This window comes from Ranitomeya imitator, chromosome 2, assembly GCF_032444005.1.
Source record: "Ranitomeya imitator isolate aRanImi1 chromosome 2, aRanImi1.pri, whole genome shotgun sequence".
NCBI lineage: Eukaryota > Metazoa > Chordata > Amphibia > Anura > Dendrobatidae > Ranitomeya > Ranitomeya imitator.
The window spans coordinates 623,359,121-623,647,478 of record NC_091283.1 but is presented as its reverse complement, the minus strand read 5'-3'; the positions used below and the strand labels follow the sequence as shown (position 1 = coordinate 623,647,478).

Sequence of the window (288,358 nt, the reverse complement as noted above, 5' to 3'; positions counted from 1 at the left end):
TGTGACGGCTGCCAATCATAAAAATCCGATATAAAAAACTCGCTATAAAAGTAAATCAAACCCCCCTTCATCACCCCCTTAGTTAGGCTAGGTTCACATTGCGTTAATGGGTTAACGCTAACGGACAGCGTTGCACGGCGAAAATGTCACAATTAACGCCGTGCAACGGGTCCGTTAGCACAACCATTGACAGCAATGTGATTTTCGGGTGTAGCGCATCGCTAGAGCGTGCCATTTTCGGCTCGCGCTAGCAAGGTGCCGTTCTTTTGTGGCGCGCCTCAGACGCTGCTTGCAGCGTCCGCGGCGCGCCCGAGGTCCGATCCCCGATCTTCCAGAGCGGGGACGTTAACGCGACCACTAAACACGACACCTAAAAAGACATTGCGTTAGCGCAATCCGCTAGTGCTAAACGGATTTCCCTAATGCAATGTGAACCTAGCCTTAGGGAAAAATAATAAAATTAAAAAAAATGTATTTATTTCCATTTTCCCATTAGGGTTAGGGTTAGGGCTAGGGTTAGGGCTAGGGTTAGGGTTAGGGTTTGTATTACATTTACGGTTGGGATTAGGGTTGGGATTAGAATTAGGGGTGTGTCAGGGTTAGGTGTGTGGTTAGGGTTACAGTTGGGATTAGGGTTAGGGGTGCGTTTGGATTAGGGTTTCAGTTATAATTGGGGGTTTCCACTGTTTAGACACATCAGGGGCTCTCCAAACGCGACATGGCGTCCGATCTCAATTCCAGCCAATTCTGCATTGAAAAAGTAAAACAGTGCTCCTTCACTTCCGAGCTCTCCCGTGCGCCCAAACAGGGGTTTACCCCAACATATGGGGTATCATCGTACTCGAGACAAATTGGACAACAACTTTTTGGGTCCAAGTTCTCTTGTTATCCTTGGGAAAATAAAAATTTGGGGGGCTAAAAATCATTTTTGTGGGAAAAAAAAGGATTTTTTATTTTCACGGCTCTGCGTTGTAAACTGTAGTGAAACACTTGGGGGTTCAAAGTTTTCACAACACATCTAGATAAGTTCCATGGGAGGTCTAGTTTCAATATGGGGTCACTTGTGGGTGGTTTCTACTGTTTGGGTACATCAGGGGCTCTGCAAATGCAACGTGACGCCTGCAGACCAATCCATCTAAGTCTGCATTCCAAATGGCGCTCCTTCCCTTCCGAGCTCTGCCATGAGCCCAAACAGTGGTTCCCCCCCACATACGGGGTATCAGCGTACTCAAGACAAATTGAACAACAACTTTTGGGGTCCAATTTATTCTGTTACCCTTGTAAAAATACAAAGCTGGGGGCTAAAAAATCATTTTTGTGAAAAAAAAAAAGAATTTTTATTTTCACGGCTCTGCGTTATAAACTGTAGTGAAACACTTAGGGGTTCAAAGTTCTCACAACACATCTAGATAAGTTCCTTGGGAGGTCTAGTTTCTAATATGGGGTCACTTGTGGGGGGTTTGTACTGTTTGGGTACATCAGGGGCTCTGCAAATGCAACGTGACTCCTGCAGACCAATCCATCTAAGTCTGCATTCCAAATGGCGCTCCTTCCCTTCCGAGCTCTGCCATGCGCCCAAACAGTGGTTCCCCCCCACATATGGGGTATCAGCGTACTCAGGACAAATTGGACAACAACTTTTGGGGTCCAATTTATTATGTTACCCTTGTGAAAATACAAAACTGGGGGCTAAAAAATAATTTTTGCGAAAAAAAAAAAAAAAATTATTTTAACGGCTCTGCGTTATAAACTGTAGTGAAACATTTGGGGGTTCAAAGCTCTCAAAACACATCTAGATAAGTTCCTTATGGGGTCTAGTTTCCAAAATGGTGTCACTTGTGGGGGGTTTTAATGTTTAGGCACATCAGGGGCTCTCCAAACCAACATGGCGTCCTAACTTAATTCCAGTCAATTTTGCATTGAAAAGTCAAATGGCGCTCCTTCCCTTCCGAGCTCTGCTATGCACCCAAAAAGTGGTTTACCCCCACATATGGGGTATCGTCGCACTCAGGACAAATTGCACAACAACTTTTGTGGTCTAATTTCTTCTCTTACCCTTGGGAAAATAAAAAATTGGGGGCGAAAAGATCATTTTTGTGAAAAAATAAGATTTTTTATTTTTACGGCTCTGCATTATAAACTTCTGTGAAGCACTTGTTGGGTCAAAGTGCTCACCACACATCTAGATAAGTTCCTTAAGGGGTCTACTTTTCAAAATGGTGTCACTTGTGAGGGGTTCCAATGTTTAGGCACATCAGGGGCTCTCCAAACGCAACATGGCGTCCCATCTCAATTCCAGTCAATTTTGCATTGAAAAGTCAAATGGCGCTCCTTCCCTTCCGAGCTCTGCCATACGCCCAAACAATGGTTTACACCCATATATGGGGTATCAGCGTACTCAGGACAAATTGGCCAACAATTTTTGAGGTCCAATTTCTTCTCTTACTCTTGGGAAAATAAAAAATTGGGGGCGAAAAGATCATTTTTGTGAAAAAATATGATTTTTTATTTTTACGGCTCTGCATTATAAACTTCTGTGAAGCAATTGGTGGGTCAAAGTGGTCACCACACATCTAGATAAGTTCCTTAGGGTGTCTACTTTCCAAAATGGTGTCACTTGTGGGGGGTTTCAATGTTTAGGCACATCAGTGGCTCTCCAAACGCAACATGGCGTCCCATCTCAATTCCTGTCAATTTTGCATTTAAAAGTCAAATGGCGCTCCTTCCCTTCCGAGCTCTGCCATGCGCCCAAACAGTGGTTTACTCCCACATATGGGCTATCAGCGTACTCAGTACAGATTGTACAACAATGTTTGGCATCCATTTTATCCTGTTACCCTTGGTAAAATAAAACAAATTGGAGCTGAAATAAATTTTGTGTGAAAAAAAGTTAAATATTCATTCTTATTTAAACATTCCAAAAATTCCTGTGAAACCCCTGAAGGGTTAATAAACTTCTTGAATGTGGTTTTGAGCACCTTGAGGGGTGCAGTTTTTAGAATGGTCTCACACTTGGGTATTTTCTATCATATAGACCCCTCAAAATGACATCAAATGAGATGTGGTCCCTAAAAAAAAATGGTGTTGTAAAAATGAGAAATTGCTGGTCAACTTTTAACCCTTATAACTCCCTAACAAAAAAAAATTTTGGTTCCAAAATTGTGCTGATGTAAAGTAGACATGTGGGAAATGTTACTTATTAAGTATTTTGCGTGAGATATCTCTGTGATTTAAGGGCATAAAAATTTAAAGTTGGAAAATTGCGAAACTTTCTAAATTTTCGCCAAATTTCCGTTTTTTTCACAAATAAACGCAAGTTATATCGAATAAATGTTACTACTAAAATGAAGTACAATATGTCACGAGAAAACAATGTCAGAATCGCCAAGATCCGTTGAAGCGTTCCAGAGTTATAACCTCATAAAGGGACAGTGGTCAGAATTGTAAAAATTGGCCCGGTCATTAACGTGCAAACCACCCTCGGGGCTTAAGGGGTTAAATAGTACACGCAAAACGTCAGTGTCAACGTCTACAGTGAAGAGGCGACTCTGGGATGCTGGCCTTCGGAGCAGAGTGGCAAAGAAAAAGCCATATCTGAGACTGGCTAAAAAAAAAGGAAAATATTAATATGGGCAAAAGAACACAGACATTGGACAGGGGATGTTTGTAAAAAAGTGTTTCGGACAGATGAATCCAAGTTTGAGGTGTTTGCATCACACAGAAGAACATTTGTGAAATGCAGAACAACTGAAAAGATGCTGGAAGAGTGCCTGACTCCATCTGTCAAGCATGGTGGAGGTAATGTGATGGGCATGGTGGAGGTAATGTGATGGTCTGGGGTTGCTTTGGTGCTGGTAAAGTGGGAGATTTGTACAAGGTAAAAGGGATTTTGAATAAGGAAGGCTATCACTCCATTTTGCAATGCCATGTCATATCCTGTTGACAGTGCTTGATTGGAGCCAATTTCATCGTACAGCAGGACAATGGCCCAAAGCACACCTCCAAATTATGCAAGAACTATTTAGGGAAGAAGCAGGCAGCTGGTATTCTATCTGTAATGGAGTGGCCAGCGCAGTCACCAGATCTCAACCCCACTGAGCTGTTGTGGGAGCAGCCTGACCATATGGTATGCAAAAAGTGCCCATCAAGCCAAACCAACTTGTGGGAGGGGCTTCTGGAAGCATGGGGTGAAATTTCTCCAGATTATCTAAGCAAATTAACTGCTAGAATGCCAAAGGTCTGCAATGATGTAATTGCTGCAAAGAGAGCATTCTTTGACAAAAGCAAAGTTTGAAGAAGAAAATTATTATTTCAAATTAAAATCTTTTTTTGTCAATGTCTGGACTAGATTTTCAATTCATTTAGCAACTCTTTTGATTAATAAAAGTATGAGTTTTCATGGAAAACACAAAATTGTGTGCGTGACCCTAAACTTTTGAACGGTAGAGTACATATGTGTGTCACTGACATCTACAGTACAGACCAAAAGTTTGGACACACCTCATTTAACCCCTTTACCCCCAAGGGTGGTTTGCACGTTAATGACCAGGCAAATTTTTACAATTATGACCACTGTCCCTTTATGAGGTTGTAACTCTGGAACGCTTCAACGGATCCCAGTGATTCTGACATTGTTTTCTCGTGACATATTCTACTTCATGATAGTGGTAACATTTCTTTGATATTACCTGCGTTTATTTGTGAAAAAAACGGAAATTTGGCGAAAATTTTGCAATTTTCCAACTTTGAATTTTTATGCAATTAAATCAGAGATATGTCACACAAAATACTTAATAAGTAACATTTCCCACATGTCTACTTTACATCAGCACAATTTTGGAACCAACATTTTTTTTGTTAGGGAGTTATAAGGGTTAAAAGTTGACCAGCAATTTCTAATTTTTACAACACCATTTTTTTTTAGGGACCACATCTCATTTGAAGTCATTTTGAGGGGTCTATATGATAGAAAATACCCAAGTGTGACACCATTCTAAAAACTGCACCCCTCAAGGTGCTCAAAACCACATTCAAGAAGTTTATTAACCCTTCAGGTGTTTCACAGGAATTTTTGGAATGTTTAAATAAAAATGAACATTTAACTTTTTTTCACAAAAAATTTACTTCAGCTCCAATTTGTTTTATTTTACCAAGGGTAACAGGAGAAAATGGACCCCAAAAGTTGTTGTACAATTTGTCCTGAGTACGCCGATACCCCATATGTGGGGGTAAACCACTGTTTGGGCGCATGACAGAGCTCGAAAGCGAAGGAGCGCTATTTGACTTTTCAATGCAAAATTGACTGGAATTGAGATGGGACGCCATGTTGCGTTTGGAGAGCCACTGATGTGCCTAAACATTGAAACCCCCCACAAGTGACACCATTTTGGAAAGTAGACCCCCTAAGGAACTTATCTAGAGGTGTGGTGAGCACTTTGACCCACCAAGTGCTTCACAGAAGTTTATAATGCAGAACTGTAAAAATAAAAAATCATGTTTTCACAAATATTATCTTTTCACCCCAAATTTTTTATTTTCCCAATGGTAAGAGAAGAAATTGGACCCCAAAAGTTGTTGTACAATTTGTCCTGAGTACGCTGATACTCCATATGTGCGGGGAAACCACTGTTTGGGCGCATGGGAGAGCTCGGAAGGGAAGGAGCGCCATTTGACTTTTCAATGCAAAATTGACAGGAATTGAGATGGGACGCCATGTTGCGTTTGGAGAGCCACTGATGTGCCTAAACATTGAAACCCCCCACAAGTTACACCATTTTGGAAAGTAGACCCCCTAAGGAACTTATCTAGAGGTGTGGTGAGCACTTTGACCCACCAAGTGCTTCACAGAAGTTTATAATGCAGAGCTGTAAAAATAAAACAAAAATTTTTTCCCACAATTATTTTTTAGCCCCCAGTTTTGTATTCTCCCAAGGGTAACAGGAGAAATTGGACGCCAAAAGTTGTTGTCCAATTTGTCCTGAGTACGCCGATACCCCATATGTGGGGGTGGGACCACCGTTTGGGCGCATGGGAGGGCTCGGAAGGGAAGGAGCGCCATTTGGAATGCAGACTTAGTTGGAAAGGTCTGCAGGCGTCACATTGCGTTTGCAGAGCCCCTAATGTACCTAAACAGTAGAAACCCCCCACAAGTGACCCCATATTGGAAAATAGACCCCCCAAGGAACTTATCTAGATGTGTTGTGAGAACTTTGAGCCCCCAAGTGTTTCACTACAGTTTATAACGCAGAGCCGTGAAAATAAAAAATCTTTTTTTTCCCACAAAAATTATTCTTTAGCCCCCAGTTTTGTATTTTCCCAAGGGTAACAGGAGAAATTGGACCACAAAAGTTGTTGTCCAATTTGTCCTGAGTACGCTGATACCCCATATGTTGGGGTAAACCCCTGTATGGGCACACGGGAGAGCTCGGAAGGGAAGGAGCAGTTTTACTTTTTCAACGCAGAATTGGCTGGAATTGAGATCGGACGCCATGTCACGTTTGGAGAGCCCCTGATGTGCCTAAACAGTGGAAACCCCCCAATTATAACTGAAACCCTAATCCAAACACACCCCTAACCCTAATCCCAACGGTAACCCTAACCACCTCTAACCCAGACACACCCCTAACCCTAATCCCAACCCTATTCCGAACCGCAAATGTAATCCAAACCCTAACCCTAACTTTAGCCCCAACCCTAACCCTAACTTTTGCCCCAACCCTAACTGTAGCCTTAACCCTAGCCCCAACCCTACCCCTATGTTATGAACGCAATCCAGTGACACTGAGGATCAACAGTGTACCAGCGATCAGAGCACATATAGTGATCTGATAGTAACCCAAAAATATAAGAACGAGCTCTGAGACGTGGAATCTCTGTAGACTGCAATCCCTGAACCTATCCTACACACAACTAAAGATGGCAGTGGATTGCGCCTCAAAAACTACCTATGCAACTCGGCACCGCCTGAGAAACTGACTTGCCTGAAGATAGAAACACAAGCCTGACTTGCCTCAGAGAAATACCCCAAAGGAAAGGGCAGCCCCCCACATGTAATGACTGTGAGTGAGATGAAAAGACAAACGCAGGGATGAAACAGATTCAGCAAAGTGAGGCCCGATATTCTAGACAGAGCGAAGATAGTAAGAGAACTATGCAGTCTACAAAAAACCCTAAAGCAAAACCCACGCAAAGGGGGCAAAAAGTCACACCGTGCCGAACTAACGGCAGGGTGGTACACCCTTTGCCTCTCAGAGCTACCAGCAAAACCAAAAGACAAGCTGGACAGAAAATATAGCAACAAAAGCAAAAATGCACTTATCCAAGCAGAGCAGCAGTCCACAGGAAAGATCCAGAAGCTCAGATCCAAACAGGAACATTGATCAGGAGCAAGGAAAGCAGAATCATGTGGAGTTAAATAACGAAGCAGCTAACGAGCTCCCCGGAACACCTGAGGGAGGAAGCCCAGAAGCCGCAGTACCACTTGTGACCACAGGAGTGAATTCAGCCACAGAATTCACAACACCCTAACGGGAAAATGGAAATAAATACATTTTTTTAATTTTTCCCTAACTAAGGGGGTGATGAAGGGGGGTTTTTACACACTGAAAGACGCTTTTTATTGCAAAAAATATTTTTTGCGTTACCACATTTTCAGAGCTATAATTTTTCAATATTTAAGTCCACAGAGTCATATGAGGTCTTGTTTTTTTGTGGGACGAGTTGTCGTTTTTATTGGTAACATTTTCGGGCACGTGACATTTTTTGATCGCATTTTATTCCGATTTTTGTGAGGCAGAATGACCAAAGACCAGCTATTCATGAATTTCTTTTGGGGAGGAGTTTATACCGTTCCGCGTTTGGTAAAATTGATAAAGCAGTTTTATTCTTCGGGTCAGTACGATTACAGCGATACCTCATTTATATCATTTTTTATGTTTTGGCGCTTTTATACGATAAAAACTATTTTATAGAAAAAATAATTATTTTTGCATCGCTTTATTCTGAGGACTATAACTTTTTTATTCTTTGGCTGATGATGCTGTATCGCGGCTTGTTTTTTTCGGGACAAGATGACGTTTTCAGCGGTACCATGGTTATTTATATCCGTCTTTTTGATTGCGTTATTCCACTTTTTGTTTGGCGGTATGAGAATAAAGCATTGTTTTTTGCCTCGTTTTTTTTTTTTTACGGTGTTCACTGAAGGGGTTAACTAGTGATATAGTTTTATATGTGGGGTCGTTACGGACACGGCGATACTAAATATGTGTACTTTTATTGTTTTTTTTTTAATTTAGATAAAGAAATGTATTTATAGGAATAATATATATATTTTTGGGGGGGAATTTTTTTTACACATTGGAATATTTTTTTTTCACTATAACATTGCCCCGGGGGGGAGCGGCATCATCATGTTATAGTGTAAGATCGCCGATCTGACACTTTGCTGTGCCAGATCAGCGATCTGACGTGCACTTTTTTTATGCTTCCCGGCGCCTGCTCTGAGCAGGATCCGGGCCTGCAAGGAGGAGGAGCTAAGAGACCCTCGCAGCAACGCAATCACATCGCATTGCTGCGGGGGTCTCAGGGAAGCCCGCAGGGACTCCCCTCCCTGCGGATGCTTCCCTATACCGCCGGCACACCGCGATCATGTTTGATCGCGGTGTGCCGGGGGTTAATGTGGCGGGGGCAGTCCGTGACTGCTCCTGGCACATAGAGCCGGATATTCCTATTAGGTATGTACTCACCCTCGGACGCGCCCTGCTTCTTTCCGGCAGCCTTCCTTCCTAAGAATCAGCGCTTGAAGGACCTTCAGTGACGTCGCGGCTTGTGATTGGTCGCGTGAGCGGTCACATGGGCGGTCACGCGACCAATCACAAGCCGCGACGTCATCTAAGGTCTTTCACGCGCTGATTCTAAGGAAGGAAGGCTGCCGGTTAGTACCAGGGCGCGTCAGAGGGTGAGTATAGCAATATTTTTTATTTTAATTCTTTATTTTACACTTAAATATGGATTCCGATACCGATTTCCGATATTGCAAACATATCGGAACTCGGTATCGGAATTCCGATACCAGATTCAGAAGATCGCCGACCCCACAGGGGACGGGTCGGGTTTCATGAAACCCGACTTTGCCAAAAGTCGGCGACTTCTGAAAATGGCCGACCCATTTCGCTCAACCCTAGTCATGAAAATACAGAAAAATGTTCAAATGAGGTGTGCACAAACTTTTGGTCTGTAATATATATATATATATATATATATATATATATATATATATGTGTGTCAGTGAGACACATATATATACATAAATTTATATTATACAGCGCTAGATAGCAGAAAAGCCGGTAATTCAAATGCCGGCTTTTGCTATCTCCTTCCCAAACCAGACATATGAGACATGGTTTACATACAGTAAACCTTTTCATATCCCTTTTTTTTTCATATTCCTCACTAATATTAGTAGTGCATGTGTGAAAAATTAGGTGGCTGTTAAAATAAAGGGTTAAATCACGGAAAAAACTGGCATGGGCTCTCGCACAATTTTCTCCGCCAGAGTGGGAAAGCCAGTGACTGAGGGCAGATATTAATAGCCTAGAGAGGGACCATGGATATTGCCCCCCCCCCCCCAGCTAAAAACATCTGCCCCCAGCCACCCCAGAAAAGGCACATTTCTAAGATGCGCCTATTCTGGCACTTCCCATTCTCTTCCCATTCCCCTGTAGCGGTGGGATATGGGGTAATAAAGGGTTAATGCCACCTTGCTATGCTAAGGTGACATTAAGCCTGGTTAATAATGGAGAGATGTCAATGAGACACCTATCCATTATTAACCCAATAGTAGTAAATGGTTAATAAAACACACACATTATGGAAAAAGTATTCTAATGAAATAAAGACACAGGGTGTTGTAATAGTTTATTATACTCTTAATCCAAATGACGACCCTCACTCTGTAAAAAAGGAAAAATAAAAAAAACAACAATATCCCATACCTTTCCGGAGCTCAGTCATGTCCCACGATGTAAATCCATCTGAAGGGGTTAAATAAGTTTACAAGCAGGAGCCTGCTAATGCAGCTGTGCTCCTGCCTGTAAAAGCTGGGGAATGAATGGAATGCAGGGGAACGTAGCTACCTAGACTTGCAGGGCTGCGCCCCCTGCTGGCATAACCTCATATGAAATCGAGCGTGAGAAAATATTCAGAAAAATTCCCACAAAATCTGCAAAAAATAAGCCCTCACATGGCCATATTAACAGAAAAATAAAAAAGTTATGGCTCTGGAAGTAAGGGGAGCGAAAAACGAAAACAGCTCCGGGGGTGAGGGGGTTATATATAAGGGAGTTACTAGTGTGATGGGACATGGTCACCAGTGTGATGTGTAATGGCCACTCTGCTCTCCTGATAACCGACACATGTTGCAGGTTCCTCTCAGTTTCAAGACACACAGGGTATAATATTGTTGCAATTACAGCAGAGCCGAGAGAGAAGCAAAATTGTGTTTTCAAGAAGACAAATTTCATTTCACATGTTCTGTGTTAATTACTTGTCTTTCACCAGAGGTGGGGAACCTCAGGCTCATTTACGGCCCTCGATGACCTTTTATCAGGCCCCCGGGCAGATTCTCAGGGACCGCATTCTTGGGCAGGGAGGTGTATTTTGATTGTCACCAGCTCATTAATTTCTTCTTGCTCATTTAGCACCCACACGCAGTGTTCACTACTGAACATTGAAGGGCATGCAGTGAAAGATTACATCCTGACACCAGTGCCAGAGTCGGGATGCACTTTGTGGACGGAGTTTGTACAGCCCCCGAAAGATGGCATATTCAAATTGCCCTTGGCAGAAAAAAAGATTCCCCACCGGTGTTACACTGAGGACACCTTCACTTATAATAAGCTCTGGATGCAGAGTTATCTCCAGGCACAATCAGCCCCAGAGCCTGGAAGAGGTCATTTATATAAAGTGATAAAAGATTTCTCAGCAACAACACATTTGATATGAGACACACAGGGAGGACCGTTTTCAGCATTCTATAACCTGTATGGCCATATTAGTTAGGTTAGATAGGTCCAAGTGTGCGGACAGATTCCCTTTAAGTCTCCTCTCAGTCTTCTCTTTTGCAAGCTAAACATTCCCAAATCCTCTAACCATAACTCATAGGACATGGTTTGCACAAACGTGCTAGGGGGACCGTAAATATACCGCAGCTATAATGGTTATTGGTCACATAGAAATTTAGGTAAGTCTGATAGGTCTACGAACCATACAATGAGCAGAACGTCTACACCAAACGAGATTGTAAAAAAATGGATATTAGGAATTTCTCCTCCCACCATGCCATAAATAAATATGCAAGAATGGTAAGAATTTTGAGCCCACTGGGGCTCCTTCCTAGAAAACAAAATTCCAAATTACACAAAAATAATTGTGACCAAGCAAATATTGTAATGCAGTTATCCTAAAATTATTTAAATGCAAAAGTATATGAACTATATTGGTCTAGGTGATGTTGAACAGCCTGGATGGCAAGATGGTGAGGGATGATGGAGTATATACTTGTAACCTCACACGCAAGTCCCTACTCTGACAAAATGTATTTAAAGTTTGCAGAAATGTGGAAAGAACTATCGTTTAGGTAATCTGTAAATCTACAGACCAATGGTTGTTTTTCCAACCAGTTTTTCATTGACAGAACCAATCCCAGAGATGATGGGACGCAATTGAGGAAATTTATTTTTATGGGATTTAGGCAAACCATGAACTATAGGGATAAATGGATGATCTGGCAGCAAATACGGTTCCTTTCAGTTTTAATTGTACTTAAAGTGACACCCCCACCAAGACAGTTGCATAGATTTTTAAAAAACAATTACAGTAGGGTCAGAGTGTAGTAGTCTTATTTAATTGTATAAAAAAAAGAGTGCTTGTTTTAAATAGAGTTGCGTCCAGACGTACAACACAACCAGCTTTGTCCGATTATTGTACTACAACAGTCTGTAGGTTTTTAACAGCATCAAATTCATCAGTGCCGAGATATTTTCTAGAAGACTGAGTTCTAACTATCATAGAGGGATTTAAGATCACGTTTAACTAATTGGAAAAGTTCAAGAGCCGCAACTCTAGAATTTGGGGTGTGTTTTTTTTTTTTTTAGCATGACATCAATGTGACAGGAATATCTATGTTGTAGGCAAATTCCCCACAATCTTCAAGACGTATTGTAGATCTTTTGTTTCTTACACCGGAGAGGTCTGATATGATGAGTTCCTCCACTAGTCTGTAGCTGGGGCTAATTTCTGGACATGCAGGTTTTGGAAGTTGACAGTTTTAAGATACTCCTACCATGTTCTTTAAACAGGTGATCCATCTGTATTACCCATAGATTTTTCTTTAAAGTAGATTTTGAACTTCAGTAAAGCCATTAATACCGACCTGCTGTCATTCCAATAGTGAGATCTTGGAAATATCTTCCAGGCAAATATTTTGTTTGCATCATCTCCCATCACACATTTTTCCAGATCTGCAAGAGGAAGACACTCCATTTTTTAGAAGTTTGTATATTGATTCACTGCTGAAAATTAAACTTCTTGACGCAGTAAAAAAAATTAAAGTCACAATGTAAATGTTTACAATCCAAGGACAAGTCACATCTGGAGTTGAATGTTAAAACGATGGAGACAGCAGCTTCATATTCTCCCTTTAGTACATATGAAAGTTCGCCAAACGTGTTGTGTAGTATTGTGTTGTACACATTTCTGACCTATATCACATGTGAAAAAGTTGATGTATGGGAATGAAAACAAAACCTGATTTAAATGTTTATTAAGCAATTCTTTACATTTTTGATAAATTATATAATATAAAAATATATTTTAAATTTTAAGAAAACTAATTACACAATCATTAACAAATACCATCCACTACAAACAGCTCAAGAGGAAAAACATACGACAGTTGGAAAAGGCAAGATGCTATCTGCGATAGACCCTTCCTGTGAGCTAACGTACTGTACAGTTCTTAGAGAATGAATCAAGATATAGTTATGATATATAACAAAAGAAAGGAAAAAAAATTCTACCACAAGTTAATACATCTAGAATAATCCCAAACTGATCAGAGTATAAGTGCCTTCCTGATACATACGGTAAATGTTGCAATTAATATAGTATCAGATGGCGAAGAGTAACAATCCTGCTCTTCACAGCACGGTCTGTATGGTACATTATTGTAAATGAATATACATATGGACACTGTATACATATCAGTGGAGGAATTGACATCCACTAGCGGGTCATTCCATGTCAAGTGAACCAATGATTTTTGCCACTATATATTTAATTATTTTGAGATTTTGTTATTTGGTAATAGTGTGTCAGAGTATGCAAAGTGTGAAGAAAAAAAAATTTCTAGAATTTTTTTATTGATTTTCAAAGTTGGGAAAAGGTGCGAATTTCGGTGTTGCCTGCCTTTACATTTCTCCTCATAACTCAGGCTAGAAAAAAAGATAGAGAAACAAAATAAACACTATTCAGCTCAGAACTGTACAGGCTTTCACTAGATATGTCACATGAGTATCTTTGATAATATTTTACCCATGCGAACGCAAAATTTTAAAATGCATTTCCAAAAAAAGCGTTTAATTTCAAAAACTGTATATGGGCCTGCTATGCTCCTAGCCACATCTGTACCAAAATACAAGCTGGGATCGTGATGGGATCATATTTCAAAAAATAAAACTATTAGTCTCAATTCGAAAATCTCCAATTCAGATCTGTTCAGCCTGTGGTCTAACAGTGTGGGGTCTATATTTACCAAATAATCCATGATTTTTAGATATTACTGTATTATTTTATTATGTTACATCAACATTAAAGATGGCATAATGGTTTAACAAGTCTATCAGTTGTCATTAACTAGTGGAGTGTCCACTTAGAAAGTGCTTTGTCTATAGAAAGTACATTTATGAAACAATGAAGACGCGTTTACAGTGCTCATCTGACAGATCTACAATCTTTGCACATATTAAAATATCGACAAAAGTCTGGTGCAGCCATTATTGGCCTTGCATCTTCCACAGTCCAAAATTCTAATGACAGTCTCTATATACTCAAACCCTGCACGAAGCACACAGTCTAATAATAATAATGGAGGTGCACACATCCTGTTTCAGGAATATGGGATGAGTTCTTAACATATTTGCTAGTGAGAGAAGACAGCCGAACTGCATAAGTACATTACAAAATAGGACCAGAAGCTAAACTAGCACTTCTACGCTTTTCTATCATCCTGATAATTCTGCAAGATTGTAAACTCTTGTGAACAGGATCATCATTTCACTTGTTCAATATTTTGTTACCCAGAGTTTAATTTTGCAGGCATCATCTGTACTGTAAAGCACTGCACACTACGTAGGCGATATAAAAGAGAATATAATTGAATGCAAACTCCGTGTTATCCACTTCTTTCACATTAAGAGGAAGTGATCTGGATCTAGTGAACACCTAGTTACACCAAATTTTTGTTGGTATTTGAGAAATCAGCCTTTAAAAGAGGCTGTCCGGTGAAAACAAGTCATCACCTTTCCAAAGGATGGGTGGTAGCATGATAATCAATGGGATCTGATTGCTAGGAACCGATTGGCTGAACAGAGAATTTTTTATACTCTATGGGAAAATTTTATTTCTGCTAGATATAAGCAGCAGTGATCTTGCCCGACCAGCACTCCAACCAATCCCTATGGAGAAGCAGTCAGGCAGACCTAATGCTCCATTTTGCAAAAGGAAAAAAAAAAAAAGTTGCCCGTCTGGTATTTAAAAAAAAAAAAAATTAAAAATCATTTTTCCACTAAAAAAGCAATTCTAGGGATACAGTCAGACGGCTGTATAGATTGGAGCAAGATCGAAACGCAGTGCATTGACTGGCCAGCGGCTTTCCTGACCTGTGCTGGACATCTGAAAAGAAAGACATGAAGCAGTAATGCTCAGGCCAGGAGTCCATGCACTGCATTACCATCTCGGTCCGACTGTGCCCTACCTTGAAATGCTATAAACACTGCACCATGAGCAGGTGAACTGTGGGCAACGTGTCTGCAAGCTAAACGAACAAATTAAAAAAGTGTGACCGCTACTCTGGATGCAGTTTAGTGGCACTCAAGAGTGATTGTCACCCCCATCTCTACATAAGACTAAACTAGAATGTCTGATTAAGGCGGGAGTCGCATTAGCATATCACATCCGAACGGAGCAGGAAAAAAAAAACAAAAAAACATCGAGAACAGAAGCATTCGATTAAATTGGTACGAATGCAATCCGATGTTTAATCGGTTTGCATTGATCCGACATAATCGCAAGTGGAAGGCGAGCCCTAAAGCTGCAGGTACACTGCAACACAATTATGAACAAAAGGTATTAAACAGACTCATTTTGCAAATGTCTTGCAGTGTAAATTGGCTGCCAATCACTTGATGAACGGGCAAACAGCTGGCATATCTTTTGCAGGAATAATGCAAGAATAAAACAAATCTCGTGTGCCTGGGTATGAACACTCCCAGGAATCCTTTTTGGGTTAGTTCTTCTCAACGGGACAACATTTCTGTTTAGCTTTCAGACAAATTAATAATAATAATTTTTATTTATATAGCGCCAACATATTCCGCAGCGCTTTACAAATTATAGAGGGGACTTGTACATACAATAGACATTACAGCATAACAGAAATACAGTTCAAAACAGATACCAAGAGGAGTGAGGGCCCAGCTCGTAAGCTTACAAACTATGAGGAAAAGGGGAGACACAAGAGGTGGATGGTAACAATTGCTATAGTTATTCGGACCAGCCATAGTGTAAGGCTCGGGTGTTCATGTAAAGCTGCATGAACCAGTTAAGTTTTTTTTTTTTTTTTTTTTATAGGCCACACAGGGATCGTTAGGTTAATGCATTGAGGCGGTAGGCCAGTCTGAACAAATGAGTTTTTAGGGCACGCTTAAAACTGTGGGGATTGGGGATTAATCGTATTATCCCAGGTAGTGCATTCCAAAGAATCGGCGCAGCACGTGTAAAGTCTTGGAGACGGGAGTGGGAGGTTCTGATTATTGAGGATGCTAACCTGAGGTCATCAGCGGAGCGCACGGGTAGGGTGGTAGACTGAGACCAGAGAGGAGATGTAGGGTGGTGCTGAGCCATGGAGTGCTTTGTGGATGAGGGTAGTAGTTTTGTACTGGATTCTTGAGTGGATGGGTAACCAGTGTAATGACTGGCACAAGGTAGAGGCATCGGTGTAACGGTTGGTGAGGAATATGATCCTGGCAGCAGCATTCAGGACAGATTGGAGCGGGGAGAGTTTGGTAAGAGGGAGGCCGATTAGTAGAGAGTTACAATAGTCCAGACGAGAATGAATAAGTGAAACAGTAAGAGTTTTTGCAGAGTCGAAAGTAAGAAAAGGGCGAATTCTAGAAATGTTTTTGAGATGCAGGTAAGAAGAGCGAGCCAGTGATCGGATGTGGGGGGTGAATGAAAGGTCAGAATCAAGGATGACCCCAAGGCAGCGGGCATGTTGCTTTGGAGTAATGGTGGAACCGCAAACGGAGATGGCAATGTCAGGCAAAGGTAGGTTAGTAGAGGGAGAAAACACGAGGAGTTCAGTTTTTGACAGGTTCAGTTTCAGATAGAGGGAGGACATGATGCTAGAGACAGCGGTAAGACAATCACTGGTGTTTTCTAATAGGGCAGGCGTGAGATCAGGAGAAGTGTATAATTGGGTGTCATCAGCATAGAGATGGTACTGGAAGCCAAATCTACTGATTGTTTGTCCAATAGGGGCAGTATACAAAGAGAAGAGGAGGGGGCCTAGGACTGATCCTTGAGGAACCCCAACAGTAAGGGGAAGGTTAGAGGAGGAACCAGCAAAACATACAGTGAAGGAGCGGTCAGAGAGATAGGAGGAGAACCAGGAGAGAACGGTGTCCTTGAGGCCGATGGAGCGGAGCATAGTGAGGAGGAGCTGATGATCCACAGTATCAAATGCTGCAGAGAGATCCAAGAGAATTAGCATGGAGTAGTGACCATTAGATTTAGCTGTTAGTAGGTCATTAGAGACTTTAGTGAGGGCAGTTTCAGTAGAGTGTAAAGAGCGGAAACCAGATTGAAGAGGGTCGAGAAGAGAGTTATCTGAGAGATAGCGGGTAAGACGGGAGTGGACCAGGCGTTCGAGGAGTTTAGAGATGAAGGGAAGATTAGAGACAGGTCTATAATTAGCGGCACAGTTTTGGTCGAGGGATGGTTTTTTAAGTAATGGATGTATGATGGCATGCTTAAATGAGGAGGGAAAAATACCGGAAGTGAGGGAAAGGTTGAATATTTTTGTTAGGTGAGAGGTGACAGCCGGGGAAAGGGACTGGAGGAGATGTGACGGAATGGGGTCACTGGTGCAAGTGGTCGGGCGAGAAGATGCAAGGAGCCTGCTTACTTCTTCTTCTGTAACTGGTTCAAAGTCAGAGAGTGAACTAGATGCAGTGGGGGAGGGAGGACAGTGCATGGTATGAAGAGATTGGGAGATGATTTCCTGTCGAATATGGTCAATTTTTTCTTTGAAGTAATTGGCCAGATCGTCAGCACGGAGATCCGTGGTTGGGGCCTGCGCTCTTGGGTTGAGTAGGGACTGGAACGTGTCAAAGAGACGTTTAGGGTTATTGGACAGGGAGGTGATGAGGGTGTTGAAGTAGGTTTGTTTGGAGAGGTGAAGGGCAGAATTGTATGTCTTTAGCATGAACTTATAATGGATGAAATCTTCGGGTAGATTAGATTTTCTCCACAGACGTTCTGCGCACCTGGAGCACCGCTCCAGGAAACGTGTTTGCAGCGTGTGCCACGGTTGTTGCCGTCTGTGCCGAGTTGTTTTATGTATAGGAGGAGCAGCTTCATCCAGGGCAGTTTGCAGGGTTTCATTGTAATGCTTCAGAGCAGAATCAGGACATGAGATGGAGGAGATTGGGGCCAATGAGGACTGCAAGTTCTTCATAAGTTCCTGGGTGTTAATGGCCTGTATGTTTCTATAAGTGTGGAAAGTGGGGGTGACCTGAGCGGGATGGCAGTTCTTGATAGAGAATGAAAGAAGGTGGTGGTCAGAGAGTGGGAGAGGGGAGTTTGTGAAATCATCCACTGAGCAAAGCCGGGAGAAGACCAAGTCAAGGGAGTTTCCATCTTCATGTGTTGGCGAGTTAGTATGCTGCGAGAGGCCGAAAGAGGAGGTTAGAGCCAAAAGGTGAGAAGCAGATGGGGAGAGGCAATAGGGATGTTGAAATCACCCATTATAAGGGTGGGGGTGTCACAGGAGAGAAAGTGTGGAAGCCAGGTGGCAAAGTGATCCAGGAACTGATGAGAGGGGCCGGGAGGACGATACACCACTCGCATGGAGAAGGGGACGTAGAGTCTGACCACATGGACCTCAAAGGAAGGGAAGACAAGTGAGGGTACTTGGGGGATAACTTGGAAAGTACATTTTGGTGAAAGGAGCAGACCAACGCCTCCACCTGCTCTGTTGTCCGATCTTGGGGTATGAGAAAAGTGTAGTGCACCATATGAAAGAGCAGCAGCAGCGGTGGTGTCTGACTGCTGGATCCAGGTTTCAGTAAGAGCCAGAAGATTAAGAGAATTAGAAAGGAAGAAGTCATGGATGAAGGAGAGTTTATTACACACAGAGCGAGAATTCCAAAGGGCACAATTCAAAGAGACAGAAGGCATGCAGGGAATATTAATAAGGTTAGAGGGGTTTCTGGGTGTAGCAATTGGGAGGTTTGACTGGCTATAACATGGGGGGGCCGGGGTTTGGAGAGATGTCTCCAGCAACTAGGAGGAGGAGGATCGAAAGAGTGAGCAGATGGTTAAGTAATTTGTGAGAGCGTCTCTTGTGTTGGATGGTGGGACTGAATGGATCTGCGCTGCTAAGCAATGTGAACAGAGCATGAGTGCTATACATAGGAGAGGCAAGGACAGAGGGGCCGATATGGATGGAGTGTAAAGAGTTTATGCAAGGGCGGTGAATGTGAGTGAATGCAGCAGCCAGGATATAGAATATACAAATAAATATGGTATTTGTGTTGTTTCAAGTGAATATGGATTAGATTTAGATGGTCTTACCTGTCTCCTGCCATGTCTAATTATATGTGTTAGCACATTAGTAGAGCAATAGTTTCACAGTGGCACGAGAAAGCATCTCTGACCAGTTGCCCAAATAGATCTGCTTCTTACACTGGTGACACCTCCGGACAGTGTATATCTGTCTTGTTTTAGTGGTTCTTCTATCCTGTAGCAGGATAGATATACACCATCAGGAGCGGACATTAAATGCTTACTGCGCATTGGTGGAATCCAATTTCCACTGATCAACTAATGTGCAAAAGTGCCTCCTGAATGTCCTTTCAGAGAGGATGTTGGATTTGAAATCACCTATTCCTTTTGTTCAGAGGGAAGATCAACTGACAGATTATTCTGGCACAGAGAACACAGAAAAGCTGATGGAGAGCCAAGTGATCTTGTGTATGGGAGATATAGCTGTTCGTCTACGGCCATTCAATGTGTATGGTCAGCTTTAGCATTATTGCTACATTAAAGGCACATAAATTTCCAATTGTACAAATTTTTTGCTCATAAAATCTCTAGCATCTCCTTGTGGGGCATACTTGGCCGCTGTACGGATTACTGAGGGAGACAAATTATCAGGACGTTAAAGTGGCGGCAGAAAAACCAGCAAGCAGACTTTATGCTGCCTAAAAGTTAAGTGTCTCAAAAATGGTTAATTCTTAAACACACACAAAAAAAATGTTTTATTTGAAGCATAAACCAATAATTTTTGAGATGTTATTGTCTAATCAGCATCCATCTCCATGATGGTTTTTCTTCAGCCGGTTTAAACTTTGATGATTTTCTGGATTTGTAGCAAGGATCGAAGAAGTAGCCTTAGGGTATGTTCACACGTTCCTGATTTCCATCCTTTTTTTTTCAGGACTGAAACTGCAGCTCTTGGCAGAAAACGCAGGTCCTTTTTTTGATCCTTTTTTGATGCGTTTTTTGATCCTTTTTTTGATCCTTTTTTTATGCAGAGTCCTAACCCTAACCCTACCCCTATTCTAACCTTAGTGGAAAAAAAAAAAATTATTAATTTTTTTATTGTCCCTACCTATGGGGGTGACAAAGGGGGGGGGGGGGGGGGGGGGGGTGTCATTTACTATTTTTTTATTTTGATCACTGAGATATAACCTATCTCAGTGATCAAAATGCACTTTGGAAAGAATCTACCGGCCGGCAAATTCGGCGGGCGCACTGCGCATGCGCCCGCCATTTTGCAAGATGGCGGCGCCCAGGGAGAAGACGGCCGGACGGACACCGGGTAAGTATAAGGGGGGGAGATTAGGGCACGGGGGGGGGGGGGGGCATCGGAGCACGGGGGGGCGGGATCGGAGCACGGGGGGGCAGCCACACTCCGCCCACTCCCCCGCACTTCCTGCAGCAGCGGTTCTGCACCACAAACCGCAGTAAAACCCGCAGATATATTTTTGATCTGCGGGTTTTACTGCGTGTTTGACCTCACAATGGAGGTCTATGGGTGCAGAACCGCTGCAGCTCAGAAAAAAGAAGTGACATGGTACTTCTTTTTTCCCGCAGCTATTCAGCGCGGCTTTTTTTTTTAAATTCAGGACCATGTGCACAGGGGTTCCTGTTTTCCATAGGGTACAGTGTACTGTACCCTGCATGGAAAACAGCTGCGGAACCGCAGCGGCAAAAACGCTGCGGTTCCGCAGTAAAAAACGCACTGTGTGAATATGGCCTTACACTTGCTGGGAGGTGCACTTCCGAGGTGTTGTGCCTTTTCCCTGCACAACTTAGCAAGGTTAGGACTGCACCCACACTATTTGTTTTCATATCCTTCCAGTTAATATTGCGCTAGTGAGCACCCTTTCTTTACGTGCTTGGTTTCCTAAACTAGCAGAAACATGCATTCATTTCATGTTCTACAGCAAAGTGAGGTTTAGTTCATGAACATAAATGTGGTAACACAATAATGGTCATGTTGACCCAAACCACATTTGTCTCAATGAGAAGGGCATAATTTCAACCTTTAGTGCAGAACAGAGGTTCTTCTTCTGATTTATTGCTACTGCTCTTATGAGGATAGAAAACTCAGGAAATCGTCAAACTCATTCGCACTTTTGTTTACAAAATCCTTTGTTCTTTGTCGGATTTTCAGGACTTCTGCATCTTGGTGCAAAGGTTCACCTTCCTGCAATATAATAATGGAAACAATTTAACAAAACCCTTAAGAGATTAGGCTACTTTCACACATCCGTCTTTCGCCGTCAGCCAGCCCCCAATTAGGTTTGGGAGCCTCCAAAAAACGGATCCGTCGTAAAACTGTTAAAAAAAAAAAAAACTAGTCAGATCCGGCGTAAAAAACGGATCTGTCACATCAGTTTTTCCCTGATTTCGCCAGATCTGTCGATTAAGCCTGACGGCGAAAGAAGGATGTGTGAGACTAGCCTTAAAAAGGAGTAGTCCACTTCTCAGACAATCCCAATGTTACACCAATGAAAAATAACACCCACCCTTATCTCTCTCTCATAACATTATGCTACGTGAGCAGTTTCACTCGCTCTCACCCTTCAAACAAATCTGACATCTGGAGGAAGAAAGCAGCAGCAGCTCTGATTCTCTCTGGATGACCGTTAACTCCGGAGTAGGTGGCGGTGGGGGAGTGCAACGGCCACCGATTAGGTGTAAGACTCACGTGGCATAAAGTCGTGAGTCCCGGGAAAGACCAAGTGGACACTGCAGAAATGGTGCTGGCCAGTATTGCTGCAACTGTACTGGGAGCGAACACAGTAATTGAAAAGGGATTGGTTGAGTAGTGGACAACTTGTTTAAAGTAATGCAGAAGATCTGATATACAACTCATATGAAAAATGTGACATTGGTAGCAAGATAAAGAACATCGGATTGCACCATTAGGTATTAAATTCTGTCAATTTAGCTCTGTAAGTCCAGTAACTGAAGCTGCTGAGTGAAGCCAAATTAATTTGAGGTCCATAGAGATTTATAGCTCCACTGTACTAAAACTAGCACAGAATGTACTAATATTTATATAACATTCATATATTCACACTAAAGGGCTTGCTTCATGGCTCCCCGGCATTGCGCTCCTGCACAGGCATAGTTATCTGTCCTGTTGAGGGCAGAGCAAAGTACTGCAGTGCGCAGGTGCTGGGCCTCTCTGACCTTTCCCGGCGCCTGCGAACTGCAGTGCAGATAAGTACGCCTGTGCAGGAGCGCAATGCCGGGGAGCCATGAAGCAAGAAGATGGGAGGCGCCGGACCAGACTGCCCTACAGGTGAGCAAAAAAGAAGTTATTTTTCTTCTCTTGCAGGTCAGATCGAGGGCTTAACTCATATCAGCCAAAACTGATGACAGGTTCGCTTTAATCAGGCACCAAGCTTAGGGCTGATCTCAGACTTGAAGAGTCAAAATGCAATTTGGGGGAAGATGAAGAGGATTAGAAAGTAGACAAGAAGAAATATCAAAATGACATCTTACCTCATCACTGGCATCAGAATCCACAAATGTTGAATAAATGTTAGATATGCCATTTTCTACAAATTCTTGTAAGCTTTTTGCAATTAAATGTAACTCTTCTTCCCCATAAGCATATATACATCCATCCTCTCCCACAAGTATGATCCACTGCACACTAGGAAGCATGACCTGAATGTTTTCCAATGTGCCAAAGACCTGCATTTTGGTTGGTTTGGCGAGATAACACTCTTCCCAGCTTTCTTGCATGAACTTCTGCCCCATGTAAATAGTGCCACCAAGATCACATAACCGCAGGCAACAGTCGCTGTTCTCCCATTTTATTGACGTGTCTTTATGGTTCTGCACAAATCTTGAGACTGCTTCAAGGTTCTTTGCTGTTAAACAGATTTTGCAATCAGAATGTTAAAAAAAAAGACTTTATTATGGTGAATAACTACAGAATGCTGAAAAAGGGAAATCAGATAATTAGGCCAAGTCCACACTTACATCAGAGGCCATTGGTCATAATATAACAATGCTATAAGCATGAACAAATACCTAAAGGGCTGTCCAGTAAGGGCTGTAAGTGACAACTTGTTGATCAGTGGGGTCCGGCTACAGGGACCTGCAGCAACTAGCAAACGGGGAACTTTTATTCTATTAAAATGGGGCAGCAGTGTGCATGTGCTCCAGTCTTTCCAAATGGCGCTGCCAAGCACTGTGCTCCGCTTTTCCTGGCAACCCCACACAGAATGAATGGAGTGGTAGTCAGTAGTGATTAGAACAAGTGCTTGTTACTCAAGTTGCTCGGGTATGCAGAGTATTGCGGGTGCTCGAGCGACATGTTCGAGTCCCTGCATATTTCATAGTTGTTAACGGCCAAAAAAAATTAGGGGGTTGCCTGATGTACATGGGCAATCCTCACATGTCTTGTGACTGTGTAACAGCTGCAAAACATGCAGGGACTCGAACACGTCACTCGAGCCCCCCGCGATACTCAATGCATTCTCAAACACCCTAGACAAACTTGAGTAACAAGCACTTGCACTCATCACTAGCAGTCAGCTGTAAGACATGCCACTCCATTTTGTAGCAAAAATAAAAGTTCCCATTTTGCTGATTGGTGCTGGGCCCTGAACGGGACACCCAATAATTAGCAAGCCACCATGAAAATACAGTCCAATCTGAAGGCATCATGTTATAGAGCAGTGGGAGATGACTAGACCATCAGTTTGGAGACAAAAGATTCCGTATTCTGCTCTTTCTGGGATTTTCACTCCAGTGGGTGGTCCCATCTGTGACTGATATTTTTCTCTATATGTATAATTTTATAAAGAAAACTAAGTCACTGCTGGCTTTCTGACGAACAGCCACTGGACAAAAAATCCCAGAGAGAACAAAGATTTCAATGAATAGAACAAGCGCTACCGAGTCTTTTCTCACAATTATATATCAATTAATCTACTCAGCCGCCACTACTCTATAACATGGTGCCTACACAAATTGGAACTGCATTTTCATGGTAAGAGGTTCCTGTTAAATGCCTCTGTCAATCCGAGATCGACATGTCAATAGGACGTGTGCCAGTACCGATGCGCACTGACTCATCGGCCCGCTACAACGCAAATCGCAGGGAGCCGATGAGTTACTATGACTGCCATGGGTCTGCTGAAGATCATCGTTAATGTCATCTTAAGGTACCTTCACACAACGATATCGTTAACGAAATCGTTATGCGTGACAGCGACCAACGATCAGGCCCCTGCTGGGAGATCGTTGGTCGCTGGGGAATAATCAGGACTTTATTTTGGTTGCTGATCTCCCGCTGACATTGCTGAATCGGCGTGTGTGACACCGATCCGGCGATGTCTTCACTGGTAACCAGGGTAAATATCGGGTTACTAAGCGCAGGGCTGTATGTACAAGTGATCAAAAGATCAAAGGTTCACGTCCCGTAAGGGGGCTATCAAAGCGTAAAAAAAAAGAAAGAAACAAGTTTTTAAAAATATAAGCTTAAGTCATCCCTTTTACCCCGTTAAAGGAATAAAATAAAAAAATAAAAATAGTATTGCACTGTTCATAAAACTCCAATCTATTAAAATATGAAATTAATCCGATCAGTAAAAGAAAATAAAAGGAAACAAAAAAAAAAAAAAAAATCAGAAATCCAAAGTTGCTTTTTTTGGTCAGCCCCGTTAAACCCTTAGCGACCGCCGATACGCCTTTTAACGGCGGCCGCTAAGGGTACTTAAACCACAGCGCCGTTAATTAACGGCGCTGTGGAAAAAGTAAATAGCGCCCCCCAGAGTCGGATTTTCTCCGGGGTCTCAGTTGCCGGGGGTAGCCGAGACCCCAGAGAACATGATTCGGGGGGGGGGGTTTTTACCGAAACCGCTTTTGCGATCGCCGGTGATTAACCGTTTACCGGCGATTGCCAAAAACAAACAAAAAAAAAAACCGCGATTTCTTTTTAATTTCTCTGTCCTCCGATGTGATCGCACATCAGAGGACAGAGAAAAGGGGTCCCCGATCGCCCCCAGATACTCACGTCTCCCCCGATGCTCCTCGTGGCTCCCGGTGGGCGCCGCCATCTTCTAAATGGCGGGCGCATGCGGAGTGCGCCCGCCGGCCGGCACCGGGAAAATCTTTGGGGTCTCGGCTGCCGGGGGTAGCCGAGACCCCAAAGAACATGATCGGGGTCGGTTTTACCGACCCCTGTTTTGCAATCGCCGGTAATTAACTGTTTACCGGCGACCGCAAAAAAAAAAAAAAGTAAAGTGTAATTCTCTGTCCTCTGATGTGATCGCACATCAGAGGACAGAGAAATAGGGGGATTCGGGGACCCTATTATACTTACCTGTGTCCCTGGGTCCTCCTGGCCGCCGGCGAAAAGAAAATGGCGGGCGCATGCGCAGTGCGCCCGCCATCTGTCTCCATCTGCCGGCCGGCAGGAGAAGAGCAGTTGGGGCTAAAATTAGGGCTAGGGTTAGGGCTAAATTTAGGGCTAAGGTTGGGGCTAAATTTAGGGTTAGGGTTGGGGCTAAATTTAGGGTTAGGTTTCTTTCACACTAGCGTCGGAATCTCCCCGTCGCAATGCGTCGGGCAGAGATTCCGACGCTAGCGTTTGCTGCACTGCACAACGGAGGTAGCGGATGCATTTCTCCGGCGCATCCGCTGCCCCATTGTGAGGTGCGGGGAGGTGGGAGCGGAGTTCCGGCCGCGCATGTGCGGTCGGAAAAAGCGGTCCGTCAGGAGCAAAAAACATTACATGTAGCGTTTTTTGCTCCCGACGGTCCGCCAAAGCACGACGCATCCGTCGCCCGACGGATGCAACGTGTGGCAATCCGTCTCAATGCGTCGTCAATACAAGTCTATGGGGAAAAAAACGCATCCTGCAAGCACTTTTGCACGATGCGTTTTTTCTGCAAAACGACGCATTGTGACGGATTGCAGTTAACTCTAGTGTGAAAGTAGCCTTAGGCCACATTCACACGTTGCGTCCTTTACTGCGGGTTTATCCTGCAGCGGATTTGATAAATCTGCAGGGCGAACCCGCTGCGGTTATCGCCGCAGATTTATCGCGGTTTGTCCTGCGGGTTCCGCTGCGGGATTTACCCCTACTACTGATGCTGCATATGCAGCAATATGCAGCATCAATAGTAATATTAATTAAAATAATAAAATCCCGATATACTCACCCTCTGACGCCCCGATCTCCTCGGCGCTGTAGGCGGCGGTCCGGTTCCAAAGATGCTGTGCGGCCAGGACCTTCGGTGACGTCACGGTCATGTGACCACGACGTTACCGAAGGTCCTGGTCGCATAGCAAACCTGAGACCGGACGGCCGCGTGCAGCGCTGAGACTTCAAAGGTGAGTATAACATGATTTTTTATTTTAATTCTTTTTTTTTAACACAAATATGGTTCCCGGGGCCTGGAGGAGAGTCTCCTCTCCTCCACCCCAGGTATAACCCGCACATTATCCGCTTACTTCCCGCATGGTGTGCACAGCCCCATGCGGGAAGTAAGCGGATCAATGCATTTCTATGGGTGCAGAATCGCTGCGATTCTGCACAAAGAAGTGACATGGTCCTTTTTTTCCGCAGCAATTCAGCGCGTTTTTTTTCGGGTTTTTCCGCATCATGTGCACTGCGGTTTTTGTTTTCCATAGGGTAACATTGTACTGTACCCTGCATGGAAAACAGCTGCGGAACCGCAGCGGCAAAATCGCCGCGGTTCCGCAGTAAAAACCGCATAGTGTGAACATACCCTTAGGGTTCTTTCACACTTACGTCGGTACGGGGCCGTCGCAATGCGTCGGCCCGACATACTGATGCACGTTGTGAAAATTGTGCACAACGTGGGCAGCGGATGTAGTTTTTCAACGCATCCGCTGCCCAATCTATGTCCTGGGGAGGAGGGGGCGGAGTTAGGCCATGCATGCGCGGTCAGAAATGGCGGATGCGACGTACAAAAAAAACGTTACATTGAACTTTTTTTGTGCCGCCGGTCCGCCAAAACACAACTGATCCAGTGCACGACGGACGCGACGTGTGGCCATCCGTCACGATCCGTCGGCAATACAAGTCTAAGGGCAAAAAACGCATCATGCGGGCACATTTGCAGGATCCGTTTCTTGTCCAAAACGACGGATTGCGACGTATGCCAAACGACGCAAGTGTGAAAGTAGCCTTAGGGCTAGGGTTAGGGCTAAAGTTAGGGCTAGGGTTGGGGCTAAAGTTAGGGTTAGAGTTGGGATTAGGGTTAGGGTTTGGATTAGGGTTGGTATTAGGGTTAGGGTTTGCATTAGGGTTACGCTTGGGATTAGGGTTAGGTTTGGGATTAGGGTTAAGGTTAGGGTTGTGATTAGGGGTGTATTGGGATTAGGGTTAGGTTTGAGGTTAGGGTTGAGATTAGAATTAGGGGTGTGTTGGATTTAGGGTTTTGATTAGGGTTGTTTTGGGGTAAGGGTTGCGATTATCGTTAGGGTTAGTGACTAAGATTATGGATCAGGTTGGGATTAGGGTAAGGGGTGTGTTGGGGTTAGGGTTGGAGCTAGAATTGGGGGGTTTCCACTGTTTAGGTACATCAGGAGGGCTTTAAACACGACAGCCAATTTTGCGCTCATAAAGTCAAATGGTGCTCCCTCCCTTCTGAGCTCTGCCGTGCGCCCAAACAGTGGGTTACCCCCACATATGGGGCATCAGCGTACTTGGGATAAATTGGACAACAACTTCTGGTGTCCAATTTCTCCTGTTACCCTTGTGAAAATAAAAACTTGGGGGTTACAAAATCTTTTTTGTGGAAAAAAAAAATATTTTTTATTTTTATGACTCTGCATTATAAACTTCTGTGAAGCTCTTGGGCATTCAAAGTTCTCACCACACATCTAGATAAGTTCCTTGGGGGGGTCTAGTTTCCAAAATGGGGTCACTTGTGGGGGATTTCTACTGTTTAGGCACATCAGGGGCTCTCCAAACGCGACATGGCGTCCAATCTCAATTCCAGACAATTCTACATTGAAAAAGTAAAACGGCACTCCTTCTCTTCCAAGCACTGCGGTGCGCCCAAACAGTGGTTTACCCCCACATACTGGGTATCGACGTATTCAGGAGAAATCGCACAACAACTTTTGTGGTCTAATTTCTCCTGTTACCCTTGTGAAAATAAGAATTTGTGGGCGAAAATATCATTTTTGTGTAAACAAAAGCGTTTATTTTCACGGCTCTACGTTATAAACTTCTGTGAAGCTCTTGGGGGTTCAAAGTGCTCACCACACATCTAGATAAGTTCCTTAAGGGGTCTAGTTTCCAAAATGGGGTCACTTGTGGTGGGTTGCCACTGTTTAGGCACATCAGGGGCTCTCTAAACGTGACATGGCGTACGATCTCAATTCCAGCCAATTCTGCATTGAAAAAGTCAAACGGCGCTCCTTCACTTCCAAGTTCTGCAGCGCGCCCAAAAAGTGGTTTACCCCCACATATGGGGTATTGGCGTATTCAGGAGAAATTGCATAACAAAATTTATGGTTACATTTCTGTTTTTACACATGTGAAAATAAAAAAAATGGTTCTGAATTAAGATGTTTGCAAAAAAAAGTTAAATGTTCATTTTTTCCTTCCACATTGTTTCAGTTCCTGTGAAGCACGTAAAGGGTTAATAAACTTCTTGTGGTTTTGAGAGCCTTGAGGGGTGCAGTTTTTAGAATGGTGTCACACTTCGTTATTTTCTATCATATAGACCCCTCAAAATGACTTCAAATGTGATGTGGTCCCTAAAAAAAAAAATGGTGTTGTAAAAATGAGAAATTGCTGGTCAACTTTTAACCCTTATAACTCCCTAACAAAAACAAATTTTGTTTCCAAAATTGTGCTGATGTAAAGTAGACATGTGGGAAATGTTATTTATTAACTATTTTTCCTGACATATCTCTCTGATTTAAGGGCATAAAAATACAAAGTTTGAAAATTGCAAAATTTTAAAAATTTTCGCCATATTTCCGTTTTTTTTCATAAATAATCACAAGTAATATCGAAGAAATGTTACCACTAACATGAAGTACAATATGTCACGAAAAAACAATCTCAGAATCAGCGGGATCCATTGAAGCGTTCCAGAGTTATAACCTCATAAAGTGACAGTGGTCAGAATTGTAAAAATTGGCTCGGTCATTAAGGACCAAATTGGCTCTGTCACTAAGGGGTTAAAGAAGTTGTCCACTACTATAACTTTTTTTTTTTCATAAATCATTCTATTATGTGCCACTGAAAATATCCACTGTGTTTATTTTAGCAATATTACCTTTTATCATGCTGTAGCAGCACATCCTCAGTGCTGGACCCAGCTCTCATGGGGTTAATCGACAACTTCCTTTCTCCTGACTTATTGTGCTCTAATACTACAAGTTCCATGATGCATTGCACTGACCTGTAAGCCCGAACCTACCACACCCACTCCAAAACACACCCAAACCCCTCCCTGCTCTCTCTTTAAAAAGATTTGTGATGTCATTTCTGTCCAACTCCTCTTTTACATTTGACCAACCCACACTCCATTACACACTGAGATAGATAGATAGATAGATATAGATAGATAGATATGGGATAGATAGATAGATAGATATGATAGATAGATATGAGATAGATAGATACATACAGATACATCTATATATCTATTTCCATAGATCTGTCCATATCCATGTTTCTAAACCCCTTCACCCCTGGAGCTTTTTTCGTTTATCGCTCCTCTTCTTTCCAGAGCCATAATTTTTCCGTCAATATGGCCATGTGATGGCTTGTTTTTTGCAGGACAAGTTCTACTTTTGAACGACACCATTGGTTTTAGCATGTCGTGTAACAGAAAATGTGAAAAAAATTCAAAGTGCGATGAAAAAAAAAGTGCAATCCCACACTTGTTTTTTGCTTGGCTTTTTTTGCTAGGTTCACTAAATGCTAAGGCTGTGTGCACACGTTGCGGATTTGATTGCAGTTCCGCAGTGTTTTTTTTTGCCGCATGGAATTGCATCCCAATGTAAGTCTATGGGAGCCGCAGACTTGTTGTGCACATGCTGCGGGACTGTGTCCGGGTGTGTGCAGGCATCATCCGATGGGATTACAAGTACGCAGCATCCAATCTGCAGCTAATACGGATGTAAACCTGGTCAGTGGACACGCACCCTGCACTATCCATACATCTATCAATAGATACATCTATCAATAGATACATCTATCCTGATACATCTATCCTGATACATCTATCCTGATACATCTATCCTGATACATCTATCCTGATACATCTATCCTGATACATCTATCCTGATACATCTATCCTGATACATCTATCCTGATACATCTATCCTGATACATCTATCCTGATACATCTATCCTGATACATCTATCCTGATACATCTATCCTGATACATCTATAGATAGAGATATATATATATATATATATATAGATAGAGATAGATAGATATATATATATATATATATATATATGTAGATAGATCTATAGATGCATACATCTATCTATATCAGGGGTCCCCATCTCCAGGCCTCGAGGGCCGCCAACAGTGCAGGTTTTCAGGATTTCTTTAGTATTGCATTGGTGGTAATGTGATCATCTGCACAGGTGATGATTCCAACCACTGTGCAATACTAAGGAAATCCTGAAAACCTGCACTGTTGGCGGCCCTCGAGGCCTGGAGTTGGGGACCACTGATCTATATGGTAAACGGCATCACGCTCTCTCCGGCACCTGAAATCCACTGCCTCGGGGTAACTCTCGACTCTGCCCTGTCCTTCAAACCGCACGTCCAAACTCTTGCCGCCTCCAACTCAAAAATATTGCCAGAATCCGTTCCTTCCTCAGTCCACAATCTACCAAAACTCTTGTGCATGCCCTCATCATCTCCCGCCTCGACTACTGCAACACCCTCCTGTGGCCTCCCCGCTAAAGGTACCTTCACACTGAGCAACTTTCCAACGAGAACGACAACGATCTGTGACATTGCAGCGTCCTGGATAGCGATCTCGTTCTGTTTGACACGCAGCAGCGATCAGGATCCTGCTGTGACATCGCTGGTCGTAGCTAGAAGTCCGGAACTTACTTTGGTCGTCAGGTCGGCGTGATTCGTCATGTTTGACAGCAAAAGCAACGATGCCTGCAATGTTTTTTCATGGAGCTAACAACCAGCGAGAACGATAAGTACGTCACTGGATCGCTCCTGCATCGTTCTGCTGTTGCCGTGTTTGACGTCTCCTAGCGACCTAAACAGCGACGCTGCAGGGATCGGCTCGTTGTCTATATCGCTGCAGCGTCACTTAATGTGATGGTACCTTAACTCTCTTGCACCACTCCAGTCTGTCCTCAACTCTGCTGCCCGGCTAATCCACCTCTCTCCTCGCTACTCCCCTGCTTCTCCCCTCTGCAAATCCCTCCACTGGCTCCCAATTCCCAAACAAATCCAGTTTAAACTACTAACACTGATCTACAAAGCCATCCACAACCTGTCCCCTCCCTGTATCTATGAACTAATCTCCCAATATCTTCCCTCACGTAATCTCCATTCCTCCCAAGACCTCCTTCTCTCCTCCACACTTATTCGTTCCTCACACAACCGCCTCCAAGATTTCTCCAGAATATCCCCCATCCTCTGGAATTCCATGCCTCAACACGTCCGACTATCGACCACCCTCGGCTCCTTCAGACGGAACCTAAAAACCCATCTCTTCAAGAAAGCCTACAATAACCATTCTGCCGCCACGCAATCGCCATAGCCGCCGCCTCACCATCGCCAGAGCCGCTGCCTTGCCCCTACTTTCTGCCTCTTCCCCACTATCCCATAGAATTTAAGTCCGCAAGGACAGGGTCCTCTCCCCTTTGTACCAGTCTATCACTGTAAATTAGTTTACTGTAAACGATATCTATAACCCTGTATGTAACTCCTTTCTCATGTACAGCACCATGGAATTAATGGTGCTATATAAATAAATAATAATATATGTAGATCTATCTATCCATCATCTGTCTGTCTATCTGTGTGTATAATGGAGTGTGGATTGGACAAATGTAAAAGAGGATGTTGGACAATAATGACATCACAATTTTTTTTTTTTTCTTGTTCAATAATACATCTTTGTTTAGCTTTCAAAAACTGCATAAAAAAAAACGCACAAAAATGCATGAAAACCGCACCAAAAACTGCATCAAAAACGAATCAAAAAGCATCGAAACCACACCAAAAACTGCATCAAAATACGCAAAAAATGCACCGAAACCGCACCAAATCTGCATCAAAATATGCCAAAAACGGCATAAAAAACGCATCGAAACCGCACCAAAACTGAATCAAAATATGCAAAAAAACGCACCAAAAACGGCATCAAAAACGCGCCAAAAAGGACCAAAAACTGCTTTAAAACCGCTCAAGAACTGCACCAGAATCTCATCAAAACCGCGCAAAAAAACAGACCAAAACTGCTCAAGAACCGCACCAAAAACCCCACCATAAACTGCATCAAAAATCCATAAAAACTGCACCATAAACTGCATCAAAAAACCATAAAAACTGCACCAAAAACTGAATCAATTATGATTCTCCAGTCATTACGAGTTCATAGACACCAAACATATCTAGGTTATTTTTTATCTAAGTGGTGAAAAAAAAATTCCCAACTTGGCTAAAGAAAATAATAATTGCGCCATTTTCCGATACCCGTAGCGGCTATATTTTCTGAGATATCGGGTTGAGGGCTAATTTTTTGAGTGCCGAGCTGACTTTTTTAATGATACCACTTTTGTGCAGATACGTTCTTTTGATCGGCCGTTATTGGATTTTAATGCAATGTCACGGCCACCAAACAAACATAATTTTGGCTTTTGATGTTTTTTGTGACGTGACGTCGGCGGAAATTAGTGGCGGCTGCAGCCTGGGGTTCTCATGACCCAGACTCAGCTGCCGCCATAGCGCCGCTCACAGGCCAACAAAGTATTTAGCAAATTCATTAGGGGCCCCAGGAGGGGGGATACATTGGGGGGTTAATTGAAAGAAAGTAGTGGACAACCCCGTTAATAAAATAAAATGTAATAAGCAATCAAAGCATATGTATATAACTGGTGACACTAAAAATCAGCTCTCCATGCAAAAAACAAGACCTCAGTCAAATTCACAGAGAAATAAAAATGTTACGGTTCTCGAAAGGTGGTGACAAAATAAAAAAGCTAAGCACATAGAAAAAACAACAACTGGTTTTCCAGTATGTGTAGCAACCTCATTCTGCAGTTTCAGTCACCCGCTCCCTCACTGATCACCCGATTGGCATCCATTTGACAGATCTGTTGACCTCCCCGCATATCCTGTGTATCACTAGCTCTGTAGTGCTCTTGATAAACCTAAAAGGACAGAAGACTCCCTGCATTCAGTGGCAGAGCTGCTCACCCTGCAGCACCTCTGATTGCTAAGAACGAGGTGGAAGGTATGGGATGGGGGAGGGGGGGGGGGGGTTTGCGGCACAAGGCTTTACATTCTGAAAAAAAGGCTCATGTAGGGCTCTGTGCATTTGTTCTCATAGCCTGCTCGGACATCAGCTTCATGGGTTGATGTATGGGTGAAACGGATTTTAAAAAGTAAAAATACACTTACAAGCGTCATAGATGCCAATAAAGGCATTACTACCACCCCTGATTGTCTGAGAGGCTAGCACTTGCATCATTCGCAATACTTACGATCTTTTTCCAGAATCTGAATGAGTTCTTTTCCTTTTAAGCGAAACTGGTTGAATTCTTTTTCTATCCTGTCTGGAGAAGATAACTCCTGGATAGATGATGAAGGATCTTCAGATTTACAGAGCACTCTTACTGTTTTGTTTCCATTTGTGAGTTTGTAAGATGACTTATGAAATCCATTTCTTCTGTGGAAAGTAATATATACATATATCAATCTACACATACATACCTAGATGTACAAATATATTTAATTTCCACCCAAAGCAGCAATCACAGTTCTGTTTGCTTTGATGATATACATTTAGGAAAATGCTATTTTTTTCTAGATCTGAGCACAGAGATTCACAGGAGCCTGGACCAGTAGTCAGCGGCCGCTGGATGGGAGCCCTGTGAACCTCTCCCGATTTGCAGGGCTGACGTGTCATCATTGCTGGGGTGTGATAGGCAGGACATCGCACACGGCCTATTAATCAGAAGAAGCACCAGGGATTCCCACAGATAGAATGCAGTTTGCAGGCGGGCAATGGATACCAACGTGGCCTCTAGACCTCTGCCTGCAGATTGACTCACCCATCTGTAGTCTTTACATTATGCATTACATTATGCTTTACATTATGCATTATATTGAACCAGGGATTCAAGCTTCAAACCAGGGATTCAAGCTTCAGGAGGCTAATTTGCATATTCCAGGTGCCTTCTGGGAGAAGCGAAGTCTCCCTAAGCTAGAAGATCGTTGGGTACAGCCGGGACCAGCTGCTTCGAAAGCATCACCAAACCAGGGATTCAAGCTTCAGGAGGCTAATTTGCATATTCCAGGTGCCTTCTGGGAGAAGCGAAGTCTCCCTAAGCTAGAAGATCGTTGGGTACAGCCGGGACCAGCTGCTTCGAAAGCATCACCAAACCGAATTTTTGCCTGTAGGACATTATTGCAAGAGAGCTTGGCTGAGTAGATTACACAAGAAGGAAAACACACAGCAAGTCAGCAGGATCTAGGAGCAACATGGCAGATGTGACAACCTACATGGTGAGCTGCAGCATGTGCTACATGTTCACAGATCGACCAGAAGAAGAATCCAATTTCACCTGTCAGAAGTGTAGACTAGTGGCCCTTTTAGAAGAAAAGGTGCGGGGTCTGGAAGAAAGAATAGCAACTTTGAAACTCATCAAAGAGAATGAAGACTTTCTAGACAGAACAGAAGCATCTCTACTGGTCACAGAAGGTGCAAAAAGTGTCAGAGAACCTCCAAAAGCAGATGAGTGGAAGCATGTGACCAAAAGAAGCAAGAAGACCATGGAGAAATCACCAACCACACAACTGAAGAACCGATATCAAATCTTTGTAGAGGATGAAGATGGCACACCTAAGGATGAAGCAATACCAGCAAGCAAAAAAGAAAAGGGCACACAGCAACAAGTGACAGCAAAAAGTACAGCCAAGAAGCAACGAAGAGTGGTGGTGGTGGGAGACTCACTACTGAGAGGCACAGAAGCAGCCATCTGCAGACCGGACATAACTGCAAGAGAAGTATGCTGCCTTCCAGGTGCGATGATCAAGGATGTGACCGATAGGATACCAAAGCTCTTCAGCTCCAAGGACGTCCACCCATTTCTTCTGATACATGTTGGCACCAATGACACGGCAAGGAAGGACCTACCGACAATCTGCAAGGACTTTGAAGAGTTGGGGAAGAAAGTAAAGGAACTGGATGCACAGGTAGTTTTTTCTTCTATCCTTCCAGTAGATGGGCATGGCACCAGGAGATGGAACAGGATCCTTGATGCAAACAACTGGCTAAGACGATGGTGCAGACAACAAGGATTCGGATTCCTGGACCACGGTGTGAATTACTTGTACGATGGACTCCTCGCCAGAGACGGACTACACCTCAACAAACCTGGGAAACACACATTCGCCAGAAGACTCGCTACACTCATCAGGAGGGCGTTAAACTAGAAGAAGAGGGGACGGGAAGAAAAACATTAGACTCGAACAAAGACGACCCAGGAAAACATACTCAGAAGGGAGGTAAGAACATTTCTAAAACAATCCACAGTGAGGAGATTGGAACAAAACAAAATCCTCTAAACTGCATGCTCGCAAACGCCAGAAGCCTGACAAACAAGATGGAAGAACTAGAAGCAGAAATATCTACAGGTAACTTTGACATAGTGGGAATAACCGAGACATGGTTAGATGAAAGCTATGACTGGGCAGTTAACTTACAGGGTTACAGTCTGTTTAGAAAGGATCGTAAAAATCGGAGAGGAGGAGGGGTTTGTCTCTATGTAAAGTCTTGTCTAAAGTCCACTTTAAGGGAGGATATTAGCGAAGGGAATGAGGATGTCGAGTCCATATGGGTTGAAATTCATGGAGGGAAAAATGGTAACAAAATTCTCATTGGGGTCTGTTACAAACCCCCAAATATAACAGAAACCATGGAAAGTCTACTTCTAAAGCAGATAGATGAAGCTGCAACCCATAATGAGGTCCTGGTTATGGGGGACTTTAACTACCCGGATATTAACTGGGAAACAGAAACCTGTGAAACCCATAAAGGCAACAGGTTTCTGCTAATAACCAAGAAAAATTATCTTTCACAATTGGTGCAGAATCCAACCAGAGGAGCAGCACTTTTAGACCTAATACTATCTAATAGACCTGACAGAATAACAAATCTGCAGGTGGTTGGGCATTTAGGAAATAGCGACCACAATATTGTGCAGTTTCACCTGTCTTTCACTAGGGGGACTTGTCAGGGAGTCACAAAAACATTGAACTTTAGGAAGGCAAAGTTTGAACAGCTTAGAGATGCCCTTAATCTGGTAGACTGGGACAATATCCTCAGAAATGAGAATACAGATAATAAATGGGAAATGTTTAAGAACATCCTAAATAGGCAGTGTAAGCGGTTTATACCTTGTGGGAATAAAAGGACTAGAAATAGGAAAAACCCAATGTGGCTAAACAAAGAAGTAAGGCAGGCAATTAACAGTAAAAAGAAAGCATTTGCACTACTAAAGCAGGATGGCACCACTGAAGCTCTAAAAAACTATAGGGAGAAAAATACTTTATCTAAAAAACTAATTAAAGCTGCCAAAAAGGAAACAGAGAAGCACATTGCTAAGGAGAGTAAAACTAATCCCAAACTGTTCTTCAACTATATCAATAGTAAAAGAATAAAAACTGAAAATGTAGGCCCCTTAAAAAATAGTGAGGAAAGAATGGTTGTAGATGACGAGGAAAAAGCTAACATATTAAACACCTTCTTCTCCACGGTATTCACGGTGGAAAATGAAATGCTAGGTGAAATCCCAAGAAACAATGAAAACCCTATATTAAGAGTCACCAATCTAACCCAAGAAGAGGTGCGAAACCGGCTAAATAAGATTAAAATAGATAAATCTCCGGGTCCGGATGGCATACACCCACGAGTACTAAGAGAACTAAGTAATGTAATAGATAAACCATTATTTCTTATTTTTAGTGACTCTATAGCGACAGGGTCTGTTCCGCAGGACTGGCGCATAGCAAATGTGGTGCCAATATTCAAAAAGGGCTCTAAAAGTGAACCTGGAAATTATAGGCCAGTAAGTCTAACCTCTATTGTTGGTAAAATATTTGAAGGGTTTCTGAGGGATGTTATTCTGGATTATCTCAATGAGAATAACTGTTTAACTCCATATCAGCATGGGTTTATGAGAAATCGCTCCTGTCAAACCAATCTAATCAGTTTTTATGAAGAGGTAAGCTATAGACTGGACCACGGTGAGTCATTGGACGTGGTATATCTCGATTTTTCCAAAGCGTTTGATACCGTGCCGCACAAGAGGTTGGTACACAAAATGAGAATGCTTGGTCTGGGGGAAAATGTGTGTAAATGGGTTAGTAACTGGCTTAGTGATAGAAAGCAGAGGGTGGTTATAAATGGTATAGTCTCTAACTGGGTCGCTGTGACCAGTGGGGTACCGCAGGGGTCAGTATTGGGACCTGTTCTCTTCAACATATTCATTAATGATCTGGTAGAAGGTTTACACAGTAAAATATCGATATTTGCAGATGATACAAAACTATGTAAAGCAGTTAATACAAGAGAAGATAGTGTTCTGCTACAGATGGATCTGGATAAGTTGGAAACTTGGGCTGAAAGGTGGCAGATGAGGTTTAACAATGATAAATGTAAGGTTATACACATGGGAAGAGGGAATCAATATCACCATTACACACTGAACGGGAAACCACTGGGTAAATCTGACAGGGAGAAGGACTTGGGGATCCTAGTTAATGATAAACTTACCTGGAGCAGCCAGTGCCAGGCAGCAGCTGCCAAGGCAAACAGGATCATGGGGTGCATTAAAAGAGGTCTGGATACACATGATGAGAGCATTATACTGCCTCTGTACAAATCCCTAGTTAGACCGCACATGGAGTACTGTGTCCAGTTTTGGGCACCGGTGCTCAGGAAGGATATAATGGAACTAGAGAGAGTACAAAGGAGGGCAACAAAATTAATAAAGGGGATGGGAGAACTACAATACCCAGATAGATTAGCGAAATTAGGATTATTTAGTCTAGAAAAAAGACGACTGAGGGGCGATCTAATAACCATGTATAAGTATATAAGGGGACAATACAAATATCTCGCTGAGGATCTGTTTATACCAAGGAAGGTGACGGGCACAAGGGGGCATTCTTTGCGTCTGGAGGAGAGAAGGTTTTTCCACCAACATAGAAGAGGATTCTTTACTGTTAGGGCAGTGAGAATCTGGAATTGCTTGCCTGAGGAGGTGGTGATGGCGAACTCAGTCTAGGGGTTCAAGAGAGGCCTGGATGTCTTCCTGGAGCAGAACAATATTGTATCATACAATTATTAGGTTCTGTAGAAGGACGTAGATCTGGGGATTTATTATGATGGAATATAGGCTGAACTGGATGGACAAATGTCTTTTTTCGGCCTTACTAACTATGTTACTATGTTACTGTAATCTGGTAAGGAAAACTATAAAGGCTCAGTAAAGGTACCTTTCACATTCAACGATATCGCTAGCGATCCGTGACGCTGCAGCGTCCTGGCTAGCGATATCGTTGAGTTTGACACACAGCAGCGATCTGGATCCTGCTGTGCCATCGTTGGTCGGAGCTAGAAGGCCAGCACTTTATTTCGTCGCTGGATCTCCCGCAGACATCGCTGAATCGGCGTGTGTGACGCCGATTCAGCGATGTCTTCACTGGTAACCAGGGTAAACATCGGGTTACTAAGCGCAGGGCCGCGCTTAGTAACCCGATATTTACCCTGGTTACCAGCATAAACGTTAAAAAAAAACACACTACATACTTACCTTCCGCTGTCTGTCCTCCGGCGCTGTGCTTCTCTGCACTGTGAGCGCCGGCCAGTCGGAAAGCAGAGCACAGCGGTGACGTCACCGCTCTGCTTTCCGGCTGGCGCTCACAGTCAGTGCAGAGAAGCAGAGCGCCGGAGGACAGACAGCGGAAGGTAAGTATGTAGTGTTTGGTTTTTTTTTTACGTTTACGCTGGTAACCAGGGTAAACATCGGGTTACTAAGCGCGGCCCTGCGCTTAGTAACCCGATGTTTACCCTGGTTACCAGGGGACCGGCATCGTTGGTCGCTGGAGAGCTGTCTGTGTGTTTACCCTGGTTACCAGCGTAAACGTAAAAAAAAAAAAAAAAAACACTACATACTTACATTCCGGTGTCTGTCCTCCGGCGCTGTGCTTCTCTGCACTGTGTAAGCGCCGGCTAGCCGGAAAGCAGAGCGGTGACGTGCAGAGAAGCACAGCGCCGGAGGACAGACACCGGAATGTAAGTATGTAGTGTTTTTTTTTTTTTACGTTTACGCTGGTAACCAGAGTAAACATCGGGTTACGAAGCGCGGCCCTGCGCTTAGTAACCCGATATTTACCCTGGTTACCAGTGAAGACATCGCTGACACAGCAGGATCCAGATCGCTGCTGCGTGTCAAACTCAACGATATCACTAGCCAGGACGCTGCAACGTCACGAATCACTAGCGATATCGTTGAGTGTGAAGGTACCTTAAGTGTTCTGCTTCTTCGGCGGGTGATTGGAAGCCTCTTTACACCAGCCACTTACAGGAAGCAAGCACTTTTAGGAACGCTCCTTCATGATAATCGGACAACGTAAAGGCACCCTGAAGCTCATTCAGATGTCAGTGACTTTTCATGTATGCAAGATCAATTTTTATCAGCGTCAGTTTATACTAACAACTTTTTCAGGTTTTTCCTCATGAGGAGAAAAAGAAAATAAAGGAGTTCTCCCAAGCTTCTATAAAAATAAAAAAAAAAGTCAGTGAAGGTCAAAAACAGCACCCAGATTGCATCCGAGTGATTTTTTTCCCCATAGGTTTGCATTGCATTGATCCTTGACTAGGATCAAAAAAAGAGTAAATGTCTGTGTTATCTTGCAGACCACTACGGTCTGCAAAAAGTTTTTACTATGGGCCTAAAATACACAGCAGCAACTACCTACCAGTTCTACTCTGTGCTGGCTTAGAGCTGTCACTGACCACTTCTGCCGGCGATTCAGCTGCTCCACGTCAACAGAACAGGACAACTACGGAGAGCAGGCTGTCCATCAGAATGACACCAGCAACCATGCTGAGTCAACAAAGCAGAATGGAAGAGAAGCTACTGCTCTGTCAACGTGACAACAGGAGAAGCAGCTGAGTCGCCGGCAGAAGCTGTCTGTGACCACTCAGTTCCAAAAGAGATCGGCACGTGGCACATAGGCAGGTAGTTAGCAACTAGCTACCTGTTAGTTCTTAAGCCCCTAGTTAAAAATTAACTAGTCATGAATAACCCCTTTAAGCAAATGACTAACGGGGTAATAGTAGCACTAAGGATCTCCATGGAAGTGTGCAATGCATCTGCTGCAAAACCTGCATGCATTAGGTGGAGAATTTGCATTAGATATTGTGCTGTGGCTATGCTTTGTAAATGGTGAAATATGTGAAGAAAATCTGCATGCTGAATTTTTCAGCTACATATGGCTTGTAACCCTCATCTATTTGTATTCTGAAGTGGATTAGCAGAGCAGCATCGTGCACCACAAACCTGCCATGTCTGTATATGACCACACAGTGACTATATTCTTGAAAGCACCTGTATAAAGATGAAAGTGCATGCAATACTGATCCTCCAAACTATCCATGTATGAAGCAGTTATAATACACTTACTTGTCTATATCCTTGGAATTCTGATCGGATGAAGAAGAGTGCTCTGTGTGATCACTGCAGAACATGTTGTATTTAGCCACAGTAAAGCAATGAATTCAGTTCAATTCTGTTTAAAAAAAAATTATTCATATTTCACAGTTATTCTGATGAAGGGAAGCAGATTAGAAACTACCTATGTTGGGAAAACAGAAAACCAGACCAGCAACATTCAAACCTGCCCCATCCTGGTTTATCAGCAGGAGACTGTCTTTTTAAGTGTCGCAGGACACTGACAGCCTTTGGCAGATTTTCCAATATGATCTACGTAATAGACATTGCTTTCATGGAGCTTATACCTTAGACCAGGGGTGGGGAATCTTTTTTCGCCAAGGGCCATTTGGATATTTATACCATCCTTCGGGGGCCGTACAAACTCCGCCCACAAGGTAAATCCTGACTCTGGCACTGGTTTCAGGACGTAATCTTTCATTGCATGCCCTTCAATGTTCAGCAGTGAACACTGCGTGTGTGTGCTAACAGAGCAAGAAGAAATTAATAAGCTGGTGACATTCAAAATACACCTCCCTGCCCAAGAATGCGGTCCCTGAGAATCTGCTTGAAGGCCTGATAAATGGTCATCGAGGGCCGTAAATGGCCCTGGGCCTGAAGTTCCTCACCCCTGCTTAGACTATTGGACAGTGACCTTGCTCTTGTCCCGACAAACGTGTGCGTGGATTAGTCATATATACAGTAGGTAGACAAGCCCTGCCAGAAGCCTACCCGCAAGGGGAGCAACAAATCAAACAAATCCAGTTTTGCAGCTTTGAATGCAAACTATAGCTGGAATCTATTCTAGAAGCCATGATCAATGTAAGTCTATGGTCACGTCCAGTAATCATCCACTAGATCGGATCCAGCAGCAATCTGTTGGCAAAATTATTATTTATATAGCACCATTAATTCCATGGTGCTGTACATGAGAAAGGAGTTACATACAGGGTTATAGATATCGATTACAGTAAGCAGGTATACAGTGACAGACTGGTACAGAGGGGAGAGGACCCTGTCCTTGCGGACTTACATTCTATGGGATAGTGGGGAAGAGACAGAAGGTAGGGGCGAGGCGGCAGCTCTTTGTTTTTAAAAAAACTGATTTCAGCAGGAAATCTATGGAAAATGAATCCTTTAATTAGCCATCCTTTTATCTCCCATCTGAAACTGATACGTTTTTGCTCACAGAATGTGGAAAAATAAATATTTAACATACACTTCTGAACTATAAGTGGTCAAGTAATTATCTATTTGAAACTGATCCAGGAAGCAAAAAACGTAATATGAGCAAAACCAGATCCACTCAGGAACAAGTGGCAATCCTACAGTTTGAAGGTTTTCCATTTTCGTAAGTTATTTTCTATGAGGGTTTACTTTCGGTTTAACGAGCTGGAGTTTCTGCTGGTCCATAAGCGGTACGTGTCCCACAACGATATACCATTTTATCCATTTCCTTTTTTTTTTTTAAAAAAAAGCAGTACAAACAAGAACAAGGACTTCTGGCATTATTTTTTGGTGTGGAATTCACTGTGTGAGATACATCGGTCCAGTGCAATGTGGTAATAATGAAAAAACAAAAAACAAAACTATCGGATTGTACTTGGACCAGTGTCATTTGATGAACCATGCAGATCTGTGTACTTTTTCTCAGCTGTATTTAGCATGAGGGAAAATATATATATCTCTGATTATTAGGCTGTGTTCACACGTTCCGTTTTTTTCGCGGTTTTTCCCGATAAAAACGCTATAAAACCGCATACAATAAGCATCCCATCATTTAGAATGAATTCCGCATGTTTTGTGCACATGATGCGTTTTTTTCCGCATAAAAAACGCATCAGGCACAAAATCCGGACATGCTCATTCTTTTTGCGTTTTTTTTGCGGATTTCCCACTCCAAAATGCATTGGGAAGTGTCCGGAAAAAAACGCGTCAAAAACGCGTCAAAACCGTGGCAAAAAACGCATGCGGTTTTCTTGCGGATTTCATGCAGAAAATGTCCGGTTTTTAACTGGAATTTTCTGCATGAATTCCTGAACGTGTGCACATAGCCTTACAGTTCTGTAAGATGGGAAGCTGTATCAATAGCTGCCGACAACACAAAAACAGATGACAAGAAAAAAAAAATCATATATATCACAAGTCAAATCACTTTAATAGGGTTAGTAAAACTTCGGACTTCTCAATAGTGCAGAAACCCATTAGGCCCACAAATAGGCAATGTCCCTGAAGAGATGGTGTTGTGGCTGGTAGTTTTTCCTCACAGCCCCCCCAGTAGTTTTCCAATGAAGCCCCTTCTCTGTGCCTCCCATTAGGATTCCTGGTTTGTCCACTAGGGGGCGACACGCGTTCTCTCACCTGAACCCCCTGTTCCAGTCCCGTTACCCCCTAAATCCTCCCAGTATGAGGCAGAGGACCCCAGCGATGGCTGCCTCTATCCGCCTCAGTATCAGAGGCGCAGCCATGTTAGTAACCGAAGGAAGGGAAATGAAAGCGTTCCTCACCTGATCAGGAGGGCTCCTAGCGGGGGCTTCAGTTATAGTCTGCGGAAGGTAGTGTATACATAAGGGATATACCTGGAAGAACCGGCCAGATATATCACGATATGTATGCACGACCTCCGCCGATACCTCTCTGCTTGTTAGTTTCGCAGTATCTGACTTGTCCCAAAATGGCGTCGAGAGGGCGGTGATCTATATCACACGACGTGCCCCAGCCTCTCAGCCAGCGAAGAGCGAACGCCGAAAAGACATTTCCTAGTTTCGTTTACTTGAAAACATGAAGAGGAAGTGGCGAGCTCGATGCGTCATCATGTGTGACGGCGCCATTACTGAAGTGTACTGTGAACTGACTGAACTCCGTGTCCTGTGTGCAGTGGCTGAGCCCACATACGGCTGAGCTCTGTTACAGTTCACAGTGCGACATTATTACCCGTATATATCATCGTCTGTCTGGCTACGAGAGCTGGGACACATGGTTTATTATAAAGTTATGTTACCTCAGGTATTATCCTGAACAGTCCGCCACATGCAGCATCATGAGTCATCATCTTATTAGGTTGCTTTCTGGCAGCCATTTGGTGGCCCCATCAGGGCTTACGTCTAAGCCCAACGCAAAACCGAATTTGGGCGTACGCACTGATGGGGCCATAGACTCTGCCGTGCATCATTTTCGGACGTGTATGCCAACTGGAGGCGGCCCTCAGACGTAGTAGACTGCTTCTGGGTGTTCGTTTCCAGTAGGTGTATAAGCCCGAAAATGATGCACGGCAGAGCGCACGGTCACTCTGCCGGCACCATTATGGTGTATGGCCCCATTTTGTGGGGGGTTTAGACTTAAGCCCTGACTGGGCCACTAAATGGGAGCACGAATGTGATGTGAAAGCACCCTTATCCAGCTAGAGATGGTGGTAATGGAGTTGCAGGCAGCCGATGTCTGTGGTCCTGAAAATCGCGTATTACCTGATGACAGCCACAGCTAGTCTTTTCATTAGTCAGCACGGCACGATGCTATAGTTATGGCGTACTGCACTACTAACACTAATCCGGTAAAAGGTGGTTCTCATGGCTCCCGTCCAGCAGCCACAGATCACGGACATGGCCGATGGCCTGGATCCTGTGAATCGATTTACACCATCTCTAATGCTGACATGTTTTCTAAATTGATGAGGACTAGAACTCTAGTGCCACCTATTGGAAGTAGCAATCCTAACAGTCAATATCAACCCTTTAACAAACCTTGTCACATGACTTAAGATAATAGCCAAACCAGAATCTCAATTTGCAGACACTGTGTTTCGGGGTACTGCCCCTCGTCAGTGCAACGTGGAGATCTGGTTTGGCTAATTGAGAGGTGTCTGACCGGGATCCAAGAAGTATCGTTTCTCCTTGCGGAGAGTGACGTTAAGCATGTTGAGGTGAGGAGACTTAAAGCCGCAATGCTCTCTTATTGATGGAGAAGAGTAGGGGGACAGAACAGAGCCTTGAGAAACACCAACAGAGAGAGGGTGGGATGAGGAGGCAGTATGGCAATGGGAGACACTACTTGTGCAGTTAGTGAGGTATGATATATAAAGAAGACGGTAAGGTCTTTCATGCCAAGGGAATAGAGGATCTTTAGGAGCAGGAAGTTGTTGACTGTTGAAGGCAGAGGACAGGTCTACATGCAGTAGTATAGAATATTGTCTGTTAGCTTTGGCGGTAAGTCATTTGTAGCTTTGATTAGGGCAGGTTGGTTCAGTGGAGTGATGGTTGCAAAAGATGGATTGCACGTTGTCCAAGAGCAAGTTGATTGATAGCTGGGAGTAAATTTTAATATGGACAAGCTGTTCAAGAAGTTTTGAATCGAAAGGGAGTAGCAATATTGGGTTACAGCTGGACGTAGATGTTGGCTACGGTGTATTCAATTTCAGGCCAGAGGTCTCCACTGCATCCACGTCCTTTGGTCCAAGATCAGCCACCCACAAATCAGAGGACATTCGCTTCTTAACAACCAGTTCAAGTTTACTTAGTCTGAGTTCAATTGATGACAAAGCACAGCATGTTTCCATGATCTCCCATTGTTCAGCTTGAGCTACCCTGTTATGATCTGGTGGTTTAGGAGCAACATGGGACGAGCTCTGAAGGAGGTGGTATCTGTACTGACCGCAAACCCTGAACCTAGCAGCGCAACTAGAAATAGCCGTGGGGGGTACCTGACACTCCCTAGACCCCTCGGCACAGCCTAAGATCTAACTTCCCCTAAAGATGGAAACAGGAAACCTATCTTGCCTCAGAGAAAATCCCCAAAGGAAAGATAACCCCCCACAAATATTGACGGTGAGAGGAGGGAAAAATAACATACGCAGAAATGAAATCACATTTTAGCATAGGAGGCCATACTAGCTAGATAGATAGGACAGGAAAGGATACTGTGCGGTCAGTATAAAAACTACAAAAAATCCACACAGAGTTTACAAAAATCTCCACACCTGACTAAAGGTGTGGAGGGTAAATCTGCTTCCCAGAGCTTCCAGCTAACAGAAATAATCCATACTGACAAGCTGGACAAAACATAGAATGCACAGAACAATAAGTCCACAACATGTGGATAGAAATGAGCAAAGCCAGGACTTATCTTTGCTGAACTGGTCAGGAAATCAGGGAAATCCAAGCAGAGATGTGAATCCAGCCAGGAAACATTGACAAGTGGCACTGGCTGAAGGGAAGAGCCAGGAATAAAAGCCGAGCAGAAAGACAATTAGTGGAAGCAGCTGCAGACTGCTAAATCCAAGGAGCAGCCATTCCACTTAAAACCACCGGAGGGAGCCCAAGAGCAGAACTCACAAAAGTGCCACTTACAACCACCGGAGGGAGCCCAAGAGCGGAATTCACAACAGTACCCCCCCCTTGAGGAAGGGTCACCGAACCCTCACCAGAGCCCCCAGGCCGATCAGGACGAGCCAAATGAAAAGCACGAACCAAATTGGCGGCATGGACATCGGAGGCAACAACCCAAGAATTATCCTCCTGGCCATAACCCTTCCACTTGACAAGATACTGAAGCCTCCGCCTCGAAAAACGAGAATCCAAAATTTTCTCAACCTCATATTCCAACTCTCCCTCAACCAACACCGGGGCAGGAGGATCAACCGAGGGAACAACGGGCACCACATATCTCCACGACAAAGATCTATGGAAAACATTATGAATGGCAAAAGAGGCTGGAAGAGCCAAACGAAAAGACACCGGATTGATAATTTCCGAAATCTTATAAGGACCAATAAACCGAGGCTTAAACTTAGGGGAAGAAACCTTCATAGGAACATGACGAGAAGACAACCAAACCAAATCCCCCACACGAAGCCGGGGACCAACACACCGACGGCGGTTAGCAAAACGTTGAGCCTTTTCCTGAGACAACGTCAAATTGTCCACCACATGAGTCCAAATCTGCTGCAGCCTGTCCACCACAGAATCCACACCAGGACAATCAGAAGGCTCAACCTGCCCCGAAGAAAAACGAGGATGAAAACCAAAATTACAAAAGAAAGGTGAAACCAAAGTAGCCGAACTAGCCCTATTATTAAGGGCAAACTCGGCCAACGGCAAGAAAGCCACCCAATCATCCTGATCAGCAGACACAAAGCATCTCAAATAGGTTTCCAAGGTCTGATTAGTTCGCTCAGTTTGGCCATTAGTCTGAGGATGAAACGCCGAAGAAAAAGACAAATCAATGCCCATCCTAGCACAAAAGGCCCGCCAAAACCTAGAGACAAACTGAGAACCTCTGTCAGACACAATATTCTCAGGAATGCCATGCAAACTAACCACATGCTGAAAAAACAATGGAACCAAATCAGAGGAGGAAGGCAACTTAGGCAAAGGTACCAAATGGACCATTTTAGAGAACCAGTCACAAACCACCCAGATAACAGACATCTTCTGGGAAACAGGAAGATCCGAAATAAAATCCATGGAAATATGGGTCCAGGGTCTCTCAGGGACCGGCAAAGGCAAAAGCAACCCACTAGCACGGGAACAGCAAGGCTTGGCCCGGGCGCAAGTCCCACAGGACTGCGCAAAAGCACGCACATCCCGCGACAAGGAAGGCCACCAAAAGGACCTAGCAAAAAAATCTCTGGTACCAAAAATCCCAGGATGACCAGCCAACACTGAACAATGAACCTCAGAAATTACCCTACTAGTCCATCTATCAGGAACAAACAGCTTCCCCACTGGACAGCGATCAGGTTTATCAGCCTGAAATTCCTGAAGCACCCGCCGCAAATCAGGGGAGATGGCAGAAAGAATCACCCCTTCCTTAAGAATGCCAACCGGCTCAAGGACTCCAGGAGAATCAGGCAATAAACTCCTAGAGAGGGCATCAGCCTTAACATTCTTAGATCCCGGAAGATACGAGACCACAAAATCAAAACGGGAGAAAAACAGGGACCATCGAGCCTGTCTAGGGTTCAGCCGCTTGGCCGACTCGAGGTAAATCAGATTCTTATGATCAGTCAAGACCACAATGCAGTGCTTGGCTCCCTAAAGCCAATGTCGCCACTCCTCAAATGCCCACTTCATAGCCAACAACTCACGATTGCCGACGTCATAATTGCGCTCCGCAGGCGAAAACTTTCTGGAAAAAAAAGCACACGGTTTCATCAAAGAACCATCAGAATTCCTCTGAGACAAAACGGCCCCTGCCCCAGTCTCAGAAGCGTCAACCTCAACCTGAAAAGGAAGAGAAACATCCGGCTTACGCAACACAGGGGCAGAAGTAAATCGGTGTTTAAGCTCCCGAAAGGCCTCAACAGCCGCAGAGGACCAATTCGTCACATCAGCGCCTTTCTTTGTCAAATCAGTAAGGGGCTTAACCACACTGGAAAAGTTGGCAATGAAACGGCGATAGAAATTAGCAAAGCCCAAAGATTTCTGAAGGCTCTTCACAGATGTGGGTTGAATCCAGTCATGAATGGCTTGGACCTTCACAGGATCCATTTCCATAGACGAGGGAGAAAAAATAAAACCCAAAAAAGAGACCTTCTGAACTCCGAATAGGCACTTAGACCCCTTCACAAATAAAGCATTATCACGAAGGATCTGGAATACCATCCTGACCTGCTTCACATGAGACTCCCAATCATCGGAAAAAATCAAAATATCATCCAAATATACAACCATGAATTTATCAAGATAATTGCGGAAAATATCATGCATGAAAGATTGGAACACAGATGGAGCATTAGAGAGCCCGAATGGCATCACAAGGTATTCAAAATGGCCTTCGGGCGTATTAAATGCAGTTTTCCATTCGTCACCCTGTTTAATACGAACAAGATTATATGCCCCTCGAAGGTCAATCTTAGTAAACCAACTAGCCCCCTTAATCCGAGCAAACAAATCAGAAAGCAAAGCCAAGGGGTATTGGAAATTGACAGTGATCTTATTAAGAAGACGATAATCAATACAGGGTCTCAAGGAGCCATCCTTCTTAGCAACAAAAAAGAAACCCGCTCTCAATGGTGACGAAGATGGCCGAATATGCCCCTTCTCCAAAGACTCCCTAACATAACTCCGCAAGGCGGCATGCTCTGGCACAGACAGATTGAAAAGTTGGCCCTTAGGGAACTTGCAGCCAGGAATCAAGTTAATAGCACAATCACAGTCCCTGTGCGGTGGAAGGGAACTGGACTTGGGCTCATCAAATACATCCTGGAAATCCGACAAAAACTCAGGGACCCCAGAAGAGGGGGAAGAGGAAATTGACATCAAAGGAACGTCACTATGTACCCCTTGACAACCACAACTAGTCACAGACATAGTTTTCCAATCCAGCACCGGATTATGTTCCTGTAACCATGGAAAACCCAGTACAACAACATCATGCAGGTTATGCAACACCAGAAAACGGCAATCTTCCTGATGTGCTGGAGCCATGTACATAGTCATCTGCGTCCAGTACTGAGGTTTATCCTTGGCCAATGGTGTAGCATCAATGCCCCTCAAAGGAATAGGGCTCTGCAAAGGCTGCAAGGAAAAACCACAGCGCCTGGCGAATTCTAAATCCATTAAGTTCAGGGCAGTGCCTGAATCCACAAATGCCATGACAGAAAAGGACGACAATGAGCAAATCAGGGTCACAGATAAGAGAAATTTAGGCTGTATAGTACCGATGGTAACAGACCTAGCGACCCTCTTAGTACGCTTAGGGCAATCAGAAATAACATGAGCAGAATCACCACAGTAAAAACACAGCCTATTCTGACGTCTGAATTCCTGCCGTTCTGTTCTAGTCAAAATCCTATCACATAGCATAGGCTCAGGACTCTGCTCAGAGGACACTGCCATATGGTGCACAGCTTTGCGCTCGCGCAGACGCCGATCAATCTGAATGGCTAGAGACATAGATTCGCTCAAACCAGCAGGCGTAGGGAAGCCCACCATAACATTTTTAAGGGCTTCAGAAAGACCTTTTCTGAAAATTGCAGCCAGAGCCTCCTCATTCCATTTAGTGAGCACAGACCATTTTCTAAATTTCTGGCAGTATAATTCTGCCGCTTCCTGACCTTGACACAGGGCCAACAAGGTTTTTTCTGCATGATCCACAGAATTAGGTTCGTCATACAATAATCCGAGCGCTTGAAAAAATGCGTCTACATTCAGCAATGCCGGATCCCCTGATTCAAGGGAAAATGCCCAGTCTTGAGGGTCACCACGCAGCAAGGATATGATGATTTTAACTTGCTGAATGGGATCACCAGAAGAACGGGGTTTCAAAGCAAAAAACAATTTGCAGTTATTTTTAAAGTTCAAAAACTTGGATCTGTCCCCAAAAAACAAATCAGGAGTAGGAATTCTAGGCTCTAAAGCCAGAGTCTGGACAACATAATCTTGGACACTCTGTACTCTTGCAGCAAGTTGATCCACACGAGAAAACAAACCCTGAACATCCATGCCAGAGCATAAATCCTGAACCACCCAGAGATCAAGAGGAAAAAAAAGACAAAACAGAGTTCAGAAAAAAAAATGGTTCAGAACTTTCTTTTCCTTCTTTTGAGATGCATTTAATTCATTTTTGGCCACTTGTACTGTTATGATCTGGTGGTTTAGGAGCAACATGGGACGAGCTCTGAAGGAGGTGGTATTTGTACTGACCGCAAACCCTGAACCTAGCAGCGCAACTAGAAATAGCCGTGGGGGATACCTGACACTCCCTAGACCCCTCGGCACAGCCTAAGATCTAACTTCCCCAAAAGATGGAAACAGGAAACCTATCTTGCCTCAGAGAAAATCCCCAAAGGAAACATAGCCCCCCACAAATATTGACGGTGAGAGGAGGGGAAAATAACATACGCAGAAATGAAATCAGATTTTAGCATAGGAGGCCATACTAGCTAGATAGATAGGACAGGAAAGGATACTGTGCGGTCAGTATAAAAACTACAAAAAATCCACACAGAGTTTACAAAAATCTCCACACCTGACTAAAGGTGTGGAGGGTAAATCTGCTTCCCAGAGCTTCCAGCTAACAGAAATAATCCATACTGACAAGCTGGACAAAACATAGAATGCACAGAACAATAAGTCCACAACATGTGGACAGAAATGAGCAAAGCCAGGACTTATCTTTGCTGAACTGGTCAGGAAATCAGGGAAATCCAAGCAGAGATGTGAATCCAGCCAGGAAACATTGACAAGTGGCACTGGCTGAAGGGAAGAGCCAGGAATAAAAGCCGAGCAGAAAGACAATTAGTGGAAGCAGCTGCAGACTGCTAAATCCAAGGAGCAGCCATTCCACTTAAAACCACCGGAGGGAGCCCAAGAGCGGAATTCACAACACTACCCCTTCGCTTACTGGCTCCTTCAGCCTATGGGATACTCTGTCCTGCTCTGCAGTATTCACAAGACCCGTCCGGTCTGGCTTCCACTTGCTGGAAGGGAATAATGCATGCTTCCCAGTGCCTAGTGCGGTCTGTAGGCCCCGGACGTTGCCGGAATCGTTGCTGAAGTTCTCATACTGCCAGAACAGTGCATACTTCTCGTGCCCTCCAGCCTTGAACTCTTACCAACCCTTTATCAATCTATCTAAATCTCCATCTAATCTAATCAGGAATTGCTTCTCTTTTTATATGACCCCACCCCCTCCCATGCTGGTCAGATCCCAAACATAATAACTATAGCTAAACCTGTGCATTACTTCCTATAGTTAATATGCCCACGACTGCATATTTCCCTTTCTTACTCTAAACTATCAGCCATATACTATACTTTATTGTCCTAAACCTATCTCTAGATTTTCCCTATATACTACACATTAATAACATTGTACATTAATTACTATACATTAGAACAGTGTTCCCCAACTCCGGTCCTCAAGAGCCACCAACAGGTCATGTTTTCAGGATTTCCTTAGTATTGCACAGGTGATAACTGCACCACCAGCACAGGCAATAATTCCATCACCTGTGCAATGCTAAGGAAATCCTGAAGACATGACCTGTTGGTGGCTCTTGAGGACCGGAGTTGGGGAACACTGCATTAGAATAACTGCATACATTAGTGTCTAAAAGGTTCTATGCACTTTATATTTTACACTGTTAAGAAAATACGATGAAATCACATATTTAACCCCTTAGCGACCGCCGATACGCCTTTTAACGGCGGCAGTTAAGGGTACTTAAACCACAGCGCCGTTAATTAACGGCGCTGTGGAAAAAGTAAATAGCGCCCCCCAGAGTCCGATTTTCTCCGGGGTCTCAGCTGCCGGGGGTAGCCGAGACCCCAGAGAACATGATTCAGGTTTTTTTTTACAGACCCCGCTTTTGCGATCGCCGGTAATTAACCGTTTACCGGCGATCGCAAAAAAAACAAACCGCAATTTCCCTTTTAATTTCTCTGTCCTCTGATGTGATCGCACATCAGAGGACAGAGAAATAGGGGGATTCGGGGACCCTATTATACTCACCGGTGTCCCTGGGTCCTCCTGCGTCCTCTCCTGCCCGCCGGCGTCTTCATGGGGAAAGAAAATGGCAGGCGCATGCGCAGTGCGCCCGCCATCTGTCACCATCTGCCGGCCGGCAGGAGAAGAGCAGTTGGGGCTAAAATTAGGGTTAGAGTTAGGGCTAGGGTTAGGGTTGGGGCTAAATTTAGGGTTAGGGTTGGGGCTAAATTTAGGGTTAGGGTTCTTTCAGACTTACGTCGGTACGGGGCCGTCGCAATGCGTCGGCCCGACATACCGACGCACGTTGTGAAAATTGTACACAATGTGGGCAGCAGATGTAGTTTTTCAACGCATCCGCTGCCCAATCTATGTCCTGGGGAGGAGGGGGCGGAGTTACTGCCATGCATGTGCGGTCAGAAATGGCAGACGCGATGTACAAAAAAACGTTACATTGAACTTTTTTTGTGCCGACGGTCTGCCAAAACACAACTGATCCAGTGCACGACGGACGCGACGTGTGGGCATCCGTCGCGATCCGTCGGCAATACAAGTCTATGGGCAAAAAATGCATCCTGCGGGCACATTTGCAGGATCCGTTTTTTGTCCAAAACGACGGATTGCGACGGATGCCAAACGACGCAAGTGTGAAAGTAGCCTTAGGGTTAGGGTTGGGGCTAAAGTTAGGGCTAGGGTTAGGGTTCGGGCTAAATTTAGGGTTAGAGTTAGGGCTAGGGTTGGGGCTAAAGTTAGGGCTAGGGTTGCGGCTAAAGTTAGGGTTAGAGTTGGGATTAGGGTTAGCTTTTGGATTAGGGTTGGTATTAGGGTTAGGGTTGGCATTAGGGTTACGCTTTGGATTAGGGTTAGGGTTGTGATTAGGGGTGTATTGGGATTAGGGTTAGGTTTGAGGTTAGGGTTGCGATTAGGATTAGGGGTGTGTTGGATTTAGGGTTTTGATTAGGGTTATGGTTAGGGTTGACATTAGGGTTGTTTTGGGGTAAAGGGTTGTGATTATCGTTAGGGTTAGTTATTAGGATTATGGATCTGGTTTGGATTAGGGGGGGTTTCCACTGTTTAGGTACATCAGGGGGTCTCCAAACACGACAGCCAATTTTGCGCTCAAAAAGTCAAATGGTGCTCCCTCCCTTCTGACCTCTGCCGTGCGCCCAAACAGTGGGTTACCCCCACATATGGGGCATCAGCGTACTCGGGATAAATTGGACAACAACTTTTGGGGTCCTATTTCTCCTGTTACCCTTGTGAAAATAAAAACTTGGGGGCTACAAAATCTTTTTTGTGGAGAAAAAATTTTTTTTTTATTTTCATGACTCTGCATTATAAACTTCTGTGAAGCACTTGGGCATTCAAAGTTCTTACCACACATCTAGATAAGTTCATTGGGGTGTCTAGTTTCCAAAATGGGGTCACTTGTGGAGGGTTTCTACTGTTTAGGTACATCAGGGGCTCTGCAAATGCAACATAACGCCCGCAGACCATTCTATCAAAGTCTGCATTCCAAAACGGCGCTCCTTCCTTCCGAGCTCTGCCGTGCGCCCAAACAGTGGTTTACCCCCACATATGGGGTACCAGCATACTCAGGACAAATTGGACAACAACTTTTGGGGTCCAATTTCTCTTGTTACCCTTGTGAAAATAAAAACTTGGGGGCTAAAAAATATTTTTTGTGGAAAAAAAAATATTTTTTATTTTCACGACTCTGCATTATAAACTTCTGTGAAGCACTTGGGCATTCAAAGTTCTCACCACACATCTAGATAAGTTCCATGGGGGGTCTAGTTTCCAAAATGGGGTCACTTGTGGGGGGTTTCTACTGTTTAAGCACATCAGGGGCTCTCCAAACGCGACATGGCGTCCGATCTCAATTCCAGCCAATTCTACATTGAAAAAGTAAAACGGCACTCCTTCTCTTCCAAGCTCTGCGGTGCGCCCAAACAGTGGTTTACCCCTACATATGGGGTATTGACGTGCTCAGGAGAAATTGCACAACAACTTTTGTGGTCTAATTTCTCCTGTTACCCTTGTGAAAATAAAAATTTGGGGGCAAAAAGATCATTTTTGTAGAAAAAATGCGATTTTTTATTTTCACGGCTCTATGTTATAAACTTCTGTGAAGCTCTTGGGGGTTTAAAGTGCTCACCACACATCTAGATAAGTTCCTTAAGGGGTCTAGTTTCCAAAATGGTGTCACTTGTGGGGGGTTTACACTGTTTAGGCACATCAGGGGCTCTCTAAACGTGACATGGCGTCCCATCTCAATTCCAGCCAATTTGCATTGAAAAAGTCAAACGGCGCTCCTTCACTTCTAAGTTCTGCGGTGCGCCCAAAAAGTGGTTTACTCCCACATATGGGGTATTGGCGTATTCAGAAGAAATTGCATAACAAAATTTATGGTTACATTTCTGTTTTTACACATGTGAAAATGAAAAAAAATGGTTCTGAATTAAAATGTTTGCAAAAAAAAGTTAAATGTTCGTTTTTTCCTTCCACATTGTTTCAGTTCCTGTGAAGCACGTAAAGGGTTAATAAACTTCTTGAATGTGGTTTTGAGAACCTTGAGGGGTGTAGTTTTTAGAATGGTGTCACACTTCATTATTTTCTATCATATAGACCCCTCAAAATGACTTCAAATGTGATGTGGTCCCTAAAAAAAATGGTGTTGTAAAAATGAGAAATTGCTGGTCAACTTTTAACCCTTATAACTCCCTAACAAAAAAAAATTTTGTTTCCAAAATTGTGCGGATGTAAAGTAGACATGTGGGAAATGTTATTTATTAACTATTTTTCCTGATATATCTCTCTGATTTAAGGGCATAAAAATACAAAGTTTGAAAATTGCAAAATTTTGCCATATTTCCGTTTTTTTCATAAATAATCGCAAGTAATATCGAAGAAATGTTACCACTATCATGAAGTACAATATGTCACGAAAAAAACAATCTCAGAATCAGCGGGATCCGTTGAAGCGTTCCAGAGTTATAACCTCATAAAGTGACAGTGGTCAGAATTGTAAAAATTGGCTCGGTCATTAAGGACCAAATTGGCTCTGTCACTAAGGGGTTAAATACACTTCTTGAAAACGTTTTCAGCGGGAGAGGTGTATGACAGTCCCTGTCACACCCTTACATGTGTGTATATCTAGTGGAGTGCGGCTGGAGGAAGTTGATGGTAACCTGCCACACACTAGTCTTCCAAGACACGAGGACTGATTCATCAAGACTGACCTAGCGCACACTCATGATAACCCAGTCTTTGAGTACACAGAGTCGCATGCCAATTAATTAATTTAGTATATCTCCTCTCTGGCACGTGCCATGCCACAAATGCTACCCCTACCTGGAGTAACATTTTGAGAGTAGGTAGAATACTCTGGCATTTTTGACTAATTTGACAGATGGGTGTGGTCATTCCTAGCTCCGCCCATCGTAACAGGGCTGATTCAAACTGGTCTGAAAATGGCTAAAGTTGCAACATTTTTGCAACTTTTCAAAGCTTTTACGCCTGTTTTATGGCATAAAAGCTTTGGTGAATCGGCTTCATAGTCCCTGGCCATGACTAGTTAGCTAACTGGTGATGTTAACTCAGTAATGTGTGAAGGTCTGGATCATTCAGTGATGGAATAGCACATAAGATACTAAATGCATTTAATGTAAAGCCCAAATTTGGGAAATTACACAGACATCAGCAAACTGATACTGTACTGTAAACTCCCACCCGAAAAAACCCTCTACCCTTTTTTTACTCACAACTACAAGAGCACGGAAGTTATGAGGTCAATAGCATAGAAACCAGATCGCTGGCTTTCACCACACTTTTATATTTGCTCCCTCTGCTGGCCATCAATGGAAAATATGAAAAAATGACAAGCGGAAGAAAGCATTTCCAAAAATACATAGTATTAAAAAAAATGATTTATCCTTTAAATAAGAATGTGCGACACTGTCCCCTTTAAAAGGAGAAAACAAACTCGGCATTATGAGTATTTAAGGCTAGGGTTACAGGACTGAGAAAATGAGAAAATAGGTCCGATTATGCTAATCACACTCTGATCAGACTTTAATCAGTGTTTCATCAGAGTGTGATACTATTTTAGGCCGGTTTCCTCACGTACCGGAGACACTGACTCACGTAGACACATTGAAATCAATGTGTCTCTGCACATGTCAGCGTGTTTTCACAGACCGTGTGTCCGTGTGCAAAACACGGAGACATGTCAGTGTTCATGGGAGCGCACGGATTACACGGACCCATTAAAGTCAATGGGTCCGTGTAAAACACGTACCGCACACGGACACTGTCCGTGTGCAGTCTGTGCCGTGCAGGAGACAGCGCTACAGTAAGCGCTGTCCCCCCCACGTGGTGCTGAAGCCGCCATTCATATCTTCTCTCCAGCAGCGCTCGCTGGAGAGAAGATATGAAAAATCCTTTTTTTTTTTTACGTGTTTAAAATAAAGATCCCTGTCCCCACCCCCCTCCCACACCCTGTGCGCCCGCTCGCTGTTAATAAAATACTCACCCGGCTCCCTCGCAGTGTCCTGTCCTCGCCGCAGCTTCTCCTGTATGAGCGGTCACGTGGTGTGCAGGCGCTGGGCCTCTCTGATCTTTCCCAGCGCCTGCGCACTGCAGTACTTTCCTCTGCCCTCAACAGGGCAGATAAGTACGCCTGCGCAGGAGCGCAATTCCGGGGAGCCATGAAGCAAGCAGGAGGGTGGCGATCCTAACAAGATGGGAAGCGCCAGACCCGGACCTGCGACACCCATCGGACCGGACCGCCCCCCAGATGAGTATAATAAAACGTATTTATCTTATCTTTCAGGTCGGATCGGGGGCTTATCTACAGCTTTATAGAATGCTGTATATAAGCCCTGAAAGGTGGTGGCCGTAGCTTATATCGGCCAAACCTGGTTTGCTTTAAGACTGTTTTACTAGTGGCTCTGACATCGGCCCGCAGGGTGAGTAATATACAAGCCCTGTCCATATGTCCACTCTACACACAGGTGTATGAAGATAGGATTGTACTAAGGCTGGACTCGGCCTATCTTCCCAAAGTGGCTCTTAAGTTCCATAGGAGCCAGGAGATTACTTTGCCCTCTTTTTGTAACAACCCTAAAAATCTAGGCAAGGGAAACTTGCATAACATAGATGTAAGGAGGTCCATGTTGGAGTATATGTCCATGAACAGTCAGTGGAGGAAAGACTAGTCCTTATTTGTAGCCTTTCAGAGTAGCAGCAAGGTGTATGGGGTGTCCAAGGGTACCTTTGCCAAATGGATCAGGGAGGCCATTAGTTTATCTTATGCTACGAGTGGTGCATCGGTTCCTGAAGGCAACAAGGCTCACTTCACCAGAGCCATGGCAACATCCTGGGCAGAAAAGGCAGAGGTATCAATTGATCTGATCTGTAAGGCCACTACGTGGTCCTCACCGTCTACTTTAAACTTTGTATTTTTATGCCCTTAAATCAGAGAGATATGTCACGAAAAATAGTTAATAAATAACATTTCCCACATGTCTACTTTACATCAGCACAATTTTGAAAACAAAATTTTTTTTTGTTGGGGAGTTATAAGGGTTAAAAGTTAACCAGCAATTTCTCATTTTTACAACACCATTTTTTTTAGGGACCACATCACATTTGAAGTCATTTTGAGGGGTCTATATGATAGAAAATAACGAAGTGTGACACCATTCTAAAAACTACACCCCTCAAGGTTCTCAAAACCACATTCAAGAAGTTTATTAACCCTTTACGTGCTTCACAGGAACTGAAACAATGTGGAAGGAAAAAATGAACATTTAACTTTTTTTTGCAAACATCTTAATTCAGAACCATTTTATTTATTTTCACAAGTGTAAAAACAGAAATGTAACCATAAATTTTGTTATGCAATTTCTCCTGAATACGACAATACCCCATATGTGGGGATAAACCACTTTTTGGGCGCACCGCAGAACTTAGAAGTGAGGGAGCGCCGTTTGACTTTTTCAATGCAGAATTGGCTGGAATTGAGATCGGACACCATGTCACGTTTAGAGAGCCCCTGATGTGCCTAAACAGTGGAAACCGTCCACAAGTGACACCATTTTGGAAACTAGACCCCTTAAGGAACTTATCTAGATGTGTGGTGAGCACTTTGAACCCCCAAGTGCTTCACAGAAGTTTATAACGTAGAGCCGTGAAAATAAAAAATCGCTTTTGTTTACACAAAAATGATATTTTCGCCTACAAATTTTTATTTTCACAAGGGTAACAGGAGAAATTAGACCACAAAAGTTGTTGTGCAATTTCTCCTGAGTACGCTGATACCCAATATGTGGGGGTAAACCACTGTTTGGGCGCACCGCAGAGCTTGGAAGAGAAGGAGTGCCGTTTTACTTTTCAATGTAGAATTGGCTGGAATTGAGATTGGACGCCATGTCGCGTTTGGAGAGCCCCTGATGTGCCTAAACAGTAGAAATCCCCCACAAGTGACATTTTGGAAACTAGACCCCTTAAGGAACTTATCTAGATGTGTGGTGAGCACTTTGAACCCCCATGTGCTTCACAGAAGTTTATAATGTAGAGCCGTGGAAAAAAAAAAAAAAAAAAAAAAAAAATCGCATTTTTTCTACAAAAATGATCTTTTTGCCCCCAAGTTTTTATTTTCACAAGGGTAACAAGAGAAATTGGACCCCAAAAGTTGTTGTCCAATTTGTCCTGAGTATGCTGGTACCCCATATGTGGGGGTAAACCACTGTTTGGGCGCACGGCAGAGCTCCGAAGGAAGGAGCGCCGTTTTGGAATGCAGACTTTGATAGAATGGTCTGCGGGCATTATGTTGCGATTGCAGAGCCCCTGATGTACCTAACCAGTAGAAATCCTCCACAAGTGACCCCATTTTGGAAACTAGACCCCCCAAGGAACTTATCTAGATGTGTGGTGAGAACTTTGAATGCCCAAGTGCTTCACAGAAGTTTAGAATGCAGAGTCGTGAAAATAAAAAATATTTTTTTTTTCACAAAAAAGATATTGTAGCCCCCAAGTTTTTATTTTCACAAGGGTAACAGGAGAAATTGGACCACTAAAGTTGTTGTCCAATTTATCCTGAGTATGCTGATGCCCCATATGTGGGGGTAAACCACTGTTTGGGCGCACGGCACAGCTCGGAAGGGAAGGAGCGCCTTTTTGGAATGCAGACTTTGATAGAATGGTCTGTGGGCATTATGTTGCGATTGCAGAGCCCCTGATGTACCTAAACTGTAGTAACCCCCCACAAGTGACCCCATTTTGGAAACTAGACCCCCCAAGGAACTTATCTAGATGTGTGGTGAGAACTTTGAATGCCCAAGTGCTTCACAGAAGTTTATAATGCAGAGTCATAAAAAAAAAATATATATATATATTTTTCCACAAAAAGGATTTTGTAGCCCCCAGGTTTTTATTTTCACAAAGGTAGCAAGAGAAATTGGACCCCAGAAGTTGTTGTCCAATTTATCCCGAGTACGCTGATGCCCCATATGTGGGGGTAACCCACTGTTTGGGCGCACGGCAGAGCTCAGAAGGGAGGGAGCACCATTTGACTTTTTGAGCGCAAAATTGGCTGTCGTGTTTGGAGACCCCCTGATGTACCTAAACAGTGGAAACCCCCCAATTCTAGCTCCAACCAAACTCCAACACACCCCTAACCCTAATCCCAACCTGATCCATAATCCTAATCACTAACCCTAACGATAATCCCAACCCTTACCCCAAAACAACCCTAATGTCAACCCTAACCATAACCCTAATCAAAACCCTAAATCCAACACACCCCTAATCCTAATCTCAACACTAACCTCAAACCTAACCCTAATCCCAATACACCCCTAATCACAACCCTAACCTTAACCCTAATCCCAAACCTAACCCTAATCCCAAGCGTAACCCTAATGCCAACCCTAACCCTAATACCAACCCTAATCCAAACCCTAACCCTAATCCCAACTCTTACCCTAACTTTAGCCGCAACCCTAACCCTAGCCCTAAGGCTACTTTCACACTTGCGTCGTTTGGCATCCGTCGCAATCCGTCATTTTGGACAAGAAACAGATCCTGCAAATGTGCCCGCAGGATGCGTTTTTTGCCCATAGACTTGTATTGCCGACGGATCGTGAGACGGATGGCCACACGTCGCGTCCGTAGTGCACTGGATCAGTGTTTTGGCGGACCATCAGCACAAAAAAACGTTCAATGTAACGTTTTTTTGTACGTCTCATCCGCCATTTCTGACCGCGCATGCGTGGCCGTAACTCCGCCCCCTCCTCCCCAGGACATAGATTGGGCAGCGGATGCGTTGAAAAACTACATCCGCTGCCCACGTTGTGCACAATTTTCACAACGTGCGTCGGTATGTCAGGCCGATGCATTGCGACGGCCCCGTACCGACGTAAGTATGAAAGATGCCTAACCCTAAATTTAGCGCCAACCCTAACCCTAAATTTAGCCCTAACCCTAGCCTTACCCCTACCCATAACCCTACCCTACCCCTAACCCTATCCCTCCACTACCCCTAACCCTACCCCTCCACTACCCCTAACCCTACCCCTAACCCTAGCCCTAACCCTCCACTACCCCTAACCCTACCCGTAACCCTAATTTTAGCCCCAACTGCTCTTCTCCTGCCGGCCAGCAGATGGAGACAGATGGCGGGCGCACTGCGCATGCGCCCGCCATTTTCTTTTGCCCAGAAGATGCCGGCGGCCAGGAGGAGCAGCAGGAGGATCCAGGGACACAGGTGAGTATTGTAGGGTCCCCGAATCCCCCTATTTCTCCGTCAGAGACAGAGAATTACACTTGGCTTTTTTTTTTTTTTTTTTGCGATCGCCGGTAAAAAGTTAATTACCGGCGATCGCAAAACAGGGGTCGCTAAAACCGACCCCCGATCATGCTCTTTGGGGTCTCGGCTACCCCCGGCAGCTGAGACCCCAAAGATTCTCGCGGGGCCGGCCGGCGGGCGCACTGCGCATGCGCCCGCCATTTTCAAGATGGCGGCGCCCACCGGGAGCCACGAGGAGCATCGGGGGAGATAGGTAAGTATAGGGGGGCCACCTGGGACCCCTTTTCTCTATCCTCCGATGTTCGATCACATCGGAGGATAGAGAAATTAAAAAGAGATCGCGTTTTTTTTTTTTGCGATCGCCGGTAAACGGTTAATTACCGGCGATCGCAAATGCGGGGTGGGTTAAAACCCCCCCGAATCATGTTCTCTGGGGTCTCGGCTACCCCCGGCAGCCGAGACCCCGGAGAAAATCCGACTCTGGGGGGCGCTATTTACTTTTTCCACAGCGCCGTTAATTAACGGCGCTGTGGTTTAAGTACCCTTAGCGGCCGCCGTTAAAAGGCGTATCGGCGGTCGCTAAGGGGTTAAGCACTACAGACTGAATCTGTCCTCCTCTGCTGACTTGACCTTTGGCAGAAGGGTGCTGCAAGTGGTGGTCGCTCCCAAAGATGTTTCAATTCTCCAGAAATCTTTCAGGTGTGCTGTCATAAATGAAGGCAAAACACTAAGGTTACTTACTGGTAGCTGTTTTTTTCCAGAACCCATGACAGCACCTTCTTACCTTATGGGTGTGCACTATAGTTTGGGTTTTTTATAATGTGGTGTTGGTTATGTGTGTAAATTAATAGTGATGAGCGAATATACTCATTACTCGAGATTTCCTGAGCACGCTCGGGTGCCCTCCGAGTATTTTTTAGTGCTCGGAGTTTAAGTTTTTAGCACCGCAGCTGAATGATTTACATCTGTTAGCCAGCATAAGTACATGTGGGGGTTGCCTGGTTGGTAGGGAATCCCCACATGTACTTATGCTGGCCAACAGATGTAAATCATTCAGGTGCGGCGCTAAAAACTAAAACTCCGAGCACTAAAAAATACTCGGAGGTCACCCGAGTATATTTGCTCATCACTATAAATTAACCCAGAGGTCCTCTCATGCTCTGTAACAACTGAAGCAGAGGAGAGGTACTGCCCTTTTATTTCAGTAGGTTTCCTGTCCTGGCTGGGCGGATCCCTCTCTCAGGTGTGCAGTCATAGGTGAAGGGAAAAATAATAATTTACATTTTTACCACCAAGATTGTGTGTTAGCCCCAAATTTTACATTTTCATACTGGTAAATTAGTAAAAATGACACCAAAATTTGACCCACAATTTCTACTGAACGTGGCTGTACAGTACTGCTTAGCCACACGGCGAGACTCAGGAGGGACAAAGCGCAGATTTTCCTAGAATAGTTTGCAGACTCCATATACAGAACCCTTAAGAGTTAGTAAAGCAGAATCCTCCCCCCTCAAGTGACCCCATTTTGTAAATTATACACCTTTGGGAATTTATCTATAGGTGTAGTGACGATTTTGACTCCATGGGCGTTTTCCAGAAACAAGCAGTAGTGGATGTTGAGTGAAAATTGCAAACTGCCATTGTAGTGACCAGTATGTTGAAGTGACCAGTACATTGTAGTGCCTGTACATTGTGCCCAGATCATGCACCCGTAAATTAGGCAGGCTCTCATTACTACAGAAATGACAAATATGTGAGCGCTAAATGTGGTTTAGATACACTGGGGCTCAGAAGGGAGGGGACATTTGCACAGCACAGAAGTTGCTGAATTTCTTTTGGAGCAATGAGCTATTTTGCTTTTCTGAAGCCTTTGTGCTACCAGTAACGTGGAAGCCCCCTATAATTCCGTTAACAGATGATGGACCTAAGTGGGGACTTGCTTTTTTTGTGGAATGAATTGAAGCTCTTGTTCAGAACCTTTTACATAACATTTTGGATCACATTTATCCGGCGTGCTGCGCTGAGTACTTACTTTGGGGTTTCCATCTAAATCTCCCAGTGACATGACAGATGAAACCCGCGAGGGATCCAGTTACTCTGGACTCCGTCTGGCCTCTGTTCAGTGATATCCTTTTTAGAAGTGCACAAAACTGTGCTCAACCGCGCATTTATACTCACCTAAAAAGACAGACACCGCTGATTATAGGGAATCTTCCGCTGAGGGTTCTATCTGAATTGTATGTTTCAGAGATTTACATGGAAACCATGCTCCTCGATGTTGCTGTCACTACTGATAACGGCATCAGTGGGGTTAAGGGCCCACGGTTGGTGCTAGCACTGATAGTAGGCCTTGCTGCAGGGTGTCAGCTCTCACATAGAGAGCTCAGTATGAGCACTCGCGATCAATGCGCCGTACATACACTTCTATTCATTCTATTTATCCCTGTGTGGCCCAATCATATAAGTTAAACCAAAATCAGGTCCTTGCATCATGTTCTCATACAATTTACGCAGTTAATAGCCCTCTGTGTCTGTACTGCTACATACTTAGGCTGTTAACTGGTTCATGCAGCATTACATGAACACTCGATCCTTACACTATGGCTGGTCCGAACAGCGAAAGCAATTGTTACCATCCACCTCTCGTGTCTCCCCTTTTTCCTCTTAGGCTACTTTCACACTAGCATGTGTACCGACGCATCCTGTGACAACGCAGCACAACGGGGGCAGCGGATGCATTATTACAACGCATCCGCTGCCCCATTGTGAGTTGTGAAGAGGAGGGGGCTGAGTTCCAGCTGCGCATGCGCGGTCGGAAATGGCGGACACGACGCACAAAAAAACGTTGCAAGCAACGTTTTTTTGTTCCAACGGTCCGCCACAACACGACGCAACCGTCGCACGACGGTTGCGACGTGTGGCAATGCGTCGCTAATGTTAGTCTATGGGGAAAAAACGCACCCTGCAGACAACTTTGCAGGATGCGTATTTTCGCCAAAACGATGCATTGCGACGTGCGTCGTACGACGCTAGTGTGAAAGTAGCCTTAGTTTGTAAGCTTGTGAGCAGGGCCCTGATTCCTCTAGGTATCTATTTTGAACTGTGATTTTTGTTATGCTGTAATGTCTATTATCTGTACAAATTCCCTCTAAAATTTGTAAAGCGCTGCGGAATATGTTGGCGCTATATAAATAAAATTATTATTATTTGCGAGAACACAGCTCCCGCAGAGCAGTATATGTATGGGGCATGTCAGGAAGGGGTTAATAACCAGTAAAGGCTACGTAGACAGCTGTGAGTAAATATCAATAGCCTGTGAAGCTTCATGGATATTGGCCCGCTCCCAGAATAAAAATATCAGCCCCCAGCTATCCACTTTCCCTCTGCTGGATAGTAAAAATAAGGGAGCCCCTCTACTTTATTTTTTTAAATGATTTATTCAAGAAATGCAATACTGAAATCTACACATGCACTGCACATGCTATCAGCTAAACCAGGCGCACGCTGATGAGTAGTAGTAGTAATCACCCTACACCTGACCACTGTTAACCTTTTCACCCTGTTAACCTTTTCACCGCCGGTCACAGCTGCTGACTCGCACGCTATTATCTGTGTGACAGCGTAGGAACCGCAGCGCTGTGACCGGCAGTAGCATGTAAGGTTACTGCCGATCAGAGTCGATGTTTCCCACGCTTTCACACAGAGGACAGTGTGGGAACTGATAGATGTTTGGGTCCCCCATACATTTGAATGGGATCCAAGTTCAGGCTTGAGTATCTTTTTGGAACCCAAACCAAACTTTTCAAGTTCGTACGAACCCGATGGATCTGAACATCAACAAATCTGCCCATCCCTAGTTATAACCGACACATCTACAGGTTCCCATCAGTGCGTCAGCTTCCATCTCACAGGCAGATGGGGTTGCAGTATTGTTGCAATATAGCAGAGCTTAGATAGGTGCAAAAAAAATATGTCTGCAAGAAGACAAAGTTAATTTCTCCTATTCTGTTTTAGATACTTGTCTCACACTGGTAACTCCCCTTTATGTAAAATAAGCTCTGGAGGTGGACATGTCTTCCAGGCAGTGTCCTCCCCATAGCCTGGAAGAGGACATTTACATAGAAGAAAATTGTGGAATTCTCTGGAATAAGACATCAGATCGCAGATATTAAGGTGTCATTTTATTCAGCTTCCTATGACCTACATGTCCAGATAGACGGCTTAGGAGGGTTGATCCTACTGACAGATTTCTTTTAAAGATTAATTTCTTAAATTCGCATCTAGACGTTTTCCAACCAAACTGCGAAGCAGGGAGCAATGAGCATAGTGAGAGATTTCACCAAGATATTGCGGCTATGGAGAAAAGATATCAAAGAAAATGGAATCCTTCAATGCTTGGCGATTACTGTTAAGACAATTGTAAGAGATGATCCGATGCAGGAGTACATGAGACAAGCAAAAAAAGTTGTTACTGAATAAGCACCTAATTTTGTAGTGCAATTTTTGTACCTGTTCGCAATAATGTTTAGATATGTATTAGTTATTTGAATTGTTGCCAAGTTTCCTCTAAATAAATCAGAAAATTTACATAAAGATGCAGAATATTTTATATTTGTAAAAATAATAATGTTTCCAAGTACTGAAACAGTTATGCATTAATTATATGTAGCAGTAAAAGGAAAACTCTTTGATAGCATAGAAACGAGCTATCTAAAATTTTTCATTGTCAGATTTGAGTTTAGGAGGTCAAAATCATTAAGAAGTGGCTCATTTCATAACTGAACCTTACAACTCTTGAATCTATGTAGAAGAATGATAACAGATTTGGCTGAAGTTCAGTGTCGGACTATCAGACTCTCAAATTTACTGGCTTATAGGGCTAAAGCCCCACAGTAATCCAGCATTGCCTGCAATTTACTGCATTACTGTGACATGAACTGTAATTTCAATATCTGCTCTTTAGGAGAGAAGCTCAACTTTACCTGCCATAAATTAAAACAGAAATTCCAGCACAAGTCCAGCTAAAATGTAATCTTATAGAACTATAGTTGTGAATTACTATCTATGCATAATACACTGGTTACATGTGTCTGTGGCCCAATGAAGACAGTAGTGACAGCAAAACATTTATTATAAATAGACAAATATAACAAAGTGGTTATTTCAGTCATTGAAATGTACAGTGTTTGGCAGGATCATAAAGTCACATCACGTTTTTGGTGAGATGAGATGAGAGTCTTTGGCACACATCAAACTCCAGTTTCCAGTGTTAGGTGGGCAAGTTAATTCTCCAGTTTGCTTAAGGTATCAGTCAGTCAAGTTCCAGTGTTTGGCTGAAAATAATGATAATTTAGAACTTCGTCAATACAAATGGTAATAATCCACATTTATGTTAATAATCTACATTTATTTTAAAAAGAACATATGTTTGATTAACCAATATTTACATCTGATCTAATTAAGGGGAATCTGTCACCACATTTGACCTATCTAAAATCTATTAATATGGGCATACAGATTATAGAATGCTGAAAAAAGTCCTACCTGTGTGCCTCATATCAGATGCCTTCTTGTTGAGAAATTATTTTATATCACTTTATTTATATAAATTACCTCTTCCAGTCTTCGGGGAGGATGTTGCCTACCCCCCAAGGAAGAAGCAAATGCAAAACGCGCGTCGGGGTTTGTTTCCTGTCTGAGCAATCTGTTGTGAATTCTGTGGCTGAATTCACTCCTGTGGTCACAAGTGGTACTGCAGCTTCTGAGCTTCCTTCCTCAGGTGTTCTGGTGAGCTCGTTAGCTGTTTCATTATTTAACTCCACCTGATTCTGTTTTCCTTGCTCCTTGTCAATGTTCCAGTGTTGGATCTGAGCTTCTGGATCTTCCTGTGGCCTGCTGCTCTGCTTAGATAAGTGCATCTTTGCTTTTTGTTGCCATATTTTCTGTCCAGCTTGTCTTTTGGTTTTGCTGGAAGCTCTGGGACGCAAAGGGTGCACCGCCGTGCCGTTAGTTCGGCACGGTGGGTCTTTTTGCCCCCTTTGCGTGGTTTTTGCTTTAGGGTTTTTTGTAGACTGCAAAGTTCTCTTTGCTATCCTCGCTCTATCTAGAATATCGGGCCTCACTTTGCTGAATCTATTTCATCCCTACGTTTTGTCTTTTCATCTTACTCACAGTCATTATATGTGGGGGGCTGCCTTTTCCTTTGGGGTATTTCTCTGAGGCAAGCCAGGCTTGTTTTTCTATCTTCAGGCTAGTCAGATTCTCAGGCTGTGCCGAGTTGCATAGGTAGCGTCAGGCGCAATCCACAGCCACCTTTAGTTGTGTGTAGGATAGGTTCAGGTATTGCGGTCTACAGAGATTCCACGTCTCAGAGCTCGTTCTATTGTTTTTGGGTTATTGTCAGATCACTGTATGTGCTCTGATCGCTGGTACACTGTGTCACTGGATTGCATTCATAACAGTACAAGGAGACCATGTATTGATTACCGCCTTCTTAATAAGATCACTGTTAAATTTCAGTATCCCTTGCCATTGTTATCTGACTTGTTTGCTCGGATTAAGGGGGCTAGTTGGTTCACTAAGATAGATCTTCGTGGTGCGTATAATCTGGTGAGAATCAGGCAAGGAGATGAATGGAAAACTGCATTTAATACGCCCGAGGATCATTTTGAGTATCTAGTGATGCCGTTCGGACTTGCCAATGCTCCATCTGTGTTTCAGTCTTTTATGCATGACATCTTCCGTGAGTATCTGGATAAATTCCTGATTGTTTACTTGGATGACATTTTGATCTTCTCAGATGATTGGGAGTCTCATGTGAAGCAGGTCAGAATGGTTTTTCAGGTCCTGCGTGCTAATTCTTTGTTTGTGAAGGGATCAAAGTGTCTCTTCGGTGTGCAGAAAGTTTCATTTTTGGGGTTCATCTTTTCCCCTTCTACCATCGAGATGGATCCGGTTAAGGTCCAAGCCATCCAGGATTGGACTCAGCCGACATCTCTGAAAAGTCTGCAAAAGTTCCTGGGCTTTGCTAATTTTTATCGTCGCTTCATCTGTAATTTTTCTAGCATTGCCAAACCATTGACCGATTTGACCAAGAAGGGTGCTGATTTGGTTAATTGGTCTTCTGCTGCTGTGGAGGCTTTTCGGGAGTTGAAGCATCGTTTTTGTTCTGCCCCCGTGTTGTGTCAGCCAGATGTTTCTCTTCCGTTCCAGGTCGAGGTTGATGCTTCTGAGATTGGAGCAGGGGCGGTTTTGTCACAGAGAGGTTCTGGTTGCTCAGTGATGAAACCATGTGCTTTCTTTTCCAGGAAGTTTTCGCCCGCTGAGCGTAATTATGATGTGGGCAACCGAGAGTTGCTGGCCATGAAGTGGGCATTCGAGGAGTGGCGTCATTGGCTTGAAGGAGCTAAGCATCGCGTGGTGGTATTGACTGATCATAAGAACTTGACTTATCTTGAGTCTGCCAAGCGCTTGAATCCTAGACAGGCCCGTTGGTCGTTATTTTTTGCCCGCTTCGACTTTGTGATTTCGTACCTTCCGGGCTCTAAAAATGTGAAGGCGGATGCTCTGTCTAGGAGTTTTGTGCCCGACTCCCCGGGGTTATCTGAGCCGGCGGGTATCCTCAAGGAAGGAGTCATTGTGTCCGCCATCTCCCCTGATTTGCGGCGGGTGCTGCAAAAATTTCAGGCGAATAAATCTGATCGTTGTCCAGCGGAGAAACTGTTCGTCCCTGATAGGTGGACTAATAAAGTTATCTCTGAACTTCATTGTTCGGTGTTGGCTGGTCATCCTGGAATCTTTGGTACCAGAGAGTTAGTGGCTAGATCCTTCTGGTGGCCATCTCTGTCACGGGATGTACGTACTTTTGTGCAGTCCTGTGGGATTTGTGCTAGGGCTAAGCCCTGCTGTTCTCGTGCCAGTGGGTTGCTTTTGCCCTTGCCGGTCCCAAAGAGGCCTTGGACACATATTTCGATGGATTTCATTTCTGACCTTCCCGTTTCTCAAAAGATGTCAGTCATTTGGGTGGTCTGTGATCGCTTTTCTAAAATGGTCCATCTGGTGCCCTTGGTTAAATTGCCTTCCTCCTCTGATTTGGTGCCTTTGTTCTTCCAGCATGTGGTTCGTTTGCATGGCATTCCTGAGAATATTGTTTCTGACAGAGGTTCCCAGTTTGTTTCAAGGTTTTGGCGAGCCTTTTGTGGTAGGATGGGCATTGACCTATCTTTTTCCTCGGCTTTCCATCCTCAGACTAATGGCCAGACCGAACGAACCAATCAGACCTTGGAAACATATCTGAGATGTTTTGTTTCTGCAGACCAGGATGATTGGGTGTCCTTTTTGCCGTTGGCTGAGTTCGCCCTTAATAATCGGGCCAGCTCGGCTACCTTGGTTTCTCCATTTTTCTGCAATTCTGGGTTCCATCCTCGTTTCTCTTCAGGACAGGTTGAGTCTTCGGACTGTCCTGGTGTGGATTCTGTGGTGGACAGGTTGCAGCAGATCTGGACTCAGGTAGTGGACAATTTGACCTTGTCCCAGGAGAAGGCTCAACTTTTCGCTAATCGCAGACGCCGTGTGGGTCCCCGACTTCGTGTTGGGGATCTGGTTTGGTTATCTTCTCGTCATATTCCTATGAAGGTTTCCTCTCCTAAATTTAAACCTCGTTTTATTGGTCCGTATAGGATTTCTGAGGTTCTCAATCCTGTGTCTTTTCGTCTGACCCTCCCAGACTCCTTTTCCATACATAATGTATTCCATAGGTCGTTGTTGCGGAGATACGTGGCACCTATGGTTCCATCTGTTGAGCCTCCTGCCCCGGTTTTGGTGGAGGGGGAATTGGAGTATATTGTGGAGAAGATTTTGGATTCTCGTATTTCTAGACGGAAACTCCAGTATCTGGTTAAATGGAAGGGTTATGCTCAGGAAGATAATTCCTGGGTTTTTGCCTCTGATGTTCATGCTCCCGATCTTGTTTGTGCCTTTCATGTGGCTCATCCTGGTCGGCCTGGGGGCTCTGGTGAGGGTTCGGTGACCCCTCCTCAAGGGGGGGGGGTACTGTTGTGAATTCTGTGGCTGAATTCACTCCTGTGGTCACAAGTGGTACTGCAGCTTCTGAGCTTCCTTCCTCAGGTGTTCTGGTGAGCTCGTTAGCTGTTTCATTATTTAACTCCACCTGATTCTGTTTTCCTTGCTCCTTGTCAATGTTCCAGTGTTGGATCTGAGCTTCTGGATCTTCCTGTGGCCTGCTGCTCTGCTTAGATAAGTGCATCTTTGCTTTTTGTTGCCATATTTTCTGTCCAGCTTGTCTTTTGGTTTTGCTGGAAGCTCTGGGACGCAAAGGGTGCACCGCCGTGCCGTTAGTTCGGCACGGTGGGTCTTTTTGCCCCCTTTGCGTGGTTTTTGCTTTAGGGTTTTTTTGTAGACTGCAAAGTTCTCTTTGCTATCCTCGCTCTATTTAGAATATCGGGCCTCACTTTGCTGAATCTATTTCATCCCTACGTTTTGTCTTTTCATCTTACTCACAGTCATTATATGTGGGGGGCTGCCTTTTCCTTTGGGGTATTTCTCTGAGGCAAGCCAGGCTTGTTTTTCTATCTTCAGGCTAGTCAGATTCTCAGGCTGTGCCGAGTTGCATAGGTAGCGTCAGGCGCAATCCACAGCCACCTTTAGTTGTGTGTAGGATAGGTTCAGGTATTGCGGTCTACAGAGATTCCACGTCTCAGAGCTCGTTCTATTGTTTTTGGGTTATTGTCAGATCACTGTATGTGCTCTGATCGCTGGTACACTGTGTCACTGGATTGCATTCATAACAGCAATCTATCACAGGTACAGCATTTACACGCTAACACTCTCTACCCTGACCCTAGGTGCATTTCCTTGTCAGCCTTTCCAAATATAACCATCTAACCCTTCTTATGTGTACACTGCATCACAAGTATATAGTGCATGAATGCTTTTACACCTATTCAGGTGCTGTACCTTGTTTATTAACAACTTCACAATGCCTGCATATTTTCTGCCACCTTTATATTTCACACTACCTCAGCCATGATTATTGCATTATAGCACTTCACTTATAGTGGCATAGTTGTCACCTTATGAACTTTCTTTTTATGAGTGACTAAACACACATACCACTTCATTCTTGTAGCCATACTGGTATTATTGGTTTGCTATTATCTTTTCTTTATTTTGTCTGCACATAAGCAATAGCACTTTATCCTTCTTTTTAAGGGACATGTAATTAATCTAAATGACTGTGTAAATCTGTCTTACCTGTCACAATTATCGTGTATTTATAAAGCCATTCTGCTCAGCCGTCACTCTGCCATGTGTTCCCTAACCCTTCTGTGAACTTTATTTAATACTTTGCTATTAATTCTATTTTAATATTTATATCAATAAAATTTTCAATTTTATCCGTGTTTTTGTACTTCCCTCTTTTTGATTCTACACAATAGCTTAAAACATAGTTCTTAGTGTGAGACATGTAATGACAGATTCTACTCTTGATCTCACTTCAGAGTTGTGTGTGATTACACAGTAATTGGAGAAGAGAAAAGAGGAGAGTGTGATTAATAGCACTTGTTCAGCTTTTAGTTCACAAAATCAGCATTGGGAGAGGCACTACAGCAGAGCTGAGAGCACTGTGAGAGAAGAGCTGCAGATGCAGCGGTATCTGTAATGAGAAATCTTCTTTCTGCTGTACTGCCTCTTCACTGATGTGAACTGAAAGCTGTAAGGTGCTAATAATCACACTCATCTCTGCTCTGTCACTCTAATCACACATAGCTCTGCAGTGAGATCAGTGAGGAGATCAGTGTTTGTCATTACATGTCCCACACAGGAGAAAATGTGTTCCAAGATATTATGAGGGCATGCCGTTCTTTCCCCAATGTGTTGTTGCTTGCTTTTGATTGGTCAACATCAAACAGGGGAAGAAGTACACGCAAAAAGTAAGTAATGTCTGTTTGGGACGTATCATAAAGTTATAACCTAAGTTTTAGAAACTAATTTCTCTGAAACGTATATAAGGAAAACTAAGAGCAATGTTTCAGTCAGGTCTTCAGCCACTATTCCTTATCATATTCAGTTTAAGATGCCAAAACTGGTGATAGATCCTCTTTATAGGGAAGTCATGATTTTTATTTTTGTATTAATAATTATAGCCTCAATTATTTTTAATACAACATTAAATATACCTTTCTAAAATATAATTTTTAATTCATTAAAAAAAATTCTGCAGCTGCTGGGGGCTGCCATTTTAATTTGCTGGTGTGTAAGAGTCTGAGCACGACACTTATACACCGCAAATATGGCTGTCCCACACCATAAGAGATGTAGTTGGTGTTCAACCATATCTCCTATACTGTGGCTGGCTCAGCTGTGAACTGGGCATGCACCCTGGACTGTCCAGTTTACAGCTGTAGGGGGAGCCAGGCACCATCTTGTTGTATTTCACAGCGGTGCTGCAAGCTATAATTCTCCCCCATCACTACTCACAGTGCTCAGGGTGAGAGGGGACAGGAGGTGCCAGGTTCAGGGTGGTGGTCAGTGAGTAGTGCTCGATAGTAGTACAATGTCAGGCTACAAAGCGGTTCTCGCAGGTAGCAGTCACCACCACAGAGTTGCTCTGAGGGGTGAGAACACTGCATATGGCAGAGACTTCTTCAGGCAATGAGAACAGCATGGTAGCCTGGAATTAGTAGGACAATGTCAACTTGCATGCACCACCACAGTTAACGCTGCATTGTTCAGACCACAGCAGTGTATAAAACAAAAAACCTGACCAGCACCTCCGTATAATGTGAACAGGTGCACGCTGCAATGACTACATAACTTGCAAAAAAGAGGGACGCAGCAGTACTCTATAGAGACTAATATATATGCAAACATAAAATATAACATATTTACTGAACTGTATTAAAAAATAAAAACATATGTATATATAGTTTTAAAAACAGTACTTACAAAAATGAAGGTTCTTAGCGCATAAAGTGGCCAATTCATGTGAGCCCATCAACCGTGACAAGGTGACACTTCTCTGATCGGTCCTATCATATTCTAAAATATGCTTCTTGGGCTTTACCAGTCCATTTAAATAAGTAGGTTTAAAACCCAGGAGAGGCATGTTTGCCCATTCACACTGTAGGCTTAAAGCCCAAGAGATGCATGTTTTAGATGATAGGATCCGTCAGAGAAAGACGCAGTGGAGGCTCCAGCAGTTACTGTCATTCATCAGGAGACTGTAAAACCCCGTTAAAGCACACATGACTTTACTGTACATTTTGTAGTTTTAGCTACAATCTAAACTATCCATATCCACTTCATTATGTTACTGAAAGCACTTCCCTGCATCACATAATTACCCGGAGTAGGCAGGAGGTCATACCTTTGGCTGCTGCGCTCTGCTCTTCTTCTCATAAACTGAATTAAGTCTGTTGATGAGGAAGCGTTTGTCTTCTCCTTCCTACAGCAATAAAGTAAACCACAAGAACATTTTAATAAATGCTTAGATCAGACCTTTAGTTTTAACTAGTGATGAGCGAACGTGCTGGGATAAGGTGTTATCCGTGCATGCTCGGGTGCTAATAGAGTGACTTTGACGTGCTCGAATAATATGTTCGAGTCCCCCGTGGCTGCATGTCCCGCGGCTTTTCCACAGCCACAACACATACGGGGATTGCCTGTTTGTTAGGCGAGGCTCCCATTGCGTTAATGGGACCGCGCTAACGGACAGTGTTGCACGGCGAAATTAACGCCGTGCAATGCGTCCGTTAGCGCGCCCATTAACAGCAATGGTGACACGCATCACTAGCGCGTGCCATTTTCGGCACGCGCTAGCGATGTGCCAGTGTTTTGTGGTGCGCCGCGGACGCTGCTTGCCCGAGGTCCGTTCCCCGCTCTCGCAGATCGGAGATCTGTGAGAGCGGGGACGTTTAACGCGACCCCTTTACAAAACATTGCGTTAGCGCAATCCGCTAGCGCTAGGCGCTAAACGGATTGCACTAACGCAATCTGAACCTAGCCTTCTCTACATGTATTGCGGCTGTCGAACAGCAACGAGACATGCAGCCGCAGGGACTCGGACATATTATTTAAGCACATCAAAGACACTCGTTTAGCACAGAGCATGCTCGGACAACACCTTATCCCAGCACCTTCGCTCATCACTAGTTTTAACAAATTGCTTTAACCTTGATAACTTAATAATAAAACACTCTGAGAATCTGTCACTGCAGGATTGTATTGCTGTCTATGTATCGTGTTTGGTTCTGCACACTGAATTCTATGGCATACAGTACATAGAAAATGTACAACTAATATGTGGCCTGTGGGAAGAAGGAAACTGGTACTAAATCAAACTGCTTGGAGAATGAAGAAACATTTGTTTTGCTTCAGTGTGTTCAGACATCAAGCCCTTTTATTTCTAATATATGAGGCTTATATTTTATGGTACATATATTTTAGCATTTAGTTGTTCTAGTTTTAGAAGGAAATTGAGAAAACAAACCCAAAAATGTCCTACATGTATGAATCACGCCCAGGAGAAGAGTTCTAACTCTGCTAATCAGCTAACTCTGATTTCAGCCATCTAAGCATTTTCGTGCCTTATTGAAACCCAGAACTAATATTGATTTTTACCACACATTGAACTTTATACAAAAGAAAACCCTCAAAACAATGGTGGAATTGCGACTTTTTCACCATTTACCATACTTTGGGTCTAAAAAGAGTAAAAACAAATCCAAGTGGGGGGTCAAGTAAATGGTGTCATTCAAAACTACAACTCCTCCTGCAAAAACGCAAGCCCTCTGTACGGCTATGTAAGCTCAAAGTAAAACAAAAACTTATGAATCTTGGAAGAAGATAAGCAAAACACAAAAGTGCAAAAATGAAAAGTGGCAACAACGGGAAGTATATTGCAATTGCAGCCATGTGTGTTTCAGAGAAAATATAGTTTGAGAAGCCGGTCGGACACTATAGGTAGGGAATTGACTAGTTTGGTGCAGACCCCAGATGGCTTCTCCCCGCTCCAATAAGTCAGGTCCCCTTTTATAGTCCTTGGCTAGCTTATCAAACTATGTTTTCTCTGTAAAGCGGCAGTGCTTGATAGTAAAGTTGCATTCACACATCCGTGTCACGATCGGAGATTCATGGAGCAGATACGCGTCTCCCAACCTGAAATCAAGAGCCTCTCAGGCATTTATGAGGCTCTCAAGCTCAGTTCAGGAGCCTCGTGGCCAGTCCGTGCATCTCGGTCTGTACTCTGTATATGACACACAGATATGTAAATCCAGCCTAAAACACACCAAGCTGCATCCATGCAACCAGGCTCCAAATTCTAATGACAGTTTCCCTTTAACAGTCAGTCCCATCCCTTTGAAAATCAATAAATCATACAACTTAAAAGGCTACCAAACTGGTGTTTGAAAGAAAATTCAGAAGAAAGCACGGCTTTATCTCTTATGTGACATATCACTAGAACTACTTACATTTGCAATCTGCTCCTTCAGCAGCCGTATGATTCTCCTCTGTCCATTCACAATCTGAATATGGAAGTAAATTACAATCCTGAAAAAGATAAGACACTTCATCGTTAGCTATCGAGAATTTATAACTAGTGGAGAAAAGTTGAACTTAAAGGATCCACGTCTATTTACAACATGCACAAGCAATATCACTCCAACAGTGAAACAAAAAAATAAGTGGTGCTTTAACTCCTTACTGACTGAGCCAATTTGCTACTTAATGACCAAGCCAATTTTTATAATTCTGACCACTGTCACTATATGAGGTAATAACTCTGGAACGCTTCAACGGATTCCGCCGATTCTGAGACTGTTTTTTCTGACATATTGTACTGCATGTTAGTGGTAAAATTTCTTCGATATAACTTGAGTTTATTTATGAAAAAAATGGAAATATGGTGAAAATTTAGAATATTTTCACACTTTTAATTTTTATGCCCTTAAATCAGAGAGTCATGTCACACAAAATACTTAATAAGTACGGTAACATTTCCCACGTCTGCTTTACATCAGCACAATTTTGTAAACAAATTTTATTTTTGTTAGGACGTTATAAGGGTTAAAAATTGACCAGCAATTTCTAATTTTTCAAAACAAAATTTACAAAACCATTTTTTTTAGGGACCACCTCACATTTGAAGTGACTTTGGGGTGTCACTATAACAGAAAATACCCAAAAGTGACACCATTCCAAAAACTGCACCCTTTAAGGTGCGCAAAACCACATTCAAGAAGTTTATTAACCCTTCAGATGCTTCACGAGAACTAAAGCAATGTGGAAAGAAAAAATCTTACTTTTTTCACAAAAAAATTACTTTGGAACCATTTTTTTTTATTTCCACAAGGGTATCAGGAGAAAATGAACCACAACATTTGTTGTGCAATTTCTCCTGAGTACAACGATACCCTGGTTCAGAAGGGAGAGAGCACGGTTTGATTTTTTGAACGCAAAATTGACTGGAATCAATGGTGGCATCATGTCACATTTGGAGACCCCCTGATGTACCTAAACAGTGGAAAATCTAACTCCAACCCTAACCCCAACACACCCCTAACCCTAATCCCAACCCTAACCATAACCACAAACCTAACCCCAACACAGCCCTAACCCCAACCCTAACCCTAACCACAAACCTAACCCTAACACATCCCTAACCCTAATTGTAGTCCCAACCATAACCCTAACCCCAACCCTAGCCATAACTTTAGCCAAACCCTAACTTTAGCCCAACTCACTTTAGCCCAACTCACTTTAGCCCAACTCACTTTAGCCCAACTCACTTTAGCCCAACTCTAACCCTAATGGAAAAATGGAAATATATATTTTTGTATTTCATTAGTTTTACATAACTAAGGGGGTAATAAAAGGGGGTTTTATTTACTATTTTTTTTTTATTTTGATCACTGTGATAGACCCCATCACAGTGATCAAAATGAACCAATAGGAAAATTTTCCTATTGTTGCCGGGTGCCGGCCAGCAGATCTCAGCGAGCACACTGTGCATGTGCCCGCCATTTTCTCCTGGAAGAAGATGCCACCGACCCGGGGAACTTCATGGGGGGATGCCTGGACACCAGAGGTACCGGGGGGGGGTGATCGGAGAACCCAATTTCTCTCTTCTTTGATGTGCAATCACGTCAGAGGAGAGAGAATTAAATGGAAAATCTGACTTTTTAAAAATATTTTGCGACTGCCATTATAACGGTGATTGCAATACCGGAGTCAGAAAAAACCGACCCAAATCATGTTCTCTGGGGTCTCAGCTACCCCCAGTAGCCGAGTCCCTGGAGAAATTCCGACACTGGGGGGCACTATACACTTAAACTTTAGAGCCGTTAAAAAGCGGTGCTGTTTTTTAAGTACCCTTAACTGCCGCAGTTAAAAGGCGTATCAGCGGTTGTTAAGGGGTCAAATCAAGCACGACCGCTTTTCCAAATCGTGCCCACTTGTCTGATAATTTTGTTGCCCAATGGATACAGAGTTTACTCCTGGGATGGACATGAATTGCAAACGTGCATTCAACTATGCTGTTTGGTTTTGCCCTTATTCTGTACCTTAGTGTTTACCTAATAGACCACATTCATGTTTTTTAAAATCTTATTGTGTGACTTGCTTTAAAAATGTATGAAAAAAATAATAAGCAAAACCTGACAAAAACTTTCAAAAAGTTTAATGGTATCTGCAAGGAAACCGTTACAAAATACATTTTTCATATCTTCAGTTATAATGGAAACTGTGACACCTATATGAACAAGGCCCTAGTATATGGGACCACAATATACTGCTGCTCACCTGCTTGATGAAACCACAAATCTTCACATCAGTGCTATGCACTTTTATACATGAATGTCAAAAAGCCCCTGAAAAAGCAGGCAGACTGGTGAAACACTGGCGGGATCTTCTGAGCCTCATGGACTGCAACCGTTATTCCTACATTTGGCATAGCTGGACCTATTCACCCTTAATTATTGGTATGCTTTGTGCTCACAACTTATACACTTTCTAATTTGATCCTGCATTTTCTTATATCTTCTTAAGCAGGGATCATGTTTACCAGTTACATACTCTATAGTATGTGTAAGGGTCGATTATCCTGTATTATATGGTGACCATAATATGTGGCAAGCCATTTGACTGTATTACAGGTCAAAGCCAGATATTAGACCACAAAGTGAATGTCTATTAAGAAACCACAAAATCCATTGTAACAAAGTTATCTTATATTGTGTTATATTGGATGTACCATCTTCCATTTTTTGCTGGTTTTCTTAATGCATGAATGATTCACGACACAAGTGGAGAAGATGTTGTAAAAGATTTATAAAAGGGAATGGTGGGAAAAAAATAAATAAATCACACAATAAATAGAATTACATTTCCTACTATGGAAGTCAAGAACATAGAAAGTCTGCTTTTACCCCATACTGAGCTCATTTCTTATTTTCAAGTAAATGAGTTTAAAACAAAATATTCCAAGAGCCATCCATATACCCTAATAGTGGTTGCTCACAGTCTAAACACCCCCGATGCTGAAAATGAATTATAAATCAGGCCATATTACTAAAAAATAACTAACACAATTTAACAATACGTTTCCTATGATTCGATTGTTACCAAGTACTCACAGCAGGACCATAGCCGCAAGATAAATGAAGAATGTGTTTTCCCAAAGGTAGTAGTGAATCCAGCTGACCCAACTGAGCCGGGGATTTGATACTTCCAGTTGCCGGACATAGAACTTCCCTGCCTCGTACATAGTATTTAGAGAGCGGAATGGACCACAAGACACCGAAGGCTTCACACTAAGAACGAGATAGATATGGAGCACAAGAAATAGAAGAGTGTAGTTTACACATCCTATAAAGAGAGTAAATGGAAAATTCTAACTTTGGGAATATGTTGCTTCTACAGATGTTAGTTATATGTTATTTTTTTTATTTTTCATGACTGTTTAATGCCACTTTCTAAATTCAGATGTGTTCAGGTTGCCAGAAAGCAGTGTATTATGGAATGACAGACTATGTCTCCAGAAAAGGCCTCTGCAACTTCAAGAGCATCCCTCTTGAGTGGAGCAAAAGTGCACATGCTCAACCTCCGCTCCAATCATTCTTTATGGGACTGCTGGAAAATCATGATTATAGAGGTCGGCTACTTCTGTCAGTGACAATGAATGGAGCAGAGGTAGAGCATGCACGCCTTCTCTCCATTCAAATGGGGCTGCTTCAATTGAAACATCTGTCCATGCGTTTCTGTGGATGCCAGATACAGGCTCGTTTCTCAGATTCACCCTAAGAAACAAAACATTTTGTGGGCTTACCACATTACCTACAGATAGTGAGAAATCGTTGTAGACATGATACATTTTGGTCAGCATATGAGGCAGGTTTGACAGCATTCCAGTATGACTGCTCATGAAGTTTAATAGGTTACACATTACGCATTACTTACAAATTGATCAATGGATAAAAGAGTTGGAAATGATGTTGTGAAACAGATCCACACCAGGAACACAGCTTAGTATAGTGTTTATATCCATGTCAGAAAAACACAATCTACTTATGGGGTCATGCCCTGCTTTATTGATTCCATTAACTGTTCACCCCCTCAACATTTCTACTTACGACCATACGGTGTAGGAAAGGAACACAGATGCTCCTAAGAAAGAGGGGAAGCACAGTAGCGTGAGAAATGCTGTGCTCATATGTGAGGCTCTCCAGGGCTTGCTTGGAGAACGACAGTTCCTCATCAGACTGGCCTATAAGAGAACAAGGACATATATCACACTACTCAAGTTTGTTAATAAAATATTTAGGCGCATAAATATACTTAAAGGGGTTGTCCATGACTAGGACAACCCTTTCTTCATCCCTTTTCCCCTGTTACACCTATACTCACCTCCGGTGCCAGCACGCTCCAGTGACAGCCTCACACGAGCACAGGTATCTATAGATCTAATAGCTAGAACATGGTCTCCATTCTGATACGCTACAATTATATTAGTTAACAAATACAACTACTAAGCAGACACCAAAGTGCCAAATAGTAGCTTAAAAAAAGGCACTTACTGAATTGTGTTCTACCATGTGTGACTTAACAGAACTATGAAGGATTTTGATTTCCTAGTCTTCTTAACATTTTGGAAGTGTGATCAATGAAGGTATTTACACCGAATAGTTTCATTTTATTTGACATTAAACTGCACTACAGTCATGGCCAGAAGTATTGACACCCCTGCAATTCTGTCAGATAATACTCATTTTCTTCCTGAAAATGATTGCAAACACAAATTCTTTGTTATTATTATCTTCATTTAATTTGTCTTAAATGAAAAAACACAAAAAGAATTGTTCTAAAGCCAAATTGGATATAATTCCACGCCAAACATAAAAAGGGGTGGACAAAAGTATTGGCACTGTTCGAAAAATCATGTGATGCTTCTCTAATTTGTTTAATTAACAGCACCTGTAACTTACCTGTGGCACCTAACAGGTGTTGGCAATAACTAAATCACACTTGCAGCCAGTTGACATGGATTAAAGTTGACTCAACCTCTGTCCTGTGTCCTTGTGTGTACCACATTGAGCATGGAGAAAAGAAAGAAGACCAAAGAACTGTCTGAGGACTTGAGAAACCAAATTGTGAGGAAGCATGAGCAATCTCAAGTCTACAAGACCATCTCCAAAGACCTGAATGTTCCTGTGTCTACCGTGCGCAGTGTCATCAATAAGTTTAAAGCCCATGGCACTGTGGCTAACCTCCCTAGATGTGGACGGAAAAGAAAAATTGACAAGAGATTTCAATGCAAGATTGTGCGGATGTTGGATAAAGAACCTCGACAAACATCCAAACAAGTTAAAGCTGCCCTGCAGTCCGAGGGTACAACAGTGTCAACCCGTACTATCCATCTGCATCTGAATGAAAAGGGACTGTATGGTAGGAGACCCAGGAAGACCCCACTTCTTACCCAGAGACATAAAAAAGCCAGGCTGGAGTTTGCCAAAACTTACCTGAAAAATCCTAAAATGTTTTGGAAGAATGTTCTCTCGTCAGATGAGACAAAAGTAGAGCTTTTTGGGCAAAGGCATCAACAGAGTTTACAGGAGAAAAAATGAGGCATTCAAAGAAAAGAACACGGTCCCTACAGTCAAACATGGCGGAGGTTCCCTGATGTTGTGGGGTTGCTTTGCTGCCTCTAGCACTGGACTGCTTGACCGTGTGCATGGCATTATGAAGTCTGAAGACTACCAACAAATTTTGCAGCATAATGTAGGGCCCAGTGTAAGAAAGCTGGGTCTCCCTCAGAGGTCATGGGTCTTCCAGCAGGACAATGACCCAAAGCACACATCAAAAAACACTAGAAAATGGTTTGAGAGAAAGCACTGGAGACTTCTAAGGTGGCCAGCAATGAGTCCAGACCTGAATCCCATAGAACACCTGTGGAGAGATCTAAAAATGGCAGTTTGGAGAAGGCACCCTTCAAATATCAGGGACCTGGAGCAGTTTGTCAAAGAAGAATGGTCTAAAATTCCAGCAGAGCATTGTAAGAAACTCATTGATGGTTACCGGAAGCGGTTGGTCGCAGTTATTTTGGCTAAAGGTTGTGCAACCAAGTATTAGGCTGAGGGTGCCAATACTTTTGTCTTGCCCATTTTTGGAGTTTTGTGTGAAATGATCAATGTTTTGCTTTTTGCTTCATTCTCTTTTGTGTTTTTTCATTTAAGACAAATTAAATGAAGATAATACCAAAGAATTTGTGTTTGCAATCATTTTCAGGAAGAAACTGAGTATTATCTGACAGAATTGCAGGGGTGTCAATACTTTTGGCCATGACTGTATATGATGTACTGGAAAAACGAGCACCTCACAACTTCCAGAACTTAGAGCATCTGCCACTAACATCTTGGTGCCAGATAGCAAGATACATTCACAGAAGTTGTGGAGTCTTTGCCTCAAGGAGTCAGAGCAGATTTTCTGGCATGAGGGAAACTATACAATATTTGGCAGGCGATTGTATTTTTGGCTAATGATTTTACTCTTATGGCTGTAAATGGAGTTAAAGCCTCAGTACAGGAATTATATTTTATTATCTTACAGTGATAATGGCATTTGGATTTTTTACAGTGATTTTTACAGTGCAATCATATTTATTTGCACCTTTGAATTAGCTCTTCATGTGGACAAAATTAAACTTGCCAGTTACTAATTTTTGATATATGGACAATAATTTTGTCAGTGAAATTAAAATGAGGTCCAACTGCTCCATTTCTACCAGACTGGCATTTCATCACTTTGCAAGTCAACAATCCCTGTTGTATGAAATAGCGATAACACCCGATGCAGTTAATAGAAGTAATTGGTAACCATGCTTAGAGTGCTGTGCAGCTCAGATCTGACACCTCACCTTTTTTATGTAGAACAGCAGGAGCAATTTTAGAGTCTGCACAACAGGGATGAGAGGGCAAAAGAGAACACCCAGCCTGTCCGAAAGAGAAGACACAGGAACATGGTTACACATTGCACTTTTTGTACCTTTTTCTGTTAAAACACAAAAAACAAAACTGTTCTGTTGCAACATTATCACATTTTTTTCTGTCATATAACATTTATACATGTGTCATGCATAATGCATAAAGTGGGCTCAGGAGCTGACATTGCTACAAGTATGGCTGGTCCTGGCTGTGTTAAACAGATGACATCCCTCTATAACTGCAGCAGACCACAGCAATTTAACACTTGAATGTTAAGCTCAATGGTATCGATGGCATCCAAGTGGTCAAACACTAAATGGGGGGGGGGGGACTCTGTCAGCCCATTATCCCCTGTAACACGAATGTTGAGTACTGATGAGCTGTCTTGGCAATCTGGGGCTACTCAAGGCCTTTGATTAGCATCTCAAAAACTAGTACAAAAAAAAGTGATTAAAAACATTGTGTGACAAAATGATACCAAATCAAACTATAGTTTTCACTGTAAAAAAACAAACAAAAACACAAGCCCTTAAACAGTGTCGCTCATGGGAAAAAAAATAAAAAAGAGGATTATAGGTACAAGAATAAGACGACACAAACCAAAAGCTTTTCAACTTTCATAACTAGTAAACCTTACTACTAGCTGTATTTGGTATTGCCATAATTGAACAGATGTGCAAAAAAAAAGTTAAAAGTACTTTCAAGATTGGGAGTTTTTACCTATCTATAGGACAGCGGACAGCTTCTTGATCACTGGGGGTCAGACTACTGGGACCTCACCGATCCAAAGAACTGGGGCTCTAAAGATGCCCATGTGAATTTAGCAGTAGTAGATCATGCACACTGCCGCACTATTCATTATTAATAGGACCACCAGATATAGCTGAGTGCTGGGCTGGGATAGTCTTAAACATTCCCATGAGAATGAATGTAGAGGCAGTGTGCATGATCGATTTACCGTGCCAGAGCCCTGTTCTCGGGATTGGAGGGGGTCCTAGCGATCGAAAGGTTAATCCTCGTTCATAACTTCCAAACTTTAGCCTTTAAAGTAAGTCTTCACATATTGGCATGTATACAGCTTTCATAACTAACAGTGTGGTCAGTATTACAATATTCTTGTCTGATGTAGGATTCTCAACAGTCCTGGATCTTTGCTGGATTTTCTGTTCCATAACCCACCAAATGTTCTAAGGGTGAAAGGTTTGTACTGCAGGCGGCCGGTTCATCACCTAAACTCTTCTGTGAATCCATGATGTTGCGATGGATGCAGTATGGGGTTTGGCATTGTCTTGATGAAATAGGCAAGGCCTTCCCTGAGCTATATGCTGTCTGGATGGGAGCATATGTTCTAAAACATCTATATACTCGTAATGCCCAGCATTGATAGGGCCTTTCAGGATGTGTCGGCTGCCCATGCCATAGGCACTAATGCATCCCCATACATCAGCGATGCAGGCTTATGAACGGTGCACTGGTAAACTGGATGGTCCCTCTTCTCGAGTCTGCAGGACAAGGTGTCTGGTTTCCAAATAGAATTTCACATATTGTTTCATCTGACAAAAGAACAGTTATCCATTTTGCCTGAGTCCAATTTAAATGAGCTTTGGCTCAAAGAAGAGGACAGCGTTTCTAGATTGTGTTGGTTGATATATGGTTTTAACTCGCCTTTGTGGATAACACTGTGGACAGTCCTCAGAGACAATGATGTCTAGAAATATTCCAGAGCCCAGCCATTGAATCATTACTGGTTTTAATGCAGTGCCGCTCATAGATCACGAGCATCCAATATTGCAGTCGGTGATGACCCTTGTGCCCATGGATTTCTGTAGAATCTCTGAATCTTTTAATTATATTATGTAATGTAGCTAACGATATATTCTAAGTATTTGTAATTTTACATCAATGAACATTTTTCTGAAATTGTTCTTCAATTTTTAGCCGCAGTTGTTCACAGATTGGTGATCCACTGACCTTTGCTTTTGAGAGATTTTTCCTCTCTAACATGCTCTTTATATGGCCATGTGTCTTAGTTGAAAATTGACCCTCCAGTTGTTTTTAATTAGTACAACTTACTTTTTCTAAGCTTTTGTTATCCCTGTCCCAACTTTTTTGAGATGTGTTGCTGCCATCAATTTATAAAGGAGTTTTTTCTAATTTGGTTATACGAGACTAGCTATTGAACCCGTTCTACGCCCGGGTGGCGAGCATTTATATTGGTATATGGTCTCCATCCTGCTGCCCTATTCTGTCATGTGCTGCTCCCATCCTGCGCCCCCGTTCTGACATGTGCTGCTCCCATCCTGCGCCACCGCTCTGTAATTTGCTGCTCCCATCCATATGACCCATACGCTGCTCCATAAAGGTTGATGGCCCCATAAGATGCTCCATAGTATATGCCTCATACGCTGCAGCATTATGGTTGATGGCCTCCATAAGATGCTCCATAGTATATGCCTCATATGCTGCTGCATTATGGTTGATGGCCCCCATAAGATGCTCCATAGTATATGCCTCATATGCTGCTCCATTATGGTTGATGGCCCCCATAAGATGCTCCATAGTATATGCCTCATATGCTGCTGCATTATGGTTGATGGCCCCCATAAGATGCTCCATAGTAGTATATGCCTCATATGCTGCTGCATTATGGTTGATGGCCCCCATAAGATGCTCCATAGTATATGCCTCATATGCTGCTGCATTATGGTTGATGGCTCCCATAAGATGCTCCATAGTATATGCCCCGTATGCTGCTCTATTATAGTTGATGGCCCCCATAAGATGCTCCATAGTATATGCCCCGTATGCTGCTCCATTATGGTTGATGGCCCCCATAAGACGCTCCATAGTATATGCCCCGTATGCTGCTGCATTATGGTTGATGGCCCCCATAAGATGCTCCATAGTATATGCCCCGTATGCTGCTGCATTATGGTTGATGGCCCCCATAAGATGCTCCATAGTATATGCCCCGTATGCTGCTCCATAAAGGTTTATGGCCCCATAAGATGCTCCATAGTATATGCCCCGTACACTGCTCCATAAAGGTTTATGGCCCCCATAAGATGCTCCATAGTATATGCCCCGTACACTGCTCCATAAAGGTTTATGGCCCCCATAAGATGCTCCATAGTATATGCCCCGTATGCTGCTGCGATATATAAAAAAAAAAAATAACATACTCACCTATCGTCGCTGGGCGCCGAGTGCTGGGGGGCCTGAGCAGGCGGGGACACCGGCGCGCTGTGGGGGTCAGGTGCCGGAGTCGCCGCTAGCTCAGGCCCCCGACACTTGCTATAGTCACCTGGCCCCGATCCAGCGCTGCGTGCCGCTCAGTGTTCCGGGTCCTCTGGCTGTGACTGTTCAGTCAGAGGGCGGCGCGCATTAAGCGCATCATCGCGCCCTCTGACCTGAACGTCACAGGCAGAGGACCCGAAAGATGGAGCGGCGCACAGTGCTGGAACGGGACAGGTGAATATAGCATACTCACCCTCCTGGCACATCCCTGCTTCTACGTTGGAGATCGCGGTGTGCGTTCAGTGCTTACGCATACCGCAATCTCCTGGGAGCGTCACTCTGTGGGGTCCAGACTGCGCCGGCGCTTGCGCAGTCTATAAAGGCTTCGGACAGAGTGACGCTCCCAGCGTTATATTATAGATTTGTAAATCATTCCATTATGGTTTTCTTTACATTTTACACAGCATCCCTACTTTTTGGGAATTGGGCTTGTATTAAAAGTGAAGTTTTACTGAAGGTATCCTTCTTTACTAAACATCCTAGAAACTAGTATGCCTTGGTGACGATCTTTAAAAGACCATGTATAGCCTGTTGACATTTGATTGTGCAATAAGTATCTGTATGAGATCCTGTTTAACAGGACATGAAAAGGAAGTCTGAGTCATTTATGTATTCAGCTGCATTTCTGTCGTTTCGGGTAAACTTGTCTATTTCTGCCCCAAGTTCCTCCAATCTTCAAAGATTTATATGAGCAGCAATTGTTATCTCATTTATCAGTGAGCTCAGAGTGAATGATCAGAAGTGAGTAATCAAAAAGTGTCATTTTTCTGTAATTACATCACTAGTACTTTGTACTATAAAGAATAATCATCATAATATGTTTTTCTGAATTTAAAGTGAATGTGACAATAAAAAAAATCATGTAGACTAAACTCATTCCTCTTGTTCCAGCAATAGACTTCCTCTTACTTACAAAAAGCAGCTTTCTAGACATTCTCTGATCTTTTTGTATAACCCTCTCCAACACCACTGATTAGCAACTTTCTGTCAATATACATTGTGCTCAGAAAGCTGGGAATCAGTGTTGGTGGTGTGGTTGGACCAGGAGGCACAAGACACAGTCCTGTAGTGATAATATCCTACTGATAAAATACTGATTTTATTGAAACAGTAAAAATACAGCCTAGTAACGTAAAAAAACACTGGATTCAGGACTCTGCGTCGGTATCACACTAGTCTCACTACATAACAAAAACCTGATTACACATTCCTTTTTTAACGCTCTACATTTCATTTCACATGTATTTTTGAAAACTGCTCAACTCTGGCAATATGTAAGAAATGCCATGCCTTTTTGTCTGGCTTGAACAGGCATGTCTTCTTTTTTTTTTAATCAAATAATTTTTAGTGAAGAAAATGTGAAGAATAACAATACATACATAAGCATGTATGAGTATATTAACAATATTACTTTTCTTACATTTCCAATAATACAAAAAATCAAACAAAAAAAAAACCCCAAAACAAAGAAAAGACCTCCCCCCCCCCCCATCACGCTTAGGCTACTTTCACACATTTTTTTGTTTCAGGCACAATCCGGCGAGTCTTGAAAAAAACGGATCCTTTTTTTTTACGCCGGATCCGTTTTTTTTTCATAGAGTTGTATTAGCGCCTGATGGCCACACGTTTCATCCATTTTTTTCCGGATCCGTCCAAATAGTCGTCTCTCTCGCTCTCAAAAATAGAAAACCGGATCCGGCAGTGCCGTACACACTTCTATAACCCCAATATCCTGTCTTTGATAAGATCCAAAGAAGGTAACCCAGGAAAGTCCAGCCAGCCCCCCCGGATGTTCTCATAGTGATTCATTTTACCTCTTTTCATATATACACTCCGCTCCATAGGTACAACAAAGTTAACTCTGTTCACATATTTCTTTCTAGTAGGAGGGCCTTCATTCAGCCAATGGAATGTTTTAGTCTTCCTTGCAACATATAGCATTCTGGCTATCGCCAGTCTACCCCATTCATCCAACGCCACCCCTTCCACATATCCTAAAATGCATGTCAGTGGGTTACGAGTAATATTTGTTTCCTCACCCTATCAAATTTAAGACCACTATTCAGAATGCCTGCAATCAGGGACAAGACCACAGCATATATAGAATATCAGTCTCATCAATCGTACACCTCGGGCACCTAGAGTCCACTCTCAAACCAGCCTTATTCATCCACATAGGAGTCCTATATACCCTATGTATGGTGAATAACTGCGACACCCTCCCAGATTCACTTCTAGAAATTTTTGGGACATATTGCGGAATCGACTCCCATAGGGCATCCGATATATCTCCCAAGTCTGTCAACGGATGTCTGTCCAAGAACGTGTCTAACAATCCCCTGTAGATAAGTGTTATAAAACCTCTAGTATTCCTCTGTACACCAATTATATTCAACATACTATCTATGTGTATCATTATCGGTGACCTTCTCCATTGCTTCTGAAATGCATTCCACAGCTGCAGATACGGATAGAACATAATACGTTCCAAAGGGAACACTTTCCCAAGTGCTTCAAATGTTCTGAACGTCTCACCATCCAACAGCTGCAACACATACCATATACCTATTCTCAAAATAAAAGGGGAGAAGCCAGCGCTGCTTATGGTCAGAACGCAATACAAAAAGTGCACATGCACATATTAGTTTGTAACTGTATATCAAAATGAGATTGGGTTGTGGCTGACCACCACTGCTGCCGTGCGCGCTGGGTCATGCACGCCATTCTTTCTGTTTTCATTGTGATTGATCTAGGCAGCTGTATACACATACAGCAGCCCTGCCCTGCCCCAGGCTGTTTGATTTGTGCACCTGTGCCTGGGCCTTTGTCACCCTTCATCTGTGGTGCTGGTCAGACAGTATGGAGGTCAGATCTGAAATGTCTTATGTTTGGACCTGGTTGACCTTTATCTACGCGTACCCTTTCTGGCGGCATGGGAGTGATTCTGAAACGCTACAGGTACAGTTTGCATTCAGTATGGTCCAGCTTTTAATACATTTAGGAGGCCGCAATGGCACGGCGAATATAAAAAACGTAAAGTGGGATTAATATGGTCTTGCTTCCAACACATATAGGAGGCCGTAATGGCACAGCGAATATAAAAATCATAGCGTAGGACTGCCCCATTATGAGAATGCCTTGGGGTGGCTCAATAATAATCTATAATAATAAATCTTTATTTTTATATAGCGCTAACATATTCCGCAGCGCTTTACAGTTTGCACACATTATCATCGCTGTCCCCGATGGGGCTCACAATCTAAATTCCCTATCAGTATGTCTTTGGAATGTGGGAGGAAACCGGAGTACCCGGAGGAAACCCACGCAAACACGGAGAGAACATACAAACTCTTTGCAGATGTTGTCCTTGGTGTGGTTTGAACCCAGGACTCCAGTGCTGCAAGGCTGCAGTGCTAACCACTGCGCCACCGTGCAGCTCAAAGAATTGATCAATTGTTTGCTAAAGGTCTCATTTTGATATACAGTTAGAAATTAATATGTGCATTTGCACTTTTTGCATTGCGTTCTGACCATAAGCAGCGCTGGCTTCTCCCCTTTTATTTTTATATACCTATTCTCCGCCACTATCCAAAATTTCGTAGGTTCAGCATTTCGGTCAGCCGTGAATCGTACCAAATGGATGTATAACAGGGGTGTCAAACTGCATTCCTCGAGGGCTGCAAACAGGTCATGTTTTCAGGATTTCCTTATACTGTAGGTGATAATTTAATCACCAACTCATTATTTGTGTAGGTGATTAAATTATCACCTGTGCAGTACAAGGAAATCCTGAAAACATGACCTGTTTGCAGCCCTCGAGGAATGCAGTTTGACACCCCTGATGTATAACTCGTGTATTCACTTATTCCCCTCCATTGCTTAATTTTTTTCCACAATTTCTCAAGCAGCGCCAGTGTTGGAAACCTTCTAGAGCTCAGCCGGAATCTACCAGCCTCCAGGAAAACCAACAGTGGACCTCTCTTCACCATATTAGAAATAACCTTCCCCACTGAACTAGAAAATTCATGGTCCCCCCATCCCACCATATGCTGACATTGAGACCCAATGTAACATAGCCATGGATTGGGGACAGCTAAACCTCCATCATCCTTTGGGCATTGTAAGGCTGTGTGCACACGTTCAGGTTTTTTCGTGGTTTTATAGCCACATGCGGAAAGTAAGCGGATCAATGCATTCCTATGTGTGCGGAATCCAGCGACTCCGCACAAAGAATGAACATGCTGCGTTTTTTTCCAGAATGTAATTCCGCTGCGGAAAAAACCACAATATGTGCACGAAAATTGCTGATTGCATTCAAATAATAGGATGCTTAATGTATGCTTTTTTCACGGTTTTATCACGTTATTATAGTGAAAAACCGCGAAAAATCCTGATTGTGTGCACACAGCCTAAAGATGCATGGCACAATGTTTGTGTAATGTTCTAGTAACCCCATGGACCTGGACTTACAAAATGTTACTTTTAGCTAGGGCCGCACATTATACTCAGTATACTGAGCAATCGCTTTAAAGCACCACGACAGCATTTTTGTCTCATTTCCCTGACCTCTTCCCAACGAAGACAGAAGTAACAGTCACAAGCTCTCAGTCTATGAGAACCTCGTTCTTACAGGTCACAGATTGCAGAAGACGACCAGAGCGGTGCTGATAGAAGATGAAGAAGGCAGCTGGTAAATACAAGACTAAGGGTAGGAAACTTAGATCAATAAAAAAAAAATTCTGGAGTGTTGCTTTTAACTTACTCAATCATAACCAGGAAATTGTACAAGACAGACAGACTCACCATGCCAGTGTCTGCCCATAGATGAGTGCTAGTACATTTCGAGCAATGTCAAATTCTGTCCGACACTTTTGTTTCTGCCTCTTTTGCAGGATCAACCTGTAACAAAAGAAGGTGGTGTGTGAGAAAAAATTATGATCGAAAAAGAAGAGACTTAGGCCAGTCTTACACGTCCAGATAATTCCGGTACCGGAAAAATCGGTACCAGAATTATCCGTGTCCGTCAGCTCACGTAGGCCATCTGTGTGGCACACGTGCGGCCGTGTGCCGCCCGTGTGCCGATTGGGTACCACACGGAGAGTGCAGGAGACAGCGCTAGAGATAAGCGCTGTCCCCTGCATCTGGTGCTGAAGCCGCCATTCATATCTTCTCTCCAGCAGCGTTCGCTGGAGAGAAGATATGACATTTTTTTTTTTTTTCCGTGTTTAAAATAAAGATCCCTCCTATGGGAGGTGGAGCCACATATTCTATGTGAGTATTTTAGTAACAGCGGGTGGGCGCACAGGGGGTGGGAGGGGGTTGGGGACAGGGATCTTTATTTTAAACACAAAAAAAAAAAAAAAAAAAAAAAGGATTTTTCATATCTTCTCTCCAGCGAACGCTGCTGGAGAGAAGATATGAATGGCGGCTTCAGCACCACGCTGGGGGGACAGCGCTTACTGTAGCGTTGTCTCCTGCACGGCACAGGGACTGCACACGGACAGCGTCCGTGTGCGGTACGTGTTTTACACGGACCCATTGACTAATGGGTCCGTGTAATCCGTGCGCTCCCACGAACACTGACATGTCTCCGTGTTTTGCACACGGACACACGGTCCGTGAAAACACGCTGACATGTGCAGAGACACATTGATTTCAATGTGTCTACGTGAGTCAGTGTCTCTGGTACGTGAGGAAACTGTCACCTCACGTTCCGGAGCCACTGACGTGTGAAACCGGCCTAATGGAGCAAAATCTACAATTAAACAATTTCACAATCCACTAGAAGATGTCATATTTTTCTTCAATTCATCACCATTTTCAAGACACGTATTAGGAAGCTTTCCTCAACATACCCCTGCTTACCATAGTCAGCCCTCAGCAACATAACCCATCTCCTTCCTGTCATCGTGTACAACTTGTTCGCAGAAAGTGCAAAGACAAATACGCTCTTAACATCCACAAAAAAAAAAAAAAGAAAAAAAACACCCCTAAAATTTGTTAACAAGAAGCATAAATCCTGAAATGAAGCCACGTATTGTACTATTAGAACGTTGCAAAAGTGTAGTCCAATACTTAAGCAAACGGAATCCATTACCAGAAAATCACTTTTTCTTAAAATATCCAAGTTAAACAATTTTTTTGCAAGTTATCTTTAATAAGTACTGAAATCTTGCAATTTCCACATTGGCTAAGGAACCTCACAAAATGACACTTCCTACTATAAAAGAGACCACTAGCAGTCATCTCATCATCATCAACAGGATAACAAGGAAATTTACCACCTGCAGTATAAACAGTTGTTTTGAACAGCTGACATGTGCCCTCAATGGGCGTGGGTGGAATCACGATCCGCCCGAGCCTATTAACTGGTTAAATGCCGCTGTCAAACTCTAACAGCGGCATTTAACAAGCGCTTCCGGTCACCCGGCCGGAAATGCTCTCACAGTCACGTGATCGGGGGTCATCGGCGCGTCGACATAACAACCAGAAGTCTCCTTGAGACCTCTATGGTTGTTGATGCCGGGTTGCTATGAGCACCACCCCGTGGTCAGCGCTCATAGCAATGCAGTAATTCTGCAATATAGGGGCGATCTGAACATCGCCCCTATGTAGCAGAGCCGATCAAGTTGTGGCAGCTTCTAGCCTACCATGGAGGCTATTGAAGCATGCCAAAATTAAAAAAAAAATGGTTTTAAAAATATGTAAAAAATGTAAAAAAATATAAACGTTTAAATCACCCCCTTTCGCCCCATTCAAAATAAAATAATAAAAAAAGAAATCAAACCTACACATATTTGGTATCACTGAGTTCAGAATTGCCTGATCTATCAATAAAATAAAGGATTAACCTGATCGTTAAACGGTGTAGCGATAAAAAAAAGTAAAAACGCCAGAATTACGTTTTTTTGGTTGCCACGACATTGCATTTAAATGCAATACAGGCTGATTAAGATATCGTATCTGCACCAAAATGACATCATAAAAAATGTCAGTTTGGCACGCAAAAAATAAGCCTCCAAGCAACCCCAGATTACGGTGCAATTTCACTGCACTTGGAATTTTTATCCCATTTTCGAGTACGCAACATGCTAAAACCAATGTTGTCGTTCAAAAGTACAACTCGTTCCGCAAAAAATAAGCCCTCACATGGCCATATTGACGGAAAAATAAAAAAAAGTTATGGCTCTGGAAAGGAGGGGAGCGAAAAACAAAAACGCAAAACCAAAAAAAGCTGGGGTCACGAAGGGGTTAACGTTCCTCTCTCCACGCAGTGACCTTTGCACAGAGCATGTCTTCAAAACTCTTCCATAGAAATTGTGCCTTTTGCCTAGTTTCTTCTGCCCAATCGGCTGCTGTGAAGCAAATCTCTGAACTGCTGTTCACTTCTGACACCATGACTGCCCTCATATGTATATAAAATAATGTTACAGTACATAGCTAAAAATAATATTTTACCTTAGCTATAATTAATAAACAAAACCCATTTACCTCCAAAATAGCTCACCAAACAAAGTGTCCAGCAGTGTGAAAATCAGGTCCATTATCACAAAGCGAAACAGTTCCTGTCCAACAAATGTCTCCCAGCACTAAAGAATAGGAAGAATATACACAATATCAGGATGCTATTAGCAAATAAGTCGCAGACAACAGCAGGTCTTATTATACTGAGCGACAAAGTATTTTGTATTTTTCCTCCATACTATGTGTTCCATATTAAAAGTCCTTTGGGGGGCATTTTAACATAATGCATTTGTTTACTAGCTGCAACTGGGGTCGGTGATTTATTAGCCCCAGTTACAGGGGAAATTTAGCTTCCTGGCTGAATAGTAGAGCTGACTGGGTCTATTAGGTCCTGCTCCCGCCCTACACCCAATGGTTACATGACTGCTAGGTCTGGAGGAGGAAGCACTGTCAGTGCTTCCTAATCTGTAAACATTAAGCGCAGGTTCAGTGCTGTGTATACCAAAAATGAGAAGGTCAACATGGTAATAAACTATGTTTACCTTCCCTGTGGGTAGTCTGGCTACTTAGGAAAGTCGGCTCCCAAACCACACAAATTCGTACAAGCTGCTTACACTGCATTCAGGTTTTAGAACATTGGTGTAAAGTGTAGGCTGCCAGCAGGTATACAGTTTATGGGGCTGTCCAGAAGTAGTTAGTTAAAGTAAGCAGTGCAATCTGATTGCTCGCTTTGGGCAACTCCTCAAGTTTTCCCATACATCAGTTTAAAAAAAAAAATCTAATTTTTCTGGCTATTCTTGCTCAAACTTTACACAAAGTATGGCATGACAATTTGTGAATTGCTAGAACTATTTTTGGACCATCGTCAAATGGATATTTTTACAATATGGGGAGGCCGGCCCTTTGCAGACAAATACCCTAAAATCCAATAAAACTTATTTCCATTAGACTGAAGCACATATTCCAGTTACACAAAAAAATAACTATGAACACTCCCTCAGAAAGGTTTACCTTATTCTCCGTGTAGTTTGTTTTTCGTAATATCCAGTGATAACACAGTACACCAAGGATGACAATCTTTAGTAGAAGATTTCTGTAAGAAAAGATAGTAAAAGAAGGGACAGTTCAGAATGAGAGAGAAAAGGTACAAAAGGAATGAGAAAAGTGGGAATACATTAGACTGCCTGTAACCTGCAAATAGCAATATAGACTTCTAGTATGGGGGAGTCCAGCTTCTCCCAAAGTCCCAGCATATGATACATGTATGGTAGCAGAAGGTTACAAAAAGACACAGCCAAAGGCAGTGGTAAAAGCATTGCCTCTACTTCTGGCTCGCCTCCTTTTCTCATTCGAGCTCGATGATCCTAAAAAAAACAAAAAAACATCAGGAGGCTTAGGCCTCAAGCAAACGGGCAGTCAATGGGAAATCATGAAAAGCAATACAAACATTACATTTTTGTCTCCTTTTGTGTGTGTTTTTAATGTTTCTAGCATTTTATTAATACAGGCCATGTCCAGGGCATAGCATTTTCCTTTACACTCATGTCTGCAGACTACTATGTATGAAAATACAAAATATCCACATGTCAAAAGTGTGTGACCCCTCCACTCCTTAAAAAGATGCAAAAGAATGGGGCATTCATATGTTTTACCACACTTTCAGAGATTTCCCATCATGAGTTGTTACTTACTGTTTTATTAACAGTCTTGGTGGTCTATTCAATGGGTTATTCTCATTTTATGACACTTTTTTTGAATATGAAAATAAGCATGTTTCTGATTGACTTGCTCTTTCTATCTGCTGTCATTCTGCAGCTATAAGAGCTTTTGTTTCACTAAGTTTACAGCTGGTTGCCAAGGAAATAGGCCTCCAGAGCCTAGAAAAGTAAGCGCAATAACTGTATTCCAGACTGAGGAGTTAAAAGGAACCTGTCAGGTTGTAATCAAAGTCTAATTTGTGGACAGCATGATATACACAAGGAGAAAGTGGACAGAATGATATATAGGTTTGTAGGGAAAAGATTCCGCGTAAACTGAAATTTCTTCATTGAAATCCCTTGAGTTTCTACACACAAGTCCAATGGTTGGTCCTATTAAGGTACCGTCACACTCAGCAACTTTCCAACGATCACGACCAGCGATACGACCTGGCCGTGGTCGTTGGAAAGTCCTTGTGTGGTCGCTGGAGAGCTGTCACACAGACAGCTCTCCAGCGACCAACGATGCCGAAGTCCCCGGGTAACCAGGGTAAACATCGGGTTACTAAGCGCAGGGCCGCGCTTAGTAACCCGATATTTACCCTGGTTACCATTGCAAATGTAAAAAAAAAAAAAAAAACACTACATACTTACATTCTGGTGTCTGTCACGTCCCTCGCCGTCAGCTTCCCGCACTGACTGTGAGCGCCGGCCGGTCGTAAAGCAGAGCACAGCGGTGACGTCACTGCTGTGCTTTACGGCCGGCGCTCACAGTCAGTGCGGGAAGCTGACGGCGAGGAACGTGACAGACACCGGAATGTAAGTATGTAGTGTTTTTTTTTTTACATTTACGATGGTAACCAGGGTAAATATCGGGTTACTAAGCGCGGCCCTGAGCTTAGTAACCCGATATTTACCCTGGTTACCAGTGAACACATCGCTGAATCGGCGTCACACATGCCGATCCAGCGATGTCAGCGGGTGATCCAGCGACGAAATAAAGTTCTGGACTTTCAGCTCCGACCAGCGATGTCACAGCAGGATCCTGATCGCTGCTGCGTGTCAAACACAACGATATCGCTATCCAGGACGCTGCAACGTCACGGATCGCTATCGTTATCGTTGTAATGTTGTTCAGTGTGACGGTACCTTTAGTGACCAACAGCTATCTCTGCATGCACAGTCATACACGAAAGACTGTCAATCACTGAACTCGTGTATATAAGCACCCCTCCCCTCCTTCTGGCCACCACCTGTGTAGGTTGAGCTGTGTGCTTGTTCAAAGGTCTGTTAGCTCTAGATGCCAATATAGTGATAACAGTGTAGACTTCAGGATAAGCACATTGGAAGACCTGAGTGCATCACAGTAGCAGGTTATTGTCAGCAGAAGGATACGGACCAGAACTATTCCTCAATGATGAGTACTGTGATGCAGCGACCCCTGTTACAAGTAGGGGGCGCTGCATGGTCTTCCCGGAATACACATGGAGGCGTATTGAGGCCATAGGAATGCATGGCAATCGCAGGCATAATGGTGGTAATGAGTCAAAACCCGTATTGTGAATGGCCGGTATGTGTGTCACAGAGGAAGATACTCTGCACTGTCAGCCTGAGGTAAGGATGTTCTGGGACCTGTAGTCCCACAAGTGTTGTGTTATGTTTGTATTATTGTGAAGGGAGGCTGGCAGGGATAGTTATGAGAGATGGGCGGGTCAAACTAGCCACACACACACACTCCCATCTAAGGGAGTGGCTACAGCTTGATAATGTGACCAGGGTGTGGGTCACATGTTCCTGTATGGTATCTCGAGCATGGATCTGAATGGTCTGTGCTGAAGGTCCTGGAGAGCCTATGTGTTGGGATTGCCATCTCCCTGAGTAGCACATGGTGGGGCTTTGGACCTGGTGGCCTGGGGTGTTGGACTAAGTCCTGAATAGCACCTGGACAGGCCACATGCCTCTGTGTTGGATGGTCCCAGGTGGGATGGACGTCCTGATGAGCACAGTGTGATCGTGGTCCTGGACGGTCTGTGTTGGAAGCTCCTGTGAGTGGAGTCTTCCTGGAGCACCTGAGAGACCGTGGACCTGGACGGTCTGTGTTGGGGAAGCTACCGTCCTTCGGTGGGTCTGGACTGACTGAGGTGTGCCTGCCAGGCAAGTTGGTGATCCCTGTTAGGCAGCTTTCCCCAGGAGAGAGGACTGATGAGGAGTCAGCAGGTGGAGCAGGAGCTCCCGTAAGGTACCTCAATAGACTGTTGGTGCTTATGATGTTCTATGAACTGTGTGGTAACCCACGGCAACTGGTCAGGAGAGGACCAGCGTGTTTAGTTGCCGCAGATTAATGATGCAAGCTAATGATGAAGTAAAGGACTATGTGTAAGCCAATGATGTGTAACCTGGCTTACGGTGCGGTTTATACTGTATAAAATAAACTGTACAGACTGTTTTGCTGTTTAAAAACCGTGCTTGAGTGCGAATCCCGTGCCAAGCGAGTATTCCCCAATGCGTTAGTGAGTGCAATCTCACAGTAAATATACTTTTTATGTATTAGATCTTCAAACCACTAATATTCATGTGTGAGCGGGTTTTCTACATAGCACATCACTTGCTAAAAAAAAATCCAGATTCTTAGCAAGTGATTCATATTACAGGTGGTCGGCTATCCTGACCCCCTCTCTCCCCCCGAGAACATGCCGAATATCCCGCCACCCAGAGCAGGCCGCCTATCCCGCCCCAGAAGACACCATTTATCACACCCCTAACGACAAGAACAGGCCACCTATCCCGCCCACATACGGATTTAAATTAAGTCTTCTCTTGCTTTAATTACTTGCAATCTATATGGCAGGGCTGATTTGGCACATGTACTAGGATATAGCACTGACCTTGTGCAGCTTCTCTGCAATGACGTACACCGCCAAAGCTGAACCCAACCAACTGCCAACACACAATATCCATGAGAAGATCAGGACACACACATGCTGCAGTCTCTTTCTGAAGCCATGATTATGCGGATTCGGTCGCCGTTCACTGAGTAACTCCTGAAAACAACAAATAGTATCACAAATTTATAAACAGCATGATTATCCTCTTGTAAATGACCAAAGGTGCATTTACACTTAAAGATAAGAATGCTCATTCAAGATAATCTGTGTAAACAGGCTGCCGATTACTCGAGAGAATGAGCAACCCTATTTGCACTAAAGGATCTATTACAAATTGCTCAGTGCACATCATTAACAGTGGTCTGCCTGTGTAAATAGACTATTAAATGACCACCAATCGGGGAGCCAGTCACCCCAAAGAGTCATTTTAAATGAACTATATACAGTGTTCAAGGGGTCTAAGTCCCTATAACAACTATGGTATACTAGCACTGTACCTGTTACAGCGCCTGCGAAAATAATTTTAACTCATATGCAAATTAGGTGGCCTTGGAGCACCGTTAGATTGGGGTTTGGTGCACCGTACATTATACCTTATCATTTGCATATGGGAGGACTTTTTCCGCTTTTGATCAACAGTTACAGCGCTCACTTCCCACAGTTAACACAGTAAAGCTTCAGGCGCATGTGCGGCCATGTGGACACGCAGTGGCTGCTCACGTTCTCCTCCCTGTCTCCTTAATTCTGACTTGGCTTACTATACTAATATACTCAGAAGTATAGGGAATGGCGTTCAAAGAAATAAGACACAAGAGAACGCAGGGCAGCATTCAGATAGTGTTCATTCTGCCTTAAACGCAATATGCACAAAGCCTAAAACATCCATATTCCTTTATATTCATAAGGCTAGAAGTGATCTTGGAGCACAACCCCTTTAAAGAAGCAAGGTTAGTATGCTTTTAAATGCTGATCTATAATCTCATGGTTTTCATGAAATCTGTACAATATGGTCACCACTGTGTGGAATGTAACTGATTGAGGACATGGACTGATCGATTTAGGAGGACTGACTTCACCTTCAGCTGCATGTGAATATTCTGCTTCTGTCGCTGCACAGAATGGATTCTGTTCACTTTAAAGTCCCAGGAGCCGAATACTTTTAGAGCCAAAACGCTGGTGAAAAATCCTACTCTGAAATTTTCACCAAATGAACAAGACATTCTGCATATAAGAAAAGAAATCGGATTATTGAATAGTGAAAATGTGTCAAAATACTAAAAGAATGTCAAAATATACACCATGCTCTTACCTATACACCAATATAATACATGTACTCAAGAAACCAAATCCAATAGTGAAAAGATAAGCCAGAGGTATGTGATATGGAAGCCAGGCCTTGTCCTTTGGACATATTGAAGAAGTATTGGACTTTGAGGAACAGCCATCATTTAGGGTATAATTACTATAATAACCATAATACATGATCGTATCCGTAAAATATCCCTAAAAACAAGAGAAAGGTGGTTAAAGGATAAGAAAAATCAACTCTTTGGGTTGTTTTCTATTGGTGACTATGAAAGAACTTGTTGCCATCCACTTAAAAATAATCATACTGGCCTCTGATACTGTCTGACTTGCTCCCAAACTCTTCTGCCTATCTCTGGACATCAGCCATGACCATACTTCATTCACCTAGTCGAGGTGAATGGAGTATAGGAGTCCAAATGGCTACTGTAGTATATTAGAGTCTCCGTACACACTCACCGCTCCTGTCAGGAGCTCCAGACTACTAAATGTCCGTGGGTTTGGTGACCCATGTGGATGGACAGCCTGTGGAGTGACAATCAACAAGACACACAAAAGGCTCATGAAGATGTTAAACCCCAAAAGGGTTTTCAGGAAAACAAAATATGAGAGAACGCTAGATCCAAATCTTCCACCAATCTGCTTTAGAGCCTCATGCCAGGGTCGCAGAGCACAAAGCGCTGACAGCAAGGTGAGCCAGCATTTATGGATAGTCTGTGCAGAGAAGAAGAAAAATCATATTAAATATACAATTTAAATTAACATATATTAAAAAATATATAGATAAATAATGGCAATGTTCATGTCTCACCAGGCTGATATTGTCTAATACAGAGCTGCAGCAAGGGTTAAGATTTCTCCCCTTCCAAATTCCTCCACCATCCAATGCCAAGTACCTGAAACAGGCAAGAACCGACTGTAGTGATGCACTAAAGAATGGAAAACTCCCTAATAAAAGGCTTGGAGTTATGAATGGCAAGTATTGTAATAATCTTTCCCCTGCAGCAATAATGTATTGAATTTTTTATGCAATTCCACTTTATAATATTTATCACCACACTTATGTGGAAACAGTTTTTCTCAACCTCTCTGCATCTTTTCACACCGTTGACCACCCTCTCCTACTCTCTAGGCTCCAGTCACTAGGCATTAAGGACACTGCTCTCTCCTGGTTCTCCTCCTATCTTTCTGACCGCTCCTTCAGCGTATCGTTCGCTGGCTCCACTTCATCTCCTCTTCCTCTCACTCTCGGGGAACCTCAGGGCTCTGTCCTTGGCCCCCTTCTCTTCTCTCTCTACACGGCCCCAATTGGACAGACCATGAGCAGATTTGGCTTTCAGTACCATCTTTATGCCGATGACACACAACTATATACGTCATCCCCTGGCCTTACTCCTGCTGTACTACCGAACGCCACTGACTGTCTGTCCGCAGTCACCAACATCATGTCCGCCCTCTATCTGAAACTCAACCTCTCCAACACTGAACTTCTGCTTTCACCATCTACTAACCTCCCTAAATCTGACATTTCCCTCTCCATGGGTGGTACCTTAACGCGCACTGTCTGGGTGTTACGTTTGACACCAATCTCTCCTTCACTTCCCATATACAATCTCTTGCCCGCTTGTGCCGCTTACACCTAAAGAACATCTCTAGAATCCGCCCCTTTCTCACACAAGAAACAACAAAAACCCTCACTGTCTCCCTGATCCACTCCCGCCTGGACTACTGTAGCGCCCTATTTGCCTCCCCCTCACTCAACTTTCCCCTCTCCAGTCTATCCTTAATGCAGCAGCCAGGGTCATCTACCTGGCTAATCGGTATTCAGATGCAGCCGCTCTTCGCCAGTCATTACACTGGCTGCCCATTCATTATAGAATCCAATTCAAAGTACTCACCCACAAAGCTCTCCACAGAGCAGCACCCCCTTACATCCCTCCCTAATTTCTGTCTATCGGCCTAACCAACTGCTGCGCTCTGCAAATGACTTTCAACTAACCTCTGCACTAATCCGTTCCTCCCACTCCTGTCTCCAAAACTTCTCCAGTGCAGCGCCAATCCTCTGGAATGCTCTACCCCAAGAAATTAGGAACATTCACAATTTGCATAGTTTTAGGCGCACCCTCAAAACATTTGTTCAGAGCGGCCTATCACGTTCCCTAATCAAAGTCATTTTATGTGTAAGGGCGCGTGTGTAGCCCATTCACTATTTCCATCTATCCCCACTCCCTCAAGATGGCTGGACCATCATTGTTAATACTTGTACTTTGCATCTCCCCCACCTCATTGTAGATTGTAAGCTCTCACAAGCAGGGTCGTCTTATTTGCTTTAATTATTGTATTGTTAACGTTGTTACTTATTACTTGTGTTTGAAACTGTTAAACTGTAAAGAACTGCGGAATACGTTGGCGCTATATAAATATAGATTATTATTAACAGTTCTTTGGCTTGAGCCAAGTGCCTTTCCCCGTGGTTCTGGACTGAAGTGATACTTCCTCTCCTCCTAGTTCAGGTTGGCGCCACAGGGTGGATGCATGAACATCTCCAAAATACTGTCACAGAAGCCAATTCAGATCAGAAGATGTGAGTATATATAACATTCCATGTTTTGGAATCGGATATGTGTATACTATATGTTCACCAAGTTTCCCTATAACTGGCCTAGTAGTGAAAGCAGCCTTTGGCCTCTTCCACCAATCATCAGTCAACTGCATAATCATACTGATGACTAGATACAGTGGAGTGCTGGTTTCATGACAAAATGGGGTCAGCGGTCTGCTCTCACACACAATAAATATATATAATATATATATATATATATATATATATATATATATATATATATACATACACACACATATATAATGTATATATATATATATATATATATATATATATATATACACACATATACATATATATATATATATATATATATATATATATATATATATACACACACACACACTACGGGTAGCATATGGCTTCAGGGATGCAGTTTACAGAGCAAGAGGAACAAAGCTATACACGGTAATATATATTTAATGTATATTCTATATTTAATTCAAAAAGTAGGCAGTATTTATAAAAATATTAAAAAGATGTTACAAAAGGGGACAAAACAATATAATATATACAATTACATAAAACAAACAAGGGCTTACAAAATAAAATTACTAAACCTGTGGTAGCAGAAATTGCCTCTGATCTTTATGGAGGAAAGCTCTCCTTTGAAAATGGTAAATGACTACAGCAAACTTTATTTTCCAGGAATGACAATGATTAAAATTCTGAATCTGTATTTATTATATAACAGTCATTCCCATACACCTCCCCTAGGTGAGCTTATATGGGAGCTGGTCAATGGGATGTGGTTAGGTCCTATTAATTATGAGATCCACAATTTTCAGGATATCTGCCCACCTGGATGTCTTAGATGGGAGATATTAATGCCATATTTCCCATCATGATTTTAGCTTTCCATAGATTGGAAACATGGCCTATATATTGTTATCCATCTGTCAGCTGTTAATTTGGGACTGACGTGCAGGCCGCTCAGTGATGTAAGTAAATACAATATGTTCATCAATATGCCAAAAATAATGTCTTCCATGACTGTAGGACCTATGCTGGTCACAAAAAAAACAAAATCCTAACAAGATTTCGGTACCAAAGTGTCTGATATACCAGCCCTAAGGTAAGATACTGTAAATTCGGACAATACGACGGACCCCCATCTTATAAAAAAATCTTTTTTTCTGCAATTTTCACCCCAAATTTTGGGTGCGTCTTATAGTCCGAAAAATACGGTAATTCCTTTGAAGACCAGAAGAGTTACCAATCTCTGGTATAAACTTCATGTCTGTTCTCCATGGGATACCCACTTCAATTACCTGTTCACAGTGGGGGTATCCTTGCAGAATAGGGGTCATGTGGAGTGTTTTGCTCTAATTTTCTTTTCCAAACGCTGTTGTGATTTTATTTCGGGTAGCCATAGATGATAAGGAGACAATACTGGACATAGGGAGGTCAGAAAGAAATATATTGCATAGATGCTGATTAAAAGTGACTTTACCACACTTTAATGTTATAGAATATAGGATATACAATTAACACCAGCTCATTAAACAACTGCACATAATCTGACTGGTTTCGCCAGTCTATACTGACAGACATTCACACCTGATTTTTAAACCTTACGATAAATTATAGGTAGGTAATTATGTATATTAAAAACATGTTTTTAGTTTAGAAAACAATGTACATCAATCTCGATGTTTACACCAGTAAGGGTTAATGTATTTAGCTTGTAAATAAACTCGTAAACTCGGTCTTCTTTTGCGATAGCCTTCTAAGGCATACTACCAAGTCTCTAATCTCCTTTAACATTGCTATCATACCATCTGGATTGCAAAAGTGGACTTCTTTCTAAAGTGACAACAAGTTGTGGCTCATCAGATCTTTCTCAATGTTCCTGATGTATTAATTTATGCTCAAGTTTAAATTTTCTTCCGGTTTTCTTTCTGTTTGACCAAGGTATTGATAACTGCACTACAGAATGAGATTGGAGAGGAGGTGAATAATTAGAAAATCACAAAAGAAGAATGAATTAATATTGGGTGTTAAATAGATATAAAACCCTCTTGTATTATCATAATCACTATGTTTAATTGTACATTGTTTCATTTTTAGCTACTTTTCCATATATTTTCTTTTTTTATTATTTAGTGTTTTTATTTCTTGCTGCATATAACTACGCCATTAATCCAGACCTGGATATAATTCATTGTAAGGATTAAAGGGAACCTGTCACCCCGAAATTCGCAGGTGAGGTAAGCTCACCGGCATCAGGGGCTTATCTACAGCATTCTGTAATGCTGTAGATAAGCCCCCGATGTTACCTGAAAGAGGAGAAAAAGACGTTATATTATACTCACCCAGGGGCGGTCCCGCTGCTGGTCAGGTCGGTTGGGCGTCTCTGGTCCGCTGCGGCGCCTCCCATCTTCATTACAAGACGTCCTCTTCTGATCTTCAGCCACGGCTCCGGCGCAGGCGTACTTTGCTCTGCCCTCTTGAGGGCAGAGGATAGTACTGCAGTGCGCTGGCGCCGGAAAGGTCAGAGGCCCAGCGCCTGCACACTGCAGTACTTTGTCTGCCCTCAACAGGGCAGAGCAAAGTACGCCTGCGCCAGAGCCGTGGCTGAAGATCAGAAGAGGACGTCTTGTAATGAAGATGGGAGGCGCCGCAGCGGACCAGAGACGCCCATCCGACCTGACCAGCAGCGGGACCGCCCCTGGGTGAGTATAATATAACGTCTTTTTCTCCTCTTTCAGGTAACATCGGGGGCTTATTTACAGCATTACAGAATGCTGTAGATAAGCCCCTGATGCCGGTGGGCTTACCTCACCCACGATTTTCGGGGTGGCAGGTTCCCTTTAAATATCAGGTGTGGACCCTTGAGAAAGCCCAGTGAGGTGAAACATGTCAGGTTATGTGCAATTGTAGCTTTATTAATTATACATCCTGTAAGTAAACCATTAAAGTGGGAGAATAACTTTTATTAAGGATTTATGCAGTACATTTATTTCTGTCCTCCATATGGCCAGTATCGCCTCCCTATAATTTACATATGGCTATCCAAATAAATGTACCAGTGTTTGGAGAATAATTGTTGGATTTGTAACTTTGAGAACTCGCCTCTTCTGAAATTAAATGGCTTCCGTAGGAGTAGTTTGGAGACACATGTGCATCCACCCTATGGTACCATTCTGAATTAGGAGGAGAGGAAGCATCACTTACAGTCCTGAACGGAAAGAAAAGGCACTCGGCTGAAGCCAAAGAACTGCTTTTGACAAGAAGTGGTGAGAAAATTTGGAAAGAGAAATTACCGTACATAAAAAAAAGACTTCTTATTGCTGTACTGTATAGACTACTACAACCTGGATTGATTGATATACTTGCCATCACTAACTCTAAGCCTACTATTGTACGGTTCTTTGTCTTTCCCTGCAGTTTGGGAGGTAGTGGGGGCTTGTTTGCGATTCCTCACCTCAGCTCTCTCTTTATGCGAAGGCTCAGTGGGAAGTTCTTAAGCAGTCGGATCCGCTGTGCTCCTGACGTTTTCTGAAGTTCTGACACCAGCAATCTTTGATGTTCTGGTAAAAAGATTTTGAAAGTCATAAAATTGGGCAGCACAGTGGTTCAGTGGTCAACACTGTTGCTTTTGCAGCGCTGAGGTCCTAGATTCAAATCCCACCAAGGACAACATGTACAATGAGTTTTTATGTTCTCCCTGTGTTTGCGTGGGTTTACTCTGGGTACTCCGGTTTCCTCCAACTCTCCAAAGATATAGTGATAGGGGCTTTAGAATGTGAGCCCCAGTGGGGACACTGCCGATAATGTGTGTAATACGATTCGCTATATAAGCAAGTGTGGCAGCACTTGTGTTCCTGGGGCTCACGTGAGGTTGTTACATCACACGTGCCCTGCACCCAATGAGTGACGGCTCACTCTCCCCACCCACCTATCAAACATCAACAGGAAGCTGCGGCTACTCTCCGATTTCCTCTTGATGTTCTATTTGTCCGACTGTGGAGACAGTGATGTCGGTACTGACTGGGTACAGGGCTTGTGTGACATAACCTCACGTGAGCCTCAGGAACGCGAGTGCTGAAGTTGCTGCAACGGCGCCAGCACGGGAGTCACGTATAAGTGTTTTTAGTTCAACGGGGCCATACATGAGGAATGAGAAGGTGTTGTCCAAGTAGTAGACAACCCCTTTAACCTAATGTTTTCCTTAATACTTTGTATTCCTTTGTTGCTCTAGAAGAGGTAAACAAAATTATATTCAATAATCCAATCTGCCAAAAATAGGTCAAATAACATTCACTTGGAAAATAGTTAATTGTGATAATTGGCCAATCTAAAAAAGTCCTTAACATAGAATAAAAACTTACTGTAATCGCAATTTAACCTGGTTACATTTTCAAAATACCATGGTTAATGAGAAGAATATACTGTATAGTGTGAGGAGCCAAAAAGATTTTATTGATGGTGTTATGCCTCGTCCAGGTTGGTGTTGCTCATTTTCTATAGCTGAGTCCTTACCTTCTTCGGCTTCTGCAGATGCATCACGCTGCCTTATACTGGGTCTAGCACATCGATCCATAGTGTACAAAGATGGACGCTTCTTGGACTGTCGTTTTCTCACAGTGCGGTTGTAATACTCTGAAAGCATACCCCCTCTACAGCGCCCTTTAGAAACAATTTTAAGGGAGGAAAAGAAAAAAAAATGTAATATTTTGTGCATATAAAGGAATGTTACATGCAAAACATATGAAAAATAATTCATTAAGTAGTGCCCACAAGATCTACCTAAATTATCAAGTCAGCATTTTTATGCATTATTGATAAGCCATGCTACCAATCACTGGTGATAGAGCTGTCTATAACTAGATTATTCCCACAGCTCTTCTGGTTTCCTAAGCCCTGTACATAGTATTCTTAAAGGTGCTGTCCAGTACTTTATTTTTGTTCCCTTTTTGGTCACGTGTTAATCTCATCTCAGAAGCTTCTGTTTTGGTGGGCACATCATGTCACTGTTGCAGCAAATTAGTGGCTGTCGCACTGAACAATGAGTCACGGCAGCAGCCACTGATTGACTGCAGCAATAACATGTTTGTGCGACCAGAATCTCATGCACGGACCATTCTTTGCTCACTTTTTCTGAAGCTAGGTTGAAGACCTATAGCCATTTGGCCTCTGTAGCTGGAGCAGCCATCTAAATTCTACGGTACACATAAGTTCATAGAGCTTCTCATGTACTTCTTTCAAACCGCTTACTCAGCAGCCACTGTGGAACACTTTGCAGTGATAGTGCTTACAGGCTCATGGCTGACTACATTAGCTTCTATATGTGCCTGACTCAAGTACTGGACCCCACTGTCAGCTCATTTGGAGGATTAGGACAGGTAGAAACATAGCACCTCATCCACAAAATTTCCCTCACTTTTCTCTGTCCCTACCAATGCCTACTGCCTTATTTTTTCTAACTCCCTGTCTATATGTAATCTCAAACCCCCCAGCAGTTTTGTACTTCCTATCTTCGGATCACAGCCCACCAGCAACTTGGTGGCCGGCTCAACCAAATGTCACTTTGGAGACTAATGACACACTTCACTGATGTTGGATGGGCCGGTAGCATTCAGCCAGCGCTCCAGGCCTTCTAACAAATTTTCCACTTCTTTCAGTGGGTGTGCGACAGGAGGAAAAATTACTCTGGTCCCCAAATGAAGTTCTGTAGTCTCCAACTACAGCAATTTATGCCACTTTTGGTGTTAATTATGATGAATTTGTCTGTCCGCACTTGGCCATGTTGCCTTGTATTGGAGCGGTGCCCGCTTCTCAAAAATTTGCCAAGTACAATCTGTCATATTAGCTGTTGTTGAACATGAATACGGTTGTGCAATGTGTAAAGAGAATAAGGAAGATCACAAATCATACGGCATCCAGCTGCAGGCTTACAATATGTAAGCTTGTTGTCAAAGTGCTCAAGAATATGAAAATATCAAGGAAATCGCTTTCTCTGCAGAACTATGAGTGTTTGGTAAAGCGTTCATTCTTTGTGTATTTATTGAGTAGCAAGTAGGAAGGTAGTGGGGCCTCTGAATCCAGTATGTATGTTGGGGTAAGGCAATTTAGCGCATGTGAAGCTGCTGGGCTTCTAACTGAGGTTTACAAATGTCTACACCCAGTGTAGAGAGCAAGTCAGAGCATGGAACGATACAGGAGCTTGCTGCAAAAAGCCACAAAACCAAATCAGATATAGCGGAATCGCAATGATAAAAAAAACTAACCAAAGCTAACCAATTTTTTTATTCTTTGTGGAGATCATCAGACCACTAGCCACAAAACCAATCTAGCTACGGTGATATACTCTGGGTATTGCAGTTAGCGAAAAAACATCACAATAAAGTTGCTAAAAACAAAACAAAAAACTTTTTTTTGCAAATACCCTCAGACCACTATCAAAAAAATGACTATACCCCACATATATTCAAAAGGTTCTATTTAGCCACATGGCAGGGCTCGGAATGGAAGAAACAACATTTGGTATTTGGAATGTAAATTTGGCTGGAATAGATTGCAGACCCCATGTCTCATTTAGAGAGCCCCTACGGTACCAAAACAGCAGAAACCCCAACAAGTTGACCCCAGGAAGAATTCATCTAGAGGTGTGTTGAAGTTGTCGAACCTGTAGGTGCTTCAGAGAACTTCTTAAAATATGGATGTGAAAACAAAAATTTTTTTCTGCTAACATGTGGTTTTAGCCCAAATTTGTAATTTTCACAATGGATAATAGGAAACGGACCCCATCATTTGTTATGCAATTTTTCTTCCGGACACAGATATACCCTATATGTCGGTCAAAAACTGCTGTTTGGGCATATGGCGGGGCTTGGAAAGGGAAGAGTCCTATTTGACAGAAGAAACCCCCCACAAGTGACTATTTTGGAAACTAGACACCTCAAGGAACTCCTTTAGGGGTGTACTGAGCGTTTATAACAGACAGATGATTCACAAAATTTTATAACATCTAGATGTTCATACCACTAAAATACTGTATTAGTTCCAAATTTATAATTTTTACAAGGAGTAGTAGGAGAAAATGGACCGCATAATTTATAATGCAATATATACTGAAAGTGGCAGAACCTCATGTGGGGTTTTACACTACGTTTTGATCACAAGGCAGTGATCGAATGGGAAGGAGGGCAACTTGGCTTTTAGAATGCAGATTCACTTTGAATAGACTGTTAGCTCCATTTGCCAAGCCCCTGTGGTGAGATCAGCAGAAACTCCCACAAGAGATTCCATATTTGAAACTTCACTGCTTAAGGAATTCATGTAGGGGTGTAGTAAGTATTCTGAACCCACATGTGCCTCACAGAATTTTATAATGTTGGGGGGATGGAAATAAATCTGCAGCAAATAAAAAATAATGGATTTTTACCAGTAAAATGTTTTGTCAGTTACACAAGGGTTAATAGATGAAACTGGACTGCACAATTTATTGCGCAATTTTCCACAAACGCAATGATGCCCAATATGGTCGTCAGGAACTATTGTTAGGCCAAATGTGATGGCTGAGAAGGCAGAATAGCCATGTTGCTTTTGGATCCCTAGAATAGTTTGCAGGGGTGATATTTGTGGAGCCTCTAAGGTGCCAGAACAAGAGAAAAACCCAAGTGTGACTCCATCGTAGAAATTGCACCTCTCTATGAATTACTCTACGGCACAGTGACCATTTTGTAATACTCACACTGTGCTTTTTTTCTGGAGAATTGCAAATATGCCACTTTAATTTATACAATGTATAGAGCCCTCATAGGTTGTATCGCCTCCATATATTGTAAACAGGTTGTAATTTTGGAGACATGCAACCTGTAAATTAAGTGCGCTCTCCCCGCTACAATAATGCCAAACATGTGGCCGCTTACTGTGGTTTAGGCACAGTGGGGCTCAGGAGTAGTGTTGAGCCACCTCCCTAGTGTTCGGGTTCGGTTCGTCGAACAGGGAGGTGTCTGCCGAACTGTTCGTCGAACCCCATTGAAACCAATGGCAGGCAAACACAAACACATGGAAAACACATTGAAAACACCTTAAAAGGTGTCCCAAAGCTGGCAAACTGCTCAGAAGACACAACAAACATGGAAAAGTCACAACTACATATAGTCATGCGAAAAGAGGGGGAGGAGTAAAAGGAGGAGGAGGCACAGATATAGGCATGTCATGCTCTTCTAAAATCAAGAAAGTCTGGAGTAAAAATCTAAATTCACTCTACCAACACCCAGACGTCTTGACAAAAAAAATAAAAAAAAAATATCTCTAGGTAGAACGGCGGCGGGTCCATTCAGAATACTTTCCTTAGAAGACATGGTGGTACCCCCGTTGGGAGTTGTGCCAAAAAATAAACCCAATACATTCAGACTAATCCACCATTTGTCATATCCAAGGGGCAGGTCAGTAAACGACAACATCGACGCGGAACCAAGTACAGTACTATGTACTGTACCTCCTTTCACGAGGCAATCAGGCGGGTCAAAAAGTTGGTAAGGGGAACCCTAATGGCCAAAACAGAAATTGAGGGGGGCGTTCCGGTTACTACCTGTGCCTCCAAATAGTGTCCTCTCATTGGGCTGCTTCTGTGAAGGAGCATACTACATAGATCGCTGTTTGCCCATGGGGTGCTCCATATCCTGCTCACTATATGAGGTGTTTAGTTGCTTCCTCGAATGTGTTGTCATGGACGTTTGTAAGGCGGCACATATTATCCATTATCTCGATGACTTCTTATGCCTGGGCCCAAAAGATTCGCTACAGTGTGAATACACGCGGTAGTCCACCTGTGAGAAGGAGAGAGCTGGAGGGAGAGTGGACACCCCAGAGCCGAGGGGTTAGATTAATAAAGGAAGAAGGCGGTGTAGCTTGCTTCATGGGTGGGGTACTCTGCTGAGTAGCAGAAATTGCTACTAGGCCCAAAAGGATTTCCTGGGCCAGATGCCGTTAAAAAATAGTACTTAGGTAAACAGGCAGTGTAGCTTGCTTCATGGGTGAAGTACGCTGCTGAGTAGCGCCAAATTCTACTTGGTCCAAAAGGATTTCCTGGGCTGGATGCCGTTACAAAATAGTAGTTAGGTAAACAGGCGGTGTAGCTTGCTTCATAGGTGGGGTACGCTGCTGAGTAGCACCAAATTCTACTAGGCCCAAAAGTATTTCCTGGGCCAGATGCCGTTAAAAATAGTACTTAGGTAAACAGGCGGTGGGTGGCTGGGCTACTCTGCTGACTAGCAGACACTGAAGCTTTGGAGCAGTCCTCTGAATCCCAGGCCATAGTATGAGTAAACAACGCTGCAGATGACCCCTCCCACCTGGAATTGACGATGGCAACGTCATGTAAAGCTCAGCAAGGGGACTAAATAGTCTCCATGCTTTCCAAAAATTCAGCCACAGACACCACTTAATTGGCATCAATTTCGCCAGAGTTTTTTAAATGGTTGGTGAGGTGATTTTCAAAAATCATCAAGCTTTTAGTCTCCCCAAGATGACACAGGGGTAGAAAAGTCCTTGCGGATCCAGGATTTGTTCATCTTGATGAACGTTAGTCTGTCTACATTGTCACTTGACAGCCGCGTGCACTTATCTGTCAGCACACCACCAGCAGCGCTGAACACATGTTCAAAGAGAACGCTGGCTGCGGGGCACAACAAGATCTCCAAGGCGTGAGTGGCGAGCCCAGGCCATTTTTCAAGATTGGAAGCCCAAAATGAGCAAGGGTCCAGTTCCACAGTCATGGCATCAATGTTAACTTGGAGATACTCTTGTACCATCCTCTCTAGGCGTTGGCTGTGCGTCAGACTTCTTTTCTACTGTGGCCTTGCAAAGGATGGTCTAAAAAAATCTTGAAATGATTGGAAAACATTGCTGTTACCACCAGATACGATGTTACTATTACGGTTTGAGTGATGACTCGATAGTCCCACGGTTGGCAAGTTAGAACTCAGAGATTGACTACGTGCTCCACTGGTGTTTTGTGGAAAAGCAGATGTTAGATTCTGTAACAGTCTCTGCTGATACTCCTGCATGCGTGAATCCCTTTCTACGGCAGGAATTATTTTGCCAAATTTGCTTTTGTACCGGGGATCTAAGAGTGTGGCAACCCAGTAGTCGGCATTACTTCGGACTCTGACAATCCGAGGGTCATGTTGCAGGTAGTGCAGCAAGAAGGCACTCATGTGTCTTGCGCATCCAGCAGGACCAAGTCCTTGTTGTCTTGGTGGTGGCGAGGTGAAAATCATGCTTCCTTCGTCTGCCCTCTCCCCCCAACCTCGCACAACAGAAATTTGATCAAGGTCTCCCTCATCTGATGAGTCTTCCATGCCCAGCGCCAGTTCGTCCTCCACTTCTTCCTCACCTCCTGCACCTTCCTCAACAGTTTGGCTGCTACCATGCGCCCTCGGTAACCCCTCTCCCCCAGCCTCCAATGCCAGCCGCCTTGGTGCTGCCAACCTTCTTGACCTTGGAGATATGAACCCTTCCGCATATGACTCCTCCTGTTCCTCCTCCTCCTCTTCTTCCACCACCTGACTCCGAACACTGTGCAAGGTGTGCTCCAGCATGTAAATCACCGGAATGGTCATGCTGATAATGGCATCGTCAGCACTAAACATCTTCTTTGCTATTTCAAAACTGTGCAGAAGGGTGCATAGGTCCCTGATCTGAGACCACTCCTGCAGCGTGATATGCCCCGCCTCTTGATCTCGTTGGCCCAGGCTATACGTCATAACGTATTGCCCCAGGGCTCATCGGTGCTGCCACAGTCGCTGCAACATGTGCAGAGTTGAATTCCACCGTGTGGGCACATCGCATTTCAGCTGGTGAACTGGCAGGCTCAACGACTTCTGTAGAGATGCAAGTCGTGGAGCTGCGGGATGCGAATGGCAGAAGTGAGCACACAGCGACCGTGCCCTCTGCAGAAGCCCATCTAGTCTGGGATAGTGGGATAAAAATTGCTGGACAACCAGGTTCAAAACGTGAGCCATACAAGGCACGTGTGTGACATTGCCCCGGCGAAGAACCGCACCCAGGTTTGCAGCATTGTCGCACACAGCCTTCCCTGGCTGCAGGTTGAGTGGAGACAAGCATTGATGGAACTCGGCCTCCAGAGCTGAGCACAACTCCACTGCTGTGTGACTCACATTTCTCAGACATTTCAATGTAAACACTGTCTGATGCCGTTGAGCCCTGGTGACAGCATAGTGAGGAGGTGTGCAGGATTCCTTCTGCGCAGTTACAACGTGGGTGGCATTACCAGACAGGCTTTGGGTGCAGGTGGAGGACCGAGAGGAGGTTGAGGCAGAAGCAGTGGAGGAACTTCTAGATACAGAGGATCGATATGCAACTCGTGGCGACGGCAAGACTTGGACAGCAGCCCCTTCTCCTGATGTCGCCGTAGTTACCCAGTGCCCAGTCACCGACATGTAACGCCCCTGTCCAGGTCTACTTGTCCAAGTGTCTGTGGTGAAATGCACCCTGTCACACACAGAGTTTCTCAAGGAAGCAGTGATGTTGTGTGCGACATGCTGGTGTAGCACAGGCACAGCTTTCTTTGAGAAGTAGTGGTGACTGGGCATCTGGTACTGGGGTACTGCGACGGACATAAGGTCTCGAAAATCCTCTGTGTCCACCAGGCGGAAAGGCAGCATTTCTGTAGCCAACAGCTTGCTAATGGAGAAATTCAACCTCTTAGCTTTGTCATGGCTAGGAGGAAATAGGAAATGGTCTTTTACTTGTCCACATCTGAGGGACTGAGGCCTGGCTGCCGTGCTTAGACGGAGTTGAGTAGGGTGTCTCCGGCAAACTGCTGGTCTGTGAGGAAGGTGCAGGCGGAGATGTTATGTTGCCTTGATCAAAATGTCGTGTTGATGTCAGAGAGCGCTCAACACCAGCAGGTGTTTCCACCAGCAAATGTCCTGACGACCTGCCAATCACACTGGCTGTTGCGGGTAAAGAGGTGGAAGGTCTGCATCCAAAACCATGTGCGACTGCTGTCCCCATAGTCACAGAGGATGAAGAGGAAGCGGATGCACTTGATGGGGCAGACGGTGGTTGACCCGGCCCACTAGGCCGCATTGTGGCACAGTGAGCTTCCCTGTTGTGAATTCTGTGGCAGAGCTCCCTCCTGTGGTCACAAGTGGTACTTCGGCTGATTCTCTCTGGGAGCTTCCGTTTGTGGAGGAAAGTGGTACTGCGGCTTCTGAGTTTCCTCCCTCAGGTGATCTGGTGAGGTCGTTAGGTGCTTCTCTACTTAACTCCACCTAATGCTTTGATCCATGCTTCCTGTCAATGTTCCAGTGTTGGACTTGTTTTTCCCTGGATCATTCCTGTGGCCTGCTGCTCTGCATAGCTAAGTTCTTCTTTGCTATTTGTTTGCTATTTTTTCTGTCCAGCTGGTCTATTGTTTTGCTGGAAGCTCTGGGACGCAAAGGGTGTACCTCCGTGCCGTTAGTTCGGTACGGAGGGTCTTTTTGCCCCCTTTGCGTGGTTTTCTTTAGGGTTTTGTGTAGACCGCAAAGTTATCTTTCCTATCCTCGCTCTGTTAAGAAAGTCGGGCCTCACTTTGCTGAATCTATTTCATCCCTACGTTTGTCTTTTCATCTTAACTCACAGTCATTATATGTGGGGGGCTGCCTTTTCCTTTGGGGTATTTCTCTGAGGCAAGGTAGGCTTATTTTCTATCTTCAGGCTACTTAGTTTCTCAGGCTGTGCCGAGTTGCATAGGCAGAGTTAGGCGCAATCCACGGCTGCCTCTAGTGTTGTTTGGAGAGGATTAGGGATTGCGGTCTGCAGAGTTCCCACGTCTCAGAGCTCGTTCTATTATTTTGGGTTATTGTCAGATCATTGTATGTGCTCTGACCGCTATGTCCATTGTGATACTGAATTGCCTATCACAACACTTCCCACTGCAACTTATGCCTCATATCCATGTGACGGTTCATGCATGAAGTACTGAAGCTAGTGATTTTTTGGCCTCTACTGAGATTTTGTTGACAAATCTTACAGACAACATGAGTTGGGTCATCCTTTGCGATGTCAAAAAATGCCCAGGCATCTACCCTGACAGACTCGGAATGGTCCCAAATTTGGTCCTCATCTACTGGAGGAATGTTAAACACACTCATGTTAGAAACCAACTACAAAGTGTTAACCCGATGGTATCTGACCCCCGCTAGAGTAGCTAAAGCTGTGGCTAACCACTCCCCAAATTGCTTCAGAGGTTGCAATTCAACAGGAGACATGTTCCATATATGGTGGCTTTGCCCGATTGTCAGAAGGTTCTGGATTAGGATATACCATTTGGTTTTTTCCATAGCGAACATTAACCTTAAAAAAAAACCATGGGAGGCACTACTTAACAAGCGCATCCCCAACATCCCTAATCATACCCGATCCCTTATCTCATTTATATTTTTAGCAGCGAAACAAATCATTGCTTTGGCATGGAAAAAACCAAACTTAGACTTTTCCGCGGTCAAAACACGCCTCACCTGGTACATGATCAACGAGAAATTGTCGGCTATACTAATGGACAAAGTTGGAAAATTCGAGAAAATATGGCTCCCCTGGGCGGAATACACCAACCACACCCCTTTTGCCACACCGGTACTATACCCAACTAACTACATTCAGTCGGATTCAGAATAACCTACCAAACCCTTTAGACGTTATACACCTCTTTACTCGGGCTCCCCTCCCCCACTCCCCCTTTCCCTTACTTTGGTTAGGTTGTATGATTGCATGTCAGTTAACCACATGCACTATTGTTCAGATTGTATGTAAAGACTTATCCTGATTTTTTTTTTTTTTATTTTTTATTATCTTGATTATCGCGTAAATGTAAACCGAAAACTTTAAATAAAAATTTATTATTTAAAAAAAAAAAAAAAAAAATGCCCAGGCTATGCAAGGCTTAGAGCCCGTGCGACCTGAAGAGCCACCATGACTTCTGGTCTGAGGCACAGTTGGGGTTGAGGATGCAGTTGTTGACGTGCTTCCAGTACTCCGTCTCTGTCCAGGAAGGCGCACCGTTACCTCGTCGTCAGACTCGTCACTAGCATCCTACTCCACCTCCTCTGCTGACCTCATGGACTGACGGTTGACAGTAAGTGGGATCTACAACCTCGTCATCATCATCCTGTGTGTTCTCACACCCGTCGTCCTCAGAGCCAACCTCTTCCTGCCCCGACCGAAAAGTCAAGTTTTCGTTCCAATCAAGTATCTCAATCTCATCATCATCTTCCTCATGGTCTCCACCAACAGGAGTTACAGTTTGGGAACGAGGGTCTAGATTATGCTCAGAACCTTCTTCATCTGGGCCTGGATCCGACTCTCAAAGATTCTGGGCATCAGTGCAGATCATTTCCTCGTCTGGATTCACAGAAGCTCTGGAGCAGACCTCTGATTCCCAGGCTATAGTATGCGTAAACAGCTCTACAGACTCAACAATGTGTGTTACCCCATGCTCAACAGGCAGCTGGAGACTTGGAAGCTGTGAGGAAGCAAGTGCGATTGGAGTGACAACTCTGAGGACTGGAGTAGTTGTGATGTTGAAATTGACATGGAGGAGAGCCCACTTGAACGAGCACTTGATATCCGTTCAAGCACCTGCTGTTTTTGTGCCTCATCTGGAATTTTTGGCGATGCTTGTAGCGATGGTCGTAAGAAAGGGATCATATCAGATTGTCCACGAAAAGAAGTAGACATCTTACTTTGGCTGGAAGATGGTCTTTCTTCTGCAGATGTTACTGTTGCTTTACCACCTACCCCACGGACACAACCTTTTTTTCCCTTTCCAACACGCCTATTCCCCTTTCCACCAGCAGCAGGCCTTTTGCCAGTCATTTTAGTGCTTAACTAATTGGCAACTCTGTATCTGTAGTTGTTGGTACAACAACCGATGGATGAAAACCGAGCAGAACTGAGTGGCCAAACTGTGGTACTAGGCCTAAAACTATTAACTGGATTAGATGCAGAGAAAATAGAGATACACTGGCTGTATAGTTTGTTTCACAGGCGGGCTACTCAGCTGATGTGCAGACACTGCTCCTAGGCTCTAAACTATTAACTAGATTAGATGCAGTGAAAATAGAGATACACAGGCGGTGTAGTTAGTTTCACAGGCGGGCTACTCAGATGACTATCAGACAATGCTACCAGCCCAAAAGGATTGGCTGAGCTAGATTACACCAAATGCTGTGACAAACACTTGCACAGCACTGGCACAGACCTGCCTGGCAAACAGTGCTATGAACTGCTGTAACCTACCCTGAAAAGGGCTGATATTACAACCAGTCCCGACAATTAGCTAAAAAAAAACCCACTCTTAGTCTGTATAGCGGCCACAGCAGCAGCGGTGCCGTCTAAAGGTACCTTCACACATAACGATATTGTTAACGATATCGTTGCTATTTGTGACGTAGCAACGATATCGTTAATGAAATCGTTATGTGTGACAGCGACCAACGATCAGGCCCCTGCTGGGAGATCGTTGGTCGCTGAATAAAGTCCAGAACTTTATTTCGTCGCTGGATCTCCCGTGGACATCGCTGGATCGGCGTGTGTGACACCGATTCAGCGATGTCTTCACTGGTAACCAGGGTAAACATCGGGTAACTAAGCGCAGGGCCGCGCTTAGTAACCCGATGTTTACCCTGGTTACCATGCTAAAAGTAAAAAAAAACAAACACTAGATACTTACCTACCGCTGTCTGTCCTCCAGCGCTGTGCTCTGCACTCCTCCTGTACTGGCTGTGAGCCGGAAAGCAGAGCGGTGACGTCACCGCTCTGCTTTCCGGCTCCCAGACAGCACAGTAGGAGAGCAGAGAAGCAGAGCACAGCGCTGGAGGACAGACGGCTGTAGATAAGTATGTAGTGTTTGTTTTTTTTTACTTTTAGCATGGTAACCAGGGTAAACATCGGGTTACTAAGCGCGGCCCTGCGCTTAGTTACCCGATGTTTACCCTGGTTACCGGCATCGTTGGTCGCTGGAGAGCGGTCTGTGTGACAGCTCTCCAGCGACCAAACAGCGACGCTGCAGCGATTCGGATCGTTGTCGGTATCGCTGCAGCGTCGCTAAATGTGAAGGGGCCTTAACACTAAGCTGCAGCAGTGAGGAAATGGTGGCGACGGGGCAAATGGCTGGTTCTTATAGGGCAAGGACATGTGACATACACAGCCAATGACACATGCCCTTGCTTGTGTGCATCACATGCACATTGCTGTGTGTGTGCGCACTGCTGATAGGCTGAGAGACTGCACCGCCCCACTGTAAATGCGGGAAAGAAAAAAAAAATGGAGATCGAAGTTATTTCAGCACAGATCTATCCCCCCCCCCCACCCACTATACACTGAAACAGTCTATTAACAATGATAAACAGTTTTAATGTGCAAATCAAGCTAGGTTGTTGGTGAACGGACAGTTATCGAACAGAAACTCGAACAGCCGAATTTTAAGCAAATTGTTCGGGGTAGTCGAACGACTCGAACACCGCCCAAAACAGCTCGAATTTGAAATTGGCAAACAGTTCGACTCGAACACCGCTCATCTCTAATTATAGGGAATAATGAGAGCAGTGTATTCTCCATACTGACTCATCACCTATGTAACATCCTCTTACCCCCAGGCTACTCCTCTCCCAGCAGTGTACAGAATACATGTATCCTCCCTGCTCCACCACATTGAGCAGAGTAACATTACTTTCCACACAGTCACCATCATGTGAGGACAAGAAGAAGCTGCAGATATCACATGTGGTGTATCATACAATTACTGTATGAGGTGTCAGCTATGTCTGTGGTGGAAATACAGGAACACTGAGTGAGGCAGATATATAAGGTGAATGGTAGAGGAGCACAATGTCTGAGGTAAAACTGTTCTCTGTATGCGAGACAGACAACACTACATCAGTACATGGTGGGTGAAGTGAATTTGCCCAGTTATGTGAGGTGATAAATGCTGTGTTTTAGCAATTTCTTCTGGTGAGAGAAAGAGGAAGAGACAAAACAACAACAAAAAAAGGCATACAGATGGACCCCTGTTTCCAACAGGAGAAATATAAATGGTGGTCCTGCAGTAGGGTGCCTAAACAGCAGTTGACATCTACATATATGGCATTTCTGCACCCACAAAAACCTTCTTTAGGAACTCCGCATATGAAAAGTACAAAGAAAGGAGAAAAAGGTCAGGGACGTTGCAATGTTACAGTATTGAGGAAATATCCCTCCTGAGAAGTTTGAAGTGCTGTTTATTCTCCCCTGTGTTACAAACTAAGATGAGCCCTTAGGACAGTGAGGATCCAAACATGTGTTCACTTCTTAAAGGGCTTGTCCACTTTCAGGAAAGTGGACTCCAAACTCTGTAAAATAACTCAAATAAATTCAGCAGGTACTCAATCTCCCTGGTTCCAGCACCAGCTCCCCACCACTTTTCTTGTCTCAGTGTTTTGGTTGCAGCGGTGACAGCACATCAACAACATATAATTTTTTTTAATTTAAAACAAACTAAAAACCTATCTTCCTAAATTTAACAAATTTAACAAAGTTCAATGTGGGAGTCTGAGCATTACTTGTTTAAGTGGACTTTATACCTGAAATGCCTGAGGTTTTATTTTATAAATAGGGAGCACATCCCAAAATTGCCATACTTACCAATTGTTCGACTTGGCATATTAGCAAGGATTCTCATGGTGGCGGAGTAGTGGTCACCCAATGAATCAGGACTAGTTCCTAGAAAAAAGAAAAAACTTAATGTAACACAATTGGAAGTTAATGGAGCACCTAAGGTAGGTTTTCATGAAGGTCTGAAGCAATTTGCTGAGCGGCCATAACCAACTGTCGAATGTTAAGGTGCTTTCAACATTGCGTTGTGTCACACGTTCGTTGGTCCTGTTGGGGCTAACGTCCAAATTCCCACCCAAGACAGAATTCAGCCGTATGCGCCGACTGGGCCATAGACCATAATGGTGCCAACAAGGTCAACGTGTGCTCTGGGTTGCATCATTTTCGGGCTTATATGCCTCCTGGAGGCAGGCACCCAGATGCAGTCTACTATGTCTGAGTGTCTTAAGTATAGGAATATATGCGGGGGAGGGAAGGTTTGAACGTAAGCCCCGACAGAACCAACAAATGTGTTGTAATGTTTTTATCTCAGTAAGAAATAGAGTGAAGCTACTATATAACACCCTACTTAGATATCTTCCATTTAGGTTACATTTTTATAAAACCGGTTTCATACGTTAATAACATGCGTAAAAGACATAGTCTGCTTTACAGTTGATCCATATGGGATCCGCATTTTTTTTTTTTTTAAACACTCAGTCTTAAATGGGCACGTTAATTGAAAATACAGAAGAGAATAGTGTATGCTGCGCTTCATTTTTTTCACCCGGACATTTGGTCTATGTAAAAATTAACGGTCATCTGAGCAACATTGGTCTTTAGCGTTGTCCGTGTGATATTAGTTTGCTTTACACTGACAGCAGTAACCTAAAATAAGGTCGTGTGAATGTACCCCAATAGAGCAGACATACATGATTACCCCTTTCCGACATGCGTCGTGTATATACTGCTCTGCGGAAGCTGCATTTCTGCAAAGCGAAGCATATAAATACAGCGCGCTATTTCTTTGACTGCAGGATATCCCTGCATGTTGCCCTGGGGGGCTATACCGCCCACCAAAATCACCTTGCGTCGGCGATCACTGTGATTGGCTGGTTAGCATTGATCAGCCAATAAAAGCAAGGTCACAATAAAGTTATAAAAACAGCAAACTATGTGACATGCTTTGAGTAGTGCTGTCTCAAACAGAACTAATCACAATAGGTAGGGGGATAGCCACGTCACCTCACCTGATTAATCCCTTTGACGCTGATTGGTCAGTCATTATTGTTCAACCAATCAGCACCAAAAGCGTTCATCTAAAATAGCGATCACCGCTCTGCACGCCATCTTTATCTCAGAGTTGGTGTGCAGAGCAGTTGTACTGCTGCCGTCACACTATCAGTATTTGGTCAGTATTTTACATCAGTATTTGTAGCCAAAACCAGGAGTGGGTGATAAATGCAGAAGTGGTGCATATGTTTCTATTATACTTTTCCTCTATTTGTTCCACTCCTGGTTTTGGCTACAAATACTGATGTAAAATACTGACCACATACTGATAGTGTGACGGCAGCCTTAGAGAAAAAGTATTCGTGGCCAGTGCGATCCTCCCGCGATCTGTCTCCTGCAATTTGTGCTGTATTCTGGCTGACGTGTGCCTGATCTGTGATTACAGCAGCAGAAGCAGTTCCCCAATCCCTGTTCCAGCTCTCCGCCATCCTATCCCCAATCACTCACACTCCCAATTGTATTTTTGGCACACTCTTTTTGTGCGGCGTCCTGGGCTGAGTATCTGTGCTCTTTCCATGGCCGTTGTGCTCTGATCAGTATCGTTGCTGATCAGCGACCTTTTCTTTTTCAAGCTAGTTACAGTAGCGGAAGTCAGTGTTAGGGATGTCCGATTTTCTTTTAGAAAAAAAAAAAAAAAAGAGAGAGTAGGAAGGTAACATTTTTCTTTTGCTAAAAAAAAAAAAAAAAAGAATTGAAGAATTGTTATTGATGGTTAACTTCATCAGGGGAGCGAGCGGAGTGTGATTTTTTTTTTTTTTGCAAAAGCAAAATGAAGAATAGTTAGCGCCGAGTAACTTTATAAATAGGGCATTAGTGTAATGAACGTCACTGTAATTTTTAACAATTTTTTATATCTACTGATTTTTATTTTTATTTTTTCTTCTAAGTGTTTCTTCTAAATTTTTACCTCTACTTTTTATAATAAATAGTACTCTTTACACAAGCCCCACACAATACACCACTTACACACACATTCCCAATGTTGAAGAATAAAATAAAAATGTCCCGTTTGTCAAGAAAACACTATTCACCAGAGGAGGCATAAGCTTTCCTTGCCTCAGACATTGATTGAAGCAGTGACAAAGATCCCACATTCCTCTATTTCTCTTGCTCCTCCTCATCTAGCAAGGTGCCCTAGAACAGGCAACCCCTACAGCAATTGATCCCATATGGAATCCACCGACTGAAAATTATCAGCCTGTTATTCAGGATATCATGGGCAGCTCAGGAATCCAATTTGGCCTCACTTAAACGGACTTTTTCTAATTCTTTTTCAGCGAGGAAATAATGAATCTTATGGTGGCCCAGACAAATTTGTATGCCCATCATTTTTTCACCTCAAATCCCATGTCATCATATGGCAGATTGACCCTGTAAATGCAGCAGAGATAATGACATTTTGGGTATTGTGCTGCATATGGGCATTGTCAGAAAACCAGAGCTTCGGCAATACTGGAGTACTGATATACTCTATAGCACACTGGTATTCAGTATGGCCATGAATAGAGATGAGCGAATTTGATCGGGACAAGCTGTAGCGCTTACCGAATAATCTTCAGAGGAACCCGGATACATGGAGTGCTCCTGCTGATCTGCTGTTCGGCTCCACAGCTGCATGAGTCGCGGCTGTGTGATAGTCACAACACATGCATGGATAGCCTGTTTGCAGGGCTCTCCATGCATGTGTCGTTACTGTCACACAGCTGGGACACATGCAGCTGCGGAGCCAAACAGCTGATCAGAAGGAGCACTCCATGTATCCGGGTTCCCTCTGCAGCTTATTCGGTAAGCGCTATAGCTTGCCGAATAAGCCCTGACCTGATCAAATTTGCTCATCTCTAGCCATGACAAGGACACGATTTGAAGTGATGCAAAAATGTTTTCATTATAGTGATAATGCGCAGTGTTCTCAACGAGACGATCATAACTTTGATCGTCTATATAAAATTCGGCCAGTAGTTGACCACTTCAACAGAAAATTTGCTGAGACATACAACTCCCAAAGGGACAGCTGTATAGATAAATATCTGGTTCATTTCAAGGAAGGCTAAGATTCCAACAATACATGTCCAGTAAGAGGGCCAACTACGGAATTAAACTGTACAAGCTGTGCGAGAGTACCTCAGAGTACACCCACAGATTTGGGTCTACGAAAGGAAGGACACCCAGATTGACTCCCCTGAGTAACCCCCTGTCATCGGGGTGAGTGGGAAAATTGTGTGGGAATTGCTGCACTTATTGCTGGATAAGGGTTATCACCTCTACGTAGATAACTTTCACATCAGTATCCCCCACTCTTCAAGACCCTCTCTGTCAGAGGTATAGTTGCATGTGGCACCGTGCGAGAAAAAAAAAAGTCAGAGAGGACTCCCTTAGCCATTAACTGTGCAACTGCTGAAAGAGGGCGAAAGCAGAGCCCAATACAGCGACAACATGCTGGTGATCAAGTATAAAAACAAGGAGGGATGTTCTTATCTTGACAACCATACACCATGACAACAGCTCACTTGTCAATGTTAGAGGTACCACAACACAAGTCACAAAGCCAGATTGTATCCTGGATTAGAAGAAGTACATGGTGGCGGTAGATCTCTCAAACCAGGTCCTCAAACCATACAGTGCCATGCAAAAAGCTAACGTATGGTACAAAAAACAAACAAACAAAAAAAAAAAAAATCGACAGTGAACATTGTACAGATGGCACTGTATAATGCTTTTGTGCTGTTTCAATCTCCAGGCAATACGGGGACCTTCCTTCAGTTTCAGGAGGTATGCATCAAGGCCCTAATGTTTGGCACTCAGGAAGGGGAGGGTCCCAGTACTTCTGAAACGGATAGTGCCTGTATCGTCCCATGTCAACGTTTTCCAGGAGAGGTTCCCCAAACAGCGAAGAAGGGAAGAGCACAAAAAAGGTGCAGAGTATGCTCCAAGAGAGGAATATGAAAAGACACAATTTTCCATTGTGAAACCTGCCCTGAGAAACCTGGCCTTTGCATTAATGACTGCTTCAAAGTGTACCACACATCCATAAATTAATTAAATCATTTTTTCCCTGTTGACACACTTTTATAATCTGATGCACTTCGCACAACTTACACATAACACCACATTATCAATTCATACACTAATAGAACCAAAAGCATTATAAACATTACTATAACTGTAGTTTTCAAAATGGGGTCTCTTGTCGGGAATTTCTACTGTTTAGGCACATCAGGGCCTCTCCAAATGTGTCACGGGGCGTGCAAACCATTCCATCAAATTCTGAGCTCCCAACAGTCACTCCTTTCCTTCCGAGCCCTGCCATGTACCCAAACAGTAGTTTTCCACCACATATCAGGTATCTGCGTACTCAGGGGGAATTGCACAAAAGTTTTAGGGGCTCAATTTCTCCTGTTATCCTTGTGAAAATAAAAAATAAAATAAAAAATGGGGCTAAATACCACTTTTTTGGAAAAAATAAGACTTTTTTTTTTATTTCCACGACTCAATGTTATAAATTTCTGTGAAGCACCTGGGGCTTCAAGGTGCTCACCACACATCTAGATAAATTCCTTGAAGGGTCTGTTTTCAAAAATGATGTCATTTGTGGGTTGTTTCCACTGTTTAGACACATTAGGGACTCTCCAAATGCAACATGGCATCCGCTCTCGATTCCAGCCAATTTTGCATTCAGGAGGAGGATGTCCGGCGGTGCGGCAGTTTTTGCGGGGAACAGTGCAGGGGCGAGGCTGTGGGGGTACTCACGGCGCCGGACATAGGGGACCCCGAGGAGTTTCCCTCCCTGCCCTCTGTCGCTAAGCCGGTTATCACTGGGGCCAAGGAGGGCAGGGGGGGGGGGGATGTCCATGCCGTTGCGAAAGGGGGACGGTGTGGGCAGACTCCATCCCTGCTCACTACGGCTGAGCCGGCCAGGGCTGTGGGGGGCAGGTCCGAGGAACATGGTGCGGCTAAAGGGGGGAGCACTTGTGACAGGGGCGCAGTGCGCCTCAACGGAGAAGCGGCACGCGCTGCGACAGGGGAGCAGCGTGTCCAAAAAGCACAGAAAAAGCAGGATAAATCATCTGCAGGGAACACTGGGCGCCCTGCTGTGACAGGGGGACAGAGTGCTCCAGCACCCAAGTGTGACACCAGGACCCCGAAGTCTGTTGGTGCAGGGCAGGTGGCTGTTATGGACCTGGTGGTTAGGAGCACCCAGAACGACCTGATGGTTAAACTCACACAGGACAAGCTCTGGGAAGTGGGAGCTCTGCCGACCGCAATCCCTAATCCTATCACACAACTAGAAATAGCCGTGGAGCATACCTAACACGACCTAGACGCCTCTTCACAGCCTAAGAGCTAACTAGCCCTAAAGAAAGAAAATAAAGCCTACCTTGCCGCCGAGAAATTCCCCAAAGGAAAAGGCAGCCCCCCACATATATTGACTGTGAGATAAGATGAAAGTCACAAACACAGAAATGAAACAGGTTTTAGCAAAGGGAGGCCAGACTTACTAAACAGACTGAGGATAGGAAAGGTATCTTTGCGGTCAGCACAAAACCCCACAAAAAGACCACGCAGAGTGTGCAAAAAGACCTCCGCACCGACTCACGGTGCGGAGGTGCCACTCTGCATCCCAGAGCTTCCAGCTAGCAGGGCAAGATCATGATAGCCAGCTGGACAAGGAAACAATGAACAAATAAATAACTAGCAGGGACTTAGCTTCTGCTGGAGTAGACAGGTCACCAGTAAGATCCAAGAGCGAACTGAACCAGTACTAGAACATTGACAGCTGGCATGGAGTAACGATCTGAGTGGAGTTAAATAGAACAGCCAGCCAAAGAATAAACTACGTCACCTGTGGAAGGAACCTCAGAAGCAGCAGCTCCACTCACAGCCACCAGAGGGAGTCCATGGACAGAACTCACCGAAGTACCATTCCTGACCACAGGATGGAGTTCGATAACAGAATTCACAACAGGTGGCGCCCTCCAACAAGCAGCGGGCCCAGAATAATAAAGTGCAAACTGTTGCAGTAGGGGGTCAGGTCGCTCCAGAGACACAACAGAGAGCCAGCACCAATCAAGGGAAAACGGGTGTGGTTCTGAACCCCTCCCCCGGTTCAGCAGGTGTGAGTGCAGAGAAGCCAGACACAAGCGAGGAAGGAATGGATGTGACTGTGGAAGGTGCAGAAAACAGTGGGACAAATGGTGGTGAGAATACTTGTAATAAAGTGATGGGAAATGGTGGCAATGGTAAGGGGAATGAAAGGAGCTGTGCAGGAAATGATGGGAGTAGTAGTCGAGCGAATGGTGGGAGTAGTGGTGGAGTGAATGATGGGAGTAGTGGTGGAGTGAATGAGGCGAGCATTACGTATGTTGGTGGAGGGGAACTAGGTAGTGGTCCCACTGTCCCCCCCCCGGCAGTGGTGAGGCTTTAGCCCCAAGCTATTCAGGAGCTGTCACTGCTGGGGGTAGTAGTGCGCCCTTGTCTGGTGACCCAAAGGATGGTGACTTGCAACAGCGCTTCCTGGACGCCCTGAGGAAAGGGGAAAGTTCCATCAATGTAGAGGGGAGGGAGGTTGATCTGTCTTTCTGGATAGAGAGACACGGTCTTTCCACCTTCCGAGATAGAGGGACAGAGACTGGTCTCTGCCGACACCAGGGCAGAGGAGTAACCGCAGGAACGTGGCCCGTCTCCAGTGGTTAAGCAAGGATGCCTGTCCTGATCGGTCAAAGGTTGCTGAGCTCCTGCTGGGGATGGGCTTCGTGGCATATGACATCTTCGCCTTGATCCATCCCTATGGGACCTCCTACTTCGATGTCAGCTTCATGAGGCCAGAGAGCCTTGAGCTTTTCTGGTATCGCCATGAGCTGGCTTGGGGTCGCCTCGAATGGCAGGGTTTCCTCCCTGTAGCAATATCCCGCCAGAACTCAGTCAGGAAGGTGACCGTTTTGACCAGTAAAGAGTCACTTTCCTGTGTCGACATCTCCACCTGGGTTGGACGATACGGCAACATCGTCGGTATTTCCGAAAAGACACTTGACGACCATGGTATCTGATCAGGAGCCTGGACCTTCATAGTGAAATTGAAGGTTTCAGGAAACACCGTTACCCATATCCCTTCCTCAACATTTTTGGGGAGGGACAGGATCTTGATTTTCTACCGGGGGCAGCCTGAGGTCTGTTACAGGTGCGGCAGCCCCACACACTTCAGTGCACAGTGTACCACCCAGAAATGCGCACTGTGTGGGGACCTTGGCCATCTCGCTGCTACCTGTGGCACGATTAGGTGTAACTTGTGTGGTGACCTCGGTCACCCGTTCAGTCGCTGTCCGCGTTCCTTTGCCAATGCGGTCTTGAAAGCGGCGAGTGTGGGACAGGCGAAAGCCGGGACTAATCTTGCGGGTGAAGGGGTCAGTAGGGGCGAAGGAGGCAGGGAACTGATGAGGAGCAGGCTGCCGCCATCCAATATCAGGCAGCAGGAACAGCGCCATGGGAACAGAGGGCAGGGAGTAATGTCCCTAAACTCTGACCCGGGTGCTTCACTTGCAGCTGAGGATCCTAAAGACAGCGAATTGAGCGAGGAAGTCAAGAGACTTGAAAGGGAGGAGCAAAAGGACACCATGTCTGCCCAGGAACCTTCATCCAGTGACAGTCTGGATGAGGGAGAGGGGGAGTGGTGACAGCAAAAGAAAAAGGATAACAGGAAAACAACTAAGGATAAGAGGGGTCCGGGCCTCAAGCCTCCTTCTTGGAGTGCGACCCTTCTGATTCTGTAGCCCTGATCCAGGTGCCATTGGAAGGTCCAGCCGCCCCCCCCCCCCCCTGGGGGATCTCTCTAACCGGTTCCAGGCCCTCAAGGCCCACCTTGTGCACCGTGTGCGGGTCATGTGTCAGCAGTGACGCACGCAGGGGGCACTGACTGGAGGGGAGTAGGGAGGGGGCACTGTGCCTGTCGCTGATTGGTCAGCGACCCGGGATTTCCGTTACAGACAGACGGACGGACGGAAGTACCCCTTAGACGAATATATATATATTATATATACACTAGCTATTGAACCCGTTCCACGCCCGGGTGGCGAGCATTTATATTGGTATATGGTCTCCATCCTGTCATGTGCTGGTCCATCCTGCGTCCCCATCCTGTCATGTGCTGCTCCATCCTGCGCCCCCATCCTATCATGTGCTGCACCCATCCTGCGCCCCCATTCTGTCATGTGCTGCTCCCATCCTGCGCCCATTCTGACATGTGCTGAACCCATCCTGCGCCTCCATTCTGACATGTGCTGCACCCATCCTGCACCTCCATTCTGTCATTTGCTTTCTTTATTTTATTGGAATTTTTCTTTCTTGTCCCCGATTTGTAGGTCATGAACTTTCTCCATTTTGGTTCCATTTCTGGTTTATTTCTTTGTGATTTTTGTCGTTTGTTGTCGTCTGATTGGAGCTCTGTTCTCATGTTTTGTTCTATTGTGTTTTATTTGTAATGTATCATAGTTAGTGTCATGTGAAGTATTTTTTATTTAATAAAAGACCTACAGCGTTCCAGAGTTATGACCTCAAAAAGTGACAATGGTCAGAATTGAACAAATTTGCCTGGTCAGGAAGGTGAAAACAATTTTCGGGATGAAGGGGTTTAAGTCTAAGTCCTCTTAAAGCCATATCAAAGTTCTGGTTCAAAAAAGTTATCACTTATCCACAGGATAGGTAGTAACTTGGTGACCAGTGGGTGTTACATCACTGGGAACTGTATCGATCTGCAGGATAAGTTACTTTTACACCAATTACAAAATGGAATTGCAAGTAAAACCATTGAAGGATTTCCATCAGGCTATGTGCACACGTTCAGGATTTCTTGCAGAAAATTCGTGAGAAAAACCTGAAATTTTCTGCAAGAAATCTGCATGAGTTTTTTGTGCATTTTATCCGCGTTTTTGATGCTTTTTTATGCGTTTTTTTACGGACATTTCCCAATGCATTTTATAGTGAGAAATCCACAAAAAAAACAACAAAATTATTGAACATGCTGCGTTTTTTACCGCAATGCGTTTTTTTCATGGAAAAAAATGCATCATGTGCACAAAACATGCAGAATTCATTCTAAATGATGGGATGCATATTGTATGCTTTTTTTATTTGCGGTTTTATAGCGTTTTTATCGTGAAAAAAAACCGTGAAAAATCAGCAACGTGTGCACACAGCCTCATTGTTTGGTCAGTTTTTACCACCAGCGATTTTTCAGTTATTTTCTCATATTAAAAAATGAAAAAAAAAAATAAAGATTCTCTTTTCTATTGCAACATTAAAAATGGACAGCACACAAATGGCAATGTGTTGTGGTCAGTGATTTCACAGACTCATAGTCTGTATTTGTAATTTTGTTCTGTGACTTGAAGTCATACATGTCTCTGTAATTTTTTTTGTGGACAGCTCCATAGATTATCCGAGGTATGTGTTATCTCCATGAAAAACACTGCATACGTACATAAAAAAAACTGACATCAGAATGAGGCCTTAGGCAGAGAACCTCCTGGAATATATTATGTACCATCTGATAAAAACATTTACGTCTCCTTTCAGGAAACATTGATCTATAAAGCGATACATATTTTATGTTTATGGGAACCCACTTTACATCACTAGCTTCTGCGGACTGGCAGTGATCTCTCAGTGTATGAGATAGTTAGAGGCCAGTCTACCATAGGGGTTCTTTGTCTGACTGTTCTGTGTGTTCTACCAGAGTATAAATACACAATAGGGTGAGTCTATACAGACTGATACAAAGGCAAACAAGAAAAAAAACGAGGTGATAAGGGCACAGGTAAAAATATACTACACAAACTACCAGATAAATGCAAAAGAAATAAGCTTCATTCAAAACAGACCTAAAAATAAAAGCTGCACATTAGTTTCAATGATACTCAAGGGATTGCACCTGCAACACCCCAGGTAACTGGTTGTTGCAGTGATGTTGCCTTCTTTTCGGAATGGGTGATATCATGCTCAGAGATAATGGAATTCCCTTTATCAGGTAAAGCATTCACAGGCAACATGTTCCAAATCCAGACCAGGAGGGGGAGCTCAGGACCCAGATAAAGGGGAGCTTCCCTCAAATATGATACATGTCCTGGTCTGGAGGAGGAGTTAAGCAGTCTAGGAGAGACAGAGAAGGAAGTCAGAGAGCAGACAGAGAGGCCCAGCAGCCACGTGGGAGCTGCAGCCTCTGAAAGGAAAGACCGAAGGGTTGTATGTGGTGGAGCTTCAGAGGAAAGGAGCAGAGGAGAGGAACAGGGCTCAGAGGGGAACTGTGACTGGGCACCCTCAAAGCCGAAGTGCAGTGCCGGGTACCGGGAGCCTGAGGCTATAGTGGAACTGTAAGACACTTGGCAAAACCGGAGGGCTCAGAACTTTAAGTGAACGACCCGCACCACACCTGAGATGCAGCACCTGAGGATCCCGGGGCATGATAGAGTTCCTGTAAAATGGCTCAAGCTGCCCGTCATGCAGGAACCCGTCCCAGGATAGGGGAAAAGAGGACTTTGCCAGTGAGCTTCAGGCAGCAGGGACCTCACATAGAACGGCGCTAGTTGGAAAGGCTCACGGACCTCTACTGGAAAAGGGATTCTCCCATTGCCTCTGAGCTGGCTGGGCCACATCACCATCCGTGCCTGGTACCCTGGACTGTGGCCTGCCAACTACACTAAACCAGGTAAAGACTTTACAACTTGTGTCCTTTACTCATTGCCCGGCATTCACCATCATCACCATACACTATAGGACCCCTGGGGACCCCGCTTCACCTGTGGGAAGTGTTACATCTTTGCTGCAACAACATCCCCCAGAGGACCCCTTTAAAGCAGTGTCGGTCCCACTATTGACAGAACACCACAGGTGGCATCACGACACATTCACAATTCCCCTTTAAAGACCGTTCCCCCTTTAATAGGACGCCTAGGCCATGGACCGGGTCGCAGCCACCGTGATATCCCCTTTAAGACCAGACCCGGTGTCGAGTACCCCACTACCCTGGCGGAGCGCTCCACACCACCATAAGTATCCTGCCCCAGACACACATGAAATATTAAGAAGCCAGGGTCCCCTAACCCCTAATGATGCAAACCTAATAATATGGCACGAAAGAGTATACAAGTATACTCAAGGCAAAGTAATAACAGAAAATGAGTTAAAAAATGAAACCAATATATTAAAATCAGACCAAAGGGTCTCCAGGCATGGAGAGGACGGGGCACTTCACCCCACACATTAAGTCAGCATTAGTGGCTTCCTCTGGAATGAAAGACTGATACAGGACTGACAATGGTAAATGTATTCATATATTTACAGGAGGAATAAAGGAGGAACATATTTGGAGTTGTAAGAAGAAATGCCCCAGAATCATTTCATGGGGAATACTATGACTTACCAAATTAGCGCTGTCAGCCAAGAAATACTCTGAGATGTGCCAAGCTATCCCCCAGTGTGAACTCCTATTTAAAGAATATCTGTCCTCCAAACTAGCAGCTAGAGAGAGATGCAGATTGCAACCTACTATATGCTTCATTTAGTTATCAGTATATCTCAGATAGAACATTGGAGCCAGACGCTCCTGAATCATTAGGGGTTGTGCACTACTTGGGACAACTGCCTCTCAATGTGTCCCCCTAATAATATAATAACACATAGGGCAATTCCACATGACCATCGATTCTCTCATCCGGGATAATCGGGTCCATTATGTAAATGATACTCTGATCAGAGTCAAAATAGTGTGATCTGATTCTCACGGATGAGGATATGCTGGAGGAAAGAAAAAAATTCTCCATCTTTTCCATTTTTGTGAGTGGGCGGAAATCGGTCTGCACTTGTACTGAATTCTTGGTTTATGTAGTACGATCCAGGTCATTAAACAACCACCGATCAGATACACTAAAGTGGATTGGCGTTGTTCAATAACCTGTTTAGACAGACTGACAAGAATTTGCACGTAACAATCATTAATAAATTATTCTGCGTGTGTTATCGGTACTTTATCATCTGTTTATCAGCAGCAGATCATCCTAGGTTTCTTGTTGAAGCGACCTAAACATCCAATAACTTGAAAGTTGAGTATTTTGCTCTTTCGTCGAGTGACTGCTGCCATTAAACAAGCAATAGGTGGGAATGAGCATGCCTAGGAACGTTCATTCCCCTATTATTCGGCCATCTAAATTAGCCGAGGGGCATGTGCGCATGGCAGGATTTCCTGAAGCATCTTCCTGGAAATTTTTGCTAAGTATCTTCTTATATATAAAATAGTGAGCGTCAGGAGCCGCCTTAAGAATGGGCAGAATCAGCCTGAAAACGACGTAGTACAAACTCTTTGTGTGTGGAAGGTTTTTTTTCTTGCAAAATGGACAATAGAAAGTGCAGTGATTGTCACTTGTGACTTAGATTTGTAGGACCACTAATCACCATCGCTGATCCCCATGAGGCCCCATGTCTGTGCTTCTATTGAAAGGCTTTCGATTTTAGGAATACCTCTACTGTGGAAACGCTGCCGAAGTTCGAGAAGGGCTTCATTCTCCACATCTTCAATAACACTGCTGAAGGAATCGTGAACTTCCCGCTCATCACAAGGACTGCAAAGGACACAAAGTAGAAATAGGTCAGATACAAAGTCATTTTCATTGTGGTGTATCCCAACACGCGGAGTGGTCATACAGGAGATGTGCCTGACACTGGCAGGGTGAGGCTCGGCGTGCCCACGTCATGCCCTATAGTGCGCTTCTTGTCACTCTTTCATCATTCTACATACCATCAAAACACATCCTTTTCTAACATAAAAAATGGAAAAAGGAATTCTGTGTATTTGTTTTAGATTACTCCACTTTTATGAGTCTAAACCAGAGCAATGTGTGAAGGGGGCTGGCTGCCTGTGGTGTGCGAGTTTTCTTTTCCAACGTGACTGTTGTAGGACAAGTCTCAACTATTTTTAAGCAATTCTGTTCAGCTCTTAGAATCTATTCGCTTTATGGAAGTAGTTTGAAATGACCCAATTTTTGTGTTCTTCATGTCACCGGACTAGAGCAATGTGTCAAGGGGCCTGGCTGACAGCATATTCCAGTTGCTAAGTGGCCTCGCTTCCCTGTCCATACAGGAGCCACGATGGAAAGGGAACGGCTTAGCAAATTGAATAAGCAGTCAGCCAGCCCCCTTCATGTTTGACAGTCACCATGGGTTATGTGAAGCACAGGATTTACTGGGATCTGGGAAATAGTGGCTTTGGGAAGCCTGGGGCACCATGGCTGCTACAACTACATTAGCAAGTTATAGAACTCACTGCAATAAATTTCAGATTTTTTCATTCCCATTTTTTACATTTCATGGATGAGACAGGAATATCTCCATCTAATTCCCAGCACCAGATATGGGGTCACTGAAACAGCTAGGCACAGTTGTGCTACGCCGTCTATGTAACACAAAATGAATGGGAGTTACGGAAGCAGCGGAGGTCACTTAGCAATGCTGTTTCCATGACTCCCATTCACTTCAATGGGAGAAAAGCAAACCCCATAACTCAGCTGAGCTTGGCTATTTCATTTAAAGCGATGATTACACATCAGAGTATTAAATCTATTCCAGCTGTGGGATTTGCGCCATAGTTTACACCATTCTTTCCATAATTTACAGTATTTCTCGGAGGGATGATTTCCTTCGCCCTCATCTGCTAAACCCCACACACTTTTGCACTTCTATCTTCCCTTTTGAAACCTGCAAAAACTCAAATTATTGTGCAAATGTGGTGTGCACCTCCATATGCAGGTTCTGTTTGTTTGTTTATTTGAAATACTGTCACATAAGAATATGAATAGTCTTTTCAGATGGTGGGGGTCCAGCAAGATCCGAGTAATCTGAATAAATCCTTCTGCGTAACGCAGATGGAAGATAAAATAAATAAATAAATAAATATGTGAACACTTTTTTTGTTAAAGAGCCAGTGCTCAGTAATGATACATGGAGACCGTAGTGGTGCAATGCTACCATACATTGTAGAAACTACGCAGACATCATCACATTAGGGAGTCACCGTCACACTGTGGACCCACCCCTGCAGTCACCGTCACACTGTGGACCCACGCCTGCAGTCACTGTCACACTGCGGACCCACGCCTGCAGTCACTGTCACACTCGGACCCACCCCGGCAGTCACTGTCACACTGCGGACCCACCCCGGCAGTCACTGTCACACTGCGGACCCACCCCTGCAGTCACTGTCACACTGCGGACCCACCCCTGCAGTCACTGTCACACTGCGGACCCACCCCGGCAGTCACTGTCACACTGCGGACCCACCCCTGCAGTCACTGTCACACTGCGGACCCACCCCTGCAGTCACTGTCACACGCGGACCCACCCCTGCAGTCACTGTCACACTGCGGACCCACCCCTGCAGTCACTGTCACACTGCGGACCCACCCCTGCAGTCACTGTCACACTGCGGACCCACCCCTGCAGTCACTGTCACACGCGGACCCACCCCGGCAGTCACTGTCACACGCGGACCCACCCCTGCAGTCACTGTCACACTGCGGACCCACCCCTGCAGTCACTGTCACACGCGGACCCACCCCTGCAGTCACTGTCACACTGCGGACCCACCCCTGCAGTCACTGTCACACGCGGACCCACCCCGGCAGTCACTGTCACACTGCGGACCCACCCCTGCAGTCACTGTCACACTGCGGACCCACCCTGGCAGTCACTGTCACACGCAGACCCACCCCTGCAGTCACTGTCACACGCAGACCCACCCCGGCAGTCACTGTCACACTGCGGACCCACCCTGGCAGTCACTGTCACACGCGGACCCACCCTGGCTGTCACTGTCACACTGCGGACCCACCCCTGCAGTCACTGTCACACGCGGACCCACCCCGGCAGTCACTGTCACACGCGGACCCACCCTGGCAGTCACTGTCACACGCGGACCCACCCTGGCAGTCACTGTCACACGCGGACCCACCCTGGCAGTCACTGTCACACGCGGACCCACCCCTGCAGTCACTGTCACACGCAGACCCACCCCGGCAGTCACTGTCACACTGCGGACCCACCCTGGCAGTCACTGTCACACGCGGACCCACCCTGGCTGTCACTGTCACACTGAGGACCCACCCTGGCAGTCACTGTCACACGCAGACCCACCCCTGCAGTCACTGTCACACGCAGACCCACCCCGGCAGTCACTGTCACACTGCGGACCCACCCCGGCAGTCACTGTCACACGCGGACCCACCCTGGCTGTCACTGTCACACGCGGACCCACCCTGGCAGTCACTGTCACACGCGGACCCACCCTGGCAGTCACTGTCACACGCGGACCCACCCTGGCAGTCACTGTCACACGCGGACCCACCCCTGCAGTCACTGTCACACGCAGACCCACCCCGGCAGTCACTGTCACACTGCGGACCCACCCCGGCAGTCACTGTCACACGCGGACCCACCCTGGCTGTCACTGTCACACTGCGGACCCACCCTGGCAGTCACTGTCACACGCAGACCCACCCCTGCAGTCACTGTCACACGCAGACCCACCCCGGCAGTCACTGTCACACTGCGGACCCACCCTGGCAGTCACTGTCACACGCGGACCCACCCTGGCTGTCACTGTCACACGCGGACCCACCCTGGCAGTCACTGTCACACGCCGACCCACCCCGGCAGTCACTGTCACACGCGGACCCACCCTGGCAGTCACTGTCACACTGCGGACTCAGCCCGGCAGTCACTGTCACAATGCGGACCCACCCCGGCAGTCACTGTCACACGCAGACCCACCCCAGCAGTCACTGTCACACGCGGACCCACCCTGGCAGTCACTGTCACACGCGGACCCACCCTGGCAGTCACTGTCACACGCCGACCCACCCCGGCAGTCACTGTCACACGCCGACCCACCCCGGCAGTCACTGTCACACGCGGACCCACCCTGGCAGTCACTGTCACACTGCGGACTCAGCCCGGCAGTCACTGTCACAATGCGGACCCACCCCGGCAGTCACTGTCACACGCAGACCCACCCCAGCAGTCACTGTCACACGCGGACCCACCCTGGCAGTCACTGTCACACTGCGGACTCAGCCCAGCAGTCACTGTCACAATGCGGACCCACCCCGGCAGTCACTGTCACACGCAGACCCACCCCAGCAGTCACTGTCACACGCGGACCCACCCTGGCACTGTCACACGCAGACCCACTCCAGCAGTTACAGTCACTCACCTGTAGTCCTCAGGAATGCTTAGAAATGTGACAGACATAATGAGCCCCAGTCACAGGAATCCCCAGTAGAGCTGTATGCACCTATAAGAAGGAGGCACAGAACATGGCTGAGCAAGTCAGGACACAGGAAAAGTTATAGAGACAATGCCACATGGCTGCAGCTGCAGCCACTGCTCTCCTGTATACAATACTACCAGATTCACACCCAGCCTTGTTACTATTTAGTTTGATCCACCCCCTCCAGGCATTGTTTTCAAGCCCTACCAAACCAAGTACGGGGGGAGATAGGATCCCCAGGGCGATATGTGTTAGTACGTAAACCCCGCCCCCAACCTGCCGGGACGTATATGTACAGGGTGTAGCCAGAGCGGAGTTCACTGACTGCTGACACGGTGTGTGCAGCAGGTGCTGGGCAGTGACACTCACACACGGTGCAGACAGTGAGTGTATGGGAGGGGTTACATGACTGAATGAGGGGCTGTCAAGGCTGAGAACACAGGAACCTTTTATAGTGCAATCATTTAACCAATTCATGACATGGCCAATTTGTTTTGTGGCTTCTTTTGTTTTTTTTTCCGGACGTAGTCCTATGAGGGCTTGTTGTTTAGCAAGACGAGTTGCAGTTTTGAATGACATCACTCATTTTACCAAATACTGTATTGAAAAATGTGAAAACAAAGATCTTATGAATTCCTGCCTGTGCCTTGTCTTCAAGGGAGTACAACATGATGGTGGTGCACACATGTCAGGTTTTTCACACGGACCGTGTGTCCACGTGAAAAACCCACAGACGTCAGGTGTTTTTGCGCAGCACGGACAAAATGCATGCTGCACACGTGCACACTGATGACACATGGCTTGTGTTGAGCGATACCTTCCGATATCGGGAAATATCGGATCGGACCGATACCCCAAAAATATCGGGTATCGCCGATTCCGATACCGGAAACCAATGCAAGTCAATGGGACACAAATATCGGAATGAAAATAAACCCTTTCTTTCCTTGTACATCCAGTTCGAGAGGGGGAAGAGTGTGGGCGGTGCGTGGGCGGAGACTGTGCGTTTCTGTGTGTGCGGGCAGGGTCTGTACGAGCCTCTCGGGGGTCTGTGCGGGCCTGCCGGGGGCCTGTACGGGCCTCTTGGGGGTCTGTGCGGGCCTGTACGGGCCTCTCGGGGGTCTGTGCGGGCCTCTTGGGGGTCTGTGCGGGCCTGTACGGGCCTCTCGGGGGTCTGTGCGGGCCTGTCAGGGGTCTGTACGGGCCTCTCGGGGGTCTGTGCGGGCTGCCGGGGGGTCTGTACGGGCCTCTCGGGGATCTTTGTGTCATGATCCCAATGGCAGGGGATCACTAAAGGACAAGCACAGATACAAACAAGCTCTAGGGCGATGGAACCTGAGCTGACCGCGACCCTGAACCTAACACACAAATAAAAGTAGCCGGGGAACGTGCCTACGATGATCCTAGACGTCTCGCTCCAGCCGAAGATCTAACTTCCCCTATCAGAAGAAACACAGACCTCTCTTGCCTCCAGAGAAATCCCCCACAGAAATAGCAGCCCCCCACATATAATGACGGTGAAATGAGAGGAAAGCACATACGCAGTATGAAAACAGTTTCAGCAAAATGAGGCCCGCTAAAGCTAGATAGCAGAGGATACAAAAGTGAACTGCGCGGTCAGCGAAAAACCCTTCAAAAAAACCATCCTGAAATTACTTGAACTCATGTGCCAACTCATGGTACATGAGGAGCAATTTCAGCCCACTAGAGCAACCAGCAGCAAGAATCACATATCTGCAGGCTGGACTAAAAACCAAATAAAGCAAAACACCAAAACAGGAAAATCCAAACTTAGCTTGACCAGAAGGTTCCAGGAGCAGGGAGCAGAGGTAACAAGACACACTGGATACATTGATAACCGGCGAGGAAATGCCAGCAAAGCCAGGTTAAATAGGAAACTCCCATATGCTGATGGAACAGGTGGAACCCAGAAACCCAGGAAAGACAAGTCACCCAGTACCATCAGTAACCACCAGAGGGAGCCCAAAAACAGAACTCACAACAGTACCCCCCACTTGAGGAGGGGTCACCGAACCCTCACGAGAACCACCAGGGCGACCAGGATGAGCCCTATGAAAAGCGCGAACCAAATCATCAGCATGAACATCCGAGGCAACCACCCAAGAATTATCCTCCTGACCATAACCCTTCCACTTGACCAAATACTGGAGTTTCCGTCTGGAAACACGAGAATCCAAGATCTTCTCCACCAGCACTGGAGCAGGAGGCTCAAACGAAGGAACAACAGGTACCTCATACTTCCGCAACAACGACCGATGAAACACATTATGAATAGCAAACGATGCCGGGAGATCCAAACGAAACGACACAGGGTTAAGAATTTCCAAGATCCTATAGGGACCGATGAACCGAGGCTTGAACTTAGGAGAAGAGACCTTCATAGGAACAAAACGAGAAGACAACCACACCAAGTCACCAACAAGAAGTCGAGGACCCACGCGGCGACGGCGATTAGCAAACTGCTGAGCCTTCTCCTGGGACAACTTCAAATTGTCCACCACATGACTCCAAATCCGATGCAACCTATCCACCACCATGTCCACTCCAGGACAATCAGAAGGTTCCACCTGACCAGAGGAAAAACGAGGATGAAACCCCGAATTACAAAAGAAAGGAGAAACCAAGGTAGCAGAACTAGCCCGATTATTAAGGGCAAACTCGGCCAACGGCAAAAAGGTAACCCAGTCATCCTGATCAGCGGAAACAAAACACCTTAAATAAGTTTCCAAGGTCTGATTAGTTCGTTCAGTCTGGCCATTCGTCTGAGGATGGAATGCAGACGAAAAGGACAAATCAATGCCCATCTTAGCACAGAACGTCTGCCAAAATCTAGACACAAACTGGGATCCCCTGTCAGAAACGATGTTCTCAGGAATCCCATGCAAACGAACCACATTCTGAAAAAACAGAGGGACCAACTCAGAGGAGGAAGGCAACTTAGGCAAGGGTACCAGATGAACCATTTTAGAAAAGCGATCACACACAACCCAGATGACGGACATTTTTTGAGAGGCAGGGAGATCCGAAATAAAGTCCATGGAAATGTGCGTCCAAGGCCTCTTCGGGATAGGCAAAGGTGACAACAATCCACTGGCCCGAGAACAGCAAGGCTTAGCCCGAGCACAAACCTCACAAGACTGCACAAAAGAACGCACATCCCTCGACAAGGAAGGCCACCAAAAAGACCTGGCCACCAAGTCTCTAGTACCAAATATTCCAGGATGACCTGCCAACGCAGAAGAATGGACCTCGGAGATGACTCTACTGGTCCAATTATCCGGAACAAACAGTCTCTCAGGCGGACAACGATCAGGTTTACCCGCCTGAAACTCCTGCAAAGCACGTCGCAAGTCTGGGAAGACAGCAGACAAAATCACCCCATCCCTAAGGATACCAGAGGGCTCAGAATTTCCAAGGGAGTCAGGCACAAAACTCCTAGAAAGAGCATCCGCCTTCACATTCTTTGAACCTGGCAGGTATGAAACCACAAAATTGAAACGAGAGAAAAACAGTGACCAACGAGCCTGTCTAGGATTCAGACGCCTGGCAGACTCAAGGTAAATCAAATTTTTGTGATCAGTCAAGACCACCACACGATGTCTAGCACCCTCTAGCCAATGACGCCACTCCTCAAATGCCCACTTCATGGCCAAAAGTTCCCGATTACCAACATCATAATTCCGCTCAGCCGGCGAAAACTTTCTAGAAAAAAACGCGCATGGCTTCATCACTGAGCCATCGGAGCTTCTCTGTGACAAAACCGCCCCCGCTCCAATCTCGGAAGCATCAACCTCAACCTGAAAAGGGAGCGAAACATCTGGCTGACGCAACACAGGAGCAGAAGAAAACCGGTGCTTAAGTTCCTGAAAGGCCTCCACAGCCGCAGGAGACCAATTAGCAACATCAGCACCCTTCTTAGTCAAATCCGTCAAAGGCTTAACAACACTAGAAAAATTAGTTATAAAACGACGATAGAAATTAGCAAAGCCCAAGAACTTCTGTAGACTCTTAAGAGATGTAGGCTGCGTCCAGTCACAAATAGCCTGAACCTTGACGGGATCCATCTCAATAGTAGAAGGGGAAAAAATATACCCCAAGAAAGAAATCTTCTGGACTCCAAAGAGACACTTTGAGCCTTTTACAAACAAGGAATTGGCCCGCAGGACCTGAAACACCTTCCTGACCTGCTGAACATGAGACTCCCAGTCATCAGAAAAAACCAAAATATCATCCAAATACACAATCATAAATTTATCCAGATATTCACGGAAAATATCGTGCATAAAGGACTGGAAGACTGAAGGAGCATTAGAAAGTCCAAAAGGCATTACCAAATACTCAAAATGGCCCTCAGGCGTATTAAATGCGGTTTTCCACTCATCACCTTGCTTTATTCGTATAAGATTATACGCACCCCGAAGATCAATCTTAGTAAACCATTTAGCCCCCTTAATGCGAGCAAACAAATCAGTCAACAATGGCAAAGGATACTGATATTTTACGGTAATCTTATTCAAAAGACGATAATCTATACAAGGCCTCAAGGAACCATCTTTTTTGGCCACGAAAAAAAAACCTGCTCCCAAAGGGGACAAAGATGGACGGATATGTCCCTTTTCCAAGGACTCCTTAACATAATCCCGCATAGCAGTATGCTCTGGCACTGACAGATTGAACAAACGACCTTTAGGAAATTTACTGCCTGGAATTAAATTTATAGCACAATCGCAATCCCTGTGAGGAGGAAGCGAACTGAGCTTAGGCTCCTCAAAAACATCCCGATAGTCAGACAAAAACACAGGAATCTCAGAAGGAGTAGATGAAGCGATAGAAATCGGAGGTGCATCATCATGAACCCCCTGACAACCCCAGCTTAACACAGACATTGATTTCCAGTCAAGGACTGGATTATGAGTTTGTAACCATGGCAGACCAAGTACTAGAACATCATGCAAATTATACAGTACCAGGAAGCGAATCACCTCCTGGTGAACGGGAGTCATACGCATGGTCACTTGTGTCCAGCACTGAGGTTTATTCATAGCCAAAGGTGTAGAGTCAATTCCCTTCAAAGGAATAGGGACTTCCAGAGGCTTCAGACTAAACCCACAGCGATTGGCAAATGACCAATCCATAAGACTCAGGGCAGCGCCTGAATCCACATAGGCATCGACGGAAATGGATGATAATGAACAAATCAGAGTCACAGACAGAATGAACTTAGACTGTAAAGTACTAATGGCAACAGACTTATCAACCTTTTTTGTGCGTTTAGAGCATGCTGATATAACATGAGCTGAATCACCACAATAAAAGCACAACCCTTTTTTCCGCCTATACTTTTGCCGTTCACTTCTGGACTGAATTCTATCACATTGCATTATCTCAGGTGACGGTTCAGACGACACCGCCAAATGATGCACAGGTTTGCGCTCCCGTAAACGCCGATCAATCTGAACAGCCATAGTCATAGACTCATTCAGACCAGCAGGCGCAGGGAACCCCACCATAACATCTTTAATGGCCTCAGAAAGGCCATCTCTAAACTTTGCAGCCAGAGCGCACTCATTCCACTGAGTAAGTACCGACCACTTCCGAAATTTTTGACAATAAATTTCTGCTTCATCTTGCCCCTGAGAGAGGGCCAACAAAGCTTTTTCAGCCTGAATCTCTTGGTTAGGTTCCTCATAGAGCAAACCTAATGCCAGAAAAAACGCATCCGCATTAAGCAAAGCAGGGTCCCCTGGTGCCAATGCAAATGCCCAATCCTGAGGGTCACCCCGCAGGAAAGATATAATTATCTTGACTTGCTGAGCAGGGTCTCCAGAGGAGCGAGATTTCAAAGAAAGAAACAACTTGCAATTGTTCCTAAAATTCAGAAAACGAGATCTATCTCCAGAAAAAAACTCTGGGACAGGAATTCTAGGTTCAGACATAGGAGCATGTACAACAAAATCCTGTATATTTTAAACCTTAGTGGCAAGATTATTCAGGCTGGAAGCCAAACTCTGGACGTCCATGATAAACAGCTGGGATCAGAGCCATTCAAAGATTAAGAGGAGGAGGAAGTAGCCACGCTGCAATAAGGCTAGGCAGCAAACTCTGAGGGGGGGAAAAAAAAAAAAAAACTTCCTCAGACTACTTATCCTCCTACTTCAGCCAATACAATTAACACTTTGTGGGCCGGTTATACTGTCATGATCCCAATGGCAGGGGATCACTAAAGGACAAGCACAGATACAAACAAGCTCTAGGGCGATGGAACCTGAGCTGACCGCGACCCTGAACCTAACACACAAATAAAAGTAGCCGGGGAACGTGCCTACGATGATCCTAGACGTCTCGCTCCAGCCGAAGATCTAACTTCCCCTATCAGAAGAAACACAGACCTCTCTTGCCTCCAGAGAAATCCCCCACAGAAATAGCAGCCCCCCACATATAATGACGGTGAAATGAGAGGAAAGCACATACGCAGTATGAAAACAGTTTCAGCAAAATAAAGCTAGATAGCAGAGGATACAAAAGTGAACTGCGCGGTCAGCGAAAAACCCTTCAAAAAAACCATCCTGAAATTACTTGAACTCATGTGCCAACTCATGGTACATGAGGAGCAATTTCAGCCCACTAGAGCAACCAGCAGCAAGAATCACATATCTGCAGGCTGGACTAAAAACCAAATAAAGCAAAACACCAAAACAGGAAAATCCAAACTTAGCTTGACCAGAAGGTTCTAGGAGCAAGGAGCAGAGGTAACAAGACACACTGGATACATTGATAACCGGCGAGGAAATGCCAGCAAAGCCAGGTTAAATAGGAAACTCCCATATGCTGATGGAACAGGTGGAACCCAGAAACCCAGGAAAGACAAGTCACCCAGTACCATCAGTAACCACCAGAGGGAGCCCAAAAACAGAACTCACAACATCTTTGTGTCTGTGTGCAGGCATCGTCCAATAGGACTACAAGTCCCATCGGGCTATGCCTGCTACAATAACAGTGATTGACACATTAGCCAATGATGGGACAGTAGTAGTTCCATCATCCGGCTAATGTGTTGAAGTGTAAAAAAACAAAAAAAAACATACATACTACATACAACATACTACATACATACTACAAACATACTACATACATACTACATACATACATACATACATACATACAACATACATACTACATACATACACACATACAACATACTACATACATACTACATGCATACATACATACATACTGCATACATACAACATACTACATACATACAACATACATACATACATACAACAAACTATATACATACATACATACAACATACATACTACATACATACAACATACATACTACATACATACTACATACTGTACATACAACATACATACATACAACATACTACATACATGCTGTACACACTACATAAAATGCATTCATACATTACATACAATACATACATATAGACATACAGTACATATAACATAGAGTACATACTCACCATCACTTGTCACTTGTTCCCCGAAGCCAGTGTCATCTGTAAAAAATATTAAAATAACAAACAATCAATATACTCCCTGATCCGCAGAAATCCACGAGTGTCCCGCGACGATCTCCCGTGGAGAACAGCAGCATCAGCTGGTGCGACCGCTCTCTAGGGGCTCCAGGAATACAATGAGGAAGGTATCCTTCCGCATTGTATTCCTCCGCCACTGTAAAAAAATAGTCCATAGTCTCACTTTTGGCACTGCTGTGTAAGAAAGTTCCCACGCAGATTTTGCCATAAAGTGAGACCAGTGAACTAAGGTAACCTCTCAGTGATGCATTGCAGGAGCCATTGTCTCCTGTCAGTGTGTCACTAAAGGTCCTATAGAGCAGTGACATCACCCGATGTCATTGTTCTATAGGGGAGATCGTCGTGGGACACTCATTATTAATTGGACTGCGTCGGACAGGGAGTATACGGTTTATTTTACGTTTTTTGCAGGAGCTGAAGTATGGTAAGTATGGATAAATTAAGGATAATAAAATACTTTTTTTCTGGCTGTCTTTATTTTGTTTTTAACCCTTTCACTACTCTAGGATTAATAATAGATAGGCGTCTTATTGACGCCTCTCCATTATTAACCCGGCTTAATGTCACCTTACAATAGCAAGGTGACATTAACCCCTTATTACCCCATATCCCACCGCTACACAGGAGTGGGAAGAGAGGGGCTAAGTGCGCCATTTCTGGGGCAGCTGCAGACTGGTATTTGTAGCCGGGGGAGGGCCAATATCTATGGCCCCTCTCTAGGCTATGAATATCAGCCCGCAGCTGTCTGCGTAGCCTTTCTGGCTATAAAATATAGGGGGACCCCACGTAATTTTTTTGGGGGGTCCCTCTATTTTAATAGCCAGTAAAGGCTACGCAGACAGCTGCGGGCTGATATTCATAGCCTAGGAGGGGCCATGGGTATTACCCCCTTCCCAGGCTACAAATATTGGCCCCCGGCCATCGGCTTTCCCCCTCTGGTGCAGAAAATTGCGCGGGAGCCCACGTTGTTTTTTTTCCAGTTGTTTTCTTTATGTTCATTTATCATCATTTATCAACATCGGCCTATCTATGGATATATCTATCTATAGATAGATGTTTCTATCCAAATATCTATCTGGCTAATTTCACACATCAGGTTTTTGCCATCAGGCACAATCCGGCGAGTTTTGAAAAAAAATCTGTTTTTTTCTGCTGGATCCATTTTTTCTCATAGAGTTGTATTAGCGCCGGATTGCACCTGATGGCCACATGTTTCATCCGTTTTTTGCTGGATCCGTCAAAAAAGCTGTTTCCATACTTCAGGACCTGCAAAAATCGTAAAATAATAAACCGTATTCTCCCTGTCTGACGCAGTCCAATTAATAACGAGTGTCCCACGACGATCTTCCCTATAGAACAGTGACATCGGGTGATGTCACTGCTCTATAGGACCCTCAGTGACACACTGACAGGAGATAATGGCTCCTGCAGTGCATCACTGAGAGGTTACTCTAGTTCACTGGTCTCACTTTATGGCAAAAGCTGCGTGGAAACTTTCTCACACTTTTTACAGTGGCGGAGGAATACAGTGCGGAAGGATACCTTCCTCCCGTCATTGTATTCCTTGAGCCCCTAGAGAGCGGTCGCATCAGCTGATTCTGCTGTTCTCCACGGGAGATAGTCGTGGGACACTCATGGATTTCTGCGGCTCAGGGAGTATATTGTTTGTAATTTTAATATTTTTTACAGATGACACTGGCTTCGGGGAACAAAGTGACAAGTGATGGTGAGTATGTACTCTATGTTATATGTACTGTATGTCTATATGTATGTAATGTATGAGTGTATGTATGCAGTATTTATGTAGTATGTATGTATGCTGTATGTATGTAGTATGTATGTATGTAGTATGTTGTATGTATGTTGTATGTATGTAGTATGTATGTTGTATGTATGTTGTATGTATGTGGTATGTTGCATGTATGCTGTATGTATGTAGTACTGTATGTTGTATGTATGTAGTATGTATGTAGTATGTTGTATGTATGTAGTATGTATGCAGTATGTATGTAGTATGTTGTATGTACTGTATGTGGTATGTTTTATGTATTTTGTATGTATCTAGTATGCTTGTATGTAGTATGTATGTAGTATATAGTATGTTGTATGTATGTATGTAGTATGTTGTATGTATGTACTATGCTGTATGTAGTATCTATGTTTGTGTTTGTTTGTTTTTTTACATTCAACACATTAGCCGGATGATGGGACTACTACTGTCCCATCATTGGCTAATGTGTCAATCACTGTCATTGTTGCAGGCATAGCCCGATTGGACTTGTAGTCCCATCGGACGATGCCTGCACACAGACACAAAGACCCCCGGCAGGCCCGCACAGACCCCCGGCAGGCCCGCACAGACCCCCGAGAGGCCCGTACAGACCCCCGAGAGGCCCCTACAGACCCCCAGCAGGCCCGCACAGACCCCCGAGAGGCCCGTACAGTCCCCCGGCAGGCCCACACAGACCCCCGAGAGGCCTGTAAAGACCCCTGAGATACCCGTACAGACCCCCGGCAGGCCCGCACAGACCCCCGACGGTCACGCACAGACCCCGCCCGCACACACAGACACGCAGTCTCCGCCCACGCACCACTCACACTTACTACATCACTACATCATGACATCATTTGAGCAGCCAATCACAGCCATGCCATTAGTTAACATAGCTAACATGCCTAACAGGATGTGCCCACACTTCTTAGGATCCTCATTGGCTGAATAGAATAAAACTGTCTCATTGCATTATGTGAACTTCCGATTCCGGTTTCCGATATTGTAAAAGTATCGGAACTCAGTATCGGAACTCAGTATCGGAATTCAGTATCAGCCGATACCCGATATTGCAGTATCGGAATGCTCAACACTACACATGACATCCAATTGCCATAAGCATGACACGTACCCGCGCCTGGGAAGAAGTGGTAGAGTTTGCGCTTTTCCTGTCGCCTGAAGGCTGCTGTCATCATTGTCTCCTGCTCGAGCTGAGATCAGCGCGACCAGGAGACAATGATGGGAGTTGATATCAGTGTAACAAGTATCGGCACCAGGGAAGCAGAATCGTTCACGCTGTTCTATCGTTCACGCTGTTCCCTGGTGCCTACCCGCTCCTGATCGGTGACCTCAAGAAGATCCCCATGAGCACAGTGAGAATTTGGTTGCGGTGATCTCATTGAGGTCACCGCAGTTCATGGTGCCGCTCACAGTGAAGTGTGGGACCCCAGCTACAATGACCAGCAATGAAGTCTAAGAAGTCATCGCTCATCTCTGTACCTGTAGCACCTCATTGTATCCTGCTCTTCAGCCTGGTCAGTGGCATCATGGCACCGTCCAGGTAGCAAAGCAGTTATCACTGAGATGGATTACGGCATGGGACACTATGTCGGACAGGTGAGGGATATGCTGGTTTATTATTTTTCTTTTTTTTAGATTAGACAAGGGTTTCCATTAATGGGTGTAATATGAATATAACTGTGTTTTTTATTTTTAAATAAATGTGTTAAACAGGATGTTTTGTATTATTTCAAATTAAGGACTTGCTCTGTGTTTATTAACAATTTGACTATGGGGTTACTAATATATAGGCATTTTATAGACGCCTCTCTATTACTATCTCCTGGGCTTGATGTCACCTGACAATACATCAACCCCCCCCAACCCTATTACCTCACTTGCCATTGCCACAGGGCAACTAGGAAAAGAGAGGCTAAGCGCCTGATTTAGAGGAGCTTATGGATACACCGTTTCTGGGGAAGCTGAGGGCTGATGTTTGTAGTGGGGGGCTGGGGCATTATCTCTGACAGGTCCCCAGGCTCTTAGTATCAACCCACAGCTTTCTGTTTAGCCTTTTCTGGTTTGAATATATGGGGGGACCCTACATCATTTTTTTTCTGAGGCCCCCCGTAAATTCACCAGGAAAGTCTAAGCACCTGTTATTAATGGTCTGGAAAATTTATGGGGTATTGTTCCTTGTCCCAGGTTATTAACCCCTTTCTGACCTCGGACGGGATAGTACGTCCGAGGTCAGATCCCTGCTTTGATGCGGGCTCCGGCGGTGAGCCCGCATCAAAGCCAGGACATGTCAGCTGTTTTGAACAGCTGACATGTGCCCATAATAGGCGCGAGCAGAATCGCGATCTGCCCGCGCCTATTAACTAGTTAAATGCCGCTGTCAAACGCAGACAGCGGCATTTAACTACCGCTTCCGGCCGGGCGGCCGGAAATGACGTCATCGCCGACCCCCGTCACATGATCGGGGTCGGCGATGCTTCAGAATTGTAACCATAGAGGTCCTTGAGACCTCTATGGTTACTGATCGCCGGCAGCTGTGAGCGCCACCCTGTGGTCGGCGCTCACAGCACACCTGATTTTCAGCTACATAGCAGCGAACAGCAGATCGCTGCTATGTAGCAGAGGCGATCGTGCTGTGCCTGCTTCTAGCCTCCCATGGAGGCTATTGAAGCATGGCAAAAGTAAAAAAAAAAAAGTTTAAAAAAATGTGAAAAAAATAAAAAAAATATAAAAGTTTAAATCACCCCCCTTTCGCCCCAATCAAAATAAATCAATAAAAAAATATCAAATCTACGCATATTTGGTATCGCCGCGCTCAGAATCGCCCTATCTATCAATTAAAAAAAAAGCATTAACCTGATCGCTAAACAGCGTAGCGAGAAAAAAATTCAAAATGCCAGAATTATGTTTTTTTGGTTGCCACGACATTGCATTAAAATGCAATAACGGGCGATCAAAAGAACGTATCTGCACCAAAATGCTATCATTAAAAACGTCATCTTGGCACGCAAAAAATAAGCCCTCAACCAGATCATGAAAATTGGAGACGGGTATCGGAAAATGGCGCAATTTTTTTTTTTTTTAGCAAAGTTTGGAATTTTTTTCACCACTTAGGTAAAAAATAACCTAGTCATGTTAGGTGTCTATGAACTCGTACTGACCTGGAGAAAAAAAAAAAAAAAGCCAAACAAAAAACAAGTGTGGGATTGCACTTTTTTTGCAATTTCACCGCACTTGGAATTTTTTTCCCGTTTTCTAGTACACGACATGCTAAAACCAATGATGTCGTTCAAAAGTACAACTCGTCCCGCAAAAAATAAGCTCTCACATGGCCAAATTGACGGAAAAATAAAAAAGTTATGGCTCTGGGAAGGAGAGGAGTGAAAAACGAACACGGAAAAACGAAAAATCCCAAGGTCATGAAGGGGTTAACATCAGCCCCCAGCCTTGGGCATTCCCTCTGCTGGTTATGAAAAGTGAGCGGAAGGCCATATCGTTTTTATTTATTTTTTATTTTACACAGGAGGTACGCAGCTGCTGCTGAGTACTACTCCCATCATTGTCTCCTGGTCGCGCTGAGATCAGCATGAGCAGGAGACAATGATAGGAGTTTCCTTCAGCCGCTGGCCAGTGCCGGGGAACAGCAGGATCTGTACCGCTTGTTCCCAGGCGCTGGTACATGGTACATGTCATCAGTGCGCACGTGTGCAGCACGCATTTTGTCATGCAAAAAAACATGACAAGTCTTGCTGGTTTTTCATACAGTCCATGTGAAAAACTTGATGTGCACACCACCATTAAATACAATGGGTGTGCGTATGTCCGTATTTGCGGCCCTTAAAAAATAAACCATATTTATATGGACATACAAAACAGAAGAAGGCCTAAAACAATAATTTAAGTGTGAAGAAGGCCTTAGACGATAGTTTTATTTGACACATGACAAAACAAATGATACGTTCCCTTTAAATAAAAAAAGCTTTATTTACATCATGATATACCAAAAAGGAACGAAAAGTGCTGCAAAAATAACACATATAAACATGCACTCAAAAACCCAAGTAACCTAATCTACCTAATAGATGCAGAAAAGCTGCACAAAATCCGCAATATTTAAACTCACCAAATACTTGTGGGAATGAAGGCTTGATGCACAGTATGTGCACACACGGTGTCTTTGAGACACTGGCTGACCCGCCAAGGTTTTCCTAGGCAAAGCAGCCTTGCTGGCGGCCCTGCCAAAGTTTTAGTGGCTGCTCTGCCACTGTCGTCTTTTGTCTATTATGTAAACTATGACTTGCAAGTGGCTAGAACAATGTATTTGAGAAAATGACTAAGACTACCTAGTCGAAACGCGTCGGTCCTGTATCCCCTGTGATTCTTTTTGGTGTACCCAACATGTTGTTTTATAAGAATACAGAATAAATGTGAAGTTTTATTATTCTTTCTGCGCTGGAGAAATCTTTTCTTTCCATTTCTGCCAGAAGAATGTATACGGTACTTCTTTTAATCGCTTTACAGTTTCCAACACCTGAATTGGTTGAAACAAGTAACTAAACACAAAACGTGCACAGCAATGTCGTTTTTACTTTTCCTGTTCAAGGGGTATACTTTTGCAGCACTTTCAGGCAGTCTCCAGGCGGAACCTGCACATACCCTTGCTTTCTTCTAACTAGGAATGTGCTGTGTTAAGACAATATCAGAATAATCAGCGGAACTTCGTGTGCTCATACCCTTACTTTCTTCTAACTAACAATATGCTGTGTTAATGCAATATCAGATTCAGCAACTGGGTGTGTGCCTAAAGGAATCACAAGTAGCAAAGAAGACAGAAGTGGTAAAACCTATTTCTGACTTCCCTCTGCTTTCCGGTTTGTGTCTGATCTGCTTCTTGCTTGATTACATTTACCTTGTGGTTTATAACAAATGTTAAGTAAAAAATAAAATAAATAAAAAGATGTAGAAATTATTATCCCCACAGAATCCACTCCTAATTGCAATGCAAATAGTGAAAACTTGTAAAAATCCACAGAATAAAGGCTCTTATTTATCTGCGAGGAAAATGAACGAGTGCAATCTGATAAAAAATTGGATTGCCCTCTGACTAATATTAATCTATGAATCCCTGCTTATCTGTAATTTTTTTATCAGCTCAGATCGGGATGAGAAAAAATTGCAGCATGCTGGTGTATTGTCCTCATATCTCGGACAAGACTTGCCAACGCAAGTCAATGGGTGTGATTAAAAAAAAACAAAAAAAAAAACAAATCACACGGCACTCGGATCATGTGAGTGCCGTGTGATTTTTACACACCCGTGTCCTTTGAAAAGCTGCAATTCATCTGTCGCATACATACACCACTCCAAATCTATTCAGGCATTCATGCAGAGGAACAATTACACTGTTCTGGAATGGCCATCCCAGTCCCCAGACCTGAATATCATTGAACATCTGTGGGATCATTTGAAGAGGGCTGTCCATGCTCGGCGACCATCAAACTTAACTGAACTGGAATTGTTTTGTAGAGGAATGGTCAAAAATACCTTCATCCAGGAACTCATTAAAAGCTACAGGAAGCGACTAGAGGCTGTTATTTTTGCAAAAGGAGGATCTACTAAATATTAATGTCACTTTTCTGGTGGGGTGCCCATACTTATGCACCTGTCAAATTTTGTTTGAATGCAGATTGCACATTTTCTGTTAGTACAATAAACCTCATTTCAAGGCAGAAACATTACTGTGTCCAACAGTTATTAGATATATGAAACTGAAATAGCTGTTGCAAAAAAAAACAACAATTTTTATAAAACATTAAGCTTAAGATTAATAGGGGTGCCCAAACTTTTTCATATAACTGTAGTAAACCCAAGTATAAGGGTATGTTCACACGTTCCTGATTTCCCTCCTTTTTTTTTTCAGGACTGAAACCGCAGCTCTTTGCAGAAAACGCAGGTCCTTTTTTTGGTGCTTTTTTGATGCGTTTTTTTATGCGTTTTTTTATGCAGTTTTCTATGCAGAGTCTGTGTGTTTTCTAGGAAGTTTTTTAGGGTTAAAATGGCTGAAAATACCCTAACCCTACCTCTACCCCTAACCCTACCCCTAACCCTAACCCTAACCCTACCCCTAACCCTACCCCTAAGCCTACCCCTAACCCTAACCCTACCCCTAACCCTATTCTAACCTTAGTGGAAAAAAAAAATTCTTAATTTTTTTATTGCCCCTACCTATGGGGGTGACAAAGGGGGGGGTGTCATTTACTATTTTTTTTATTTTGATCACTGAGATAGGTTATATCTCAGTGATCAAAATGCACTTTGGAACGAATCTGCCGGCCGGCAGATTCGGCGGGCGCACTGCGCATGCGCCCGCCATTTTGCAAGATGGCGGCGCCCAGGGAGAAGATGGCCGGACGGACACCGGGAGGCCGGGTAAGTATAAGGGGGGGAGATTAGGGCACGGGGGGGCATCGGAGCACGGGGGGAGGCATCGGAGCACGGGGGGGGGCATCGGAGCATGGGGGGGTGGGATCGGGGCAGCCACACTCCGCCCACGCACTTCCGCCCGCTTCCCCGCACTTCCTGCTGCAGCGGTTCGGCACCACAAACCGCAATAAAACCCGCAGATATATTTTTGATCTGCGGGTTTTACTGCGGGTTTGACCTCACAATGGAGGTCTATGGGTGCAGAACCGCTGCGGCTCCGAGAAAAGAAGTGACATGGTACTTCTTTTTTACCGCGGCTATTCAGCGCGGCTTTTTTTCCCGATTCCCGCATCATGTGCACAGTGGTTCCTGTTTTCCATAGGGTACATTGTACTGTACCCTGCATGGAAAACAGCTGCGGAACCGCAGCGGCAAAAACGCTGCGGTTCCGCAGAAAAAAACGCACTGTGTGAACATGGCCTAATAATTACTGTGTTTCTTAGTTCAGATAACTTAGATACTGTCATGTAAGTGTGTATTTTAATTCAAAAGGAATAAGACATCATTCAGACATGTTTGCTCAAAACAAGTTGTGGACAATTGGAGCACACCTGATGGCTATAGCTACCTACGAGCTTTTTGAAGCACTGTGGACATTTTAGCCTTTTCTCAAAAAAAAGGAAGAAGAAAAAAATAGTACAGGCGACTTCCAAACTGATATGAGCTGACTTGCATCCCGTGCTTCTTGCCCAGACCTGTCTTTGACTTCACATTTACTATGATATATGCGAGCTGGAATGCTTCATGCTAATTCTGTTTTTCACATACTTCCCATAAGTTTTATAATGAATCACCCTTTAGTATTGAAATCTGAGAATCCACACCATTCTGGATGAGTGGGATACTCTGCCACTGTATAAGGCAGCTGATCAGAAGTGGATGGCAACAGTAGGTTGTTGGTACAATATTATCAGTGTCCACATTGCATGTTTATGCCATTTACTAATGAAAAAAACATGAATTACATACAATTACAAGCCAAAACAATCATATGGCTAACCATTTTGTAATAATCAGTTGCAATATTATTGATTGGAAATTAGACATAAGCAAACAAACAAAATGTTCCCTTTGAAACTAACCTTCAGACTGCCTATGAAAAACTGGTTTCTAACCTTCTATACAGACATTTTTTCTTATTCCATAAGCGTATGGTGATAATATTGGATGGTTCCTAGGATGTCGGCACGTAACTTATAGAGCCTTACCGTATATACTCGAGTATAAGCTGACCCGAGTATAAGCCGAGGCACCTAATATTGCCAATATTGCCACAGAAAACTGGGTAAGCTTATTGACTGAAGTATAAGCTGGATATGCATTGTCCCTCATCCCTGTCCTGCTATTTGTGGCTCCTCCGGTCTCCTAGTTGTATGCATGGCTGGGCCTCCTCCCCCTTCCATGCATGGCTCAGACTCCTCCCCGTCCTCCCCCTTCTATGCATGGCTCGGCCTCCTCCCCCTTCTATGCTTGGCTCGGCTTCCTCCCCTGTTCTCCCCCTTGTATATATGGCCCCACGACATCCCCCGTTCTCTCCCATCCTCCCCCATTCTCCCCAATCCTCCCCCTTGTATGCATGGCTCCCTGCCCTTCCCCACTCTCCCCGTCATACTCACCCTCCTCGTGCGGTCGCTGCACGTCCCTGCATCTCCTTTGTCCTGGAACCGGCAGCTCTCCTCTCCTCTGCTCAGCGGTCACGTGGCACCACTCATTAAGGTAATGAATATGCACTCCACACCTATGGGAGTGGAGACACGTACATACTGTACATGAGTGTATATGGCATATCATTACATGCGCAGTTTCAGTGTCCTGTGATTAATAAAAGTGGGTCAGGGGAAATCTTTAATGAACGCCCCTCATAAGTTTGAGATCATTGTCCTGCTAGAAGACCCATGACTTAGGACCCAAACCCAACTATCTGACACTGGGTTCTACATTACCATCCAAAATCCTATGGTAATCTTCAGATTTCATGATGCCTTGCACACAGTCAAGGCACCCAGTTACAGATGCAGCAAAACAACCCTAAAACATCTTTGAACGTCCAACATATTTGTCTGTAAGTACTCTGTACTTTTCTTTGTAGGCCTCATTCTGTTTTCGATAAATAGTAGAATTTTGTGCTTTACCAAAAAGCTCTATCTTGGTCTCATCTGTCCACAAGACGCTTTCCCAGAAGGATTTTGGCCTACTCATGTACATTTTGGTAAACTGCAGTCTAGTTTTTTTATGTCTCTGTGTCAGCAGTAGTGGGGTCCTCCTGGGTCACCTGCCATAGTGTTTAATTTTATTCAAATATCAACGGATGGTTTGTGCTGACACTGATGCATCCTGAGCCTGCAGAACAGCTCGAATTTCTTTGGAACTTTATTGGGGGTACTTGTTTACCATCTGGACTATCGTGCAATGCAACCTTTCATCAATTTTTCTCTGCCGTCCACATCCAGATAGATTAGCTACAGTGCTATGAGTTGTAAACTTATTGATTATGATGTGCACCATGGACAAAGGAGCATCAAGATTTCTGGAGATGGACTTATAACCTTGAGATTGTTAATTTTGTTCAACAAATTTGGTTCTAAAGTCCTCAGACAGTTATTTTCTTCTCTTTCTGTTTTCCAAGTAAAAGTTAGCACTTTCGGGTGGGAGTGTGCAGCTGCATAGAAATACATGCAGCTGAGCGCTCCAATCCGAGTGTCGGCAGCAGTGCCGGGTATTGACGTGCGAATCTCGTCCAAGTTTCTCGCATGTGAGTATGAGCCCTTAGTGTAGCGCTCACACAGACCCCTAATGAAAAGATTGAGTCAACTTATCTACTTTTTATCTTGTTTCAGGTGTGATTTTCATATTGCCTACACCTATAACTTTTACTTGCCACATGTGAGTTTGAACGAGCATCACATGCCTAAACCAAAATTGTTTACCCACAATTTTGGAAAGGTGCTAACAATTTTGTTCCGCCCATTTTGGGGGTTTTGTGTGAAATGATGTCCAATTTGACCTGCTTTTCCAATACACAAAGGAAATAAATGTGTATAACAACACGTGTAATTGCAATAATTTTCTGGGGGTCATTAATGGTTTAATACATTGGAAACTTTTATTGCTATTCTGGTATTTACCATCCAGGATAAAATCAAGACACATTTCTGCAACAGAACTTGGTACCTAGAATGGGAGTTAATTGAAGACCCACCCATGTAAAGTAACTAATAAAATACTGGAGCTTGCAGGGAGCCACGGATCAACCCCCCCCTGTTATGAACTGGTGGTTTAGGAGCAACATGGGACGAGCTCTGAAGGAGGTGGTATCTGTACTGACCGCAAACCCTGAACCTAGCAGCGCAACTAGAAATAGCCGTGGGGGGTACCTGACACTCCCTAGACCCCTCGGCACAGCCTAAGATCTAACTTCCCCTAAAGACAGAAACAGGAAACCTATCTTGCCTCAGAGAAAATCCCCAAAGGAAAGATAGCCCCCCACAAATATTGACGGTGAGAGGAGAGGGAGACAACATACGCAGAAATGAAATCAGATTTTAGCATAGGAGGCCATACTAGCTAGATAGATAGGACAGGACAGGATACTGTGCGGTCAGTATAAAAACTACCAAAAATCCACACAGAGTTACAAAAATCTCCACACCTGACTAAAGGTGTGGAGGGTAAATCTGCTTCCCAGAGCTTCCAGTTAACAGAATAAATCCATACTGACAAGCTGGACAAAACATAGAATGCACAGAACAATTAAGTCCACAACATGTGGACAGAAAAGAGCAAAGCAAGGACTTATCTTTGCTGAACAGGTCAGGATATCAGGGAAATCCAAACAGAGATGTGAATCCAACCAGGAACCATTGACAAGTGGCACAAGCTGAAAAAAAGAGCCAGGCTAAATAGCCGAGCAGAATAGACAATCAGTGGAAGCAGCTGCTGACTGCTAAATCCAAGGAGCAGCCATACCACTTAAGACCACCAGAGGGAGCCCAAGAGCAGAACTCACAAAAGTGCCACTTACAACCACCGGAGGGAGCCCAAGAGCGGAATTCACAACACCCCCCCCTTCCCCTTCCATTTCCTTCTTCCTCATCCCTCTATTCTTTTTTTCCTTTTCCACTTCTAAGGCTAAGTTTACATTTGCATATGTGTCCACAGCGTATCGTCTGCATGCGCAAATGCATGCACAAAGGCATGCAAACGCATGTGTATGCAGCATTTTTATCCGCATGCTCTTATGTATGAAGTAAAAAAAGCTGCGATTGCATGCATTTGTATGCTTTTTTATATGCATTTGTGTTGTTTATGTGCATGGTACGGTATTTCCCAATGGGCGTTGCTTATGGGATTTCTATATATACAGACACTGCACAGCTGCAATTCACTCTTTTGGATACTGGATGCCGCTGCTGCAAGATGCAGAGTGTGGAGAGCTTCAATATGAATTTATATGGATTTATCTTTGAAATTGGCTTTTACTTTCGCTGTGGCTTGTGAGGAAGAAAGGAGAAGAGAAAGACGGAGAAGACGTCATCATCGCTTTTGACAACAACCCATTGTTGAACTCCGACAGAGCCATGGAGCCTACCAGTCATTTTACACAGAGCTTTGTGAAAACCCGGCAAAGTTTTTGGACTACACCAAGCTGTCACAACAGAGCTTCGATGATTTGCTGCAGCGTATCCGGGGATACATCAATAGGCAGGACACCCAACTACGTACCGCAATTCCAGCTGAGGAACATCTGTTGGTGACCATAAGGTATGTCATTTTGGACAACAAACATTTGTCGTTACTATTATTGTTAGAAAAGCGATGTACTGATTTATTTGTTCCTTTGTTCCGCAGATTCCTGGCTACCGGATAGACCTTAAGATCTCTACATTTTCAATTTCGAATTGGACTGTCCACCCTTTCCGGGATTGTTGGAGACACCTGCCATGCATTGTGTGACGTTCTGTGTGCCGACTTCCTCCCCAACCCATAGCTGAACTCTGGATGAAAAATGCAGCAAAATTCAATGAAGTGTGTAATTTTCCTAACTGTGTGGGGGGCTCTGGACGGCAAACATATTCCGATTCTGAAACCTGCAGGATCGGATCTGAGTACTTCAATTATAAAAAAATACTTTTCCATTGTTCTGATGGCAATTGCAGATGGTGACTGTCCATTTGTCGCCGTTGATGTTGACTCCTTTGGACGAGGAAATGACTCACAGACTTTCAAAAACTCTGACATGGGACAACAATTGTATGGGAATGATTTTAATTTCCCCCCTCCACAACCTCTTCCTAACAATAAATGGACTGCCAATGCCATTTGTTATTGTTGGTGATGAGGCCTTTCAAATGTCTGGCAACCTCCTAAAACCATACTCAAGTTGGGACTTGAGTCACACAAAAAGGATTTTCAACTACCACTGACAAGGGCACGAAGAACTGTGGAGTGTGCCTTTAGTTTGCTCGCATCTAAATGGCGCATTTTGGGCACAGCCATAAATCTAAAAATAGAGACAATTGATGAGGTTGTGAAAGCATGAAAGAGCAACCCCACTTTGAACTTGAAGAAACTGTTAATACCATATTGCAGGATTACCAACATCACCCTCTGTGGACTACAGTCGAAGTTGCCCAAATGAGGGATACATTTGCAGCCTATTTTGTTTCTGATAGTGAACATGTGTCATGGCAAAATGAAATGGTTTAACCTGTAAATAAAATGTACCTGTAACCTGTAAATAAAATGCACCTGTAAGGTTATGTAGTTTTAATGTTATGTACTTGTAATGTTATGAACCTGTAATGTTATGTACCTGTAATGTTTTCTGACTCTAATATTAACACCTTCAATCTAACTTGTATAATAAACACCTTAACTGTTAAGGTACCTTCACACATAACGATTTCGTTAACGATATCGTTGCAACGTCACGCTTTTTATGACGTAGCAACAATCCCGCTAACGATCTCGTTATGTGTGACAGCGACCAACGATCAGGCCCCTGCTGGGAGATCGTTGGTCGTTGGGGAATGATCAGGACCTTTTTTTGGTCGCTGATCACCCGCTGTCATGTGTGTGACGCCGATCCAGCGATGTGTTCACTTGTAACCAGGGTAAATATCGGGTTACTAAGCACAGGGCCGCGCTTAGTAACCCGATATTTACCCTGATTACCATTGTAAAAGTTAAAAAAAAAAAACAGTACCCGATGTCTGTCATGTCCCCCGCCGTCAGCTTCCCTGCACTGACTGTCAGCGCCGGCCGTAAAGCAGAGCACAGCGGTGACGTCACCGCTGTGCTCTGCTTTACAGCCGGCGCTGACACAGTCAGTGCGGGAAGCTGATGGCGGGGGACATGACAGACATCGGAATGTGAGTATGTAGTGTTTTTTTTTTTTACTTTTACAATGGTAAACAGGATAAATATCGGGTTACTAAGCGCGGCCCTGCACTTAGTAACTCGATGTTTACCCTGGTTACCCGGGGACTTCGGCATCGTTGAAGACAGTTTCAACGATGCCGAAGTCGTTCCCCTGATCGTTGGTCGCTGGAGAGAGCTGTCTGTGTGACAGCTCCCCAGCGACCACACAACGACTTACCAACGATCACGGCCAGGTCGTATCGCTGGTCGTGATCGTTGGTAAGTCGTTTAGTGTAACGGTACCTTTACACCCGTTCATACTTCACTCAACAATACACACATGGTTAAATAAAGAGATAAAGAAAACACAATGAGACCAGTATTGTGAAGCAAAACAATTTTTACTAACAGAAATAAAAAATTTACAGTTTTTTAAAAAAAAAAGGAAAAATGATTAATTACTTTCAGAGTATGTGGGAGGGAGTAACATGGTGGACCAGGGGGTGTCAGGATGTGATGGTAGGTTAGGAGTGGTTGGGGAAGTTGTTACAGGGGAAGTGTAAGACAATTGGAGGATTGGGTCAGACACATTGGGGGAAGACACATTGGGGAAGAGGACACGTTAGGAGTAGAAAACAAGTTGGAAAGGATTGCCACATTGGAAGGGAAAGAACGAAGGGAAGGTGTGGACAGACTAGAAAACACAGACACATTAGGAGATGAGGGTTGAGGGGGTGCATGTAATTTTTTCTCGTTTTTTCTCCTCTATGACTGGGTTTTTGCTGCTTTTTTCCCTGGTGCTGCGTTGGTGTAGGAGAAGTGTGGGCTGCTGCACTCGGCTGCGTAGTGGTGGATGTGGATGGCTGGTCTTATGCACTTGGCTGTATGGTGAAGCTTGGGATTCTTGGAAGTGTAATGTCCAGCAGTGGTGGTGGTGGTAGATAAGTCCCTTGGCGAGTCGGTGCAGGCGGATTCTGCCACAGCTGCTGTCCTGGAGCTTGTTGCCCTGTTGGGAAAGAACTATGTGCCTGCTGCTGATATCGGGACTGCTGCATGGCCTCGGTATAAGCATCCTGACAGGCCTTCATCACAAACAGCTGGAGATCAGGACTAAGGTTTTCCGTCACGCCCTGTTCTATAGTGGAAAAATAATGTCGCATCGGTCTATTAAGGTCACCTTCCAGGCGGTCAAGGCATTTGTGGACTTCCTGGAACAGTGTGTTCACATGAGTAAACCCACTCTCCATCCTATCCACAACCGCCTTCATCCCAGCCTGGAAGACCAAACTTAGGTGAATAAACTTGGGCATGAATGACCTCTCCCAAACCCTCTGCCGCTGCCGAGCAGACCTGAGTAAAATAGTGGCAGAGGGCTGGGAGAGGGGAAAACTAGAAGTACCGGCTTCCTGTTCCCAGGGCCGGTTTTAGGCAAAGTGGGGCCCTAGGCAAAGTTTAAAATGGGGCCCCAAATGCTAACATATTGCACATCACACAGAAGCATTTCGGTTGTACTTACATGCATTGATCTCAGGCCGCTAAACGAGTGTGATCGACAATACTGAAGTCGTTGGACACTTGTTTCCCAGCCTCTTTCCACCGTCTGAGAAAGAATGATGGGGACAGAACCATCACTAATAGACCACTAACAGATCACCATACAGTATCATGTTATCAGCAGCACACCTACAGTTTACATGGCGATGGATTTTTATTCCGGCATAAACAATCCAATCACCCAATGAATATGCTGCATTTTGCTTGTTTGATAAAATACACCCCATACTCCTCCATATATTATAATGTGCACCACAGTCCTCCATATTGTAAAATATATCATACACTCCTCATAATCCTCCATATAGTATTATACACTTCCCATAGTCCTCCATATAGTATAATACACTCCTCATAGTCCTCCATATTTTAAAATATACTCCTCAGTCCTCCATATAGCATAATACACTCCTCACAGTGCTCCATAAAGTATAATGCCCCGCCATAGTCATCCATGTGGTACAATTCACTTCCCATAGTATAATGCACCCCATAGTTCTTCATATAGTATAACGTATTCCCCATAGCCCTCGTTACAGTATAATGCAGCCCACATATAGTATAATGCAGCCACCACCCCACAGAGTATAATGCAGCCACCCCACAGAGTATAATGTAACCTCCCTATAGAATATAATGCAGCCCCCTACAGTAATATACAGCAGAGCCCACAGTAGTATACAGCACTGCCTACAGTAGTATATAACACAGCCCACAGTAGTATACAGCAGAGCCCACACAGTAGTATACAGCACTGCCCACAGTAGTATATAACACACCCCACAATAGTATACAGCAGAGCCCACAGTAGTATACAGCATAGCCCACAGTAGTATACAGCAGAGCCCACAGTAGTATACAGCAGAGCCCACAGTAGTATACAGCACTGCCCACAGTAGTATACAGCACTGCCCACAGTAGTATACAGCACTGCCCACAGAAGTATACAGCAGAGCCCACAGAAGTATACAGCAGAGCCCACAGAAGTATACAGCAGAGCACACAGGAGTCTACAGCACAGCTCACATCCCCCCTTCCCTCCCCGCCTCTCTCCTCCCGAGAAAGGCCGCACAGTCCAGTAAAAAAAACAAAAAAACACAAGCTCCTTACCTCTCCCCGAGCCCGCGCTGCTCCCTGCTCCTGTGTCGGCGGCTGCGGCCGCACTGCCTGGGTCACGGTGAGTGCACCCGCTGTGTCAGAGGCAGAGCGGGGAATGATGGTAGAGGGAGCGTCAGGTGACGCTCTCTCCTCCATCATTGCTTTGAACTGTACCGGCAGACGTCGGTATAGTTCAATGCGGCGGGGGAGTCGGCACTGCCTCAGGGACCCCACAGCGGCTGCGTGACTTGCCGCTAGCTGGGGGCCCCTGGGGGAGAGGGGGCACCAGGCAGCTGCCTGGTCTGCCTGCCCCTAACGCCGACCTTGCCTGTTCCTCAGCCTGTGAAGCCTTTCTGGCTGCTGCATCGCTGGTGGATGATTTGGATGGTGCCGGTTCGTTGGCTGGTTGATGAGGGGCCGCTCCAAAAGAGGAAGATCCAGGTTCTACAGTGCTGCTCCAGGTTCTGTGTGGAAATGAAATAAAAAAAGATAATTACAAAAAAGAATAAATTACATAATAGTGAAAGACAACAAAAAAGATACTCACGTTCGCTGAGCAAGCGCTGGCTTCAGAACGGAAAGCTCTTTATGGTACTTGTGTTTTCTGATTTTTCATACTGCACCTGAATCTCCTCACTCATGTCCTTATTGAAGCGATCCTTTATCGAACACCAACAAACTTTTACTCTCTTTTCTGTGAAGGGGGAAGAAAAATAAAATTTTTAAGAAACAGCAAAATTTACAGAAAAACAGAGGTGGCCAAAATAGCAATACTTACCAAAATCCTTTCTGACTTTTGTCGTTGCATGGTCCCAATCATCCATCAGCGATCTGGGCCACTTCTTCCCAGAGTGGTCGGATCAAGACTTAGTCGGAATGATTCCGATCACGGGGGTCCCACAATGTTGCTAGCTCTTGCACAGCTTGAATCAGTCGGTCATTATCTATGTCACATTGTGGAACCTGTAGATGAAATACAAAAAAAGAATGTTAGCAAAAATTACAACAAATTCAATAAAAACTCTGATAAAGGATACTTACACCCAGTCTTTCCTCCTCAGCAACTTGAGGACCCTGGGAGGAATTATTTCCACTTGACTGCAGTGTCAGGTACCTGTAAAGAAAATACATGATCTCACACATGTCAAGTATTGACAGTAAATACATACCAGTCAGTAAATCAAATGTGATTACATAATCGGTGTCATGGCCACTTTCGGAACCTTCAGTGGAGGACATGTTGGAAGAGCAAGGCAGCAGTCAAGTGAAGCACTAGAGAGAAAAAAAATGTAACTTTGTAAAAGCAAAACACAATGTAGAAAAAGAAAAATTTGGACAACAATACTTATTCCAGGCAGTAGCCCAAGCACACAGCACACATCAGGCAGGCACCAGACAACAGGAACCGCAGCACAGCACTAGGACGGACTGAAGAACAGCTCCAGGACAGCAGTATTGGGACCAAGACAACAGCACTGGGACCAAGAGAGCAGCACCAGCACCAAGACAGCAGCACCTAATCTACAAGGAATGGAAAAAAAATTCTGTACAGGGTACAGAGTGCAAAGACAGAAAGACATTTTCACAGCTTCTATACTTACATATTCTTTTTAACATACTTATTAATGACCTTGTAGGGGGCATTCAGAGTAGAATTTCAATATTTGCAGATGACACTAAACTCTGCAGGGTAATCAATGCAGAGGAGGACAATTTTATATTACAGAATGATTTATGTAAACTAGAAGCTTGGGCTGATAAATGGCAAATGAGCTTTAATGGGGATAAATGTTAGGTCATGCACTTGGGTAGAAGTAATAAGATGTATAATTATGTGCTTAATTCTAAAACTCGGGGCAAAACCGCCAATGAAAAAGACCTGGGTGTATGGGTGGATGACAAACTCATATTCAGGGGCCAGTGTCAGGCAGCTGCTACAAAGGCAAATAAAATAATGGGATGCATTAAAAGAGGCATAGATGCTCATGAGGAGAACATAATTTTACCTCTACACAAGTCACTAGTTCGACCACACTTAGAATACTGTGCACAGTTCTGGTCTCCGGTGTATAATTAAGACATAGCTGAACTAGAGCGGGTGCAGAGAAGAGCAACCAAGGTTATTAGGGGACTGGGGGATCTGCAGTACCAAGATAGGTTATTACACTTGGGGCTATTTAGTTTGGAAAAACTAAGACTAAGGGGTGATCTTATTTTAAAGTATAAATATATGAGGGGACAGTACAAAGACTTTTCTGATGGTCTTTTTAATCATAGACCTGAAACAGGGACAAGGAGGCATCCTCTATGTCTGGAGGAAAAAAGGTTTAGGCATAATAACAGACGCGGGTTCTTTACTGTAAGAGCAGTGAGACTATGGAGCTCTCTGCCGTATGATGTTGTAATGAGTGATTCATTACTTAAATTTAAGAGGGGACTGGATACCTTTCTGGAAAAGTATAATGTTACAGGGTATATACACTAGATTCCTTGATAGGGCGTTGATCCAGGGAACTAGTCTGATTGCCGTATGTGGAGTCGGGAAGGAATTTTTTCCCCAATGTGGAGCTTACTCTTTGCCACATGTTTTTTTTGCCTTCCTCTGGATCAACATGTTAGGGCAGGGGTCTCAAACTGCATTCCTCAAGGGCTGCAAACAGGTCATGTTTTCCGGATTTCCTTGTATTGCACAGGTGATAATTTAATCACCTGCACAGATAATGATTCCAGCACCTCGTGCAATGCTAAGGAAATCTTGAAGACACGCACGGTTTGCAGCCCTCGAGGAATGCAGTTTGAGACCCCTGCCCTAACATGTTGATCCCGAGGAAGGCAAAAAAAACCATGTGGCAAACAGTAAGCTCAACTTTGGGGAAAAAATGTCCTTCCCGATTCCACATACGGCAATCAGACTAGTTCCCTGGATCAAGGGCATGTTAGATTAGGCTATGGGTTGAACTAGATGGACTTAAAGTCTTCCTTCAACCTTAAAAACTATGTTACTATATAGACGGCAGTACTGGGACCAAGATGGCGGCACTGGGACCAAGACGGCGGTACTGGGACCAAGACAGCTGCACCTAATCTACAAGGAATGGAAAAAAAATCTGTATGGAGTACAGAGTGCAAAGACAAAAAGACATTTTCACATCTTCTATACTTACATACAGTATAGACGGCAGCACAAGAACCCAGACAGCGGCACTGGAACCAAGACAGCGGCATCGGGATGGCAGCAACAGTCTAGAAGCAACAGAAAAAAAGTACAGAGTACAGAATACAGTGAGAGACAGACAGACAGACCTTTTCAAAGCTTCTATACTTATAGCCAGAGTCTTCTGCCTTGATCCAATGTCCTGTGCCCGCATCCAGAGTCTTCTGTCTTCTTCCAATGTCCTGTGGCCGCATCAAGAGTCTTGAGAGTAATGGACTTCCAGTCTCCAGACTCCCTTTTTTACAGCTGGCAATTTTTATGTGGTTACATCATTTCCAATGCGAAATTAGTCAGAAGTACGCATGCGTACCGAACACAAGCGTACGCATATCCTTGCGTAACAATGCATTCCCATCAACAGTAATGCGTTTTTTGATGCAATTGTCCGCATGTCGACGATTGAGCAATATTTGCCACCTAAAAAAATGCAACATGTTGTGTTCGCCGGACCCGGCTGCACAGCTCCAAATAACGCATGCATACGCATCCGCAAGCGAACGCATGCAAAAACATGTCACTGCGTACACAATGTTAAAGATATGTAAGTGTGACGCATGCGGATCGATGCGGATTGTACGCTGTGCACACAGACCCAAATGTGAATCCAGCCCTAGTTCTTTGGTTACTTGTCTTTTTTAATTATTTTTTTTTTTAAATGCCACTTACAGTAGTTTTATGTTGTCTATGTACATTTAGTATTTATTGAGCAAACGATTTATGCAATTCTCTGAACATTTCGACCCTGGGTTGACAGATTATTTTTCTTTTGTTGATTATAATCTAAAATTTCAATAAATACAAGTTTGTCTGTTTTTTTTATTTATAAAAAGCATATTTCTTTTTGTGAAAAGTTCATCTACCTGAATTCACCATTTTGAAGAATTTTGCACAAAAAATGTAAACTAATTCTACAATAGAAAAGTCACTAAAATAAAAGCATATGAAAAAGCATATGATGAATCACTGCTACTGCCAATGCTTCCAACTGTTTCTCTAGAAACAGTCAAGTAGTAAAAACACTTATTATTAAGGGGATGAATATTTTGGAGAATGCGGTAGTCATTAAAAGTGACAATTAGTGTAGAATTTGGATAAACTATATTAGCTGTGATGAGAATCTTAAATAGTTCATGTTTGGTTTATTGCTAATAACAGAAAATTTGTAAATTTTGTTAATAAGCTTAATTTGCAATGGGGGTCAAATAATTTTGATAGAAACTGTAAAGTAAAATTTAAAGGGGTTGTCTGTGTCTAATTTTTAAATTGTCAGGACTGCAGAGGTAGAAAATAACAATAACATCAATACTCACAGTCCTGAAGTACGCTACGGTATCCCCTCTGTTGCCCTAGTCTTTGACTGGTTGCAGTGTTGACAAGCACAACTGCACTGCACATGCATCATAGTAGCTAATGTCTGGGATCAGCAACGTTGCTGATGCTTATTAGGAAAGTGGAGCTTTTTTATATCCCATCTAATATCTGTATACCAGACAACCCCTTTAACGTCTTCACAACCTTTGACATACCTATACAGGAGCTGTGCCCGCACGATCACCACTATGAGCTCGACTTCAGTAATAGGAGGAGCATTGCGCCCGGCGGTTTAACCTCCTAAATGCAGCAATCAATATTGATTGTAGCATTTGGGAGGCTAGGAGAGGGAAGGGCTAACTATCCCTTCCGATCGGTGCCCCATGACGTCATCACGAGGGCCCGATCGCTGTCATGGCAATCGGGTCTGCCAGCTACAGTCAGGCTCGGACTGGCTCACAGGGTAACAGGAATCCCCCGGTGGGCCCATGTGCACACCTGGGCCCCCAACTTCACTGTATGGGCAGTTCTTGGCATAATTCACTTGATTCACTCTATACAGAAACCAAACTACCCAGTTTATTATTAGAGATAGAAGTACATTTGTGACAGGTAGAGTAATATTTGTATGCAGGTGAAAAGTGGGCCACCCAAAGTCAATGTTACTGCTGGGCCCTTGGCACTCCTGTCCGACACTGGCTACAGTGGTCTGTTTAGACCATGCCAGCAGCTTGGTCTAAGAGGCTTCTGTCTGTTTAGGTCTAAGAGGCTTTTGTCTGTTTAGGTCTAAGAGGCTTCTGTCTGTTTAACACTGACAGGGATAATGCATTGCAGTGCTGCTGTACTGCAATGCATTAAATTCGCGATCAGAGTAATGAAAGTTAAAGTCCTATAGGTAGCCTAAGTAAAAAAAAAAAAAGGAAAAATATTTAATAGAAAAATCACAAAATAAAATAATAAATTGTAGCAATAAATAGGCATATTTATGTAAATACAAAATAAAACATAAAGATACACATATTTGGTTTCACTGTGTCCAGAACAACCAGACCTATAAAACTGTCTATAATACCTTCAGTGAAAATCATAACTTTTTTTTTTTAAAGTAGCAAAAAAACTATGCTTTTTTTATCTTACTGCTGAACAAAAAGTGGAATAAAATGCGATCAAAAAGTCGAATGCGATCAAAAAATAGTGTCTCTGAAAACATCATCTTGTCCCACAAAAAAAAAAGCCACCATAGAGCTCCATTAGTGGAGAAATAAAAAAGCTTCAGCTCTCAGAATACAGCAATGCAAAAACAATTATTTTTCCTAAAAAATAGTTTTTATTGTGAAAAGCACCAAAACATAAAAAAATGATATAAATGTGGTATCTCTGTAATAGTAATGACCCGAAGAATAAAGCTGCCTCATCACTTTTACCACATTATGAATGGCATAAAAAAAACAACTCCTGAGTTGCTGGTGTTTGTTCATTCTGCCTAAAAAAAAATGGTAATAGAACAGGATCAAAAAATGTTACGTCCATGAAAATTGAACCAATAAAAGTGTCAACTCATCCTGCAAAAAAACAAGCCCTCACATGACTATCGGCAGAAATATAGAAAAATTATAGCTCTCAAAATATGGTGATGCAAAAACATTTTTTTTTTTTGCAAAAAAAGCATTTTTTAGTGTGTGATAGTAGCCAAATATAAAAAAAACTATATGAATATGGTATTGCTGTAATTGTACCGACCTGAAGAAAAAATTTGTGTTATCCCCTATACCACACTGTGAACGTGGTATAACCTGCTGTTGATTTGTTCATTCTGTTTCCCAAAGATCGCAGTAAGGCTCGGTTTACATTTATCCAGCGCTCTATGCTGAGCGCTTGCACCGGGTTTTCTGTGTAAATCTCTGAAATATGTGATTCAGAAGGAGGCCCAACGAAAAATTCCCTATAATGAGGCAGATAGAGACACTATGAACACCGTATGACCTATGATCTGGCGGTGTCTGTCTTTTAAGAGTGTATAAAAGTGCAGTCAGACACAGTTTTGTGCATTTCTGAAAAGAGGGACATCGCTGAACAGAGGACAGACAGAGTTCAGAGTAACTCTGCTGCCTCATTATAGTGAATAGATCCCTCGGGGGTTTCATCCGAATCACGTCATGTGGAGATTTAGATGGAAACCCCAAAGTAAGTAGTTCTCAGTGTAGAGCACAAGATAATTGTGATCTCAAATGCTATGTAAAATGTTCCAAATAAAAGCTTTAACACAATCTGCAAAAAAAGTAAGTCGCCACTCAGGTTCATCATCTGTCAATGGAAATATAGGGGGCCTCCCATGTTACTTGTAGGATTCAGTGATGGTGCGGACCCCCAGAGACCGAGATACCTTCAGTAAAGTGTTGCAAATCCTAGAGGAGACTCACGGAGACCACACAGACGTAGGGGAACTGAGGACACTTCTCTTTAGCAGAATGCATAGGGAGGGGGAGACTGTAACCCAATATATGAATTCACTGCAGAAATTACACACTGCAATTGTTAGCAAGGATGGTATGGGAGTAGGTCCCATAGGCATAATGTTATGAGACCTCTTAGTGACTGGATTACGAGACGAGCTGACAAAACACGTCCTGCGAGAGCGTGTGCGAGTAAACCCCCAAATGACTTTCCCTGAGGTAGGGAGTGAAGCACGCATGCGTGAACAGGAGCAGGGGGTGAAAGTCCTGGATTAGAAGGTCCAGAGACCGTGAAGGATGTCAGGGCCTTCATGGGATTGATCAGATATTACAGGCGCTTTGTGAAGAACTTCGCTCGGCGAGCAAAGCCATTGCTGGAGCTGTTGAAAGGGGTACCTTCGGGTGCCAAGAACGGGAAAATTTGCTGGAAGGAGTCTCAGGAAGAGGCCTTTCGGGATCTCAAGAGAGCACTCACGGAAGCCCCTGTCTTGGCTTATGGGGATTTCTCCCAACCGTTCATTTTCCACACCCACGGGAGTCTGCTGGGACTTGGGGCTTTGTTGTCGCAGATGCAGGATGGAAGAGAGAGTGTGAACGCTTACGTGAGCCGGTCCCTTCACGATTCTGAACGTAATCCAGACAACTACAGGTCCTTTAAGTTGGAGTTGGTAGCGTTGGTGTGGGCTATGACGGAGATTTGCGGAGTATTTGTCTGGGTCTAAAGTGTTGGTGCACACTGACAACAACCCGCTAGCGCACCTGGAAAATGCGAGACTGAGGGCTCTGGAGCAGCGATGGGTGGTCAGAATAGCGAAGTTCCGATATAAGATTGCTAATAAAAGGGAGCACAGAACACTCTTGCCGATGCCTTGTCTAGAAGGAGGAGTACTAAGCCAGAGCGGGACAGAGATGAAGAGCTGGAAGATGATGAAATCCCAAAGTTCCTGAGACCCACCAGGACGATGGTGGCAATGCAGGAACAAATACACACTTTGGTCCAGGAAGGTGTTCTGGGACAATCGCGGGATGAGTGGGTTCAACTTCAACAGGAAGATAGTGAATTAGCTTTGCTTTGTGTGTGGCTTCACAAAGACTCCCCAGCTCGGCAGAGATACTCTGTCTCCAGAGGCTCTACGGATCCTTCGACAGTGGGAACAACTTCAGATGAAGAACGGGCTACTATATCAAAAAGTACAACTACAGACTGAGCGGAGTGTGACCTGGCAAGTCTTAGTCCCTACAGTGTGGTTACCCGAGATTGCCATTGCTGCACATGAGCAAGGGGCCCACTTTGGCCCAGAAAAGACCTTCCAATGCTTACAATGGTTCATCTACCACCCCCAGTTGAGATCAACAGTGGAAGAGGCCTGTAGGACGTGTCAGACATGTGAACTGTCTAAGCCACTGGAACAGAGCTCCTGTCCAGTCCATTGTAACCTCCACCCCTCTAGAACTCTTAATTATAGACTATCTGACATTGGCCCAGCCCATCAGGGATATGAGCACTGCCAAGTGATGCTGTATCACTTTACAAAGTTTGCTGTGGTGACTCCAACTCGACATCAAACAGCAGAGTCCGCTGCGTACGTAATCTGCAAGAACTTCATCTAACTCTATGGATGTCCCATTAGGATTCACTCTGATTAAGGAGCCTGTTTCTTAGGTAAAGTAATGGATGAGCTACATGGCATGTACCGGCCCGACAAATCCCGCACCACACCATACCATCCTCAGGCGCCTGTGAATGGTTTAACAGTACGCTAATTCAGATGCTAAGAACTTTAGAGGAAGATCGGAAGGCCTGGAGGCCTGAGTACGTTTCCGAACTGGTGTGGATATATAATAATCAAGTACATCGAACCACGGGATATACACCTTACTCTCTTCTGTTTGGTCGAGATGGAAAAGTGATCACTGAGCTGGCATTTTATCCAGAAGAGGACTACCCACGGATGGGGGTGTCCTCCTGGGTTTGGGAACGTCGACATCGCCTGCAAACCTACATCAGACAAGACTGCAGGAGTTAGAATATGCGGAGAAGACCCCATCCGGAGCAACAGAGTTTCAAGTAGGGGACAGTGTCCTAGTGCAGGAGAAACGTCCTTGGGATGAACTAGAAAATTGTTGGGAGGAAGACCCGTACCGGTTGAAGAGGTGTCTTAGTCCTGAGGGAACTGTATACGAAGGTCAGCTTGAGGGGAAAGAGTATGCACCTACTTGAACTCTTCACTGAAACATGCTCCAACACTGTCTTTCTAAAAGCCCTGTATCAGTGGAAGAGGGGTCCGAGCCCCCTGAGACAATTCACACACCGATAGAAGAGGATGATGGATTAAGCCCCGAGACCTCACAGAGTTTAGAATCAGAGAACACAGGCTCATCTATGACTCCTTCCCTACTGTCAGATTCTGCTCCACAAGAGAATTCCACTACATCTTCTAATCTGAGGCACTCTGAACGAACAACGGTTGGCAAGCCCCCCCAATCGTTATGATGAAGAACATTTTATCTGGCAGCAAAACATACAGAAGGAGAAACGACAGCCACGCACTCCTCAAAGAACCTCGCCAGTGAAATGGCGAGCAAAAAAGAGTGGGGGAGTGTAGGGAGGTGAATCGGGCTAACGGTCCCTTTTGCGAGTCTGGGCTGGAACTGTTGGGGCTGTCATCATTATTTCTGGGGGAAGAGATTTCTGACTGGAGCAGGCCAGGACACCTGACAGAGGGGGCGGGTCCAACTTAAACAGAGCTGAGCTTAACAAAGACGGGACTTTTGGTAGGGAATCAATGTTTGAGTACAGAGACGGTTGACTCCCTCTCGACTGACCCATGCGAGCTTTCCGGGCTGCTTTACCTGGTTAGCAATCCTTTCCAGATGAATGTTGCACAGCTCAGAGAGACCCCTGCACCGCACTGAAACTGAGACGGAGATCACGACACTGTTCCGCTGACCCTCGTGGAGGCCCCACTCAGTAATATTCATGCGGTGCATGCTGAGTGCTAGATTGCAGCTGCAGCCGCTGAACTGTGTACTTTACTGCTGAACTGTTTGCTTCACCCACTGTGCCGCGATCTTGCCCCCATACAGCATCTCGTACCCGAAACAGGAGACCATGTGGTGAAGGGCCCAGAAGACTTGTCCACGTGCAGAGACAGTGCATATCTTTTCTACAAGACTGGATTGGAGACATCTCGCTCCGCTTGCGGCACCACCGAGGGATCTTCCAGCCACCTTCTTCCAGGACCCAGAGACTGATAAGTTGAACCATTATTTTCTCTTTACTGTTTTCCCTGCACCAGTGAATCTATATTTCCCCCCTGCTATTCCCATTCCCCTTATATATTATAAAGAAACCTGTTAACCCTTGTTCTGCCTCCTGTGTGTCACTGCATTCTACGCATCTCCTAGTCTCCTACACCATCTTCCAAAACTTTAAGGATTCCACCAAGATGGTGAGCGGTGATAACGCCCTAATTAGCATCACCATCCCTCTTCTCTGTGTTCTGAAACTCTGTCTGCTCACAATCAAGAGGATGCATTGCAGGCAGAGCACGATGAGAAGGAGCAAGGAACCATACAGGGTGATTACACACAGCCCAGCTTCATCTCATCCCAACATGGGTGACAATGAGAAGGAGGAGGACAAAGAACAGGAGCTAGTTTCAAGCGCTATAGACGCTACTAGCTCCATAACTGTCATACCGTCTGTTCAGCATGGATGGCCTGAGGACAGGAAGGAGGAGGAGAGCATGGTCAGTCTGCCTCTTGGTGAGAACACGGAAGTCTTGCCTATTAGCGGTCTGGCACGCATTGCTGAGTTTATGTTACGCTGCCTTTCCTGTGACCCTCGTGTTGTCAAAATTTTGGGTGACAGTCATTACTGGTTGGTGACACTTCTAGACCCACGCTACAAGGAGAACTTTCTATCTCTTATTCCCGAGGCAGACAAGTCTACTAAAATGGGGCAGTACCAGAAGGCCATTGTTGCGTAATTAGTAAAAAAAATTCCCATCTGAAAACGCTGCAGAGATCACAGTTCAGGGAACAACCAAGGAGTACAGGCGAGTGAGACACATCTCCAATCCAGCAAAGTCAGTGGAATGCTGTCAAAGTTCTGGGAGAGGTTTCTCAGACCCTCCCATCGCACAGGCCCTGAGGCGCGGGGTACTCTCACAAGGAGTGCAAAATTTGGGAAAATGCTGAGAGTACCTTGCTTACCGTACCAATGTCCTCTGTGATTCCTCTGTGCCCTATAATTATTGGGTATCCAAGCTGGACACATGGCATGTACTGGCTCTCTACGCCTTGGAGGTCCTGGCCTGCCCTGTCGCTAACGTTTTGTCAGAGCGTGTTTTTAGTGCCACTGGTGAAATTATAACTGACAAGCTCATCCGCCTGTCAACTGAAAATGCTGACAGGTTGACTCGTATAAAAATGAACAAGGGCTGGATTGGGTTAGACTTCTCAACACCACCGAATGATAGCAGTGTAACAAACTCTAATCCAGTGTCTTTTTTTGGGATTTCTATTCCCATACAACTCTTCACACCCACACATGGGTATGTGATTCCTGATTTTGGCTATTTGCTGTTGTCCTCCTCCTTCTCCTCATCCTCATCCTCCACTACCATATCACCAGGGTGACCGTGGTCTGTGATGCAACAACTACATAATTTTTTAAAGGATGTTTATGATGCCCGTAAAAAACTTTTTATACAGTATGTTCATGTGTACCCCCCGGGGTAAATATTTGTCAGCCCATACACTTAGTGCATGGGCATTACAAGTATAGGAGACCCGCTCCTTTCTAATGGGAACATTTTTTTATGAGGCCATCCTCTACGTCTCTTCCAAAGGGCATTGTAGTGACTCAAAATTTTTGGCAGCCCTTGCATTCACTGCATAAGCAAACAGTATGGGAGACCCAATTCGTAATAATGGGAATATTGTTTTCACGGGGCCCTGCTGCACATCTCTTTAAAAAGGTATTGGGGTGCATCTAAGATTTGGGCAGGCCTTGTATTCACTGCATAGGCAAACAGTATGGGAGACACCCTTCCTAATAATGGGAACATTGTTCCCATCGAATTCTGCAATTTCTAGTGCTTCTGCAGACCACTGGGGGGGCCACCAGAAAAATGCTCGCATTTCCCTTAGACTAACATTGGGCTCGTTGAGCAGTCCAAATGCTTGACCTGAGCAACGAGCACTCGAGCATATTAGTGCTCGCCCATCACTACTCGGAATGCATTAGGTGAAGGTTGTAGAAGAGAATCAAATCACCAGAGGGCAGCATAACAAGTGTCTAACAGTAATACCAAGACGCAGGAGGAATTTTTAAATAACTTTAAAATGTATTACATTTATCATGATCTAAAAGAGTAAATTAATATTCAACACTTTTTAAGTACAGAAATATACAGGAAAGGGAGGAAAGGCAATCTATCGCTTGCCATAGCATACAAATAAAGTAAAAGAAAGCCCGACTCGGGATGTCCCCATTTATCAGCCTATATGGGGTTGTTCAGCTTCTTCCAGCCAATGACGTGTGATCTCCTTCCCTTGAATGATCCTCACGACCTCCATACTTGCAGTCAGGATGTACTCCTATTATTTCGCTCAGCACTTGTCAAATTACTGCAGTTTTTTTTAATTAAAAATTCACACCAAAATCCAAGTGATGATAAGTGATTAAAAAATTACTGTATGACAGAGTGGAGTTCATGACAACCATATAGCAGAAACAATGCTATTGTGATCTACCAAAATGCTTGTGCATGCCCTAATCATCTTCCACCTCGACTACTGCAACTTCCTCCTCTGTGGCCTACCTTCTAACACTCTCGCACCCCTCCAGTCCATCTTTAACTCTGCTGCCCGACTAATTAATCTCTCTCTTCGCTACACTCCTGCTTTCCCTTTTTGCAAATACCTTCACTGGCTCCCAATTTCCCAGTGTATCCAGTTTAAACTACTAACACTGACCTACAAAACCATCCATAACCTTTCTCCTATGTACATTTCCGAACTAATCTCCCAATATCTTCCCTCGCGTAATCTCCGGTCCTCCCAAGACCTCCTTATCTCCTCCATGCTTATTCGATCCTCACCCAATCGCCTCCAAGACTTCTCCCGAATATCCCCCATCCTCTGGAATTCTGTGCCCCAACATGTCCGGTTATCCACCACATTTGGATCCTTCAAAAGAAACCTGAAAACCCACCTTTTCAAAGAAGCTTACAGCCTGTAATGACCACACGGCCACCTCAACACCATTGGAGCTACTGCAACCCTCGACCTACTGTCTCCTTCCCCATAATCCTGTAGAATGTAAGCCTGCAAGGGCAGGGTCCTCGCCCCTCTGTACCAGTCTGTCATTGTTAGTCTTGTTTACTGTAAGTGATATTTGTATTTTGATGTAACCCCTTCTCATGTTCAGCACCATGGAATTAATGGTGCTATATAAATTGATAATAATAATCATTGTTCATTTAAAATAAGACATACATCTATCAGACTGAACTTTCTTAGATGAATTTTAGTGTCTGACATCACTACTTCTTGAGGAGGCACATTCCACCACTTGTCTGCTTTAACTGTACTAGAGCCTTTCCTTTAGGGTATGTGCATGCGTTGCGGATTTGCCTGCAGATCCGGAGCGGATTTGACCATGTAAACTTATGGAAAACCAAATCTGCAGTGCCCATGCTGCGGAAAATACCGCTGAAATTCGCACAAAAAATGCTGGAAATCCGTGCTGTGCATTTTACCTGCTGATTTATCAAAAACTGAGCGGAAAAATCTGCACAGAAATTCGCAACGAGTGCACATAGCCTTACTGATGTTTTCCTTTCCTTGATAAAAGGAATGTCCAATTGCCAGTTGTACAGTTTTTGGAATTAAAGAATTATTTGCCAGTTCATTGTAATGACCCCCTTAATAAAATCACCTTAAAGGGAATCTGACAGCTGTCTTAGCCCCATGAACCACAAGTTAAAAGAACAAATTGACACATCCTTTGTGCATTATGGGCTTGCAAATCATCAAATCCTTGAGTGACGATGATACAATGTACATTTCTACTGCTTTAAAATCCAGTGCTTCCAATGTAAACAACTAAATGTTTACCCTAATATTGAGTGTGCACCCTCTTACCTTTGTGCCGTCAGTTGTGACAGTAATCTGACATTGTGGAAGTCTACGGTGCTCTGAAAATGACTTTATCATACTCAGCCGCCTCCTAACATCTACTTATCTGGGCCACCAATGGGTTCACTGCCTCAAATAGATATATACAAAGCTGGGTAAGAAAGATGTGTTGCACTTCTTGTGGTTTCCTGTACATATTTATGCCTCATAACTTCCTGTCACATCTTCTGTACAACATACGCAAGACATGAAACGAGAGTCAGGTCCTGATAAGAAGGAAAAACAAGGTAAGGGCAATTTATGTATGTGACTCGCAGCATTAGAAAATGACGCCTAAATAATACTAAACCATACCAAAGTATAGACAAGGCCGGTAGTCATGAAGGCATCTGCTTCCATTACAGGCCAAGTTGTAGGTGTGTACAAGATGCACTGCCGTCAGTAATATTGTGTCTAACCTGTTTGTTTTAGGGATTTCACTTCCATCTTCTGGTTTCTGTAAGGTTAGGTTTCTAGTTATGTACCCAATGGTCATTGATGGACTTGTATACAATATATTAGGGCTTCATCTGAGGGTAATTCATTTTAACAGCAAAAAGTGTTGCATGCTGGACTATTTCTACCATCAATGATGATAAGAACCCAGTCTGAACTTTTATGGAGACTTTGCATGCATATGTGAAATGTGAACAGATCTTAATGCTTGTGTGTCAGAATTGTGCTCTAACCAGATGTTCGGGCACAGATGTCTCCTTCTGTTGCACCCAATTAAGCAAAGCCAAGTGTGAGTCGCCCGCCTGGGCCGTGGGGTACTTGGTACCAGGTCCGGTACTTAAAGGGGATGTCACGGTGGCTGCGACCCGGTCAGTGGTCATGGGCGCCCAATTAAGCGAATTGTAATAAAGTTTGTTCGTGATGCCACCTGTGGTATTCGGTCAGTAGGGACTGACCTTGCTTAAGGGGTCCTCTGGGGTGATAGTATGGCAGCTAGATGGCATAACTTACCACAGGTGAAGTAGGTCCCCAGGGCTCTAAGTGTAGTGCACCGATGGTGTGGTGGATTGTATGGCAAAGAACGAGGACACAGGTTTGCAGTCTTTACCTGGTTTACTGATGGTAGCAGTCCTCAGTCCAGGGTACCAAGTGCAGGGGCAGCTGTGGTCCGGCCGGCTTGGAGGCAATAGAGGACCCCTCTCCCAGGGGTCCATAAGCCTTTCCCACTTGAGCTACACTAGTTGGCGAGGTCCCTTCTGCTTGAAGCTTACTGGCAAAGTCCCCTCTCTCCTGTCCTAAGGCAGATGTCTGTACGATAGGCAGTGCAAGACATTTTATAGAGTCTCTATCATGACCAGGGCTCTCAGGTTACTGCTTCACTTAAGACTTGGTTTGGGCAATTGACATACAGTCCTATGCCCTCTGGTTTTGTCACGCGTTCTGGAGAACAACACGACCTCGGGCTCCCGGTGCCCGGTTTCTGCGCTCTGGCTCTGAGGGTGTCCGTCCGCACTTCCCCTCTGAGCCTCTTCCTCCACTGTGCTTCCTTCCTCTAAGCTCCTCCACTATTCAACCCTTCAGGTTACCTCTCTTTCCAGAGGCTGCAGCTCCCACGTGGCTGCTCGGCCTCTCTGTCTGTTCCAGACGTCTTTCTCCAATCTCTCCCTCCTGGAGACTAACTAGCTCCTCCTCCAGACCAGGATGCCTATAGCTAAGGGAAGCTCCCCTAAATCAGGGTCAGAGCTCCCCCTTCTGGCCTGGATTCGGAATGTGTTGAATGTGAGTGCCTTACCTGGTCAAGAGAATCCTTCTCGCCTCCAATCATGATATCACCTTCTCCAAAGGGAAGGCAACATCACTGTAACAACTGGTTACCTGGGGTGTTGCAAGTGCAGCAGCACTTCCCTCACTTTCTTCCATGTATTGATTTACACTAGATCCCAAATATTTGTATTAGTGCTGCACACCTCTGCCAAGATCACCATCCAAATGTCTTACAGATCATTTACAACTTTCATGTTCATATTTCCATATGCCATTTTGTCAGTAGTGTAAGCTTAACCGCTCTTGAACTTTTTCTTTGCCTAAACCTGTTAATTCTGATATAGCAAAATTAATCTATCCAATACTGTAGGACCACTGTATTAAAATCTACTGTTTGTTTTACAGAGGATTGCTGAAAATGAACAAAAAGAATCCTAAAAAATCAAATACTGTCCAGAAGACAAAAGTTAAATATAATGATCTCCGAAATAATCCTGTGCCCTTAAAAGAGAAACGTAGATTAAGGTTAGTGAATCATGCTAAATAAAACTTTGGACTTCTAAACAGAACTGGTGAGTGCCACCAATTTTTTCTTTTTTCTATTGCATATGGATTTTACGTTGGATGAGCACACGTTTACTGCTTCTTGGCGATCAATTCCACATTCAGCATATATAAACCCACTTTTTTCCATGGTGCCATTTTTTTTTTCCTCTTTTGTTGTCTCTGAATTTCATCATTTTGTATGTAAAATAACATAGTAAAATAACATAGTTAGTAAGGCCGAAAAAAGACATTTGTCCATCCAGTTCAGCCTATATTCCATCATAATAAATCCCCAGATTTACGTCCTTCTACAGAACCTAATAATTGTATGATACAATATTGTTCTGCTCCAGGAAGACATCCAGGCCTCTCTTGAACCCCTCGACTGAGTTCGCCATCACCACCTCCTCAGGCAAGCAATTCCAGATTCTCACTGCCCTAACAGTAAGGAATCCTCTTCTATGTTGGTGGAAAAACCTTTTCTCCTCCAGACGCAAAGAATGCCCCCTTGTGCCCATCACCTTCCTTGGTACAAACAAATCCTCAGCGAGATATTTGTATTGTCCCCTTATATACTTATACATGGTTATTAGATCGCCCCTCAGTCATCTTTTTTCTAGACTAAATAATCCTAATTTCGCTAATCTATCTAGGTATTGTAGTTCTCCCATCCCCTTTATTAATTTTGTTGCCCTCCTTTGTACTCTCTCTAGTTCCATTATATCCTTCCTGAGCACCGGTGCCCAAAACTGGACACAGTACTCCATGTGCGGTCTAACTAGGGATTTGTTCAGAGGCAGTATAATGCTCTCATCATGTGTATCCAGACCTCTTTTAATGCACCCCATGATCCTGTTTGCCTTGGCAGCTGCTGCCTGGCACTGGCTGCTCCAGGTAAGTTTATCATTAACTAGGATCCCCAAGTCCTTCTCCCTGTCAGATTTACCCAGTGGTTTCCCGTTCAGTGTGTAATGGTGACATTGATTCCTTCTTCCCATGTGTATAACCTTACATTTATCATTGTTAAACCTCATCTGCCACCTTTCAGCCCAAGTTTCCAACTTATCCAGATCCATCTGTAGCAGAATACTATCTTCTCTTGTATTAACTGCTTTACATAGTTTTGTATCATCTGCAAATATCGATATTTTACTGTGTAAACCTTCTACCAGATCATTAATGAATATGTTGAAGAGAACAGGTCCCAATACCGACCCCTGCGGTACCCCACTGGTCACAGCGACCCAGTTAGAGACTATACCATTTATAACCACTCTCTGCTTTCTATCACTAAGCCAGTTACTAACCCATTTACACACATTTTCCCCCAGACCAAGCATTCTCATTTTGTGTACCAACCTCTTGTGCGGCACGGTATCAAACGCTTTGGAAAAATCGAGATATACCACGTCCAATGACTCACCGTGGTCTAGCCTATAGCTTACCTCTTCATAAAAACTGATTAGATTGGTTTGACAGGAGCGATTTCTCATAAACCCATGCTGATATGGAGTTAAACAGTTATTCTCATTGAGATAATCCAGAATAACATCCCTCAGAAACCCTTCAAATATTTTACCAACAATAGAGGTTAGACTTACTGGCCTATAATTTCCAGGTTCACTTTTAGAGCCCTTTTTGAATATTGGCACCACATTTGCTATGCGCCAGTCCTGTGGAACAGACCCCGTCGCTATAGAGTCCCTAAAAATAAGAAATAATGGTTTATCTATTACATTACTTAGTTCTCTTAGTACTCGTGGGTGTATGCCATCCGGACCCGGAGATTTATCTATTTTAATCTTATTTAGCCGGTTTCGCACCTCTTCTTGGGTTAGATTGGTGACCCTTAATATAGGGTTTTCATTCTTTCTTGGGATTTCACCTAGCATTTCATTTTCCACCGTGAATACCGTGGAGAAGAAGGTGTTTAATATGTTAGCTTTTTCCTCGTCATCTACAACCATTCTTTCCTCACTATTTTTTAAGGGGCCTACATTTTCAGTTTTTATTCTTTTACTATTGATATAGTTGAAGAACAGTTTGGGATTAGTTTTACTCTCCTTAGCAATGTGCTTCTCTGTTTCCTTTTTGGCAGCTTTAATTAGTTTTTTAGATAAAGTATTTTTCTCCCTATAGTTTTTTAGAGCTTCAATGGTGCCATCCTGCTTTAGTAGTGCAAATGCTTTCTTTTTACTGTTAATTGCCTGTCTTACTTCTTTGTTTAGCCACATTGGGTTTTTCCTATTTCTAGTCCTTTTATTCCCACAAGGTATAAACCGCTTACAGTGCCTATTTAGGATGTTCTTAAACATTTTCCATTTAATATCTGTATTCTTATTTCTGAGGATATTGTCCCAGTCTACCAGATTAAGGGCATCTCTAAGCTGGTCAAACTTTGCCTTCCTAAAGTTCAGTGTTTTTGTGACTCCCTGACAAGTCCCCCTAGTGAAAGACAGGTGAAACTGTACAATATTGTGGTCGCTATTTCCTAGATGCCCGACTACCTGCAGATTTGTTATTCTGTCAGGTCTATTAGATAGTATTAGGTCTAAAAGTGCTGCTCCTCTGGTTGGATTCTGCACCAATTGTGAAAGATAATTTTTCTTGGTTATTAGCAGAAACCTGTTGCCTTTATGGGTTTCACAGGTTTCTGTTTCCCAGTTAATATCCGGGTAGTTAAAGTCCCCCATAACCAGGACCTCATTATGGGTTGCAGTTTCATCTATCTGCTTTAGAAGTAGACTTTCCATGATTTCTGTTATATTTGGGGGTTTGTAACAGACCCCAATGAGAATTTTGTTACCATTTTTCCCTCCATGAATTTCGACCCATATGGACTCGACATCCTCATTCCTTTCGCTAATATCCTCCCTTAAAGTGGACTTTAGACAAGACTTTACATAGAGACAAACCCCTCCTCCTCTCCGATTTTTACGATCCTTTCTAAACAGACTGTAACCCTGTAAGTTGACTGCCCAGTCATAGCTTTCATCTAACCATGTCTCGGTTATTCCCACTATGTCAAAGTTACCTGTAGATATTTCTGCTTCTAGTTCTTCCATCTTGTTTGTCAGGCTTCTGGCGTTTGCGAGCATGCAGTTTAGAGGATTTTGTTTTGTTCCAATCTCCTCACTGTGGATTGTTTTAGAAATGTTCTTACCTCCCTTCTGAGTATGTTTTCCTGGGTCTTCTTTGTTCGAGTCTAATGTTTTTCTTCCCGTCCCCTCTTCTTCTAGTTTAACGCCCTCCTGATAAGTGTAGCGAGTCTTCTCGCGAATGTGTGTTTCCCAGATTTGTTGAGGTGTAGTCCGTCTCTGGCGAGGAGCCCATCTTACAAGTAATTCACATCGTGGTCCAGGAATCCGAATCCTTGTTGTCTGCACCATCGTCTTAGCCAGTTGTTCGCATCAAGGATCCTGTTCCATCTCCTGGTGCCATGCCCGTCTACTGGAAGGATAGAAGAAAAAACTACCTGTGCATCCAGTTCCTTTACTTTCTTCCCCAACTCTTCAAAGTCCTTGCAGATTGTCGGTAGGTCCTTCCTTGCCGTGTCATTGGTGCCAACATGTATGAGAAAAAATGGGTGGACGTCCTTGGAGCTGAAGAGCTTTTGTATCCTATCGGTCACATCCTTGATCATCGCACCTGGAAGGCAGCATACTTCTCTTGCGATTATGTCCGGTCTGCAGATGGCTGCTTCTGTGCCTCTCAGTAGTGAGTCTCCCACCACCACCACTCTTTGTTGCTTCTTGGCTGTACTTTTTGCTGTCACTTGTTGCTGTGTGCCCTTTACTTTTTTGCTTGCTGGTATTGCTTCATCCTTAGGTGTGCCATCTTCATCCTCTACAAAGATTTGATATCGGTTCTTCAGTTGTGTGGTTGGTGATTTCTCCATGGTCTTCTTGCTTCTTTTGGTCACATGCTTCCACTCATCTGCTTTTGGAGGTTCTCTGACACTTTTTTCACCTTCTGTGACCAGTAGAGATGCTTCTGTTCTATCTAGGAAGTCTTCATTCTCTTTGATGAGTTTCAAATTTGCTATTCTTTCTTCCAGACCCCACACCTTTTCTTCTAAAAGGGCCACTAGTCTACACTTCTGACAGGTGAAATTGGATTCTTCTTCTGGTCTATCTGTGAACATGTAGCACATGCTGCAGCTCACCATGTAGGTTGTCACATCTGCCATGTTGCCTCTAGATCCTGCTGACTTGCTGTGTGTTTTCCTTCTTGTGTAATCTACTCAGCCAAGCTTTCTTGCAATAATGTCCTACAGGCAAAAATTCGCGTGCCATAAGGCGCGCGGTTTGGTGATGCTTTCCAAGCAGCTGGTCCCGGCTGTACCCAACGATCTTCTTGCTTAGGGAGATTCTTCGCTTTTCCCAGAAGGCACCTGGAATATGCAAATTATCCTCCTCAAGCTTGAATCCCTGGTTTGGTGATGCTTTCCAAGCAGCTGGTCCCGGCTGTACCCAACGATCTTCTTGCTTAGGGAGATTCTTCGCTTTTCCCAGAAGGCACCTGGAATATGCAAATTATCCTCCTCAAGCTTGAATCCCTGGTTTGGTGATGCTTTCCAAGCAGCTGGTCCTGGCTGTACCCAACGATCTTCTTGCTTAGGGAGATTCTTCGCTTTTCCCAGAAGGCACCTGGAATATGCAAATTATCCTCCTCAAGCTTGAATCCCTGGTTTGGTGATGCTTTCCAAGCAGCTGGTCCCGGCTGTACCCAACGATCTTCTTGCTTAGGGAGATTCTTCGCTTTTCCCAGAAGGCACCTGGAATATGCAAATTATCCTCCTCAAGCTTGAATCCCTGGTTTGGTGATGCTTTCCAAGCAGCTGGTCCCGGCTGTACCCAACGATCTTCTTGCTTAGGGAGATTCTTCGCTTTTCCCAGAAGGCACCTGGAATATGCAAATTATCATCCTCAAGCTTGAATCCCTGGTTTGGTGATGCTTTCCAAGCAGCTGGTCCCGGCTGTACCCAACGATCTTCTTGCTTAGGGAGATTCTTCGCTTTTCCCAGAAGGCACCTGGAATATGCAAATTATCCTCCTCAAGCTTGAATCCCTGGTTTGGTGATGCTTTCCAAGCAGCTGGTCCCAGCTGTACCCAACGATCTTCTTGCTTAGGGAGATTCTTCGCTTTTCCCAGAAGGCACCTGGAATATGCAAATTATCCTCCTCAAGCTTGAATCCCTGGTTTGGTGATGCTTTCCAAGCAGCTGGTCCCGGCTGTACCCAACGATCTTCTTGCTTAGGGAGATTCTTCGCTTTTCCCAGAAGGCACCTGGAATATGCAAATTATCCTCTTCAAGCTTGAATCCCTGGTTTGTGTCACGCTGTGACTGCGTAAAAAGGGAAAGGGGTCCTGCACTGTCACTAGGGCTGGGACGCTAACTATCCTTGCTCCCAAAGATACCTCTAAAGGTGAGGAGGTTTGGGCCACCAGCCTTACTGTTCTCCTGTTATACCATAAGCTGTGCCCTCCCCCTCCCCAGGAGTCCTGGGACAGAAATTCTAGTGTATAAATGTAAGGGGTTGCAAAGTGTTATACTTCCCTTGCTAACCCATTTAAGAATTGTACATTACTTTGCAGCAATTGTAATGGGAAAGTGTAGTATTCTGGTGGGGCCACCAGATGGGGAATTCTAGTCAACCTGATACTATATGGGAGTTCACCCTGTACATAGTTAATGTAGGAGGGGCATGGTGGGTTAAGATAGTGAGGGCTTTCTGGTCAGTTGGGGGCTGGGCACCCGTGTAGCTCCCGTGGGCTGGCTAGCCCAGGGTGACACCATGCCACGCAATGTTAAAGAAGAGGGAGACCCAGCCTATAGCATCCCAGGGCCAGTTCTCATCTGGAGGAACAACAGCAGCAGTGCAAGCACATGCAGTATTACTGGGAATGTTTTGCTAAGAAGAAGGCTGATCAGTGTGCGGGCAGGTCGCTCATCATGTGGCAGATTTTTGCATGAGCAGCGGTCCTCAGATCTGCTGCGAAGCGGCTGTGGGCACCCCCCAGAAGAGGCAAGGAATCTGGACAGAGAGGACGCAAAGGGACCAAAAGGTACGGTCCGTCCTGAAAGCGAGCTTAGTGAGAGGGAGAGAAGTAAAGGGACAGAAAGAACGTCACCTGTTGTGAAACCTGACGATGATACTGGAAATGTCTTGGATGTGCTGAGTAAAGCTGTTGATGTTGAAGTTAGGCCAGACTGTGTCTCTGTTATTGTGAAACCGCTTGCAAGGAGCCCTAAACAGCTCAGGGGGGACGCTGGTGGCGCAGAGCTGCAGTACCCAGGTATGCATAGGAAGAGACATTACTGTATAGAGAGAGGGGGCCAGGGTGTGATACAGGGATTGTTCTCGGCCATGACTACCTCCCTGGCCCCATCTCACATAAACACGTAAGACAAACAGGGATAGCAAAAAAGCACTAACAAACAAAACCCTCACCAAAGGTAGAGAGGTGCATAGGTAAGAATAGGAATGTACAAACCAAATGAGAATAGGGACTCAAAAACAGCATGCAACCATCTCCAGCAGTCACACGATCTCCATCTCAGCACAGCGATTCCAAAGAGCTAGGAAGAGAAACTTTCACAGGAGAGGAAGAGAAGGTCTGGCCAGATTTTATAGAGAGAGGAAATGACCAGGTCAGCAACAGCTTTGAGATGGAGCTACAAATTTCTAACCAGCATATAAAGGGTCGTTAACCTCTTCAGCACCAAAAGAAACAAAATCCATTCTGTATGAAACACAAACACACCGACTAAATGGAAGATCTGCAATTCACAATACATAGTGATTTTCTAACTCCAGATCTCCCAAGAGGACATGACCCACTCATGACAGTATCTCACCATACAGGTCACAGGTTTTCTATTTTATACAATAAATACACTTTTGTAAAAAATAAAAAAAAATTCTATCGCAATAATCAGCCACAACTTTTCATTTTTCCCTTGAGCTGTGTGAGGTTTTTTTTTTTGTAGGATATGCTGTAGCTTATATTTGTGCCATTTTTATCACGGACTTTTTGATCACATTTTACTGTTGTTATTTTTTTTTAGACGTGATTACCAAAAAGCAGCAATTTTGACTGTCCTAATGTAGTAATAATGTTCCCCATACTGGTTCCAATATAGAAATAATGTCCCCCATTCTGTAGCTCTTCAACTGGAAATTTAAAAAAGTAGAAACCAATGCCACTCACCTGTCTCCGTTCCAACAACCTGCAGTTCTGCTTAAATCTATGTAGGTGCCATGGGCAGCATAATTCAGTGACATCATTTTTGCTGCCTGCAACAGGACACCAATATCAACTGCAGACCTCTGCAGTGTTTGCCCCTTCCTGATTTCCTATTCTTTTGCATGTTTGTCACACTTAAATGTTTCAGATCTTCAAACAAATATAAATTTTAGACAAAGATGACACAAGTAAATGCAAAATCCAGTTTTTAAATAAATGTCTTTATTATTAAGGGAAAAAGAAATCCAAACCTACAGGTCTCTGCGTGAAAAATGTGATTGCCCCACCCCTCAAAGCATGAATTATCTGTGGTTTCGCACAACCTTGGGAATCTGAGTTCAAATTACCTAACCACACCAAGGTCTGATTGCTGCCACATCTGTTTTCAATCAATAAATTACTTAAATAGAATCTGAATGACAAAGTACAGTAGACCAAAGATCCTCAAAAGTTAGACATGCCGCAATCCAAAGAAATTCTGGAACAAATGAGAAACAAAATAATTGAGAGCTATCAGTCTGAAAACTGTTATAAAGCAATTTCTCAAGCATTTTTTGTAACGGCGCGTCCCTCAGTGTGCTCCCTGCATCCTGTGTCTCTGAGTTCTTAGTGCACACGAGAGTTGCTCTGTTCTGAAAGGGCCGGCGCGCGTGGATGCAAGATAACTCTCAGCCAATAGCTGGGAGGCATCCTCATAAAAGGCACCTGCCGCAATAGGGAAGGGCCAAAGCAACATTGTGTCATTAATTAGTGTTAGTGGAATTAGCGAGTTGTTAGGTCCCCTGGACCTTGTGTGGGCAGTGACTTGATCCTGAGTCCCTGGTCCTCCCGTGGTCAGTCCCTTAATCTGAGTCTCTGGTCCTTGTGTGGCTAGACACTGTGGCCGTTCTGGCAGTCCCTGAAGTGTAAAGCTGCACCTGTACCCTTAAGTCGCTCTGGCGGTAACGGAATCAGTATCCGAGACCCCTGTGTCTTCAATGTGTGCCTATCTGAGTAACATGCATCCTGATTGTCATATCAGTCCAATCTATGACTCCATGTCAGTAACTGTTCTGCCTAAGGATCTGGAACTTAGTAGTCTGAATGAAGCCCGAGTCCGTATCCGTGCCTGCGTACCTGACACCCGGGGTCAGCAGCTGCAGTACGGCCTAGGAGTGGTAAAATGAGGGCTACCTGCAGCTCAAGCCTAACTCCACCATCAGGAGCTCCAGTGAGCACCAGGTAGCCGATTAGCTACGCCCCTCCTAGGCAAGCCAGGCCTCATGGCACAGGGGTCGATGAACCTCATGAGCCACTTTCGTGTGTGACAGCCTAGTTTAAATAATCAGTTCCCCGTGGATTTTCCCCCTCCAGCTCCCTTTTAGGCCGGGATCACACTACAGCGAGATACGGGCGAGTCTCACAGGTTAAAAACAAGCTCTGGCACCGGCACTCCGGAGCGGAGAGTGCGGCTCCATGTATTGCTATGCTGCTGCACGCTCCGCCTCGGAGTGCCGGTGCCAGAGCTTGGTTTTAAACTGCGAGACTCGGCCGTATCTCGCTGTGTGTGATCCCGGCTTTAGTCACTGGTCTCTCTCTACACCTCTGCACTGTATAAAGAAAGACCTGTCAATCATTTGCAGCGGGCAGGGAGAATCTTCCAGGAAAGGGAGGCTTTCAAAGTATGTTTTTTTCTCTGAAACACCACAGTGTTTCAGAGTCAAACATATGTGGCTAAAATTATACAGCCAGTGCCTGATACATGCTGCTGGTAATTTTAACCCCTCTCTGAGCTTGGACGTACTATCCCGTCGAGGTGCCCTGGGCCTATCTGACCCTCGACGGGATAGTACGTCATAGCGATTGGCCGCGCTCACAGGGGGAGCGCGGCCGATCGCGGCCGGGTGTCAGCTGACTATCGCAGCTGACATCTGGCACAATGTGCCAGGAGCGGTCACGGACCACCCCCGGCACATTAACCCCCAGCACACCGCGATCAAACATGATTGTGGTGTGCCAGCGGTATAGGGAAGCATCGCGCAGGGAGGGGGCTCCCTGCGGGCTTCCCTGAGACCCCCGCAGCAACGCGATGTGATTGCGTTGCTGCGAAGGTCTCCTTTTACCTCCCTCCCTGTAGCAGGCCCGGATCCAAGATGGCCGCGGCATCCGGGTCCTGCAGGGAGGGAGGTGGCTTACCAAGTGCCTGCTCAGAGCAGGCGCTTGGTAAGCCTGCAGTGCTCTAAGTCAGATCACTGATCTGACAGAGTGCTGTGCAAACTGTAAGATCAGTGATCAGTGATGTCTCCCCCTGGGACAAAGTAAAAGAGTAAAAAAAAATGTTTTCCAAATGTGTAAAAAAAAAAAAATTCCTAAATAATGAAAAAATATATATATATTATTCCCATAAATACATTTCTTTATCTAAATTTAAAAAAAAAACAATAAAAGTGCACATATTTAGTATCGCCGCGTCCGTAACGACCCCACCTATAAAACTATATCACTAGTTAACCCCTTCAGTGAACACCGTAAAAAAAAAAAAAAATGAGGCAAAAAACAACGATTTATTCTCATACCGCCAAACAAAAAGTGGAATAACACGCGATCAAAAAGACGGATATAAATAACCATGGTACCGCTGAAAACATCATCTTGTCCCACAAAAAAGGAGCTGCCACACAGCATCATCAGCGAAAAAAAAAAGTTATAGTCCTCAGAATAAAGCGATGCAAAAATAATTATTTTTTCTGTAAAATAGTTTTTATCGTATAAAAGCGCCAAAACATAAAAAAATATATAAATGAGGTATCGTTGTAATCGTACTGACCCGAAGAATAAAACAGCTTTATCCAGTTTATCGGAACGGTATAAACGCCTCCCCCAAAAGAAGTTCATGAATAGCTGGTTTTCGGTCATTCTGCCTCACAAAAATCAGAATATAAAGCGATCAAAAAATGTCACGTGCCCGAAAATGTTACCAATAAAAACTTCAACTCGTCCCGCAAAAAAGAAGACCTGACATGACTCTGTAGACTCAAATATGGAAAAATAATAGCTCTCAAAATGTGGTAATGCAAAAAATATTTTTTGCAATAAAAAGCGTCTTTCAGTGTGTGACAGCTGCCAATCAAAAAAATCCGCTAAAAAAGCGGCTATAAAAGTAAATCAAACCCCCCTTCATCACCCCTTAGTTAGGGAAAAATAAAAAAATTAAAAAAATGTATTTATTTCCATTTTCCCATTAGGGTTAGGGCTAGGGTTAGGGTTAGGGCTAGTGTTAGGGTTAGGGCTAGGGTTAGGGTTAGGGCTAGGGTTAGGGCTAGGGCTAGGGTTAGGGCTAGAGCTAGGGTTAGGGCTAGGTTTAGGGCTAGGGTTAGGGCTAGGGTTAAGGCTACAGTTAGGGTTGGGGCTAAAGTTAGGGTTAGGGTTGGGGCTAAAGTTATGGTTAGGGTTTGGATTACATTTACGGTTGGGAATAGGGTTGGGATTAGGGTTAGGGGTGTGTCTGGGTTAGGGGTGTGGTTAGGGTTACCGTTGGGATTAGGGTTAGGGGTGTGTTTGGATTAGGGTTTCAGTTATAATTGGGGGGTTTCCACTGTTTAGGCACATCAGGGGCTCTCCAAACGTGACATGGCGTCCGATCGGAACAGTGCTCCTTCCCTTCCGAGCTCTCCTGTATGCCCAAACAGGGGTTTACCCCAACATATGAGGTATCAGCATACTCAGGACAAATTGGATAACAACTTTTGGGGTCCAATTTCTCCGGTTACCCTTGGGAAAATACAAAACTGGGGGCTAAAAAATAATTTTTGTGGGAAAAAAAATATTTTTTATTTTCTCGGCTCTGCATTATAAACTGTAGTGAAACACTTGGGGGTTCAAAGTTCTCACAACACATCTAGATAAGTTCCTTGGGGGTCTAGTTTCCAATATGTGGTCACTTGTGGGGGGTTTCTATTGTTTAGGTACATTAGGGGCTCTGCAAACGCAATATGACGCCTGCAGACCAATCCATCTAAGTCTGCATTCCAAATGATGCTCCTTCCCTTCTGAGCTCTGCCATGCGCTCAAACGGTGGTTCCCCCCCACATATGGGGTATCAGCATACTCAGAACAAATTGGACAACAACTTTTGGGGTCCAATTTCACCTGTTAACCTTGGGAAAATACAAAACTGGGGGCTAAAAAATAATTTTTGTGGGAAAAAATTTTTGTTTTATTTTTACGGCTCTGCATTATAAACTTCTGTGAAGCCCTTGGTGGGTCAAAGTGCTCACCACACATCCAGATAAGTTCCTTAGGGGGTCTACTTTCCAAAATGGTGTCACTTGGGGGTTTCTACTGTTTAGGTACATTATTGGCTCTGCAAACGCAATGTGACGCCTGCAGACCATTCCATCTAAGTCTGCATTCCAAATGGCACTCCTTCCTTTCCGAGCCCTCCCATGCGCCCAAACGGTGGTTACCCCCCACATATGGGGTATCAGCGTACTCAGGACAAATTGGACAACAACTTTTGGGGTCCAATTTCTCCTGTTACCCTTGGAAAAATACAAAACTGGGGCCTAAAATAGAATTTTTTGGGAAAAAAATGTTTGTTTTATTTTTACAGCTCTGCATTATAAACTTCTGTGAAGCTCTTGGTGGGTCAAAGTGCTCACCAAACATCCAGATAAGTTCCTTAGGGGGTCTACTTTCCAAAATGGTGTCACTTGTGGGGGGTTTCAATGTTTAGGCAAATCAGGGGCTCTCCAAATGCAACATGGCGTCCCATCTCAATTCCTGTCAATTTTGCATTGAAAAGTCAAATGGCGCTCCTTCCCTTCCGAGCTCTCCCATGCACCCAAACAGTGGTTTACCCCCACATATGGGGTATCAGCGTACTCAGGACAAATTGTACAACAACTTTTGGGGTCCAATTTCTTCATTTACCCTTGGGAAAATAAAAAATTGGAGGCAAAAAGATGATTTTTGTGAAAAAATGATTTTTTTATTTTTACGGTTCTGCATTATAAACTTCTGTGAAGCACTTGGTGGGTCAAAGTGCTCACCACACCTCTAGATAAGTTCCTTAGGGGGTCTACTTTCCATAATCGTGTCACTTGTGGGGGTTTCCACTGTTTAGGCACATCAGGGGCTCTCCAAACGCAACATGGCGTCCCATCTCAATTCCTGTCAATTTTGCATTGAAAAGTCAAATTGCCCTCCTTCGCTTCTGAGCTCTGTCATGCGCCCAAATAGTGGTTTACCCCCACATATGGGGTATCGGCATACTCAGGAGAAATTGTACAACAACTTTTAGGATCCATTTTCTCCTGTTACCCTTGGTAAAATAAAACAAATTGGAGCTGAAGTAAATTTTTTGTGAAAAAAAGTTAAATGTTCATTTTTATTTAAACATTCCAAAAATTCCTGTGAAACACCTGAAGGGTTAATAAACTTCTTGAATGTGGTTTTGAGCACCTTGAGGGGTGCAGTTTTTTGAGAATGGTGTCACACTTGGGTATTTTCTATCATATAGACCCCTCAAAATGACTTCAAATGAGATGTGGTCCCTAAAAAAAAATGGTGTTGTAAAAATGAGAAATTGCTGGTCAACTTTTAATCCTTATAACTCCCTAACAAAAAAAAATTTTGGTTCCAAAATTGTGCTGATGCAAAGTAGACATGTGGGATATGTTACTTATTAAGTATTTTGTGTGACATATCTCTGTGATTTAATTGCATAAAAATTCAAAGTTGGAAAATTATGAAATTTTCCAAATTTTTGCCAAATTTCCATTTTTTTCACAAATAAACGCAGGTAATATCAAAGAAGTTTTACCAATATCATGAAGTACAATATGTCACGAGAAAACAATGTCAGAATCACAAGGATCCGTTGAAGCGTTACAGAGTTATAATGTCATAAAGGGACAGTGGTCAGAATTGTAAAAATTGACCTGGTCATTGACGTGCAAACCACCCTTGGGGGTAAAGGGGTTAATAGCATGTAGTCATGGCCAAAAGTGTTGGCCATGACTGTACAATAATTTTCTGGGGGAAATACTTTATTTTCTGGAACAATTTCAACGCACGACGCACAAAAAACGTGCGCAAAACGCGCGCAAAAACGCTGCGTTTTGCGACGCATGCGTCGTTTTTTGACGAAAATCGGACGCACGAAAAATGCAACTTGTTGCATTTTCTTGCGTCCGACGCTAGCGTCGGAAACGACGCACGTGTCGAAAAACGCAACCAAAAAAACGCACGCGTCCCCTATGTTAAACATAGGGGCGCGTCGCCGCTGCGTCGCCGACGCAACAGCGACGCACATTAGCGGAACGCTAATGTGAACGTAGCCTTATTGAAAACAGAGTCCAAAGGCCTAAATACATACTAGATGGCTATCAAACGAATGATTGTTCAGCCAACAGCTATCTCTTTTGACTACCCCTACACAGGAATGCTTTGCTCAGAATAGAACTGTCTCTGCTGACTCCCCCTGCACAGGAAAATTTGGCTTCTTGGCCCAGTGTTCCTATGTGCTGTATGATAAAACTGTTGCCAGACTCTTCTGGTGGCAGCTTACCACATGGAGGAAGATAAGGAACATCTGGATTCTTCTCTCCCTCTCATTTGTCAGGGCAATTTTGGGAGGCCCCCACATTAGACATATTATGGCCACATATTAGGCCACATGCTAGACCTTGAGATGTTTCCACCAACTTTAGATCCTGAGATGTAAATGCAGTATTGATCTTGTGCCAGCTAAACTACACTTGCTTTGCTGGAAAATTTGATTCCGAATTAAAGGAATAGAATAGATCCAGAATGATATTGTGTAATGGTTCCTTTCTTTTACAGAGAACTAAAGCAGTCGGAAGGCTATAATGCCAGTTTTTGGATTCCTTGGACTCAGAAACAACATTGTGTGTTGCCAGCTTGGAACAAGGGACAGCAATTAGTTTCATCCTTTATATTGTGGGGGAAAACGCTCATTGCAATCAGAGGTGAGAGATTCAGAAAAAAAGTGAGTGTCAGGCATGTTTAATCATAGAGCAAACAATGCAGCACTGCCCGGAGGTCTAGGATGCATAAAATAATGGCAGGCCACCTGTTCTTTATGAAGAAGCCCAGCGGAGCAGACAGGTATGGGCTGGTTGATGGGGGCAGCTCTGTGGCTGATGCCCTTTTTTTGGAGGGATATTTGGCAGGCTCTTTGGTGGAGGATCTATGGCTTGCACAGTTTTGACATCTTTACACTATGATGTGCGTATATATATGACAAATTAGGACAACCCTGCATAGGGTATTATGTACCCGGTCAATACTATCTACTCAACGCTGTCAATGTACTGTAAATATTTCCCACAGCAGAACAGACCCTTTGGTACTAATCTATGACTATGTATTTGCTTATCCCCTTGCAGCTAAATTTGGTGCGAGTATTAGCTCCTATTTCTTGTTTCTTCGTTTCCTGTTGATCTTGAACTTTGCTTCCATCATCCTGACCACTAGTTTGATCATCTATCCCACCTTATTAGTTAATAGAACAGGACACCACCACAACAATATAGGTATGTATCCACTTGCAAGAATAGAGATTATGGCTGTTTTTATGTCTATAATCTCTTCCTTGACTCCATTACTGTTATTATTATGTCCTCATCAGAACCATGTGGAAACTCTTCAGTCAACTTTCAAAGCCAGTCGTTGCAGAGTACTTTTTTGGACGTGTTCACCGGAGAAGTGAGACATTGTGATTATTATTTTACACTATAGAATACCACATATCAGACCAGAGCAAAGTGCGTCAGTCGAGGAGCTGGAAAGCAAAAGTCGACGGGCCACACCACACCATGTGTGCACCCGCTCGCTGTCTCCATCTGCGCTGACTTCATTGGTGGAGGAAGGTCCTCCAGCCACTTCCTCCACTAATCAGCGTGTGAAACAGCTGATGCAATGATGCCATTTCATCACGCCAGCTGTGTAGTGCGGAGAGTCAGCGCACCGGAGGCAGGGAAAGAAGCAGAACGCCGGGGAACGGGACCGAGGTGAGTATGTGGTGGTGTTTTTTTTTCATGTGTGTGGGATGTTTAGGTGAGCATGGGGACGCTATGGTGGTGTAATGCTGCACATGGTGAGGCTATGGGGGTGTCGTGCTGCGCATGGGAAGGCTATGGAGGTGTCATGCTGCACATGGTGCTGGCTATGGGGGTGTCATGATGCACATGCTGAGGCTATTGGGGTGTTGTGCTGCACATGATGATGCTATGGGGGTGTCATGCTGCACATGTTGAGATTATGGGGGTGTCCTGCTGCACATGGTGCTGGCTATGGGGGTGTCGTGCTGCACATGGAGAGGCTATGGGGGTGTCATGCTGCACATGAGGAGGCTATGGGGGTGTCATGCTGCACATGGGGAGGCTATGGGGGTGTCGTGCTGCACCTGCTGAGGCTATTGGGGTGTTGTGCTGCACATGATGAGGCTATGGGGGTGTCATGCTGCACATGTTGAGATTATGGGGGTGTCGTGCTGCACATGGTGCTGGCTATGGGGGTGTCGTGCTGCACATGATAAGGTTATGGGGGTGTCGTGCTGCACATGGGGAGGTTATGGGGGTGTCGAGGAGGCTAATGGGGTGAAATGCTGCACATGGGGAGGCTATGGGGGTGTCATGCTGCACCTGGGGAGGTTATGGGGGTGTCGTGCTGCACCTGGGGAGGCTATGGATATGTTGTGCTGCACGTGATGAGGCTATGGGGGTGTCGTGCTGCACATGGGGAGGTTATGGGGGTGTCGTGCTGCACATGAGGAGGCTAATGGGGTGTCATACTGCACATGGGGAGGCTATGGGGGCCTCATTCAGTATATGGGGAGGCTAAGGGGGCCTCATCCAGGACATGGGTAGGCTATGGGGGCTTCATGCAGTATATGGGTAGGCTTTGGGGGCTTCATGCAGTATATGGGGAGGCTATGGGGGCCTCATCCAGAACATAGGGAGGCTATGGGGGCCTCATGCAGTATATGGGGAGGCTGTGTGCGGCTCATCCTGTATATGGGGAGGCTGTGTGGGGCTTATGCAGTATATAGGGAGCCTGTGTGGGGCTCATGCAGTGTATATAGGGAGGCTTTGTGGGGCTCATGCTGTATATATTGGGAGGCTGTGTGGGGCTCATGCTTTATATATTGGGAGGCTGTGTGGAGCTCATGCCGTATATAGGGAGGCTGTGTGGGGCTCATGCAGTGTATATAGGGAGGCTTTGTGGGGCTCATGCTGTATATATTGGGAGGTTGTGTGGCACTCATGCTGTATATATTGGGAGGCTCTGTGGGACTCATGCTGTATATATGGGGAGGCTGTGTGGGGCTCATGCAGTGTATATAGGGAGGCTTTGTGGGGCTCATGCTGTATATATTGGGAGGCTGTGTGGGGCTCATGCTTTATATATTGGGAGGCTGTGTGGAGCTCATGCTTTAAATATTGGGAGGCTGTGTGGAGCTCATGCTTTATATATTGGGAGGCTGTGTGGAGCTCATGCTTTATATATAGGGAAGCTTTGTGGGGCTCATGCTGTATATATTGGGAGGCTGTGTGGGGCTCATGCTTTATATATTGGGAGGCTGTGTGGGGCTCATGCTTTATATATTGGGAGGCTGTGTGGAGCTCATGCCGTATATAGGGAGGCTGTGTGGGGCTCATGCAGTGTATATAGGGAGGTTGTGTGGGGCTCATGCTGTATATATGGGGAGGCTGTGTGGGGCTCATGCAGTGTATATAGGGAGGCTTTGTGGGGCTCATGCTGTATATATTGGGAGGCTGTGTGGGGCTCATGCTTTATATATTGGGAGGCTGTGTGGAGCTCATGCTTTATATATTGGGAGGCTGTGTGGAGCTCATGCTTTATATATTGGGAGGCTGTGTGGAGCTCATGCTTTATATATAGGGAAGCTTTGTGGGGCTCATGCTGTATATATTGGGAGGCTGTGTGGGGCTCATGCTTTATATATTGGGATGCTGTGTGGAGCTCATGCCGTATATAGGGAGGCTGTGTGGGGCTCATGCTGTATATAGGGAGGCTTTGTGGGGCTCATGCTGTATATATTGGGAGGCTGTGTGGGGCTCATGCTGTATATATTGGGAGGCTGTGTGGGACTCATGCTGTATATATGGGGAGGCTGTGTGGGGCTCATGCTATACATATGGGGAGGCCGTGTGGAGCTCATGCAGTGTATATAGGAAGGCTTTGTGGGGCTCATGCTGTATATATTGGGAGGCTGTGTGGTGCTCATGCTGTATATAGGGAGGCTTTGTGGGGCTCATGCTGTATATATTGGGAGGCTGTGTGGGGCTCATGCTGTATATGGGGAGGCTGTGTGGGGGCTCTTACAGTATATAAGGGGCTGTGGGGGCTCATACGATAGAGATATATACAGGGATATCGGCATACTTAATTTTGCTCAATATTAAGTGATACAATTAATATTAACCCCTTCACCCCGGAAGGTACCGTATTTTCGTTTTGTTTTTTTGCTCCCTTTCTTCCCAGAGCCATAAGTTTTTTTATTTTTTGTTCAATACGCCCATGTGAAGGCTTGTTTTTTTGCGGGACAAGTTGTACTTTTGAACGACACCATTGGTTTTAACATATCATGTACTGGGAAAAAGGAAAAAAATTCCAAGTGCAGTGAAATCACAAAAGATGTGCAATCCCACCCGTTTTTTGTTTTGCCTTCTTACTTTATTCACTAAATGCTAAAACTGACCTGCCATTATGATTTATTTATGTCATTACAAGTTCAAAGAAACCAAACATGTCTAGGTTCTTTTTTGTCTATGTGGCGAAAAAACCGTTGGTAAAAAAAATAAAAAATTGCGCCATTTTCTGATACCTGTAGCCTCTCCATTTTTCGTGATCTGGGGTTGGGTGAGGGATTATTTTTTGTGTGTCGAGCTGCTGTTTTTAATGATACCATTTTGGTGCAGATACGTTCTTTTGATCGCCCGTTATTGCATTTTAATGCAATGTCAGGGCGACCAGAAAATGTAATTCTGGCGTTTTCACTTTTTTTAATCGCTAAGCTGTTTAGTGATCAGGTTAATCTTTCTTTTATTGATAGACTAAGCGATTCTGAATATGGCGATACCAAATATGCGTACGTTTGATTTTTTTGGTTGTTTTATTTTGAGTGAGACGAAAGGGGGGTGATTTGAACTTTTATATTTTTTTAACTTTTTTATATTTTTTAAAACTTTTTTTTAACTTTTTTGCATGGTTCAATAGTCTCCATGGGAGACTAGAAGCTGCCATATCTCTATCCACTCTTCTATATACAGGTGATGATCAGATCGCCTGAATGTAGAAGAATTGCTGACTTGCTATGAGCGCCAACCACTGGGCGGCGCTCATAGCAATCCAGCACTGACAACCATAGAGGTCTCCTGGAGAACTCTGGCTGTCGTGTCAACCCATCGATGACCCATGATCACGTGATGGGGGTCACCGATGGGCGGATTGCCGGAAGCGAATGTTAAATGCTGCTGTCAGAGTTTGACAGCAACATTTAACGGGTTAATAGCCGCGGGTGGATCGCGATTTCACCTGTGGATGTTCCTGCACATGTCAGCTGTTCAAAACAGCTGACATGTGCCAGGAAAGATGTGGGCTCACCGCCAGAGACCACATCAAAGGGAGGGTGTCCGACATCGGCGTATTACCCCCGATGTCAGAAATGGGTTAATATAATTATCAATAATATAATAATTATTATATATTGATATTAATATTGAGTAGAATTAATTTCAGCCTATTGGTTTGGCCCTCTACAACAGTTACAGTCTCTCATGTGGCCCTCAGGATAATTATTTGCCCACCCCTGCCATAGATGACCATGAGCATTCCAATCATTAAAGTTGCAGGTGTAGGTTTGGCTTCCATTTTTCCGCTTCTAGCGTTCATTGGCCAGAAAGTAAATTCTGATGGGGTTGAAAATATACTCATTGAATGACCTGCAATGGGTCATTGTAGCCTGCTTGTTTGGGTTGCCACTGATTTCCAAAAGTGCACAATACCCGAGTAGAAGTTGATTTGGAAGAGGGCTAAATTATGGGTTCACCCCAACAGAATGAAACTTCTGATGTGAGCACTTTGTAAAGATCTGTAAATTGCATAATATATACTTACTCTTTGTGTGTTCACATTTCAGGGCTTTATGCAGGACACCTTCTTTTTCTATGGACATTACATTGATGTGATGGAGCATAAAGATACTTACAGTGTCCGGCTGTCCTACCTGCTGACGCCCTTCTTCTTCTTATTGATCTGTAGCCTTGTTCTCTTACAATGGTATAAATCCTTTGTTTATTAGATTTACCTTGTTGAAGCCTGACTCCTAACATTGACCTGCTCTGTAATGCTCCTCGCTCAGAGCTGGTGCTATCTCATTTTGGGTACTGGCAGAGTTCCCAGTCCTGAGCACCCATTAACGTCTTTTTATCTGTCTGAGTGATGTGTCTAATAGAGGAAAAAACTGGGCAGCTTCATTATTTTTAACTAATAATGTTCATTTTCATGAGGCTCAGTTCCTTACCTGTTCATTAAAGTGATTGGCACTGTCCGGGTAGAAAAAGACACTGCTAGAATTCATAGATTAAAGACAATCCCTTTCAAAAAAACCTTTAAAGGAAACATGTAACCATTTTTTCGCTATGTAATCTGTGAGCTGCATGTTGTACGGGCTGAGACCTTGATTCCAGTGATGCATCATTTACTGGTCTGAATGCTCTCATTTTAATTCAATCACCATTTTCTCTGCTGCAGATCTTGCAATATTTAGAACAATGAGCTCTGTGTCACCTGTTATGGACCTGGTGGTTAGGAGCACCCGGAACGACCTGATGGTTAAACTAACACAGGACAAGCTCTGGGAAGTGGGAGCTCTGCTGACCGCAACCCCTAATCCTATCACACACACTAGAAATAGCCGTGGAGCGTACCTAAAGGTACCTTCACACTAAACGACGCTGCAGCGATCCAGACAACGATCCGGATCGCTGCAGCGTCGCTGTTTGGTCGCTGGAGAGCTGTCACACAGACAGCTCTCCAGCGACCAACGATGCCGGTAACCAGGGTAAACATCGGGTTACTAAGCGAAGGGCCGCGCTTAGTAACCCGATGTTTACCCTGGTTACCATCCTAAAAGTAAAAAAACAAACGCTTCATACTTACCTTCGGCTGTCTGTCCCCGGCGCTCTGCTTCTCTGTACTGGCTGTGAGCACAGCGGCCGGAAAGCAGAGCGGTGACGTCACCGCTCTGCTTTCCGGCCGCTGTGCTCACAGCCAGAGCAGAGAAGCACAGCGCCGAGGACAGACAGCCGAAGGTAAGTATGAAGCGTTTGTTTTTTTAACTTTTAGGATGGTATCCAGGGTAAACATCGGGTTACTAAGCGCGGCCCTGCGCTTAGTAACCCGATATTTACCCTGGTTACCAGCGAAGACATCGCTGAATCGGTGTCACACACGCCGATTCAGCGATGTCAGTGGGAGAGCCAGCAACCAAAGAAAGTGCTGGCCCTCTAGCCCCGACCAACGACATCACAGCAGGATTCTGATCGCTGCTGCGTGTCAAACTAAACGATATTGCTAGCGAGGACGCTGCAACGTCACGGATCGCTAGCGATATCGTTTAGTGTGAAGGTACCTTAACTCTGCCTAGACGCCTCTTCACAGCCTAAGAGCTAACTAGCCCTAGAGGTAGAAAATAAAGCCTACCTTGCCTCAGAGAAATTCCCCAAAGGAAAAGGCAGCCCCCCCATATATTGACTGTGAGTTAAGATGAAAGTCACAAACACAGAAATGAAAACAGGTTTCAGCAAAGGAGGCAAGACTAACTAAACAGACTGAGGATAGGAAAGGTATCTTTGCGGTCAGCACAAAAAACTACAAAAAGACCACGCAGAGTGTGCAAAAAGACCTCCGCACCGACTCACTGTGCGGAGGTGCCACTCTGCATCCCAGAGCTTCCAGCTAGCAAGGCAAAATCATTATAGCAAGCTGGACAAGAAAACAATGAACAAATAATTAACTAGCAGGGACTTAGCTTCTGCTGGAGTAGACAGGTCACCAGAAAGATCCAGGAGCGAACTGAACCAGTACAAGAACATTGACAGCTGGCATGGAGAAACGATCTGAGTGGAGTTAAATAGAGCAGCCAGCCAAAGAATAAACTAAGTCACCTGTGGAAGGAACCTCAGAAGCAGGAGCTCCACTCACAGCCACCAGAGGGAGTCCATGGACAGGACTCACCGAAGTACCATTCATGACCACAGGAGGGAGTTTGATAACAGAATTCACAACAGTACCCCCCCTTGAGGAGGGGTCACCGAACCCTCACCAGAGCCCCCAGCCGACCAGGACGAGCCAAATGAAAGGCACGAACTAGATCAGCAGCATGAACATCAGAGGCAAAAACCCAGGAATTATCTTCCTGACCATAACCCTTCCACTTGACCAGGTACTGGAGTTTCCGTCTCGAAATACGAGAATCCAAAATCTTCTCCACCACATACTCCAACTCCCCCTCGACCAACACCGGGGCAGGAGGATCAACGGAGGGAACCATAGGCGCCACGTATCTCCGCAATAACGACCTATGGAACACATTATGGATAGCAAAAGAAGCTGGAAGGGCCAAACGAAATGACACAGGATTGAGAACTTCAGAAATCTTATACGGACCAATGAAGCGAGACTTAAACTTAGGAGAGGAAACCTTCATAGGAACATAACGAGACGACAACCAAACCAAATCCCCAACACGAAGTCGGGGACCAACACAGCGCCGGCGGTTAGCGAAACGTTGAGCCTTCTCCTGGGACAATGTCAAATTGTCCACCACATGAGTCCAAATCTGCTGCAACCTGTCCAAAACAGTATCCACACCAGGACAGTCCGAAGGCTCAACCTGCCCTGAAGAGAAACGAGGATGAAAACCAGAATTACAGAAAAAAGGCGAAACCAAAGTAGCCGAGCTGGCCCGATTATTAAGGGCGAACTCAGCCAAAGGCAAGAAGGACACCCAATCATCCTGATCAGCAGAAACAAAGCATCTCAGATATGTTTCCAAAGTCTGATTAGTTCGTTCGGTTTGGCCATTTGTCTGAGGATGGAAAGCTGAAGAAAAAGACAAATCAATGCCCATCTTAGCACAAAAGGACCGCCAAAACCTCGAAACAAACTGGGAACCTCTGTCCGAGACGATGTTCTCCGGAATGCCATGCAAACGAACCACATGCTGGAAAAACAATGGCACCAAATCAGAGGAGGAAGGCAATTTAGACAAGGGTACCAAATGGACCATCTTAGAGAAGCGATCACAAACCACCCAAATGACCGACATCCTTTGAGAGACAGGGAGATCTGAAATAAAATCCATGGAAATATGCGTCCAGGGCCTCTTCTGTCATGATCCCAATGGCAGGGGATAACAAAAGTGAACTGCGCGGTCAGCGAAAAACCCTTCAAAAACCATCCTGAAATTACTTGAACTCATGTGCCAACTCATGGAACATGAGGAGTAATTTCAGCCCACTAGAGCAACCAGCAGCAAGGAATCACATATCTGCAAGCTGGACTAAGACAAAAATTAAGCAAAGCGTGGAACAGGAAAATCAAAACTTAGCTTGTCCTGAAGATAACAGACGCAGGGAGCAGAGGTAAAAAGACACGCTGATTACATTGATAGCCGGCGAGGAAATGACAAAAAAGCCAGGTTAAATAGGAAACTCCCATAACCTGATGGAACAGGTGGACACCAGAGACCGCAGAGAACACAAGTCGCCCAGTACCATCAGTAACCACCAGAGGGAGCCCAAAAACAGAACTCACAACAGTACCCCCCTGTTGTGAGTTCTGTTTTTGGGCTCCCTCTGGTGGTTACTGATGGTACTGGGTGACTTGTCTTTCCTGGGTTTCTGGGTTCCACCTGTTCCATCAGCATATGGGAGTTTCCTATTTAACCTGGCTTTGCTGGCATTTCCTCGCCGGTTATCAATGTATCCAGTGTGTCTTGTTACCTCTGCTCCCTGCTCCTAGAACCTTCTGGACAAGCTAAGTTTGGATTTTCCTGTTTTGTGTTTTGCTTAATTTGGTTTTTAGTCCAGCCTGCAGATATGTGATTCTCTGCTGCTGGTTGCTCTAGTGGGCTGAAATTGCTTTTCATGTACCATGAGTTGGCACATGAGTTCAAGTAATTTCAGGATGGTTTTTTGAAGGGTTTTTCGCTGACCGCGCAGTTCACTTTTGTATCCTCTGCTGTCTAGCTTTAGCGGGCCTCATTTTGCTGAAGCTGTTTTCGTACTACGTATGTGCTTTCCTCTCTTTTCGCCGTCGTTGTATGTGGGGGGCTGCTATTTGCTGTGGGGTGTTTCTCTGGAGGCGGGAGAGGTCTGTGTTTCTTCTGATAGGGGAAGTTAGATCTTCGGCTGGAGCGAGACGTCTAGGATCATCGTGGGCACGTTCCCTGGCTGCTTTTATTTGTGTGTTGTGTTCAGGGTCACGGTCAGCTCGGGTTCCATCGCCCTAGAGCTTGTTTGTATCTGTGCTTGTCCTTTTTGTGATCCCCTGCCATTGGGATCATGACAGTATAACCGGCCCACAAAGTGTTAATTGTATTGGCTGAAGTAGGAGGATAAGTAGTCTGAGGAAGTTTTTTTTTTTTTTTTTTCCCCTCAGAGTTTGCTGCCTAGCCTTATTGCAGCCTGGCTACTTCCTCCTCCTCTTAATCTTTGAATGGCTCTGATCTCAGCTGTTTATCATGGACGTCCAGAGTTTGGCTTCCAGCCTGAATAATCTTGCCACTAAGGTTCAAAATATACAGGATTTTGTTGTACATGCTCCTATGTCTGAACCTAGAATTCCTCTACCAGAGTTTTTCTCTGGAGATAGATCTCGTTTTCTGAATTTTAGGAACAATTGCAAGTTGTTTCTTTCTTTGAAATCTCGCTCCTCTGGAGACCCTGCTCAGCAAATCAAGATAATTATATCTTTCCTGCGGGGTGACCCTCAGGATTGGGCATTTGCATTGGCACCAGGGGACCCTGCGTTGCTTAATGCAGATGCGTTTTTTCTGGCATTGGGTTTGCTCTATGAGGAACCTAACCAAGAGATTCAGGCTGAAAAAGCTTTGTTGGCCCTCTCTCAGGGGCAAGATGAAGCAGAAATTTATTGTCAAAAATTTCGGAAGTGGTCGGTACTTACTCAGTGGAATGAGTGTGCTCTGGCTGCAAAGTTTAGAGATGGCCTTTCTGAGGCCATTAAAGATGTTATGGTGGGGTTCCCTGCGCCTGCTGGTCTGAATGAGTCTATGACTATGGCTGTTCGGATTGATCGGCGTTTACGGGAGCGCAAACCTGTGCATCATTTGGCGGTGTCGTCTGAACCGTCACCTGAGATAATGCAATGTGATAGAATTCAGTCCAGAAGTGAACGGCAAAAGTATAGGCGGAAAAAAGGGTTGTGCTTTTATTGTGGTGATTCAGCTCATGTTATATCAGCATGCTCTAAACGCACAAAAAAGGTTGATAAGTCTGTTGCCATTAGTACTTTACAGTCTAAGTTCATTCTGTCTGTGACTCTGATTTGTTCATTATCATCCATTTCCGTCGATGCCTATGTGGATTCAGGCGCTGCCCTGAGTCTTATGGATTGGTCATTTGCCAATCGCTGTGGGTTTAGTCTGGAGCCTCTGGAAGTCCCTATTCCTTTGAAGGGAATTGACTCTACACCTTTGGCTATGAATAAACCTCAGTACTGGACACAAGTGACCATGCGTATGACTCCCGTTCATCAGGAGGTGATTCGCTTCCTGGTACTGTATAATTTGCATGATGTTCTAGTACTTGGTCTGCCATGGTTACAAACTCATAATCCAGTCCTTGACTGGAAATCAGTGTCTGTGTTAAGCTGGGGTTGTCAGGGGGTTCATGATGATGCACCTCCGATTTCTATCGCTTCATCTACTACTTCTGAGATTCCTGTGTTTTTGTCTGACTATCGGGATGTTTTTGAGGAGCCTAAGCTCAGTTCGCTTCCTCCTCACAGGGATTGCGATTGTGCTATAAATTTAATTCCGGGCAGTAAATTTCCTAAAGGTCGTTTGTTCAATCTGTCAGTGCCAGAGCATACTGCTATGCGGGATTATGTTAAGGAGTCCTTGGAAAAGGGACATATCCGTCCATCTTTGTCCCCTTTGGGAGCAGGTTTTTTTTTCGTGGCCAAGAAAGATGGTTCCTTGAGGCCTTGTATAGATTATCGTCTTTTGAATAAGATTACCGTAAAATATCAGTATCAGCCATTGTTGACTGATTTGTTTGCTCGCATTAAGGGGGCTAAATGGTTCACTAAGATTGATCTTCGGGGTGCGTATAATCTTATACGAATAAAGCAAGGTGATGAGTGGAAAACCGCATTTAATACGCCTGAGGGCCATTTTGAGTATTTGGTAATGCCTTTTGGACTTTCTAATGCTCCTTCAGTCTTCCAGTCCTTTATGCACGATATTTTCCGTGAATATCTGGATAAATTTATGATTGTGTATTTGGATGATATTTTGGTTTTTTCTGATGACTGGGAGTCTCATGTTCAGCAGGTCAGGAAGGTGTTTCAGGTCCTGCGGGCCAATTCCTTGTTTGTAAAAGGCTCAAAGTGTCTCTTTGGAGTCCAGAAGATTTCTTTCTTGGGGTATATTTTTTCCCCTTCTACTATTGAGATGGATCCCGTCAAGGTTCAGGCTATTTGTGACTGGACGCAGCCTACATCTCTTAAGAGTCTACAGAAGTTCTTGGGCTTTGCTAATTTCTATCGTCGTTTTATAACTAATTTTTCTAGTGTTGTTAAGCCTTTGACGGATTTGACTAAGAAGGGTGCTGATGTTGCTAATTGGTCTCCTGCGGCTGTGGAGGCCTTTCAGGAACTTAAGCGCCGGTTTTCTTCTGCTCCTGTGTTGCGTCAGCCAGATGTTTCGCTCCCTTTTCAGGTTGAGGTTGATGCTTCCGAGATTGGAGCAGGGGCGGTTTTGTCACAGAGAAGCTCCGATGGCTCAGTGATGAAGCCATGCGCGTTTTTTTCTAGAAAGTTTTCGCCGGCTGAGCGGAATTATGATGTTGGTAATCGGGAACTTTTGGCCATGAAGTGGGCATTTGAGGAGTGGCATCATTGGCTAGAGGGTGCTAGACATCGTGTGGTGGTCTTGACTGATCACAAAAATTTGATTTACCTTGAGTCTGCCAGGCGTCTGAATCCTAGACAGGCTCGTTGGTCACTGTTTTTCTCTCGTTTCAATTTTGTGGTTTCATACCTGCCAGGTTCAAAGAATGTGAAGGCGGATGCTCTTTCTAGGAGTTTTGTGCCTGACTCCCTTGGAAATTCTGAGCCCTCTGGTATCCTTAGGGATGGGGTGATTTTGTCTGCTGTCTCCCCAGACTTGCGACGTGCTTTGCAGGAGTTTCAGGTGGCTAAACCTGATCGTTGTCCGCCTGAGAGACTGTTTGTTCCGGATAATTGGACCAGTAGAGTCATCTCCGAGGTCCATTCTTCTGCGTTGGCAGGTCATCCTGGAATATTTGGTACTAGAGACTTGGTGGCCAGGTCTTTTTGGTGGCCTTCCTTGTCGAGGGATGTGCGTTCTTTCGTGCAGTCTTGTGAGGTTTGTGCTCGGGCTAAGCCTTGCTGTTCTCGGGCCAGTGGATTGTTGTCACCTTTGCCTATCCCGAAGAGGCCTTGGACGCACATTTCCATGGACTTTATTTCGGATCTCCCTGTCTCTCAAAAAATGTCCGTCATCTGGGTTGTGTGTGATCGCTTTTCTAAAATGGTTCATCTGGTACCCTTGCCTAAGTTGCCTTCCTCCTCTGAGTTGGTCCCTCTGTTTTTTTCAGAATGTGGTTCGTTTGCATGGGATTCCTGAGAACATCGTTTCTGACAGGGGATCCCAGTTTGTGTCTAGATTTTGGCGGACTTTCTGTGCTAAGATGGGCATTGATTTGTCCTTTTCGTCTGCATTCCATCCTCAGACGAATGGCCAGACTGAACGAACTAATCAGACCTTGGAAACTTATTTAAGGTGTTTTGTTTCTGCTGATCAGGATGACTGGGTTACCTTTTTGCCGCTGGCCGAGTTTGCGCTTAATAATCGGGCTAGTTCTGCTACCTTGGTTTCTCCTTTCTTTTGTAATTCGGGGTTTCATCCTCGTTTTTCCTCTGGTCAGGTGGAACCTTCTGATTGTCCTGGAGTGGACATGGTGGTGGATAGGTTGCATCGGATTTGGAGTCATGTGGTGGACAATTTGAAGTTGTCCCAGGAGAAGGCTCAGCAGTTTGCTAATCGCCATCGCCGCGTGGGTCCTCGACTTCTTGTTGGTGACTTGGTGTGGTTGTCTTCTCGTTTTGTTCCTATGAAGGTCTCTTCTCCTAAGTTCAAGCCTCGGTTCATCGGTCCCTATAGGATCTTGGAAATTCTTAACCCTGTGTCGTTTCGTTTGGATCTCCCGGCATCGTTTGCTATTCATAATGTGTTTCATCGGTCGTTGTTGCGGAAGTATGAGGTACCTGTTGTTCCTTCTCTTGAGCCTCCTGCTCCAGTGCTGGTGGAGGGTGAATTGGAGTATGTTGTGGAGAAGATCTTGGATTCTCGTGTTTCCAGACGGAAACTCCAGTATTTGGTCAAGTGGAAGGGTTATGGTCAGGAGGATAATTCTTGGGTGGTTGCCTCGGATGTTCATGCTGATGATTTGGTTCGCGCTTTTCATAGGGCTCATCCTGGTCGCCCTGGTGGTTCTCGTGAGGGTTCGGTGACCCCTCCTCAAGGGGGGGGGTACTGTTGTGAGTTCTGTTTTTGGGCTCCCTCTGGTGGTTACTGATGGTACTGGGTGACTTGTCTTTCCTGGGTTTCTGGGTTCCACCTGTTCCATCAGCATATGGGAGTTTCCTATTTAACCTGGCTTTGCTGGCATTTCCTCGCCGGTTATCAATGTATCCAGTGTGTCTTGTTACCTCTGCTCCCTGCTCCTAGAACCTTCTGGACAAGCTAAGTTTGGATTTTCCTGTTTTGTGTTTTGCTTAATTTGGTTTTTAGTCCAGCCTGCAGATATGTGATTCTCTGCTGCTGGTTGCTCTAGTGGGCTGAAATTGCTTTTCATGTACCATGAGTTGGCACATGAGTTCAAGTAATTTCAGGATGGTTTTTTGAAGGGTTTTTCGCTGACCGCGCAGTTCACTTTTGTATCCTCTGCTGTCTAGCTTTAGCGGGCCTCATTTTGCTGAAGCTGTTTTCGTACTACGTATGTGCTTTCCTCTCTTTTCGCCGTCGTTGTATGTGGGGGGCTGCTATTTGCTGTGGGGTGTTTCTCTGGAGGCGGGAGAGGTCTGTGTTTCTTCTGATAGGGGAAGTTAGATCTTCGGCTGGAGCGAGACGTCTAGGATCATCGTGGGCACGTTCCCTGGCTGCTTTTATTTGTGTGTTGGGTTCAGGGTCACGGTCAGCTCGGGTTCCATCGCCCTAGAGCTTGTTTGTATCTGTGCTTGTCCTTTTTGTGATCCCCTGCCATTGGGATCATGACACCCCCCCTTGAGGAGGGGTCACCGAACCCTCACGAGAACCACCAGGGCGACCAGGATGAGCCCTATGAAAAGCACGGACCAAATCGGCAGCATGAACATCAGAGGCAATCACCCAAGAATTATCCTCCTGACCATAACCCTTCCACTTGACCAAATACTGGAGTTTCCGTCTGGAAACACGAGAATCCAAGATCTTCTCCACAACATACTCCAATTCACCCTCCACCAGCACCGGAGCAGGAGGCTCAAGCGAAGGAACAACAGGTACCTCATACTTCCGCAACAACGACCGATGGAACACATTATGAATAGCAAACGATGCCGGGAGATCCAAACGACACAGGGTTAAGAATTTCCAAGATCCTATAGGGACCGATGAACCGAGGCTTGAACTTAGGAGAAGAGACCTTCGTAGGAACAAAACGAGAAGACAACCACACCAAGTCCCCAACAAGAAGTCGAGGACCCACGCGGCGACGGCGATTAGCAAACTGCTGAGCCCACTCCTGGGACAACTTCAAATTGTCCACCACATGACTCCAAATCCGATGCAACCTATCCACCACCATGTCCACTCCAGGACAATCAGAAGGCTCCACCTGACCAGAGGAAAAACGAGGATGAAACCCCGAATTACAAAAGAAAGGAGAAACCAAGGTAGCAGAACTAGCCCGATTATTAAGGGCAAACTCGGCAAGCGGCAAAAAGGAAACCCAGTCATCTTGATCAGCAGAAACAAAACACCTTAAATAAGTTTCTAAAGTCTGATTAGTTCGTTCCGTCTGGCCATTCGTCTTGGGGATGGAATGCAGACGAAAAGGACAAATCAATGCCCATCTTAGCACAGAACGTCCGCCAAAATCTAGAAACAAACTGGGATCCTCTGTCAGAAACGATGTTCTCCGGAATGCCATGCAAACGGACCACGTTTTGAAAAAACAGAGGGACCAACTCAGAGGAAGAAGGTAACTTAGGCAAGGGTACCAGATGAACCATCTTAGAAAAGCGGTCACACACAACCCATATGACGGACATTTTTTGAGAGACAGGGAGATCCGAAATAAAGTCCATGGAAATGTGCGTCCAAGGCCTCTTCGGGATAGGCAAAGGTGACAACAATCCACTGGCCCGAGAACAGCAAGGCTTAGCCCGAGCGCAAACTCCACAAGACTGCACGAAAGAACGCACATCCCTCGACAAGGAAGGCCACCAAAAAGACCTGGCCACCAAGTCTCTAGTACCAAATATTCCAGGATGACCTGCCAACACAGAAGAATGGACCTCGGAGATGACTCTACTGGTCCATTTATCCGGAACAAACAGTCTTTCCGGCGGACAACGATCAGGTTTATCCGCCTGAAACTCCTGCAAAGCACGTCGCAAGTCTGGGGAGACAGCCGACAAAATCACCCCATCCCTAAGGATACCAGTGGGCTCAGAATTTCCAGGGGAGTCAGGCACAAAACTCCTAGAAAGAGCATCCGCCTTCACATTCTTTGAACCTGGCAGGTATGAAACCACAAAATTGAAACGGGAGAAAAACAGTGACCAACGAGCCTGTCTAGGATTCAGACGCTTGGCAGACTCAAGGTACATCAGATTTTTGTGATCAGTCAAGACCACCACACGATGTCTAGCACCCTCAAGCCAATGACGCCACTCCTCAAATGCCCACTTCATGGCCAAAAGCTCCCGATTACCAACATCATAATTCCGTTCAGCGGGCGAAAATTTTCTAGAAAAGAACGCACATGGCTTCATCACTGAGCCATCGGAGCTTCTCTGTGACAAAACCGCCCCCGCTCCGATCTCGGAAGCATCAACCTCAACCTGAAAAGGAAGCGAAACATCTGGCTGACGCAACACAGGAGCAGAAGAAAACCGGCGCTTAAGTTCCTGAAAGACCTCCACAGCCGCAGGAGACCAATCAGTAACATCAGCACCCTTTTTAGTCAAATCTGTCAAAGGCTTAACAACACTAGAAAAATTAGTTATGAAGCGACGATAAAAATTAGCAAAGCCTAAGAACTTCTGTAGACTCTTAAGAGATGTAGGCTGCGTCTAGTCACAAATAGCCTGAACCTTGACGGGATCCATCTCAATAGTAGAAGGGGAAAAAATATTCCCAAAAAAAGAAATCTTCTGGACTCCAAAGAGACATTTAGAACCTTTTACAAACAAAGAATTGGCCCGCAGGACCTGAAACACCTTCCTGACCTGCTGAACATGAGACTCCCAGTCATCAGAAAAAACCAAAACATCATCCAAATACACGATAATAAATTTATCCAGATATTCACGGAAAATATCGTGCATAAAAGACTGGAAGACAGAAGGAGCATTAGAAAGTCCAAAAGGCATCACCAAATACTCGAAATGGCCCTCAGGCGTATTAAATGCGGTTTTCCACTCATCACCCTGCCTTATCCGCACAAGATTATATGCACCCCGAAGATCAATCTTAGTGAACCATTTAGCCCCCTTAATGTGAGCGAACAAATCAGTCAACAATGGCAAAGGATACTGATATTTGACTGTAATCTTATTCAAAAGACGATAATCTATGCAAGGCCTCAAGGAACCATCTTTTTTGGCCACAAAAAAAAAACCTGCTCCCAAAGGGGACGAAGATGGACGGATATGTCCCTTTTCCAAGGACTCCTTAACATAATTCCGCATAGCAGTATGCTCTGGCACTGACAGATTGAACAAACGACCTTTAGGGAATTTACTGCCAGGAATCAAATCTATAGCACAATCGCAATCCCTGTGAGGAGGAAGCGAACTGAGCTTAGGCTCCTCAAAAACCTCCCGATAATCAGACAGAAATACCGGAACCTCAGAAGGAGTAGATGAAGCGATAGAAATCGGAGATGCATCATCATGAACCCCCTGACATCCCCAGCTTAACACAGACATTGTTTTCCAGTCCAGGACTGGGTTATGAGTTTGTAACCATGGCAGACCAAGCACTAAGACATCATGTAAATTATACAGTACCAGGAAGCGAATCACCTCCTGATGAACGGGAGTCATACGCATGGTCACTTGTGTCCAGTACTGAGGTTTATTCATAGCCAAAGGTGTAGAGTCAATTCCTTTCAAAGGAATAGGAACTTCCAGAGGTTCCAGACTAAACCCACAGCGATTGGCAAATGACCAATCCATAAGACTCAGGGCAGCGCCTGAATCCACATAGGCATCGACGGAAATGGATAATGAACAAATCAGTGTCACAGACAGAATGAACTTAGACTGTAAAGTACCAATGGCAACAGACTTATCAACCTTTTTTGTGCGTTTAGAGCATGCTGATATAACATGAGCTGAATCACCACAATAAAAACACAATCCATTTTTCCGCCTATAATTTTGCCGTTCACTTCTGGACTGAATTCTATCACATTGCATTATCTCAGGTGCCTGTTCAGAAGACACCGCCAAATGGTGCACAGGTTTGCGCTCCCGTAAACGCCGATCAATCTGAATAGCCATAGTCATAGACTCATTCAGACCTGTAGGCGCCGGGAACCCCACCATAACATCTTTAATGGCCTCAGAAAGGCCATCTCTGAATTTTGCAGCCAGAGCGCACTCATTCCACTGAGTAAGCACCGACCATTTCCGAAATTTCTGACAATATATTTCTGCTTCATCTTGCCCCTGAGAGAGAGCCAATAAAGCTTTTTCAGCCTGAATCTCTAGGTTAGGTTCCTCATAGAGCAAACCCAATGACAGAAAAAATGCATCCACATTGAGCAACGCAGGATCCCCTGGTGCCAATGCAAATGCCCAATTCTGAGGGTCACCCCGCAGGAAAGCTATAACAATCTTGACCTGCTGAGCAGGGTCTCCAGAGGAGCGAGATTTCAAGGAAAGAAACAACTTGCAATTGTTCCTAAAATTCAGAAAACTAGATCTATCTCCAGAAAAAAACTCTGGGATAGGAATTCTAGGTTCAGACATAGGCGTATGTACAACAAAATCTTGTATATTTTGAACCTTAGCAGCAAGATTATTCAGGCTTGAAGCCAAACTCTGGACGTCCATGATAAACAGCTGAGGTCAGAGCCACTCAAGGATTAAGAGGAGGAAAGAAGCAGCCAAGCTGCAATTAAGGCTAGGCAGCAAACACTGAGGAGGGGAGAAAAAAAAAAAAAAACTTCCTCAGACTACTTTTCCTCCTACTTCAGCCAAAACGATGACCAATTTTTTTTTAGGCCGGCTATACTGTCATGATCCCAATGGCAGGGGATAACAAAAGTGAACTGCGCGGTCATCGAAAAACCCTTCAAAAAACCATCCTGAAATTACTTGAACTCATGTGCCAACTCATGGAACAGGAGGAGTAATTTCAGCCCACTAGAGCAACCAGCAGCAAGGAATTACATATCTGCAAGCTGGACTAAGACAAAAATTAAGCAAAACGTGGAACAGGAAAATCAAAACTTAGCTTGTCCTGAAGATAACAGACGCAGGGAGCAGAGGTAAAAAGACACGCTGATTACATTGATAGCCGGCGAGGAAATGACAAAAAAAGCCAGGTTAAATAGGAAACTCCCATAACCTGATGGAACAGGTGGACACCAGAGACCGCAGAGAACACAAGTCACCCAGTACCATCAGTAACCACCAGAGGGAGCCCAAAAACAGAACTCACAACACTCTTCGGGACAAAGGACAAAAACAACCCACTGGCACGAGAACAGCAGGGCTTAGCCCAAGCACAAGTCCCACAGGACTGCACAAAAGAACGCACATCCCGTGACAAAGAAGGCCACCAAAAGGATCTAGCCACCAAATCTCTGGTACCAAAGATTCCAGGATGACCAGCCAACACCGAACAATGAACCTCAGAGATAACTCTACTAGTCCATCTATCAGGGACAAACAGTTTCCCCGCTGGACAACGGTCAGGTCTATCAGCCTGAAACTTCTGCAGCACCCGCCGCAAATCAGGGGAGATGGCAGACAAAATTACCCCCTCTTTGAGAATACCCGCCGGCTCAGGAACACCCGGAGAGTCAGGCACAAAACTCCTTGACAGGGCATCAGCCTTTACATTCTTAGAGCCCGGAAGGTACGAAACAACAAAATCAAAATGGGAGAAAAACAGCGACCAACGAGCCTGTCTAGGATTCAACCGTTTGGCAGACTCGAGATAAGTCAAATTCTTGTGATCCGTCAAGACCACCACGTGATGCTTGGCTCCTTCAAGCCAATGTCGCCACTCCTCGAATGCCCACTTCATGGCCAAAAACTCTCGATTGCCAACATCATAATTGCGCTCAGCAGGCGAGAACTTTCTAGAAAAGAAGGCACATGGTTTCATCACCGAGCCATCAGAACTTCTTTGCGACAAAACAGCCCCTGCTCGAATCTCAGAAGCATCAACCTCGACCTGAAACGGGAGGGAAACATCTGGCTGGCACAACACAGGGGCAGAAGAAAAACGACGCTTCAACTCCTGAAAAGCCTCTACAGCCGCAGAGGACCAATTGACCACATCAGCACCTTTCTTGGTCAAATCAGTCAACGGTTTAGCAACACTAGAAAAATTAGCGATGAAGCGACGGTAAAAATTAGCAAAGCCCAGGAACTTCTGCAGGCTCTTCACAGATGTCGGCTGAGTCCAATCATAAATGGCCTGAACTTTAACAGGGTCCATCTCGATAGTAAAAGGGGAAAAAATGAAACCCAAAAATGAAACCTTCTGAACTCCAAAGAGACATTTTGACCCCTTCACAAACAAGGAATTCGCACGAAGGACCTGGAACACCATTCTGACCGGCTTTGCATGAGACTCCCAATCATCCAAAAAGACCAAAATATCATCCAAATATACAATCATGAATTTATCCAGGTACTTTCGGAAGATGTCATGCATAAAGGACTGAAATACAGTTGGAGCATTAGAAAGCCCGAATGGCATAACCAGGTACTCAAAATGGCCCTCGGGCGTATTAAATGCTGTTTTCCATTCATCTCCCTGTTTAATACGCACAAGATTATACGCCCCTCGAAGATCTATCTTGGTGAACCAACTAGCCCCCTTAATCCAAGCAAACAAATCAGACAGCAGCGGCAAAGGGTACTGAAATTTGACTGTGATCTTATTAAGAAGGCGGTAATCAATACAAGGTCTCAAAGAACCATCCTTCTTGGCCACAAAAAAGAACCCTGCTCCCAACGGTGATGACGACGGGCGAATATGACCTTTCTCCAAGGATTCCTTTATATAACTCCGCATAGCGGTGTGCTCTGGCACAGATAAATTGAACAGTCGGCCCTTAGGAAACTTACTACCAGGAATCAAATTAATAGCACAATCACAATCCCTATGAGAAGGTAGGGCACTGGATTTGGGCTCATGAAATACATCCTGTTAATCCGACAAAAATACAGGGACTTCAGAAGGAGTGGAAGGCGAAATTGACAGCAATGGAACATCACCATGTACCCCTTGACAACCCCAGCTGGACACAGACATAGATTTCCAATCCAATACTGGATTATGGACCTGTAGCCATGGCAACCCCAAAACGACCACATCATGCAGATTATGCAACACCAAAAAGCGAATATCCTCCTGATGTGCAGGAGCCATGCACATGGTCAATTGAGTCCAGTACTGAGGCTTATTTTTGGCCAAAGGCGTAGCATCAATTCCTCTCAACGGAATAGGATACTGCAAGGGCTTCAAGAAAAAAACACAGCGCCTGGCAAACTCCAAGTCCATCAAATTCAGGGCAGCGCCTGAATCCACAAATGCCATAACAGAATAGGACGACAAAGAGCAAATCAGAGTAACGGACAAAAGAAATTTAGACTGTACCGTACCAATGGTGGCAGACCTAGCGAACCGCTTAGTGCGCTTAGGACAATCGGAGATAGCATGAGTGGAATCACCACAATAAAAACACAGCCCATTCCGACGTCTGTGTTCTTGCCGTTCAGCTCTGGTCAAAGTCCTATCACATTGCATAGGCTCAGGCCTATGCTCAGAGAATACCGCCAAATGGTGCACAGCTTTGCGCTCACGCAAGCGCCGATCGATCTGAATGGCCAAGGACATAGACTCATTCAGACCAGCAGGCGTGGGAAATCCCACCATGACATCCTTAAGGGTTTCAGAAAGACCCTTTCTGAAGATTGCCGCCAGGGCACACTCATTCCACTGAGTAATCACAGACCAATATACCTCCGCTTCATCCTGACCCTGACACAAAGCCAGCAAGATTTTCTCTGCCTGATCCACTGAATTTGGTTCATCATAAAGCAATCCAAGCACCAGAAAAAACGCATCTACATCACGCAATGCAGGATCTCCTGGCGCAAGGGAAAATGCCCAGTCTTGAGGGTCGCCACGCAACAAAGAAATAATGATTTTTACTTGTTGAACGGGGTCACCAGAGGAGCGGGGTTTCAAAGCAAGAAACAGTTTACCATTATTTTTGAAATTCAGGAACTTAGATCTATCCCCAGAAAACAAATCAGGAATTGGAATTCTAGGCTCTAACATCGGATTCTGAACCACAAAATCTTGAATTATTTTGTACCCTTGCAGTGAGATGATCCACACAAGAGGACAGACCTTGAATGTCCATATCTACACCTGTGTCCTGAACCACCCAGAGGTTAAGGGGAAAAGAAAGACAAAACACACGGCAGAGAAAAAAAAATGGTCTCAGAACTTCTCTTATCCCTCTATTGAGATGCATTAACACTTTTGGCCAGCTGTACTGTTATGGACCTGGTGGTTAGGAGCACCCGGAACGACCTGATGGTTAAACTAACACAGGACAAGCTCTGTGAAGTTGGAGCTCTGCTGACCGCAACCCCTAATCCTATCACACACACTAGAAATAGCCGTGGAGCGTACCTAACTCTACCTAGACGCCTCTTCACAGCCTAAGAGCTAACTAGCCCTAGAGATAGAAAATAAAGCCTACCTTGCCTCAGAGAAATTCCCCAAAGGAAATGGCAGCCCCCCACATATATTGACTGTGAGTTAAGATGAAAGTCACAAACACAGAAATGAAACAGGTTTCAGCACAGGAGGCAAGACTAACTAAACAGACTGAGGATAGGAAAGGTATCTTTGCGGTCAGCAAAAAAAACTACAAAAAGACCACGCAGAGTGTGCAAAAAGACCTCCGCACCGACTCACGGTGCGGAGGTGCCACTCTGCATCCCAGAGCTTCCAGCTAGCAAGGCAAAATCATAATAGCAAGCTGGACAAGAAAACAATGAACAAATAATTAACTAGCAGGGACTTAGCTTCTGCTGGAGTAGACAGGTCACCAGAAAGATCCAAGAGCGAACTGAACCAGTACAAGAACATTGACAGCTGGCATGGAGAAACGATCTGAGTGGAGTTAAATAGAGCAGCCAGCCAAAGAATAAACTAAGTCACCTGTGGAAGGAACCTCAGAAGCAGCAGCTCCACTCACAGCCACCAGAGGGAGTCCATGGACAGGACTCGCCGAAGTACCATTCATGACCACAGGAGGGAGTTCGATAACAGAATTCACAACAGTCACCTCTCCACACCTCTGATTGGCAGTTTTTGGTGTACACTGTCTATTGACAGAAAGCTGCTAATCAGTTGGGGGGCGGAGTTACACAGAGCAGTTGACTAGGAGGCACAAAACACTTAGTCCTGTAGGGACAATCTCCTGCTGATAAAACTGATTTTATTGAAACAGACAGCAACCCACAACCTAGTGAGTGACACATTGCTGGAATCAGGCTCTCAGCCCCTACAGCGTGCTGTTCTCTGATTACACAGCAAAAACCTGCTTATTGACTCCCTTTAAAGAATTTCCGAGTTCAACTATAACTGATGTTCACTAAATCAACAAAGTCCATCCTGGCATATAATGATAGGAAAATGAGTTTTTAAACAATAGTAATATGAGATGTTTGCTCTTATAGATTTAATTAACTTGAGTTTGACCAGCGAATCGATTCAATGCAAATAAAATTTGTGTTGAATTTTATGAAATTTGCAAGTGTGAATAATTTGAACATTTTGCGATTCGAATAGCATAAAAATGCACTCCACTATTTTATTCATTGCAGGAGATTGCATTAGCTACAAAAGGCTGACATGACCTCAGGCATGACCATGTGGGCTTTGCTTGCAGGTACCATATCACATGGAATAGTACAGCCATTCAGAACATATCCTGTTTAAAAGCCTAGGCAGGGAATGCAGCAGCCATTTTTGAGTGATTTAGTATATTGAGAGGACATCACAGCTCACAGCATAGCAATAGTGAAAGAAAGACCTAAAACTGGCAAATTTCCCAAATAGTAATATGTTGTACAACTGCAGCACTGAAGAACATGAGTGTAGTAGTCGATTATTACAGCGATTCATTTTATAGGGAGTAAAGAGATAGGAGATTTGCCAGATTCAGTGTTGATCAGTGAGATAGTCTAGCTGTCTTTTTTCCGGCTGCATTTGGATTAAATCACACACTTTTGTTTTCTTCATTCCTAATGCGCTAGACAGCAACAAGTCAGCACAATATTTGTTACATAAAAATAGGAATATCTTGATCTTTTTAACCAACAGTACAGTGAAAGGGATAACACAAAGGCGAGTGCGGAGCAGACAGTACAGGACCTCGATCAGCAGCAAAGTGTTTTCGGGTTGGGATTTCTGTGTAAGAGGAACGGTGACATCGATTCTTAAGCAGAAGAGTTTCAGCAATCATATTAAGGTTTGTCTGGCTATCTACATATCGTTATATGTTTTAGGTTGGTTTCACATTTGCATTCACAAATTCAGATTGTTAGTTCTGTTTTTGGAATAGACTAATTCACATCAAAAACAGATCAATGGCAAAACTGGCGCAAACTGAAGGAGAAGGGCGCTATTTATTTGTGGGTTCTGATATGTCAGTTTTTAGGACAGAATAAAAAGTACTGTATGATTTTTTTTTTCAGTTCTCAACACTTACACTTACCGGAACCTAGATGAACCTCGTAATATTCAATGGAACCCCTCTGCTTCTAGGTGCATCAGTTTTACAACTGATCCATTTCTATATGAATTCTGATTGTCTTTTCCTATAACAGAACAGACAAACGGAGTTCCTGAATAAAAGCGTGAATCCAGTCTGTCATCTATTTAAAGGGAACCTGTCACCAGGTTTGGCCGATATGAGTTACGCCCCCCCCCTTTCAGAGCTTATATACAGCAGGGGTCCCCAACTCCAGTCCTCAAGGCCCACCAACAGGTCATGTTTTCAGGATTTCCTTTGCATTGCACAGGTGATGCAATTGTTACCTGGGCAAGACTAAGGAAATCCTGAAAACATGACATGTTGATGGGCCTTGAGGACTGGAGTTGGGGACCCCTGATATACAGCATTCTATAATGATGTATATAAGCCCCCGATCTGGCCTGTAAGAGAAGAAAAATAACCTTTATTATACTCACCTGCGGGGCTTTCCGGTCCGATGGGTGTTGTTCTTATTGGTCCTGTCTTCTTACAATCCCCGTCCTCCTGCTTGCTTCATGTGGATAATAAAATATATAATCACTGCACTCGTATAGGAGAAGGTTTGCTTCAAGTGGATAATTTATTGGTGAAAAGTGAGGCGACAGGAAAAAATAACGTTTCGGACAATCAATGGCCTTGATCACAATGTCGCCTTTCGTAGGTTCTTTTCTAGAATTTGAACATGCTGTAGTACGGGTGGTGCTGCTGGATAAGGACCTGGCCGACCATGTGACCGGAAATGATGTGACCAGCCAGGTCCTTATCTTTCAGGTCAGACCCGGGACTTATCTACTGCATTATAGAATGCTGTATATCAACCCTGAAAGGTGGTGGCAGTAACTCATATGGCCAAATCTGGTGACAGGTTCACTTTAATCAGTAGTCCTCTAATGTCTTTCCTTCTCGCAGTCTCATTTGGCTGAGGAGCATTGGCTTTGGTTAACGGCTCAACAATCCCTGAGTAAAAGAGCTCGCATTCTTGCTTTGCGTGTTTTTATCAACTGTTTCATCCTGGCTCTAATGGCTGGAGGATTTTATCTGATATATCTGGCTACAGGTGTTTCTCAAGACTTGGAAGAGGTAAGTTCAATGTAATCTTTCAAATGTCCATCATCTGCATATAGAGCGACATATTCTTTAATGGCAGTATGTTCCTCAGAGGCCACATGATCCAATCCTCAGCCTGGTGACTCAGTATGCTGTGCCTATTGCCATCTCCTTGGTTCTTCTGATCCTGCCATATTTCTTCAGGCTCCTAGTAAAATTTGAAGGCTTGTCCCCAAGTGCAGAGATAACCTTAACATTGATCAGGTGAATGACAATTATTACATTATTTTTCATGCTTCTAACGACTAGCCCTAGCCAACGCATTTTTTTTTCTGTCATAGACTGGTTTCCCCACTTTATTCCTTTTTAATACATTCATTTTTCTGAATTTATCTTCTTCTTACTCCACTTTATAGGGAATGTGTAGTCAGAAAAATTACCTATGGTTTACATCAGTTTTTTGTGCCTAAATGCTGGCAATGTTTTTTCCATATCATAATTTATATTAAAATAAAAATGTGAAATATGCAATTTTCACACTGGCTACTGGGGTTAATCTAGACTCATATTTCCTGTTGTTACAAGAAATACACATGTACAATGGCAGCAATAAACTGACTGAGACCCTATCTTTTGTATTGAAGCAACTAATGAGCGTGGGCAAAGATCATTGTAAAGGGAGGGGTAGCCGAAACATCACCAATTGTGAGTGAAGGATCCCCTGTAAGTCAGCTATGTATAGATGTGTAAGCTGTCATTGTAATTTTACCTCTGATGATAATCAGTCTGCTGAAAACTCTTACTGAAAGGACAGTATTAGTCTAAAAAAATCACCAGTAGATTGTGTGGAAATTTCTCAATTTGTATTTTTTTTTTTATTTAGATCATGAAAAATACATGTGCCATTAAAACCTGATTTAAACAATAGGTAATTTTCCGATGACACATTCCTTATAAGTTGATTTTCTTTTAAAATATGTCATTAAATTGTTATTGGGTGGAGTTCATTCATTTGTAAGCCCCAGCTACCATTAGCAAGCAGACAACACACTACTGGCAGCTACAAAATTGTATTAACTCACTACCAATGTTCTATCCACTTTTGCCTAACTTTTCAAAGACCATATCTGTTATGAAACTCAACGAGTGAAACACAATATTAATTATGGCAATTCTAATATGCTGTCTTTATTGTCTGTACACCTTAATGTTATTTTTCATATTTTGTTTTTCTTATGACTAAAGTTGTGTATGGTCCATGATGTATGGATGTATGGTTTGAGCTCTGATCACAATATTCCCACAGCCTCTGTTCCCTCTCTGAAATTAAGCATCATCAATGATGTTCCTTTCAAAGTCTGGGCTAGTCACTGCTGTGTCAGTGTGCGATGTGCACAATGACAGCGCGCTCTCTGTTGCTGGTTCAGATCAGCAGTAACGAGTTAGTACCAGAGCACACTGCTAGTGCGCAGTATCAGATTAGCTGACCTGCAGAAACCAGCGCTGCCCCCCGCAAGTGATATTACTGCATGCTGGGTAGTCTTAGAACACACAGTAACAGTGCACTCGTTACTGCCAATCTGTGCCAGCAACAGAGCGCGCGCTGTCATTGTGCACATCACACAGTGACAGAGTAGGGACTAGCCCAGCCCCTGAAATGAGCGTAACTGATGGCGCTTGGTTTTAGGAAGAGAGCAGAGGCTGTGGCAGTGACTGCAGTCTCTGTCTTCTGGTGACACTTTTTTGAGTATCCCAGCATGCACTGGGATTCTCACATGAAGTCATTAAAAAAATAAGAAAAGCAGTTAGATAGTGTAGTGAGGGAAGGATAGGGAATTTTTTATTTTCTAGTATATCAGAAACTAGTTTAGATTATGGAATTAAATAAGTACTCCTATCAAAGTTTTTACCCTCTTAATATATCGCAATCATCATATTATATAGCACTGTGTACTTAATTACTCATTATGCCTTTCTACCCAGTGTAGTGCATCGGTATCCAACCTGTGCAGTGATGAGGCAGTGACCCAGCAAAGTTCAAAGCAAAACATGTTTTAATGTCCAACTCACAGAAATACACAGCACACGATATCCTCCAGATCGCAGCCTGGAAACATATCCTTCAGATTGAAGCTGATAAACACGCCAGTTAACCTCTGAGACCTGGTTGCCATGGGCGACTGCACTGCCGTGTACGCTGTGGGTACCAGGCCTTTCAGCTTCGCTTGCCTGTGTTGCCTCACACAGGTGGAGCTCTGCAGAGCCTTCTGTTCTACACTCTTGCAAAACCAAACTGACACACCCAACCTTCTGCATCAGGGGATTTTACAACTGACCTGTGGCCATAGGCCACATGGAAAACTCGACTGGGAAGGAAACGGACTGCCCCACTATCATTCTGTAGTCCGTTTAAAAAATAAAAGGTTTCTTAAATCTGCCTTAGACAAATACCTTGCCCAAGACCAACACTTACTTTTATTCTGCATTGCAATCACAGTTAAGCCTGTGACTGCAATGCACTCCCACGGTCTCAAAATGCCTCTTTGCACACCCTGGGGGGACCCATATCGACCCTCTCATGTGACACCAGTCACTGCCTCACATACCCCCCGTTCAAACCTGTGGGGTTGAACACTTGTCACCCCACATGGGGCACGTGACAGGGCTTCTACATATTCCTGTGACTTCCCTGCCCGATGTTCTACTGAGTAACCAATGTTTTATAGGGACCAGAACCATCGGTTGACAAGAGCATTCCTCCCCTTTGCGTTTCTCCTCCACACTTTTTTACGTGACCACCCACCTCTCTGTTCTCCGTTGCAGAAGAGACGCCCACTATCCTGACTAATAGTAGTTTTAGAAATTTCAAAAAAAATTCAAAAAAACTGACCATAACATCCAAACATAAACTAGGTGTGAACAGATGCTAACCTAGATTCACCAACTCATATACCTACAGTAGATTTAGGCCAGTTTTGGGTGGTCTCGACCTTGTTTATTTGGGGATCGATAACCCCACAGCTCATCCCATAACCTAAGTACCTGCCTTCTGGCCCTCGGTACTGTTTTCTCTGTACCCTTACCAGTGCCTCGGTGGCTATGTCACGCTGGATCACCGAGGTGCGTTCCAGCAACTCTCGGCATACATCTGTATTATGTTGTACCCAAACCCAAGCCTCCCGTCGCTGCTGATTAGAGAAAGCTCTATTCATTTTAACCAGACCCCCGGCTACATCTTTGGCCAGTGCCAGAGGGATCCCCGTGGGTATGACCAGAGTCACCTACATGACCACTCCATCCTGATTCCTCCAGGCTTTCTTTCTATACTTGGTCCTTGCATGGGACCCTGGAACTAAGCTGTACCACACTCACCAGGGGACATTTCCAGCTCGAGGTTCAGTAGGGTCTCCACGACCTCTCCTGCCAAAACCTCTAAGGGAAACTTATCGGGGTTACACTCTGTCCCTAGGTTGGTGACCCCCATGGCAGGTATCCCTGACTTTGGATCTTTGGGTTCTGCACCCGAAACTCCATTTATCTTGGGAAGGTTAACCCTGGTCTCCCACACGAACCAGAACAGGGGCAAGTCTCTTCCCAACACAGTCCTATATGGCAGAGACTTCACCACTCCTACCACATGTTTGATGTCTTCACATGGTGTGGAAAAAATAACCTCCGCGGTTGGGTACTCCCGGAGTTCCCCATGGATACCCATCACCTCCACTTTCCGTCCTTTGGGGTTGTCCCTGACAACAAGGAACCTATGGACTAAAGTCACTAAGCTCCCCGAGTCCAGGAGAGCCTCTGTTTGGCACCCATTCATGAGTACCTGGCATAGCTGGGGTTCGCTGTCGGCATTGCCTATAGTGACGGTACAGACTGGCTGGGCATACATAGATACACAGTGAGTAAATACTCAGTCCATGGGCTCAGATATAAGGGGGCAGTTGATAGCCACATATCTGGGCCCTCGACACTGCCAACACATATTCGCTGCGGCACGACTATACGTTGGAGCCGCTTTAGGGGAAACAGGACTTTTATCACCCACCCTTCGGGTTACCCCCTCATCATGGGCTCGTTACTGGTTAGCTCCAACAGAGGTTTGTGGACTTTTCCCATGCTCCTGTACAAAGTCCTGAGAGGCAGTATACCGCTCAATCAATCCTACCAGCTGGTCCAGAGTGCATGGGTCCACTTGCCCCACTGTGTGGCTGCTTGCAGCGCCCTCACCAGCCGGTCAACCACCACCTTCTTTACTCTCTGGAGCTGGGTTAAGGTCTGAGGCTGGAGCCATTTCTGTACCAACTGCAATAAGTCATACGCCTGACACCTGGTGGGACGAGACTCTGCAAAGGACCACTGGTACACCTGCAGAGCGCCCCTCACCTTAAGGGTCTCCTCTCTACACCGCTGATCGCCCCTCACCTTAGGGGTCTTCTCTTTACAGCAATGATTGCCCCTCACCTTAGGGGTCTCCTCTTGCAGAGCAACAATCAGCTGTAAAATCAGCCCACAAGTTCTCTGCAGCTGCTGGCACAGTAGCTCCTGCTGCTGCCGCTGAAACTGCAGAGCCTCTTGCTGCTGCCACTGAAACTGCTCCTGTTGCCTCTGCTGAGTGAGGACCAACTGCTTTTAAAGCTCCTCCATGTCTACAGCGGGATTGAGCTGTAATGTTGCAGGCTTGGTCACTGACATGCAGCATGCATTAGGGTATGCCTCAGTTCACACTGCCCGCATTCTCCACCATATGTAGTGCAGCGGAATTCACCTTGTGCAATGATGATGCAGTGACCCAGGAAAGTTCAAAGCAAAACATATTTTAGTGTCCAACTCGCAGAAAAATACACAGCACACGATATCCTCCAGATCACAGACGGGAAACTTATCCTCCAGATTGCAGCTGATAAACACACCAGTCCACCTCAGAGACCGGTTGCCGTGGGTGACTGCACCGCCATGTACGCTGTGGGTGCCAGGTCTCTCAGCTCCACTTGCCTCTATTGCCTCACACACGGGGAGCTCCGCAGAGCCTTTTGCTCTGCATTCTTGCAAAACCAAACTGACACTGACACACTCAACCCTCTGCTTCAGGGGTTTTTACAAGGAACTTATGCAGTGACTTATTACTTATCCTGTTCCTACATAGAGCTTAATCGATGTGAATGCTTTTCTGCCCAATGATGACAGAAGTATTCTAGGAGTGATACATATATTGGCTAACCAGAAAATAATAAGGTTTCACTCCTAGAATACTTCTGTCATCATTGGGCAGAAAAGTATTCACATCGATTTTTCTGGCTAACACGGTACATACCACATTACAATTTGTTATTGTACATAGAGCTTAGAAAGGTTCAGGTAGTGAGTTTTTAATCACGTGATGTCATAGACCTAATGGAAAAGAGAAGATTTAGACGTATAGAAAGGCAAATGAACAATTGTAAGTACACAGTGCTATATAATAATATATTGCAATCATCATAAGAGGATAAACATTTCAGTGCTTCCTTAAATAGATAAGGATATAGGATGAAAATTACTTTGTATATCAGACCACCCCTTTAATGTCCTGATTTTTCTACAATCTTCTGGACTTGTTCCTGTCTGCTTACCATTGTCCTTAAATGACTACAGTTATCCTTTGCTCTCCATAGCCCTTAACGGCACTGGTTTACCAACCATATTGTACCATACAGCTGCAATATTGCTTGTCTTTTGATCGGTACTTTAAAGAGTCTTTTATAGATCCTCAAAAAAGTGTGTGTGGGGGAAGTTGTTAAAGGTGGAGTTGGTGTGTTAGACATTACGTTTCCATACCTTGCCTGGTAACCCACAATCAGCCTTGTGTGATTTTTACATCTAATTTTCCAAAAAGACACGCATCATAAGGTATACAGTATGTTTATCCAGGATCCCATCTGAATGCATTTTGGTCCTTTGTCTCTACTGTAATAAAATTCTGCTTTCATCTATGACAAAGGACTTTTAGAAATGATATATACATTTGCACCCAATTATCTTCACTCTTCCCATTTCTCTGCCCTTGCCTCAATGCTGTCTCTTATGAGCGGTGTGTGGCCTTCATTTTTGTTCCATAGGATGTCCATGGTATGTGGATTTTGAAAAAAAAAAGGCAAAAAATCCTCTGAAAGGTGGCTCCAATAGAAGATTACACTATATATAGTCATTTTTGTTATTTTGTGTGAAACAAACATTGTGTAGTCATATATCCCTATTAGGGCTTGTGCAGATGATTGGAGAAAACATTGGATGGCACCCCCTCCCTGTGCGATGCTTCCCTATGCCACCGGAATGCTGTGATCTTGTTTGATCGCAGTGTTTCGGGGGTTAAAGTGCAGAGAGCGGTCCATCCCTGCATGCTTCCGTGAGACCCTCAGAACAATGTGATGTGAAAGCGTTGTTCCGAGGGTCTACTCCCTGCAGGCCCCCGAATCCAAGATGGCTGCGGGGTTCTTCAGGGTCCTGCAGGGAGGTGGCCTGTCAGTGTCTGCTGAGAGCAGAACCTGAGAAGCCTCCTTCATTGCCTGTCAGATCGCTGATCTGAAACAGTGTTCTGCAAAGTGTCAGATCAGCGATCTGACTTTATACAGTGATGTCCCCCCTGGGACAAAATTAACGTGTAAAAATATATATACAGTGGGGCAAAAAAGTATTTAGTCAGCAATAGTGCAAGTTCCACCACTTAAAAAGATGAGAGGCGTCTGTAATTTACATCATAGGTATACCTCAACTATGGGAGACAAACTGAGAAAAAAAATCCAGAAAATCACATTGTCTGTTTTTTTAACAATTTATTTGCATATTATGGTGGAAAATAAGTATTTGGTCAGAAACGAGTACTAAGAGAACTAAGTAATGTAATAGATAAACCATTATTTCTTATTTTTAGTGACTCTATAGCGACAGGGTCTGTTCCGCAGGACTGGCGCATAGCAAATGTGGTGCCAATATTCAAAAAGGGCTCTAAAAGTGAACCTGGAAATTATAGGCCAGTAAGTCTAACCTCTATTGTTGGTAAAATATTTGAAGGGTTTCTGAGGGATGCTATTCTGGATTATCTCAATGAGAATAACTGTTTAACTCCATATCAGCATGGGTTTATGAGAAATCGCTCCTGTCAAACCAATCTAATCAGTTTTTATGAAGAGGTAAGCTATAGGCTGGACCACGGTGAGTCATTGGACGTGGTATATCTCGATTTTTCCAAAGCGTTTGATACCGTGCCGCACAAGAGGTTGGTACACAAAATGAGAATGCTTGGTCTGGGGGAAAATGTGTGTAAATGGGTTAGTAACTGGCTTAGTGATAGAAAGCAGAGGGTGGTTATAAATGGTATAGTCTCTAACTGGGTCGCTGTGACCAGTGGGGTACCGCAGGGGTCAGTATTGGGACCTGTTCTCTTCAACATATTCATTAATGATCTGGTAAAAGGTTTACACAGTAAAATATCGATATTTGCAGATGATACAAAACTATGTAAAGCAGTTAATACAAGAGAAGATAGTATTCTGCTACAGATGGATCTGGATAAGTTGGAAACTTGGGCTGAAAGGTGGCAGATGAGGTTTAACAATGATAAATGTAAGGTTATACACATGGGAAGAGGGAATCAATATCACCATTACACACTGAACGGGAAACCACTGGGTAAATCTGACAGGGAGAAGGACTTGGGGATCCTAGTTAATGATAAACTTACCTGGAGCAGCCAGTGCCAGGCAGCAGCTGCCAAGGCAAACAGGATCATGGGGTGCATTAAAAGAGGTCTGGATACACATGATGAGAGCATTATACTGCCTCTGTACAAATCCCTAGTTAGACCGCACATGGAGTACTGTGTCCAGTTTTGGGCACCGGTGCTCAGGAAGGATATAATGGAACTAGAGAGAGTACAAAGGAGGGCAACAAAATTAATAAAGGGGATGGGAGAACTACAATACCCAGATAGATTAGCGAAATTAGGATTATTTAGTCTAGAAAAAAGACGACTGAGGGGCGATCTAATAACCATGTATAAGTATATAAGGGGACAATACAAATATCTCGCTGAGGATCTGTTTATACCAAGGAAGGTGACGGGCACAAGGGGGCATTCTTTGCGTCTGGAGGAGAGAAGGTTTTTCCACCAACATAGAAGAGGATTCTTTACTGTTAGGGCAGTGAGAATCTGGAATTGCTTGCCTGAGGAGGTGGTGATGGCGAACTCAGTCGAGGGGTTCAAGAGAGGCCTGGATGTCTTCCTGGAGCAGAACAATATTGTATCATACAATTATTAGGTTCTGTAGAAGGACGTAGATCTGGGTATTTATTATGATGGAATATAGGCTGAACTGGATGGACAAATGTCTTTTTTCGGCCTTACTAACTATGTTACTATGTTACTATGTTACTATGTAAACAAACAATCAAGATTTCTGGCTCTCACAGACCTGTAACTTCTTCTTTAAGAGTCTCCTCTTTCCTCCACTCATTACCTGTAGTAATGGCACCTGTTTAAACTTGTTATCAGTATAAAAAGACACCTGTGCACACCCTCAAACAGTCTGACTCCAAACTCCACTATGATGAAGACCAAAGAGCTGTCAAAGGACACCAGAAACAAAATTGTAGCCCTGCACCAGGCTGGGAAGACTGAATCTGCAATAGCCAACCAGCTTGGAGTGAAGAAATCAACAGTGGGAGCAATAATTAGAAAATGGAAGACATACAAGACCACTGATAATCTCCCTCGATCTGGGGCTCCACGCAAAATCCCACCCCGTGGGGTCAGAATGATCACAAGAACGGTGAGCAAAAATCCCAGAACCACGCGGGGGGACCTAGTGAATGAACTGCAGAGAGCTGGGACCAATGTAACAAGGCCTACCATAAGTAACACACTACGCCACCATGGACTCAGATCCTGCAGTGCCAGACGTGTCCCACTGCTTAAGCCAGTACATGTCCAGGCCCGTCTGAAGTTTGCTAGAGAGCATTTGGATGATCCAGAGGAGTTTTGGGAGAATGTCCTATGGTCTGATGAAACCAAACTGGAACTGTTTGGTAGAAACACAACTTGTCGTGTTTGGAGGAAAACGAATACTGAGTTGCATCCATCAAACACCATACCTACTGTAAAGCATGGTGGTGGAAACATCATGCTTTGGGGCTGTTTCTCTGCAAAGGGGCCAGGACGACTGATCCGGGTACATGAAAGAATGAATGGGGCCATGTATCGTGAGATTTTGAGTGCAAACCTCCTTCTATCAGCAAGGGCATTGAAGATGAAACGTGGCTGGGTCTTTCAACATGACAATGATCCAAAGCACACCATCAGGGCAACGAAGGAGTGGCTTCGTAAGAAGCATTTCAAGGTCCTGGAGTGGCCTAGCCAGTCTCCAGATCTCAACCCTATAGAAAACCTTTGGAGGGAGTTGAAAGTCCGTGTTGCCAAGCGAAAAGCCAAAAACATCACTGCTCTAGAGGAGATCTGCATGGAGGAATGGGCCAACATACCAACAACAGTGTGTGGCAACCTTGTGAAGACTTGCAGAAAACGTTTGACCTCTGTCATTGCCAACAAAGGATATATTACAAAGTATTGAGATGAAATTTTGTTTCTGACCAAATACTTATTTTCCACCATAATATGCAAATAAATTGTTAAAAAAACAGACAATGTGATTTTCTGGATTTTTTTTTCTCAGTTTGTCTCCCATAGTTGAGGTCTACCTATGATGTAAATTACAGACGCCTCTCATCTTTTTAAGTGGTGGAACTTGCACTATTGCTGACTGACTAAATACTTTTTTGCCCCACTGTATTTAATACCTAAATAAAGAAAAAAATAAATAAATATTTTTCCAAAAATGCATTTCTTTATGTAAATAAAAAAAACAATAAAAGTACACATATTTAGTATCGCCGCGTCCATAACGATCTGACCTATAAAACTGTCCCACTAGTTTACCCCTTCAGTGAACACCATAAAAAAATAAAAAACGAGGCAAAAAACAATGCTTTATCATCATACCGCTGAACAAAAAGTGGAATAACATGCGATCAAAAAGACAGATATAAATAAACATGGTACCGATGAAAACGTCATCTTGTCCCACAAAAAATGAGCCACCACACAGCATCATCAGCAAAAAAAATAAAAAAGTTATAGCCCTCAGAATAAAAAGACGCAAAAATAATAATTTTTTATATAAAATAGTTTTTATTGTGTAAAATGCCAAAACATAAAAAAATATAAATGAGGTAATGCTGTAATCGTACTAACCCGAAGAATAAAACCGCTTTATCAATTTTACCACACCCGAAACTATATAAGCGCCCCACCCAAAAGAAATTCATGAATTGCTGGTTTGTTTATTCATTCTGCCTCGCAAAAATCATAATAAAAAGCGATCAAAAACTGTTATGTGCCCGAAAATGGTACCAATAAAAACATCAACTAGTCCCGCAAAAAACAAGACCTCACATGACTCTGTGGGCCAAATATGGAAAAATTATAGCTCTCAAAATTTGGTGATGCAAAAACTATTTTTTACAATAAAAAGCGTCTTTTAGTGTGTGACAGCTGCGAAACAAAAATCCGCTATAAAAACCCGCTATAAATAGTAAATCAAACCCCCCTTTATCACCCCCTTAGTTAGGGAAAAATAATTTAAAAAAAAATGTATTTATTTCCATTTTCCTATTAGAGTTAGGGTTAGGGCTAAAGTTAGGGTTAGGGTTGGGGCTAGAGATGGGGTTAGGGTTTGGATTATGTTTATCGTTGGGATTAGGGTTGGGATTAGGGTTAGGGGTGTGTCAAGGTTAGGGGTGTGGTTAGGGTTATGGTTAGGGTTGGGATTAGGGTTAGGGGTCTGTTGGGGTTAGGGGTGTGTTGTGGTTAGGGTTGGGATTAGGGTTAGGGGCGTGTTCAGGTTAGGGGTGTGGTTAGGGTTATGGTTAGGGTTGGGATTCAGGTTAGGGGTGTGTTCGGGTTAGGGTTGGAGTTAGAATTGGGGGTTTTCACTGTTTATGCACATCAGGGGCTCTCCAAACACGACTTGGCGTCTGATCTCAATTCCAGCCAATTCTGCGTTGAAAAAGTAAAATGGTGCTCCTTCTCTTCCGGGCTCTGCCGTGCGCCCAAACAGTGGTTTACACCCACATATGGGGTATCGGCGTACTCAGGACAAATTGGAAAACAACTTTTGGGGTCCAATTTCTCCTGTTACCCTTGGGAAAATACAAAGCTGGGGGCTAAAAAAAATTATTTTTGTTGAAAAAAAAATATTTTTTTTATTTTTATGGCTCTGCGTTATAAACTTTAGTGAAACACTTGGGGGTTCAAAGTTCTCACAACACATCTAGAAAAGTTCCTTGGGGGGTCTAGTTTCCAAAATGGGGTTACTTGTTGGGATTTTCTACTGTTTAGGCACATCAGTGGCTCTGCAAACACAACATGACGCCCGCAGACCATTCCATCAAAGTTTGCATTCCAATACACCACTACTTCCCTTCCGAGCCCCAATGTCCGATCTCAATTCTAGCCAACAGTGGTTTACTCCTACATATGGGGTATCAGCGTACTCAGGACAAATTGCACAACAACTTTTGGGGACCAATTTATCCTGTTACCCTTGAGAAAATAAGAAATTGGGGGCAAAAAGATAATTTTTGTGAAAAAAATATGATTTTTTATTTTTACGGCACTACATTATAAACTTCTGTGAAGTACTTGGGGGTTCAAAGTGCTCACCACACATCTAGATAAGTTCCTTAGGGGGTCTACTTTCCACAGTGGTGTCACTTATGGGGGGTTGCCACTGTTTAGGCACATCAGAGTCTCTCCAAATGCGACATGGCGTCCTATCTCAATTCCAGCCAATTTTGCATTGAATAGTCAAATGGCGCTCCTTCCCTTCCGAGCTCTGCCATGCGCCCAAACAGTGATTTACCCCCACATATGGGGTGTCAGCGAACTCAGGAGAAATTGTACAACAACTTTTTTGGCACAATTTCTCCTGTTACCCTTGGTAAAATAAAACAAATTGGAGCTGAAGTAAATTTTTTGTTAAAAAAAAGTTAAATATTCATTCCAAAAATTCCTCTGAAGCACCTCAAGGGTTAGTAAACTTCTTGAATGTGGTTTTGAGCACCTTGAGGGGTGCAGTTTTGGGGTATTTTCTATCATATAGACCCCGCAAATGTGACGTGGTCCCTAAAAAAATGGTGTTGTATAAATGAGAAATCGCTGGTCAACTTTTAACCCTTGTAACTTCCTAACAAAAAAATGTTTGGTTCCAAAATTGTGCTGATGTAAACTAGACATGTGGGAAATGTTACTTATTAAGTATTTTGTATGACATATCTCTGTGATTTAAATTTTCAAATTTTTTTCCAAATTTCCATTTTTTTCCACAAATAAACGCAAGTCATATCAAAGAAATTTTTCCACTATCATGAAGTACAATATGTCATGAGAAAACATTGTCAGAATCACCGGGATCCATGGAAGCGTTCCAGAGTTATTACCTCATACCATTCGGACAGTGGTCAGAATTGTAAAAATTGGTCATTAACAGGCAAACCACCCTTGGGGGTTAAAGGGAACCTGTCACCCCCAAAATCGAAGGTGAGCTAAGCCCACTGGCATCAGGGAGAAAAAGAGGTTAGATTATACTCACCCAGGGGCGGTCCCGCTGTGGTCCGGATCCGATGGGTGTTGCGGTCCGGTTGGGGGTCTCCCATCTTCTTACGATGACGTCCTCTTCTTGCATTCACACCGCGGCTCCTGCGCAAGCGTACTTTGTCTGCTCTGTTGAGGGTGGAGCAAATTACTGCAGTGCACAGGCATTGGGCCTCTCTGACCATTCCCGGCGCCCGCGCACTGCAGTACTTTGCTCTGCCCTCAACAAGGCAGACAAGGTACGCGTGCACTGGAGCCGCGGCATGACTGCAAGAAGAGAACGTCATCATAAGAAGATGGGAGGCCCTGGACTGGACCGTGACACCCATTGGACCCGGACCGCAGTGGGACCGCCCCTGGGTGAGTATAATCTAACCTTTTTTCTCATCTTTCAGGATACATCGGGGGTTTATCTACAGCATTACAGAATGCTGTAGATAAGCCCTGATGCCGGTGGGCTTAGCTCACCTTCAATTTTGGGGGTGATAGGTTCCCTTTAAGCACAGCCATGAATGCAAGAGGTCTCACCATTATGACACAAAACTTTCTATCATCCACTTTCCTGAGAGCATATTCCATGTCCTCCTTGTGAAAATAAACTCCACACATAATTGATGAGAAACAACTGGTATTCATTGTTCCCACACGTGGCTTCCTCCACATTCCCTAGTTCCTGTATTAAATCTAGTTCAATCTATCAAAGCTGTCACAGCTTCTGTAGTTTCTGTTTCTTGTTGAGGCTATACATCTTCCCAAGGCTGAGTTGGTTGGGTTGGACCTAGTGATGCCCGAAACTTGCTGTGCATGCCTCATCAATGGTCTGCTGGGTCTTTCTGTATACCTCCCTGGTTGTGGAACCCTGGACGGTGTCTGAGAATACCAGTCACCTACAGCGCCCATGGATCTGCCGGGCTGAGTAGTATCCCACTGCTGCCACCATAATGTGGAGAGACAGGGGGTCAGCAGGCACCTCGAGTCCACTAGCCAGAACAACATGGACCAGGGATCATCCTGCCGAATGCCCACTCTCCCTTTAACGTGGACATAAGGCTACTCAGACAACACAGGATGAGGGTAAAACAGTGTTGCAATGCTTTATTGATCCACAAAACAGACAGACAACACATAGAACAGTCCCAGCACAATACCCAAGATGGTTCACATTAATGACCCTCAACCTTCAGCTGACTTGCCGGAATAATAGGAGCTGTGACTTCAGATCTTCCAGGGTCGCTACCCCACCTGTGGCACGCACACAGAGAGGAGATAGCAACAAGCATAAGAAGATGACAGTCCAATGAGGTACAAGGCCAGTTAACCCGAGAGTCACAACCTGTCTTCTCAGAGGTATCCATTGTTCAGCATTGGTCAGTGGAGCAGATCTGTATTCTTCCATCTGGGACAGAAAAGGTTTTTTTTTCCTGTAGAATGATAGATCCATGTCCCTCGTGATGGTGCCATGATGAATTGGCTGCTGTCCTGTCTCTGGTCCTTTGGATGTATCGATGTCTTGGCAGAATCTCTGACTATCTCTCTCTCTCTCTCTGTCTTTTTATACAGAGGTATGTAACCTATTTTTAGACTTAACAAGTGTGCCTCATTCAGTATTTACAGTTTTCTTGACCAACCAGAAATCAACACTTAAATTCAAAAGCCAACTGTCATGATCCAGAACGGGTTTTGAGTCCTGTCTACCCCTTTTCTGGTCTGGTCATTTCAGAGGTTAACTTTGCTCTGCCTCATTCTGGGTTCAGGTTTGCTATTTATTGCTGCTGCATCCTGCAGGCGGTGTCAGTTATAGTTTCTGCCTACGGCGTGAGTAGCTGACCCTGCTTAAACCCTGATTTGTCCTTCTGCCTTTGCTGACTGTGCCCGCATCTGTTTACTCCCCTCTTCCTGTCACGACTCGGCTTGGACCCTGACCTGCTTTCATCTCTTGTCTTTGGTATTTCCGCTCCTGACCTGTATTGACGTTTTGGCTTGTCTCTGACTCTGTGTTTGTTTATTCCTTTTGTACTGCACTACTGACAAAAATTAACCCGGCTTGCTTCAGTATCTTGCTGCCACCTGGTGGTAGCCTTGCTGCTGCGCTGCAGGTCTGCTCTGGCAGTGTGCAGTCCTTCCGCCACTCTATTGCCATCTATTGCAGCTTGCATCTCACTGCATAGCAGCAGCTGACACCAACATACAGATAACATTCTTTTATTCTTGGTTTGCTAAAAACAGTTGTCTGTTTAATTAAGATACAATACTGTGTGTCTTCACATGAGGATTTTAAATGATCCTACTAAATGCCTATCCATCTGACAGTCCAGTAATTTTACGATGCAGATACGTGAACTATTATTTTGATCTAGAAGTTTTTCTTGTTTCTTGCTGCTAAGAATTACTTTTAAGAAAGCTTCCTACCAAGATTTCTTTGTACTTTTCTTTTTCCCGTTCTACTCCTGTATATAGAAGGATTATGCTTTGCTGTGGGAAGGGGATCTCTTTAGTGATGAAGGTTACTAAACAACTATAGTCTACTTGTGGATATGGCTTTCCTCCTGACCATCTTGGCCTCCTCAATGCTTTTTCCTGTGTATACTTGACCTCTAATATTTTGCCTTTTGTTTCTTGCTGTATTTGAAACTCAATAAAAATGCTTTAAACATAAATCTTCCTTGCACAGGTATGTATTCCTCAGACTCGGAACTTTGGCAATCTTCTTACTTACTCTAGGTCAAAAGATCCTATGCTTAGGAGTTTCCAAGGCACCATGTCAGATGTGTGGCTACAATATAAAATTTCAGGTGAGCATCAGCATTTCTAAACTATTTATAAGAGCACACTTGTGCCATGAGTAGACTGCAATGCTTAGGCCGGGGTCACACTAGCGTATTGCATCCGATGCGAGAGCATCGGATGCAATATGCTAATGACACTCGGCTCCTGCTTGCAGCAGAGCAGGAGCCGAGTGTCATGCGTCTGTGCTCCGATTCTCTCACACAGGGAGGATCGGAGCACAGCTGCGGAGGAGGCGGAGAAATGAATTTCTCCATCTCCTCCATTGCTGGGGTCCGCTTATAGCGCACATCACTCGGATGATATCCGAGTGGTGTGCGCTGTCTCACTCCCACCCATAGGCTTATATGGGTGCGAGTGAGCCGAGAGTTTTCCTCGGTCCGAGACAATCGCAATGCTGCGATTGTCTCGGACCGAGGAAAACGGCCGACAAAAAGTCGGCTTGTGGGAGCGGCCCCATATGGTAACATTGGTCCGAGTGCAATGCGATTTTTTATCGCATTGCACTCGGCCGTATTACGGTCTAGTGTGACCCCAGCCTTACACCCAGAATGGCAGCTGGCAATGTCACAGCAGTTAACTGGTCACCCATGTGTTTTTTTTGTTGTTGCACCCACGTGAAATACCACTTATTTTAGCTGCAACATTCTACCATGTCTGTTTCTTTTTAGAAAATTTTGAAGCATTGCAAATGGGCATAAATATTGGAAATTATATTTTAGAATCATCCATATTCATTAAAGGATATGTGCTGACTACCTCATGAATATGTTCTAACAGCAGATGTCTCACAAGAGAAAAGCCCCTTCCAGAGGTGTTTGGATATGTGCACACGTTGCGGATTTTGCTGCGGATCCACAGTGGTTTTGACGCTGTGGATTGACAGCAGTTTTCCATGAGTTTACAGTACCATGTAAACCTATGGAAAACAAAATCCGCAGTGCACATGCTGTGGAAAAAAACGCGCGGAAATGCTGCATTGTTTATTCCGCAGCATGTTCATTCTTTGTGCGGATTCCGCAGCGGTTTACACCTGCTCCATTATAGCAATCCGCAGGTGAAAACCGCAGGTGGAATCCGCACAAAAACCGCATAAAATCCGCGGTAAATCCGCAGGTAAAATGCAGTGCTTTTTACCTGCGGATTTCTCAAAACAGGTGCGAAAAAATCCGCAGGGGTTCCATCTACATGTGCACATAGCCTTTTTAGGGTTTACGCACGCAACATCTTCTTCAGATTCCGCCTGGAACACACATAAAAAGTGCCGTAAAAAATGAACATAGTGTATAGCAATGTAAAAATTACATTGCTGTGCACATATTCAGTGTTTTTTTTTTCACTTCTTTTAACTGTTTCATGGTATGGAAACCATCTACTCCTCATACTCCTTAGGCCGGCGTCACACTAGCGAGTTTTACGGACGTATGAGCGCATTAAATACGTCCGTAAAACACGCATTACACATGGCCCAATTATTCTCTATGCCCCAGCTCTTATCTGCCGTATTTTACTGATCCGTATTATACGGCTTTCTACGGCCGTAGAAAATCGCAGCATGCTGCGTTTGACACCGTATTGCGCAAAAAAATCGCCAATGCAAGTCTATGGGGGCCCGAAAAATACGGATTACACACGGACCAGCAGTGTGACTTGCGAGAAATACGCAGCGGTGTTAGAGAGAAAAGCCGGCAATTCAGTGCGGTGTACAGTAAAATCACACTGACAGCTTACTATAGAATAGGTAGAATAAATGTGTACACATAGAATAGGTATATATATATATATATATATATATATATATATATACATATGTCATTGAGACACATATATGTATATATATTAATATTTCATCCAGCGCTAGATAGCTTAAAAGCCGGTACCGTAATTGAATTACCGGCTTTTGCTATCTCCTTCCTAAACCCGACATGATATGAGACATGGTTTACATACAGTAAACCATGTCATATCCCCCTTCTTTTGCATATTCCACACTACTAATGTTAGTAGTGTGTATGTGCAAATTTTGGCTGTTCTAGCTATTAAATTAAAGGGTTAAATGGCGGAAAAAATTGGCGTGGGCTCCCGCGCAATTTTCTCCGCCAGAGTAGTAAAGCCAGTGACTGAGGGCAGATATTAATAGCCTGGAGAGGGTCCACGGTTATTGGCCCCCTCCCTGGCTAAAAACATCTGCCCCCAGCCACCCCAGAAAAGGCACATCTGGAAGATGCGCCTATTCTGGCACTTGGCCACTCTCTTCCCACTCCCGTGTAGCAGTGGGATATGGGGTAATAAAGGGTTAATGTCACCTTGCTATTGTAAGGTGACATTAAGCCAGGTTAATAATGGAGAGGCGTCAATTATGACACCTATCCATTATTAATCCAATAGTATGAAAGAGTTAAAAAAACACACACACATTATTAAAAAGTATTTTAATGAAATAAGCACACCGTTTGTTGTAATATTTTATTGTATATCCATCTGAAGGGGTTAATTTTTTTTACAGCCAGGAGCTCTGCTAATGCAGCTGTGCTCGTGGCTGTAAACCCCAGCGAATGAATGGGAACTAGGTCAATGACCTGTAGTTGTCCAGTTGATTCTAATCCTATCCAAGGTGAACAATTCACCCAATTATTATATAAATATCAGTGGTATCAACAGAGATAGTAAAACAAGGTGCAGAGGTTAAATAACTGTGTCACCCATATGCTGGAGTATACCTAATGTTGAACTGAAATATAGATACCGGTAAGTGGTTCTATGTAATGGACAGTGTGCCTTTTACATAATTAATTTAATTGGTGGTTAGCTATATTAAAATATGCTGTATGCTTTCAAATAGACGCCGATTTCTTCACAGCCAGTGAAGAATCAAAAATTATCAGCCTCCAAGATATTACAGGAAAATGGGTGGGTTATTTATTCACTCAAATGTCTACTATTTGAGATCAACCTCATGGGGCCTTCCAACAACACAGCCATTGAATACATGTGATACGGATTTTGGAAAAAAAAAATCAAAACCTCTTTTTCTATTTTCTATAATCCCTTAACATGTTATTTACTACATCTGCTTTGTCCACACAGTGCTGGGAGACCTCAGTGGGGCAAGAATTCTACAAGTTGTCCATGTTTAACTTTCTTAAACTACTAGTAGAACTTTTGGTTCTACAATTGCCTCGCAGGTAAATACAGACCTACTGCACTTAGCTGCGTAGAATGTCCGATAATAAAAATTGCAAGGTACACAGACCAATGCATGTGTCGTCCTATTTTTTAAGGAAAAAACACAAAGGACACCTGACAGTTCATCAGCCAAGTACAGTAAATTCACAGCCGAAATTGTTAGAATAGAATAGATAGATATATAGAATGGACAGATAGAATAGAGATATAGAATAGATAGATACAATAGATAGATGTCATGCGGAAATTTAATGTCATGCCTTTACTGGTTATTAAAAAGGGAGACCCTACAAAAATGACATGGGCCCCCTATTTTTAATAACCAGCAAAAGCTAAGCAGACATCTTTGGGCTGATATTAATAGGCTGGGAAGGTCCATGGAAATTGGCTCCCTCTCAGACTAATAACACCAGCCCTCAGCCGCCCCAGAAATGATGCATCCATTTGCCTCAGCTCTTCCCGATTTCCCTGGTATGCTGGCAGTTGGGGTAATAATTTTGGGGCTGTGTATTGTCTGCTGATTTCAAGCTCAGGGATTAGTAATGGAGAGGTGTCTGTCAGACAACCCCATTACTAACCCCATAGTCAAAAGAAATAAACACAGACACAAAAATCCTATATTTGTAAAAATCTCTCTCTGACAATTTCTCTCTTTCACCCATTTATTAAAAAAAAAATCCACACCGGTTCCCTGTAATCTAAATGGAGGTCTCACAATGATCCACTTCTTCGTAGTCCCAGCCTATTAATATCAGCCTGCAGCTGTCTGCTTAGCTTTTGCTGGTTTTTAAAAATAGGGAGGAGCCCACATCATTTTTTTTCCATTTATTTATTTAATAGCTAAATACATGTATAGTAAGCTACACGCGCACGACACTAATTATGTATCTCACGGACATCTTTCTATCTATTGTAATTATCTATTCTATTTATTATCTATCTCTGTATTTTTTATTTTAAAACTAGCTTTAAATTACATAGATAATTACAGGATGTAAAACACTAAGTTAAATACGCATTGTGCACGGATTGCATATGGATGTTAGTTGATAAAAATCACATTGTTCTCGCATTACTGTACACTTGCCCTACTTCTACTTCTGGATCAACATTGGACCGATTTTTTATTCATTAGTGTGACTCTGAAACACTGCACAACTTCAGAGTAAAACAGTTGAAAAAGCCACTAAGGACGAGATAATATGCCCTAACTGTCTTCTTCCCACCTGCTCAGCTAGACTGATGGGTCTGTACCTATAGGGTACCATTTAGCAGAGCCTAGGAGGAAATACTGGCATGGACACCACTCTAGGTCTAGTCATCTTTCCCATCCATTCTTTCTAGTTTTTTTTTTTCCTGAAACACTTCTCAGAGTAAAACATATATGTTTGTAATTAAGGACCCTGTCACTGGATCAGGCCGCATGAATCAGCTGACAGGTCCCCTTTAATCTTAGGACCTAGTATGGCTGTCTGCACATATGTCTTCTGGGTTGATGACGTGGTCAGATACAATATGTTTAATGACAAATGCTGTCTTCTATTTCCAACCATCTCTTACTTCTTTCCTTCATATTTGCCAGATTCCTGTTTTCCCGATACCAGTGTTGGGTGATCCGTTGGCTTGGAAAGGAAAGATTTCACCTATCTCAGAATGTGCTGGATGCAGTGTATGGTCAGACGTTAGTGTGGGGAGGAATGTTCTATGCCCCATTACTACCACTGCTCAACCTCATCTTTATCTTCATCACATTCTATATTAAAAAGGTCTGAAAACAAAACCTGGCCACATGTATACATATTATTATATTACATTATGATTTATGCAATATGAAAGGTGAGCTTCTCACGGAAAATCCACAACACAAAGACGGTTCACAAGTGGAAATCCACAGCAAATGTGATACAGCAGATTTCACCTTGGTGCATTACAAAGAATTCCATGAAGTCCATGCTAAAAATCCCCATAACTCCTCACTCGGTTGTCTGTGTTTGCTCACTTTCGCAAAAAATTATCCGAGTGTTATCAATGTTTTGGATCCGAGTTTCATCTGTGTTTGACATGTTTTTGCCATCAGTTATTTTCACACATGAATAAATACATTACAAAGATTTTCCCATCATTGGCAACCCACCCAGGACACAGACTATACATTGATGCCATTCGTGAGCCATGATTTGTATGTTTTACCAATGATGCCGGTAGAAAATGGACATGTCTCTGATTTTTGCACCGACACAGGGTCCATGAAAAAACATGGAACATTCCTGTAGCCTATTATGGGCACATATTCTATCAGATAGAAACAAGTTTGTCTGAATGAGGCTTGAGAATGTGCAAAAGGGATGAAGATCTGGGGTTAGCATAAAATGTTGATGAGTGTATGAAATTGGGATTTTTGAGTATATTAATGTATCTCACATATTGATCTGTTCATTTCATTTTCTTAGTTTTCCCTGATCCATCTGTGTGATGTCTCCAAAAAATTATTTCAAGAATCAACCCTGAGAATCCAGTTTTACTTTGTCCTGCTCCTGGGCCTATTGACAGTTTACCTTCCCTTGTCTTACCTCTTGACACAGTAAGTGAGCAGAGAAACCCTAGATAATAGGTATAGATGGTGAGGATTTTCAATTTCAATTTTCAAACTTTTAATTTTTATGCCCTTAAATCAGAGAGTTGTGCCACACAAAATACTTAATAAATAACATTTCCCACATGTCTACTTTACATCAGCACAATTTTGGAAACAAATTTTTTTGTTCGTTAGGAAGTTATAAGGGTTAAAAGTTGACCAGCGATTTCTCATTTTTCCAACAAAATTTACAAAACCATTTTTTTTAGGGACCATCTCACATTTGAAGTGAGTTTGGGGGGTCAATATAACAGAAAATACCCAAAAGTGACACCATTCTAAAAACTGCACCCCTCAAGGTGCGCAAAACCACAATCAAGTTTATTAACCCTTCAGGTGCTTCACGAGAACTAAAGCAATGTGGAAGGAAAAAATGAACATTTTACTTTTTTCACAAAAAATTTATTTTGGACCTATTTTTTTTATTTTCACAAGGGTATCAGGAGAAAATGGACCACAAAATTTGTTGTGCAATTTCTCCTGAGTACGCCAATACCCCATATGTGGGGGAAAGTCACTGTTTGGGTGCACAGCATGGCTCAGAAGGGTGAGAGCACCATTTGAGTTTTTGAACCCAAAATTGGCTGGAATCAATGGTGGTGCCATGTCACATTTGGCGACCCCCTAATGTGCCTAAACAGTGTAAACCCCCCAATTCTAACTCCAACCCTAACCCCAGCACACCCCTAACCCTAATCCCAACCCTAACCACAACCCTATCCACAACACACCCCTAACCCTAATCCTAACCCTAACCATAACCCTAACCACAAACCTAAGCCTAACCCTAGCCGTAACCCTAACCCTACTCTTAACCCTAACCATAACTTTAGCCCAACTTACCTTAGCCCAACTCTAACCCTAATGGAAAAATGGAAATAAATGTATTATTTTATTTCATTATTGCTCCGTATCTAAGGGGGTGATAAAAGGGGGTTTTATTTCCTTTTTTTTTTATTTTGATCACTGTGATAGTGTCTATCACAGTGATCAAAATTAACCAATAGGAAAATGTTCCTATTGTTGCTGGGTGCCGGCCAGCCGATCTTGGCAGGTGCACTACGCATGCGCCCGCCATTTTCTCATCACGGGGGGATGTTGAAGGATCCTGGGACAATGGAGGTACCGGTAGAGATCGGGAGACCCTATTTCTCTCTCTTCTGATGTGTGATCAGGAGAAAGAAATTAAATGGAAAATCTGACTTTTTTTTTGTGATCGCCGTTATACAGTTAATAACGCTGTTACACATAAAAACTGACCCAAGTCATGTTCTCTGGGGTCTCAGCTACCCCTGAAATTCTGACTCGGGGGGGGGGGGGGCGCTATACACTTTTTCCACACCACCATTAAAAAGCGGCACTGTGGTTTAAGTACCCTTAACTGCTGACATAACAAGGCATCTCAGCGGTCGTTAAGGGGTTAAGTAAATTAACCAATGGAGAACATTAAGTTTTGCGTATTCGTTTTATCATTTTAATCCAGAAGCTTAAATGTAACAGCTGCCACTAAAAAGTTAGTTTTCTAAAAAAAAGGGTCAATGCAATTCTCTTACTACATTCAGACAGAGTGAGCAGTAGCCATACCACACTGAGAAGAAGGCTATGATTCAGTCTACTTGTGTTGTTTATGATCTAGCCTCTTCCTTCTGCTCTATAATACACAGGAATTTATCTGAGGCCGGCGTCACACTACCGTGTTTTACGGACGTAAGAGAGGTGCTGAAAATACGGATTGCATACGGTACAATGCTTCTCTATGCCCCAGCTCCTATCAGCCGTATTTTACTGATCCATATTATACGGTCTTCTACAGCTGTAGAAAATCACAGCATGCTGCGTTTGTCACCGTATTGCGCAAAAAATACGCCAATGAAAGTCTATGGGGGCGAGAAAAATACGGATTACACACGGACCAGCAGTGTGACTTGCGAGAAATACGCAGCGGTGTTAGAGAGAAAAGCCGGCAATTCAGTGCGGTGTACAGTAAAATCACACTGACAGCTTACAATAGAATAGGTAGAATAAATGTGTACACATAGAATAGGTATATATATATATATATATATATATGTCATTGAAACACACATATATATATATATTAATATTTCATCAAATAAACACACAGGTTGTTGTAATATTTTATTCCACTCTCAATCCACCTGAAGACCCTCGACCTGTAACAAATTAATAATAATAAACCAACAATATCTCATACCTTCCGTCGATATGCCCCACAATGTAAATCCATCTGAAGGGGTTAACTAATTTTACAGGCAGGAGCTCTGCTATAATGCAGCTGTGCTCGTGCCTGTAAAACCCCAGCGAATTAATGGAAAGTAGGTCAATGACCTGTAGTTACCTTCATTCGCGGTGATGCGCCCTCTGCTGGATGTCCTCATATGACCTAGAGCGTGGGAACTTTTCTGAATATTTTCCCAGCCTCGAGGTCATATGAGGACAACCAGCAGAGGGCGCATCACCACGAATGAAGGTAACTACAGGTCATTGACCTACATTGCATTCATTCCCCGGGGTTTTACAGGCACGAGCACAGCTGCATTATAGCAGAGCTCCTGCCGGTAAAATTAGTTAACCCCTTCAAATGGATTTACATCGTGGGACATATCGACGGAAGGTATGAGATATTGTTGGTTTATTATTTTTAATTTGTTACAGGTCGAGGGTCTTCAGGTGGATTGAGAGTGGAATAAAATATTACAACAACCTGTGTGTTTATTTCATTAAAATACTTTGCAATATTGTGTGTGTGTTTTTTTAACCATTTCATGCTATTGGATTAATAATGGATAGGTGTCATAAGTTGACGCCTCTCCATTATTAATCTGGCTTAATGTCACCTTACAATAGCAAGGTGACATTAACCCTTCATTACCCCATATCCCACCACTACACGGGAATGGGAAGAGAGTGGTCAAGTGCCAGAATAGGCGCATCTTCCAGATGTGCCTTTTCTGGGGTGGCTGGGGGCAGATGTTTTTAGCCAGGGGGGGTCCAATAACCATGGACCCTCTCCAGGCTGTTAATATCTGCCCTCAGTCACTGGCTTTACCATTCTGGCAGAGAAAATTGCGCGGGAGCCCACGCCAATTTTTTCCGCCATTTAACCCTTTAATTTAATAGCTAGAGCGCCCAAATTTTGCACATACACACTACTAATATTAGTAGTGTGGAATATTCAAAAAAATGGGGAAAGTTCCCACGCTCGAGGTCATTTGAGGACAACCAGCAGAGGGTGCATCACCGCGAATGAAGGTAACTACAGGTCATTGACCTACATTACCTTCATTCCCCGGGGTTTTACAGGCACAAGCACAGCTGCATTATAGCAGAGCTCCTGCCTGTAAAATATTTTAACCCCTTCAGATGAATTTACATCGTGGGACGTTACAGATCAACGGAAGGTATGTATATTGTTGGTTTATTATTTTTAATTTGTTACAGGTCGAGGGTCTTCAGGTGGATTGAGAGAGCAATAAAATATTAAAACAACCTGTGTGTTTATTTCATTAAAATACTTTTTAATAATGTGTGTGTGTGTTTTTTTAACCCTTTCATATAATTGGATTAATAATGGATAGGTGTCATAATTGACGCCTCTCCATTATTAATCTGGCTTAATGTCACCTTACAATAGCAAGGTGACATAAACCCTTCATTTCCTCATATCCTACCGCTACACGGGAATGGGAAGAGAGTAGCCAAGTGCCAGAATAGGCGCATCTTCCAGATGTGGGCAGCACGGTGGCGCAGTGGTTAGCACTGCAGCCTTGCAGCGCTGGGGTCCTGGGTTCTAATCCCACCCAGGACAACATCTGCAAAGAGTTTGTATGTTCTCTCCGTGTTTGCGTGGGTTTCCTCCGGGGACTCAGGTTTCCTCCCACATTCCAAAGACGTACTGATAGGAATTCTAGATTGTGCGCCCAATCGGGGACAGTGATGATAATGTGTGCAAAAACTGTAAAGCGCTGCGGAATATGTTAGCGCTATATAAAAAAAGAAAAAGAAAAAGATGTGCCTTTTCTGGGGTGGCTGGGGGCAGATGTTTTTAGCCAGGGGGGGGCCAATAACCGTGGACCCTCTCCAGGCTATTAATATCTGCCCTCAGTCACTGGCTTTACTACTCTGGCAGAGAAAAGTGCGCGGGAGCCCACGCCAATTTTTTCCGCCATTTAACCCTTTAATTTAATAGCTAGAGCGCCCAAATTTTGCACATACACGCCACTAACATTAGTAGTGTGGAATATGCAAAAAAATGGGGATATGAGATGGTTTACTGTATGTAAACCATTTCTCATATCATGTCGGGTTTAGGAAGGAGAAAGCAAAAGCCAGCAATAGAATTACCGGCTTTAAAGCTATCTGGCGCTGGATGAAATATTAATATATATATATATATATATATATATATATATATTTATATATGTGTCTCACTGACATATATATATATATATATATATATATATATATATATATGTAGACAGTATATATTATGTTACGATTTTTTGAGAACATGGATCCATTGTATGTCCGTATGTCGGTTTTGCAAGCCTGCGAGAAAATCTCGCAGTACGGATGCCATACGGATTACATACGGAGGATGCCATGTGCAAAATACGCTGACACACCCTGCCTACGGAGGAGATACGGACCACTATTTTGGGGACTTTTCTGCGTATTACGGCCGTAAATTACGGACCGTATTTTTATACGCTGAGAGTGACGCCGGCCTTAGAGGGAAGCAGTCAGCAGGACTGTGCAGAGTAACCTATAAACAGTGTCAGGTTTGCGCCATTATACTGATTAAGATGATACCTTGGTTGATGAAATCTGTTTTATGGTTGTTCTTTAATATTTATTTTTATTTTTTATTTAATGATATGCTCGTACTGCAGGGCGGCCTGTGGGGTCTTCATGTGGTGCTCTCCTTAGGGTATTCATAATGCAGATTTCTGACAAGTCCCTGATCCCTCATTGACCTGCCCCTATTTTGCATAATGGAAAAAAAAACCTTTTGCAGCATAATCGCGTATTTTATGTGACAATAATATATGTTCTTCATGTTATTTAGCTAGAAAACCAAGTTATGGATGCCAGTAAGCTCCTGCTAGGAGCAGTGCCTGCCATGCCTCCTTCCTGTGTACGATGCACAGATCTAATGCCCTGCAATGGAAAAGCATTGCAGTTTATTAGTTCAGCGATCAGAACAGGTAAAGTTGATGTCCCATACTGTAATTAGGAAAACACGGCACTTCTGGAATTCTGGTGGTGCACAAGTAGGATAACCAAATCCGTCAGCTGTGATGTAGAAATACTTGGCACACGTATACTGTAGGTGTGTTGAAAAACTTACTTATTGACTGAAGAATTTCCAGAAATAAATGAGACGTTTCAGTCAATACCTGACCTTCATCAGTCATCTGGATAGAGGAAATCTGTGTGAGCGTTCTGCCACACAGATCTCCTCTATCCAGATGACTGATGAAGGTCAGGTATTCTTCACTCATTCTTCACTCAATAAATATGTTCTTCAACACAACTATACAAGTGCCAAGTATTTCTACATCACAGATGTCCATACTGTGACAAGGATAAAAAGTAAAAAAAAAAAACTTTTTAAAAAATTGCAAAAATATTAATAAAAAACAAAGAAAAAAATATTAGTAAAATTCATACATTCATGTAAAAAAAATTAAACAAATAAAATACACATATTTGATATTGCGCTCCGGGAATGACCAAACCTATAAATCTGTCACACTAGGTAACCCCTTCAGTGAAGTGGCAAAAAGTGGAATAAAACGAGATCAAAAAGTCGAATGTAAATAAAAATGGTATTGCTGAAAATGTCATCTGGTCCTGCAAAAGGCAAGCCACCATAAAGCTCCATCAGCGGAAAGATAAAAAAGGTATAGCTCTAAAAATATAGCGATGCGAAAAAATGATTTATTATAACATTATTTTTATTGTGTAAAAGCGACAAAACATAAAAAAAAAATATGTGGCATTGCTGTAATTGTACTGACCTAGCTGTCTTATCATTTTTACCACAAGGTGAATGGCATAACCACCCCCCAAAAAACAATTCCTATATAGCTGTTTTTTTGTTAATTCTGCCTCCCAAAAATCAGAATAGAAAGCGATCAAAAAATATTATGTGCCCAAAAATGATAACAATAAAAACGTCAACTCATCCCACAAAAGACAAGCAAAGTTGGAGTGCCCCCAAGGGCTATGGGGAACTCGGTACCGGGCCCTTCTTCTGTACACAGTGGGGATGTCACGGTGGCTGACCCAGTCCATGGCCCTCGGGAGGTCCATTGATGAAATGGTGGGGGGAAAGTCTTTAAAGGGATATTGTTCGTGACGCCACCTGTGGTATTCCGTCAGGGTGACCGACGCTGCTTAGGGGTCCGCTGGGGTGATGTTATGGCAGCTAGATGGTATACCTTCCGACAGGTGAAGTATGTCCCCAGGGCTTCCCAGTGAGTGGATGATGGATGGTGTGAGGCGCAGTGAATAACGAGGACACGAGGTTGCAGTCTCTTTACCTTTACTGCAGGCTTCAGCATCTACAGTCCAGAGCACCAGATCACGGGGCAGGCAGAGTCCGGCCGGTCTGAAGGCAAATCCAGAGTCCCCTTATCCAGGTGGAAATCAATAGCCTTCCCCTAGCGCACAGTAATACAGTAGGTCCCTACTTGCATAAGCTCCAATAAGGTCCTCACTGTTGTTACTCCTCTCACTGTTCCCCATGGTCGGATAGAACAAAACACGTATGACCGATGGCCTGAGGCTTTTTATAGGGACCCTAGAGATGCCCCGGCCCCCACAAGTTGCCACCGTGCCTCCTGTGTAAATGGTCGGGCAGCTAATGTGGAATTAACTGTCCTGCCAGTCTCTGATGTAACGGCATAGAGCTCTTTACTCCCTCGGTGTTCTGGCTACCAGTCCTGCGCTTCAGAAAGAGGCAGCCTGCTTCTAGCTGGTCTCCCTGTGATGTTTCACTCCTGTTGCTTTGACTTCGTTGCTCACTCATTACAACACACTTCCTTTCGTGTCCTTTCCTAGGATGCTGCCGCATGGGATGCAGGCGCAGCTCCGTATCCTTCTCCCTCTGCAGACCTTCCGTCTGCTCTCCTCTCCTCCTCCGACTGATTCTGACCCACTTTCTAACCAACCCACCAGTTTTACCCTGTGTGAGGAGTGGCCTAGTAGATAGAACCTTTGCTCCCCCTGGTGGACTGGAGTGTGAAATGTATGTAATGGTTGTGATACCTGGACAGAAGATCTCCTTCATTGCCTTCAGACGTAACATCACTCCCCCCTGGTGGAAGAATAACATTACTGCAACGAACCAGGACTCTGGGACGCTGCAAACACATGACTCGGTCGTCAGAAATATAGAATAATTATAACTCTCAAAATAAAGAGATGTAAAAACTTTGTTTGTTTTTTTAAAAGTATCTTTTACTGTGACAGTGAGTCGCCCGCCAGGGCTGTGGGGGTACTCAGTACCGGCTCCGGTGGTTCACAGGGGGATGTCATGGTGGCAACCCGGTCCGTGGCCCTGGGCGCCCATGTAAGGGATAAAGGCTATTGTTCATGACGCCACCTGTGGTATTCAGTCAGGGTGACCGACGCTGCTTTAAGGGGTCCTCTGGGGTGATGTTATGGCAGCTAGATGGTATACCTTCCCACAGGGAAAGTATATCCCTAGAGCTTCCCAGTGTGTAGATGGTAGAATGGTGAGGTGTGCAGTAAGGAAGGAGGACACAGGTTTGCAGTGTCTTTACCTCATTTACTGAAGACTTCAGCAGCCACAGTCCAGGACACTGGATCACAGGGCAGGTAGGGTCTGGCCGGTTTGGAGGCAAGTCCAGAGTCCCCTTATCCAGGTGGAAAATAGAAGCCTTCCTTTGCGCTGTAGTGGTGTAGTCCCTTACTGCTAGAAGCTTCACATAAGGTCCTCACAGATGTTATCTCTCTCTCTGTCCCCCGGTTAGGATAGGACAAAACCCATATGACTGTTGACTTGAGCCTGTTTATAGGATCTCTTAGATGATCCAGCTCTGTGGGGTGTCACCGTGCCTCCTGGGTGTTGGGTCGGACAGGGAACTTGAAGTTCAGCTCTCCTGCCCGTCTCTGATGTAAGGCTTGGAGGTCCTCACAACCTTAGTGTCCGGCTACCAGATTTCTGCGCCTCAGAAGGAGGCAGCATGCTCGGGGCTGGTCCCCTTCTGGTATCCTCTCCCGTGCTTTCTCTCCTGCATGCTCTCTGCAATCAATTCTGCTTTCTATATGTCTCTTTCTTGGGAGCTGCAGCTCTTAGGGCATGCACAGCTCAGTGAACCCTTTATCCTCCTCAGACTGCTGTTTGGGACTCTCTAACTTTCCCTACAGACTACCAGTTATATATATATATATATATATATATATATATATGGAGAGTCACCTAGTAAATAGGATAAAGCTCCCCCTGGTGGCCTGGAGTGTGAATGTGTTGCATGTTTGTGGTACCTGGTTGCAGTTATCCTTTCTTTCCTCCAAATGTAGCATCACTCTCCCCCTGAGGAAAGCGACATTACTGTGATGACCAGGAGCCTGGGGCGCCACAACAGCAACCAAGCATAAAAAAAGTATAAATCTGGTATCACTGTAATCGCATCGACCTGAAGGATAAAGCAAGCATATGACTTATACCAAACGAGAAATGGCGTAAAAAAATAAATAAAACCAATATTTGACCTGCTGTATATTTGGTCATTCTGCCTCATAAAGACCGCAGCTCGGCTCAGATTTATCCTGCGCTCTACTCTGAGCGCTTACACCAGGGTTTCCATCTAAATCTCTGAAGTACGTGATTACGACTGAACCGCCATGGAACATTCCCTATAATGAGACAGATGAAGACACTGTGGACACCGTCTGGCAGATTATTTCTGCTGCCTCATTACAGTAAATGGATCTGTTGGGAATTTAATCTGAATCGCGTCATCTGGAGATTTAGATGGAAACAACAATGTAAGTGCTCAGCGTAGAACGCAGGATAAATTTGACCCAAAATTATATGTAAAATAAACCCTGATAAAAGCTTCAACTCAATCAACAAAAAAGCAAGTCCCCACTCAGGTCCATCATCTTCAATGTAAATATAGAGGGCTTTCACGTTACTGGTAGCACAAAGGCTCTGGAAAAGCGCTGTGACTCCTTGTCCCCCAATCAAAATCCAGCAAATTCTGTGCTCAAAAATCCCAATGCCCCCCCCCCCCCCTCTTCTGAGCCCCAGATTGTGCTTAAACCACATTTAGCGTCCACATGTTTGGCATCTCTGTAGTGATGATAACCCACTCTTATGCGATCCATATCTCCAGAAGCACAACCTGGGCACTACAATATACTGGACACTACAATGTATGGACACTACAACACATGGGCAATAAGGCGGCAGATTTGCAATTTTCACTCAGCAACATTCACTGCTACTTGTTTTTGGAAATTCCCTTGGAGTCACAATCTTCACTACACCTGTAGATAAATTCCCAGACATGTGTAATTTGTAAAATGGGGTCACTTAAGTGGGAATTCTGCTCTTCTGACACTTAGGGGCTCTGTGTATGGACTCCACAAACTATTCTACAATAATTTGTTCTCCAAAAGTCAAACAGCGCTCCTTCTCTCCCGAATCGATGTGTGGCTAAGCAGTATTGTTCAGTCAATACATATGGGGTATTGCCACATTCAGGAGTGAGTTCAAGGTGCTTACCACAGCTCTAGATACATTCCTTGAGGGTTTAGTTTCCACAATCTGGCTATTTGTGGGGGGTTTCCACTGCTTAGGCACATCAGGGTCTCTGCAAATACAACATGGCGTCTGCTATCTATTCCAGCCAATTTTGTGCCCCAAAAGCCAATTGGCACTCTTTCCCTTCCGAATGCGTGCACACAAGAAATTGCACAACATATTGTATGGTTCATTTTCTCCCGCTACCCTTGTAAAAAAGCAAAATTTGTGGCTAAATGAAATTTTTTGTGGGAAAAATTTAAATGTTCATGATAAACTTTTTACCCTTCCTAACTTCGTAACAGAAAAAAAGTTTCAAAAATGATGCTGATGTAAAGTAGACATATGGGATTTGTTATTTATACATTATTTTGTACAGCATGACTAACTGGTTTAAGGATAAAATAATTGAAAGTTTGAAAATTGCAAAATGTTCAACATTTTCTCCAAAATTCCGATATTTTTTTACAAATAAATGCAAATGTGGTCAGAATTGTAAAATTATGCCTGGTCAGAAAGCTGAAAACAGGCTGAGGGGTGAAGTATGTCTTTCTCTAAAACACCGTAGTGTTCAAACATACATGGCTGAAATCATACAGCCAGTTTCTGATACATGCTGCTCATATATTGGGCTCCAACAAATGTGCATCACGACAGAACTCATATACAGTTGAACGTTACCTCTAGTTAGCTGAATGGGAAAGAATAGCCACTGGCAGCCACATTGGACACCGTTCTAGGCTTGTCCAACAGCAGAGTCATTAGTCCAAGCAGCGAAACCTTTTACATTTTGAATAATTTTTTTCATGCGTTTCTTCTGGCAGTGCTCGCCCATCTCACTCCTGTGGTTTGTTTACTGACTACAATACTCCGTGGGAAGCTGTGCAAAACAGTACTCGCTCTGCATTGCCCCCTATAGCCATGACTGCACTTACATATGTGACATCAGACATAGGTGCTTATGGACTGCTCTTAATACTGAGGTAAGTCTAGCCAAGTCAAATTCAGTAGAATGTTATGTTTGTATATTATTGATGTATGTGACATTACTAGTAATCGCTAATATGCTTTCTCTTCCTGCCTCATGCATTATGTCATATGTTAAGTAATTTAATAATAATAATAATAATATTTTTTATTTATATAGAACCAACATATTCCCTGGCACTTTACAATTAAGCAGGGAGTACATGTACAGACAATAAAGACAGCACAAAATAACACATTTCAACAGTTACAGGACGAGAGAAGGTCCTGCTCGCAAGCTTACAATCTATAAGGAAATGGGGGGGACACATAGGTAAAAGGTGCTTGTCATAAGGTCCATCCATGATTATAATTAATGAGGGTTATGATATAAAGCTGCATGAACCGGTCATCAACCGGTACCTGCCTAACTACAGCATGACAGGTTCACTGGCAATGTGAGGGGAAATATGTATCTTGAAGATTACTATCTTCCGTGATGTGAAAACCCAGAAGTTTCTCTCCAGCATGTTATGTGCTGAGATGGGTTAATTGGCTATGACAGGGTTGTTTTTTTGTGAGTATCTGTAAGAGATGGGCAGGACAGTTACTCACCATATCTCCACCCCAAGGGTGTGGTGGGTCAAGTTAAATATCCTGCCACTGAATTTTTTTCTGTGTCTGTGGGTCTGGAGGCTGGAGAGCGCCACAGAAGTGTTTAGGTGAACTCGGTTGTTGTATCCTGAGAGGGCAGAACCCTGCAGGCATATGGACAGTGCTATACGTTATCTTTTGTTTTCCCGTTATGCCAGAAAGGCCATGTTTATTTTGTTGAACCCTGAATTGGTTTATACTGTGTTCTAATAAACCATTTCCAGAAAAAAGGGCCATATATTATAAGCTCATCCATAGATATATCAAAATCGAACCAAAAACAGAAAAAAATGGATCGCAGAGCAATAATTAAAATAGAATTTTTATTGCAAATTACATCAAAACCAGTTTTATCATAAAAAATGAATAAATAAATACATAGAATAAAAAAAGAGAAAAGAAAGGGTTTGGTGACACCATTAGTGCTACGTCCAAAAATAGGTGGTAAAGTCAAAAAGGCATAATTGTACCACATGCATATGAATATGCACAAACAATTCCCATTGTGAGCAGCTAAGTTGATGGCCGTACAGAAGAAAATAATAAATACAAATGGTAACAGCTACTAAAATGCTAGCAATGAAAGTTCATCAGGGCCTCATTTTCCAAAATATAGTGGCAAGTGCATAGTGCATTAAGGCATCCAGGTGAAAAGAATCATGTAGAAAAAAGCCAAAGCATTCCTATGTTCATAAACAAAGTGGCTAGGTCAAATCAGATTATAGTAAAATACAGATCAATGGATGACATACAGATAGTCATGCTGGAAGTGGTAAAGACAAAAGCCCTAATAGTGAACCAACCTCAATGAAGGACGTGGAGGACAAATAAACCAGCAGAAGATTTACCCAAAGAGCATTCCTGTGCCTACCTCTGTGAGAGCCAAGTGAGCCAATCTACCACACCAAGTGCTATTGGGTGCATAGAAAATTTGGACACAGATGAACAGGCGGGATCAGATTCTGAGGAACATCTACAGGTGGAACAGGGAACAGTTGCATTACTGTCATGAGGTGATATGCCGGTCTGAAGAGATGTGTTTTTTAAAGCTTGTTTAAAAATGTAGCGGTTAGGTATTAGTTGGGCCGTCCAGGGTAGTGCATTCGAGAAAACTGGCGCAGCTTGAGAGAAGTCTTGGAGACAGAGGTGTGAGGTTCAGATTTTGGAGGATCTTAGTCTTAGATCAGTTGCAGAACAGAGAGTATTTGGCAGCTTTTAATTTCATGCAGCATTAGCTGAATTTGTCTGTATAGCAAGATCACCAAAATTGTTTTTCAGTTTTCTTTAGGATTCATCCTCACAATGCTGCTGGATGCAGTCAAGAGAATTTTATATTACATTCGAATGTCTATTAGCATGCAATAAGTGGGCAGAGTTTGAGGGGAGCAGCTAGCAGCAATATATGGACACACTCTAACTGTCCAGCATTAGGTGCCACATAGTGATAAGCAAATCAGTTTGGTTCCGTGGCCAGATCAAAAGTCTGTGGCAGTCAGGCAAGTGGCCTGCAAGCTGCCTCCTACCTGCCAGAATCTACAGCTTCTCTTTTGATTTGTAGGCTCGCCACAATGTCACCGTGTGCCGTGACTCACACATGATGTCATGACTGGAGCAATATTCAAAAGAGTTGCCAGGAATGTTGCAAATTGGAGGATATTCACAGGGGGCCTGTCCTTCAGCCAGTGACTACCAACGTGGTTGCTGAACCATGGTCCCAAATTGATTAGCTCACCTGTCTACTTCAAGGAAATCCCTCAATCGATTATTGCTATTTAGGCTGCGTTCCCACAAAGCTTTTTGACTTTTTAATGTTGCAGAATTTCTGCACCTTTTCTGCACTTACAGTATATAAAGAAAAAATAAGTAATAAATTAATGTACAGGTACACAAACATGCTATGTGACCAATATACATATACATACATGGTTTCTCAGCACACTGCGATTAATGAATACATGAACTCCAATACTGCTGTAAATGTTAAAAAGGTAAGTTACTTAATTTTTTTTTATCAAAGAGCTCAAAAGTCATCCAACCACGTCAAGGTGTACCTTAAATATGGATGGTTCCTAAACACTAATAACCTAGCTTTCCATGTGACAAACCAAATCTCATCTGCATGGTGATTGAAAAGGAAACTATTATTATTATTATTTATTTATATAGCACCATTAATTCCATGGTGCTGTACATGAGAAGGCGTTACATCAAAATACAAATATCACTCACAGTAAACAAACTAACAATGACAGACTGGTACAGAGGGAAGAGGACCCTGCCCTTGTGGGCTTACATTCTACAGGATTATAGGGAAGGAGACAGTAGGTCGGGGGTTGAAGTAGCTCCAATGGTGTTGAGGTGGCCGTGTGGTCTTTACAGGCTGTAAGCTTTCTTGAAGAGGATAGGCATAGCTCACCATTAAAACCTTCAAGGTTGAGTGGATAAAGGTGCTGAGCGGCATTATGTAAATTAGGTTACTTACCACGTTTTTTCACTTTTTGGTATGTCGTGCTTTAAATAAAGCTTCTTATAATCCATGCTTCAAGTCAAAAGAACAGCGCTTCAGCAGGGTGTAATAATCCAGTAGAAAAAATCTTTATTCAGCTATGGTAAAGCGACGTTTCAACCTCAAATCGGTCTTTTTCAAGCATACAAAATGGTGTCCAAGGCTGTCTTAGGCCTCTTTCAGACGTCCAGATAATTCCGGTACCGGAGAAATCGGTACCGGAATTATCTGTGTCAGTGTGCTCACGTAGCACATCAGTGTGGCACACGTGCGGCATCCATGTGCCGCCCGTGTGCCGCCTGAGGACAACACGGACCGTGCAGGAGAGACAGCGCTACACTAAGTGCTGTCCCCCTGTGTGGTGCTGAAGCCGCATTCATCTCTTCTCCCCCGCAGGAGAGAAGAGATGAAAGATCCCATCCCCCGTGCGCCGCCCGGCCCCTTGCATAGAAATACTCACCTAGCTCCCGCGATGTCTCCTCTCTCAGCGCTGGCAGCTTCTCATGTGTGAGCGGTCACGTGGTCCCGCTAATTACAGTGAGGAATATGCGCATATTCCCCCACTGTAATGAGCGGGACCACATGACCACTCACACAGCACAGGCTGCAGCCGCTGAGGAGACATCGCTGGAGCTTGGAGCTGGGTGAGTATTTCCTGGCCAGCCGGGGGGGCGCACAGGGGATGGGAGGCGGGAGGGGATGCATAAACTTTATTTTTAAGGGGAAAGAAAAAAAAAAGATGATTCATCCCTTCTTTCCAGCAAATGCTGCTGGGAAGAAGGGATGAATTCTGGATTCAGCACCGCACGTAGGGGGGACAGCGCTTAACTGTAGCGCTGTCTCTCCTGCGGGCGGTACGTGCACACGGAGGAGAGTGCACACTGTTCTCCGTGTGCACGTGTGCGGCATGTATTGCGGTACGTGCTGCCGGCGAAAAATGGACATGTCTCCGTGTTTTCAACAGGGACACACGGTCCGTGAAAACACGGAGACATGTGCATAGACCCATTCATTTGAATGGGTCTACGTGTGTCAGTGTCTCCGGTACATGAGAAAACTGTCACTACACGTACCGGAGACACTGACGTGTGAAAGAGGCCTAAAATAGTGTGGATACTGTTGTGAGTTCCGTTCTGGAGCTCCCTCCTGTGGTTGCTAATGGTATTTTTGCAAGTTCTGCCCTTGGGCTCCCTCTGGTGGTTTCAAGTGGAACTGCTGCTCCGTAAGGTAGCTGTAGCAGCTGTCTTCACTAATCGCCTTACCTGGGTTTGTTATTTAACCCCTTCCCGACCCATGACGCCACGTAGGCGTCATGAAAGTCGGTGCCATTCCGACCCATGACGCCTATGCGGCGTCATGGAAAGATCGCGTCCCTGCAGATCGGGTGAAAGGGTTAACTCCCATTTCACCCGATCTGCAGGGACAGGGGGAGTGGTAGTTTAGCCCAGGGGGGGTGGCTTCACCCCCTCGTGGCTACGATCGCTCTGATTGGCTGTTGAAAGTGAAACTGCCAATCAGAGCGATTTGTAATATTTCACCTATTATAACGGGTGAAATATTACATTCCAGCCATGGCCGATGCTGAAATATCATCGGCCATGGCTGGAAATACTAATGTGCCCCCACCCCACCCCACCGATCGCCCCCGCAGCCCCCCGATCTGGCCGGTACACTGCTCCGGCTCCCCTCCGTCCAGTGCTCCGCTCCCCCCCGTGCTCTTGTCCGCTCCCCCCGTGCTCCAATCACCCCCCCGTGCTCCAATCACCCCCCCTGCACTCCGATCCACACCCCCCGGTGCTCCGTTCCACCCCCCCGTGCTCCATTCCAGCCCCCCCGTGCTCCGTTCCAGCCCCCCCGTGCTCCGTTCCACCCCTCCCGCGCTCCGATTCCCCCCCCCGTGCTCAGATCCCTCCCCCCCGTGCTCCGATCCCCCCCCCCCGTGGTCCCCCCCCCACCCCATCATACTTACCGATCCAGCCGGGGTCCCGTCCGTCTTCTCCCTGGGCGCCGCCATCTTCCAAAATGGCGGGCGCATGTGCAGTGCGCCCGCCGAATCTGCCGGCCGGCAGATTCGTTCCAAAGTGCATTTTGATCACTGAGATATAATCTATCTCAGTGATCAAAATAAAAAAAATAATAAATGACCCCCCCCCTTTGTCACCCCCATAGGTAGGGACAATAAAAAAATAAAGAAATTTTTTTTTTCCACTAATGTTAGAATAGGGTTAGGGTTAGGGGTAGGGTTAGGGGTAGGGTTAGGGCTAGGGGTAGGGGTAGGGTTAGGGGTAGGGTTAGGGCTAGGGTTAGGGCTAGGGTTAGGGCTAGGGTTAGGGTTAGGGGTAGGGTTAGGGGTAGGGGTAGGGTTAGGGTTAGGGCTAGGGTTAGGGGTAGGGCTAGGGTTAGGGTTAGGGCTAGGGTTAGGGTTTCGGTATGTGCACACGTATTCTGGTCCTCTGCGGATTTTTCCGCTGCGGATTTGATAAATCCGCAGTGCTAAACCGCTGCGGATTTATGGCGGATTTACCGCGTTTTTTTCTGCGCATTTCACTGCGGTTTTACAACTGCGATTTTCTATTGGAGCAGTTGTAAAACCGCTGCGGAATCCGCACAAAAGAAGTGACATGCTGCGGAATGTAAACCGCTGCGTTTCCGTGCAGTTTTTCCGCAGCATGTGTACAGCGATTTTTGTTTCCCGTAGGTTTACATTGAACTGTAAACTCATGGGAAACTGCTGCGGATCCGCAGCGTTTTCCGCAGCGTGTGCACATACCTTTAGAATTAGGCTATGTGCACACGGTGCGGATTTGGCTGCGGATTCGCAGCAGTGTTCCATCAGGTTTACAGTACCATGTAAACATATGAAAAATCAAATCCGCTGTGCCCATGGTGCGGAAAATACCGCGCGGAAACGCTGCGTTGTATTTTCCGCAGCATGTCAATTCTTTGTGCGGATTCCGCAGCGTTTTACACCTGTTCCTCAATAGGAATCCGCAGGTGAAATCCGCACAAAAAACACTGGAAATCCGCGGAAAATCCGCAGGTAAAACGCAGTGCCTTTTACCCGCGGATTTTTCAAAAATGGTGCGGAAATATCTCACACGAATCCGCAACGTGGGCACATAGCCTTAGGGTTAGGGTTGGAATTAGGGTTGTGGTTAGGGTTAGGGGTGTGTTGGGGTTAGGGTTGTGGTTAGGGGTGTGTTGCGGTTAGGGTTGTGATTAGGGTTATGGCTACAGTTGGGATTAGAGTTAGGGGTGTGTTGGGGTTAGTGTTGGAGGTAGAATTGAGGGGTTACCACTGTTTAGGCACATCAGGGGTCTCCAAACGCAACATGGCGCCACCATTGAGTCCAGCCAATCTCGTATTCAAAAAGTCAAATGGTGCTCCCTCACTTCTGAGCCCCGACGTGTGCCCAAACAGTGGTTTACCCCCACATATGGGGTACCAGCATACTCAGGACAAACTGCGCAACAATTACTGGGGTCCAATTTCTCCTGTTACCCTTGTGAATCTAAAAAAATGCTTGCTAAAACATAATTTTTGAGGAAAGAAAAATGATTTTTTATTTTCACGGCTCTGCGTTGTAAACGTCTGTGAAGCACTTGGGGGTTCAAAGTGCTCACCACATATCTAGATAAGTTCCTTGGGGGGTCTAGTTTCTAAAATAGGGTCACTTGTGGGGGTTTCTACTGTTTAGGCACACCAGGGGCTCTGCAAACGCAACGTGACACCCGTAGACCATTCCATCAAAGTCTGCATTTCAAAAGTCACTACTTCCCTTCTGAGCCCCGACGTGTGCCCAAACAGTGGTTTACCCCCACTCATGGGGTATCAGCGTATTCAGGAGAAACTGGACAACAACTTTTGTGGTCCAATTTCTCCTGTAACCCTTGGGAAAATAAAAAATTCTGGGCTAAATAATTATTTTTGAGGAAAGAAAACGTATTTATTATTTTCACGGCTCTGCATTATAAACTTCTATGAAGCGCTTGGGGGTTCAAAGTGCTCACCACACATCTAGATAAGTTCCTTTCGGGGTCTAGTTTCCAAAATGGGGTCACTTGTGGGGGGTTTCTACTGTTAAGCCACATCAGGGGCTCTGCAAACGCAACGTGACGCCCACAGAGCATTCCATCAAAGTCTGCATTTCAAAACGTCACTACTTCACTTCCGAGCCTCGGCATGTGCCCAAACAGTGGTTTACCCCCACATATGGGGTATCAGCGTACTCAGGAGAAACTGGACAACAACTTTTGGGGTCCAATTTCTTCTGTAACCCTTGGGAAAATAAAAAATTCTGGGCTAAATAATTATTTTTGAGGAAAGAAAACGTATTTATTATTTTCACGGCTCTGCATTATAAACTTTTATGAAGCACTTGGGGGTTCAAAGTGCTCACCACACATCTAGATAAGTTCCTTTGGGGGTCTAGTTTCCAAAATGGGGTCACTTGTGGGGGGTTTCTACTGTTAAGCCACATCAGGGGCTCTGCAAACGCAACGTGACGCCCACAGAGCATTCCATCAAAGTCTGCATTTCAAAACGTCACTACTTCACTTCCGAGCCCCGGCATGTGCCCAAACAGTGATTTACCCCCACATATGGGGTATCAGCGTACTCAGGAGAAACTGGACAACAACTTTTGGGGTCAAATTTCTCCTGTTACCCTTGGGAAAATAAAAAATTGCAGGCTAAAAGATCATTTTTGAGAAAATAATTTTTTTTTTTATTTTCATGGCTCTGCGTTATAAACTTCTGTGACGCACTTGGGGGTTCAAAGTCCTCACCACACATCTAGATTAGTTCCTTTGGGGGTCTAGTTTCCAAAATGGTGTCATTTCTGGGGGATCTCCAATGTTTAGGCACACAGGGGCTCTCCAAACGTGACATGGTGTCCGCTAATGATTGGAGCTAATTTTCCATTTAAAAAGCCAAATGGCGTGCCATCCCTTCCGAGCCCTGCCGTGCGCCCAAACAGTGGTTTACCCCCTCATATGGGGTATCAGCATACTCAGGACAAACTGGACAACAATATTTGGGGTCCAATTTCTCCTATTATCCTTGGCAAAATAGGAAATTCCAGGCTAAAAAATCATTTTTGAGGAAAGAAAAATTATTTTTTATTTTCATGGCTCTGCGTTATAAACTTCTGTGAAGCACCTGGGGGTTTAAAGTGCTCAATATGCATCTAGATAAGTTCCTTGGGGGGTCTAGTTTCCAAAATGGGGTCACTTGTGGGGGAGCTCCAATATTTAGGCACACAGGGGCTCTCCAAACGCGACATGGTGTCCGCTAACAATTGGAGCTAATTTTCCATTCAAAAAGTCAAATGGCGCGCCTTCCCTTCCGAGCCCTGCCGAGTGCCCAAACAGTGGTTTACCCCCACATATGAGGTATCGGCGTACTCGGGAGAAATTGCCCAACAAATTTTATGATCCATTTTATCCTACTGCCCATGTGAAAATGAAAAAATTGAGGCGAAAATAATTTTTTTGTGAAAAAAAAGTACTTTTTCATTTTTACAGATCAATTTGTGAAGCACCTGAGGGTTTAAAGTGCTCACTAGGCATCTAAATAAGTTCCTTGGGGGGTCTAGTTTCCAAAATGGGGTCACTTGTGGGGGGCGCCAATGTTTAGGCACACAGGAGCTATCCAAACGCGACATGGTGTCCGCTAACGATGGAAATAATTTTTCATTCAAAAAGTCAAATGGCGCTCCTTCCCTTCCGAGCCTTACCATGTGCCCAAACAGTGGTTTACCCCCACATGTGAGGTATTGGTGTACTCAGGAGAAATTGCCCAACACATTTTAGGATCCATTTTATCCTGTTGCCCATGTGAAAATGAAAAAATTGAGGCTAAAATAATTTTTTTGTGAAAAAAAAGTACTTTTTCATTTTTACGGATCAATTTGTGAAGCACCTGGGGGTTCAAAGTGCTCACTATGCATCTAGATAAGTTCCTTGGGATGTCTAGTTTCCAAAATGGGGTCACTTGTGGGGGAGCTCCAATTTTTAGGCACACGGGGGCTTTCCAAACGTGACATGGTGTCCGCTAAAGAGTGGAGCCAATTTTTGATTCAAAAAGTCAAATGGCGCTCCTTCCCTTCCAAGCCCTGCCGTGCGCCCAAACAGTGGTTTACCCCCACATATGAGGTATCAGCGTACTCAGGACAAATTGGACAACAACTTTCGTGGTTCAGTTTCTCCTTTTACCATTGGGAAAATAAAAAAATTGTTGCTAAAAGATCATTTTTGTGACTAAAAAGTTAAATGTTCATTTTTTCCTTCCATGTTGCTTCTGCTGCTGTGAAGCACCTGAAGGGTTAATAAACTTCTTGAATGTGGTTTTGAGTACCTTGAGGGGTGCAGTTTTTAGAATGGTGTCACTTTTGGGTATTTTCAGCCATATAGACCCCTCAAACTGACTTCAAATGTGAGGTGGTCCCTAAAAAAAATGGTTTTGTAAATTTCGTTGTAAAAATGACAAATCGCTGGTCAAATTTTAACCCTTATTACTTCCTAACAAAAAAAAATTTTGTTTCCAAAATTGTGCTGATGTAAAGTAAACATGTGGGAAATGTTATTTATTAACTATTTTGTGTCACATATCTCTCTGGTTTAACAGAATAAAAATTCAAAATGTGAAAATTGCAAAATTTTCAAAATTTTCGCCAAATTTCCGTTTTTATCACAAATAAACGCAGAATTTATTGACCTAAATTTACCACTAACATGAAGCCCAATATGTCACGAAAAAACAATCTCAGAACCGCTAGGATCCGTTGAAGCGTTCCTGAGTTATTACCTCATAAAGGGACACTGGTCAGAATTGCAAAAAACGGCAAGGTCTTTAAGGTCAAAATAGGCTGGGTCATGAAGGTGTTAAACCTGCTCTGGGCTTTAGTCCATGCCTGCTGTCAATGTTCTTGGTTGGATTTGATTCTTCACTTGGATTTCTCATATGGCCAGTCCTTGTCTGCAAAAGATAAGTTTTGCTAGTTTTGTTTGTCCATTTGTTTGGACTCTATTACTTTGCATTTTGTCTTTTTTGTCCAACTTGTCACTATGTCTTATTCAGGCTAGCTGGAAGCTCTGGGAAAGCAGATTTGCACCTCCACACCGTGAGTCGGTGTGGAGTTCATTTTTGTAAACTCTGCATGGATTTTGTAGTTTTTAATACTGACCGCACAGTATCCTTTGCTCTCTGTCTATCTAGTTTAGTTTTGGCCTCCCTTTGCTGAAATCTAATTTCATTTCTGTGTTTGTCATTTCCCTCTCCATTCACAGTCAATATTTGTGGGGGGCTATCTTTCCTTTTGGGGGTTTCTTGAGGCAAGATAGCTTTCTATTCCCTTCTTTAGGGGTAGTTATATCTGAGGCTGTGACGAGGTGTCTAGGGAGTGTCAGGAACATCCCACGGCTATTTCTAGTTATGTTGTTAGGATTAGGGACTGCGGTCAGTAGAGATACCACCTTCTCAGAGCTCGTTCCATGTTGCGTTTTAGCCACCAGGTCATTTCAGTGTGGCCTCTTAACCACCAGGTCATAACAGTACAGCAGGCCAAGAATGAATTGAATGCATCTCAAAAGAAGGAAAAAAGAAGAGTTCTGAACCACTTTTTTTTTTCTGTGCTCTGTTCTGTCTTCTTTTTCCTCTTGATATCTGGGTGGTGCTGGATATATGCTCTGGTATGGAGGTTCAGGGTTTGTTTTCTCGTGTGGATCAACTTGCTGCAAGAGTCCAGAGTATCCAAGATTATATTGTTCAGATTCCGGCTCTAGAGCCAAGAATTCCTACTCCTGATTTGTTTTTTGGAGACAGATCCAAGTTTTTGAACTTTAAAAATAGCTGCAAATTGTTTTTTGCTTTGAAACCCCGTTCTTCTGGTGATCCCATTCAGCAAGTGAAAATCATCATATCCTTACTGCGTGGTGATCCTCAAGACTGGGCATTTGCTCTTGAAACAGGGAATCCGGCATTATTGGATGTAGATGCATTCTTTCAGGTGCTCGGATTGTTGTATGACAAACCTAACTCTGTAGAGCATGCTGAGAAAACACTGTTGGCCCTGTGTCAGGGTCAGGAAGCGGCAGAGTTATATTGCCAGAAATTTAGAAAATGGTCTGTGCTCACTAAATGGAATGAAGAGGCGCTGGCTGCTATTTTCAGAAAAGGTCTTTCTGAAACCCTTAAAGATGTTATGGTGGGCTTTCCTACACCTACCGGTTTGAGCGAATCTATGTCTCTAGCTATTCAGATTGATCGGCGCTTGCGTGAGCGCAAGGCGGTGCACCATATGGCAGTGTCCTCTGAGCGAAGTCCTGAGCCTATGCAATGTGATAGGATTTTGACTAGAGCAGAAAGGCAGAAATTCAGACGTCAGAATAGGCTGTGTTTTTACTGTGGTGATTCAGCTCATGCTATTTCTGATTGCCCTAAGCGTACTAGGAGGGTCCCCAGGTCTGTTACCATTAGTACTGTGCAGCCTAAATTTCTCTTGTCTGTTACCCTGATTTGCTCATTGTCGTCCTTTTCTGTTATGGCATTTGTGGATTCTGGCGCTGCCCTGAACTTAATGGACTTAGAAATTGCCAAGCGCTGTGGTTTTTCCTTGGAACCTTTGCAGAGTCCTATTCCTTTAAGGGGGATTGATGCTACGCCATTGGCTAAGAATAAACCTCAGTACTGGACACAGTTAACCATGTGCATGGCTCCAGCACATCAGGAAAATATTCGTTTTTTGGTGTTGCATAATTTGCATGATGTTGTTGTGCTGGGTTTTCCATGGTTACAGGTACATAATCCAGTGCTGGATTGGAGATCTATGTCTGTAACTGGTTGGGGTTGTCAGGGGATACATAGTGATATTCCTTTGATGTCCATTTCCTCGTCCCCTTCTTCTGAAGTTCCTGAGTTTTTGTTGGATTTCCAGGATGTATTTGATAAGCCAAGTCCAGTTCCCTGCCTCCTCATAGGGACTGCGATTGTGCCATTAATTTGATTCCTGGCTGTAAGTTCCCTAAGGGCCGACTTTTCAATCTGTCTGTGCCAGAGCATGCCGCTATGCGGAGTTATGTAAAGGAGTCCTTGGAGAAAGGGCATATTCGCCCGTCTTCGTCACCGTTGGGAGCGGGATTTTTTTTTGTTGCCAAGAAGGATGGCTCCTTGAGACCCTGTATAGATTATCGCCTTCTCAATAAGATCACTGTCAAATTCCAGTATCCGTTACCTTTGCTTTCTGATTTGTTTGCTCGGATTAAGGGTGCTAGTTGGTTTACTAAAATCGACCTCCGAGGGGCGTATAATCTTGTGCGTATTAAACAAGGTGATGAATGGAAAACAGCATTTAATACGCCTGAAGGCCATTTTGAATATCTTGTAATGCCATTTGGGCTCTCTAATGCTCCATCAGTATTTCAGTCCTTTATGCATGATATCTTCCGGAATTATCTGGATAAATTTATGATTGTGTATTTGGATGATATTTTGGTTTTCTCCGATGATTGGGAGTCTCATGTGAAGCAGGTTAGGATGGTGTTCCAGGTCCTTCGTACTAATGCGTTGTTTGTGAAAGGGTCTAAGTGCCTCTTTGGAGTTCAGAGGGTTTCTTTTGTGGGTTTCATTTTTTCTCCCTCGGCTATTGAAATGGACCCTGTTAAAGTCCAGGCCATTCATGATTGGACTCAACCTACATCTGTAAAGAGCCTTCAGAAATTTTTGGGCTTTGCCAATTTTTATCGTCGCTTTATTGCTAATTTTTCTAGTGTGGTGAAGCCTCTGACCGATTTGACGAGGAAGGGCGCTGATGTGGTGAATTGGTCCTCTGCGGCTGTTGAGGCCTTTCAGGAGCTTAAACGTCGTTTTACTTCTGCCCCTGTGTTGCGTCAGCCAGATGTTTCTCTCCCTTTTCAGGTTGAGGTTGATGCTTCTGAGATTGGGGCAGGGGCCGTTTTGTCTCAGAGAAATTCTGATGGCTCTTTGATGAAACCTTGTGCCTTCTTCTCCAGAAAATTTTCGTCTTCTGAGCGTAATTATGATGTCGGCAATCGGGAGTTGTTGGCTATGAAGTGGGCATTTGAGGAGTGGCGACATTGGCTTGAGGGAGCCAAGCATCGCGTGGTGGTCTTGACTGATCACAATAATCTGATTTACCTCGAGTCTGCTAAGCGGTTGAATCCTAGACAGGCTCGGTGGTCTTTGTTTTTCTCACGTTTTGATTTTGTGGTCTCATATATTCCTGGATCTAAGAATGTGAAGGCTGATGCCCTTTCTAGGAGTTTTTTGTCTGATTCTCCGGGAGTTCTTGAGCCGGCTGGGATCCTCAAGGAGGGGGTGATTCTTTCTGCCATCTCCCCTGATTTACGGCGGGTACTTCAGGAGTTTCAGGCTGATAAACCTGACCGCTGTCCTGTGGGGAAATTGTTTGTTCCTGATAGATGGACTAGTAGGGTAATTTCTGAGGTTCATTGTTCGGTGTTGGCTGGTTACCCTGGGATTTTCGGTACCAGAGATTTGGTGGCTAGGTCCTTTTGGTGGCCTTCCTTGTTGCGGGATGTGCGTTCGTTTGTGCAGTTCTGTGGGACCTGTGCTCGGGCTAAGCCTTGCTGTTCCCGTGCCAGCGGGATGCTTTTGCCTTTGCCTATTCCTGAGAGGCCCTGGACGCATATTTCCATGGATTTTATTTCTGATCTTCCTGTTTCTCAGAAGATGTCTGTCATCTGGGTGGTTTGTGACCGGTTTTCTAAGATGGTCCATTTGGTGCCGTTGCCTAAGTTGCCTTCCTCTTCTGATTTGGTTCCATTATTTTTTCAGCATGTCGTTGGTTTGCATGGTATTCCGGAGAATATTGTGTTTGACAGAGGTTCCCAGTTCGTTTCTAGGTTTTGGCTGTCCTTTTGTGCTAGAATGGGCATTGATTTGTCTTTTTCTTCTGCATTCCATCCTCAGACAAATGGCCAAACGGAGCGAACCAATCAGACCTTGGAAACCTATTTGAGATGCTTCGTGTCTGCTGATCAGGATGATTGGGTGACCTTTTTGCCGTTGGCCGAGTTTGCCCTTAATAATCGGGCTAGTTCGGCTACCTTGGTTTCGCTTTTTTTTGTAACTTTGGTTTTCATCCTCGTTTTTCTTCAGGGCAGCTTTAGCCTTCTGACTGTCCTGGTGTGGATTCCGTGGTGGACAGGTTGCAGCAAATTTGGACTCATGTGGTGGACAATTTGACGTTGTCTCAGGAGAAGGCTCAGCGTTTTGCTAACCGTCGTCGGTGTGTTGGTCCCCGGCTTCGTGTTGGGGATTTGGTCTGGTTGTCTTCTCGTCATGTTCCTATGAAGGTTTCTTCCCCTAAGTTCAAGCCTCGCTTTATTGGGCCTTATAAGATTTCTGAAATTATCAATCCAGTGTCTTTTCGTTTGGCCCTTCCAGCTTCCTTTTCCATTCATAATGTGTTCCATAGATCCTTGTTGCGGAGATATGTGGTACCTATGGTTCCCTCCGTTGATCCTCCTGCTCCGCTGTTGGTTGAGGGGGAATTGGAATATGTGGTAGAGAAGATTATTGGATTCTCGCTTTTCGAGGCGGAAGCTTCAGTATCTGGTCAAGTGGAAGGGTTATGGCCAGGAGGATAATTCTTGGGTTGTTGCCTCCGATGTTCATGCTCCCGATTTGGTTCATGCTTTCCACTTGGCTCGTCCTGATCGGCCTGGGAGCTTTGGTGAGGGTTCGGTGACCCCTCCTCAAGGGGAGGGGGGGTACTGTTGTGAGTTCCGTTCTGGAGCTCCCTCCTGTGGTTGCTAATGGTATTTTTGCGAGTTCTGCCCTTGGGCTCCCTCTAGTGGTTTCAAGTGGAACTGCTGCTCCGTTAGGTAGCTGTAGCAGCTGTCTTCACTAATCGCCTTGCCTGGGTTTGTTATTTAAATCTGCTCTGGGCTTTAGTCCATGCCTGCTGTTAATGTTCTTGGTTGGATTTGATTCTTCCCTTGGATTTCTCATATGGCCAGTCCTTGTCTGCAAAAGATAAGTTTTGCTAGTTTTGTTTGTCCATTTGTTTGGACTCTATTACTTTGCATTTTGTCTCTTTTGTCCAGCTTGTCACTATGTCTTATTCAGGCTAGCTGGAAGCTCTGGGAAAGCAGATTTGCCCCTCCACACCGTGAGTCGGTGTGGAGTTCATTTTTGTAAACTCTGCGTGGATTTTGTAGTTTTTAATACTGACCGCACAGTATCCTTTGCTCTCTGTCTATCTAGTTTAGTTTTGGCCTCCCTTTGCTGAAATCTAATTTCATTTCTGTGTTCGTCATTTCCCTGTCCATTCACAGTCAATATTTGTGGGGGGCTATCTTTCCTTTTGGGGGTTTCTCTGAGGCAAGATAGCTTTCTATTTCCTTCTTTAGGGGTAGTTATATCTGAGGCTGTGACGAGTTGTCTAGGGAGTGTCAGGAACATCCCACGGCTATTTCTAGTTGTGTTGTTAGGATTAGGGACTGCGGTCAGTAGAGATACCACCTTCTCAGAGCTCGTTCCATGTTGCATTTTAGCCACCAGGTCATTTCAGTGTGGCCTCTTAACCACCAGGTCATAACAGGATACCACGCAGGGAACCAATCACTATCAAGTCACAGCCCATATTAAAATACCATACATAAATATAAAATGTAACAGACTTCAGACACATGTGTATCAACAAATATTATATAAACATACCATCACCACATAAATCGATATAATAATCAATATACAAATCTAAATCAGTACGTTGTTTTATCCCACAATCCACAAATTTACTGGATGCATCGTCGTTCCCATGGAAATCTTCCACCAATGGATCGCTCTCTGTTGTGGACTTCCTGTTTAGTTGGAACCAATGAAGGCTACCGGAGCCAAAAGAACACACAGCCTATCTACCACCTTCATGCAATATGGCGCATCATTATTAGCCAATCCAGTATATTAACTTATCAATAGTGTGCTTACGTCATCGCTCATCGTCCTCTAACCGGCATCACCGCTGAGCTGCAGATCCACATACAGACCATGGTGTGCGAACGCAGGCGCACCACGTCACAGCCGCGCCCCATTACATGATCGGAATGGAGCCACGCCCAGATGTGATGCGCAACCACGTCACCCAATATTGGTCCCATGTGACCGCCGCTCAGACCGGTAACCCGGGGGATGCCAGTACACAACAAGGTGCTTCCCTGGTGACCAATCCGGTACACCTACACCTACTTCTTAAGTGCAGCCGCACAATACGTACATACCTGGCAGTAACTCTAAGTTGCAGATCGCAGCAGAGACCAAAGCTCATATGCGCAGGCGCATCGCGTCAAAGCCGTGCTCCATCTCAAATTGTGATGGACACACACCTAAGCACGAAAACGCCTACTCCATACAGCAGTGGTCACCCCCGATCCTATTCAAATTAATTACTCAGAAGGCACAAATAAATAATAATACATAACATGGGAGCGATCCACAGAAAGTGACAGAACTTAAGAAAGGAAACATAACTTTAGAGCAACATAGTCATGCAAATCAACAGTGAGGCAAAAGTTGAAAAAACAAAATTGACAAACATAATGGGACAGTCGGAATGTAGACAGGAGGCAGAAAATATAGCATCTCAATGCTTGATATATAATATATTCCATGTGCCAATCAAGCACGTGATCCAGATCTTGAATCGTCCTAAACCTCCGTCCACCGACTGTCACATTCATTGTCCATCTAATAAAACAAAAAACATATATTAAAACACATTTAACTACCCCCGTGTCTTAAAAGCAACATAAAAACAAAGACGACAGCAACCTTAAAAAAGGGATCAACTTATTTAAGGGGTACACATATGTATATTAAAATCTATATTCAAACCCTTAGGTTGTAATGAGCCCAGGGTATAGATCCATCTCATTTCCTTAGTTTTAAGCATCCGTAGTCTATCCCCTCCCCTTCTTAAGGTCAGAACACTATCTATGAATCTAAATCTTAGTTGATTTACCAAATGTTTGCTCTCCAGAAAATGTTTGGGGATCGGCAACTCAGTAAGTCCCGTCCTGATGGTGCTTTTATGCTTACTGAAGCGGGCCCTCACTTCCATAGTGGTTTCCCCAATATATGTAAGGCCACAGGGACAGGTAATCGTATAGATGACATAACTCGATGTACAGGTGTACCTCTCCTTTAAGTAAATCTTCTTTCCAGTATGGGGATGACAAAAAAATTCTCCTTTCAACATATTATTGCAGCAAGTGCAACCAAGACATGGGAAATTCCCAAATCTTGGCGCGCTTAGAGTCTGCTGACATGACACCTTGGATGTTACAAAATCTGATCTAACCAATTTGTCACCCAAGTTCCTTCCCCTCCTATAGGACATCATAGGAAATGATTTAAAACCTGGGGTAAACCACGTTGCAAGAGGGCCCAATGTCTTTTTTATGATCCCACTAATACGGTTACTGACCGAGATCTTGGGAGATGAGATCTCAGTGTCGAGATCTATCTCCCAAGATCTCGGCGCTGAGATCTCGATCTGCCCATGCGCCGCCTCCCGATGGCCATTTTTCCGGAGTCCACCGCCGCACAGGAGTCAGGAAACCATGCAGGAACTTGGCGGGGGGGGGGGGCTCTGGCCTTTCGCAAAATGTTGGCTGAGCCCCCCACGTCACCGTGGACCCAGCGCAGCACCGCGCCGCCACCGTGGACACAGCGCAGCACCGCCACCGGAACACTGCGCAGCACCATCACCGGGACACAGCACAGCACTGCCACCGGGACACCCGCATCTGCACGCCGATAAGGTATATCCGCATTATAAGACGCACCCCCATTTCCCCCCCTAATGTTTGGAGGAAAATGTGCATCTTATAATCCGAAAAATATGGTACTTACTAGGCTACTTGCTGTAGTTTTAAAAAAGGCACTGTTTTTCAGCAGGAGATTATCATTACAGGACTAGTAAACCAGCAAGAAGGTAGTCAGGCATATTCATGAACTCTGTATAAATCCTCACCCACCACTGATTGGCAGCTTTTTGCACATTCTGCACATGGGCTTAAAGTGGTGAGGGTGGGGTAATACAGAGCTCAGCATTCAGATAACTAGTAGATCTATAGTAGACAAAATAATGATTTTACTTAAAATTACAACAAGCAGCCCAGTAAGTGACACATTGCTGGAATCAGGGTTCCTGCCCCTACATCATGCTGCTCTCAAATTGGGGTAGCAAAAACCTGGTGACAAATTTCCTTTAAAAAGTGTTGTGCTACTTAGATCCTGATTCATTAAGATCGATGTTGTGCATGCCTGACTTAATGAACGGGGTTGCTGGTGTAAGATGCACCTAATTCACTTCACTAAGGGGCAATTGCCACTTAATGAATTAGTTGCATCTTATAAGTGCCATCCAGCAGAAATGTCGAGAACTGGAGTACATTTCTGGAGTAAGTTTTGCCACAATTGTTATGCCAAAAGTGGTGTAACTTTTCATAAATTTGACATGCATGCATAGCCTCCATTCTGCCCATGCTTTGCTCATATTGGCATACCTGATGGGTCAGCTCCAAATTTATGCCAAATTATAACTATCACGTTGTTTTTGATCTGCCATAAACACGTTAATGAATTGGACACTTAATCTTTATACAAGTCTTATACAAATTCTAAAATTTGACCAATTTTTGTGCTCTTCTTTATAGTATTGTTCTGACTTGTTATGTCTCCCGTGTCCGCCAGAACGAACTGGATGTGGAGCTGCTCAAGGACCACCTTTTTAATGTAAGAAACATTAGATTAAAAATGATCTAGTTATACAGTATGTGATGTCTTTTCATCTGTAGATGGAAGTTGCAGAATTCTCAATTTATTTCGAGACAATAGAAAAAGACATTGGGGTATATTTGTGCAAGGTGTCTTAAGATTACACAGTCTAAAACTTAGCCTTATAGGGCTTGATTCATCAAAACCTTCACAACATAATTCTGGAGTAAAAGCTTTGAAAAGTCACAAAACTTAGGCGCAACTCAAAGTTGCACTTGAAGTTGGTGACTTTTGGCATCTTCACACCAGTTTCTCCTAGTTCCACCAAAATGGGTGGAGCTGTCCAGGATGGGAGTGTGGCGATGGCAAGCTGTGGCATTCCCTACGCCAGAAATCACACTCCAGTCTTTAATTGTGGTCAGATTTCTGGCGTTTTGCACAGAGGCACACACCACTCATCAGACACTCCAGATTCATAAAGAGGCAAAAACTGTGGACAAAAAAGTGATCATCGTTCAGAATAGAAACGTAAGATAATAAACTATAGGATATTACTATAAAGACAAATCTAAGTCAGAGAAATATTTGGTGTGACAATCCTTTCTCTTCAAAACAGCATCAAAGCATCAGTTCTTCTAGGCACTTGCACACAGTTTTTGGAGGACTTCAGCAGGGAGGTTGTTCCAAACATCTTAGAGAACTAACCACAGATCTTCTGTGGATGTAGGCTTGTGTAAATCCTTCTGTCACCTCATGTAATCCCAGACAGACTCATTATTGTTGAGACCAGGGCCTTGCAGGGTCCTTGTCAACATTTCCAGGACTCCTTGTACTTCTTTACACTGAAGGTAGTTCTTAATGACATAGGCTGTATGTTTGGGTCTTGTCCTTCTGCAGAATATATTTGGAGCCAATCAGGCGCCTTTCTGATAATATTGCCAGTTTTTTCCACATTTTGTTGAAAACTAGTCATAAATATGTCTTAGGCCATGTTCACATGTTGCAGTTTTTACCACGGATCCGCAGCATTTTTGACGCTGTGGATTCGCAGCAGTTTCCCATGCGGTTTACAATACCATGTAAACCTATGGAAAACCAAATCCGCTGTGCACATGCTGCGGAGAAAACGCACTGAAACGCAGCGTTGTTTTTTCAGCAGCATGTCAATTCTTTGTCTGGGTCTGCAGTGTTTCTGCACTCATTGACTTGTATTGAGTCGGGCATATCCGCAGCAAAACCGTAGATGTAAAAAAGATCTGCAGTTTAGCTGCGGGTGAAACGCTGCAGATCGGGACGGGGGAAGTGTGTGGGTGGATTGTGGGTGGTGACTGTGCGTGTCTGTGTGTGCGGGCGGGGTCTGTGCAGGGCTGCCGGGGGTCTGTGCGGGCTGCCGGGGGTCTGTGCGGGCCTCTCGGGGGTCTGTGCGGGCCTTTTGGGGGTCTGTGCAGGCTGTCAGAGGTCTGTGTGGGCTCTCGGGGGTCTGTGCGGGGCTCTTGGGGGTCTGTGCGGGTCTCTCGGGGGTCTGTGCGGCCTGTGCGGGGCTGTGTAGGGGTCTTTGTGTGTGTGTGTGTGTGTGTGTGTGCAGGCATCGTCTGATGGGACTACAAGCCCCATCGAGCTATGCCTGCTACAGTGACAGTGATTGACAAATTAGCCAATGATGGGACAGTAGTAGTCCCATCATCCGGCTAATGTGTTGAATGTAAAAAAGAAAACAAAAAAAAAACACAAACATTTAACATACAACATATAACAGTACATACAACATATAACATACAACATATAACAGTACATACAACATATAACAGTACATACAACATATAAAATACAACATATAACAGTACATACAACATATAACATACAACATATAACAGTACATACAACATATAACATACAACATATAACAGTACATAAAACATATAACATACAACATATAACAGTACATATAACATACAACATATAACAGAACATACAACATATAACAGTACATACAACATATAACATATAACAGTACATACAACATATAACATACAACCTATAACAGTACATACAACATAAAACGTATAACATACAATACATACATACAGTACATTCATACATTACATACATTACATACAATACAAACATATAACATACAGTACATATAACATAGAGTACATACTCACCATCACCTTGTCACCTTGATCCCTGAAGCCAGTGTCACCTGTAAAAAATATAAAATAATAAACAAACACTATACTCCTGGATCCGCAGAAATACAATTAAAACGAGTGTCCCACGACGATCTCCCGTGGAGAGCAGCAGCATCAGCTGATGCGACCGCTCTCCAGGGGCTCCAGGAATACAATGACAATAGGTATCTTTCTGCACTGTATTTCTCTGCCACTGTAAAAAATAGTCCTAGTCACACTTGTGGCACTGCTGTGTGAGAAAGTTCCCACGCAGCATTGCCATAAAGCGAGAGAGTGAACTCAGGTAACCTCAGTGATGCACTGCAGGAGCCATTGTCTCCTGTCAGTGTGTCACTGAAGGTCTATAGAGCAGTGACATCACCTGATGTCACTGTTCTATAGGGGAGATCGTCATGGGACACTCGTTATTAATTGGACTGCGTCGGACAGGGAGTATACAGTTTATTATTTTTAATTTTTTGCAGGCGATCGAGTATGGTAAGTATGGTTAAATTAAGAATATTAAAATACTTTTTTCTGGCTGTGTCTTTATTTTTTTTTTAACTCTTTCACTACTCTAGGATTAATAATGGATAGGTGTCTTATTGACGCCTCTCCATTATTAACCAGGCTTACTGTCACCTTACATTAGCAAGGTGACATTAACCCTTATTACCCCATATCCCACCGCTACTCGGGAGTGGGAAGAGAGAGGCTAAGTGCCGAAGTTACAGATGCACCATTTCTGGGGCAGCTGCGGACTGGTATTTGTAGCCGGGGGGCCAATATCCATGGCCCCTCTCTAGGCTATGGATATCAGCCTGCAGCTGTCTGCGTAGCCTTTCTGGCTATAAAATATAAGGGGACCCCACATTATTTTATTTTTGGGGTCCCCTATTTAAATAGCCAGTAAAGGCTACACAGACAGCTGCGGGCTGATATTCATAGCCTGGGAGTGGGCCATGGGTATTAACCCCTTCCCAGGCTAAAATATTGGTGCCCGGCCGTCGGCTTTCCCCCTCTGGCGCAGAAAATTGCACGGGAGCCCACGCCATTTTTTTCCGTTTTTTTTTTTTTTTAATTAAACGTTCATTAAGAAACATTGGCCTTGCTATTATATATCTAAGGATATATCTATCTATAGATATATTTATAGATAGATAGATATATCTATAAATACATAGATATATCTATCCATATATCTATCTGGCTACTTTCACTCATAAGGTTTTTGCCGTCAGGCAAAATCCGGCGAATTTTGAAAAAAACGGATCCATTTTTTCTGCCGGATCCGTTTTTTTTCATAGAGTTGTAGTAGCGCCGGATTGCACCTTATGGCCTCAGGTTTCATCTGTTTTTTGCCGGATCCGTCAGAAAAGCTGTTTCCGGGGGACGGAGAAAAACGTACAGAAAAACGTTTTTTCTGTCCGGTGAAAAAACGCCCAGTGACGGATCCGCTGAAAAACGTATGAAACTGAGAGGTGAAATGATGAATACGGCCTCCGAATCCGTTTTATCATGCAATTTTTCCATTGAAATCATGCACATTTTCCGTTCTCTCTCTAAAAAAAAAACAAAAATGGATCAGTTGCATCAGTTTTTCACTATTTGCAACGGATCCGTTTTTTCAAAAATTCGCCGGATCCTGCCTGATAGATAGATGTAGATGGATATATGGATAGTTAGGCTACTTTCACACATCAGTTTGTTTCCGTCAGGCAGGATCCGGCGAATTTTTGAAAAAAACGGATCTGTTGCAAATAGTGAAAAACTGATGCAACGGATCCATTTTTTTTTTTAGAGAGAGAGCGAAAGAGAGAACGGAAAATGTGCATGATTTCAATGGAAAATTGCATAAAAAAAAAGATTTGGAGGTCAGATTCATCATTTCACATCTCAGTTTCTTGTTTTTCGCAGGATCCGTCGCTGTGCGTTTTTTTGCCGGACCGAAAATACTTTCCTCTGTACGTTTTCTCTGTCCGCCGGAAACAGTTTTTTTTTACGGATCCGGCAAAAAACGGATGAAACGTGTGGCCATCAGGCGCAATCCGGCGCTAATACAACTCTATGAGAAAAAAAACAGATCCGGTGAAAAAAAAACTGATCCGTTTTTTTCAAAACTCGCAAGATTATGCCTGACGGCAAAAACCTGATGTGTGAAAGTAACCTAACTATCCATATATCTATCTACATCTATCCATAGATATATCTTTTACATTTATCTATCTCATTCCTTCTATCTATCTATCTATCTATCTATCTATCTATCTATCTATCTATCTATCATCTATCTATCTAATCTATCTGTCTATCTATCTGTGTAAGGCCAGTTTCACACGTCCAGATAATTCCGGTACCGGAAAAATCGGTACCGGAATTATCCGTGTCCGTGTGTCCGTGTGATTTCTGTGAACATCAGTGTGGCACACGTGCGTCAGCAATGAATATGCGGCTCCACCCCTATGGGAGGTGGAGCCACATATTCTTGACTGTAATCGGCGGCCCCACGTGACTGCTCATACAGGAGAAGATGCGGCGAGGACAGGACGCTACGAGGGAGCCGGGTGAGTATTTTATTAACAGCGGGGGGGGGGGGGGAAGCACAGAGGGTGGGAGGGGGGTGGGGACAGGGATCTTTATTTTAAACACGAGGAGGAAAAAAAAGGATTTTTCATATCTTCTAGCCAGCGAACGCTGCTGGAAAGAAGATATGAATGGCGGCTTCAGCACCACGTGGGGGGGCAGCGCTTACAGTAGCGCTGTCTCCTGCATGGCACACGGACTGCACATGCCCTTAAATGTAGCCATTCCTATGCCACGCCCACTTTCAATTTTTTAGGTGCAAAGTTTCAAGCATATAAAAAATATTATGCTTTTTGGGGCAAATAGTTTAACATACAGTGGGGCAAAAAAGTATTTAGTCAGTCAGCAATAGTGCAAGTTCCACCACTTAAAAAGATGAGAGGCGTCTGTAATTTACATCATAGGTAGACCTCAACTATGGGAGACAAACTGAGAAAAAAAAATCCAGAAAATCACATTGTCTGTTTTTTTAACATTTTATTTGCATATTATGGTGGAAAATAAGTATTTGGTCAGAAACAAACAATCAAGATTTCTGGCTCTCACAGACCTGTAACTTCTTCTTTAAGAGTCTCCTCTTTCCTCCACTCATTACCTGTAGTAATGGCACCTGTTTAAACTTGTTATCAGTATAAAAAGACACCTGTGCACACCCTCAAACAGTCTGACTCCAAACTCCACTATGGTGAAGACCAAAGAGCTGTCAAAGGACACCAGAAACAAAATTGTAGCCCTGCACCAGGCTGGGAAGACTGAATCTGCAATAGCCAACCAGCTTGGAGTGAAGAAATCAACAGTGGGAGCAATAATTAGAAAATGGAAGACATACAAGACCACTGATAATCTCCCTCGATCTGGGGCTCCACGCAAAATCCCACCCCGTGGGGTCAGAATGATCGAAAGAACGGTGAGCAAAAATCCCAGAACCACGCGGGGGGACCTAGTGAATGAACTGCAGAGAGCTGGGACCAATGTAACAAGGCCTACCATAAGTAACACATTACGCCACCATGGACTCAGATCCTGCAGTGCCAGACGTGTCCCACTGCTTAAGCCAGTACATGTCCGGGCCCGTCTAAAGTTTGCTAGAGAGCATTTGGATGATCCAGAGGAGTTTTGGGAGAATGTCCTATGGTCTGATGAAACCAAACTGGAACTGTTTGGTAGAAACACAACTTGTCGTGTTTGGAGGAAAAAGAATACTGAGTTGCATCCATCAAACACCATACCTACTGTAAAGCATGGTGGTGGAAACATCATGCTTTGGGGCTGTTTCTCTGCAAAGGGGCCAGGACGACTGATCCGGGTACATGAAAGAATGAATGGGGCCATGTATCGTGAGATTTTGAGTGCAAACCTCCTTCCATCAGCAAGGGCATTGAAGATGAAACGTGGCTGGGTCTTTCAACATGACAATGATCCAAAGCACACCGCCAGGGCAACGAAGGAGTGGCTTCGTAAGAAGCATTTCAAGGTCCTGGATTGGCCTAGCCAGTCTCCAGATCTCAACCCTATAGAAAACCTTTGGAGGGAGTTGAAAGTCCGTGTTGCCAAGCGAAAAGCCAAAAACATCACTGCTCTAGAGGAGATCTGCATGGAGGAATGGGCCAACATACCAACAACAGTGTGTGGCAACCTTGTGAAGACTTACAGAAAACGTTTGACCTCTGTCATTGCCAACAAAGGATATATTACAAAGCATTGAGATGAAATTTTGTTTCTGACCAAATACTTATTTTCCACCATAATATGCAAATAAAATGTTAAAAAAACAGACAATGTGATTTTCTGGATTTTTTTTTCTCAGTTTGTCTCCCATAGTTGAGGTCTACCTATGATGTAAATTACAGACGCCTCTCATCTTTTTAAGTGGCGGAACTTGCACTATTGCTGACTGACTAAATACTTTTTTGCCCCACTGTATGCCTAACCTAAAATGTGCAAAAAAACCAGGTGCGCTTATCTTCAGAGCAAGCATTTTATACTGCCAGTCATGGACCCCATAAACGCTTTTTTTTCCTCAACAGGGACATGAATTTATTAAACATTTATGATCTGCTCTGATCATATAACACAATGGCCCACATGGCACTACACATTTTAATGCTGTATCACATGAATTTGACATTGTAATGTAATTACATTTTATTTAATTTTCAACCATTTTATTCTCAATGAAACTTTATATATTTTTATATAATTTTTAAATGAATAAAAAAATTAAAACATAAGGCTATAAAAAGCAATTAAAGTCATTTTTTTCAGATTGACATCTTTTTAAAGGAATCTGTCAGTAGGTTAAGCTCTCCTAAACTGTTTCTATGGAAAGGCTCCTTTTCATTTGAAATAAGCTCTGAATGCAGATTTTCATGCCCATCAGAGTTAATCCCATAGTCCTCATTTGCATATAAGAAAAACATGGCTATCTGTGGAATAAGACATCAGATTGCGGATAGCAAGGTATAATTGTATTCAGCTTTTTATGACCTACCTGCCTATATAGATAGCTTTGTAAGATTGACCGTATTGACAAATTCCCTTTAAGGAGGTCTTCCAGATTTTTTTTTTATTCACTGTAGGAAACCATGTAAGAAGAAAAGAAGCTGTACTCACCTTAACTATCCGCTCCCCTCTCCAGTACTGCTGCTCCACTAGACCACAATTAATAATGTCATGATCACCAGTGACTGGTTGATAGCAGGGTCAGGAGACAAGAGGTCAGGATGTTATTACTTCTGGTCTGATAGAGCTGCAGCGCAGTAGTAGAGAGTAGATTCCTGTGTATAGCATAGTTTCTTTCATTCTTTTGTTAAGATTGTTTCCACTCTAATAACCAAGCAAGACCTAGAAAACCCCTTTAAGGCCAAAATTTAAAATGAAGAAAGATAGAAATAAAAATGGTTGCCAGCTATAGTTAATTAAACATATTAAAGCTATCTTGTTTTCTCATCTTAGCAAATAGAAGATAAAGAATTCTTGGTACGAAGACTGAAAGAACAAGATATTTAGAGTAATATGGTTGATCAATAATTTCATACCTAGTGATGGAACCTTCTGAAGAGTAGATGGAAAGCTTTCAATTTATTGGTGATGAAAAAAACTAAAGACTTTATCATGGAGCCGCAGTAATTGAAGAAGCATTTTTTTCCTGTATTTTTAAAAATTACATTCGGAAGTACCATTAAAGACCCATGGCCTGGAATCAGTGGTGGCTTTGTCTGAGATGCACTTTTGACCAGAATGAAACATCACTATCTCCATAAGAACTGTTAGTGTATGTTCCCATGGTCAGCAAACACTGCAGGTTGGACGCTGCGTACATCCGCAGAGTCCAGATGTTACAGCATAGTGGATGGGATTTCCAGATCACTATGCTTGCACCGACACACACTGCTTACCTGTGGAGACGGACATGCGGCGCATCTTTCCAGACCGCAGCATGTCAATTTATATTGTGGAGACGCAAGTCTCCGCAAGATAAATATCACCCATACAATGTATTGGACACGGTGATTCCGCACGGTTCAATGAACACCTGCGGATTCACCTGCGTTCAACAGATGGCAGCAGCAGTAGTGTAGCTACCGAGGTGGCAGAGGGGGTGGTCGCCCAGGGCCCCACGCTCTGAGGGGGCCCCTAGAGCTATGCTACTGTAACTGTATCGGCATGCACAGTGTGCCAATACAGTTACATTCTGCGACACAGCAGGGAGAATCTATCTCCCTGCTTTGCCACCCGGCTGCTATCAGGCCACTGAGCAGGTGGTGGGAGGCTCGGTGCAAGCAGTGGGCCCCCTGCCCATCATCGCAAGTTCAACTGTATCGGATAAATGCCGATAAAAATGACCGCATTGATGAGAGAAGGAGCGTTACGCTCCCTCTCCCATGATCCCTCAGCATCTGACATCACTTTCGCAGTCACTGACAGCGGGCATGATGACTTCACCACTACTCAGCGTGTGTGTCTGGAGATGTGTGGGTGCTCAGAGCAGTGAAGGAGCCAGGAGGAAGAGAGGCAAGTATTTTTTTAATGGAGTTGCTATAGAGGCTGCCTATAGAGGTGAATTATGCTATAGATGCTGCCTATGGGGGTGCATTATGCTATAGAGGCTGCCAATGGGGGTGCATTAAACTATAGAGGCTGCCTATAGGGGTGCATTATATTAGGGGCTACATTACACAACAGAGGCTGTCAATGAGGATGCACTATATTAGGGGCTGCATTATTCTACATAGGATGCCTATGGTATGCATTATATTAAGGGCTGCATTATACTATAGAGGCTGGCTAGGGGGGTGCCTTATATTATGGGCTGCATTATACTATAGAGGCTGCCTATGGGGGTGCATTATATTAGGGGGTGCATTGTACCATAGAGTCTGCCTATTGGGGTGCATAATTACCGATTGGACAAACAAAACACAAGGTAAATAAAATTAATCCCTGTGTCCGTCAGGAGATGATTACACCATAACGGTCCCGTACAAACAAATATATATAACCTATAATAAATTGCACGAGTCGAACCTCAAAGTACAAATAATTCCAAATGTTATTAAGATTAAAAAACAGCAAAAGACAACAATGATGGTGATAGGTACCAATGAAAAGGCACCATAGGCCAGAGGCACGCTTGTTACAAATAACATTACTGCCACATCATATAGACCTCCCATGGATCAACCATCTATTTCGCCAAGTGGCATGATAACACTATGTCCCATAGTTTGTCTTCACAAATGTGGCATAATAAAACATTAATAGTATGTCACGCGCTACATTACCTCAGGTCTAATGGTGCCAGAACCCCTACGCGCGTTTCGGCCGCGTGTGCCTTCTTCCGGGGGAGTGGCATCATCAGCTCACATGCTAGATTAAATAGTACTGCTGTCCAATCACAAACGATTAAAATACACCACGTAATATAGCCGTCACCTTGTTGCGGCGCATGCGCCGACCACCGCCAAGAGGCCCGAGTCATCCCCGGCATCATCAGATAGCCACACCCACAGGAACGCTCATCTGGATGGTCACATGAGCGCAGGACCCGATGGAGACACCGGTGAACAATGCACAGCCCAATGACGGAGGACGCACACGCACACAGGAGGAGACCATACACGGGGCGAAGCCACCATGAATACTGTAGGTAATATTATATTCTAAATGTAACCCAAACATTAAGCATTAAATACGGAAACCAGACAAAGATATATCCCACTAACATCATACCATATACATATATTAAAAATGTGCAATCCTTAATAACTCCAAAATGTAAGCATGAATAATCATAATACATAATACAAAAAGTGCAATATTAACCCAAAACATCATTGTAATATACAGAAATTAAACTACTATCATAATACAAATACAAGCAATAAATATCAACTGTATCGGCTAGATGCCGATACAACTGACCGCATTGATGAGAGAAGGAGCGTTACGCTCCCTCTCCCATGATCCCTCAGCATCTGACATCACTTTCGCAGTCACTGACAGCGGGCATGATGACTTCACCACTACTCAGCGTGTGCGTCTGGAGATGTGTGGGTGCTCAGAGCAGTGAAGGAGCCAGGAGGAAGAGAGGCAAGTATTTTTTTTTATGGAGTTGCTATAAAGGCTGCCTATAGAGGTGAATTATGCTATAGATGCTGCCTATGGGGGTGCATTATGCTATAGAGGCTGCTTATGGGGGTTCATTATGCTATAGAGGCTGCCAATGGGGGTGCATTATACTATAGAGGCTGCCTATAGGGGTGCATTATATTAGGGGCTACATTACACAACAGAGGCTGTCAATGGGAAGCACAATATTAGGGGCTGCATTATTCTACATAGGATGCCTATGGTATGCATTATATTAAGGGCTGCATTATACTATAGAGGCTGGCTAGGGGGGTGCCTTATATTATGGGCTGCATTATACTATAGAGGCTGCCTATGGGGGTGCATTATATTAGGGGGTGCATTGTACCATAGAGTCTGCCTATGGGGGTGCATAATTACCGATTGGACAAACAAAACACAAGGTAAATAAAATTAATCCCTGTGTCCGTCAGGAGATGATTACACCATAACGGTCCCGTACAAACAAATATATATAACCTATAATAAATTGCACGAGTCGAACCTCAAAGTACAAATAATTCCAAATTTTATTAAGATTTAAAAACAGCAAAAGACAACAATGATGGTGATAGGTACCAATGAAAAGGCACCATAGGCCAGAGGCACGCTTGTTACAAATAACATTACTGCCACATCATATAGACCTCCCATGGATCAACCATCTATTTCGCCAAGTGGCATGATAACACTATGTCCCATAGTTTGTCTTCACAAATGTGGCATAATAAAACATTAATAGTATGTCACTCGCTACATTACCTCAGGTCTAATGGTGCCAGAACCCCTACGCGCGTTTCGGCCACGTGTGCCTTCTTCCGGGGGAGTGGCATCATCAGATCACATGCTAGATTAAATAGTACTGCCGTCCAATCACAAACGATTAAAATACACCACGTAATATAGCCGCCACCTTGTTGCGGCGCATGTGCCGACCGCCGCCAAGAGGCCCGCGTCATCCCCGGCATCATCAGATAGCCACACCCACAGGAACGCCCATCTGGACGGTCATATGAGCGCAGGACCCGATGGAGACGCCGGTGAACAACGCACAGCCCCATGACGGAGGACGCGCACGCGCACAGGAGGAGACCTGTTGTGAATTCTGTGGCCAAGCTCCCTCCTGTGGTCGTGAGTGGTACTTCGGCTGGTTCTGTCTATGAGCTTCCTTTGGTGGATGAGAGTGGTACTGCGGCTTCTGAGTTTCCTTCCTCAGGTGATGAGGTTAAGTCGTTAGGTGCTGCTCTATTTAACTCCACCTGGTGCTTTGATCCTGGCCTCCAGTCAATGTTCTAGTATTGGTCTTGCTTCCTCCTGGATCGTTCCTGTGGCCTCTCTATCCTGCATAAGCTAAGTTCTGCTTGTGTTATTTTTGTTTGCTATATTTTCTGTCCAGCTTGCTATATTGGTTTTTCTTGCTTGCTGGAAGCTCTGAGACACAGAGGGAGCACCTCCGTACCGTTAGTCGGTGCGGAGGGTCTTTTTGCCCCTCTGCGTGGTTGTTTGTAGGTTTTTGTGTTGACCGCAAAGCTATCTTTCCTATCCTCGGTCTATTCAGTAAGTCGGGCCTCACTTTGCTAAATCTATTTCATCTCTGTGTTTGTATTTTCATCTTTACTCACAGTCATTATATGTGGGGGGCTGCCTTTTCCTTTGGGGAATTTCTCTGAGGCAAGGTAGGCTTATTTTTCTATCTTTAGGGCTAGTTAGTTTCTCAGGCTGTGCCGAGTTGCATAGGGAGCGTTAGGCGCAATCCACGGCTACCTCTAGTGTGGTGTGATAGGATTAGGGATTGCGGTCAGCAGAGTTCCCACGTCTCAGAGCTCGTCCTATGTTTTTGGTAATTGTCAGGTCACTTTGTGTGCTCTGAACTTCAAGGTCCATTGTGGTTCTGAATTACCTGTTCATAACAGTACTGGAGGCCCAAAGTACTAATGCTTCTCAATAGAGGGAAAAGAGAAGTTCTGAGACCATTTTTTTTTCTTTGCACTGTGTTCTATCTTTCTTTTCCCCTTTACATCAGGGTGGTTCAGAACACAGGTGTGGACATGGACATTCAGGGTCTGTTCTCTTTGATGGATAATCTCGCTATAAATGTACAGAATATTCAAGATTTAGTGGTTCAGAATCCTATGTTAGAACCTGAAATTCCTATTCCTGAGTTATTTTCTGGAGATAGAACTAAGTTTTTGAATTTTAAAAATAATTGTAAACTATTTCTGGCTTTGAAACCCCGCTCCTCTGGTGACCCAGTTCAACAAGTTAAGATCATTATTTCTTTATTACGTGGCGATCCTCAAGACTGGGTATTTCCCCTTGCGCCAGGAGATCCTGCATTATGTAATATTGATGCGTTTTTCCTGGCGCTCGGATTGCTGTACGATGAACCTAATTCAGTGGATCAGGCAGAGAAAAATTTGCTGGCTCTGTGTCAGGGTCAGGATGAGATAGAGATTTATTGTCAGAAGTTTAGAAAGTGGTCTGTGCTCACTCAATGGAATGAATATGCGCTGGCAGCTATTTTCAGAAAGGGTCTCTCTGAAGCCCTTAAGGATGTCATGGTGGGATTACCTATGCCTGCTGGTCTGAATGAGTCTATGTCTTTGGCCATTCAGATCGGTCGACGCTTGCGTGAGCGTAAATCTGTGCACCATTTGGCGGTATTATCTGAGCATAAACCTGAGCCTATGCAGTGCGATAGGACTTTGACCAGAACTGAACGGCTAGAACACAGACGTAAGAATGGGCTGTGTTTCTACTGTGGTGATTCCACTCATGCTATCTCCGATTGTCCGAAGCGCACTAAGCGGTTCGCTAGGTCTGCCACCATTGGTACGGTACAGTCGAAATTTCTTTTGTCCGTTACTTTGATCTGCTCTTTGTCTTCCTATTCTGTCATGGCATTTGTGGATTCAGGCGCTGCCCTGAATTTGATGGACTTGGAGTTTGCCAGGCGCTGTGGGTTTGTCTTGGAGCCCTTGCAGTGTCTTATTCCATTGAGAGGAATTGATGCTACGCCTTTGGCCAAGAATAAGCCTCAGTATTGGACCCAGCTGACCATGTGCATGACTCCTGCGCACCAGGAGGATATTCGCTTTCTGGTGTTGCATAATCTGCATGATGTGGTCGTGTTGGGGTTGCCATGGCTACAAGTCCATAACCCAGTATTAGATTGGAAATCAATGTCTGTGTCCAGCTGGGGTTGTCAGGGGGTACATGGTGATGTTCCATTTCTGTCTATCTCATCATCCACCCCTTCTGAGGTCCCAGAGTTCTCGTCTGATTACCGGGATGTATTCGATGAGCCCAAGTCCAATGCCCTACCTCCGCATAGGGATTGTGATTGTGCTATCGATTTGATTCCTGGTAGTAAGTTTCCTAAAGGTCGACTGTTTAATTTATCTGTACCTGAGCACGCCGCTATGCGGAGTTACGTGAAGGAGTCTTTGGAGAAGGGTCATATTCGCCCGTCATCGTCGCCATTGGGAGCGGGGTTCTTGTTTGTGGCCAAGAAGGATGGTTCGCTGAGACCTTGTCTTGATTACCGCCTTCTAAAAAAAATTACGGTCAAATTTCAGTACCCCTTGCCGCTGCTGTCGGATTTGTTTGCTCGGATTAAGGGGGCTAGTTGGTTCACCAAGAAAGATCTTCGTGGTGCATATAATCTTGTGCGTATTAAACGGGGCGATGAATGGAAAACAGCATTTAATACGCCCGAAGGCCATTTTGAGTACCTGGTTATGCCATTCGGGCTTTCTAATGCTCCATCAGTGTTTCAGTCCTTTATGCATGACATCTTCCGAGAGTACCTGGATAAATTCCTGATTGTATACTTGGATGATATTTTGGTCTTCTCGGATGATTGGGAGTCTCATGTGAAGCAGGTCAGAATGGTGTTCCAGGTTCTGCGTGCTAATTCTTTGTTTGTGAAGGGGTCAAAGTGTCTCTTTGGTGTTCAGAAGGTTTCATTTTTGGGGTTCATTTTTTCTCCTTCTACTATCGAGATGGACCCTGTTAAAGTTCAGGCCATTTATGATTGGACTCAGCCAACATCTCTGAAGAGTCTGCAGAAGTTCCTGGGCTTTGCTAATTTTTATCGTCGCTTCATCAATAATTTTTCTAGCATTGCTAAACCGTTGACTGATTTAACCAAGAAGGGTGCTGATGTGGTCAATTGGTCTTCTGCTGCTGTGGAAGCTTTTCAGGAGTTGAAGCGTCGTTTTTCTTCTGCCCCTGTGTTGTGCCAACCAGATGTTTCGCTTCCGTTCCAGGTCGAGGTTGATGCTTCTGAAATTGGAGCAGGGGCTGTTTTGTCGCAGAGAAGTTCTGATTGCTCGGTGATGAAACCATGCGCCTTCTTTTCCAGGAAATTTTCGCCTGCTGAGCGAAATTATGATGTTGGCAATCGTGAGTTGCTAGCCATGAAGTGGGCATTCGAGGAGTGGCGTCATTGGCTTGAAGGAGCTAAGCATCGCGTGGTGGTCTTGACTGATCACAAGAACTTGACTTATCTCGAGTCTGCCAAACGGTTGAATCCTAGACAGGCTCGTTGGTCGCTGTTTTTCTCCCGTTTTGACTTTGTGGTTTCGTACCTTCCGGGCTCTAAAAATGTGAAGGCGGATGCCCTGTCTAGGAGTTTTGTGCCCGATTCTCCGGGTTTGCCTGAGCCGGTGGGTATTCTCAAAGAGGGGGTAATTTTGTCTGCCATCTCCCCTGATTTGCGGCGGGTGCTGCAAAAATTTCAGTCTAATAGACCTGACCGTTGCCCAGCGGAGAAACTGTTTGTCCCTGATAGGTGGACGAATAAAGTTATCTCTGAGGTTCATTGTTCGGTGTTGGCTGGTCATCCTGGAATCTTTGGTACGAGAGATTTGGTGGCTAGATCCTTTTGGTGGCCGTCTCTGTCGCGGGATGTGCGTTCTTTTGTGCAGTCCTGTGGGATTTGTGCTCGGGCTAAGCCCTGCTGTTCTCGTGCCAGTGGGTTGCTTTTGCCCTTGTCGGTCCCGAAGAGGCCTTGGACACATATCTCTATGGATTTTATTTCGGATCTCCCCGTCTCTCAAAGAATGTCGGTCATTTGGGTGGTTTGTGATCGCTTCTCTAAGATCGTCCATTTGGTGCCCTTGTCTAAATTGCCTTCCTCCTCTGATTTGGTGCCATTGTTTTTCCAGCATGTGGTTCGTTTACATGGCATTCCGGAGAACATCGTTTCTGACAGAGGTTCCCAGTTTGTTTCGAGGTTTTGGCGAGCCTTTTGTGCTAGGATGGGCATTGATTTGTCTTTTTCCTCGGCTTTCCATCCTCAGACAAATGGCCAGACTGAACGAACCAATCAGACCTTGGAAACATATCTGAGATGTTTTGTTTCTGCTGATCAGGATGATTGGGTGTCCTTTTTGCCTTTGGCTGAGTTCGCCCTTAATAATCGGGCCAGCTCGGCTACTTTGGTTTCGCCGTTTTTCTGCAATTCTGGGTTCCACCCTCGTTTCTCTTCAGGGCAGGTTGAGTCTTCGGACTGTCCTGGTGTGGATACTGTGGTGGATAGGTTGCAGCAGATTTGGACTCATGTAGTGGACAATTTGACTTTGTCCCAGGAGAAGGCTCAATGTTTCGCTAACCGCAGGCGCTGTGTGGGTCCCCGACTTCGTGTTGGGGATTTGGTTTGGTTGTCATCTCGTTATATTCCTATGAAGGTTTCCTCTCCTAAATTTAAGCCTCGTTTCATTGGTCCATATAGGATTTCTGAGGTTCTTAATCCTGTGTCTTTTCGTTTGACTCTTCCAGCTTCTTTTTCCATCCATAACGTGTTCCATAGGTCATTGTTGCGGAGATACGTGGCACCTGTGGTTCCATCTATTGATCCTCCTGCTCCGGTTTTGGTTGAAGGGGAATTGGAGTATATAGTGGAGAAGATTTTGGATTCTCGTGTTTCGAGACGGAAACTCCAGTATCTGGTTAAGTGGAAGGGTTATGGTCAGGAAGATAATTCCTGGGTCTTTTCCTCTGATGTCCATGCTGCCGATCTGGTTCGTGCCTTTCATGTGGCTCATCCTGGTCGGCCTGGGGGCTCTGGTGAGGGTTCGGTGACCCCTCCTCAAGGAGGGGGTACTGTTGTGAATTCTGTGGCCAAGCTCCCTCCTGTGGTCGTGAGTGGTACTTCGGCTGGTTCTGTCTATGAGCTTCCTTTGGTGGATGAGAGTGGTACTGCGGCTTCTGAGTTTCCTTCCTCAGGTGATGAGGTTAAGTCGTTAGGTGCTGCTCTATTTAACTCCACCTGGTGCTTTGATCCTGGCCTCCCGTCAATGTTCTAGTATTGGTCTTGCTTCCTCCTGGATCGTTCCTGTGGCCTCTCTATCCTGCATAAGCTAAGTTCTGCTTGTGTTATTTTTGTTTGCTATATTTTCTGTCCAGCTTGCTATATTGGTTTTTCTTGCTTGCTGGACGCTCTGAGACGCAGAGGGAGCACCTCCGTACCGTTAGTCGGTGCGGAGGGTCTTTTTGCCCCTCTGCGTGGTTGTTTGTAGGTTTTTGTGTTGACCGCAAAGCTATCTTTCCTATCCTCGGTCTATTCAGTAAGTCGGGCCTCACTTTGCTAAATCTATTTCATCTCTGTGTTTGTATTTTCATCTTTACTCACAGTCATTATATGTGGGGGGCTGCCTTTTCCTTTGGGGAATTTCTCTGAGGCAAGGTAGGCTTATTTTTCTATCTTTAGGGCTAGTTAGTTTCTCAGGCTGTGCCCAGTTGCATAGGGAGCGTTAGGCGCAATCCACGGCTACCTCTAGTGTGGTGTGATAGGATTAGGGATTGCGGTCAGCAGAGTTCCCACGTCTCAGAGCTCGTCCTATGTTTTTGGTAATTGTCAGGTCACTTTGTGTGCTCTGAACTTCAAGGTCCATTGTGGTTCTGAATTACCTGTTCATAACAGAGACCATACACGGGGCGAAGCCACCATGAATACTGTAGGTAATATTATATTCTAAATGTAACCCAAACATTAAGCATTAAATACGGAAACCAGACAAAGATAAATCCCACTAACATCATACCATATACATATATTAAAAATGTGCAATCCTTAATAACTCCAAAATGTAAGCATGAATAATCATAATACATAATACAAAAAGTGCAATATTAACCCAAAACATCATTGTAATATACAGAAACTAAACTACTATCATAATACAAATACAAGCAATAAATATCAACTGTATCGGCTAGATGCCGATACAACTGACCGCATTGATGAGAGAAGGAGCGTTACGCTCCCTCTCCTATGATCCCTCAGCATCTGACATCACTTTTGCAGTCACTGACAGCGGGCATGATGACTTCACCACTACTCAGCATGTGCGTCTGGAGATGTGTGGGTGCTCAGAGCAGTGAAGGAGCCAGGAGGAAGAGAGGCAAGTATTTTTTTAATGGAGTTGCTATAGAGGCTGCCTATGGAGTTGAATTATGCTATAGATGCTGCCTATGGGGGTGCATTATGCTATAGAGGCTGCTTATGGGGGTTCATTATGCTATAGAGGCTGCCAATGGGGGTGCATTATCCTATAGAGGCTGCCTATAGGGGTGCATTATATTAGGGGCTACATTACACAACAGAGGCTGTCTATGAGGATGCACTATATTAGGGGCTGCATTATTCTACATAGGATGCCTATGGTATGCATTATATTAATGGCTGCATCATACCATAGACACTGCCTATGGTGGTGCATCATATTAAGGGCTGCATTATACTATAGAGGCTGCCTATGGGGGTGCATTATATTAGGGGGTGCATTGTACCATGGAGTCTGCCTATGGGGGTGCATTATACTATAGAGTCTGCCAATGGGGGGAGCGCATTATACTATATAAAGTTTGCCTATGGGGAATGCATTATACAATATTGAGTCTGCCTATGGGGAGTGCATTATACTATATTGAGGGATATCTGGTGTATTTTGCTATATGGAGGCTATCTAGTGGGCCATCATACAGTGTAGAGATTACAGTGATGGGAGTATCATACAGTGTTGGAGCCATTAAATAGTTTGGACGATATTACGGGGTCAGTATAAATATAGTGAGGGGGTATTCTACTGTGTATAAGAGAGCATCATACTGTGTATAGGGAACCTGTACAAGGCGGGTACTTGGGACATTATTAAATGTAAAGTGGGCACTTATTATTATAGGGGAACTCAGGTTACTGTGACTATCAAAGGGACACATACAGGTCAATTTTACTTTTTAGGGACAAAATGTGGGCACTGTTTTCTAGGGCACTTGCATACGGCATTACTATATTTTAGAGGGTTGCTTTAGAATTTAGAAGACACAGAGAACCACATAGCAGGTGCAGTAATAGGGACACATATGGCAGCAGCGGCCCAGCATTGGGATATGAGCGGGATGAGCAGTTTGTGCAGATTGGGAATAGTCCCATTGGGGACATTGTTGAAAATGTGAGAAGTCAGATGTGTCTCTGTTGTATTCTCTACAGCCGAGTCCTGGCTGGAAGAAGTTGTCATGTCGGTCTGGGCCAGATGGAAAAGACATGAAAAGTGAACGACTCCATCAGAAGGAACGTCAGCGGTAAGCCATTATCTGTAACTGTGCTGTCATCTCTTATATGTTCTGTAGGACTGGTATTTACCCCTGACCATATGATGGTAATATCAATATTGGTCTTTACATAGTGTGAGGCAGTGATTGGGGTCGCTATGTGTCCACCAGAATGCGCACACAAGCATATTGAGGCCAGGGGTGTGATTGCAGTGCAGAATAAAAGTGAGTGTTGGCTTTAGGCAAGCTTTTTGTTGAATGCAGATTTAAGAAAACCTGCTCTTGGTTTTTATTTTTGAAATGGACTACAGGAAGGTAATGGGATTGGTCCATTTCCTCCCCCGGTCCCGGTTTTCCGTGTGGCCTGCGGCCACAGGTTATTGCAGCAGAGGGTTGGGTGTGTCAGTTTAGCATTTGCATGGTGTAGAGCAGACAGTGCTGCAAAATCTCTGCCTGTGTGAGGGAACACAGAGCCCAGCGGAGCAAACTCCTAGCACCCTGCAGCATAATAAGGTGCTGCGGTCGCCCTTGGCAACCAGACGCATTTATGGACTGTTTTGTTTCCCGGCTGCGATCCGGAGGATACCGTTTCTTTGATTTGCAAGTTTTTGGACAATAAACCTGCATATACTTTGAACTTTCCTGGGTTCACTGCTTCATCACTGTGCAGCGTGGATGTGAGCAGTTTGTGGGATGCAGTAACGGACAGGAGGCAGAGCAAGGGTTAACATTAAGCTTTTACTTGAACAGGGAATACTCCACGCAGGCAGGGATATGGCAAGTGGTAGGGGCACAAAAGGTATGCTGAGGGAGGTAACGGGGGAAGAGGTATAATAAATATTCATTAAGAACAACTTATCAGTCTGACGGCTTCCTGAATGCAGAGTTTTAGGTTCGAACTTTGGTGCCAACGTGGTTAGCACGTGTTGAATCCGTTGTCGTCCTGCAGGGGTTGATGATCCGGTTCCTGCCGGTGACATAGAGTCCTCGTTGTCTTGCTCAGGGTCCTGAGTCTGGGAT

At 44.2% G+C, this 288,358-nt stretch overlaps 3 protein-coding genes across 6 annotated transcripts; 1 reads left to right on the top strand and 2 right to left on the bottom strand.

The window, feature by feature from the left end:
- Positions 1-19,790: 19,790 nt before the first annotated feature.
- On the bottom strand, positions 19,791-43,703 carry LOC138665227 (uncharacterized). 2 transcript variants are annotated; one of them, XM_069752518.1, is made up of 5 exons: positions 43,529-43,703; positions 40,995-41,100; positions 33,783-33,967; positions 22,579-22,952; positions 19,791-21,271 (listed from the first exon to the last, which is right to left on the bottom strand). In XM_069752518.1, the coding sequence occupies exons 2-5, from the start codon at positions 41,057-41,059 to the stop codon at positions 21,155-21,157; spliced, it is 741 nt and encodes a 246-aa protein (XP_069608619.1). In that variant the 5' UTR covers positions 41,060-41,100; positions 43,529-43,703; the 3' UTR covers positions 19,791-21,154. The 2 variants fall into 2 exon arrangements, with proteins under 2 accessions (XP_069608619.1, XP_069608620.1); XM_069752519.1 differs by having other exon boundaries at positions 33,783-33,964.
- Positions 43,704-66,370: 22,667 nt separating this feature from the next.
- Positions 66,371-175,309, bottom strand: TMC6 (transmembrane channel like 6). Its single transcript, XM_069752514.1, has 21 exons — positions 175,217-175,309; positions 136,158-136,238; positions 132,413-132,513; positions 119,669-119,746; positions 106,511-106,657; positions 105,453-105,558; positions 100,214-100,298; positions 99,862-100,116; positions 99,407-99,600; positions 99,174-99,318; positions 98,098-98,253; positions 94,707-94,879; positions 94,527-94,608; positions 93,543-93,640; positions 90,855-90,950; positions 82,688-82,763; positions 79,908-80,041; positions 78,912-79,088; positions 75,750-75,828; positions 73,646-73,723; positions 66,371-66,590 (listed from the first exon to the last, which is right to left on the bottom strand). Exons 2-21 carry the CDS (start codon positions 136,193-136,195, stop codon positions 66,573-66,575), a joined length of 2,316 nt encoding a protein of 771 aa, XP_069608615.1. The 5' UTR covers positions 136,196-136,238; positions 175,217-175,309; the 3' UTR covers positions 66,371-66,572.
- LOC138665226 (transmembrane channel-like protein 8) lies at positions 96,555-276,350 on the top strand. 3 transcript variants are annotated; one of them, XM_069752515.1, is made up of 16 exons: positions 96,555-96,826; positions 177,374-177,493; positions 191,591-191,736; positions 192,157-192,303; positions 192,399-192,475; positions 196,935-197,074; positions 215,928-216,075; positions 217,270-217,440; positions 217,520-217,671; positions 232,767-232,887; positions 235,967-236,064; positions 237,648-237,831; positions 238,516-238,646; positions 249,327-249,485; positions 268,334-268,412; positions 276,104-276,350. In XM_069752515.1, the coding sequence occupies exons 1-16, from the start codon at positions 96,726-96,728 to the stop codon at positions 276,155-276,157; spliced, it is 2,028 nt and encodes a 675-aa protein (XP_069608616.1). In that variant the 5' UTR covers positions 96,555-96,725; the 3' UTR covers positions 276,158-276,350. The 3 variants fall into 3 exon arrangements, with proteins under 3 accessions (XP_069608616.1, XP_069608617.1, XP_069608618.1); XM_069752516.1 differs by lacking the exon at positions 96,555-96,826 and adding an exon at positions 175,371-175,497; XM_069752517.1 differs by lacking the exons at positions 96,555-96,826; positions 232,767-232,887; positions 235,967-236,064 and adding an exon at positions 175,371-175,497.
- The last annotated feature ends 12,008 nt before the right edge of the window (positions 276,351-288,358 follow it).

Coding starts and splice junctions, on each gene's coding strand:
- LOC138665227 (XM_069752518.1), bottom strand. CDS start 41,059: ATGTTCTGCAGTGATCACACAGAGCACTCTTCTTCATCCGATCAGAAT. Junction 22,953..33,782: donor TCAGATTCTGGAAAAAGATC/GTAAGTATTGCG, acceptor TCTGTTTAACAG/CAAAGAACCTTGAAGCAGTC. Junction 21,272..22,578: donor ATTCTGATGCCAGTGATGAG/GTAAGATGTCAT, acceptor ATTATATTGCAG/GAAGGTGAACCTTTGCACCA.
- LOC138665226 (XM_069752515.1), top strand. CDS start 96,726: ATGGCAATCGCAGGCATAATGGTGGTAATGAGTCAAAACCCGTATTGT. Junction 192,476..196,934: donor TGGACGTGTTCACCGGAGAA/GTGAGACATTGT, acceptor TTCACATTTCAG/GGCTTTATGCAGGACACCTT. Junction 238,647..249,326: donor TTGTCTTACCTCTTGACACA/GTAAGTGAGCAG, acceptor TTCTTCTGGCAG/TGCTCGCCCATCTCACTCCT.
- TMC6 (XM_069752514.1), bottom strand. CDS start 136,195: ATGTCTGTCACATTTCTAAGCATTCCTGAGGACTACAG. Junction 100,299..105,452: donor CGCATAAAGAGAGAGCTGAG/GTGAGGAATCGC, acceptor TGCCTGTTTCAG/GTACTTGGCATTGGATGGTG. Junction 73,724..75,749: donor TGAAGGAGCAGATTGCAAAT/GTAAGTAGTTCT, acceptor TTATTGCTGTAG/GAAGGAGAAGACAAACGCTT.